The sequence below is a fragment of the Acinonyx jubatus genome, chromosome D1 (genome assembly GCF_027475565.1).
Source record: "Acinonyx jubatus isolate Ajub_Pintada_27869175 chromosome D1, VMU_Ajub_asm_v1.0, whole genome shotgun sequence".
Taxonomy (NCBI): domain Eukaryota; kingdom Metazoa; phylum Chordata; class Mammalia; order Carnivora; family Felidae; genus Acinonyx; species Acinonyx jubatus.
The window spans coordinates 74782266-75067469 of record NC_069390.1 but is presented as its reverse complement, the minus strand read 5'-3'; the positions used below and the strand labels follow the sequence as shown (position 1 = coordinate 75067469).

General features: G+C 46.9%; 1 protein-coding gene and 2 long non-coding RNA genes across 12 annotated transcripts; 2 read left to right on the top strand and 1 right to left on the bottom strand.

Moving 5' to 3' along the window:
- Positions 1–63918: 63918 nt before the first annotated feature.
- AMOTL1 (angiomotin like 1) lies at positions 63919–219086 on the bottom strand. 10 transcript variants are annotated; one of them, XM_027040045.2, is made up of 15 exons: positions 218921–219086; positions 197442–197567; positions 185737–185787; positions 137093–137242; positions 132083–133019; positions 117318–117609; positions 110839–110983; positions 109421–109510; positions 89930–90075; positions 85575–85724; positions 81782–81972; positions 77157–77282; positions 76275–76501; positions 72738–72998; positions 63919–71659 (listed from the first exon to the last, which is right to left on the bottom strand). In XM_027040045.2, the coding sequence occupies exons 2-15, from the start codon at positions 197524–197526 to the stop codon at positions 71553–71555; spliced, it is 2958 nt and encodes a 985-aa protein (XP_026895846.1). In that variant the 5' UTR covers positions 197527–197567; positions 218921–219086; the 3' UTR covers positions 63919–71552. The 10 variants fall into 10 exon arrangements, with proteins under 10 accessions (XP_026895846.1, XP_026895847.1, XP_026895843.1 ...); XM_027040046.2 differs by having other exon boundaries at positions 185737–185783; XM_027040042.2 differs by lacking the exon at positions 218921–219086 and adding an exon at positions 216722–216745 and having other exon boundaries at positions 197363–197567.
- On the top strand, positions 186422–216628 carry LOC113593803 (uncharacterized). Its single transcript, XR_008290543.1, has 4 exons — positions 186422–186663; positions 195464–195783; positions 207448–207551; positions 213577–216628. It is a non-coding gene; the product is annotated as an uncharacterized LOC113593803 (long non-coding RNA).
- A 5375-nt stretch (positions 219087–224461) lies between the features above and the next one.
- On the top strand, positions 224462–238402 carry LOC113593802 (uncharacterized). Its single transcript, XR_008290544.1, has 4 exons — positions 224462–224564; positions 225312–225473; positions 229993–230144; positions 236595–238402. It is a non-coding gene; the product is annotated as an uncharacterized LOC113593802 (long non-coding RNA).
- The last annotated feature ends 46802 nt before the right edge of the window (positions 238403–285204 follow it).

Here is a 285204-nt window from a genome sequence, read left to right as displayed (position 1 = left end):
GCCCGAGCCAGGAGTAAAGCTGGAAATGGGGCCCAGGTTTCCACATTCATGCTCTGCATTTTTTTCCAGTTGATCTATTTACACAAAATTTTGAATACTTCAATTAGTGGGTTTTTTTAAACCTTTTATTAATATTTAAAGCCCTATTTTTAAAATATCACCAGCTTTACAATTTACAAAGTGCCTTTACATTCATTTTCAAGTTTCTAAATAGCACCACTGTTACATACGAAGGGGCTTCCAAATGAAGATGAAACTTGGGCCAAATGGCTGCATCAAAGGTAATACAGGTATGAATGCCTTCAAACTACATGAAAATGTGCTTTTAGATGTGATGTGAAAGACCTTAGATTCCCAAAACTAGTCTTGGGACTCTGGGCAAAGTGAAGGAAAAGAGGTGGGGGGCACTGAATCATAAAAAGCTTTAATTTTTTAGCATCTGAAAGGCGGATCGCGCACTGGGGCTGATGTAGGTGCACCCTTACCACAGCCTGCGCTGACTTCAGATTCCCTGTTTGGTTCAGGAAGAATCCAAGTAAAGGTCATTTCGATGTTTTCATTCCCCTTTTGACTATAGTTTTCCAGCGTAGAACAGGTTGTGTAACCTGAGTCGGATGCAAGAAACCTAATGTTCCGGTGTCAGCTCTCAGATTTACAGAGCAGGGAACAGTCTTCTTAGTTCTGATGCCTTGCAATCTTGGAAAACGTTGGAGGGACCTTTTATCCCTCTGAGGGCCCATGCTGAGTGCGGACCAGGGCTTTGAAGCCAGATGGACCTAGACGTGAAGCCCGGGTCTGTCACTTCAGGCTTTGACATGGTATTCACGAAGGTTGCTTGTACTGCGTTCATTTAATAGACACCGCTCCCTGTGAAAGGTAGGCATTATTTTCCCTGTTTTATAGACAAGGAAATTGAAGTTTATAAGAGAAGTGTAAAAGCAAAGTCCTAAACTTTTAAGGGGGTAGGGGCGAGATGCCAACCTAGAACGGTCTTTATTCTTAAAGCCCATCCTCTTAATTACTAGGCTCGACTGCCTCTTCATGTGAATTAGTCCCAACTTTCCTCACCTACGAAACAATAGCAGTGAGACAGTCATAAGGGAGTTTGGTGGGAACTGAGTAATGCTCTGAGGTGTAGGTATCTGGCAGGTACATAGTAGGGATGTCTTACATGTTGTCTATGCTGGCATACAGCAGGGGTCGCTAAAACTTAGAAAGTCTATTGTTCTATTCATGGTCTCACTTTGAATTAAGAGACTCCCTAACTCATCAGAGCTTGGGTTGGGCAAGAGATATGGTAATTGCTTTTGCTTGGTTGCTGGGATCAGAAACCTAGTGACAGACACTCCAGTGGAATAGAGGCTTATCTTAATACTTAAGGACACCTGGGTAGCCCAGTCGGTCAAGCGTCGGACATTGGCTCAGGTCATGATCTCACCATTCGTGAGTTCAAGCCCTGCGTTGGGTTCTGTGCTGATGGCTCAGAGCCTGGAGCCTGCTTCGGATTCTGTGTCTCCTCCCCCTCTGCCCCTTTCCTGCTCTCTCTCTCTCTCTCTGTCTCTCAAAAATAGGTAAACATTAAAAAAAAAAAAAAAGAATAATGAAAAGTCACCTCCTCTGCTCAGCTCTGACTCTACCTCTGTCAATTCATGTGCCCCACTTCCTTAGCAAGACTAAATTTCTGCACCAAAATACTAGAGGCCGTTCACTCATGCTCCTGGCTTCACAGGAGCAGGCCCTCCTGGGTCCGTGTCCCCTGGGGACTGGAAGCACCAGCACCAGGGAGCGGGAGTGGGGTGGGGTGTGCCCTGTCTCTGAGACGGCTACTTAGGAGGACTCCTTAGACGATACCACTCTGAGGAGAAGAGGGTGGAGCAAGAGAGAGGAGGTCAGCCGGCCTTTCTGATGACCCACGTGTTAACCCAACCCCTCTTCACGGGGCAAAGTCTTCGGAACATGGAGGCCAGAGTCCGGGGAAGAAGGTAAGAGGAGCAGGTGCTTCAATAACCTTTTGACTTCAGAAGAAGGGTTCTAATGCATTCTGGGATTTCCTCAACACACACCTGTCCTTGAAAGTCTAACTCCTTGGGGCGCCCAAGTGGCTCAGTCCATTAAGCGTCCAACTCTTGATCTCGATTCAGGTTTGTGGGTTCGAGTTCTGCATCGGGCCCCCTGCCGATGGTGCTGAGATACTGTCTCCCTCTCTCTCTGCCCCCTCCCCTGCTCGCTGTCTATGCCTCTCCCTCAACATAAATAAATAAACTTAAAAAAAAAAAAAAAAACGAAACAACAACACGAAAAGAAACTCTAAGTCCTGGTCCCAGAGGCCTATTTCCAGAAGGTGAGTTAAGTAAGTGCTGGGACTTAGTCACTCTCAGAGAGCGTGTACTTCCAGGAGACCGCTAGGGCACAAAAGGGGGATGAGGATGAGAACTGAGACAAGGCCCACGGCAATGCTTGGGCAGTGGCTCCACAGAGTCACAGGCCCAGCCCCACCAGGCACCCCTCTCCCGTCCCCCAAAGAGTCACTGGCTACCAGGTCACTTCCCTACTTACCCCCTTCAACAAACCATCACCATTTAAGAAGTAAAATGGAAAACAATCCCATGCATGAGAGCTATACAAAATCTAAGGCATATAGTCACACGTGTAAGCAACGTGCAGGACTTCTTTGAAGAAAACTCTAACACGCTACTGTGGGGCGTTAGAAAAGGTTAATACATGGGGAGAAATAACCTATATCTGGATGGGAAGGCTCAACGGTGGGAAGATACCAGCCCTCCACCCAAAAGAAACGATAAAATTCCAGGAGGTTGGGATGTTTACGTTTATCTCATTATTATTTACTCATTTTTAATTGAAACACTGTGGACATGCAAGTTGGGATTTTATTTTTAACGAATGTCTTGACCAAATTGTTGAACACTTGGCTATGAACGTAAATTTGTACAAACGGAACATAGTGAAAAGTTCAGAAACAAATGCAAGTACGTGAAAAAATTTTACATATAAGAAAAATTTTTAAAGGTAAAGAAGCAGGAAAAAAAGAAAATCTATGGGGAAAGCGTAAACGATTCCGTAAATGGTGTCAGGAAAGTTTCCCAACAATGTGGTAGAAAATACATTGCCACCGTTGAGCACAAGGGCCATGTAAGACTCATCGATTTGGCCAGTCAAGAAAGGAGAGGCCATCTGGGGCACCTGGGTGGTTCAGTCGGTTGAGTGTCCGACTCTTGGTTTCGGCTCAGGTCCTGATCTTGTGGTTCTGAGATCGAGTCCTGATCTTGTGGTTCCGAAGTCAGACGCTCAACTGACTGAGCCACCCAGGCGCCCCAAGGCTGCTGCTAATTTGCATAGCTTTCTGCTGTACCCCAAGGGAGGTAGAAAGCCGCAAACCACATCAGTACCGGAAGGCCATGGGAAGCTGTCCCTGACAGAATCCTTAGGAGACAGTGATTTGCTCCTGGCAAATCTCCCGTTTTCCCCAGTCCAGAAAGATCCCAAGGCGTCCTGCCAGGATTCGCATCAGCTGCGCTCAGCTCCTGCGCAGGGGGCCGGTGCAGGTGCCTGTGATGTCTGCCTGCCCGCACAGAGCTGTTCCCTCAGAAGTCCTCTGGGGGACATTTCCTCTCCTTGAAGATTTAAAGGAAAAGAACAAATAAATATACTAGAGAAACATATAGGTAAACGCGTATTTAATCCTGAGCTGGGGTGGCCTTTCGGAGCATGATAGCAAAAGCAGAAAATAACAAAAGAAAAAGAAAACAGATAAATTGATTCTATGAGAAGATTTTGTAGATCAATGAGTTTAAAATACCAATATTGTGATTCAATTCCTTGGCTGACACAGCTTTTTTATTTTCTTAGAGTTTCTGATTACCTTTCTCTTTTTCGTTAATGTCTTTATTTATCTTTATTTTGAAAAGTTATTTCATTATATGAGATTAGCAGGCAAGTTCTCTCTATACCCTTCTAGGTGAATAGTCTTAGCCTTTAAGGCTCTCCCACGTGGAATCTCCCATTTTCAGGGTCCCGTGTCTTTCTCCTCGATTTGTTTGTCTCTCAGAATACACCCTGCAGTAACTTCCTAGGGAAGGATGAATGAGAGGTAGCACATCTGGGTCCTTGTATGTCTACATCTAGCTTTAGTCTATCGGCCCCCACCCGCTGACTCACCCCCACCTGCCCCCTCAACCGCCACCCCACACACACCATTGAGAGTTTTCCTGAGTGTGGGTTTAAAATAAATGTCTCTTAAAATTTAAAAGGTTTGCTTCATTTTTTTCTAAATTCCAGGATTGCTGGGGTGCCTGGGTGGCTCGGTCAGGTTACTGCTGGACTCCCAATTTCAGCTCACGAACCGTGAGATCGAGCCCCACATGGGGCTCTGCGCTGATGGTAGGGAGCCTGCTTGGGATTCTCTCTTCCTGTCTCTGCCTCTCTCTCTCTCAAAATGAATAAACATTTATTGTTTTAATTTTTTTTTTAATTTTTTTTTTCAACGTTTACTTATTTTTAGGACAGAGAGAGACAGAGCATGAACGGGGGAGGGGTAGAGAGAGAGGGAAACACAGAATCGGAAACAGGCTCCAGGCTCTGAGCCATCAGCCCAGAGCCGACGCGGGGCTCGAACTCACGGACCGCGAGATCGTGACCTGGCTGAAGTCGGACGCTCAACCGACTGCACCACCCAGGCGCCCCTAAATAAACATTTAAAACAATGTTCAATAAATGTCACTATTGCTTCTGAAAACTTTGATGTCAATCTCCTTTATATTCCTTTATATATGTCCTAATATTTTGTTTTTAATGTCTGCGATCTTTTTGGCATGTTCTCTCTCTTTCTCCGTCTCTCTCTCTGGCTGGTTTACAAGTTCATAATGACAGACCGGCTGTGAGTCTATTACCATTGTATTTTGTTTGATTCTCAGTGCGTCCTTTGATGGTGATTCCCAGCCTTGAATTCTGGTAAAAAAATTTCTCCCCTCTCTTTCCTCTAGTCTCTGTTCAGAACACCAGTTGATTGGTAAATTACCCTTCCATCTTTTTTTTTCTTCATATTTCTCTTTCTGTTCTACTCTCTAGAGAATTTTTTGCCCCCTTTCATTTCAATTATTTTGCTGAATTTTTGTGTAATTTTGGCAATCATATTTAACATTTTCCAATCTCTTTTTTCTTCTCCTAACCTCTCTCCTGCTCCCAGTAGTTTTCAACCTTGGCTGCACATTAGAATTACCTGGAACCTCTTAAAAACATCGATGCCCAGGCCATATCCCAACCAATTAAATCAGAATCTTTGGGACATCCGCATTTTCTAAAGCTCTCCAATTGATAGAAACCATTATCCTAGTTTGAGAACCACTGCATATACCCGCAGTATCTTTTTCTTCAATATTATATTAATATTGGGTATTCTTTAACATTATTAATATCTAATATTCTGTATATATTCCATGTATATGTACTAGCTAGCTAGATAGGTAGATAGACTATCTACTTAATTCCTGCCCTATATAGAGCAGATATAATTCTCAGGCTACAGACTCAGATATGCATAAATATATATTGTTTTAATTCAATTTAATTTGATTTAATTTCTACTTCCAGCCCCTATCCTCCCAGATAGAAGAAATTTAATCTTAGGCGATGCAATTTTATTTCAGACCTGGGTTTATACATGCAATATCTTTTGACTCTTTCTTAAGTTGCTTATTTGGGAGAGGAGAGAAAAGTGCTTGGTCATTATCTTTAAACTGAGGCACCTCACTGAATAAATTATTCAATGGCAAAATGAAGTGGGGACACCGCCATTTTGTTCTTCCTCTTAGCTTCCGTGATGCTTAGAAGTGACGCGTCACTCATTCAGATACAGCACAGTTATTAGCACATATATTCTGTCTTTTATAAAAGTTTATTTGTGCCTTTGTCTGATCCCTCCAGTAGACTGTATTTTTCCCTCTGGAAACGAGAATTGCACGTCATGCATGTCAAGTTGCCAGCATGGTACATTACACAGTCATTTCCTCTAAGCTGAAGTCTGTGTGTTTCTGTCTAGATATCAGGGCAGGTGTTAGTGGGCAAACTAGTTATAAAATGTTTTACAGCCAAGCGCACACACACACTTGCTCTCTCTCGCACACACCTGTGTGTGCACACACCCTCACAGACATGTCTGCACACGCAGGCACACATCATCTTTTTTCCTCCACCTGTTCCAAATTTCCACCGTGCGTGAAGCTGTCACCATCCCAGCTGCCTCTCTGTGATCATGGCCGTGCTAACGGCTCCCTAAGAAAGGGCAGGGAGAAGGGACCCGCCAGACCCCAGGACAGAGGATGAGGTTGCCCTTGGCGCGTCTAAAACCAAACGCAGCTCTCTGCCTTTCCTTCCCCCAGTTCAGGCGCCTCTGGTAATTATAGCCTATTTTCAGAACGGTGAGGATGAGGCGCCCCGTCATGTTAGTAAAACGTACAAGTTCTGGTCATATTTTTAATCCACACTGAGGCGTTCTTCAAGCCGTTTCATGGGTTAACCCCCGTGTAGGCTGGCCAGGGCTAAGCTAACTACGTCTGGTGCCGGAATTCTAGATTCACCGAGAAGCCCAAAGGTGTTGGGAGTTCTATGCTTCTGACCTTGGGAGACTGTTCTAATGCTGGGGAAAGCAACTGCTGCTGTGCTCTCTCGCTCAGACTGTAATTAAGAGATCTAAATTCCAAGAAGTTTGGCTCTTGAATTTCGTGATTCTCTGACTACATGGATTGATTCTTCATATCCACAAATATATGTTTAAATAATGTTATGGTGCATTTAACAGTGTACAAGTTATTTCCTGGCAAGTTGGCTAGCCTGGGTGGTAGGACCCCTCCTCTCTTTGGCCACCTTTGGGGCAGAGGAAGTCAGCGTTTGTCTTACTGCTTCTCCAGGAGAGCAACCCTCTGTATACGTATCCTGTCCCCACCTGGTGGTCCACTGTGAACACAAGGTCAACATCCATCAGATGACAGAGTTGTCCACTCCCTACTTCCCTGCTTACCGTCCCCTTATTTCCCAAAGCGGGATACACATTTTTACCTAATGAGAAAAAAAAGTTAATTTAAGGTACTATTTTATTAATGCATAATTTATTTATTCTTCCTTTTCAATAATTATCATATAAAGTTTCAGCATATGTCAGTATATATATACTGTTCACCACTGACCACGTTTACATTGCTTTCGCCTCACTTTGCCACCGTTCTTAAAAATTTTTGATACGTATATGTAATTTCACGTAACATGAATTTCATTTTATTTCATATATTATGTGTGCTTTTTACTTTAAAAAAATTTTTTTAACATTTATTTATTTTTGAGAGAGACAGAGAGAGACAGAGCATGAACAGGGGAGGGGCAGAGAGAGAGGGAGACACAGAATCGGAAGCAGGCTCCAGCAGTAGGCTCCAGGCTCTGAGCTGTCAGCACAGAGCCCGACGCGGGGCTCGAACTCATGGACCGTGAGATCATGACCTGAGTCGAAGTCGGATGCTTAACCGACCAAGCCACCCAGGCGCCCGGCTTTTTACTTTTTTAAAAAATTTGTTACAGTTTATGTTGAGAGAGACAGAGACAGAGTAAGTGGAAGGGGCATAGAGAGAGGGAGAGAGAGAGAGAGAGAGAGAGAGAGAGAGAATCCATGCTGCCAGCACAGAGCCTGACGCAGAGCTTGAACTCATGAACCATGAGATCATGACCTGAGCCGAAACTAAGAGTCAGACACTTAACTGACTGAACCACCCAGGTGCCCCGTGTGTGCTTTTGAAAAACTAAGATAAAAAGACTGAGCGTTCTTCTACTTTGTTTCTTGCTTTCCTTCTTCTCTCTTTCCCTGCTCCTTCCATGTTAGCGCCCACGAGAGAACCCATATCAACAGCCTAATGTGTATCGTCCATGTTCCTCTCCTTCGCTCCTATGATCACACGCACGCTTGCACACGAACACTTACTCGTCTTACGTATATGGGATCATATGATCTAATTCCCTGCCTCTGTTATTCTTACTCAGCAAAACTGCATAGAAATATTTCCAAGGTAACTAGTATAATTCTAAATCGTTCTTCTTAATGGAGATGGGCAAGATTTAGTGGTGTTCTGGAACCATCTCGGATTTAGTACTCACCTAAGAGCTAGTATTTCAATATCCAGAAATTTTGTAGGCTAGTTATAAGTCATAAGTAGCTTGAAATTGTCCATCGTGGGAGAATTTATACCACAGAAACCGGCAAACGGTATCAATCAGGGCCTTCTGGTGACAGTTCACAATAACTGATACGAGTATGATCACCTTTTGACTGGCTGTTCATATTATTTCTGTCTTCTATTTGTTTTCTGTTCCCCCCACTGTGAACCATGTTATAATAAACTCCGAGGATTTGAGCGGTGCTGAACAGGTTGGGGCAGCTGGCCCACAGTCGTTGAGTCCTGGCTGGACAGGGTAGCAGGGGGGGTGTCGGGCATCGCACCCCAACTGCAGCTGCCTCGCTGTTCCCTTGCCGGCTCCGTTTTCAAGAACGCCCTATGTGGACACTTCCTCTGAGGCTCTTCCGTGGTGTTGACTCTCATCCTGGCCTCCATTTCATAGACTCCTCTACTTACACCCTTCCTGCCTGTTGTTCTTAGCCGCCTCCTCTAGCCTTTACATCCTGAGGCAGACCCACATAGAGTAACAAAGGCACAGTCCCTTGGGTTTTGCTCCCTAAGGAACTTGTGGATGGCGGGTAGTGTGGAGACCGAGTAGAGGCGGGGAAGAGCTGGTTTCGCTTGCTCTTTCAGAAAGCAATGGTTGCTTAATGTTGCTGATCTCCGGACTCTGTCTCCGGCCCCAGCTCCTGGATGTTTCCGTGTCTGCTGAGCATCTCCACCCGCGCCCCCCCCCCCCACCCCAGCGCCTCCCGTTCAATAAATATCTCCAGCGTAGAGCCCCTTCTCTTCCTTCCCCGCCTTCTGCCCACACCACGACTTTGGCCGGCTGCCACTTCTCCCAGAGCCATTCTCTCCGTGGCGTTTAAACAAGGTGCATGTGGAAAGCCTGGGTGTCACGGCATACCGGTTCCCTGTCCTTCCTTCTCTCTTTTCTGGAGGAAGAGCAGCCTCGATGAAAAAGGTACGTTCACAGAGTTGCCAAAGGGAACGCGCTTGCACGTAAAGGTACAAGTGTTCTCTAAGGGCACCTGGGTGGCTCAGTTGGTTAGGTGTCTGACTTCCACTCGGGTCATGATCTCATGGTCCGTGTGTTCAAGCCCCACAGCACAGAGCCTGCTTCGGATCCTCTGTCTCTCTCTGCCCCTCCCCAGCTTGTTCTCTCTCTCTCTCTCAAAATAAATAAACTTAAAAAAGAAAGAAAGGAAGAAAGAAAATGTTCTTTAGACAGAGAAACCAAGCATGGGAGCCTCCAGAGGAAAGGGACACTCGGAGTTGACATTTTACCACTTTTTTATCGACCACGATTTAATGAGAAACGAGATGAGGTGGGTGCCGAAGAAGGGGCAGCCCGGGCTCACTCTGGCTTTGCTGTCACCAGCCACAAGGGGGGCTTTAGTCCAGAGCTCACCAGACCTGCTTAGTCGCCTTAGACCCCTGGCCAGGCTGAGGCAGAGGACGCAATTTAGTTGAGAGCATCCAAGTCAGAGAAAAAAAAAATGTTTCCTTGAGTTTCTTCTCTTCCACTGGAAAATTGCCCAAAGCAGGCGCATCCATCAACCCTGGACGAACACTGCTACATCCATCCTCCCATTATCTCCTGAGCGGGGTCACTGGAAAAAGCTCATAAAACATGTGAAGACAGAACATAATTATTTAATAGGCTGTCAGAAGCCCGAGCACCCCAGTCCAGCAGCATACCAGGAAAAATGAAAGATCGCTCATGTGGAAAAGTTTGTGGTTTTTGAAGCCAAAAAAGAAATTGGAAGAAATAAAGCTAGAATGTGTTTTGCTTATAATAGTGAGTCAGTGCCTTTAGCGGGTGGGTCTAAACACGTGCTTAACACTGAGCACCTACTCTGTGCAAGGCACTGTTTTGTTCTTATAAAAAAATTTTTTTGATGTTTATTTATTTTTGAGAGAGAGAGAGACAGAGCATAGCGGGGGAGGGACAGAGAGAGAGGGAGACATAGAATCCAAAGTAGGCTCCAGGCTCTGAGCTGTCAGCGTAGAGCCCGACCCAGGGCTCAAACCCGTGAACCGTGGGATCATGACCTGAGCCGAAGCCAGAAGCTTAACTGACTGAGCCACCCAGGGGCCCCGGTGCAGGACACCGTTTTAAGGTTGGAGGGGTCAAAAATGCTCAGGAAACAGTGCTGACCTTTTGACATATGAGTCTGCCAGTCTGGGGTCAGACAGAGACCACTTACTTGACTTTGCTTGAGTCATTTCGTCTCCCTGAGCCTCAGTTTGCCAATCTGCAAAATGGGGATAATGATCCCATTTTGTAAGAATAAGACATAACATGTGTAAAGCTCTTGGCATGATGCCTGGCACATAGCAAGTGATCAATAAACCTTAGTTCTCTCCTGCCCCCACCCCCACGTTCTCCCACCCCTCCTATCAACAAGCTTTTTTCCTCACTGCCCAGAGGGGTGCACACTGGCACACGGGATTGGCAGGGTGTCAGAGTACGCAGCTGTGCTCTAGGGGAAATAAATGCCCACATTCAGCACCGAACAAGGAGAAACAAGAATGGTGAGGGGGAACCGTTGAAAGAACCCTACATTTAGTCCAGGTAAGAGAAGGTTTGGTGTTTGGCAAGGAGGGGTGGGAAGTCTGTCTTCATCCGTGCAGGAGGGTCTTGCCTGGGTGAGGAATGAGCCTCGATGAGTCTGGACCTACACAGGCTCCAGCCGGGTGGGAGGACTGTGTTCTGCTGGCAGAGCTGTGGAGGGCAGTGGGGGGTTGCGGGCGGCAGCGGCGGGGGGTGGGGGAAGGTGGTGAGCTAGAGCCCGAGTTCCCGGAGGGGAGCTGAGGCGCCACATGCTGGCAGGGGGGAGAGACACCTTCTCCAGGCTTCCAACCCTGAAGGCTCTGATGTTGAGAACTCTGCTCTCAGTCACCAAGGGGGGCGCCTGGGTGGCTCAGTCGGTCAAGCGTCCGACTTCAGCTCAGGTCACGATCTGGTGGTCCGTGGGTTCGAGCCCCGCGTTGGGCTCTGGGCCGATGGCTCAGAGCCTGGAGCCTGCTTCCGGTTCTGTGTCTCCCTCTCTCTCTGCCCCTCCCCCGTTCATGCTCTGTCTCAAAAATAAATAAACGTTAAAAAAAAAATTAAAAACAAAAAACAAAACAGTCACCAAGGGGCACCTGGGTGGCTCATCGGTTAGGTGTCCGACTCTTGATTTTGGCTCAGGTCGTGATCCCACGGCTCGTGAGTTTGGGTCCCCGCGTCAGGCTCTGTGCTGACAGCAAGGAGCCTGCCTGCTCGGGATTCTCTCTTTTCTCCTCTCTCTCTGCCCCTCCCCCACTCATGCCACTGCACGCACACGTGCTCTCTCTCTCTCTCAAAATAAATAAGCAAACTTAAAAAAGAAAAAAGAAACAGTCACCTAAGGGCGTCCGTGGTTGTCACTCGGGGCCATTCCAAACCTCATTTGCAATGTCGCACTCCTTAAGTAAGTGTGCGAAGTTGGTTGTTCAAGATAATGATAAACACCGCCAACCTCAGCCCCTATGCTGGTCTGCCTGTAGTGTCTCAAATGTTCCGGCACTCTCCCTGCTTCTCCCCCTCCCCCACCGGCTTTCTAGTTTCTGCCCATCCCTCCTGGGCCAGCTTCAGTCCGCCAGGAAGCTTCCCGGATCCCCGCAGGTGCAATCGGCACTTCCTTCTTCCTCTTTCCACAGTGTCTTCTTTCTAGGTGTACGAGATATCTCACATCTCACAGGAATGACTCTCCCATAAGAGATAGGGGCCTCTGCCCTCTCACAGAGGCTTCGTGCTATTTATTCGCGCTTCCTCCCACCCTCAGAAAAAATAATGGGCGCTTAATACCTGATTTTTAATTGCTTGAATAAGGCAAGGTACTACATGTTACCCTCTCCCCTACCAAAACAAACAAACAAGAACAGAAGAAGACAAGTGAGCAAAACCCAAAGGCAACTTGAAGCAGTTTCTGTTTGTCTCCCACAGCCTCTCCATACTGCGGGTCCACCGGAAAAGAGCTTTACAAGTATGACTTATGTAATGACTGACTGTGGGCCAAGGTTTGGCCACAGTCTGAGCTCCCCAAGTCTCTGTCTGGCTCATTTGTTCACGATAACCCCAAAACATCTCCGGTAGTGAGGAGCATGATTTTGCGTATTTGGGTTCAAATTCTAGCCCCAGCACATACTAACAGGGCAACCTTCAGCAGGGGGACAGGCCGTGGGGACTGGGCTCAGTCTCTTCGGCTGTGACACGGTGAGGAACGACAGCTCCCTCTCAGGATGGCATGCGAATCCCATCAGATGCAAAGTGCTCCACAAGTGTGGAGCCGATGGAAGAGGCCGATGGAAGAGGCATCTGGTGTCATAAAGTCTTCCTTGTGAAGCCCTCAGGGCTCCGAGAAGGGCAGGAGTGGGCTTAGCCCGCTGCCCCTGGTACCCTTAATGGAGCTCAGAAAGGACCCTGAGGTTGCTGACCCACCCTGCCCCCGGGGACCTGCCACTTCTACAAAGCCTGTTTCCTCTCCTGAGGTTTCTGGTTCTGGGAAAGAGGGGAAAGCATGTGTCCTGCAAAGCCGGGCAATCATTTAAACTCCCGCTTGCGTCTCCTTCAGTCTTTACAGAAAAGAAGGAGCTGCCAGTTTTCCGTTGCTAAAACACGAAAAGAGATTAATGACAGTAACGTTCGTGTGGAGATAATGTTCCATGAAAACTACCCTCCATTCGAATTCTCTCTGTTCAGAGGAGTGGGGCCTCAGAGGCAAGTAGAATTGATATGATTACGAGTCAGATGCTTCAGGAGATACAGCAATGACTCAGTTGCCCCAGGAGGCCACTGCTTTCCTTCCCTGAGTTCTCCACTAGACTCAATTTGCTCTTCTCAGGTTAAGCCAAATTTTTAGCGGAGACTTCAGCTAGTCTTGAAACGTGAGCCCACAGCATAACCTAGAGTGGCGGGTGCCTAAGCTTATCACTCAGATGAACGCAGTGGAAAGAACACTGGCCAGATGTCGTGTCTGCTCTGTCGTGTCTGGGGGACCACAGGCGGCACACGGCCGCTGGGCCACCGTGAAAGCAGAAGGGTAATCATGAGACCAAGGTTGTCGGAATCAGTGCCCGTGGGCGACAGGGGTGGTTTAAGTTTTCTCCCTTCCCTTTTTCTTCTCTTCACATCCCCCGGAATCGTAATTCAGTTCTTATTTGGAGATTATCTCCCCTTGCTCCACTTGTGGCTCTTGGCCTGATTCAGCCCCTTAATTTTCAAAGGAAAAATTGGACCCTGCCCTCTCCCGGTCCTCCCAAAGGCTACAACCCGCCAACTCTTGATTCCAGTCATTATAAGAGCCTGGTTTATGAGCACCGTGGTTACGGATGGACGAGCGACATCGACGTGTTATGGGTTTTATCGCTGGATGGGCCAGATCGTGCAATAGCTGTGCTATTGACCCCCGTAGACTCACTTTCATCGAACACCTGCTCTGAATGGGCCATTCCCCGGGCAGAGCGCCATTGGAAGCAGCCCTCAGTGACACCCGATGGCAGCTTTTACAGGGAACTGTTTCGCACGGTCCCCCAAAGCTCATCACAGTGAGCCTCCTTGCCAGGAGCCGCGGAAGCATTCCTCATGGCACCCGGGTCTTGGCAACTAGAGAAGCAGTGAGTCTTCTGGAGGAGCCGGGCTGGTCTCACCTCAGACTTGGTGAGTCCCGTGAAGGCCAGGAGCTCCTCTGTGGTTGGTTCCTGGGGAGTTCGGAGGCAGATCTGCACGCCTTTCCTCTCCCTGGCTCCACGTTTCCTTTGCTAGTCACTCTCCAGAACTGTGTTCCCTTTGCTTGGATCCCTTCCACACTTTACTTTTTTCCCTTTGGGTGATAGGTATCTTTGTAAGCCCTGCATAACCTTTCTGGAAAAAAAGAAGGGGGGTTGTAAATACATTCCAGAACTTATAGGATGCCTTGAATGGTTTCTTGACCATTTCTTGTCTGCCCATATAATCTTCTTTGGTAGATTACGGCCAGACGAAGAGGAGGAGGGTGATGTGGCTGGATGTTCACATGCCTCCAAAAGTCATCTGTTGAGGCTCTAAGGCCCAGTGCGAGGGTATTTGAAGGTGGGGCATTGGGGAGGTGATTCGGTCATGTCAGTGGAGCCCTCATGAATGGCATCAGTGCCTTTATAAGACACATGAGACACGATGTCTAGGTCAAGGTAGCTGTTGCAAACCAGGAAAGGGGTCTCCCGTGCACCAAATCTGCCGGCACCTTGCTCTTGGTCTCCCACTTGCCGGAACTGTGAGAAGCAAATGTTTGTCGTGTAAGCCAGTGCGTGGTATTTTGTTAGGGCGGCCCAGGCAGACCAAGGGTAAGTTTTTTCTTACGTCTTTTATGTCTCTCAGTGGGTCACTTTGGGTCCTCTGAGAAGCAAAGGCCAAGACGGTATTAGACATGCAAAGGATGTACTGGGGGAACACCTGTGAAGGCTAAAGGGACAAGGGAGCAGGAGCGGGTAGGGAGGGCCCCGCTCCCTGACGCAGGTCTGACACCTATGAAGGAGAGGGGGGAGGAAGGAGCACTGGGTAAGAGGAGCCTCCGACCTCAGCCAGGCCAATCGGGAGCTCCAGGGCAACCACTTCCCACCCGAGGGGCCTGCACTGGACAGGGACGGCCAGGCTGTTGTACTCCTTCTGTGCCTAGTCACGGGCTGGGCACAGCCTGGGGAGGGCACGGTCTCAGCATGAATGCATGGGGACATCTAAATATGTGGCAGCTAGGGGCGTCTGGGTGGCTCAGTCGGTTAAGCGTCCAACTCTTGATCTCACCTCGGGGCTTGATCTCAAGGTTGTGAGTTCAGACGCCGCGCTGGACGTGGAGCCTACTTAAGAAAAAGAAAGAAAGAAAAATGCTCTATATAAAGCACTTAGAACACAGCTTTGGAAATGAGTTCTTCGGCAGTGTTAATTAGCAATTGCTCTCGTCTGAATGGGCATCCCCTCCAGAATTTGTGTGTTGAAATCTATCCTTGATGTGATGGTAGTAGGAGGGGGGCTTTTGGGAAGTGTTTAGTCATGAAAGAGGAGCCTCAGGAAGAGCATTAGGGCCCTTATAAAAGAGACCCCAGGGAGCTCCCCTGCTCCCTTCTGCCCTGTGAGGACACAAGAGCTCCACAGCCCTGAAGGGGGCCCACACCTGGCATCCTGATCTTGGACTTTCAGCCTCTAGAACTGTTGAGAAACAAACTTCGGTTGTTTACCAGCTACCCGTCCTCTGGCATTTTGTTTTAGCAGCCCAAGTGAACTAAGTCAACAATTAACTAATTAATTAAAAATTAGTAACTTCTCAGTTAAAATTTACATAGTAACAGGATGTGTCTCCCATTACCACTTTTGCCTTCGAAATTTGCCTTTCAATTGATCCTATTTGAAAACTTCTAGCAGGCATTTCAAACAGACTGGCAGAAAGCTTCAAGGAGCCCTTCATACCATTTCCTGTAGGCTGGCATCTATTCTGTCTGGCTTTGGAATCAGACATGAAGGTGTGAGCTCAAAGCCTAACACATCGCAAACACCCAAAATGGTAGCTAGTTTTACCACGAGCACCGTGGAAGGTAGTCTCTGCCTCAATTTTTTCCTTTGCTCAACAGTCATTGAGCATCTGTGAATGTCACAGGCACTGTTGACTGCCAGAGAATCAAAGATTAATCAGCCGCAGCTCTTGGCCTCCACAAGACCAAACTCTAAGAGGAGAACACACAACATAAGTATCGTGAAGGGTAGAAAGTCATGAGAATTTTAATTTTTTTTTAACATTTATTTATTTTTATTTTTGAGAGACAGAGACAGAGTACAAGCAGGGGAGGGGTAGCCAGAGAGGGAGACACAGAATCCGAGGCCGGCCCCAGGCTCCCGGCTGTCGGCACAGAGCCCGACGTGGGATCGTGACCTGAGCTGAAGTCGGTCGCTTAGCCGATTAAGCCACCCAGGCTCCCCTCCCCGAGAATTTTAGTAGAGGGCTGGATGAAGTGCGAAGAGAGTGGAAAAGACAGAGGTGGTGCTTCCAGCTTGGTGTGAGAGAGGATGTTCAGGAAAGATAGATCCTTCACCTGGTTCCTCTAAATGCCGAGCTCCAGACCCACCGGGCCTGTTGATGTACGGGCACAAGTCTCTGGAAAGGGAAGGATGTTGGGCATCATACTCATCGTCAACCACAGCCCGGCCTGGGGTGGGTGTTACTACGTGTGTCTTCGGGGACGGGCTGCTTTCAGAAACCAGCTGCCTCTCAGATTATATTATAAATACCCATGGCAGAACTACACAGAGAAGCAGAAACAATAATAGCTTCCGGCCTGTCATCTGGTCCTTTGAAGCATTTTGTAAACAATCTCAGTGTTTTGTTGGGACTCATGGAGAAGCACGTCAAGGCCTTTCTCTTTCTTTGGTTGCCGTTCATTAACAGAATCATTGCACGAGGTGCCAGTGCCCCATTAACGGCCTGACTCCGTCCCTCAGGAGAATTGCTTCCTGTCTCCTGTTCAGCCCGAATTTGCTTCAAATTGCACTGCTCTTGGGGCGCCTGGGTGCTCAGTCGGTTGGGCATCCGGCTTCGGCTCAGGTCACGATCTCGCGGTCCATGAGTTCGAGCCCCGCGTCGGGCTCTGGGCTGACAGCTCAGGGCCTGGAGCCTGCTTCGGATTCTGTGTCTCCCTCTCTCTGCCCCTCCCCCGTTCATGCTCTGTCTCTCTCTGTCTCAAAAGTAAATAAATGTTAAAAAAAAAAAAACAAAAAAAACGAATTGCATTGCTCTTTTCATTTGTTCATATTCTACCTTCACGACCTTTACTTCGTGCATGCCCCCCACTAGGATTCTCCTAAAAAAATGCAATCTGAAGGCTCACATCCCTTGAGTTTCTATTCCTCAAAGCCTCCTCTGGGAGACTGCCATGATCGAGGTTTCTAGTAAGATGTGCTGGTCCTTGGCCGCATTTCAACTGGGTGGGTCCATTTTGTGGAACAGCAGGAAACTCGGGGGTGGGGGGGTTCTGTCTACCTTTAATACCCGTGGGAGGCACTGGACTAGCCAGGTGATTCCATTTAGGCTTCCCGATTTGATCATGGCTGTCCTGATTCCAAAGTAGGAAAGATTCAGGGAAGCATGTGACACCACGTGAGGTAAAGAAGGGCTGTCCCCTTTCACAGGGATGGGGAAGCCTGAGGAAGGAATTTGTTGGGGGCGGGGGGTCAGGGGAAAGAAACAAGAGTTCAGCTTGGGAAAGTGGAAAACTCCTTTTAAATCATCCGAGTGGAAACATAGGACAGGCAGTTAAAATAGCTAGTTAAAATAGGAGTTCTGAAAAACAAGTTAAGGTCAGATATTATAAAGAGAGATAAATTTGGAAACCTTTAGGATATAGATGTTATTTGAATCCATGGCACTGGACGATATCACCCAGGAAGTAAATGTTTGAAAGGAAGAGGAATCCTAGGACCTTCCAAAGTTTAGAAGTCAGGGCGAAGATGAGGACCCAGCAAAGGGGATTAAGAAGGAGTAGCCATCGAGGCAGGGCAAATCCAGGGAAAATCGGAGTTCTGGAGGCCAAAGGAAGGAAGCGTTTCAAGGAGGAGGAGTGTTCATTTGGGCCAGGTGGCTGGCAGGTCAAGTATGGTGGGGACCGAGAGGTCAGCCAAGTGATTCAGCAACATGGAAGTTATTGGTGATCTTGACAAGAGCAGTTTCAGGGAAGTTTGCTCTGACTTCTGGGCCCACACTGGCCCTGTGCTGGCCCTTTGCCAACTCCGGCCTCTGCTCTCTTCCTGGGCCTCACTCTCAGCTTTCCCATGCAACAAAACTCCTTGAAATCCTTTGTCACCACCCTGAACTTCTGTCTCTGAAAGTTTTGGAAGACATTACAGAGATTCTTAACCTTTTGGGGTCAGGGACTCTTGGAGAAACCTGTATAAAAATATGTATGCTCTCCATGTGCACAATGCACACACATACAGTTATGAGTTGTAATTTCGGGGGGGGGGCGCAGACTTGATCCCAGGTGAGTAAAGCCTTACTCTAGGCTCATCTAATGAGTTTCCTTCACCTCTGGCTACACAGAGGTCTTAATAACCCAGTTGCCTACCCCAGGCCCCAAACCCTGCTTAGATCTTTGTTCAAATCAAAGATAATTTGAGCTAAGAGCAAATTAATGTTTTTATTAGAAGCTCTCAGGGAGGCAAACTTAGGACAAACACAAGCAGACATGGTGACATGGTAACTGTGTACTAAATGGAATGCTTTCACCTATTTTTATACCTTCTTAGATGTGATCTCTTCTGCTAGTCACCAGAAGATGGTTAGACTAGGGGCGGTCAAATCCTCTATGCCAAGGGTCCAAAACTCCGTATCCGTGGGGACAAGCTACCTAATGAAATAGGCTGAAATGCATGGAAAACACCCAAGTGATAGGGTCTATAGTGAAGGAGAGAGCACATACTCTGTTTGAAAAGCGCAGCTGATACTCTGCTCTGGCAAATGCTGACATCCAAGAATATCCAGCTCATATTGCTAGAACTTCTGATTCCTTAAGATAACCTGCAATCTTGATTCTCATGCAGCCTAAACAAAACATGAGGGCAGGAGCCAGAATATATATATTGTCTACAGGATACCAGATCATGACCCCACAGCTAGGCCGAGTCAGAGGAAGGACTAAAGCATGTTTATAGATTAATTTTGGTGTGGGGTCTACTTCTTTTGTGCATGGTGACCGACTGCATTTTCCAAAAATCACCAAAGCAGTAGTTCCAGCACTGCATATTTTCCAGAATCTTACCATTTGTGCCAAGTAAACTTGGAACCTGGGCCGGCCTTTCTGCTCGACAAACAGACGCGACGCCATGGGAGCTCTAAGACCAAACCAGACAAGGCAGTATGGTTTCTACTGGGTGCTCCCTCTTAGAAGGCTCACCCTTGGAACCCAGACCCTTGCTGTGAGGAAGCCCAGTCTAGCCAGCAAGGGTCACATGGACATACTCATGTGAAGAGGAACCGGGGCCCCCATCCAGCATCACCCCCCGACACATACAAGAAAGAACTTTCAAGTGATCTTAAGCCCTAGCCTTTGAGTCATCCAGCTGAGGCCATCAGGAAACACAGACAAGCTGTCTCTGCCATGCCTTGTCCAAATTCCTGACCCACAGACTCTGCGGGCGTAATAAATAGTGGTTTTATGTCACCAGGTTGGAGCGATTTCTCAGGTGGCCATAGTAACAGAATTTCCACTTGCGAATATGAAAGTGCTTCAGCAAATCTACCTGTGGAATCCACCTTTTGGAAACAGCTTTTCCGTCTGGAGTCCTTTCAAATCATGATTTTCTTTGGCCGATGCCCCACCAACTCTCCTATGACTGTGAATTCTGGACTTTTCCAAGACTGCAGGATCCGTGTTGATGGATGCTCTGGTTGTTCTTCATGAGAGCACAGTTGGCCTTTGGCCAACTTCACGCTCCTCACCCCCGCCCGCTCCCCCCACCAGGAACTCCCTGGGCAGGCGCTGAAGCGGACTCTGCAAAGACCCCGGTGCTGGGGGGCCAAGCCACGTTTGCATTCCTTAACCTTTTCACTTTCTAGAAGGAGCACCTTTCATTATGTAGACCGAAGTGTCAAACTCTAAATGCTGCTTTTTTTTTTTTTTTTTTTTTTTGAAGGGCCGTCTTCCTCCACCTTGTCCATCATGGCTGTTTCTCAAGCAGTAGTACATCCTCTGGGAGAGACCTGACCCAACCATGAAGTTTTCCCGAGACAAAATCTGAGGCCCTGTCCCCATAGCAAACATCTGGTGCGGCACGGGCGGGCGTTGACAGAGTTGGGATGGAAGGGCTGGGAGTCTGCAGGCAGACAGACCTGGGTGTGAACCTTGCTTTGCCACTTAATTTTCAGCCGAGGACCTGTGGACGAGTTGGGTTCTCCATCCATAAAAGACAGATAATAATATCTGTCTCTTAGTGTTGCTGGGGAGTAAATAGGTGCTTCTGCATAAACAAGTGCTTCTGCCTATGTCTGTAACACAGGTAGGGCCTGGTAGAGAGAGTTACCACTACCCTACCGCTATGGCCAACCAGCAATACCACAGGCATCACCACCACCACGTCTTCTGCCACACCGCCCTGCCTTGGCTCATCCACCTGGCTCACCTACTACAGAAAGCACAAGTCAAAGGCAGGGCGGGTACATCTGTCTTTGCATCCACAGTGTCCCCATCCGGTGCTTTGAGAATGCTAGACACAGACACATTATGAACAAGTGAATGAACATACATGATAGCGTTTTAAAATCACCTCTAGCGCTAAATGGTTTCGGGACAGGGGTGTGAGACCTAACACAATCCGAGTTCCCACAACGTGAAAGGCACCGAGCAGGCCCTCCCTGTGTAAGGTCACATGACCTCTTTAACCTTGCCTCCCACCCCGGCGGGCCCTATCTCTACTGGCCCCCCTCTTCGTACTCACCCATTCATTTTCTTCGGCCCACCTCCAGCTGAGCCCAGTTACCATCCACCACTCACCGTCGCCCTTTCCTTGTGTTTTTAAGTTCGTCTGTCTTCTCCCCGTCTCGGGAATTTGTGCGAAGTTTAGATGGTATCCCTATAAACTCGCGGTTCTCTGTGGGTGGTTCCCTGGACCAGCAGCAGAATCACCCAGGGAACGTGATAGAAATGAAAATTCATGAGCCCCAACCTGCGACCCAGTGAGTCCGCAACTCCAGGAGTGGGGCCCAGCAATCTGTGTCTTAACAAGCCCTCCAGATGGTTCTGATGCAGACTCTGGTTTGAGAGCCACTGATATAAACCACCCAGACGCAGGTATGAAACGGTTACATGGCAACAGTGAAATGGTGAATGAACAGTCTTCCACTTCAGCCACTGTAGTGAGTCTACAAGGCTATTTGAAATTCCTAGAATACAGTGTTTGTAGATAATAAGGGACTGGCAGGAGTGAGCAGCATGGGCACAGGGTGAAAAGGTGCGGGCCAGAAGGACAGGGACAGAGCTGAGAGTGAATCTTCCGGCCAGCTGTCAGCTCAGAAGTGCTTATTCTTCTGGCTAGCATCAGGGAGCTTTGTAAAATCCTTCTAGTTCCACAGCAGAGCTGTGATTTTCAGGGGAAATTGTCCGTGGGGACACCTGGGGGGTTCAGCGGGTTAGGCATTGGACTTCAGCTCAGGCTGTGATCTCGTGGTTCGTGGGTTCAAGCCCCGCTTCCCGCTCTGTGCTGACAGCTCAGAGCCTAGAGCCTGCTTTGGACTCGGTGTCTCCCTCTCTCTCTGCCCCTTCCCCGATTGCTCATGCGCACATGTGCGCACACTCTCTCTCTCAAAAATAAAATATTAAACAAAGAGAAGGAGAATTGTCTGGAGTCGTATTCAACAGAGAAGACAGAGCAGTTGCGGCTGAGGGGGCCAGGGCACCCAAGGCCTCCTGCTCCTTCCCTGTCTTGGAGAAGCCGCATGCTTCTCTTCCTTGTAGCTGTGATTCCATAAGGCCATTCACAGAGCCCTTGATTGTCAGTAACATTGGAAGAATGTTGACGAAATAGGGCAGCCCGGGTGGAATGGGCCCTGCCCCATGCACCTGCAGGGGGCGCCATCACACAGGGTACACGGCAGCTCGGTCAGTCTAGGAAGCCCCGGCAGGGACCAAATTCCAGGCTGACCCAGTATGAATGCAATGCCCAGGCCAGCGAGGTGAGTGGCGGCACAGAGACCATGGGCAAGTCAAGCCCCCAGGAGGCAGGAAGTGACGAGGAGAGAGAGCACCAGAATGGCTGTGGGCACCCCATCAGTTTGGATGACTTCTCCTAGACAGCCTTGCATTAGGGAGGACTTGGGGGGAGACATTTCATAGTTTGTGCTTATGTACACACACAGCCACACACACACACACATTGTATAGAAAGCTAGTTATGGTTCTTGTTCCTCAGAGTTCAGTTCCTCTCAACAAGTCATTTTGTTGCATTTATTTTTTTCTCTTTTTTTTAAAATTTTTTTTAACGTTTATTTATTTTTGAGACAGAGAGAGACAGAGCATGAACGGGGGAGGGGCAGAGAGAGAGGGAGACACAGAACCCGAAACAGGCTCTGAGCTGTCAGCACAGAGCCCGACGCAGGGCTCGAACTCACGGACCGCGAGATCATGACCTGAGCTGAAGTCGGCCGCTTAACCGACTGAGCCACCCAGGTGCCCCAGGTCATTTTGTTGCATTTAAAAGATGCCCCAAAGTTGTACACCATGGTGTTATTTACCCCTCTCCCTTTGCTCCTTCTGGAAAGCCTTTCCCTCCCTGAAGACTCCTATCAGGGGTTGCCTCCTCCTGGAAGTCTTCCCTTAGGTTGGCTGCCCCTTCCTTCCCTTTGCTCCTGCTGTGTCTATCTCTGCACTCTGTTAAATTGCTTGTGGACATGTTGCCCTCTCAAAACCATAACCCCTTGGTGACAGGCTCTGTGCACTCAGCTAATGCCAGCCCAGTGCTGCTGCATCACAGATGTTCGAGAAATCCCTACAGAATGACCAAATCAATCGTGGTGGCGGAAGGGGCACCTCAGCTGGGCGAGCCCTGCCGACAGTTGGAGGTGGGTCCCGGTAGCTGGGCTCAGCGCACAGCTCAGTTGGACAGCACACCTCCTGGGGGGTTGGGGGCATCCTTCACAGTCCCTACAAGCTCCTGGCCTTCCTTCCCTCCTGCTTGGCCAGGGCAGCTGCAAAGGCAGAGGAGGACAGATCTCAGAGCCCAGGAAGGTGCAGGCTTCTGTGGGTAATGAACCTCACCGCTAACACCCCACGCAGAATGGCACTGAAGTAGGTCTCACTGCGCCCCCACCTCCACCCCCAGACTCAGAATATCAAGTCTCATTGGCTACAAGTTTGCCACTGAGCTGCAGTTTTCTGCACATTTGCTTTGTGTGTGTGTGTGTGTGTGTGTGTGTGTGTGTCTAATTTAAGCTGCCTTTCAGTGCCAGGACTCTGAGAAGGAAGGGGGTGATTGAGGGTCAAGGTGAAAATCAGCTGCATTGAATTCATCTGACCAGGTAGGCTGCTTCCCTTTTCCCCTTCATATCCCGTGACAGAATTTCCTTCCACAGGGAGGATGTGTGTCTGACCTAAAACAGAGCACTGTCTCTTTCATCCAGATACATATTAAGGGCTTTGCTGTGCATTGGAAGACGAATAAATGACTGCAATCAGGTTTTATTTTTCAAGTTGGCATTTTTAACATTTGCTCAGCTGTTCTCAATAATGTTCACATAACTGTGAAGTTTGGATGATAGAAGACAGACCTCCCCACCCACATTTCCTTCCCTAGCTTGAAAGGACCACGGCAGTTAAGGACTATCATGGACTGAACGTTGTGTCCCTCAAAATGCATATGCTGACTTTTTTTTCTCTGCCTGCCCAAGCGCACTCACTGGGGAAAGACCACGTGAGGACACAGCCAGGCCTTCTACATGCCAGGAAGACGGTCCTTACCAGGAATGGCATTTGCCAGCACCCTGGGCTTCCCAGCCTCCAGAACTATGGGGGAAATAACTTCCTGTTCAAGCCATCCTGGCGTGTTATGGCAGTCTGAGCCGACTAAGAGAGGGACAACGTTTGGAGTGAGACAGAGAAGGCTAGAGTCGGGACCACCTCCGAAGCTGCCTTCCTTCTGGACTGCATAGAAGCAGGCCTGGGTTTTCTTAGCAGCCACAGGGACTAGTCACTATGGCAGTCGCCACGCAGGCCCGGGCTGAGGCCTGGGCACAGGTTCTCCCGTCCCTGCCACAGGACCGCCTGCTGACCAGAACTGTCATGCCGAAGCCAGACCATGGCATTCAGGCCTGCAAGCGATCTCAGGGGTCCGCTCTGCCCCCCACCAACCTACGTCAGACCCTCACTACAGAACAACCTGAAGCTGAGCTCTCCTGGGCTTTTTGAGACAAAGAGCAAATAGTGTGAAACAGGAGTCTGAAGAGGTTGCATACACCATCAGCAATTTTCAGCCCCCGCCTTTCCTCCCCACAGTCTGCCCTGTGGGTTGTAGGGAGGCTGGGAACCTCGAATGTGGCTTTGGCACGTTGCCGGATGCCAACATCTGTTCCAAAGAAGAGACAGCATCCCCCTCTGTCACCACAAGGTCAAACCCTACCCCTCAGCCCTGCCACCCAGCCAGAGCCCCACATCAAGGCAGGCATGAGGGCAGGCCAGAAAGGTTGTTACCATATTTACTTTAAAGAGAAAATGAGGATGTAAACCCAGTTTAAAAAAAAAAAAAAAAAAAGGTTCTATCCATTGTGGATGCTGAGTTCACACAGAAATATCAGAGCGGAACCCTTGCAAAGTAGCCAGAAGCTCCTGGTTTTGACCCGTCTCCCATGGCTGGCCTGACCCATCCTAAGCTCTCCGGGGAGTCAAGGGTTATGGGGTCCGGGGACCAGATGGTGACCCAGACTCGAGGTGCAGGGAAGGCATTTCTTATTTTCTCATCCCAAGGGCTTCTTCTCCTCAACTGAGAGCTGAGCCAGAGAAAACTAGGTCAACTAGCAGCCAGAGACATGATTTCCAGTCGAGAGAAGGGACTTTCAGACAAAAATGCAGACTTTTTGGAGCTCAAGTCACCTGGTTTGGAGGAGCTTTTGTGCCTTTTTAGGAAATCCATGCAGTGTATTTGAAGGAGCACTAGACCAGGAGTCAGGAAAAGTGGGGTATAGTGCCGATTACTAGCCAAGCAGCCTGAGATTAGACAAGTCTCTTACCCTCCCAAGGACTCAGTGCCTCACCTACTGGTGGGAGAAAACATGGCCTGTGCAGCAGTCAGGCTGAGGATCGAACCGGAGGGGAAACGTGTGCAGCGTTCTTTGTGGATGCGTGACATAAACAAAAGATTTTCAAGCACTTCGCATCCCTCAAAGAAAACGTGTTGTTTAAAACAGACGGTGGCCAGTCTGGTGGCAGGAAGCAAATGCCACTCTCTGAGCAGGCAGTGGTGAGATGGCCCAGAAGGCACACAGTCTGGCCTTGCTGTTCCGCTCATGCCGGTTACTGGGTCTGGAGTCACACAGCTGGCTTGCAACTCTGCAGAGAACCCGAGTCAGTCTATGCACAGAGCGCACTGACAAAAAAAAAATTTTTTTAATTTTATTTGTTTTTGAGAGAGCACAAGCGGGGGAGGGGCAGAGAGAGGGAGACAGAGGATCTGAAGCAGGCTCTGGGCTGAAAGCAGTGAGCCTGATGTGGGGCTCGAAGCCACAAACCGTGAGATCATGACCTGAGCTGAAATTGAGACCCTTAACTGACTAAGCCTCCCAGGCGCTCCTCAGAGAACAAATTGATTGGGCCCGGTCAGTCCGACAGCTCTCCATTCTCTGATGGAATCGGTCAAGCTGCCTCTGGGGCAGGATTGCATTGACAGGCTGAGCATCAGCCGGGAAACCTCACCTGACGCAGTGCCAGGGGTATAGAAAAGCTGGGAACCCAGGAGCTGAAACCACAGATTTAAAGGTGGCCATTTTTAGAAAATATTTTTAGGTTTATTTATTTATATTGAGAGAGAGAGAAGAAGGGAGAGAGAGCAAGCTGGGGAGTGGCAGAGAGGGGGAGAGAGAGAGAGAATCCCAAGCGGGCTCTGTGCGGTCAGCGTAGAGCCCGACGCAGGGCTCAATCAATCCCATGAACCGTGAGATCATGACCTGAGCCCAAACCAAGAGTCAGATGCTTAACCGACTGAGCTACCTAGGCGCCCCCAAAGGCGGCCAATCTAAGTGCACAGTGTGGAAGAGATCACTGGCCATTACCAGCCTCACAATAATAGCGTTTACGGATATCGTTATTTCTTGAGTGCTCATCACGTACCCGGTGCCGCTGTGCCAAGTTCTTTACAAACATCTCCTCCTTGAATTCCCTGCAAACCTGCAAGAAGCCATTGCCATTTTACCTGTGAGAACGCCAGAGCTCAGAGCGGTTTAGGTAACGTGGCCAGAGTGGCACAGGCAAGAGAGCTGGAATTCGAATTCAGGTACACGTGACACCCAAGACCGAGCTCTGAATCACTGTGTCAGCGAGCCCCAGTCAGTAGCGGGCACCGGATTCACCTGCAAGCCTTGCTGAGACCAGAGCTTCTGAGCTCCGTGCCCAGAAAGGCACGGGCTCTCCGTGCCCAGATTCGGGGAGCCTGGGGAGGGCCTGGGGATCTCGAACAGGCTCCCCGCTGCCACCGCCGGCTCTGGGGAGCAGCACGAGGTCGTGCGCCATGCCAAGCGCTTCTCAGACCGCAGGGGAGCCCAGCAGCAGGGCCCTGCTGTGCACGGGCTGCCGAAAGGGCCCGCCCGGCCTCAACACCCTTTCCAGAAGTGAATTTCCCCCTTCAGAATCCTCGCCTGAGCTAGAGGTGGCAAACGTAGGGGCTGTCAGCTCCTCGTTCACCCGATGCCTGATCTGTTAGGTCATTAACCTCAGAAGTGCCAGGACCTGGAAGGATCCTCTTACAGAACCTCGCAAACGGGAGGGAGCTCTGGGGTTCCCCTGCTGCGTCCTCATGGGGATGTCACCAGAGCCGGCACAATAGGACGTCAATGATCCCAGGCTCGAGGTGCGCATTGCTGTGGTAGGAGACAGTCTTATGAGCCTGGCCGAAGGGTCTTCAGAGGCTCCGTCCCCGCCTTGTTTTGTGGACTAGCTGGCTGTTCGCGTCAAGGTCATCCCGCCCCGCTCCCAAATGCTTGAACTTCTGTCTTAGCCTCTGGTAGCCAGTCAAATGTAGTGAATTAATAGATATGTCCGCAGTCTAACTTGTGCATGAAGGTCAGAGATACAGGACGATAGTCAAAACCCACGCTGCACAGAAAACAGCAGAGCACTCCAAAGACAGGCTTTTCCTGCTTTGCACTTTTCTGAAATACCGGCCGACATCAAGTAACATCATTTTGCCATGAAAAGGACAAGGAACACCTTCAGCCTTTATATGGGCTTCAGACAGACAGACACACACACACTGTCATCCGAGCCCACGTGTCCTCGGCACTCCCATCGGGCCACCACCAGGGAGGCTCAGGGTCACTGCAGGGGGGCCAGCCCCCCGCCCCACTCACACCCCTAACAGTCTTGTCTCTGTTCACCTCCACCCCACCTGAGCCCTTTCCACCACGACCACACGGAGGCCTTGTCGTGATCTGCAGCTCTGCTAACAGAAGGACTGTGATGGCTCCTAGATGTTAACGACCCCACAGTAACCCCTCATCTCAATCTTCCTCCTTCCTGGACTTTTGCTTTCGTGCATGCGCCTCACCTGTCCCGGCCCTCATCAAAATCTCCCCGTCCACACTCCTGTGTTCTCCCCACCTCCCATCTCTCAGCTCGTCTTCATGTCCCCTGTCCCCTGCACTGCGGTGTTGATCCTGTGGACCGTCACTAACTTGACCGTTGACATTAGTTTGGCACTCATCTGGCAGAACTCTGATTCTGGATGATGTCGGTCCATCTGATTTCCCCTTTCTTACTCTCAGACCTCAGAACATGGCAAGAGACCGTCATACTCAAGTGCAGATTGAGGTCATTGCAAATGAATACAAGGTCTCCCAATTCGGAAGGGCCTCGGTGCCATCTGGCAAGGCCTTTACAGGCCCCTGGTCAGCAGCTCAGTCCCAGGCCACAGCCCTCCCGCACGCAACGCTGGTACAAATGACAAAGTCGCCCCCTTTTATGGGCTACGCACAATGTAGGGCTGGGTGCGGGGCTGGGATTGCTTTGGACGAATATCTTTGCAAAATTCAAACCCGCACACCTGCACTGGCCCTGCCTTTTCTATGTTTTTAAATTGTTTAACGTTTTTATTTAAAAGTTAAGTTCAATAAAGTTATTTATTTGTCTTTATTTTTGAGAGACAGAGAGAGACAGAATGTGAGCGGGGGCAGAAAGATAGGGAGACACAGAATGCAAAGCAGCTCTGGGCCCTGAGCTGTCAGCACAGAGCCTGATGCGGGGCTGGAACCCACGAACACGAGATCATGACCTGAGCCGAAGTCAGACACTTAACAGACTGAGCCACCCAGGCGCCCCTGCTCTGCCTTTTCTAGTCCCTTCAGTAGCTGTTTGAGAACTTTCTTCTGGCCATCACTTCCACTGACAACCTTGCCTTTACTTGACGGGGTAGAGACCACCAAGTATGCTCCCCATAAATTCCCCTTCCCCATTTTTTTATTTATTTATCGCAAAAGAGAGAGAGAGCACATGTCTGCAGGTGCGCATAGGGGAAGGGCAGAGAGACAGAGGGAGAGAGAGAATTCCAAGCAGGCTCCTCTCTGTCAGCAAGGATCCCGACTAGGGGCTCGATCCCACAAACACTGAGATGACGGCCTGAGCAGGAATCAAGAGTTGGACGCTTAACACACTGAGCCACCCGGGCGCCCCTCTCTTCCCATTCTTAACAAATCTGTCTGTACATGCACACTCGCCCGTCTCCTTTTTCTTCCGTTCTCAAAAGAAGCGTCTCTCCTACTCATTAAAACAAATCCTGTGTTTGTGGTTCCCTTTCTCCCTCTCCCTCCCTCTCCCTCCTCCTCCCTGAACCATCTTTCTAGTTCTTTCTCTTCCCATCCCACCCGGATTTCAATACATCCAAACCTCTTCCATTAAAACAAGACTTCTGCCCCATCTTCCATGCAACCCAGCCACTGCCCTATTGCCCTTTCTTCCTTTAGCCAATACAATCACATTAGGATTATAAAGCTTTTCAAACAGAATGGAACGCTGTCCACTCATGCACCATCTTATTTCCAGCCAGGCTTCTCGAAAGAGTGACTGGTCCTTACGACCCCCTCCTTCCATAACCCCTGAGAGCTGGGGTTCCCCCTCACTACTCCAGTGAAACTGGATCCTCTGGTGTCTCCATCGACCTGACAGCCAAGTCTACCAAACACTTTCCAGTTTGTAGCTCCCTACAGACCTCTTTCCCCTTCAATTCTCTGTCCTTCCTTGCTTATATGTTGCGGTTTCTCCCAGCTTTACTGCTACTGGTCGGGCTCCTCTTAGCTCTGCTTGTCCCCTAAATGTTCCATTGGATCCTATCTTTTTTTTAAATTTTTTTTTAATGTTTATTTATTTTTGAGACAGAGAGAGACAGAGCATGAACGGGGGAGGGGCAGAGAGAGAGGGAGACACAGAATCAGAAGCAGGCTCCGGGCTCTGAGCTCTGAGCCATCAGCCCAGAGCCCGACGCGGGGCTCGAACTCACGGACCGCGAGATCGTGACCTGGGCTGAAGTCGGCCGCTTAACCGACTGAGCCACCCAGGCACCCCCATTGGATCCTATCTTTACCTTTCTCCCTCTTATTCTTCCCCCAAGCATTTCCTGACATCCCACCACCCCCCAAATTAAGTAAGACACCTCTTTCCCTTGTTTCGAGAGCCCCCAACCCACCGAATTATACCTGCCTGGTTAATTATTGCCATTCTGGAATAAACTATGAATTCCTTAAGGTCAGGAACCCTATTTTTACTGATATATTATCAGCACCCAGCCTAGTTTCTAGCTCACAGTAGGGCCCAGTAAATAAGTGTTGGGGGCGCCTGGGTGGCTCAGTCGTTGAAGCAACCAGCTTCGGTTCAGGTCATGATCTCATGGTTCGTGGGTTCAAGCCCCACTTTGGGCTCTGTGCTGACAGCTTGGAGCCTGGAGCCTGATTCAGATTCTGTGTCTCCCTCTCTCTGCTCCTTCCCTGTTGTGCTCTGTCTGTGTCTCTCTCAAAAATAAATAAACATTTTTAAAAACAATTTAAATAAGTGTTGAGTGAAAGTCCTTCAATACTGATGTCGGGAGAACAGGCCCATTCCCACCAGTGAAAATCACATCACCAAAACTGTGTTAGGGGATGCCTCCAGCTTGGCTCTGAGGGGGAGCAAACCGAAACAACTCTTCATTGTCCCTGCCAATTGGGGCACGAATAGGGAAAAGTCCAGAGAGTTCCCAAGCCTCATTTAAGTGCAGAATTTCAGAGCCTCCCAAAATAGTAAAAGCATTCATGCCAGAGGGATGGATTTGTGTTTCAGACTCTCACTCTGTTCCTGGTCCCCAGGCCACGGAGGCCAACGAGCCACAATGAGACCCGGAGATGGGAAAGAAGAGGAAGCACTGAGGACAGAGAGTTTTCACAAATCGCAAGGAACTGAATGGGACCAGTATTTCCCCGTGTGAGTTCCGAGGCTAGGAGAATCCCCTCCGAGTCCAGCTGCCCCGACCTCAGGTCAACCGGTTTCTCTATAAGGCCTGGGGTGTGGATCACTATTTCGCGGACTTTGTTAAATTGTTAAATTACCAAATTTTTCTGTGGAGCTCAACTGTGAGACCCAGCCGGTGCTGGGGATCCTGGATCGGTTCTGGGGACAGAAGGCTGGAAGCCAAGTTGGGGATTACTAAGCCACAGCACGTAATGAAAACGACTGCCACTTACTGAGGCCCTCCTATGTGCCAGGCACCGAACCAGGCTCTCTGTATATCCTCAGTCCTCCAACGAGCCAGCAAAGCAGCTTGTTATTGAGAACGGCATCCGGGACACCCAGACCATCCCGATGCCTCCACATGGCTGCTTGACCATATTTGGAAAGCACCCCCGTCGCCATCATCTTTGGTTTTTAAAAAATTCTCTGAGCTAGGCGCTGGGCAGCGTTCCCCTTGCACAAGGAGAAAACAACAGTAGAGAGCATCTGTAGGACAATGCAGGTGACGGAGTCAGATATGGGCCCGTCTGCACCGTCTGCCTCTAGGGCTGGGGCTCCCTTTGCACTGTACCTGTCCCGAGGGGGTTGTCCCCACTGACCCATGGCATTTCTAGAACTAGAAACTAGATGTTTTCCCCCTAAGATCAAGTACTCACAAGTGTGATTAAGGGCACAGCGTTCAGAGGAAAGCTGAATTTCTTCGCTTGTCAGGATTTTAAGGTGACCTTTAAACAAGCAGCCAGCTGGGTTCTTAGTTCACAGTAATTTAGAACGGTTTAATGCAGAGGTTTTGAAAGCACAGATGAACACAGAGAGAAATATTTTGCAGGCGCAGTTCCCAGAAACAGCCAGAGGAGAAACCGGAGCTCCCAGGGGGCGTGGGGCTGGGTCAGGAAGCCGGCCCAGATCTCTGCTGCCACCAGCTTCTCATCCCCAGAGTCAGGCAATCCTTGTCCCTCCTGGCCCTTTCCCACACTGACTTTCCGCTTCCTCCAGGCGGCAGGGGCGGCGGGGGGGGGAGGGGGTGGGTGGGGGGGGAGCCCAGGGTCTCCTCTGGCCTCCTGATCTTGGACCGGGGATGGGGAGGAAGAAGGCGGAGGGTGTGTGTGTCCAAATGCTCTGCCCATGGGAAAGAGGAGGGGGTGTGGGAGAGGGAAGCAAGGAACTCATTCACTGCTCTGTGCTGTAGCAGGCTGGCTGCCTCGTGTTATTTCGTGTCCCGTGCTGTATACAAGGGTCCTACGGGGCAGCTGGATCTGCTCCCATTTCAGAATGAGGAGACTGGGGCTCAGGCCTGGGCAGGGTATAATGTGAGGACTAGGGCACAACTATGAAGTGGAAGGGCTAGATTTAGTGTCTAGTTTCAACTCTATACTCAAAGCAAACCTCTTTCTCCTGAGGTCTCTCTGGGTATTCGTTGAAGTATATGCAAGCCCAGCACTGTGCATGGTGCCTGACCCCAACCCCGCCGCCACCCCCACCCCCCCCCCCCCCCCCGCCCGCCTCTCCCGGCAGTCCTCTGAACATGAGAGCACACTCTCCCTGCCCTGCGCTCTGGACTTGCCTCTTCCGTCTGGTCTTCTGTCTTGCTGTTCTTGAACATTTGGGAGAGTCACAGAATTCCCAAACACAGCAAACCTGTCTCTCAGCCCTTCTTCCCACCCAGCCTCCCTCCTTACATATAATACCCTGTGCTCATCCCCAAAAGTACCCTCCTTAATACCCATCACCCATCTAGCCCATCCCCCCCCCCCACCTCCCCGCCAGCAGCCTTCAGTTTGTTCCTCTGTATTTAAGAGTCTCTTATGGTTTGTCTCCTTCTCTGTTTTTATCTATCTTTGCTTCTTCTATGATCATCTGTTGCGTTTCTTAAATTCCACATGTGAGTGCAATCATACGGTATTTTCCTTTCTCTGACTGACTTATTTCACTTGGCTCAATACCTTTCAGTTCCATCCATGTTGTCGCCAATGGCAAAACCTTAATGGAGAAAAGGCAGAAGCAAAGCAGGGAAATTATTGATTGGCTCTAGTTTAAAGCCTAGCTGGCTATTCGCGATCACCTGCCCTTAGGTTTTGATTTCATAACCTTGAGGCAGTGACAGGCTTAGATTTTGGTTTGCTTACTTAGAACTCCACAACCTTAGGGCCACCTCAGTCTAACGGCCTCTCGATTTTATTAATACCACACCACTCATCTTTGAAGGCTCGACTCAAGGGTTGGTACCTCTGTGATGCCTTTCCTTATCTCACCGTTCACTCAAAGATAGAATGGATTCTTTCCCTCTTAAGCCCCCACTGTGGCCTGTACAGCTTTCCACCATAATATGTATAATATCTTATTTCTCTTGTATTTACAGACCCATTTCTCCCATCAGATTATAAGCCCTTTAGGACAGGGACAATATAGTGCATAGATTTTGGGACTTCTGCAACCTTTTTCAGGGGACTTACTAGGTGCCATTTTAATTTAAAAACATATGTGAGTGCACAGATGCTATATTGACATGTGTTCACTGCAAAAACTTCAAGCAATAAAGATAACAAGAAATTCCTTTTTGACCCCAATTCAATCTCACTACCCTTCCCTGAGTAATCAATATGGTATACATACTTCCAGGCCTTTCTCTGTGCCTTTACATACCTCACCTACAAACATAGAGAAGTGTATACTCTTGAGGTAGTACGTAAAAACAGAATTGTATTATTAACTGATATACAACATGCCTTTTTTTCACTTAAAAATGTCTTCCAGGCATCTTAACAAGTCAATACGCATAGGTCTGCCCGATCCATGGTAAATGCCAGTATTCCACAGTGTGAAGAGGCCATAGTGGATTTAACTAGTTCTCCATTAATAGATATTCATGTGGTTTCCAATATTTTGCTATTATAAGTAATACTGCAATGAATATCCCAGGACATCCCTCTCAGAATACAAGGCTGAGTGTTTCTCTATGCCAGGGTCTCTCAACCAAACTGTATATTGGACTCACCAGGGGAGCTTTTAAAAAATGAACATACATGCAAAAATCCTCCATGGAGTATGAACAAATCAAATCCAGCACGAGATAAAGAGAATTACACACCACAACCACGTGGATACAAAGCCAACTCACTATTCCAAATGAATTCCACATGTCAGAAACAACAGGAGGAAAAATCATAGAATCCTATCAGATGCAGAGAAGTGTTTGACAACACACTTTGGGGTTTAACACCCATTCGTGATAAAAAGTCTCAGAAAACTAAGGGTAGAAGGAAGCTTCCTTAGCTTGATAAAGAAAATCTACAAAAACCTGCAACTAACATCAGACTTAATGGTGAGAAACTAGATGTTTTCCGCCTAAGATCAAGAACAAGGTGAGGATGTCCTCAGTCATTACTCCCATCAACATTGCACTGCAAGTCCCAGCTAAAGTCATAAAGCAGGAAAGGGAAATAAAAGGAATACGGATTGGGAAGAAAGAAAACTTTCTTCATTTGCAGATGATGTCTATGTAGAAAATCCCACAGAATCCACAAAAAACTTCTGAAACTAAGAAATGACTATAGTAAGCTTGCAGGGTACAAAATCAATTGCTTCCCTATATAGTAACAATAAATGATTGGATTTTAAAATTAAAAATGAACACCATTTACATTAGCATGAAAGAAAGAAAAAAAGGGAGAAAGAAAGGAAGAGAGAAAGAGAGAAAAGAAGGAAGAAAGAAAGAAAGAAAGAAAGAGAGAAAGAAAGAAGGAAGAAAGAAAGAAAGAGAAGAAAGAAAGAAAACAGAGAAGAAAAAAGAAAAGGAAATACTCGGCTGTAAATATAACAAAATTTGTGAAAGATCTATATGCATCTATCACCCGATGCAGATGATAAAAATATAAGAACTGGGGCGCCTGGGTGGCGCAGTCGGTTAAGCGTCCGACTTCAGCCAGGTCACGATCTCGCGGTCCGTGGGTTCGAGCCCCGCGTCGGGCTCTGGGCTGATGGCTCGGAGCCTGGAGCCTGTTTCCGATTCTGTGTCTCCCTCTCTCTCTGCCCCTCCCCCGTTCATGCTCTGTCTCTCTCTGTCCCAAAAATAAAAAACGTTGAAAAAAAAATTTTTAATAAAAAAAAGTATATATATATATATATATATATATATAAGAACTAAATAAATGAGAAATACGCTATGTGCATGGGTAGGAAGTCTTCAATAATGTTAAAATGTCAGGTCTTTGCAACTTGATCTATAGATTTGATGCTATCTCAGTGAAAATCCCAACAATTTATTTGTGCATATCAATAAACTGATTCTCAACTTTATATGGGAAGGGAAAAGACTGCGAATAGCCCACACAATCCTAAGGTGGGACAAAGTTGGTGAACCAACTCTACCCAATATTAAGCCTAACTATAAATCTATAGCAATCAAGACTGTGGTATTGATACAAAGAACAGAAAAATAGATCAATGGGACAGAATAGGCCAAAAATAGACCCACACAAATACAGTCCACTGATGTTTGACAAAGGAGCAAGGCAATTCAACAGAGAAAGGAATGTCTTCTGAACAAATAGTGGGGAATGATGGGACACCCATATGCAAAAAAAAAAAAAAAAAAAAAAAAGGATCCAAAGTAGACTGCATCTTTCACAAAAATTAACTCAGAATAGGTCATAGACCTAAGTGTAAAATGCAAAACTATAAAACTTCCAGAAGATAGCCTAGGAGAAAATCAGGGTGAGCTTGGGCTTGACTTTGTAGATACGACACCAAAAGCACAATTCCTAAACGATTTAACAAAAAGATGGTCATTACAACCAAAAACTTCTGCTCTGTGGAAGACACTGTGAAGAGAGTGAGAAGACAAGCACAGACTGGGAGAAAAATCTCTGCAAAATGCATATCCATTGGCCTGAAATACTCAAAGAACTCTCAAAGTTCAACAACAAGGGAGGAATCTAATTTTTAAGGGACCAAAAATCTAAATAGACACCTCACTAAAGAAGACATACCGATGGGGAAGAAACATACGGAAACACGCGCGACATGATACGTCCCTAGGGAATTGCAACTCAAAACAAGATAGCACTACAGACCAATTAGAACGGCTGAAACCCAAAACACTGACAGCAGCAGATGCTTGCAAGGAGGTGACACAACAGAAACTCTCGTTTATTGCTGTTGGGAATGCAAAATGGTACAGCCACTCTAGGAGACAGTTTGGCAATTTCTCGCAAAGCTCAACATAAACGTGCCATATGATCCAGCCATGATTAGGCTCCCAGATATTTACCCAAAGGAGTGAAAACTTATGTCCACACAAAAACTGCACATGAATGTTTATGGCAGCTTTCAACTTGGAAGCAGCAAAGATGTCCTTGCATAGGCGACTGAGCAAACAAAACCATTTCACATCCACACAGTGGAATAGAGCGCAGCCACAAGGAGAAATGAGCTATCAAGCAATGAAGGGACATGGAGAAACCTTGAGTGCTAAGTGACAGAAGCCAGTCCGCAAAGGCTGCATGCCGTACGAGTCCAACTTTAGGACATTGTCGCCATCGCCGCTGCCATCGTCATCATCATCATCATCATGTTTGCAGGGCCATACTGAGTTCAGAAGGCACCACACCGCAGCGGTGATCCCATCTGATCCGCACAAGGATCCCACAGACCAGACAGGGGAGAGGTCTTGATCCCAGTTCACAGATGAGGGAGCTGTGATTTGGGAGAGGGCCCTGCTTAAGGTCCCACAGCTGGTAGCAAAATCACATCTCTCCATCCCAGATCTTCTATTACACGTCCTTGCCTCCAGTCCAGCCTCCGAGGCCTTGACTAGGCCTCAGACGATGGTGGGGGGGAGGTGCCGGGGTATGTGACCATGGGACTTGATGCGTCATCCTGGAGAGGAGTGTAGAAGACAGTGTGGAAGAGAGTGGATTCAGGGGTTCCCTGTTCTCTTTGGGACCCGGATCAGCACTGCTCTCCCTCGATCCCTCCCTGTGGCAGGCGCTGACACTCGCAGCACGCAGAGACAAGACAGCAGGATGCTTATTACTTATGCACTGCGAGCACATCAGCAGATTCCTTCTACTCCATTTGCCGGGAGAGGGTAGGTCAAGATGTGCCAACCTCTGCCCTATCGGCCCTGGGGGCTGATTCGCTGGCCACAGACATGCCCGCTTGCAGAAAGCAGAGAGAGGATTTTCTTTAGGTAAGAGAGTTCCCCTGAGATGTCCATAAATGGACACAGTGGAGCTTTGCTAAGGAAATGTACAGAGGGGCGGGAAACGGGAAAGAGGAGAGAGTCTCTTTCACTAGCCTCTGGTCACCATGGCAACAATGTCACCTTAAAAGAAGCATAACTGATCATTTTAAGTCGGAGGGGTTTTGTTTGTATGTTTGTTGTTGTTGTTTTAACAAATATAAACATCCACTGGATTCCAGCCTCTTCCATAGATGGAATTCTGGAATACACGAATGGAAGGGTGAGTCTGCACCCAGCTCAATACCCAGGCATAGAACCTTGGTGACAAATGTGTATCTGAGCCTGGAAACCCCTGATTTAATCCCCCGACTCAGAACATGCTTTTTAAAAAAAAAAAAAATGTTTATTCATTTTTTTCTGAGAGAGAAAGCATGAGTGGGGGAGGGTCAGAGAGAGAGAGAGAGAGAGAGAGGACCCAAAGCAGGCTCTGAGCTGTCAGCAGCGAGCCCAATATAGGGCTCAAACTCACAAACTGTGAGATCATGACCTGAGCTGAAGTCGGATGCTCAACCGACTGAGCCACCCACGTGCCCCAGATCATACTTTTAAAAACTGTTGAGCCTGTTGGTGGGAACTGAAAGAGCCATATCTTGAAAGCTCCCACAGGGAATGACTGGGGGCGGGAGGGGTGGGTCTGGCCTTCCCAGAAGAAGCAGCGGGGCTCACCTACCAGTGATGGGAGGCAGGCAGACCTCACGGCTATGAACAAGGATGCAAAGAAGCAACTGTGTGGGACCTGTGGTGGGCTGAGTAATGCCCCCCCCCAAAGATGCCCACACCCCAAACCCTGGATTTATGAAGATGTTACCGTGGCAAAAGGCACTTTGCAATCGTAACTAAGGCTCTTGAGACGGGGGAGGGATCATCCTAGGTTATCCTGGTGGCTCAAAACAATCACAAGAGTCCTTATAAGAGGAAAGTGGGAGGATCAGAGTCAGAGAAGGTTATGTGACAACAGAAGGAGAGGAAAACAAAGATAAAGAAATATGACAAAATGGAAGCAGGGGCCACACGCCGAACATTGCAAGCAACTTCTAGTGGCTGCAAAAGGCGAGAAGACAAATTCTCCCCCAGAGCCCGCAGAGAGAGCACAGCCCTGTCAATACCTTCGTTCTGGGCTTGTGACCTCCGGAACAGTAAGAGAAGAAATGTGTGCTGTCTTAAGCCACCGAGTTCGTGGTAATTTGTTACAGCAGCATTAGGGGACTCATAAGGGACTGATTTTCAGTTATGGCATGAGCCACTGTCACAGAAGCAAAGGGACCAGCCAACAAGGGCCCATCGGTGAATGATCAGACTCTGAACCTCCATGTGCCTGGCATCTGACGGCAAGACGGGCCCCTTGGAATGAGCAAGGCTATGCTGGACCAGGGAAAGGACGCTTGGGCTATGGACCTTGGGCGAAGCACGCAGTGCTCGGGAGCTTCCTTTCCACAGAAAGGCAGAGGGGCGCAGATAGGGAAGGGGAACATGACCTTGAGGTTTTTTAGAACGCTCACCATCATCAGAAGTATCAAGTGGCTCTCCTCATCCGTGCAAACAGTAGGGGAGGGAAAACAGAACAACTCAGGGAGGCAACTGTGGTCAGTACTCACCAACAAATGCGATCAGCTAATCTCCTCTGCAAAGTCAGGGTGGCCATTAAGTTTGGAAACAGTCACATTCTTGTAGTGTATTTTTTTTTTTTAACGTTTATTTATTTTTGAGACAGAGAGAGACAGAGCATGAACGGGGGAGGGTCAGAGAGAGGGAGACACAGAATCTGAAACAGGCTCCAGGCTCTGAGCTGTCAGCACAGAGCCCGACGCGGGGCTCGAACCCACGGACCGCGAGATCATGACCTGAGCCGAAGTCGGCCGCTCAACCGACTGAGCCACCCAGGCGCCCCTCTTGTAGTGTATTTTTTAGCCGGTTGTTATGCACATGCACGCATTCGCAGGTACCTCCTATCTCCAGAATCTGTCTTTCATCCACATACACATGTCTCTCTTAGCTGGGGCCATCCTCATTTGTTATTTTGGGTATGGTAACAACCTCCAACTGGTCCTCCACTCTGGCTGTCCTCAAATCCATCCTCTCCATTCTTTCCAGAATGCTAATCTTACTCCGTCATCTCCTAGATACAAACCTTTCCATGGCTTCCCGTTGCCCTCAGGATAAAAGTCAGAATCCTTCACTTCTCTGGACTAAGGTCCTCCAGGGCAGTGGTTTTCATTGGTTCAAGTAGAATTCTCCAGCATGAGAACAGGGCTGTCCTATGGGAACCTCCAGACATCTTCCTTGACTTCACTTTGAGACCACTCCAGCCGTGCTAAATACCACTGATTCCTCAGCGGAGAGCTGTGCCCCATTTCCTGGGTCTCCGGGTCCCACTCCCTTGAGTCGTAGCCTCCCATTTACCCTTGAGGAGTTAAATATCCCCATGTGCTCAGAGGCCGGCCCTAATCTCTAGGTTAAGATCTCAGAGTTCTAAGTTCTTACAGTGCCTTGCACTTTCTCTCCCATGACTCTAATCACGCTTTACTTTAACAGCCTGTATGCTTAGTGACAGGGCTTCTCAGCCTTAGCACTGTTGACATTCGGGACCAGATAAGTCTTTGTTGGGGGGGGGGGGGGTCCTCCTGTGCCTTGCAGGATGTCGAGCAGCATTCCTGTACCAGCCCCCTCCCAAGTCACAATAATCAAAAATGTCTGCGGACATCGCCAAATGTGCCCTGGGAGGCAAAATGGCCCCTGTTGAGAACCACTGCTCTATGAAAGTAGGGTCTATAATTATCTTGTTCACCTTGGCATTCCTAACATCTGGCAAAGTACCTGGGTCACAGCAGGCACTGCCAACTAGTTGAGTTATGAAAACTCATGGGTACCCATGCCTTTGTAGCCACTGAACATGATTTTATACGTCCTCCAGGCTGGCATACATATGCATGCCCCTTCCCCTCCAGGGTCCTCTCTGTCCTAGGAAGTTTTTTTTTTAAAGGCTTTCCCTGGGGTGATGGTAAACCTCTGAATCCAGATGAGGATTATAGACATTCTACCGATCTTAAAAATCTGTATCCCCCCGCCCCCAATATTATACCCTCGCTGACGGATGGCTAGTTAGGTGAGCTCTGAGCCCTATACATTAAGGATTCAGCATACTAAAAAGCCATTTGAAATCATGGAAAAGCTCAGCAGCCCGGGACTCAGTTCTACCATCCAAAGCTCTGTGTCCTTGGGCAATTCACTCTCTGGGCCTCAGTTATTTTAGCTGGAAAATAAAGAGCTTGGCCTGGGAGATCAGCAGCTTTTTCTAAACATCCGGAAAGCTGTCCTTAAGAAAATGGCATTATGGAAACTACCGACGAATAATAGAACACTTAAGAAAAAAAAATCTTAGAAAAGGAAGCAGTCCGTCAAGTCCAGTCTCCCCCATCCCTCCAGGATGCTCTGCTGTTCCCGATGGGATGTGCACTGCTCTGACTTTGTATTACAGCGTCTACATCAGGTTAGTTCTGCAGCTGGATCAGGACCCCCCTGTGTGGGATCAGGCAGGAACGCTGTGGTGTTCTTCTTCACACCCTTCCAGACACATTTATTTGTGTTACTCAGAGCTTGTCGTGAGCAACAGACACTATAGGCACCCACACATTGCCCATGCATAGGCAGAGCTCTGCACACTTCCATAGTGACTCATTTAATCCTCCCACCAGCTCACAAGGTAGGATCTGTTGTTATCTCCACTTTACAGGTGTGGAAACTGAGGCACAAGACACTGAAGAAACTTACCCAACTTTCACAGTTGGTAGATAGACAAGCCCACACTCCAGCCCAGGCAGAAGGGCTCCAGCGTGCACCCACATGGTCTCGAGTAGCTGTTCAGTCAATACCCGGTGACCAGTCAATCGGCTGAATGAATCAATCTGTTGCGAGAGGCCTTCAGGCCTCAGGACAGGCCCCATACTCTGCACAGAGCCAGGGAAAACACACTGCAGGAGAGGCATCCGGGGAAAGTGCTGGCCACCCCAAGAGGTATGTTTTTAAATAGTTAGAAAATAGGACACCCATAATTCACAGGCTCCCACATGCACACCTAGTACTTAAACTTACCAAGATTATATAACCAGCCAAGCACAGACACCCTGGCCTCAGTGAAACCAGCAGTGCCCCGACTGAACCCCCAAAAACCCATGTCTCCCAAAGCTTCATTCATGCTCAGATTCAGGAGAAATTCCCAGTATTCATTTCGGAGATTTAAAGGAAACAAGCAAAAAGAAAGCCTTCCTGGCTGGATGCGTGGGGATTTTCTCCCCAAACGGAACACACGTAATGACCCACATCAGTTATTCACCATGTGCGAAGGGGCAGCCTAGAGGCAGTGACATGAGCCTGTGGCCCAGCTACACTGTTCACCAGCTGGGGCATTTGTTTTGATTGATTGATTGAAGTTTATTTATTTATTTATTTATTTATTTTTAATTTTTTTTAAACATTTATTCATTTTTTGAGAGACAGAGACAGAGCGTGAGCGGGGGAGGGGCGGAGAGAGAGGGAGACACAGAATCTGAAGCAGGCTCCAGGCTCTGAGCCGTCAGCACAGAGCCCGATGCGGGGCTCGAACTCACAAACCGCGAGATCACGACCTGAGCCGAAGTCGGACGCTTAACCGACTGAGCCACCCAGGCGCTCCTGCAGTTTATTTATTTTAAGAGGGAGAGAGAGCAAGCATGCATGTGCACACACGAGAACTGGGGAGGGGCAGAGCGAGAGGGAGAGAGAGAATCCGAAGCAGGCTCTGCACTGTCAGTGTGGAGCCTGACGTAGGGCTCGATCCCATGAACTGTGAGATGATGACCTGAGCCAAGATCAAGAGTTGGATGCTTAGCCAGCTAAGCCAGCCAGGCGCCCCAGCTGTGAAATTTATATGCCGAGGCTCCGGGTGTGTGGCATCACACTAGCAATAGTACTGTCGACCTCATGGAGCTTGGGAGGATGAAATGTATGTGAAAGTGACGGAGTGGGCGTGGTCGGGATGGTTCACCTTGTCTGCCCCGTCCCTCGCTGGCATTGGAGACTCCAGCTGGTGGTCGGTGCCTGCACCTGTCAGTCCATCCTGTGAGAGGCTTTTCCTGCCTATTGCCCGAAACGGCCCTTTTAAATTCAGGATGTCCTCAGAACTGCAAAGGGACCAATGGAGCAGAAACAAGCCCGTATTGTGGAGTCACTGTGGCCTGGCTTATGAAATCTGGGTTGGCAATCGCGTGGTAGCTCAGAGCACGGGCCGGGAGTCAGGCAGGCCCGGGCCGAGTATCAGCCCTGCCGTCACATGTCTTCAGGCAAATGACCAACCCGCCTAGGTCACAGTTTCCTGTCCCCTACAATGCAAATGCTGATAGTAACCACTTCACAGGGCTTCCGTGAGCATTAAACGTGAGAGTGTCGGTGCATTTCTTAGCCTGGTCAGCATCCCCGGTCATCGTGGGAATGTACAGACATCTGCACTCAGCGCACAAGCAGCAGAGGGCAAATTCCAAGCCTCTGAAACGAGCCTCCCCTGGTGAGGCAAGCGGCTCAGGGTGCGCACGTCCACCCTGTCTCTGGGTCCCTCACCAGGCCAGACCCCATCCTGGAACACATCCGTCCGCAGCAGGGAGGACTTCCTTGAGTCACGGTGGGTCGGCGGCTGCAGATAGTTGGGGTCTCTGGACAGTCAATGGTTTGCTGTCTTTGCTGTGCCGACATTAACAATGGCACATACTTCCATTGCTCTGGCTCATTCCCTTCCCGTTTGCAACTGCACAGCCACTCACTGAAAGGCAATGTTGGAAGGGCGCCTGAGTGGATCAGTCAGTTAAGCATTCGACTCTCGATTTCGGCTCAGGTCATGATCTTACGGTGGTGAGATCGAGCCCCGCGGCAGGCTGTGCGCTGAGTGAGGAGGGTGCCTGGGATTCTCTCTCCCCCTCTCTCCCTGCCCCTCCCCTGCTCGTCCTCTCTCTCTCTCTCCCAAAATAAATAAGTAAACATTACAAAATAAATAAATAAAAAGCAATGTTGGAGATGCCTTTAATCACCCTAGTGCCTTGCCAAAGGCCTGGATCAAAAGAGGTGCTCCATTAATATTTACTGAACAAACTACCTCCTACAAAATGCTTACAAATACCCGCACCAAGTGTCTGCTGCAGCTATAGTGGAAGAAGTTTCCTAGACTTCTCGGCACTGCCTGGTTTCTCAGGAGACTTTTTTCTTCCCTGGGCATCAAACGTACTTAAATGCTGCAGCTAGAGCTAAAAAGAACTTGTTCCCTTTCAATAAAATGTAGCTTCGTCCTCATTTTTCAGCTTAACCGTTTCATCTTCAGTATGAGGGGATTTCAAATGTACTTTGAAAACTGGGAAGACCCATAAAAGCATAATTGCTACTGTTTCATGTAACAAACTAATAGAGGTTTCAGGCAAAAGGAGCCTGGGTCCCTGCTAGTCCTGATTTTCCAAAGGTCTAACAATTTTTTTACACCGGTTCGGTGTAGCAAAGTTGTATTTGAAAGAAACAAAGAAAGAGAAACACAAGATCAAGAATGCTTTTGAGTGATTCACTGAACAGTAGTTTGCTAGGAGTCTCATTCCTGCAGGCTGCAGACCTCAGTCACATCAGTGAACGGGTAAACCAGAAGCTCTCACCAGGCTGGAGCTCCCCATTTGCTCTGGCTGAAGTCAGTATTTAGAAAATACGAAGCAGAGGGGTGCCTGGGTGGCTCAGTCCGTTGAGAGGGTGACTCTTGATTTCAGCTTAGAAAGATCGAACCCTGCATTGGGCTCTGCACTGACAGCATGGAGCCTGCTTGGGATTTTCTCCCTCTCTCTCTGCCCCTCCCCCACCTTCAAATAAATAAACATTAAAAAAAAAAAAGAATATACAAAACACATCTCACCCATCTCCCTGATGCTAATCATCTCTCATACAATGGCCACAGGGATCCTTCTAAAACAGACCCAATCCTGACTCCTGGGACACTGCTCCTCTGGTTTTCCTTCTACCATTTTTTTTTTAACATTTATTTATTTTTGAGAGACAGAGAGAGACAGAGCAGGAGCAGGGGAGGGGCAGAGAGAGAGGGAGACACAGAATCTGAAACAGGCTCCAGGCTCTGAGCCATCAGCACAGAGCCCGACGTGGGGCTTGAACTCATAAACCATGAGATCATGACCTGAGCTGAAATCAGACGCTTAACCGACTGAGCCACCCAGGTGCCCCTCCGTCTACCATTTTGATTTTCCTTCTCTGTTGCTATCAAAAGCTCACCTCTGTCATCAGCCCTTTCCGTGGAGTGCATCAGGGCTTCGGCCTAAGCCCTTTCCAATACTTCTTCCTTGTGCTCTCCTCCAATAGTTTCAAGTATATCTAGAGGCTTAATTCCCACCTACAAACAGATGACCCAGTTATTTCTAACTCCGGTCCAGATATCTCCTTTGACCTCTAGATGCACTCATTCAATCGCTTGCTTGAGGCCTTCACTTAAATATTTCCATGGCATCTCAACCTTCATTGATTCAACACGAACTCATGGTACTTTTTTTTTTTTTTTCAGTGTTGTAGCCAATGACCCTGCCAATTGTCTGGCTGCAGGAGCGAGACCCAACTGTCACCTCCAGCACAGTCCTCTCCCTCCAGCCCCATGTCCGACCATCATTAAGCTTCCTCTCCTTCTCCATCACTACTGCTCTAGAGCAAATGTCCATGATTTGTCTCTTAGGCTATTACAACAGCCTTTCAACAGATTTCCATTTTTCCCCCTGAATTGCAGATCTGATCAGGTTACCAACTCTCAACAACTATTAAAAAGAAAAATCTTTCCCCAGGACTCCCTGAAAATAAAGATCACCTGGAAAATCTTTTAAAACAGTTTCTGGGGACCCAATACAGATTTATGGAATTAGAATCTCCAGGATAGCTGCTTAATAATCTGTTTACTAAATAACCACCCCAGTAATTCTCACTGTCAACAAGTTTGAGGCTCTAAAATGGCCCATGTGGCCTGCAGTGTGTCCACAGCCCTGGGTCCTGCCTGCTTTTGGGGTCTTACTTTCCTCTGCACAAACTTTTCCCCGGAGCTCCAGCCTTCCTTGCCTTCTTTCGTTTATTCAGTGTAACACGCTGTCTTGTACCCCCTGGCCTTTGAGGAGGGTGTATTCCACTCTTGCTGGAAGCATCTGAGCTCTATGGATCTCCGACACAGAAAACCCACAGCTTAGACGTCTCGCTAAATCTCTTTGGGCGGCGATAACAAAATACTATGGCCTGGATGATTTATTTCTGTTCTGGAGGCTGGGAAGTCCAAGATCCAGCTGCTGGCAAATTCAGTGTCTGGTAAGGCCCAAATTCCTGGTCCATAGATAGCACCTTTTTACTGTGTCCTCACACCGTGGAATAGGCAAAGAAACTGTCTAAGGTCTCTTTTCTAAGAGGCACTAATCCCACTCATGAGACCTTCACCTTCATGACTTAATTCACCTCCTAAAGGCCCTGCCTCCTAATACCATCACTTGGGAGGTTTCAATATAGGATTCTGAGGGAAACACAAACATTCAGATCACAGCACTCCCCCAGTCTTTTATCAGATCAGTTACCCCCAATGCCTGTAAGCTCGCTTGGTAAAGGGTTGTAGATAGGGTTTCACTGGCAACCAATAAATACAACATCCCACATTTATCTTAACTGTCCTTTCCAAGAAAATAGGACCCCAAAGTCATTTTCTTGACGATTGGTCTCTTAAAGCCAATTCACTTTGCACCAGTCACAATGCTGTTTTATTTATTTATTTATTTAATGTTTATTTTTTAGAGAGAGAGAGCATGAGTGGGGGAGGAGCAGAGAGAGAGGGAGACACAGAATCTGAAGCAGGCTCCAGGCTCCGAGCTGTCAGCACAGAGCCCGACGCGGGGCCTGAACCCACAAACCATGAGATCATGACCTGAGATGAAGTCGGACGCTTAACTAAGCCACCCGGGCGCCCCAATGCTGTTTTATTTAAAGTTAACCTAAGCACCATACCGATGTCATCCTCCTTCTTTCTTCCTTCGGAGAGAGATTGTGTTAATGCTTTTAGTTCTCCCTTTCTTGAGCAAAAAATAAATTCAGTGTGGTTTTCCCAATTTTAACAGTTTGAATATGCTTCCCACTTCCCACCTCCCCTTCAAAGTCTTCCTGTGGCCTTGGCTGGTCTTTCCCAACTCACCCTTCATTCACCTTAGCTCGCTGCCAATTTCCCAGAGAAGTATCTCAGAGCCCCTGAAAGGCCTCCTCGTTCCCAGTGCCCTTCACAGTGGGATTTTTACACTCCTTTGCAAGGGCGGTATTTGAAAGCTGTCCTGCCCTAGACCATAAGTTCCAGGAGGGCAGAATCCTCCTGTTCTCACTCTCTACTGCTGGTCCAGCACCGGGCCAGGCAAGCCTCCCACAGGTGACAAGCCTCTATATTCCTTGAATGAATGAATGAATGAATGAAGCTCTCCCTTTGTTTTAAAACATCCAGTGATTTGTCATTGCCTGTGGATAAAGGATGAACCCCTTCCTACTCCAAAATGAACATAAAAACATCCATGATGCTGCTTCAGATGTCTTACAGCCTGGCCTCCTCCGTTCATGCCCCAGCACTCCCTTTACTATTTTCCTCTCCTTCCCTTCTTGTTACCACCGTCCGTCATTTCCTATGACTCATTCATGACTTAGAAAAAATACAGAAGAACATGTTAAAACCCACACTCTGGGGATGCAATAAGTGAAATCTCAATGCCAAGGAAATCATATAAAATGGATGACCCAATTCCTTCCAAAAATTAGCTGCTGGGTTGGGGGTGGTTGGTGGGTAGGGGGAGAAGGGATGGGGAGGCAACATGTAGATTAAGAGATTTAAAAACACATCAGCCAAGGGGCGCCCGTGTGGCTCAGTCAGTTAAGTGTCTGACTTCCGCTCAGGTCATGATCTCATGGTTCGTGAGTTTGAGCCCCGTGTTGGGCTCTGTGCTGACAACCCGGAGCCTGGAGCCTGCTTCGGATTCTGTGTCTCCCTCTCTATCTGCCCCACCCCTATTTATACTCTGTCTCTCTCTGTCTCTCAAAAATGAATAAACGTTAAAAATTTTTTTTAAAAAACACATCAGCCGGTCACAGTGAGTGCACCTTGCTTGGACCCCAGTTCAAACCAACGGTAAAAAATAAACATTGATTACATTTCTGGGACAAATGAAGTTTGAACACTTTCCATTTGGTATCAGGAAACCACAGAGATTCTTTAGGTGATATTAGTATTGTGATTGTATTTTTTTTTTAATATCCTTATCTTTCAGGGAGACATCCTGAAATATTTATGGATTAAATGACATCATGTCTGGGAGTTGCTTCAAGATGATCCAAAAAGGGGGAAATCGATGAGGATCTGGATGAAGGGATAAAGACAGAGGAGGTGGGTTTGATCCAAGGGTGCAAAGACAGAAGTGGCCAGGCCTTCCTTCCCCAAGCTTGGGAGGCCAATCCACCCTCCGTGTGGAGGGGAGGTCCCTGGGGACCCACCCTCTGCCAACAGGGCCCCCACTCCCTCCCTCTGAGCCCCACACGAACTCACTCTCAACCTGCCCATTGACACAGAGACAAAAGCAGACATTCTCCTGCTCGTCTGTAAGTGCAACTTCATCGTTCTTAGGACGAAGTCCAGACCCATTGGTGTGGCCCACGGAGCCCTTTCCACGTTCCCCATGTCATCTCCCACATGGCACCCCAGCCCTCCCCTGGCTCTGCCTGCTTCTGTCCCTGGAACCTGTCTGGTTCCTCCAAGCTCTCCCGGGGGCTTTCTCCACCTCCTCCCACTCCCCACCCATCTCTCCAAATCTCGGTTTAGGTGTTATCTATTCCAGGAAGCCTCCCTCAGAGGCAGACTGGGCACTGGGTGACCCCGATCCCCTTTCAAGGAAGGTCCTGCCACTGGTCACGGTGATGCATCTGCAGACAGCATCAGCTCTCAGTTCTTTGCAGCCTCCATATTTAGTGGCCGAGCAAGGCAGAGGCAGGGGAAGGCCCAGCAGTGTCCACTGACTGGGGCCCTGTGACAGGCAGTCTTCTCTCCAGAGTCCCACACCCGGCTGGCCGAGGCTTTGTTGGCATTGCATTGCCTCCGCCCAATCCCGCCTCTCCCGTCTCCTTTACACAATTGTCATCCCACTAAACGTCCTGCGCTCTAAACTCCGTCTCAGCGTCTTGTGGCCGAGAACCCAACTTGCCATCCTGTCTCATCGAAACGGCTCAAAAGCATAACGTTGCACAAAAATAAAAATGGCTGCACTAATGCTTCAACGAGGCTTGGTTTTGGACTAAGCAACCTTTGCCCTGTCTCGCTCACACCTCCCCTCCTCGCTTCCTAGCCTTTTGCTTCAGGAACCTGGTACCACGTGGAAAATGACCAGGGGGCTGGCGGTAGGTACACAGTCCTGCTGAAACTGGCTACGGGCTGTCAAACTCCCCGGAGCCCCTCCTCCCAGAAGGCTCGCAGGTTTTGAAGACCTTGGCCTGTCGCGGCCTTCTTTCCCTGGCAAAGCAATAAAACTATTATCGTTCCTCCTCGTCTGAAACTCTGTCTTCGCGTTATATTTTGCTTCCGAAGCGTGGAGGCTGGTTTCCCATACATTATCCCACACCTCCTTCTGGCCCCGGTCTGGGTAAATGGCTCTTCTAGTTAATTGGAGAACAACTCTTTTCTCATTCCTTTGTGTCAGTTTCCCTTCCCGCCCCTGCATCATAACCGTCGACGTAAGAGTCTGTATCCCACCCTGAACCAGAAGTCCACCAGACAGGCTCGCCTTGGCGTGCTTGGGACCCAGGACGATTCCCCGGCGAGCAGGAAGCTGGAAATCAGTATCAGAATCCCACCATTCCTGGTATTCATAAATGACTTTGAGATCCTCCTCCTGTTGGCCTGCTCGGTCATTGATAATGAAACGAAAGCATCGGCGTTTCCAAGCCTCAAGAAGCCTTCAGCAGCAAGCAGCGTTTTTCCAAAGAGGTGGATCCTTCAGAGAACCTTGCTAAAATGAGGCCTGCGGTGGGTGTAGCCATTCTTTGGGTCTATTAATAAATAAGTTTGTCACCTAGGCAAGACATCTGGGGACATTATCCTACAGATATGTTCAAAGAAGAGTTTTTAAAACGCTCATAAAAGCGGAACAGTGACTGGAAAAAGACATTCCCTGGGGAACGGAAACGCTGGGGATATATATACATATATATATCAGCCTTCCAGCATTTCCTTTAATAGCCAAGGGGCTCTCTGGGGCCATTTTAAGCCCATTTTCCCTAAGTAATGTGCAGCCAGAAAGAGGCTGCCTGGATTCTTCCTTAGTAGCTGTGGGAGAATCAGGGCACAGAGAGAAAACCTTCTGTTTTATCTCTGTATGCTCCCTCTCTTTCCTAGGCCACCCCTTCCCCTACAAGAACACCTGCCAAATCTCTGTAGCACAAAATTAGTAATAATAATACCCTGACATTTATTCAGTACTCAGTGGGTGCCGGGCCTATACCGGGGAACTCACTGTGGGTTGTCTGGGTAAACAGGTTGCAGGTTGCCAGCAGCAACCCTGAGGGACTAATGTCATCCCCAAACAGATGCAGAAGCTGAAACTCAGAGGTTGAGTTGCCCAACCCTTGTAGGAACTTTGAAAGCGAGGAAGGTGTGAAGCTAGGTATGCGTGACGCCATAGTCCATCCTCTGGGGCCACGGGTAGAATCACCTTGCAAAGTCAGTGCCTGTCTTATCTGTCTTATGGACGGAGGCTGCTCTCAGAGGCGAGGCGAGACACGGCAAGGGTGGGGAGGGCGCAGGGGAGTGGGGATGAGGCAGCTGCTGCCCTAGGCCTATGCTCTGCTGTGTCAGCGGAGCCCCAGTGTATAGAAGTCCTGGAGGCCTGCCTCCTAGGATTTTCTGAAATATGCTAAATGCATTAAAAGTTCTGGGACTGATTCCAGTGTGCGTGGGTGTTAGTTTCCACATACTGCCCAGCCATTCTCAGGACACCAGCTGGGTGTCCTACAATGTAGCTCAATTCTGATGCTAACTACTCAGACTCCAGTCTGAGGGTTTGGTCCTACGGGACTGTACCCGCCCCCTGCCCCGCCCCCTCCAGATGCCAGTCGCAAACCCAGGTCATCACTTTGTGCTTCTGACCAACTGGCTACAGCTTGGAGGTTCTAGTGACCCCCTCCTAGGGCTTGTTAAGTTTGCTAGAGCAGATGTCGGACACTCGTCCAGGTTCTAAATCAGAGGTTCCCATGACTTTCTTCTTGGGCTCAAGCAATTTGCTAGAACAGCTCACTCACAAAACTCAGGAAACCTTTTACTCATTAGATTACCAACATACTACAAAGGGTATTAGAAGATTCTGATCAATAGCTAGATGAAGAGGGGCGCCTGGGTGGTCAGTTGGTTAAGTGTCCGACTCTTGATCTCGGCTCCGGTCATGATCTCAGGGTTCGTGAGCTTAAGTCCCGCGTCAGGCTCTGAGCTGGTAAGGTGGATCCTGCTTGGGATTCTGTCTTTCCCTCTCTGTGCCCCTCCCTCTTTTATACTCTCTCTCTCTCTCTCTCTCTTTCTCTCAAAATAAATAAATAAACTGGAAAAAAATAGCTACATGAAGAGATACTTAAGGCGAGGTCCTCAATAAAGGAGCTCTGTCCTCATGGGGTTTACTTGGAGATGTTCTCGTTCCCAATCTGGAAGCTCTCCAAACCTCCTCCTCTGGGGTTTTATGGAGGCTTGATTACATCACGAGCCAGTCCCCGGCCCCTCGTCAATCCCCAGAGGTCAAGTGGATAGGACTGGAAGTTCCAACCATCTACTCCGGACTGGTTCTCCTGGCAACGAGCCCCCATCCTTAGGTGCTTTCCAGAAGTCACCTCATTAACGTAAACCCAGTTGTGGTGAAAAGGGGCTTGCTAGGAACGACAAGACACCCATTTTTACCTTTACGGCTCTGTTTTCAGGAACTGAGGACAAGAGACCAAATATTGAAACCAAAGATGCTTCCATTGCTCTTATCTCTTAGGCAATCTCAAGGACTTGGGGAGCTGTGAGCCAGGAACAGTGGATGAGGACCAAGTGATGTGAGAAATACATTTTGGCCACCTGAGGGACCAAATAGGTATTTCCTATAAATCGCAATATCGCATGCATCTTCTGGGAGTTAGAGCAGTTGGGCAAGAGCAGCAGAGAGGAGGCATAATGTAATGGAAGAGAGCATTACACCTGATTAAATCCCAGGGTGGCCAGTTCCTGGTCATGTGACTCTGGCCTTGCCTCATTTCCTCATCTGTAAATGGGGGGTGGTTTTGTACCTTACACGTAGGACTGAGCGGTTTAAATCAATTAGTAATTCATGTACAGTGCACCATAAATGGTGGTTCCCTTCTCATCGGCGTATGGTCTCTCCACAGCCCCATGGAAAGCTCACAGTGAGTGACCAATGGAGACTTGGATGAACCTCGGGGCCTCTGAGAGAGGTGCTTCTATGGTCACCTCCATTTTGCCCTCCAGACATCAGAAGATGACAGCAAGGCCTCAGTTATGTCTTCCCTGGTTGCTATGACTGTATAAAGGGTTGAAGGTTGGACAGGTGCCAGGAGCAAGCATTCATTGGTTAGCAGGGTTTCCAGGTCAGGATCCGGGAGAGAATGGTGGTCATTGCCACGGTCTGCCACGCGAGGGCGCCGCTGTCAGAGCCGCAAGCCCTGAGGGCGCCCAGTCAGTTCCTCTAGTTACCTATTTTTTAAAGGCGGAACAGGTGGCCAACTTCTTGGTGATACTTCCATGTCATATGCAGGCAGAATGTCTTTCCAAAATAATTTTTCCCGACGTCCAAATGCACTGATCAATTTCAAGGTTTTGACCTAGTTATTTCGAGGCAAATGTCCAAAGAATCAGTAAGGCTTACCAGTCACTATCTGAGAGTAGCTTGACTCAGAGAAGGAAGGACTAGGAGAGTGATGAGAACGGATGCAGGGTGGGTTGGGGTAGGATTCACGGGAGGACAGGTCGCTGGAAAGGGGGGAGCAGAGGAAACTGAACACAAGTCCCGGCGCCAGTCCCACTCTTCCTCCACTGTGATGAGAAAAACACACAGGACTTAAAAGGGTTCCCATTATCCCACTTATGGCTGGGCAAGGGAAAGGGAGGGAGGGGGTGCACGTCCTTCAGGGACAAGCCCCCTCCCCACCACTGATTTTCAGTATTTCCATCTCATCTCAAGAAGAAAACCCCTCCCCCTGGGTCTTAAGCAATAGCTCTTTCCTATTTACCTGTTCAAACCTGTGAGCAAGTTGGACAGGGAAACAACACCACCTCCATTCTATCAGAAACTGAGCTTCAGAGAGCCCAGTGACCTTCTCCAGATCATTCAGCTAGTGAATGACAGAATCAGTTTGGACCCAGGTCTGGGTGACTCATCCTGAGCAGTATGGTTGCACAGGTTGTGCATTATACAATTGTGGGAAGGGACATGCACTTAGGGGTCTCCCTAGATGTGTAGATATATAATAGTTGTCCAAAAAATAGCAATCAAGGGTCTTGAGTGAAGGTACCCTTTTCCTAATTTGTCAAAGTTACCATTTGAGCCCTCAGAAGTCCTAGCATGGCTTCAATCATTCCTCTGTCTATAAGTGGAGCCAATGGGCTGTTTCTGAAGTCTGGAAGATCACCTTGAGGGCTGCCCCTGCCCAGTTGGCCTCCTCATGCGCTAGTGCTCAGGCTAATTCCAAAGTCGACTGAGAACCTTCTGAATCCCAGCTAGGACTCTGGGTAGGGGTAGAGACTGGAGGTCAGAGGAAGATGCCCTTTGGTGAAGAAGAATTTGGTAATAATAATAATAATAGAAAGAAAAGAATCCATTCTCTACTGACCAGGAAAGGAACAGAAGCACCAGTAGGGTAATAAGGAACATGGATTCTGACACCAGACTGTGGACCAAATCTGGGCTCTACCACTTACTAGCTGTCTGGCAGGCAGTAAGCTCCTTAGCTTCTCTGAGCCTCAGTTTCCTCATCTGCAAATGGTGGGTAAGGAGGGGTTGCACGTTTTCAAAGATTGTTGTGAGTATGAAATGAAATAAAGCATGCAGAGAGGGCTTGACATAGTGCCGGGCACAGTCAGGGCTCTGCAGATTTCAGCCGCCATCATTGCTATTGGATATCAGGTCAGCAATCAGAGATGCAAACCCAGAGAGTGGGGCTGGGAAGTCACGTGGAAGTCACGAACCTGGAGCTGAGGACCCCTCTGCAGTCCTGGTCGCAGCCTGAGGAGACTGGGCAGCTGGCGAAAGCGAGCCTCATTCCACCAAGGCCCATCCAGACATCCCACCCCCAACTCTTAGTAGGCAAGGCGTTGAGAGAGACGAGCTGTCCTGGGTGCTGAGCACCCCTGCCCAGTCCTACTAAGTATGCCAAGAATGCAAGGTCCTGACTGCTTTTTGCCCAGACCAGTTTTTCAAGATTGTGTTTGCGGCAAGCCAGCACCCTAGAGGGATGACGTAATGTCTCCCTCCCGATGGAGAACAGGCATGCTTGCCGCTCTGTATAAAAGCAGTAGCTTCCTCAAGGTTAGTGATCCTCAGCTTTGACGCAAACCCACTTTCGAGGACAACATCGATCTGTGTGACTTGGGACCAGAGGAGACTGATGCCAACATGATGCTCACACTGCTTTGCGTGCCACGAATAACCAAGTCCTTTGTCGCTGACCCAGGACTGCCACGTCTTCTGCCAGGACCCACGAAAGAGTATCAGGCTAGCTTATTATCTCCAAAGGAGATCTCCCAGGGCTTTGGGAGCCTTCCGCTTGGAAGGAGGGGCGGGAGGGGTGGGGGGCGGTGTCATTTAGATATTGTTTTTATTTTTGAAGCTGCGTCTGACTCTCAAACACATTAGGGGCAGCGTAAGAGGAAAAGAACACATTGAAATTCATCAACGCGTCTGCCCCTCCCCACAGAAGTCCGCTTGGCACCAACACAACCTTGGATGGGGCTTTTGGAGGCAGGCAGGCAGGTGGGTTCGCCCTGGCCTCGGGGAGGCAGCAGGCAGGGATGCTTTATTGATATGCAGTGGTCAGCCTTTCCTGCACCCAGGAATGGGGCTGAGGCTGAGTGGCTTGAATTTCCAGGGGTTTGAAAATTATCCCATGTCACGAATCTTCAGCATCATTAAAGATGAAGGTAGGGAGGGGCGCCTGGGTGGCTCAGTCGGTTGAGCGTCCGACTTCGGCTCAGGTCGTGATCTCATGGTTTATGAGTTCAAGCCCCACATCGGGCTCTGTGCTGACGGCTCAGAGCCTGGAGCCTCCTTCGGATTCTGGGTCTCCCTCTCTCTCTGCCCCTCCCCCGCTCGTGCTCTCTCTCTGTCAAAAATAAATAAACATTAAAGTTTTTTTTTTTAAGATGAAGGTAGGGATTTGAAATCACAACTATCAAGGGTCTCCTGTTTTTCTTTTATTAGCCATTCTGTGTGTGTGGGCTTTGCTGTGAACCGCCTGGAACCCTTGTGGGAAAGATGAAAGATAAAAAAACAAGCTGACCAGCAAACGTCAGAAAGACAAAAAAACCCACATGCAGATTCTTCTGATCAATGCTGGTGAAGTTCCAAGGATGTGAGAAAAAGGATTGACCCGGATTTTCAGAACATGAAGTTGACCTGCTCTTTGAAAGCTGTGTGTAAATACAGATTCTATAAAACTCCCACTTGAAACGCACGGTGGGAAGTAAGGGATCTGCCCTTGGCATGGTGCTCCCGAGAGGGACACGGCCTCCCATCAGGAAGGCTGCGGTTTATTTATTTTTAATTTTTTTTAACGTTTATTTATTTTTGAGAGGCAGAGAAAGACAGAGCACAAGGGGGGAGGGGCAGAGAGAGAGGGAGACACACAATCCGAAGCAGGCTCCAGGCTCTGAGCTGTCAGCACAGAACCCAATGCGGGGCTCGAACCCGAGAACCGTGAGATCATAACCTGAGCCAAAGTCAGATGTTTAACTGACTGAGCCACCCAGGTGCCCTGGAAGTCTGCGGTTTAAAGCCAGGCCTACCTGTATGTGGCCTTTAATGTTGATTTTTGTTTTTCAAAAGAGAAAGGAAAGGAGCAAAAAGTGAATTTAGCTCCAAGATAGCCTGCGGAGTTGATAATATAGGAAGAAGGGAGGGGGATTCTCACACTCAGCGGGTCTTAACCCTGGGAGGGCGGGGGAGGGGTGGTCCACAGTGAGGACACCCAAGAGTCTGGCTTTGAAGTGTTTGGAAGGAAGGTTCTACAGAAGGCTGAGGGGTGAGGCTATGATCTCTAAGGATCCCCACTGCGGGGCGTGGGAGGCGGGCTGCTGCAGCTGGTCCAAAAACCCTCTCACGTGAACATCACTCAGGGCTTGGAGTGATGGCTCACCCTGGGGACCAGACCAGCCAGCCAGCTCGGGCAGGGGGAGGCACGTTTTACTTCACAGAACCGAATCACCAAAACACCAGAAGAACAGCAGTGCCCCTGGGTGGGGGACCATGGGCAGGAACTCAGCTGGGGTGCCCTTCTCCGTGACGCTGGGCACCTGCCCTCCGGAACCTAGCTCCACTGCTAGAGAAGGGGTGCGGAGGGGGTGAAGAATGTCACGGAGGACTTGGTAACTGAACGGCCCCGCCCCGATGCCTGTGTCATCTGAGGTGAGCAGGAACTTAGCCTGGGTCAGTGGCCGCAGAAGCAGGTGTGGCCTGAGCATGCCAGCCCCACCAGGCCACGGGGCTAGAGTCCCCAGAAGAGGGGGTCCTGGGCACTCCAGGAACAGCGGACGTCCGCCACCGTGCGTAAACCAAAGGGAAGGGCCACCCTTCCAAGCTCTGGGGTCTCGGCTCCCTGCTCACTCTTCCGAAAGTACCCATGGAAGCGTCTATGAAGCCTGCCAAGCCCTCTGGGGAGCTCCAGGCCTCCCTTCACCCTGGCCTCAGGGCTGATTCCTTGCAGTCACTTGCCCTGTGGTCGGAGGAGAAGCTTCTCCATGGAACTTTAGCAGCAGCAGGATGATACCTCATGCGGGCCACTTCTCCCCGGTGATGGGAGACTCTGCACAGGGGCTCAGCTGGTAAAAAGAAAAAAAAGAAAAAAAAAAAGGCCTAATTTGGAGTCGAAGGCAGGTCCCTCCTCTCAGGTGCCTCCCTGTGTACAACCACACGAGCTTCCTTTCGAAGAAGAAGTGGGGTTGGCCAGCAGGTGGTAAAGATGCTCACCACTGCAGGGGGCTCCTTCTTCCTCCTTTGCAGCTCCTTTTCCAACCCAAAGTGCCCAGGCCTACATCCAGAGCCCCGCTCGGCATCACTGGGACGCAGCCATGTGGGCTCCGACTCAGGCCATCTGTGGCATCCCTGGCTTTGGGGCCAGTGTCCATGAAGCTGCACTGTGTCTGCACACTCTTCCGTCTGCCCCTCACCCCACTCCCCATTTCGTCGTTCGTTTATCCCCTGCAAGTGGCTGGGCGGAGTAACCCGCCCCCACCCCCACAAGGCGAGTATAAACAAGCCGCTCTTGTCCCTGGGCAGAAAACGATGCAGATCCCCAGAGCGTGAGATCTCCCGGTGCACAAGTCAATGCCACGGAGCCGCTGGCACCAGCCTCCTGGCAAGAAACAGTGGCTGCAGCTGTCAGGTGCTGCTTCTGCGCCACGGTGTGCACGGAGACCACCCAGGCTTGTCTTAACACTCCTGCTGAGAACCTCGTGTTACAGAGGAGGACACTGAGGCACCGAAAGGTTAAGTGACTGGCTCAAGTCCACACAGCTAGTGAGTCGTGGGGCTGGGTTCCAGCCCAGCCTGTCCGAGGGGGCTTTCCTAACCGCCCCATGGCCGGTGCTGCCCCATGAGAGCGGGGGGTGGGGGTGGGAGGAGCATCAATTCATCGGTTCCTGTTGTCATGGTGGATGGGGAAAAAGGCAGAAAGTGGGGGCCACGGGGTGAGGTCCCCTCTGCGATGCTATTCAATTCCTTGAATTCCTTATTCAATTAATAATAATACCTGTCTCACAAGGTTATTGTGAAATTAACTTAGGGCACGGGAAGTGCATCTCCCAGAGCCTGGCACTCGGCAAGTGCCAGCTGATAGCTCTGACTCCCGGGTATTTGTGGCGACTGCCACAGGAAACGCTGGTCACCTCTCACCTGTGATGCAGATACAAGGTCTTCAGGATCTTCAAGAACTGTTCATCTTCAAGATCTGGCCTTTAAGATCTCTTGGTTCAGCCTCCTCTTCAGCTCATAAATCGCCCTCCCTTTTTAGTGGTGATAGCATTCTGGGGCAGAATAATGACCTTTGAACTAGCCTGCGTCCGTGGTTTCCTTCCCACGGCTGAGGTGGCAGCAGGGAGAGGGAAAGACGCCCGGGGGCCATCGGCCTTGCACCCAGAATCCAGCCCCATTGCTGCTTGGTGTATGGCTTTAGGCAGACCACTTAACCTGTCCAAGCCCTCCTGGGATTTCCTGGGTGTAAAGGAGACAGGATTAATACCTCCCTCTTGGGGCGCCTTAAGCGCCAACTCTTGATTTTGTAGTTAAAATTAAGCGTCCAACTCTTGATTAAGCGTCCAACTCTTGATTTTGGCTCAGGTCATGATCCTGCGGTTCATGCGATCAAGCCCTGGGTGGGGATCTGTGGGGATTCGCTTCCTCCCTTCCTCTCTCTGCCTCGCTCTCCCTCAGATACATAAACTTAAGAAAAAAAAAAAAAACCTACCTCTTAGGTAGAGGGGAGAATAAAATGAGAAAATGTATTTAAAACTTTGGCTCCTGGGCCTGGCATGTAGCAGTGGGGAACTTTATGTTCCAAGGTGGTCAGAGCAACAGCGAGATTTCTGATCCCCCATGTTCTTCGAGAACACTGCCGGTTCCACTTGAGGAGTTTCAAGCTACCCTGCCCTGCCCCCTCCCACCTGAACCCTGGCCGGTCCCTGACACTGCCTGGATGAACAGAAGAGGCGCTGTGGCTCCTGAGGCCAGGTCCTAAGAGGCAATCCCATCATCTGCCTCCACGTACGCCTTTGACACCCTGGGCCATGTCAGAAATGCAGCCACCCTGAAGCCGCCTCGCCGGAGAGACCCTGTGGGGAGACCACCAAAAGGGAGACGCCCCAGGACTCCCCACTGCTGTTGCCCCGCCGTTGAGCCCCACCTGAGCCAAGCAGGGAGGAACTACCCCAAGCCCTGCCCAAATTGCAGTTCTGAGCACAAGAAGCAGTTGTGCGGCTAAGTTCGGGGGGTAATTGTCGTGTGGCCATGGGGACTACAACACCCAACGCCGTTATGCCCCTTGCTAATGCTCAGAACTCTGCAGACCTCATCATCTTTCCATAAAATAGCACTGGCTGGATCCCGTTCCTGCTTAAAATACACTTTCGCCGGCCCCCAACACCCTACGGCCACAGGCCAAGGCCAGATTCTTTGGCACAGCAGCTGGGGGACCCAGAGGGCCACCCAGCCTCACGCCCGCCTGCCGCTGCGGAGCACAGCCGTTGTGTCCTGAGTGAGCCTGGCCTCTGTGCCTGCTGTTGCCTCTGCCCCCCCCCCCCCCCCCCCCGCCGGCCTCAGGCCTGTCTCCCTTTCTCATCCATCCAAGGTCAGTTCACAGGTCACCTGCTTTTCTGTTTCCCTCTCCTTTAGACCAAAGAATAGCCTGTACAACCCAGGAGTTTGACACTGTATTGTGGTCCCTTCTTGGTCTTTTCACCCCGACCATGGGCTGGAGGTGGCCATGGCAGGTACAGCGTCTTATTCATTTTTAAGCCCTTCATTTATTTTTTTTTAATGTTTATTTTTAAGAGAGAGAGAGGGAACCAGCGGGCGTGCGGCAGACAGAGAGGGAGACACAGAATCCAAAGCAGGCTCAGTGCTGTCAGCACAGAGCCCGATGTGGGGCTCGAAACCATGAACCATGAGATCACCACCGGAGCTGAGGTCGGTTGACTGAGCCACCCGGGTGCCCCCTCGCATCCTTCGTTTAACGCGCTAAGAGGGCGTTGAAGTGATGTGTGTGTGTGTCACGGGTAAGAGTGTTGCCCAGTGTGAGTTATTTACATCAGTTACTTGTGATGCTGATGACGTTACCTGGGATGTTATTTGCAGTTATTCACATCAGGAGTTACTTGTGATGTACATCCGTTCGTGTACGCTCTTCGCACACTGAGAGACCTGAGGAACCAGCTGCTGTGTGTGGCCTCCAGCAGACCGATGGGTGGCGTCCCTCCAGTCTCTCCAGCCCTGGACTCCAAATGCAGAAGGGAGCCGCGGTTACCATCAGCTCCGTCATCCCTGGGGAAAGGCCCCTTGCCTCTTTTGAACGGCTGTGCCGTTCTCATCTCAACCCTGCTGTGAGGTCACGGGTTTGGAGGCCGGCAGAAGGATCCCCAAGCATTTCCCACTGTGATCTCACAATACTGGCTCCCGCCCTCCTGGCTCTGCCACAGGGAGCATTCCAGCTCCCGAGTCTGGAGGGATGTCTTTGTGAAATCTCTTGGCTCTTTAGACATCAGGTCAGACACGAAGCTCTGCTTAGGTGAGCGCCTGACAGACCCACGCCAAGCCCATCGCCTCTCCGTTTACTGATACCCGGGCAGGGAGGGGTGCAGGGCTCTGAAAAGACGCCCATACTGCATCAGCACAGGTGGCCAGACAGTGCTAAGAGGGCTGCAGGAGGGCCCAGCTCTAACCTGGCTCTGCGGGCGTTTCACCATGACCTTGGGAAGTTGCCCCTATTTTCTGCCTGGTTTCTCCCAGCTGTGTAGAAACGAATCACGATAGCTGTCCCTAGGCAGTGTTACTAGCATAAAAGACCTACTTAGGCTCTCTCGAAGCAAGGCATTGCATCCAGGGGGAGGGATTGTTACTGCGTAGAGATTTCGCATTTGCCTGGTCACTCACTGAATGCCTGGCATCTCTGTGCAGAAGACAGATGCCGGTGGTGGTGTTTCTTATTTGTTCATTTCCAGAAGCCCTAACGCTGTGGGCTTTCATCCCCCCGCCCCTCCCAGAACACTATGCTGGTCTTGATCGAGGGCACACGACTGGAGAAGTGGCTGGCTTTGCATTTCTGCTTATGACTTCCGTTCGTTACTGACACCCCACATCGGCGGTGCGCGCCCGGCAAGCCGTGGCAGGCACCCGAGCCTGGGTTCACGAACGCAGAGAGGAGCCGCAGGGACGGGACAGAGCGGAGAAATGGGAAAGGGGGGTTTGTCGGGATGTCAACTGTTGACATCTAATTAAAACAACTTTCTAAACATAAGTAAAGATACTTATAGTTACTGCCTCGGACTACTTCCCTTCCAAGTAAAATCAGATGGAGACGATAAGTAGATGAGAGAGAAAGGAGGGCAGAGGCCACCACCGGCTCCTGCTGGACCCCTCCCAGGGGCTCTCAGTGGCACAGGACAGCAGATGGCCTCGGCTGGTGGTGGTGGCACTCTTAGAGCTCACACGAGGGGGAAAAGATTGGGTCTGGGCTCTCTAAAGGTGTCCCCACTTCGAGCCCGCAGCATGCAAACTCCGGCGGTGCCTGGGTCTGCTCGCCCCTTGGGGGCTGGGGACCACCACGCGTGACTGGGCACCGTCAGCTGAATTCCCTCTGGATGCCGAGGGTGGCGGTATCTGAACAGGTATGTCCAGGGATCTTGGCGTACATGCCCCGACGAGGAGCACATTATCTCCTATATGTGTCTTCTGACCTCATGCAAACATGGGGGATGCATGATGTCGTGGGAAAATCTTGACTTCTCACCACCCCAACCTGGGCTCAGCCTCCGCTCTGGCACTTACGTGGGTAAGTGTGGACCGTGGGTCATGTGCTTCCTTGCCCTGATCTCCCTGTACTTGCTGTCCTGATGGATGTAAAATGCTTGGCACACAGTAGGTGGCCAGTTCTCCTCAGGGCAGGGATCTCCAGAGCAATCTGCACCCTCTGGCTTCCCTCCCCACCACCCCCTGCCCAGGATCGGAAATGTGCTGGGCACATCACTAATTTTCCGTTGTAAACTGACAAGTGAATCACGAATTGGTGTTCTGTTTACAGGCTATCCTAAAGCTAAATATTTGCAAAAAGCTGAAAGACAGTCTGCAAAATGCCAAGTGCCAGGGACAAGGGAGGGACCGATGCCATCAACGTCACTGAACACAGTCAGACTGGGGCTGGCTCTGAGTTGATTACGCCAGGAAAATGTGTTCTTCTCTAGGTCAGAAGGTAGAGCATTGGATGGAAAATCAGCTCCTCCGTCAGAGACTGAGGTTTTCTGGATAGAAACAGGCCAGGCCAGGCCGGACTGGGCCTGAGCCATCAGCTGGGGCCATGGCACGGTCAAGTCCTTGGGATCCCAAAGTCATCACATGAATCACCAGTTGTGCTTGGACAGGCAAGTGGAAAAGCTACGAGGCACTGGAGGAATCAGAGACGGCACTTGGTCAAGGCTGACATGTATTGCAAGTTTCGGCCTCTTAGAAGAAAAACTGCCCGTCTCCCCGGTGTCCTCACGCCCCTAGCTCTCCTTTAACTCCTGGGGGGATTGCTGTGGAAAAGCTGGGTAGCAGCGAAGGAGCACGCTCCAGATTTCAGTAAACTCCCCCTCTTCCTCACAAAGGAGCATTATGCAGCCACCAAAGATAAGAAGAAAGTATAAGTTGGTAGAGAAATCTGCCTGTGATCTATCGTTGAGTTTGAAAAGCAAGTTAGATGAGGGCCACCTGGGTGGCTCCGTTGGTTGAGCGTCTGACTTCGGCTCAGGTCGTGCTCTCGCGGTTCATGGGTTCGAGCCCCCGCATCGGGCTCTTTGCTGATAGCTCAGAGCCTGGAGCCTGCTTCGGATTCTGTGTCTCCCTCTCTCTCTGCCCCTCCCCTGCTTGGACTATGTCTCTCTCTCTCTCTCTCTCTCTCCTTAAAAATAAAAAAAACATTCAAAAAATTTTTTAAGAAGCAAGTTGGATGAAATAGCATGATCTTATTTTTAAAATTAATATCCGTTCATACAGAGCTATGAGCTTAGCTTTATGGTTGTATACAACAGTTCACAATGGTGACTCACAGGGGTTTAGAAGAGACAGTGACTTCTATGTTGCACACTTGTGTATCATTTGTTTATATAACAAATGTGCATTACTTGCATAATTTTATTTTTTTTTAATTTTTTAAGTGTTTGTTTATTTTTGAGAGAGAGACAGAGCATGAGTGGGGGAGGAGCAGAGAGAGAGGGAGACACAGAATCCGAAGCAGGCTCCAGGCTCTGAGCTGTCAGCACAGAGCCCAACGCGGGGCTCGAACCCACGAACCGTGAGATCGTGACCTGAGCCGAAGTCCGACGCTCAACCGACTGAGCCACCCAGGCGCCCCTACCTGCATAATTTTTAAGAAAGATTTTACTTTAGGTTCCTCTTCCAGTTTCCCTGAAAACATTCACTGATCAGAGGCTTGGGGTAATTCACATTCAGCACAAATTTTAATGAGCAGCTACTCCGGACCCCAGACAGAGGAGCGGACAGACATCCATGCCGGAGGATGCCACGATGCTCAGGGCTGTCGTGCATGGAGGGCCTCTGGTGTGCGGGCACATTACAACTCTTCTCTCATTCAATCCTTAGGGTTGACTCATTCAGTCAGCAAATATTCCAGCACCCACTCTGTGTCAGGACATGCGCTAGGTCCCCGATTCCCATTAGTGAAGAAATAGACATGGTACCCGCTCCAAATCATCTTACAAATGAGACGTTTTGAGGACGTAAGCAACTTTGTTAAGATGACTCAGCTCAGAATGGAAGAGGGGCAATTAGTTGTGACCCTGGTGATCTGGCACACCTCCCTGAGGGAACACAGCATCTGAGCCCCACCTGAAAGAATGAATAAGGCTTGGACAGACGAGAAGGAACTCCAAGCCAAAGGACCTTGTGAGCAGGGGCCAAAATGGAGATGCAGAGAGCAGATGTGGGCCGCGGTGGTGATTCCAGAGTGACTTGAGGGCAGGGTGGGAAGGGAAGCAGAGGAACCAGCCCGGGGAACGGGCCAAGGTCATTGTGTAGGGCATGGACGCCTTATTAGCAGTTTCAGCTTTATCCTGAAGGCCACAGAGAACTCAGAATTTTGTTGTTTCCCTCAAGGGGGTGATGTGATCAGACAAGCTTTAGAAAGCTTGAAGGGAACGGTGCGGCCCAGAGTCTCTGGAGCCAGTCTGCCTGGGTTTGGATCCCAGCCCGGCCGCTCACAAACTCTAGAGTTTTGGGCATGAGACTGAACTTTCCTGCCTCTTGGGTTCTCCCACGGTAACATGGGGAGGGACCAATACAGCCAGCCTCAGAGTGATTGTAAGAATTCAACGTCCCTAATACAGTCAAGGGTGACAGGAGTGTTGGATGCATGATGATAAGTCAATGTCATTACTCTCATTTCTCTGTGTCCGTGTCAAGGACGGAGTGGATGAGATGGGAGGCGGGAGGTGACTGCAACTGTCTGAGTGAGATGAGGTCTTTTTTTAAAATCCTTATTTATTTAGAGAGAGAGCGGGGGAGGGGCAGAGAGCGAGGGAGAGAGAGAATCCCAAGCAGGCTCCACACCATCAGTGCAGAGCCTGACACGGGCCTCAAAATCATGAACTGTGTGATCATGACCTGAGCCGAAATCAAGAGTCAGGTGCTCAGACAGAGCCACCCAGGCGCCCTTGAGACATGAGGTCTTGAACTGTGAGGAAACAAGATGGGAAGGCAAGTGGGCAGGACAGGGGAATGGCTGGCCGGCCAAGAGGGAGGGTTGGGAAGGAGCCCACTCTTGTGCGGCCACAAGCAGGACAGTGAATGTGGCAGGGAAGGCGCCAGGTTTGGGCTGAGGCCACGTTTCGGGTGACTGGGAAGCCCACACAACGCATAGAAGTCATTCAGTACAATCAAGGATTTCCTAGGACCAAAACACAAAGGCTCGGCATCTCTGGACTGCAAATTCTGAGGTCTTAGGACGTGGCTGAGAAAAGACAAGAATGGGACCCCCAACCCAAGAGCAGGCCCTGTGACAGCATCTGCTGCAGGGTCCGTTCTCCCCCTGTAGTGCCCACCAGGTGCACCCTGTGCTAACAGAGTCAGGTCGCTCTGATTTAAGTCTGCCTCTTACAAACAGACCGGAGGCTTTGATCCAGCCTCTCCGTCCGGTTCGGGCCTTCTGCCGGAGATACCACATTTCCAGAAGGAGCCTCAAAAATGCTTTTTCCCCCCTTTTAATTTAATATTTATTTATTTTGAGAGAGAGAGAGAGAGAGAGAGAGAGAGAGAGAATCCCAAGCAGGCTCCATGCTGTCAGTGCAGAGCCCAACATGGGTCTTGATCCCACAACCCTTGGGATCATGACCTGAGCCAAAATCAAGACTAGGATACTTAACCAACTGAGCCACCCGGACGCCCCCAAAATGTTTCTTTCAGTTAGCCATGTGCCTACCGATTCTCTTTAGAGCCATTGAAAACAAAAACAAGTAAACAGACGTTAAAAATAAAAAGCCACGAAAGTCCAAGGCCACACAATACAGTATATGAAGAATGGGGGTGTAGAAACGAGCGGGCCTGGGCCGGATGCTAGGGAAGAAGCACGCACTGTGCTTCTGGTGAGCCCACGTCCTCGTCTGAAACTCCGGTCACGATGTATGGGAACACCCACCTTGGGGGCTGTTCAGGCTAAGTGATACTCAAAAGCCAACTCAATAAACGTGAGGTCTTCTCTCCCTCACCCAGAGGGGTGAAGCCAATCATGGTGTAAAGTCACGTATTCTTATTTTCCAACCAGAGGAGTAGGATTCCCATCATGTTTCTCCAAATTACTTGACGCCGTTGTCTGTGAAAGCTACATTCTCTGTATACGCATCAGGGCCTTGGGAGGGGTCACCCTTTGACCAGAATCCACACCAGACAGGACGGGCCTCTCCCGAGCAGAGAAGGGAAGAGGTTGGAGGGTCAAGAGAGCTCAGCCTCACCTGGGCACGGTATTGGACGTCTGCCGGGCGGGAACACGCGGTTAAGCTTGATAAAACGGTGACAGAAACAACAAAACAGCAGCACTGTTTAATGATAGAAAGCTCCCTTTATTTCATCATTACAGACTCTTTTTTTAAGAAAGGAATTTCAGGGTTCCTGATTCATTTCTCATTTGGGGCCAACTCCTGATTGTGATGAGCCTGGGCGATCTAAAAGGCACCGTTCCCCTGCCACCCGTGTGTGGAGGCCCCAGCCCGGGATCTCGGGACAGGGGCGACGTTCCTTCAGGGTACCATGGTGCGTGGGGCAGCCACATAGAACTGGTGGGTGGAGGGGTCTCTCCTGCGGCGTACAAGCGGCCGAGAAAGGCCAGAGCTTCGGGGGGCCTCGCGTGAGCTGCCGGCACTTGGTCAGGGCGGGGAGATGGCGGAGGTGGATGCGGGCTTCGAAGGGTCCTTAATCTGAGCCCCAAATCAGGTGCAGTCGTCAGGCTGTCCTCCCAGGCACACGGGGGCTACAGAGCTGCGAAGTTTATCCTCTTGGCTGCACGGTTTCTATCCTCGTGTGTGCAGAGATCTGGGGGCCCTGCAGGGAACCCCTCTGCAGGGCAGGGAAGACCCCAAGCCGATGGGGCTGTGTGTGAGCCCTCCCGCCTCCCCTCACCTACCCCCCTCCCCCTTTTGCTGCAAGCGCACGGACTCTGCGTCAGGCGGACCTGGGTTCAAATCCCGCTCTGCAATCTTCTGCACGTTACTTGCTCAAGGTTCAGTCTGTTTCCTCGTCTTTCAAGTGGGGATAATCAGGCTGTTGTGAGGACCGAGGAGGTGATGCACGTTCAGTCATACCAGCCATCACTGGGGAACTAGAGGCGTGTCCCTTGCCCTCCCTGAGCTCACTTCCAGGAAGTTCCTCCCATGCGAGGGCCCAGGGTGGGTGAGGAGAGAGGCTCCCCAGCAGAGGCATGACCAGAGGACAAGCAGAGGAGAGGTCCTCTGGATCAGCGTCCCCAGAGTCACTCTCTCCTTGGGAGGGGGCTTCTTGTGGGGACTCTCACAGCACTTATTCAGTTCTCCTGCCTCAGCCGCTCTGACTCCCACCTGGATGGCACCAGGTCACCATATGACCCCTTGCGTTTCCTGTGACCCCAAGACCCAAACAAGGCAGATCCGTCGTGAGGTGCAAAGACGCATCCGACTCCATCCCAGACTTAGCCGTTTGGGTTAATTTTCCGAGTGACCGTGGTCGCCGACAGACTCGGAACCCAGGATCCCCAGGGGAGGACACTCAGATGTGATCAAAGTCACACTGCCTCCCCGGGCCCAGCCTCCCTGCATTTCCCCTTTCCTGGTTTGTCTGGAGGAGCTGGGAGTGGGCGGACGGCAAGCTCCAGTGGTCTGGATGACTCATTTCCTTCTCAGAGTCAAGAGCGGGTGTCTGTGGAGGCACGAGGCCCACGAGGGGGGGCACTGGATGCCTCTGGAAGCAGAACAGCAGGTGACGCTGCCTCCGAGCAGAGAAATGACACTGAAGTCAACAAGTACATGAGTCTTTTGGGAAAGGAAAGAGCAAGCGCCAGGGAAAGAAGAGCCATTTTATCCCTTTATTATATACAATATTAAGGCACAAGTTTAAGCAGCAAAGAATAGGAAAATCTTTGGCTGACCAACAGTGTCAACGTTTGCTGTGGGGGACACACTGTGTTCTTGGACTTCCCCCCCCACCCCCATACACAGACCCCCTGGCTGGGCAGCTCTGCGTACCCTCCCCCCCTTCAATATAGACCAGTGAGGTGCCAAGATGTCAGGCTAGAGTCCGCTGGAGGGAACTGAGCACTCTGCCACCAAGCACAGCAACCACGTACGTGGCGGGCGGAGAGGGTGACGGCCCTAGGGCCGTCCGAGTTTTGGCTAAGGTCGGTGTGCGTGCCGGCCCTCGTTTCACAGAATGTCACACAGATCCTGCCAGTGCCCCCTTGAGGAGGGGGCCCCACTGTCCCTCCACCAAAGGGGAAAACACCTTAATTCAAAGAAAACCACTGTGGATAAATGTGCTCACATTCCGGTTAGTAATAAATACTTGCAGGTGTCTAGATGCAAACAGAATCCTAGGCAAAATCACATGTAATTTGGGGCAGCAACAGTTTGGGAGCTGATACAAGAAAATGCTGTGTATGTACCTCCTTACATTGAGAGCAAGAGTTTAATTCTGTGAAGAAGCAAAGTTTTATGACAAAGAAACACCCCAGTCATTGCTTAACACGACAATAACATGCACTTAAGTATACATGGGCTTTACAGAGCACTAAGGAATATGCACTTCCGTCTGCGTGTATGCAAAGATGTGAACGCATAACAAGGCATGGCAAGAGAAAAGATTTTTAAAAGCAAACCCACCAGAAGTTACACGTACTGATGACTACCGTCCTCCTCAGAAGAGGCCACTTGGAGAGGCACTAGGAGTCCAAAGACTCATTCCAAGGAACATTTTTGGGATTTCCTTTTTAAATGCTGTGGCCTTAATCACCCATCTTTATTTATTCAACTGGGATTATTTCCACACTTAAATCCATCCTCAAAGAATGAAGATTTCTCCTCTGGAAGGATAATTAAAGGAACGTGCTAGGCCCCAAAGGCCGTTCTAACAGAGGCGTTCGCAAACTGTTCCCACTCGAGCAGTGGGGCGGTGACAGGTACAGTCCCCCACAGGGTCACCGTTTGAGGAAGGGGTGACATGAAACATTTGAATCTTCCGGATTTTAAGAAAGGAAACCCGAGCACAACCTTGTGCTCATACCTCATATGTTCGCACTGACATATACACAGGTCTTCATATATCATTAAATTACTAAGAAAAGGATACACTACTTGAAAGGAAGAGCGAAAGTTGCTCATTAGTTCCAGAAGAAATCCGTTTACTGAAATGCTGACCTTTACATGCTCCCAGTTGGTCAGCTTCTGGAAGCTTCTTAATGACTCCACCCATCTCCTACGGAGCCACGCATCAGAGGCAAGCTGATTAAACGAACCTCACATTGAATAAAGACATTTTAAACACATCGATTAATTAGCAAGAAAGAAGAAAAGAAAAGCAATATTTATAAAGCATCTACCATGGCTGCCTCTGGCTTGAGGAAGCCAACTGTGGGCTGGATACTCTCTGGCTTGGCGATGGCTTTACCATTTAGGAATATCTGCAGGTTCCCACTTACCACGGCCACGGAACTCCTTCGCTCAGGAGTACAAGTTCATTTGCAGCAGCACACAGAAGCATGCTCCCCCGACTCCAAGTGCAGACTGGAGCAGGACTTTGGTTTTGGAAAACACGCTTTTTCTCGGTATCCGACCCGAGCCCTGTGCAGTCAAGTGCCCGATGCGTTCCCAAGAGCTACCCTGAAGGACTGAAGAGAGAACGGCCCCACCGCTCTCTGCCCTCTGACCAAAGCCCTGCGTGAGACGCGGCAGCCTTGTCCTGCAGGTCTGCCTGGAACGGGCCAAATTCAACAGTCACTGGCAACCAATCTCTGGGAGGCAGAAGAAAAGCCAAGGGAAGAAAATACTAATGCACTTGCTCTGAAATGAGTTGCTGGATTCCCAGCAACACCTCTTCCATATGATACCCTGGTCAGCACGCAGAAACCGCTAGACAACCCATTCCAGGAGGAAGCAGAATTACTCTGGCATGTCTTCACACAAAGCCAAAGCCTTTACCCTCCCCCGGGACAGGACTCGTGAGTTCCATAATCAGACACCACTGGGAAGTCCAGGCCGCTGGACAACGTGCCAAGCGTTTTTAGATGGATTTTGTAAACTTGCATGGGATAGAACATGAAGGCTTCCCTCTGTACCTCGTGTTTATGGGCAATTCTAGGAGTTCTGAGCTTCTAGTCCTATTTCTTAGCTCCCAAGAGGTGTGGCAGGTGTAGGGGTGCGTGTGTGCGTGTGTGTGTGTGTGTGTGTGCACGCGCACATCACAGACGAGGCAGAGCGGGCCAAGGCGCGACATGAAAGATGGCTGCCACCCAGCCAAGCAAAACTCCCAGTCCAGCCTGTGATGGAGCACAGCTCCTCTCTCAGGCCTTTGGTTCAGACGCCACTACTGTGAGGCTTTGGGGAGGGACTGAACCTCCCTGAGCCCTGGTTTCCTCCTCTGTGAAATAAGGAGAAACTAGCTTTGGCTCTCCGGGTGGCTCAGAGACTCGTTAAAAGGTACTTACCACCCTGCCTGCATATAGTCAGCACTAAAAAACAGAGCTGGCATTATTTTTCTGAAAATCAAATGAGATAAAAGATGGTAAACTGCAGAACGCAGAGCAGGGGCTCAGTATTTGCAATCCCTTTCTCCTATGTGCAAGCAAGGCTTCGAGAAAGCTGCAAACATAAAAAGCCAGCATCAGGGGGCCCTGATGGGGCAGGAAATCTCCCAGAAAAGAAAAAAGCCCCACATCTGAAAGCTAGAGACTCCTTTTCTTACGGAGGAGTCTTAGCGAGTTGGAAGAAATAAGACTGACGGAGACCACAGCACGCTGAAAAAAAACCAGTGATGTTGTTTGCGTTTGTATTAGACAATTAACACTCTGGATCTGGGCAAGCGAGACTGGTGCCCGCAGGTGCCAAAGGGTGTGTTGCAACAGAAAGATGGGGCTTGGGGAGACTGGGGCTGTGGCTCTCGCTTTTACCCATGTCTAGGGGAGACAGCCCAAGTTTGGGGTCGCCCAGGTGTGGGTAGTGGAGGCTGGCAGAGAAGACTCGCCCTCTTATCTCCAGACTCTTTCATGCCCAGTCCGTTCCCAACATTCATCGGGGCTCAAAATATCCTTAAGAGAAACAGCTGCAATCACCTAAGCTTCACCACCGGTAAAAAGTGATGGGGAGCAAAGATTGGGACGGTGCCTCCTGTGCCCCATCCCCGCCCGCATCCACACTTGCACAAGCCCGGGGCATTAGGCAGGCTGCTCGGCCCCCAGAACCACTCTGGCTTCCCGGGGCGGACGGGACTCGAGGAGGAGGAGGAGGCAAGAGGCAGGAAGCACCCAGTGCCCAGAGCCCAGCACAGAGCAGAGCTCAGGAAGAGTCAGTGCTGCAATGTCACACTCACTACGCCCCCTCTGGCCGAGGCCACAGATTTCCTCCCTCCGCCTCTCCAGTCTGCACCCGGGTCCTCCTTCCGCCATTTCAATCTGGGGAGGCTACGACACCACCCACCTTGCACTTGAAAGACCAGCTCTAAAATAAGCCAGCCAAGCAAAACTCCCTGAGCAGTGTGGTCTTCAGGGCTCCGTTCAGGTGGGACTTGAGAAAGCCTCAGACCCATGCCCTTTTTCTTCCTTCCCTTAAGCGAGCACAAGGGGAAGGACCTGGGATACAAGGATCCAGCTGATCTGGAGGGAGAAAAATATCAGGACCCCGCAAGAGCATCTGACAACCTGATCAGCTTCTCGTCTTTCCTGCCCAGCACCTCTTAGATGTGTCAGACATGCCACCACACACAGGGGTCAGAGGCTCACCACCTTGCCCACTCCCGGCTCTTCAACATGGTGCTTCTGTCTTACTTTGGTCAACTTGTCCCAGAAGGAAGCCTCGGAAAACGTGCCCGCACCGTAGATATACTGGCCGGTTAGGTTACAAAGCAAGCTCACGACAGAGAACGTCTTCCATGTTTTCACTGACGTGTCACCACGGAAATCTACGTGCTCGTCAACAGCAACCAGAAGGGTGCGAGAGGGTGGAGACGATGGGGAGTATGTGCACGAGCCACAAATTCTAGAAAGTGGGACAAGCTGCCTGGTGAGACTCTGGATGCCACCAAGTCAAGAGTCCTCCATTTCCTGGAGGGCAGTCCTGAAAAGTCTTAGCCCAACAGAGCAATGGGGTGGAGACGGCAAGGTCTATGCAAGGGAGCTGATGTGAGAGAGAAAAGCCAGGGCCTCGAGCTGAATGTGATGTGTCACAAGGACCATGGGATCTTGCGGCTCATCAAAACTTACCTAGTTCACAGTCACAGTGAGATTAAGGGCTGCAGCCCAAAGACTCCAGAGTGGAGAAAGCAGCCAGGCAGCCAGCATACGGCTCTGTCCCACTGGTCACTATTAAACAGAGATCATGACGCTGTTCTCGTAAATCCCAGACCTAAGGAATTCTGCTGTGTCTTATTAACAAGAAAAAAAAAAAAATGAATGAAAAGAAGAGTAAAGTGAAAGAGAATGAAGCAGAGGAAGAGATGAACTCAGAGCAGTTAGGGAGTTTGAGCACCAAAATCATAATGCTCCCATCCTGTTTTGTATTTTTACAAAACAGAATCCAGAAAAGCTAAGAAGCCCCAGAATCTCCTGAAAACCCAAACCAAGCAGATAGTTAGGTGAGAACCGCCTTCTTAATTCCCTTCACCCAAGGACACTTCTTCTCACTGCCACACCCACACACATTCACAGGACACCCTGGATGGCGCAGGTGATGTTACATTATGCCGAGATGGGCTCTCTGAGACTTCTAGGAGGTTCTTCTTAATAAAAACAAACATGCTAAGAGGCAAGGAGAATGGGGCTGTTTCAAGGAAGATCCACGTTCAGGTTTATATGTTTATAACCAAAGAGCAGGTGAACACAGACCCCCCCCCCCCAAGAGATACATTTTCTATACAATGAAAATCCCACTTCCTGTGACTTCCTTGTTTCCAGACCTACACGTGTCTTCTCTCTCCCACCATAGGCAATACAAATCCATACGAGTGTCTTCACGTAGGTCTTCTGAATTTTTTTTTTTAACATTTATAAAAAGCGTCCTCACTAAATTTAAAATCTTTATCAGTTCAACTCATTCCTGGTTTCCCATCCACAACTTTCTTGATCTGTCTCCTCCCTCTCGGCCACGTTCCTCATTCGTCAAGGTCCCACTACAGAATTCTGCGGGGACGCCAGTGTTAGATGAGGACTTCCATCATCTCTCCGTCAGGGAACTCGGGCTTGTGGAGCAAGCTGCTGACGCGGCCTTTGTGGTCGGGGGACTTCCCGTGGCCAGGAGGGTTCTCTGCCAAACAGAAGGGGACATCAGCAGCCTGCCCTGCAGAGGGGCCGGGCCAGGCCGGCTCTTTCTAAAAGGAAAGCATTACCAATACCCACACTCAGCACCAGCGTTTGTAGGTGAGGCCACAGAACCCGGCCCCTAGTGGAGAAAAGCAGAATGATGGGCCCCGGGATTCAGACGCAAGTCTCAGAGCCAGGGTGCTGATGGGAAGGGGTAAGTGGGTGAAGCGGGCGTGGGGCTGTGTGCCCGGAGCCCCCACGGTGCTCTCCCTCCACTCTATGCAAAACCACCAAGTGCTGCACCTACAAGCCAGGTCCTTTCACATGCTCCTTGCCTTCCTTGGAAAAGTACATCTTGAGAACTGAATGTTCGAAAAATGACAATGCTGTGTTTACCCGCCTATTTTGGAGGATGCAAAGAAAGCAGCCCCATGGAGGACATGGTTACTTTATGCCCCTGAGAGCCCCACGCTCTCCAAAGAACGCAAGAGGACTATCCCCATGACTGAGATTGGTCCAAAGGCATGTCTGGTCTTTGCCCGGACGCCTCTGGACTCAGGGCCAGCCCACCCCACGCAGGCTGTCTTTTACTTTAAAGCACCTCATTAGTGCTGGCCTGAGTGATGGGCCAGAAGTCGACCTGCCCTGCAGTTAAATCTGCCTTCTCCTTCAGGCAGGAGAGTACCCCAACCTTGAATCCCCGATGAGTAAACCTCTCGAAGGCAACATCTATGTACCGGGTGCCTGGCTAGCTCCCAAACAGGCTTTGGGGAACTGATTCCCTCACACCCCGCAGTGGGTCCATTTTCACCCCTCTGGGAAACGACTGATCACAAGCGTGTGTTAAAAGGGTACATTCAAGTTGTGTACTCATGTAAATGGTCATAAATTAAAAGCATCTACACACATTTCATTCCCGTAAGAATAAAGTGCAGGAGGGTAAGCATAATCATTCAAAAACCCCAGAGAGCGAGAGCCGATGAGAGCCCTGCTCCCTCCCTAGCTCCCAACCAAAGGCTGGCTCCCTCTCAGGCCAGAGTTGTGGGCTTGTCTAAGGATAAGCGGAGCTAAGAACTTCCTACCTGGTTTCTCTGCAGGTGCTTTGGCCACCGGGTGTTTCAGGACCGGGCTGTTGGAAGGGGTGATGCTCAGCCTGCCACGGTTGGGCAGAGAGGCCATGCTGGGCCAGAAGAGTTCGGCGCTCTTGTCCGTCTGGGTGCTGCTGTCCTTGCTGCCCGTCTTAGCATGGGCGCTGCTGGCCGAGGCGGTGGAGGCTGCGGGGGACAGCGCCGTGGTGGAGGCCGTTGAAGTGTGCTCTGGGTGGTCCTTCCCCAGCAGCAACCCTGAGGGCGCAAACACAGCTTTTTCAATGCCATTCTTTTCTTTTCTTTTCGTTTTTTTTTTTTTAATGTTTATTTATTTTTGAGAGAGAGAGCACAAGCAGAACAGGGGCAGAGAGAGAGGGAAACACAGAATCCGGAGCAGGCTCCAGGCTCTGAGCTGTCAGCACAGAGTTCGACACGGGGCTCGAACCCACAAGCCACGAGATCATGACCTGAGCCAAAGTCGGCCACTTAACCTACTGAGCCACCCAAGCGCCCCTCAATCCCATTCTTTAAACAAAAACAAACAAAAAAAACCCCCAAGTCTTGGACATGATTTCCTTCTTGACTAAGGACTGCTTCTTTCATTCACTTACTCATTTACCAAATGCATTTATAAGCACTTCTTATGTGCTTGATCAAATGACAAGCGCTGAGAAAATTAAAAAAATAAAAAGATTAAAAACACTACTCCCTTCTCTAAAACTATACAGGTTTTTTGGGGAGGAGAGAAGTTGTTAAGTAAACTGCTTATGATGTAATATGATGAACAGTAGGATAAAATTATGCCCAACATAATCTTAAAATAAAAAAAAAAATTAAAATTTTGTAAATAAAGAAGAAAAAGAGTTGCCTAATAGCCAGTTTTGAGGGACAGGGGCATTCCTGGAAGGCTTTCTAGAACGAAGCTATAACAGGCCCAGGAGGGCTCGCCTTGAGCAGCAGGTGTGTGCTGAGGAAACACTGAAGGCTCCTTTGATCTGACACATGGTCCCGGTGACCCGCACTCTGTTGAGCAGTCCACAACACCGCCCCACTCTTGGTGGCCCCCGGCAGGCCCAGGTTCAAAAACAAACATGCTTCCCAGTCAGGGCAACACTTGTGCACATTACTCCCCAGAGGCGATCCCTTGCAGTGAGGGGACAGCCACGGCCCCCAGGAAGCAGGAAGCCAGCTAGGCTTCTGGACAGAGCCACTTAAAGTTTATTTTTTATTTATTTTTGAGAGAGAGAGACAGAACACAAGCAGGGGAGGCGCAGAGAGAGAGGGAGACAGAATCCAGAGTGAGCTCCTGGCTCTGAGCTGTCAGCACAGAGCCCGACACGGGGCTCGAACCCACGAACCGTGAGATCATGACCTGAGCCGAAGTCGGACGCTTAACTGACTGAGCCACCCAGGCGCCCCTGGACAGGGCCACGGAGCCCTCTTCCTCCTCTCTGTCCCAACAGCAGGCTGGGGTGGAAAGGGGACGTGCTGGCCAAGAAAAAACCTTTGTGTTCCTCAACGGTGAAATACAGCACGCATTCAGGAATGTGCCGGCACTCCACAACACTAGCCTATAGAAAAGGCGGTGAGCACATTCAAGGATCTGTTCGCCAGGGCTATGTCAAGGTGCCCACTCACAACACAACGCAGGGCAATTCAGTTTGCCCACAGCGGTGCTTCTCCAAATGCAATGTGCATGGCAAATACTTGGATACATTGTTAAGATAAAGATTTGGTTCACTGGGCGGGGCCTGGGATTCTCCTTCCCTGAGGAGCCCCTCAGAGACCCGACCAGAGGCCGCTACTGGTCCCCGGACTGCATTCTGAGGGACAAGCGTCTTCGGCTAGGTGCTTCACACGCATCAGCTGGCTTTTTATCTTACAGCGCTCCTCTGACACAGGTCCTGCTGTTTTCTTCTGTTTTACAGAAAAGGACATGGGAGCTCGGAGAAATTAACACCTCCATGGCTAAGAAGTAGCAGAAACGGGACTCAAGTGCAGCTGGCCCTGACTTCAAGTCCAACGTGCATTCCTCCCCGCTCATCACCCTGCCTGTCGAACCTCCACAGTCTGATGGGGGACGTTCTGGTGGAACCGAGTCGCTCACCAGTCACCCCGCTGGGGAGCCCCGAGCCTGCAGGAAGGTAGACGCCGTCACCTCCACTTGCTTCCAGAGCCCACGGGGCAAAGAGATTTTGGGAACTGTGAATGCGTGCCCCTGCCCAGCCCCTCCGAGAGGCCCCTTCTGTTTTCCTGTGATGTGACCCCAATCACAACAATGAGGAAGAATACCCGTGCGGAGAACACAGCAACTTGTCCTGTGGGCCGGGGCCTCAGGCTCCCGGGCCCAGTTTAGGCTTGCCGAATGCCAGTGGCCACAGGCACAGACACCAGGGAAATGCCTGCCTGGCTGGATGTCACCAACTGCCTGTGCCAGCAAGGGCTCCGTCACGGCCGAGCCCACCTCAGACTCCTTCACCAGACCTGACCAAGCACTGCCCCCAGGCTCTGTAACTGGGGTAGGGAGCTACGTGTCCTCGGGAGGGTCTTTGGTGATCCTAGCTGCTGTCCACACATCCTCTCTGAAGTACATTTCCTTGGAGGGCAGGGGCCGCTGAACTGCCTTGTGGAAGGACTTCAAACAGAGACTCTGACTGGGCACCTTTGATCCCCCGACTCTGTCAGGCCCACCCTGGAAGCTCTCCCCTTGGCACAAAGCAGCCAGGCTCCTCTGGGGTTCCATGCTGAGGGAAACTGGCTCTCAGCTCCACAGATAAACAAAACACACCGGGACCCAGGAAAAGGCATCAAAGGGCCAGACCCTGGGAGCTGCCGGAGCACCGGGGAGGAGCAAGGAGGACGGGTGTCTGGGGGTGCTGCTGCTTCCTCTCCAGCCTCAGCTACCTCAGTCAGCAGGCCTGCCCTCACCCTAGGAACCCTGCTGTGGCTAAGACCACATCTGGAGAACTCGCCCCGAAATTGTGCCCGTGCAACCACAGAACCACGAAAACTACCACCACCCACCCCGTACGCTCGAGAGCACCGTTCCACAGCACCGTCTCCCCCTTCTCCTCCCATCTGGCCCTCACCTCAGCCGCACGGCACAAAGCAGGGCAGACAAGGCCTTGCTTTCCCAGACGCAGGAGCAGAGGTGGAGCCAACCTCAAGGCCCGACGGCCCCGGGCTTTTCCCATTGGAACGTGTTGTGTTGTAAGGGGTCACTTCAACTTTCAGCAATAATGATGATAATCATGACGTGAATCAACCCATGGCTAAATGCTACCCCTGGAGGACAGCCTTGTTTCCACATAGCTCATTTAATTTCTCCAAGCAAGTAGGAGTGGTTATCCTCCCCAGTTCACACACGAATAAACAGACTCAGAGATACTCGCTGACATTTCTGTGTCCATGAGGGGCAGAGGCAGCGTGCCACAAAAGGGTCAGGACCCTTTCCTCCGGATGCGCTACCCTCGCCACATTTCTGCAGCTGCTGCTTTTCCGACCCTGGCCCGAAGGAGGCACGGGGCTCACCTATGCTCCCCTTCCAGGTCTTCTCCTCCTTCTTCTCCTCGGCCAACTGGCCGCTGGTGAGGGAAGTCTGGCGGGAGTGTATCCCAGTGGCCGCAGCAATGGACGGCACGGAGCGGGCAGGCCGCAGGCTCGAGGAGTCCGTCTTCCCGGCATCTTTACGGGATCGCTGCTGAAGGACCTTAATCATGGCGTCCTTCTCTATGATTTTGGCATGGAGATTTTTAATACTGTACAACAAAACCAAACCAAACAGTCATAATCGAAAGCTATTTGGCTGGAAGAATTTGAAACATTTCTCTCAGGCTGCCCCAGGGCCTCGAACTGTAACCCAGGGACGAAGCGTTAAGTGCATGGTGAGTCTTCGGCACTTACAATCTGCAAATGGTAGAAGATGGACCTTTCGTGGTAGATCAGAGGGTGCACCTTCTCTGGCCTCTCAGGGGACTCTGCGCCCTCCTGGGATCCGAGGACAGACGGGCAGAATGGCTGTGGCCTCCCAGCCCCACTCCCCCCCAAGGCCAAGGTGTGCTCAGGGACCAAGTCAGAGGGTCTTGGGTCCCGGTGGCAGGGGCAGGAGGGGCAGCAGGGAAACTCGGAAACCCTGAAGCCTTACCCAGGGTGGGCGTTCCACTAAAGTCAATTTCCCCATTTTCTGAGGAACGAAAAGAAAAGATGGACGGGTTTTCTGGGAAAAGGCTATTTTCTCCCCTCGTGGCCAGAACTGAGGGTCAGAAAGTGCTTGGTGTCTCTTCGTGACTCGGCTCGTGACTGGGCCTGTCAGCTGTTCAGAACAGGGAGGGGCCGGTGGGCCCCGTGGGGACCTTGAGGAGAGTGGCCACAGGGGAGCCCAGTGACGCAGCCAGGCACAGGGCTGTCCCTTACGTGTACTCCATGTCCTGACACCTCCTGGTGGCCTGTGCCACGTCCTCCTCCTCCTGCCAGATGTGCACCTCCAGCGAGCTCTCGCCGTAGCTGCCGTTCCTCGAGTGGTTGATGATCGTGGTGTCCCTGGGAACACAGGACACACACAGAGAGTGAGGCAGGTGCCCCCGGGGAGGTGCCCGAGGGCACCACACGAAGGTCTCTCTCCACAAACTCCTTCACCTAAGTCCTCTCCTAAACCCTGGCCAATGCTCCCCCTAAACCCGACAGATGAAGACAGTGTCCAGGGAAAACGAAATCAAGTCCACAAATCAAAACTCCCTGCCCCTTCTACTAACGGCATTGTGCATTAAGCTATATGGCATGCAGTGGACCCCAGACATCGGGTGCTGTTGTTACTGTACTGGTGTATCTCTGTTTATTCTCTTCCATACTTATGCATTCTCAATCACAGGCAAAGTTTTATTTCCATTTCTCCCCCACCCTGCAGTGATTTCCATATTTTACAGTAAGAAGGAGACTCAGCAAAGACATGAAACGGACGCTGGTCCTCCCGGATGGCGAGGCTCAGCTGGAATCTTCCTTCACGCTTGCAGGCTAGCTCACTTCTAGTTTTCTGAGCCTCTGCCTAGGATTCAGTTCCGCTCAGTGTGACAGCCGTGCTGGGGAGCAGGGCAGAGGATGAAGGCGGCACACGCCTGTCCTCAGAAAGTCCAATTAAGAAGGTGAGCGAGGGCGGGGCACCTGGGTGGCTCAGTCGGTTCAGTGGCTGACTTTGGCTCAGGTCATGATCTTGCAGTTGGTGAGTTCGAGCCCCGCGTCAGGCTCTGTGCTGACAAGCTCCGAGCCTGGAGCCTGCTTCGGATTCTGTGTCTCCCTCTCTCTCTCTGACCCTCCCCCTCCCCCACTCACACTCTGTGTCTCTCTCTCTCTCAAAAACAAATAAACATTTAAAAAAAAAAAAAAGAAGGTGAGCAAGGGGAGGGACAGACAAGGTGAATGAAAATGCTGGAAGCAGGCGTCTGTCTGAAAACAACTGGTCAAAGATCACTCTTCCTGTCACTGGTTTTGGTAATTTATTACTCCTAATTAACCATGATCAATAAAAACAAGATAACTGATGGGGCACCTAGGTGGCTCAGTCAGTTGAGCGTCCAACTTCAGCTCAGGTCATGATCTCACGGTTTGTGAGTTCAAGCTCCGCATTAGGCTCTCTGCTGTCAGCACAGGGCCCGCTTCGGATCCTCTGTCTCCCTCTCTCTCCGCCCCTCTCCCACTTGCACTCTTTCTTAAAAATAAATGAACATTTAAGAAAAAGATAACTGAGCCACCTGAAAGTCATCTGAGTATATCTCAGACCGAAAGGTTTAGTAATGTCTCCGATCAGTGAATGTTACATTGGTAAGAAAGGATCTAGCCGAAGATTTCACATCTCTTTAGCTTCATATTCCAATGCCACAGTCATATTTAAAATCTGAACAGCTCTTTTCTAGGACACTCAAAACCAGCAACGAGAACGCCTTCTTTCAGCTCTGTGACGACAGCTAGCAACGGATGAGCATTTCCTTTCTGCCAGGGAAGGGGTAAGGCACGCTGCACGCGGCCTCTCACGTGGTCCTTATAGCAACCTGTGCAGTTGGCATGACTGTGTCCTTTTACAGGTGAACCAATAGGTTAGGTGACTTTGTGAGAACACTCAGCGAAGGTGGAGCCGGATTCAAATCCCGATGGTTCCCTCCATGCCCTCAGCTACCACTCGACACCACCAAAGCTTCCGCGTCTTTGTGAAGAAGGCCCCAGCAGAAAGGCATGAAGAGAATATAAACCAGTGAATATAAACATGACAGTGTGTGGCATTTGTGCGAAACGTGGCTGAAAACAACCACAGGGCCAACTAACACAGAAAATAAGCAAAAGCTTTAAACAAACTGACAGGCAAAAGAGCACTTGGGAAGAAGGGCTCTGGAGCACCAGGGGTTGATGGGCGGGGGGTTTCTGCTGTGTCGTCACATGGGCAGAATTTTGAGACCAGTTCTGCAGGTTATGGATTCACCCTGGAGTGCACAAAAGTCATCAACACAGAAATTGGTGGCGAGGAAACATTTCCAACCGAGTGGCTTTGGGCAAATTCGTACAGAGCCAGAGACAAATTAAAACATTTGTGTTTATACTGTCAAGTAAGGACAGCAAGAACAATCAGATCAAAACAAGTTAGAAAGTGTAAACACACTACAAGGCTCTCGAAAAAAATACTTCGTTGCATCGAAATCTATAAAAAGCTTCAAAACCATAAAAAGCCCCAACCTCTCAAAATTCTGATCGTTGGTGCCAAAATGCACCAAGATGGGAAAATCACTCGGTATTACAAAAATAAATTTTTAAAAATTCACTGCTTTGTAAATGTGAAGCATGCATCAGAGGCTGGCAAGTTACAAAACCAGCGGCTGGTCATTTTTACCGGTTCACAGGCAGCCATTCAGCATCAAGACGAGAGCTCAGAATTTTGGCCTTCCTCAAAAATTCATTTTCCTTTTCTCCCTTTCTATCAAGAGGAAAGCAGTGCGAAATTACAAAGGTTTTCCTTGAAAAGAACATCAAGACTGGAGTGACTACCTGACCTCCTCTGAACTGGCTTTCCCCAAGGCCGTGGGAGGGAGTGGTGGGGAAAGGGAAGGTAATTTCCACAGAATTAGTAGATACTCAGTAAATACACACCTCTGGCAGCAAAGAAGGGGGGAATGGAGGGATGGTGGAAGGAGCTTTGATTCACCTGCCCATCTGCGACTCCAAACAGGGCAGAAGACAGAGGCGGGGCTGGTAAACCCCACGGGACTCCCGTTCTTTGAGGGCAACAGACCAATTTCTCTTGCCCGGAGGATGACGAGTAAGGCAGGGCCTAGCACAAGCGAGTGGCTGAAGGTGGACTCTGGTCCGACACCCCCCCCCCCACAACGGTCCCCCTCTAGTACCCACCACAGGGCGCTTCTGATTTGACATCCCAGTTACACTTGTCCTCTCAGGGTCCAGGATCCCCCCCACACACACATCTAACCTGATAAAACAGCAGAAGCGGAGACAACATGGACCCTTGTGGGGTCCCCACGCGTGCTCTGCTGTGGGGCTTTGGTGTCCTCGGCCAGCAGAATGTGCCGTGGCTCTCTGCTCGTAAGTAGCCAAGAATTATAATTTCCCTTCCGGGGATCGGGTGAGTTTTGAATGAAGTAAGGACTCTTGGAAAGGCTCAGGCAGAATCACACCTACGGGCAGCAGTCGAGGCAGAAGCCTTGAATGTGGGTGTCCTGCCTACGTGGCGTGCTCTCCGTCAAAACGACACGGTGTGAACGACTCCCAGGGCAATCACTGACAGCTGTGCGTTAGCCCAAATCTGGCAGAGAAGGCCAAATCCCCCTGTCGCTTAACGACGGCCTGCGTTCTTCCTCCAGATACAGAGGTGACTCAGCAGTGCCTCAGAACACGAAAGGCTGAACGTAAAAGCCTCTCAACTACGTAAAAATCAAGGCTTCGCGGTTCTCACCCATGGGCACGAGGACTGAACTGGAGGCTGCAGATTCCTCCAGGTCTCAGGCCGCGACTCGGGCTCCGTCACGCGACGTGCCTCGCGCTGGTCTATTCCCGCTCCCAAGTCTCACTCAGAGGGGCTTAGGTGGGCTCTTTTCCCTCATGGCCCAGACATACGTAGGTAACACGTGAGCCCTAGAAAATGACCCCCGGTAGTCATTTTCCACACGGGTCTGCAGGTCTCCCTAGGTACCAGTGTGTGGCACCCAGTGAAGGCACCTGTGTCCTTGTGGGTGGCACTGCTCTCTCTCCAAGTCCCTGGAGGTAACATCTGGGGTGCTGGGGGGGGGTCTTCTCTACATGAGTTATGAGACCTTACAGAGCACCCCCATATGCCCTCCACCCCGACAGGCCTTCTCTCCCTCGTTGAAGAAATAGCACATCGCCCCAAATGTGGGACTGACCAGATGATCGGGTTGCATCCCGAGTCTTTACTCCTCACCTGGTTCAGATCCCACCCTCCCAGATGGTATAACAACAGCCTGTATGTATCAAGTCCAGTTCTATGGGTGCTCCTTTGCGATTTGAGGATCTCTTCCATATATGTTGACCCTAAACGTGGAAAAATCCCAAATGACTCTGAAACGCCCACAGCATCTACGGGCCCACAAAAAACTGGCGGGGGAGGGGTGGGGAGGCAGTAGGGGCCCTGGCTGGTGGTGGGATGCACGGCCACTCAGGTCCGGGCTACCACACGCACAGGTGAGCCCCTGCTCATACAGACAAGCTGACGGTTCAACAGAACTCCTTCGGGAATTATAGAGCATCCTGAGCTAATTTTTTAAAAACGGTTATTTGTTTCAAGAGCGAGCAAGCGTATGAACAGGAGAGGGGCACAAAGAGTGGGAGAAAGAGAGACTCCCAAGCAAGCTCTGAGCTGCCAGCACAGAGCCTGACGGTGGGTCCGTGAAACACACCCCCTGTTAGAGAACAGCCTCAAATACCCTTTCGCAACACCCCGCTGGAGGCCCACAGAGTTCTCCGCTGCGTGGATGTCCTTGCAGTGTGTGAACGAGTCCCCCGGCTGCACCGCAGGCCGGCCTCACCTCTCAGCTGCGGCAGTGGCTGCGGCATTCATGGCGAAGTGGCGGATGGTACTCTCCTCCAGATACTTCTGTTCCCACTTGGTCATGTCGGCCTCCAGGGCCAGGATCCGCTCCTCCTTCTCCCTCACAAGTTCCATGAGGGCTGGGGCATTATACTCCGGCACGCTGGCTGGCTGGCCGTTCCCATGTTTCTGCAGAAGCAGGAGAAAGAACACCTGGATCCAGGAAAGGGCCAGACCGTGCACACGGTGCGCAGCACGCACGCTTCGCGCCCATCCCGCGGCACGTTCCCACGCCGCCCTCACGCTCTCTGCTGCCTCTCAGGCGCGGGTAACCCAGACTCGACAGCTCTCACCGCCAGGCCGCCTCACCTCCCAAAGTCTCCATCTCATTGCACTCTCACGGAAGAGCCTGGGAGACAACATCCTCCCAGTGTTAGAGATGACAGAACGAGGCCTCTGAGAGGCGAAATGAACTGTTCGGTTATCCCTCAGCTACTCAGGAGGAGGGTCGCACCAGGGGGACTGTCTGACCACACAGCTCCGCAGGACTACAAGCGGCTTGTCCGGCATCCTGCCGTTCATTTATCCCAAGAGCGAAAACAGGAACTAGGGCTTGGCCTGCTGGGCTAGGGCATTTTCCCTGGGGGCCAAGGAAGTGGTTCCCACTGTCTGTTGCTCCTGGAGGCTGGGAGATAAGATGTAAAGGCAAAGGAAGGGGGAGCCAGATGCCCTGAGGTACATGTCCCCCCACACTTCCCATCTGGGACACAGAGCAAGGAGTGCTTGCACCACAGAGGGGCCTCAGAATCAAATAAGATAGTGCATATGAAAGCACTTAATGAATCTGAAAGGGCCAGCCAAAGTAAAGTGCTACCAGAAACCTCCAATGCAAGTCGAGCTTGTCAGCCCTTTCTTTTCATCTGTGTCTGGAAGATAGGAAGTAAAGCGGTGGTCACAAGCCGAGGATACTGACATTTCAGATCCGCCCCCCCCCTTTTGATTCAGGGATACTATTTCCTCTGAACAGCACGACTTCCAGGACGGTGGGGTTTTGAGGAAGTTCTGCCTTCAGGAGAGAATTTCGCCCCAGTTATTCTACGTCCTGGGACGCACACTGCCCTCGTGTTTTCCAGCGATCACAAACTGTAAATGGCAGGGCTGGTTGCAAGGTGAGGGGTACCTGAACACTTTACCCTGAGGCACACCCATTACCCAGAGCAACAGCTTGCACGCGAGCTGCAGTCACAAGAGTCCAATCCTACCACAGAGGTGACAGCAAGTGGGCCCAGGGGCTTTCTAGAACCCATATGTTTCTGGTCAGTTTTTTAAAGCTATAATTACAAATATTCTAGAATCTGATGGTTGCTTGCCAGTAACCAACGGTTAGGCAAGAATGGAGCAGAAAGCACGTAACTGTCCTCATCAACCTGTACAGGAAGCTGCTGACCCCCCTCTGGCCAGGCACCGGCCTCAAGCAGGGGGACAAATGAACCCGTCCATCGAGATGAGAGGCTCCCCTGCTGTTAGAAACTCTCTAAGAACAATATCCCACAGCCTGGCTAAGCTGCTATCTCTGCTTGTCATTTTCTAAATCCCTTGTTGACGTCACTGCAGCTGGCTTATTTCTGCAACATCCTTCTGACCTCCCATGAGATCACGGCACCTCTTCCCAGGGCCCTTCATTCAGGTCATTAAGAGTTATCTAAATAAATGCATGAATTTCAATGTTCAAGAACACAGAGATAGCACGGTCTAATGGGTACATATCCTGGCCAGAAAAACGGGTTGAGGGTCAGGTGGGCCAGCTTCTGCTGCCCACTCACTAGTCCACAAATATTTACTGAACACATACCCTCTGCTTGGGGATACCACAGCGAACAATACACATACAATCCTTTGTCCTTCGTGTTTTCACCTGGGAGGAATGTCCTAATTAGCTAATGACCTTGGGCTGGCCTCTTAACTGCCCTGTGCCTAATTTTCCTCTTCAAGAGCATCCCCCTCGCCCCCACCTTCTCTCTTTTATCTCCTAGGACTGCTGTGGTAGCAAGACGTGAAAATTATTTTGAGCTCTTTGCAAGAAAGATAAAATTGTGAATTCTTAAAAATGTTCATTTCCCTTCCTCTTACCTTCATTTCTCCTTTACCTCGTCTCAGCCTCAAATGATGCTAAGTACTATTTTACCTCCCAAGGTGGAGAGGGAGTACTTATAATAACAAAGATAATGGAGTTGAGTCTGCTTTCACAGCACTCAAAATAGAAGATCCAAGGATAAGGAATCTAACTGTAGGGTGTGGGTGGCACATTAACTGAAAAAGAAACTTCTTTTTTGCTCTGAGTATTCAGACGTGCCCTTTTTGTCAGCCAAAAGCTCATAAGTATCCACCGGGTGCCAGCACAGTACCAGGCACCACAGAAGCCTGCCCGCAGTGTGGGGAGGTTAAGATCTCAGTAACTGAGAAGAACTGAAGGGTGGACCTTAAGTACCAGGGAATATGGCACAGGTTAGATGGATGGGAAGTCCAGAGACAGACTCACCCTTCCTGTGAGCCATCAACTAAGCCAAGATGGCGGGAGGCTGGGTGGGTTCCTTAATTTTCTGGGCAATCTCACTAACACCTCCTTCCCTGGCCAAGTACACACACCCAGAGGGAAATGTGTGCGCCTGCCATGGGAAAGAGCTGAGCTGGACTGAACAGATGCTTTCAAGTGTTTTCAAGTATTCCAACCACAACCACTATGCTCTATCCAGTAGATAATTCCATGGAGCCCTGTCTAGTGTTTCCCTGGTTCCCAACTTAGAACACACCCTTCACCAGCTGCAGAGAGGGCTCAGCCCACTGGCTGAGGACACACAAGCCCAGGCTCTCCCTGGAGCCGGGGGCCTTTGACCAGCGTGTAATGGAGCCCGGCCCAGCTGCAGAACTTTCCGGCATGACTTTTCCCCTTGCTGAGGCACACACGGGCCCTAGGCTGGTGTATTGTACTCTAAGCTATTAACAGCAAAGTCATATGGACAGCTGTTATTGGCAGAAAGAAGGAAAGGCAAAACTAGGAGCTTATGGCCAATATTATAGTCTAGTGATAGTCCTGAATCCTTCCTCTCTTTTCCTCCCAACACTCACCGGTGACCACGCCCTACTAATTTCACCCTCTTACTGACTCCCCCTTAGAGTCCCACCCATAGCCTGGCTCCCTTAACTTCAGCATTCACCCCTCCAGACGCTCCCAGAGGGCTCTTTCTCCAGTCTTGTACCATGTTCCTCTCTGCCTTAAACACACTCCAGTCACTGGTTCTCTGCTGACTACAGGAAAAAGTACAATCTCTCAACCTGACCAAATGCCCCCTCACAAGCCACCTCGCTGCATTCTCCCCCAGCTAGCTGTACCCAGCCGTCCGGAACTCGCCCCGCTGTTTCGTACCTCTCTCCCCTACGCAAAATCCTCGTCCTATCTCTGATGTTCTTTCCCCGGAATGTCCAACGAACTCATCTCTTCAAAGTCCAACTCAAGGGTCCCCCTCTGTGAGGCTGTCTACAGCCACATTCCACCGTGCCCTGCGCCCCGGTGGCCACCACTTTCTCTCTTTCGTCACTGCAATGCGCGGACTGCCTGGTTCCTCCGCTGGCTGCTACGTTGGCTCGCCGGGGATGGAGTTGTCATTCACCAAGGCACAGTGCACAGCCTGAAGCACAGCAGGTGCTGGCTGCAGAACAGGTGCTGGGTGGATGTGTGGCCCCGGCCTCACCTGCTGGGTTCTCAGCCTCACCTGCTGGGTCCCCGGCCTCACCTGCTGCGTTCTCAGCGCATCCAGCTCTCTCTCCAGCCAGGTCCGCAGTCTCCGCTCCATCTGCTCTCGCTTCTCACACGCAGACTGCAGCTGGCTCAGGGCCTGCTGGAGCTTCTCAACCTTCTCCACATAGGCTTGCTTCTCTCGTAGCTGAGCAGGGGACAGTGAAGAGCAGCAGAGAACTCAGACCGGCAGTACTCAAAGCTGGGGTGGAGGTGGGGGGTTGGATTACCTGGGGTCCTATCTGAACTGCAAGTGCATGTGCCTTCCCTACCGCCATCCCCCTGGTGTGCTGGGGCAGAAAGGGTTCAGACAAAGGCCACCAGGAATTAAAGACCCTACTGGGGCGCCCGCTTTCAGTAGCGTGTATAGCTCTGAGCTCCATCCTTGGTAATCGCTTAACGATCACAGCATTTGCAGACACTGAAAAGGAAGCCAGTAAAGAGTTTTCAGTGCCACAAGGAAAATCTTGTTCTATAACGTGAAGTAAAAAACCCAGAATCAAAAACTATATATGTGCTCACAACTCTGCCTGCCCACCTGTCTATTGTCTATGCATAAAAAAAGACTGGAAGGGGCACCTGGGTAGCTCAGTCAGGTAAGCATCCCACTCTTGATTTGGGCTCTGGTCATGATCTCTTGGAGGTTCGTGGGATGGAACCCCGTGTTGGACTCTGTGCTGACAGCTTGGAGCCTGCTTTGGATTCTCTCTCTCCCTCTCTTTCTGCCCCTCCCCCACTCATGCTTGCTCTCTCTCTCAAAATAAATAGGTAAATAAATTAAAAAAAAAAAAGACTGGACGGTTAAGCAGCCGACTTGGGCTCAGGTCATGATCTCGCGGTCCGTGAGTTCGAGCCCCGCGTCGGGCTCTGTGCTGACAGCTCGGAGCCTGGAGCCTGCTTTGGATTCTGTGTACCCCCCTCTCTCTGCCCTTCCCCCACTCATGCCCTGTCTCGCTCTCTCAAAAATAAATACATGTTAAAAAAATTTTTTTTAATTAAAAAAAGACTGGAAATTACTTAAAAGCATCACCATGTTTATGTGTATGGCACAACAGTAGCTTCTCATCTTCCTTATTCTTTTCTGCAATTTTCAAATCTTCTATAATAACTGTAGGTGTATGTATACATGCATGTGTACCCATTTGTGTGTGAATAAATATAAAATTTCCTATTCAGATATTTGTGGAGTAACTTTCTCCTAAAAGACTTCAGAGCCCTTTACAGAGGAGTAGTTCACAGCCCCAAAGACTACCGTAAACTGAGGAGAGGGAAACTAAGGTAAAAAGGATTTATGTAAATGTCCCATCAGGCACAGATTCAGAATCATGAAAACTTTGTTTTCTTCCAATTAGGAGTCTGGCCCATGTCCACAAATCCCAGGCCCAATTCTAACTTTCTGGGAACTGGCTCATGCCAAAAACCAGGCTGAGGTGTTGACTTGATCTGGTTGTGGGTGAGAAGACACCAGATGGTATTTCCTGTCTGCACCTGGGTGTGCTGATGCCTTGCAGGTGATTCAGATCCTGAGTTCAACCCACGATTGCACCGGCAAGCTGGGACATGCTAGTGATTTAAGTGCTTGCTGCAAAAGGCGGTTTCTCAACTTAGCAGACAGCACCGTATTGAGCTATACCTGTATCCCAGCCAAAGCCACTGAAATAAAATGGAGGTGCTTCTGACCTTTCATGGCAGGGGGTAGGGGGCAGCAACCTTACAGCCTTCTCTAAACCTGCTCTTGGCATCAGTGTCCATCAAACTCTTTCCTTCACTGTGTTTTTGATGACTTGTTTCAACCAAACAGACACTGAAGGACCCACTAACTGCAGGTTCCTGTGCCAGAAGAGGACTGATCTGATGAAACATTTTGTGAGTATCATTCATACACTACCTTACAGCACATCCTACACTGTATACAGTTTTCTGCACGTGCAGCCATTCGAACAGAAGGGCCATGAGATCTGTTCATTGTGGTCCCTGTTGGGCAGAGGACACAGTATGTCCCTAATGCCTGCAACAGTACCTGACATCCTGCAAAGTACTCAACAAATGTTTGCTAAACAGAGAAATGCTATTCCTAATCAATAGCAAGTTCCTTGAAGGCACGGATCTGTCTCATTCACCTTTGTATCAGCCTTAAGTCTAGCAATGAGGATATTAGGTTGAGTGTGATTAAGAATAACAGTTAAGGGGCGCCTGGGTAGCTCAGTCGGTTAAGCGAGTGACTCTTGATTTTGGCTCAGGTCGTGATCTCATGGTTCATGAGTTTGAGCCTCACGTGGGGCTCTGCTCTGACAGTGTAGAGCCTGCTTGGGATTCTCTCTCTCCCTCTCTCTCTGCCCCTCCCCCATTGCCCTCTCTGCCTCAAACTAAATAAATAACATTAAAAAAAAAGAATAACAGTTTTATCAGCCAACATATTTGAAGCTTCTCCATGCCAAGCATGTGCTTTACATGCAATTATCTCGTTGAATCCTCCTGATGACAGTAAGAACACAACTGCTGTATTATCTCCATTTAAGAGAGAGAAGACTGAGGACTGAAGAGGTCACAGGACTTGCTCAAGGTCACAGACTGACACATCATAGGGTCAGGGTTCTAATTCACCATAGTCTGGCTCTGGAGTCAAAGAAGTCAGGGTAAGCACTCAATATGAGCTATCTGAACTGAATGAAGACCTTTCAAAAGAAACTTTAATGAGAACAGGGAGTCATGCTGGAAGGGGGACAAAGAGATTTTGGAGGAGCTCCATGCAATCAAAGACCTTCTGTAACAACAAGAAAAGATCCATACCAGTGATTATAAAAAACCTGTCTTTAAGGAACTCACAATTAGCTTGTATTTTATTAGAAATATTAAAATGAAAAGATTTAAAAAAATTTAATTCTCTTTGGCTCCATATATGGAGATGGAGCCTGAATAAGAAATTTCAGTGACAACCTTAATGAGGAGTCTTGGCCTCCCTTTCTCCAAACAGACCTTGTGTCCTTGAGGGATTAAGGTCGCTGTCTGCAGCAAATGTACTTCCTACTTAATGAGTGGCAACAGAGAATCCTCTGGGACTGCTGCTTGGGGTCCTCATGCTAGTCTTAAAATTGCGGTTTCTGCAGAGGCGCCTGGACGGCTCCGTCGGTTAAGCGTCCAACTCTTGATGTCAGCTCAGATCAGGATCTCACGGTTCATGAGACTGAGCCTCGAGACGGGCTCTGTGGCACTGATCCTGCTTGGGATTCTTTCTCCCTCTCTCTCTCTGCCTCCTCCCACCCTCTCTCACGTGCATACTTGCTCTCTCTCTCTCTCTCAAAAATAAACATTTTTGTAAATTGAAGTTTCTGTATTAGGATTCATGGGTTTAAAAGGCTTCTAATGGGCAAGACCTTTGTTGATTTAACAGTCTCCCCCTTCAGCTGCTTGAACCTTGAAGCCGAAGGTGCTGGGACACCCGGGCTACCCAGCGCCAGGACATGTCTTCTGAAGGAGCAGCTTTTCGTTTTCAGCCACAGTTGGATTGACAAGAGCACTGTTTTCTGCGTGCCAAGCACCCAGGTCAGTACTTTGTGTGAAATATGAGCTTCTATTTTCCACGTGGCTCTGGGCAGGGCAGCCCCCATAATAGCAGGGATTTGCCACCTCAGGGAGCCCACAGGGGTGGTCCAGAAGGCTCCCATCTACCTGCCCGGGCCTCTCCTTTCCTGCCACCGCAACCACAGCCTGAACCTCAGAAATGGCCGTTCAAGTCCTGAACCTCAGAAATGGCCGTTCAAGTTCTTCCACAGTAGGCCGGAAAGCAAAGTCTACCTCACAAAACTTAATCTAAAGGGTTGATTTAATCAGAGACCGCTACATCCATAATGCTTGAGAGGGCTCAAAATTTCCTGCACTAGGGGAGTCACTGCCCAGCTGAGCCAACTTCTGGAAACTGGAACCTGGTTTGCTGAATGCCACCTCCACTTTTGGGGGGACACTTTTGCCCCCTCCCTTTTTTTTTTTTTTAATGCAATCAAAAGCCCAGAGACAGAGCAGATAAACTCCTTTTTTTTTTTTTTTTTAAACGGTTAGTCTCTTTTCTCCACAGGCACCAGTGGTTTCCAATCCCTCCATTTATTTCCAGCCCTGGACACCTGCCCACGAATGGGCGGCAGGCTGGCTTTCAGGCGGAAAGTGTGCTCTCTCACGGCTGTCTTTCATACTCTGCCTAGTTCTGGGCTGTATAAACTGTGTTTGTATGAACTTTTATTTAGGAGGACTCCTACATCCCTCCCCCTGACTTAACGCCTTGGAGTTGGCTCCGGGCAGGGGTGCTGGTTAGGAAAACGAAGCAGAGGCCCTCAGGGTTATGTCTTCACCCCATCTCACCTCCTCCTCCAGCTTGATGACCCTGGCCTGGGCGTTGCTCAGAGCCTGGTCCAGGATCTCGATGTGTCTCCGGTGGTCCTCACTCGCGGTCCGCACTGCTGCTAACTCCATTTCCAACTTCTCCTTCTCCTTCAAGAATTCTTTGTCTAAAAGGAAGACAAGAACAAAACCACCTCTATCAGAAAGCACTCACCCTCTGGGCTCACGGCCAGTCTACATCTGGCAAGGATTAGAAACAAAAAAGCCTGCAGAGAGCAGAGGGTTGAATTACTGCTTTTGCTCCCTCTTAATAGCAGTGATGTGTGTGGTAAGGAGTTGCTCAAAAACCGCTGTTAACTCTCGATACATTTCGACTCACAGTTCCAGAGATGAACGGTACACAAAGAACCAGTGACCCACGTTCTCTGTAACTCACTTCTGTACAACATTTACTTTAATGCTTCAAATTAGCCTTGTACCTACGATTTCATTTTATGCTCAAACCTCCCCTGCTTCTGTCTTCTGAACCAGTGATGAAAGGGCAGGCAGGACTAACAATAATACTAATATTCTCATTCACAGAAAAATAAACCAAGGCCCAGAGGGTTCAGCTCTTTGACTGAGGCCAAGAACAGAGGGGAGCTCTAACCCAGGCCTCCAATCTTGGGCTGGATCCTCTTCCTGTACGGCCCAGACCCCCACATTTTCTCCTAATTCTGTTCAAGAGGGGAAAGGGAAATTGCTTTGGATTTAGGAAACTGTTTTCTTCTCATTCAGTGGCAGTGTATCTGATGGCAATCACCGTCTCTTTGCACACGGACAGCAAAGGGCCACCCTGCATTCAGTAGCTTCCACACCACCTTCCGGTAGACTGACCACCATGTTAGTTTAAGCAGGGATGGCCAGTGGTGTCACGGGAACAGTATTACTCATCGGAGACATTTTCCCTGTTAACAAAAGCAATACATTTTATTTTGAAAATAAATCCGAATCTTTGGTCACGTTGTACGTAATATGGAAAAACTTGAATGAACTCAACGTGAAAGATTAAGGGATTGGGTAAATAAACTACTTAAAACCCTCCAATAGCCTAGGTTGCATCCATTAAAAATTAAATAAGATATTATTAGTGACACGGAAAAACACTTCATTATTGAAAAAAAGTGGTTACATAAACCCTACTCATGCTATTCCATCATTGTGAAAAACAAGGCATATGCAACAGCAGCGGCGAGAGTTAGAAGCTGATTTCAATGGGCCCGCGTCACTCGAATGCTTCAGATGGGTTATCGGGATCCTTCGGCAACCATGGTCCGGAAGCTACACCAGCGGGTGCCCATGGTTTCACTCATTCATATTTCCTCGTAGAGTCATCCATTAATTCAAGAAAGAGTTATCAAACACTAAGGACCAGCCCAGTGGGCATGGAAGCAATGGAAAAAATGCTGTGCTTAAGGAGCAGGAAACGTGCTTTTGAATACAGGGCAGGAGAATAAAAAAGACACTTTAAGCCTACAAATAAGCATTAACAAACTCATAATTTTAGAGCCGGAAGGGATCATAGGAAATACCCCCTCTGGTTCTGCCTGCTACTTTATGAGTGCAAAAAGGAAAGCCCAAGAACGAAGGCACTTGTCCAAGGTCCCCCTGCCAGCTGGCACAGAGAGAGAGCCCAAACCCGGGTCTCCTGATGTCTCAGCACAATGTCCTTCCCCCTTGACTACACTGCCCCTGCACTGTGAGGTCACGGTGACAGGATCCGAGTGCAAGCAGAACAGCTTTGGAACTGGCAGCCTGGGTAGCCTTGTACAGCTAAGTGGCAGAAACAATGGCATCCCCTGGAAACAAAATGAAGCCACGAAGATCCTGACCCCGAACACAGAATTACTTGTGGGCTATTTGTGTGCCTCCTGGCAATGGCCAACTGACCTCCCCACTTCTCCCTTTCAGCGGCATCTGACACTTCTTTCCCAATCCGTGGAGAACGGCCACGCGAAAGGCCCAAACGAATGGGTCAGTAGCAGCCCACTGGCTCTGCGCCCCACCATCCACAGCCCTGAACAACCCAGAGCATTTCACTCTTTCTATGCAAAGTCAATGACATCTGAACACTAGCTCCACGGGTTTGGGCAACATCTCAACAGGCAGGGTGCCCACTTGCCTTGTCCAGGCTCTGGAGGGCACCCAGGAGTTACTCAGCATGCTTGGGAATGAAACGCTGGATTTCAGGGCTTCTGTCTGCTTATCAGCCTAAGCGTAAAAGTTTTTCTCTTTGTTGAGGGCAGCCAAGGACATGTTGATTTTGACCAGAAGAGAGTAAAACGATAGACTGAGCTCAAGATTAGAAGCCGCTCGAGTTCGGCAAATTGATGATCACAGTTTTTTCTGTGTCGCAAGGACAGCTATTCATATTTCTGAATTAAGTATCCTTCCCCTCCTACACACACACACACACACACACACACACACACACACACACACAGAGGCAGACACACTGGATTCTAGCATTTACTATTTACTTGACATCATACTGTGGTTAAGGCATGGACCTCAACATCAGAAAAGAACTAGATTCAAATCCCAAGTTCACCACTTTCCAGTTATGAGGTCTCAAGCATGGTTAACCTCTCTCTGAGACTCGGCTTCCTCATGTAATCAAATCACCTAATGGAACTATCCGACGAGAGAGATAACATCTATATCACATGACTCGGTTGGTAGAGATGAGGCATACAGAGCCTGAATATCCTAGATATCTGTTTTGGTCATTATTGACTCCCTGAGCCTAGAAGAGTGCCTGGCTCAATATCGTTGAATGAATGGATGAATCTCTACTATGCGCCAAGTTCACTGCCAACCGTATAATAAACGGTAGTTAGTTCTCGTTAGCTGCTAGCTATCTCCTGACAGCCTTTGTTCCACAGCTGTCCACTCTGCCACTGAAGCCGTGCTGACCATGGATGTCCCTGGTTCCCTTCTCTGCTGAGGCTCCCTGAACCCCACAGGTTGCACCGCCGGACTAAGACGTAGGTATTGAATGAAGACTCCGTTAGCTCTGGACTGCTTTGCTGTCCTCTGAAACTCACAGGTCGAAACATCTCTGTTATGAGGTTGATGACCTTAAATTTCAGGCTGTAGCAATATCACTTAGTATCACTCACACTGGCTCAGAACTTCTTGTCCACTGATAGGACAATGTTCTCGACAGCAGCAACAGTAACAAACTCTGCTCATGTTTGTTGAACCCGAACTGTGTTCTAAGAATGGGGACTCAATTCCCTCTAACTATTCCCATTATTCTAAATTTACTGTGTAATTATTATTCCCGTTACTATTTCCACTTTCCAAATAAGTCACATGCCCACAGGAGCGGGACGACTCTGTCAACAGCTGACGCAGAAAGTGCTTTTGTGCCGAACTCAAGTTCATAAGCATGGTGCTATGTGCCTCACCTGTGCAAGCAGGCAGAGAGAAGTGCAGAATACAAGACGCAGAAAGTACCAGAGAGCTCCATGATACTCATTATGGAAGACACTTAAGTATGTCACAGACCATATCACATTTCTCCAAACACAGAAATCCCATCCACATGTATATCCATTTGTAAATATTAATTAATTAAGCATCTATTACATGGAGGCGTCAGAGAGTACTGTGAAAAGCTTGGTTCTAGAAGCAAATTGCCTGGATTCATGTCCAGATCTACCACTTACAGTTCTGAGACTTTGGGGGTAAATGAACCTCTTTGTGCTTCAGCTTCCTTGCCTTTAAAGTGAGGATCACAATAGTACCTACATGGAAAATGCATATGGTATGGCGCAGGGCGCCTGGGTGGTCCAGTCAGTTGAGCATCCCACTTCGGCTCAGTTTGTGATCTCACAGTTCGTAAGTTTGAGCCCTGCGTTGGGCTCTCTGCTGTCAGTGCAGAGCCTGGAGCCCGCTTTGGATCCTCTGCCCCCTACCCCCCTTTCTGTCCCTCCTCTGATTGTGCACTCTCTCTCTCTCTCAAAAACAAACATTAAAAAAAGTAAGTACCCAGTAAATGTCAACTATGATCATGCTGTGGTTATTGTTGGTGTTCCTAAAAGTGTGATAAATTTGGGGGCTGCGAGATGAGTAGGTTGTAGCGTTTTCCTCTCAGTCAGGCAGGAAGACACAAGGACACATGCAAAGGCAATGTGACAGGTCGCACTAACATGCTTGCACAGGTGCTGTGAGAACACAGAGAGAACATCTAATTCAGGCTAGTGTGTGAGGAGAGGGATATCAAGGCAGTGAGCCTGTGGGGGCGCGTGCTGGCTGTGCCCCTGGAGACACAGGACTGAGGGGTGTCAGAGCTATTCTAAAAGGTCCTCTCTTGGGAGATGCCAAGGAAGAGCCTCATGGGTGAAACCACTGCATAAGAGAGTCGCTTCAGCTTATTATTAGTTAAGCCCCATGGGGTATCTCAAGAAATACCAGCCTCACACTGAATTTTTGGTTGGGCTCCAACGTATATACTGAGAATTCCTAGAACAGGCAAGTTGACACAAGAGAACTCTTGCCCAGAATGGTCCGTTTACTCAGTGGATATGAATTACCCTGAACTGCATGGAGCAGCGGGTTGTTTAGCACATGGCCCCAAGCCCATTTACACAGAGGATGTCTGCTCATACACTGTTTACTCTGGAAACCACAGCGGTGGCACGGCTTTGCCAGGCTAGCCTGGTTCGATTCCGGCACTTTCACACACCGGTTCACCTTGGACATGTGAGATGTCCTGGACTCCATCTCCTCAAAAGGAACCAACAAGATCCACTTTGTGTGACCGATGTGAGGATTAGAGTGGCTATCCGCAAAATACCTCCCACAGGGCTTGGCGCATAACAGGTACTCGATAAATAACAACACAAGCTGACGTCTTACCGGGGGCTTACCATGTCTCAGGCACCATGTCTTCTGCTTTATAGCAGGACCTCACTCAATCCTCCTAACAACTTTGTTCGACAACTGAGAAAACCAAAGCCAAGTGAGCTGTGACACTAGTACAGATCAAACGGTAGTCGCTTCTTTGCTGCCACCCACAAGGTTAGTGTCTTTCTTAAGGAAAGTGCAAATGTGGATGCAAACTAGAACTGGCCCAATAATTCAAAGATGCTCCCTCCTCTCCATCTTACCTTCTCCTCTGCCAGTTCTAGGGAAGGTCCAAAGTGGACGGTCTGTTGAAAGTGTTTCTGCAATTGCTACCTGAGTCAGCTCAACAGCCGACTGAGCCATGGGATGGTGAGTGTGTGTTGGGAAATACAGAGGATGGGGTATGTGGGTGGGGCCTGACAGTGGGGATGCCAGGGCGCCGTGTGCCACACTGCTATTTTAGAATTCGGTGCTCCAACTTATGTCTGGAGTTCATGCGGGAGCAAAGCTGTGACCTGGCTCTTCTCAACAGGCATTAATTTCTAGGCCTTTCCTGACGTATGGGTTTTTGATGAGCTTTTACCCTGAAGCCAATATAGCTGGAGGGACAGGAGAGACCAGCTGCTGCCAGCGTGGCCGAGGGCTGACTAATTTACTGGAAGGCGTGGAAGGTAAAAGATAAGTCTTCCTTTCCCCATTCTCTCCTTGCAGCCAGAACCAAGGTTTAACCCATTCCCTGGCTGGTTCTGTGGGGATTTAGATCTGTCCTGGATTGGGTGCACATTCGTGTGTGTATGTGCATAGATATACACACAGACCAAGCCAATTCTGTTCGAGTTCCAGATCCCATGTGCTCACACAGACGCACACAATTAGCCCATTAACTGGCTGGTTCTGTGCGGTTATTTCCCTGGTACTTCTCAAGGAAGATTCTTGTTGCCCTGCATGTGGCAAGAGGACGCAGTGGTGATGGAGCAAAGGGAGGAGAAGGCAGGCACGGCCCAACACACCCTCTGAAATGCCAACAACCTGCACTCTCGTTCTGACTGACGAGACTGATTGTAGGAGTACAGCATCTGGCTGCTCTGAGTAACGAGAACGTAAAGGACGCTACCAGAGAACAGGCCATGGACAGTGGGAGTCAGAGGAGATGGGGCTGACAGTCCCCAGGCCCTCTGTACCAGAGCAGAGGGCCCACGTCCAGCACCCGTGAGACAGGGCCTGCAAGAGGCAAGTGCTTCCTCACTGGCTCTCCATGGAGCAGCCAACTTTCAGAGACCTGGTTTAGACAACACTCAGTTTAGAAGAGCCATTACTATAGTGCTCTACCCACAGAGCTAATCTGGCAAGTTGCCATGAGTGCCCTACAAAGCCCCCCTCATCTGTCCCTGCCTAGTACTCCCCATTTGAGGGGGTCAAACCTGAAGGGCCACACGCCCAACCTAGGCCAGTCAGAGTCTCTCGTCCTGGAACATGCAAGTGGGAGCCATGGAGAGGCGTGATGCTGACGTGGTAACCCAGCTCTTAGGCTATTCCAGCACGTGCTTTGGAGACACGGAGAAAGCCATTCTCTAGAGAATGAAGAATCAAGCAGGTGAACATAAGAGTGGATGAGAATCCACGGTGAGAGAGGGAGGAAAACAGAGCTGTACAGACAAACATAAACCCTTAAATGCAAACTATGCCTTGATTTATGGAAACCCCAGCCCCTGACTATACTTCCTGCCTGAGGGCTCCATTGCATACAGATGCACTTAGAAAACAGCCCTCTTATTTGGGCTTTAGCTACTAGCTCAGGCACATTTTACTTTTCATAATGAAAGATCGCTAAGACACTCTACTCTTCTTTCTTTATACGTCTACACCCTTCTCCACCAAGAAAGGACTTGGTAGTTTGGTTAACACCTTAGGAGGATGCTGACTAACAGTAATGGCGTCAATTCCGTTAACTAGAAACTCCTCTGCATCGCTAATGAAACAGATTCCCTCTTGCGAGAACGTGTCCAAATACTTACTTGCCATATTCTCTCCCTAAAGTTTCTTTGCCTGTTTCTTCTCCTCTAGGATGCTTCGGCTCTGGATTCCCTGGCCCCGTATCTCATGAACACTGAACAGATGTTGGAGAGAACTCTATTCCAAGGGCCAGCTACAAGCTATGAGGTAAGGGAAGAGTCAAATCCTTTTGGAAGTCCCGTTGACGCTAAAAGTAATTTCTTTTTTCTGAGGTCGTGTGAGTGCAAAGACAACAGGAGGTATTTCATTTAGTTCCCTATTTGCAAATTATTCAGGTTCATTCTGCCTCAGAGATATTTTACACGGGAGTGCATTCTTGACATCTGCCCTCACCCCCTCACCTCAGTTTGAGAGTCAGACTGATGAACCCAGAAAGGGACCCCCCCGCCCCCGCCAAACAGGGTGCTATTTACATTATAGAAGAGTGAGCTCTTGACATGAGACTTATTTGATGTAAAAGATGAAAGATGGGGCGCCTGGGTGGCTCAGTCAGTTAAGCATCAGACTTCGGCTCAGATCATGATCTCGCGGTCCGTGAGTTCGAGCCCCGTGTCAGGCTCTGCGCTGACAGCTCGGAGCCTGGAGCCTGCTCCGGATTCTGCGTCTCCCCCTCTCTCTCTACCCCTCCCCCCGCTCATGCTCTGTCTCTTTTTCTCTCCTCAAAATAAATAAACATTAAAAACAAAAAAAGATGAAAGATGATCCCCCTTTCAAAGCCACGCTAACTAATTCAGAGATGAAAAAGCAATGCAAAGCTGACCCCATAAGCTGCTTTTCTGGCTTTTTGCTGTCTTTGTAAAATCGGCTGATACGGTTTCTCAGGTAAGGAAACTTGTCATCTCAGGAAAGGGTCTTCAGCTCTGGCAGCCCCAGTGTGCAAGTGCGGGTTGCCATGGTTCCGCCGGGCGACTGGAGACAGAGAGGGTGTGAGTGGGCGGCTAAGTAGGTCTGTTGACACACACACTGAACAGTCCAGTGGGGGCTTGTTTTACATGGCTCTGACAGTGAACTGTTTTTAAATGAATTCTCAATAGGGAAGTTAAGATCGGGAGTTCAAACCCCACTGTTCTGCAGAGCCTGGGCAGAGAGAGATGGGGAGGGGAGAGAAGGGATGTGGGGGGCCAAGTAGGAAGGAGGGGGTTCTGAAGAAGGCACCCCGTCCCAATTTAATTAAATTTCTTTCAATTTACAAGGAAAAACAGTTTCCCTTTCACATTGTACTATGGCAGCAAAATTACTCTAAAATACTAATCAGTTTTCAAGGCCCACCCTGAAGGTTACAGGCTGCATGAAGCTTTTCTGATTCCTTCCATAAAACAGATCTTTCCTAAACGAGAGAGCCCGAACACATACACTTTGCTGGGGGGGGGGGGGGGGAGGGAGGGGAGAAGGGCGGGGGTGGGGGGCAGCAGGTGTGGGGAGTGGTCTTAATGAGCCCGTACCATATTCTGCCTTGTAGTCCACACACAGTGGCCGGTGTCTGTCTAGAATCTTCCTAGCGGGCTTACTTTGTACCACCTTTGTAGGATTCTAAGAACCTAAGATAACAGAAGTTTCCTAGGTAAAGACTGTGGCAGGTTTAGGCAGCAGCTTACTGAGCAAGACAATGCTTCTGATACACGATCAAGTTCTAACTCAGTCTTTAAAACTTTTTAAAAAATGGGGGCGCCTGAGTGGCTCAGTGGGTTAAGCGGCCGACTTCGGCTCAGGTCATGATCTCGTGGTCCCTGATTTCGAGCCCTGCATCAGGCTCTGTGCTGACAGCTCAGAGCCTGGAGCCTGCTTCGGATTCTGTGTCTCCCTCTCTCTCTGTCCCTCCCCCATTCGCATTCTGTCTCTCTCTGCCTTTCAAAAATGAATAAATGTTAAAAAAAATTTTTTTAAACATTAAAAAAAATGAAAGTTTCAGATACTTCTCACTGGAAGGAGACAAAACCTAACCAGAAAATATTCTATTCATCTAATGAAGGAAAACAATACAGTTTGGTCTTAACATACTTAAATTTTTGTTACTTTATAGAAGTTATCCCTTGCATGTTAATATCCAGGCCTCAAAGTGAGTTTGCAGCGCCGAAAGTAAGCTACCTTAGCTATGATGTGGTAAAAATATTTGAATATCAGTAGTCCTTTTCAATATAATTTTCCTTTTTTTTTTAAATGTTTATTTTTGACAGAGAAAGACAGACACAGAGAGAGACAGACACGAGCAGGGGAGGGGCAGAGAGACGGAGACCCAGAAACCTAAGCAGGGTCCAGGCTCTGAGCTGTCAGTACAAAGCCCGACGCGGGGCTCAAACTCACGGACTGTGAGATCATGACCTGAGCCAAAGTCGGAAGCTTAACCAACGGAGCCACCCAGGTGCCCCAATATAATTTTCTGTAAACACAGTCCTCTTAAATAAAACATAATCTCTTAAAATATAATGTTCCCTACTATAGTCATTCTTCCTGTTGCATTTCAATCTTGGAAACTGTACTTACACATTTAGGTATAATTTACAGGTGCTGGTTTTTTTAACCTACCTAAATTTATGACCCATGCAGCTTGCTAACTTGCTTGACTGAGTAAACACCCCTGCATCCGCTTAGCTTCCAAATGTACTGTTCAACTTGCCACTTTATTTTTTTTTTACTTGAAATAAAAATGTACTGCTACTCCTGTATCATTGCCGATGGCAAAACGGCAAATTCGGCAATGAATAATGCCACATAAATATAGGATACACCGGGCGTGTGGTTTTGACTGCACGCATATTTCGTGAATCAATTATAAACCAAATTTTCTCTAACCACCAGAGAACAGAAGTCCGTTTCTTATTTTTGTCTTTTCTTAATATAAAAAGATGAACCACAGACGCTTCTGTTCAGTGTGGCTCCCCGTGTAGAAAACATCCATAAAACCTGGACATAACACAGAGAGCAATGATGTGAATGCGGTGGAAAGGGATGTAAGCAGACACATGGGGGGAGGCGAGGGAAAGGACTACAAGGTCTACATGTGCTGGACCTTGACCGAGGTGGTTGCTTCATCTCCTCACACGATACACCTGAAATGTGTAAATTTTATTATACATATATATATACACATTATATACTTATGTCTGTTTGAATTAAGACATTAATTATAGCATCATTAGAACATGTACATATAGAAAGCTATGGTTTTAAATGGGCCCTTTAGGGGGGCGCCTGGGTGGCTCAGTCGGTTAAGCGTCCGACTTCGGCTCAGGTTCGTGGTTCGTGGGTTCAAGCCCCACATCGGGCTCTGTGCTGACAGCTCGGAGCCTGGAGCCTGCTTCGGATTCTGTGTCTCCCTCTCTCTCTGCCCCTCCCCCACTCATGCTCTGTCTCTCTCTCTCTCTCTCTGTCAAAAATAAATAAACATTAACAAAAATTTTTTTTAATGGATGCTTTGAATGGCAGATAAGACACCAAGGCCTGGCCCAGGCGGGCATTTATGCTGAGGAAGTTGTTTTCCCTGGGGCATCAAGTGGTCCATTCTAGGACTGATCGAGGGGAAAGAAATGTGTTGCCTGCAATTACATCTTCTGCCTTCCTTATTTTTAATGGTCTAAGACCAGAGTTTCTGGACTTAAAACAAACATTTTGTCCCCTCAAAGTTCTCTGATTCCATTGAGATCCAGCTGTATGCTCTCACTACAATTCGTGGACCAAAAATAGTTTTGAAAACGGATTGTCAGGAGATGCACCACAGAATTACCCACTGTTACGCTGCTTATTTTGTATCATCTCAAGAACAAAAAGTTGAATTTCATAGATATTTTGAGATACCTTTTTTTTTAGACTCTAAGTTCTATTCTAGTCTCAATGATTCTTTTGTTTTTGTATTTGAAGAGAGATTCTGGATTATCCAACAAGGCCTTCTGTTATAACTGGCGGGGCTTCAAAGAGAGATATAGAAGTCGGAAGTCCAGAAGATTAATTCCAGTAGTTAGAACTTACTCGAGAAGACCCAAACATTATTACCATAAGTCACGGTGCTGGGCTAAATAACTTGTGACCAAATAACAATTCTAGAAAGGGACTGTTCGTCTGCCCTACTATCCCGGATTCTTCTTGAGGTACAAATGTGAAATCTGTCATCACCCCCAGGGCCAAAAGAGATGACCTTTGCAGAAGGGGAAGAAAAAACATAACGAGGAAGCTCTAATTGTCATCGTGGTTTAGCCATTAAACACCTACGGGGCCTTGGGCAAACCACTGGACCGTGCTTGGCTGAGGTTTCTTCGTTAGTAAAACATGCAGGCTACACTCAATGTGTCCTAAAGTCACTGGGAGTCCCCCGCTGCCACCCTTCACATTACAACCTCTCTCTCCGCCTCCCAGTATATAAGAAGGGCATCCCACGCCAGCTCAGTATGTTTGGGCTCCAGACTCAGAATGACCTGGGTTCAAAACCTGTCTGCCCCACTTACCACCTTGTATGACCACGGACAAGCTACTTAACCTTCCTGTGCCTCAGGGTCCTCATCTGCAAAATACCTAGAATATAGACCTGACGGGTTGTTTGGAGGATGAAAATACCCAATGTACCTACAGAGGCTAGCAGAGTGCGTGGCACACAGTAAGTGCTCAATTAACGCGGGCAGCTGTTACTGTTCTTCCACACAGGCTGGCCTGAACCAGGACCCGCAGGACAGATTAAAGGGGGCAAACTGCACCCGTACCTGAGGATAAACTTTTAACCGTCAGCTCAGCAGCCTCTGAAGACCCTGTCACTCACAGCAGCAATCAGATGGCCTTTTAATGAGCTACGGTTCAGAGGATACATGCATTGCTCCTGACCAGATTTGTGACCTTCGAGGTCCTCTCCAAGATCTGCAGACCTCATCTCCCAGGAGGCTGCTTAGGGCAGGAATTTCTGGCACTGATGGGAAAGGCACCCCTAAGACCTCACTATCCAGGCAGTTACCTACCATTAACCACTGGCTAATCCTGCCCAGCCCTCCATCATTATCAAATTCCTGATCCTCACTGGGAGCTAAGCCTTGTGTCTGCATTTCTACGTGTCTCGGTTTATCTAAAATGATAATCATCATGCTTCCCTGATTCGGGATTAAGTAAAAGAGGACTGTGAAACTCCCAGGAAAGCAAATAACAATTACATCTTGGTTTATTAGTTAGGGCAATTCACAAAGTGAGATCTAGGGAATGCTTCAGGAGGGTTTCATTTTCCATGCTCCTTTTACCGAGGTTCCTTCTTTTTCTTTCCTTCCATGACTAATACCTGGGACAGAGGTCAGCACACTACGACCTATGAACCAAATCCCACAGCCTCATTCTGTAAATCAAGTTTCATTGGAACTCAGCCACACCCACGTGCTTATGGACCATCTATGGCAGCTTGCAGACTACAGGCACAGAGTGGAGCAGTTGTGGCCCCGGAGCTTAAAATTATTTACCATCTGGCCCTTTACAGAAAGAGTCTGCTGACCCGTGGCCTAGAATACAACTCTTACAGAGGAAATAGCCAATAACTGCTTAGTTAAATGAGAATCATCATCATTTTATTCAGTAGCCAACAAATATTTAAATTTTTTTTTTTTTTAACATTTATTTATTTTTGAGAGACAGAAAGAGACAAGAGTGTGAGCAGGGGAGGGGCAGAGAGAGAGAGGGAGACACAGAATCAGAAGCAGGCTCCAGGCTCTGAGCTGTCAGCACAGAGCCCGACACGGGGCTCGAACCCACAAACTGTGAGATCATGACCTGAGCCGAAGTCGGAAGCTTAACCGACTGAGCCACCCAGGTGCCCCATCAACAAGTATTTATTAAATGACTCTAAGTGCCAGGCACTGTACCAGGGTCTGGAGATAAATGAGATGGGACTACAACAGTGAGGGTGACTGACAGGGCCCCAACCCTCACGCTGCATACAGTTTAGGAAGGGAAGACAGACCATGACCATCCCCACAGCTATTTATGTACAACCGTAATGGGCGTTTACAAGGGAAAAAGTACCAGGCGTGGGAGGAGGATATAAAAGGAAGACTTCACCCTATTCTCAAAGACTTCACTGGCAATTGCCTTTTGAGCTGAGACCTGAGATCCTGGATTTCCTGGTTCTGAACTGCCAGGGAAAGTGAGGGTTTCCTGATGGCACATGAAATGCAAATGGACTTCAGCATGTTTTTCGTTTTGTGCTCAGTCCATCCGTCCATCTACGTATTAGTACAAGAAACATGGACCCTAATAAAGTCAAAGACATGTGATTTTTCAGTCCCCTAACAGGAATGCCAAGGAGCTACACGGCTTGAAAACCAACAATGTGAAACTCATAACCCACATTCAGTTGTGAGAGGCCGGTGTGAACACATGATCAAGAGGCAGTTCTTTAATCAGCTCTGGTTCTTTAAGCACAGAAAATCAGCCAAATTGAATAATGGTAATTTTCACACTTGGGGAGACTTGATTGAACGTCAACAGATGCCCTGCAGCCTGGGCGTGCTGCTGGTTGTCATGTAGGTTTGAAGTTTCTCAGTGCTGCCTGTCAAGGTTGATCGAGTGGTGTGAGCATGCACATGCTCTGCTTTCCAAATTCAGCAAGGCTCGGTGAGCCACGCAGGCATTCTTTGGGAAGGCAGCCCATCGCCCTGCCCTGAAAACTGGCAGGTCCTTCCAGAGAATGCGAGTGCCGGAACTGACGGAGGATGCACAGATGCACGCGCCACAGAAGTAATGCAGACTAAATGCATTTTATAAAGTCTTTGCATTTCCCGTCACTGGTTATCCCACAGAGCTCTGCTGGTTGAATTATTCTATTTCTTTAGATGAAATGGAGGTACAGGGAGATTAAGCATCTATCTTCAAGTCACTGAACACATTAGTGAGAGACCAGGATTCAGATCATGCAGCACCCCATCCACGATTATTTGCTTGAGTTTGTACCCACAAAACCTTTGATATTAAGGACTGCACAGTCCTATTAAACATAGGGATCGTCTCTAAGGAGCATCGGTTAATTCAGGGCAGGACCATTTTCTCAACTTAAATGACACTGCCTTGGCAGGTTTCATGGACAAGTCCTTCCTCTTCACGCAGGCACTGATCTGTGGTGTCTGGAATGGCCTACGGATTGGTCAGCATAAACATCTGGCCGACTGCTACAAAATGGTCAACTCTCATCTCCAACACAACCACAACGGAGTAAAAGAGAAGGAGTCAAGGGAACCAAAGTCAACTCTATTAATACCAGTGTTCAGGAAAAATACTATTAAACATTACTGTCCTTATTAGTAAAAGATTCCCCTTACCTGGATATCCTCCTACCTGGAAAAAAAGGAAGGAGGGAAAGAACAAGGCCAAAAGGGAATTTGAGCATTTTTAAATTGCTCCTATTCTGATAGTTCTTTTTAATAATTTGCCTAATGTCTCAAAAATAACTGAGGATAACCCAGGTTCTCTCCAAACATGACTGGGAGATAGCTGAAAAGAACATTTCGATACGGATGCTGCATCAGGAGACTTTCCAGCCTAATGCTACAAGGATTTTCCACTTTTATTCATTCCCTCAATACACGCTTATTGAGTGCCAGGCACATAAAAAGGTTCAAGGGCTTGTAGTGCGGGTTGGAGATGGGTACTGTTGACTATTGGTAGAGAATGCCCACAGCTCTCCCACCTAGAAGTGGAGATCCATGCAAATAAATCACACCCATATGGAATGCCAATAGAGTAAACACTGCAGTAGGGGCTCAGGAGAAGCTGTGGGCACCGGCAGGCCCAGAGGAGGGGTAAGCCAGTGCACCCATAACCTAACCGGTCTTTCCCAATGAAACCTGATGGGAACTCACAATACGAGGAAATGAAACCCCATGAGGATTCAGAACAATCTCCTCATGCTCTACGCGGGTCAGCTGAACCAATGTTTCTGTCATTGTAAATTCTGCTTGGTGTGTCACACAAGCCCTTGCAGGAAATACAAACATCTCAGAGGGATGTTCTTGCGGGAAATTATGGTAGTTTCTTTTATATGCTACGAAAGACAGAAAATCAAAGTCTCTAAAACAGGATTTAAGAGTAAGATGATGATTACAAGACACATGGAAAATGGCAAATTACCGTTATTTCTAAAATACGTTGGTCGCACACATTTTTTTTGTTAATTTCCAAACCCATGAGAATTGTAAGAAAAGTCAAATCCATATGGTTCTGATTTAGGTACACTCATTTTTCAACAACTTGGACAAATAACGGAGTGTTCAAAACCTATTTTTTTTTTAAGAGAGGGACACCATTTAACAGCCAGAATCTAACTTACAACAGACTGAAATTTAACCAAATATGCTCAACCTGTAGGGTCTAAAGAACCCTGGAGGGGCAGAGATAAGTTCTCGCACACCATGGGACATGACTGGTTTCATCCTGGAATAACACACATATGCCAGAGCTAACCAGCTCCCACTCAACCCGAGAACGTAGTGAGATCATATCTACTAGTCCAGTTTCCGTGGATCTAATATTTCATTTTGGGTTTTCTGGCCTAATGGCATGGAAATTCTGCAGAGCTAACAATTTTCAGAGAGAAAAAACAGTTAAGCCGTTGTACTTATGGAGAAGACAGAGCTAAGAATGACGACAAACATTCCCGGGGCTCTGCCTTTGGTGGGCAGCGGCCCGCCTCTGCTGTACGTGTGCGCGCACGCGTGAGGATGTGCACAAGTGCATGTGCGTGACACAGACAAATACATGAATGGGAAGACCAGGGGTCCCAGTAAGTTAAAGACGTTAAACGGGACAAAGAAGCCCCAGTTTCGCGCAGACAAAATAGGGATTGGCTAGATGCCCTGTTTTTCAGGAGAATTTGTTTGCAAAAACATTTAGAAAAATAAACGAGCAGACCCAGAAATCAACCAAATAAAACTCTGAATTCCTCCAAAGACAGGGATGCAACACCGTGAGGTGATAGAGAAAAACAACTCCGCGCAGTCACCAAACCCCTAAGCACTTAATTAAGTGCAGTTTTTAATACCGACAGATTTCACGATCAAGGGAGGCTCAATAATCACCCTGTTTAATGTTCGTTTCAATCTGAAGAGCTACGTAGTGACCACCCTGGCAATCCACCGAGGTCTTCATCAGGCTCCAACTTAAGAGCAGAGAGTTCAGGCCTCAAAGGAAAACTCCCCTGGGCAGCAGAGAGATTTAGTGATCTGGCCAGGAAGGAGTTTCTCCCTCTATTATTAGAGAGAGCTTTACAGAAATCCTACTGACCAATGTACTGCAAGAGTTCCTTGGGTGTTCTTGGACCTGAACTCCTAGATCCAACAAGAACACCTAGCAAAAAAAAAAAAAAAAAAAAAAATCAAACATACCAGACTCTACTTTCCCCTTCCCTCCAATGTCTCCACTGGCCAAGGTGTTTGTCAGGGGCTTGGCGACTTAGCCTTAGCTCGCTGGCTTGTGTTACTCAGAGAAGTCACTACTATTTGGTCTGCAGTCTTGCTTTCTCTTAGCCACGGGCTAGAATCTCAAAAGATTCATTTGAAAAGGATGGCTGCTTTTGTGTGTGCAATGCTTATAATTATGATTACTAAGCATTTAAAAAGCATTCCAGGGGCGCCTGGGTGGCTCAGTCAGTTGGGTGTCCGACTTCGACTCAGGTCATGATCTCACAGTTTGTGGGTTCGAGCCCCACGTCGGGCTCGGTGCTGACAGCTCGGCGCCTGGAGCCCGCTTCGGATTCTGCGTCTCCCTTTCTCTCTGCCTTTCCCCTGCTCGCATTCTGTCTCTCTCTCTCTCAAAAATAAAACATTAAAAAAAAAACTTAAGAAGTATTCCAATAATAGAGCTTCTAAAACAATACACGGATAATGGAACACATTAATAACGATGAGGAGGGGTAGTAATTCATGCCTGCCATTCTGTGCTCACATGCTGAAGCCTGCCAGGGGGCAGTGCCCATCACCAGCCTTCTGGGCATGTCTGCCCCTACTGTTACACCTGCTCATTTAGCGAGGGGCCGCAGCATGAGATGACTCAACGTGCTCAAACCATTCCTCATTATCTAATCCCAACATGCTACTCCTGCTTTTTACTGGTAAAGGGTGACCATCCATCTTATTGCTCAGTCACCCCTTTCTCTCACGCTCTCACTGCCAATACTCAATTGGTCACCGAATCCTACTAATTTCATCACTTGCTTCTCTCTCCTCTACCCTCCATCACTATTTCTGTTTTAGTTCAGGACCTCTTGTCTAGATCCTAAAATACCTGGAAATTAGTCTTCTTACCTCTAGGTTAGTCCTTCGTGAATTTCTCCTTTACTGTGCCTCCCTAACTAGCTTCCAAAATATAATAAGCCTTGCAAACAGTGAAATCATAAACACATCTGAAGAAAACACAGGTGAATATTTTTATAATCTTGGTGAGCGACAACCATCTCTAAACATGATATAACACCTTGATGGCATAAATAAGGTTACTTAAAAAAATCTCCTGTAGGGGCGCCTGGGTGGCGCAGTCGGTTAAGCGTCCGACTTCAGCCGGGTCACGATCTCGCGGTCGGTGAGTTCGAGCCCCGCGTCAGGCTCTGGGCTGATGGCTCGGAGCCTGGAGCCTGTTTCCGATTCTGTGTCTCCCTCTCTCTCTGCCCCTCCCCCGTTCATGCTCTGTCTCTCTCTGTCCCAAAAATAAATAAAAAAACGTTGAAAAAAAAATTAAAAAAAAAATCTCCTGTAACATAAAGAACACTGTAATCGAAGATTAAAAAACAACTGAGGAAAATATCAGCAACATGTAGAGTATGCTAATTTCCTTAGTTTACAAAGAGTTCTTACAACTCACTAAGAAAAAAAAAAAAACCTACCTGCAAATTTGAAATAACATCTCAAGGCCATCTCTTGCCACACCAGGAGAGGAAAAGCTAACGCAAATAATTATAAAGCTGTGATAAAGGCACAAGTGTCCTATAAAGAGTAGGCTTTGAAAACTTTGTTAGATATCACTGGTAACAAACCTGCTTCAAATGCCCTGATTCAATTACATTACACATCAACACTGAGATACCTTCAAGCAGTTGAAAAATGTCTCTGGACGCTCTTGTTTATGCCTTTGGAACACAGTGGAGCATGTTTGCACAGAACAAATCATTCCCTGTAAAGCTAGAGGCCCTCTTTGCCTGCGTTATTAATGTCTTAGCTTTCAGCCAGGAGGTTCAAGTCTTCAGGAACATTTCTCAGCTCACACAGCACCAAATCTTGTTATTCCATCAGCACAGTCTGGGCTGGGAGGCTGGAGCTTAATGCCCATCAGATGAAACTAATTGGCTTTTCCATTTTCACTTAAACTATGTGACAAAATAATATCCCCTGACAAGAAGGCAGGGTACCAGCAGGGTGACATTGCTCACATGACTGCCAAAGACACGCACTCCACCTAGGCACACGGTCATCCAAAAGCAAGGTGTTACAATCCTAAACGCAAATAGTACAGGTGACTCTTTTTTTTTTTAACGAAAGCTCAGATGAGAGATGGACTGCACCCATTAGAAGAAATAATATTTGTTAGGAGAGCGAGTAATTCAAGATGCTGACATAGTTTTTTTTTTTATGTAAATCTGGAACACAAGCCAATTCACCTATTGCCAGACACCCAAGGAATCGGAGGCAAAATCCCTTGACGGGGTTAAGTGTCCGTTTCCCAAAACAGAATTAAAAAACTGAAGCTGAGACAAATAAATGGAGTGGTCCCAAGAGTAAATTTGGGGGAAACAATGGAAACTGAACCCAACCAAAGAGTACTGGGAATTAGAAAATTGAACCAACTATTTCCCAGCCTTGAAAACGTAGGGCTGTACTCAGGACCCAAGCATCAGAACACCACCATTATACAAGGGATGGCCAGTGTCTGGATACACAGGATTTACTGAGAATTATGATACAGAAATAAATTTGATTTTCTAAACAGCTTAAAAAAAAAAAAAAAGACCTGGATTTTTACATTTCTGACATACAATGGATTTGCAGGAATTCAAACCATGACCGATGGTTTCTCAAAACCCATTTGTTTCCATCTTTTGCCTCTGGTAAAATGAATAAAATATTCTCCCAATGAAGCCAAAGGCACAGGAAGCCACTGAAGATTTTATTCTGCACTGCGCTGGGCTCAGTGGCTTTTGGAAACATGCACCACATACGAAGATACAAGGTGAGACCCTTCGGTGACTCGATGCTGCCAGAGGCGGCCAGGCCAGAAGTGCTGAACCTAAGGAGCACAGAACATGCCAAGAGGACCCAATCCCGCCACGAGCCTCCTTCCCTCTCCGTGGAGCAAAAGAGTTGCGCCTGACTGAAAGTGGTGAGTGTCAGGAAAGACTGCCATGTTGCTTCTCCGGGAGGATATTAGAGACAAACTGTAGGTCAGAAGGACAGAATACACATTGCCGAAATAAAACAAATCAACCTTGGCTTCGTCTCTGGCAGACGTAGAAGGGCCTCCTCCGAGGCCCAACAGCTCATTCACTAAATGAACGAACCAGAAGCCAACGACCTACTTACAAACCTGCTTAAAACTAGTAAGATTCTTTCCGCAGGCCCCCAGTTTTTAAGAATACAATGTCGGGACAGATAAATGTTGGAGACTCACTCTGGGAAGCATAAAGCCCCTCTGCGGCTCTGTCTTCGTGCCCGTCGTAGTCCCTGCTGGACAGTTGCCTATTGGCGGTCTCCAGTCGATCTGCGTGCAAAGAGGAAATGGTCACAAAGAAATGCATATGGATCTAAGACACCATCCAAACAAGAAACGACGTGGGTGCCAGGGGCTGGGTATGCAGAGATGCTCAGGCAGGGGCCCCAAAGTGAGTAACTCTTGGGGAGGGGCAGTGTGCTCCCAAACACCCAAAGGAAAGTCTCCAGAGGGCACGCTGTGTGCCTTCATGCCATCTGATGTCAGGGTAGGCAGCGGCGCGAGGCAGCCGAGCACAGGTTCTGAGAACTGCATCACTCATCACTGCCTGCAAGGCCGGCAAACCTCTGTTTTGAAGCCCCTGAAAAGGGGTTAAGTCTCCTTGGCCTCAAACCCAGCCCTAGTTCTATCCCTCACCACCAGCCCTGTGGTTAGCCAGGGACAGCTGCCCGTAGCTGGGAAGCAAAAAATAGAAATAACAATTCAAGAAATACCAAACTTTTTTTAAAAAGTCAAAATGACCTAATGGATAAAGAGTCTACCTACGGAGTTCCATGTCTGCTCAAACTGCTTGGTTAAGTCTTCACTTTCTCAGTGAAATAACTCAGAAGTCTTTGTTGGACGTGCACGAGTCCCAAGACAAAAGGATTTGCAGGAATAGGAAAGGGAGGCTCTAGGTCCTGGAGACCGCCATCAGGACATTATTTGGCAGACGAGGCAACTGAAAAATGGCTTAGTTGACTGAAAGACAAGGAAAATTTTAGGGGTTGAATCATTCTGCGTGTTGGAGACTGCCAAGATCCCGCTGCAGGTGGCTTCCAGCTTTCGGGGAGTTTATATATATCTACATTTATCACAACGGTGGGCTTTTTTTTTTTCCCCTCCAAGAGGGATGCTGTCTAGCTCCATTTTCTCTACTATATGTAGCGAGTGCAGAGCGGTGGCTTTCAAAGAATGCCACCCAATGACTCAGCCCGATGTGGGAAGGGTTGTGCATCCAAACATTCGCCTTTGCGTAGTCACAAATCACTGAGTACTTGTATTTTATTATTTTTTTTAAATTTTGAAGTGATGTTTTTATTTTTATCTTACTGAATAAATTTGCCATGGACTAGCAAGTACTTTTAAAGCGGAGAAGGAGCTGCACACACACTCCCTCCCTTTCATGGGCTCGTGCACGGAGGCCGCCATTTCTCAGACCCAGTGCTGCAACCCACAGCCCACAACCTACAAAGGAGAAAGGAACAATCCTGCTCTTTGAGTGCCCCTGCCCCGGGTGGTTGGACTTTCCAGGACCATCGGACAGTGTGGACCTGAGGCCAGGCAGCCTGCTACAAGGGAGTCTAGGGCAGAGAGTGTGTGGGTGGGGCTGGACATGCCTCGCAGGTCTCTGTTGAAATCATGAAGTCTTCGGATCTCGCCTTCCAGTTTGTTTCGCATTGCCTTGTCCAGCGATTCTCGCTTGGTAGTAGACTTGACCAGGCTCTCATAGGCTTCTGAAATCCTCTGAAGCTCTTTTTCAAACTGAAAGAAAGAAGTGGCATGAAAGTCGGATTCCTGGCATGCCCACGGGTGCCTCTGTGACGCTGATTCTTCAGCATTCGGAGCGCGAAGGCTCTGTCTTGGGTGCAGTCTGTCTGCCCCTCCAGTCGCACACCTCCCCAAATGCGTAATGGGTTCCACTCCCCCTCTGCCCTCTAAGGGCCACGTTAGGACCCTGTAAACAGCAGGTTCACAAGGCTGGCTGGACTGCCTAATGTCACCTTGTAGAAGTTTCTCTGTACACTTACCAGGAAGGGGTGAATGTAAACATAACTTCAACTTCCTATATTTTGTATGGCAATTTGCAACTATTTTTCTTCTTCTCACTTTAGGTAAGGGAAAAGTATTCACGTACAGAAAAACTAAAGGGCCACAGCTAGAACCCACATTTCCAGGCTACAAGTGCAGTGGTCTTCCAGAGCCCTTCCTACCCGGCCCCAAAGGAACATCAAATCCACGCAAGGAGAGGGATCATTACTCAGCATGTTGACCCCTTTGTCTGTGAACTTACCTGCATAAGGACAAAGGACTCGGATCTAATCATATACAAATGCACCACAGGAAACCTCTTTATGTGAAGGAATTGAAAGATATGGGGTTAAAACCATTCTTTTTCCATTTTTCAAGAAGTCAAGAGGTGTGCCTTTAATCTCGGGCGCAGGTAAATCTGTAACAAGGAGCCGTACCTGCTCTAACAGGAGTCTCCTCCAACAGCATGCTTTCCAGGTAGATGTCAACAACCCCCATTTTATTGCTGTGTAACATGCATGCAGGAGAAGGGAACACGGAACCTTGATGAACTGCTGCTCCGAGTCAGAAGAAGCAGAGGCCCAGTGGGGAGGGCTGAAGCACTAGCGCCCCTCACTGGGCACCAAGAGACCTGCATTGTGTTTTCGGTCCCTTCACAGGAGACCTTGTGTCACCATGAGCCAGGCACCCTAACTGCCGGTACCTCAGCTGCTCCGATCAGAAAGTCCCTGCTGGGACCCCTGTAAATAATGCACGTCCTGACATAACAGACATCTCTCGCACATTTTCGATGTGTCCCTGTGCCAAGGATACAGAAATTAGTAAGATAATTCCCGGTCTTTGGGAGCTCAGTCTAGTGTCGGCCTCTCCCCGGGCACGTGAACTTCTCCAACGCAATGGGAACCGGGGGGTGGTGGTTCTGTAATGCTCTGACAGCCTAGCGATAAAGTCATTAATTCTGCAGGGGTGAGAAATGGTTTCTTTAAAAAAGATATCAGGGAAAATGCCACTTAAAATGAGTCTTGAAGGATGCACAGAGTTTGCCCAAGCAGAAAAGGCCAAATGGCTTTGGCGTTGTGGTCAGAAGACAGGGCGTGAGCCACAGCACAGGGCCACAAGAGAAAGTGCATGTCTCTGACATGACAGGTAGTCCAGGGATGAGAGCCAGACATGAGGGCGGGAGCTAGTCTCGAAGGAAGGACTTCAGGGGTGAGGGGGAATTACAGGGGTAAGGAGGGTTGGGGAACGGACGGGTATCTAAGCAGCTGGGCAGCATGACCTTATCTGAGACTTTATAGAGATACAAAAGGGAGAGGGGGTGGGGGGACGTAGGGGGTGGGGGAGAGTGTAGGGAGAGGAAACAGGAGAAAACAAGTCCAGGTAAGAAGCTAACGTAAATAGTTCAATGACAGATGACAAGGGTAGGGAACTATGACAACTGAAAAGACAAATTCCAATGACACTGAGGAGTGGAGTCAACAGGGCACAGGGAGTGGTCGGGATGGCAAAGGAGAAGGAAATCAAAGACAACGTAGACATTCGGATCTGGGAAGACAGAGTAGTAAGACTTAACCAAAGTAAGTGATTCTAAGAGAAACAGGCTTAGCAAAGCCAAGGAAAGCGGCCTGGTTTGGGAGGCACCGACCTCCCTGCAGAACAGCAGGCAAGGATTTCCAGGTAGCAGGTAGAGATGCAGGTCTGGGAGCCCGGAGAGCGGCTCGCTCACTGGGTCCCGATGACAGCTGATGTCATACAGCGGGGACGACTTAGGGAGATTGACAGAAGACGACAGGGCCAAGAAGGGGGCGTCAACCCTGTGCAGTACGTGGGGCAGAGGAGCCACTGGACAAGAATGAAGCTGGGGGTGCCACAATCTTGCGAAGAGAGAACGTGGTCGGTGCCCCAGAGGTTACAATGGAGCCGAGAAGACACGTCCGAGAAGAGGCCAGTGAAGAGGTGTGGAGAGCATCAGGGCTTCTGTGGGATGGAGGAGCCAAATACCAAGGCCCCTCTGGGCACCGTGTTATTCTCCCAAAGGCCTCCGGCTACCAGAGTCGATTCTCTCAGAGTCCCCTCATTTCAATAGGCCTTTCTGTTTCTTCCCAAGATCTCGTGAACTGTTGGGAATATGGCAGACAGAGAAGGGCACATCCTGACTCCTGTTCCTAGCCCTCCCCCAAATTATGTTCCTTCCTGTTAATTTTGTTTGCAAAAGAGTTGGCTTTGAAACATATCACCATTTCTATGCTAATTTCATCTATAAAAGATGGCCTTTGTTTTCAGACAGATGGGCATGCCTCAGGGACCGTACCCTTGAGGGCCAGAGGGCATCACCTAGTGCTGGGAAGCCTAGGGCAGCATAGACCCTGAGGGAGGCATCCCCCCTGAGGTGCTCAGTGCTTCAAGTCCAGGACAACGAAGAAGTCAAGCCAGAAACTGTCCTCAACTACACCGGCCACTGGAACTTCGCTCCAGCTGATTTCACGGACTTCCATCTGCAGGATTCATCTGACTGGAATTCAGTTGTGCACATGTACTTTACATCCCTGATTTGACTGTCAGCTCCTCGAGTGCAGAAAATAAGCCCTTACCGCCTTAAAACTCTGCCCTGCCCACGACAAAAATACAGACTGATCCATTAATCTTTAAATGTTGTAAGTTCCCAAAGACAGACTTGGGCACTGATGAACCATACCCGATCATGGATTCTTTCCTTTCACTGAAAGAGCTGCCCTCTGCATACTATAAAAGGAAACTAACTGTAGGATCCCTGTGACAGCATGGTTTGCTATCTTAAATACTAAAACAGTGAAGAACTGGGATACGGTTAACTTGACTATAGCTACCAAGTGAGAAAGGGTAAGGGTTTCAGTTCAGTACAAGGTATTTCCTGATCGAGACGTTAGTCTCCTTCAGTGTGGTGAGGGAGGACAGAGCTATGACTCAATGTAGGAAGTTCAAGAGACGCAGCTTTTGATTCCACATAAGGGATTATTTCCTAACTACGTTTTCCAGAAGGACGCCCGGTAGGGAGCTTCTCTCCTCTGTAGGCATTCAAGTAAAAAATGAGAGCTCTCCTTTCAGGCACATGAAGCAAGGATTCCTCAAGAGTGGGAAGCTAGACTAGAATCATTTTAAGAATTTTAAGTCTAGAGCTCTATGACTTGACTGCACACTCCTTCAGAACAGGAACCACATACCCACTGTGTCCAGAACATCTGAATCCCCCTGATATTTGTTAAAGGGAAGGTTGGACAGGCTATGCAAACACCTGGGCTAGTGATGGTCCAAGTACGATCCTCTGAACACAGCCCTGGGTTTGCCTTCACAGAGCCTATTTTCCCTTCCAGCTGGATGTCAGGAAGCTCTTAGGCCAAGCCGCAGAGCCCCTGAAAGCACACAGAGAGACGCTTGCCCCAGGAACAGAACTATGAGCAGAGTGAGAAGCCCGGAGAAAATCTCAGCCACTCCAAGCTCTAGATACTGGTGTTTCCCTGTGCCCCTTCACGTGCACAGTCCAGAGACCCACAGGACAAAGACTGGCCTTCCGTCCAAGCGGCAGACGGCCCAGTCAAAGCCACCGCTACTGCGCTGACAAAAGAGGGTCTCCCCTAAAGCAAGCCTGGGGGAGCCATAAATACCTGGCCCTTTCCCTTCAAATGCCCATCTGCCCTGACGGCTTCTGAGGCCAACCCTCTCAACAGCCCACAGTCTAGTCCTGCTAGAAACTCTGTCCATTAATTAGGTTTCAGGGAAACTGGGAGGAAAGAGAAGCAAAATGAGCGACCCAGAGGAAAAACTAAAAACAGCCACTCCTTCTGGGGGTCCTCAACCATCATTCCAACACCAACAGCGATAATCACCACCTTGTGCCTCTCTGGAAACAGGGGCTTCCTATCTAGGCCGCGCTCCGGCAGGCTCTGCGTTTAGTTGTTCTTCCCTGCTGTGTTCCTGGCACGGGATGCAGAGGGTAAGCCCTGTAATTAAAAATTCATCTATTTCTGGTTTTGCCCTTACCATGAATCTCTGCGAGCGCTCTCAACGCTGTGAGGGCCCCGGGATGGATGTTCCTGTCGGCACAGGGCGCCCACAGCCTCCGGCACAGTTCGTGTCTCCACCCAAAGCTGGGTCATCCTCACTGCCAAGTGAGGTCGTCACCTCATCCGACAGTCCTCTCCCCAGGCCTGCCGACACACAGCCGAGCAGTGCGGCCGATGCGGAGGCAACACCTGGGGCAAGGCTGACCTCGGGGACACAAGCCATGAAATGTTAAGGTGCAGATTGCAGGCAGCCCTTGTGTCTCTCAGTCCCAGTTGTTGACAACAGCTGGGGAACTCGTGATGAATACGGCAAGTATCCACCAAAATCTGGGTGTTCAAACTGGCAATTCCAGTTTGACATATGGCTGATTAAGGGCACGTAATAATTATAGAACCATTTACAATATTCAAGGGACTGAAGGAGTTTTGAGTTCCAGAAAGGAACAGCTTTTGATTTTTCCTTTCTTGGTCATCAGAATCCTTTTGGCTGCGAAGTTTAATAATCACCCCCTGTGCAGGGAAACTGAGTCACCGGGAGATTTTGTTTTTCAAAACAGAAATGTGCGCTGACATCAAGAAAGAGATGTGCGTGGGGCACCTGGGTGGCTCAGTCGGTTGAGATTCCGACTCTTGATTTTGGCTCAGGTCATGACGCCAGGGTCATGGGATCGAGCCCTGCTGAAGGTTCTCTTTCTCTGTCTCCCTCCCTCTGCCCCTCTGCCTCTCTCTCTCTCTCTCTCTCTAAATCTCTAAAGTAAATTAAAAAAAAAAAAAACAAACCCACAAAGATCTTCACGCGAAAAGACCCAGAACTAAACTGCCCTCAGCTGGGTCTGCGTAACTCCTGGACATGTCTGCCATACGGCTTCGTTGGGGAGAAGAATTCGTTATTTCCCAGGAGGGGCTGAGTAGCTCCTTCCCAGTGTTCGACTGCACCCGGAAGGAAGCTGCCCCAGGGCGTGTCAGACACAAGTTTGGGCCTGAGCAGTGACTTACAACCAAGGCCACGAGACAGCATGCTGGTTTCTCAGCTTTTACGGTCCGAGCAGGGTGGGAGTGAGGCCGCCACCTTCAGGCAGCCCATTTGTTTTTGGCTCTCATCTTCTCCCTCCAGGAAAGGCATCCGGAGCTCTCTGGACCAAGTCTGGTCTTGACTCCAGGGAGCTCCAGACCTCTTCAGTGGAAGCTCTGCACAAACGTGCTGGGGCAGATGGTGAACATTTGCACCATCAAACCCACTGCTCCCCACTGGGTACCGCCAGGAAATCAGAGGCGCCCACTACTCTGAAAACCGGACCAGCGACAAAGACTCCGCCTTACCTGAGAGGTGAACACTAAATGGGCCAACCGGGAGCATTAACTGACATATGGAACCCAACGGCAAGGCTCCTGCAGTCAGGCAGGGTTTATATTCCTACCTTTTCTATTTATAAAAGCCCCTGATTGTCCAGGACAGAGCCAGGGACTCAGACTCTTACAAGATCACTTCTACCACACATGCCCCCTCGCCTCCAGAAAGGAAGCTAGTGCCCTGTGGCTCTGCTACCCTAAAACATCCTATCGCCCTTTGCCCCCTCACCTCTTCTGTTCTACCACAAGCATTTCTGGTGCTGACACATGGGGGTGGGCGGTCACCATGAAATCACTGCCTACCACAGTTCATCTTGCATAAAGTCTTCCTGACTGTGGCTCTCGGCATAAAGCCCTAAGAATGAAGGCGGCCACACCCTTCAATATTCCCGCTGTCCTCCTGGGGAAATACTACCCACCTCTGAGTCCCAGGTCCAGGGCCACCCTCACTGTACCTTCTATAACCACCTGACACCCTACAGCAGGTGTTAGCTTAGGCAACCCTCCCCCTTTTGGACGGTAAGCTCCTCCAAGGCAGGGCCTGTGTCCTCTTTATTCGTCTCCCTAAAGCTTTGCACAGTGCCTGGAATACACGGGGGTCGCTGCTGGCCAGTGAGTCAAGCAGCGGGGAAACAACTCTGTCCCTTCCCCTCTCCTTCCCTCCGGAAGTCACCTACCTTATGGAGCTTGTCGGCATTGTCGTAGTAACCCTGAAGCTCCTGGTGCAGCACACGGTTCTCCTCGGTCAGGATCTCCACCATCTGCTGGGCTCGCTCCACGATGGCGAACGCGTCCGGCCCGAGCTGCTGGCTGGGGGAGGCGGCGGGCGGGGGCTGCGGGGCCGCCAGGGTCATGGGCAGCGCGAGCGGCACGGACACGGAGTGCAGCGGCCCACCAGCGGAGGGGTTCTGGGAGGACATCGGGCTGTGCGGCTGCACTGTCGACGGGAAAGGGAGCTGGCAGGGGCGGCTGCAAGGGAAGTGGACACCGGTCATCACACCCGAGAAACAGGGGAGCAGGGGGGCAGGGAGTCACAACAGGACGCGTCCTAGCGACTGGCCTGGGCTACCAGAGGCCATCAGCGCACATCTGGGTGCTGGCGCCAGTAGAGCAGGTTGGGTCCTTCACCCACAGGCATTTAATGGGTTCTCCCTCTAATCAGCACTGTTCTGGTCGCGGTGGATACAAGGTCCCTGCTCTCGTGAGGCTTACACGTTCGGGGACACACTGATCGGCCAGGTATAGCAGAGTAATGTGACTGTGAGTGGCTACGTGCCTAGTTCTACAGAGAGGTCAGGGAGGGAGACGTGGGTGCTTGCGTTGAAGTCTGAATGACAGATAAGAAGGACCCTGGGGAAAGGAGGAGGAAAAGGAGTCTCCCAGGTAGGGGGATCAGCTAGGGCACGGGGCCCAGGTCAGGATTTAGCACAGGCACCAATGAGTACGAAAGAGAGCGCACACACAAATACCGAGTAGAGTCTGCAAGTAGTGTGAGATACGACCAGAGCCATGAGCAAAGGCCTTTGTCAGCCAAGGCCAGCCCTTGGTGTAGACCGCGGCCGCAGAGGAGCTGCCCCACTGACTGGTCTGCAGATGGGATGCAGTGGCAAAATACATGAAGGGCGCCCGCAGGGAGGCCTGAGCGTGGTCTAGATGAGAACCGCGAAGTCTCACAGGGCGGCAGCGGCAGAGAAATCATGGATGGATTGGGGGTATGGCTGGATAAATCATGGACAGGAAGAGAGAAGGTGAGGAAAATTTAAAAATTACTCCTGGGGGCGCCTGGGCGGCTCAGTCGGTTAAGCATCTGGCTCTTGATTTCTGCTCAGGTCATGATCTCACAGTTCGTAGGTTCGAGCCCCGCATTGGACTCCTGGCTGACAGCATGCAGCTTGCTTGGGACTCTCTCTCTCTCTCTGCCTCCGCCCCTGCCCCTCTCATGCTGTCTCTCTCTCTCTCAACATAAATAAAGGTTAAACAACATTACTCCTAGATTTGGGGCTTTACACACATGGACAGAGGTACCATCCAGTGAAATGGACAAGTCTTGGGGAAGGGACAAATCTTTTGTTTTGATCTGCCAGGGTGAGGAGGTCTGGGGATCTTAGCCATTTAATAAAGATGGTTCCGGGGCGCCTGGGTGGCGCAGTCGGTTAAGCGTCCGACTTCAGCCAGGTCACGATCTCGTGGTCTGTGAGTTCGAGCCCCGCGTCGGGCTCTGGGCTGATGGCTCAGAGCCTGGAGCCTGTTTCCGATTCTGTGTCTCCCTCTCTCTCTGCCCCTCCCCCGTTCATGCTCTGTCTCTCTCTGTCCCAAAAATAAATAAAACGTTGGAAAAAAAAAAAAAAATGGTTCCAAGCCCAGGCACTAGCTTATCTGAAATCTTGGGCTGCCCTCTCTGACTTCACTCCCTAACAATCCCCTCCTCACTTCTCTGTTCTGTAAGAATCATCGCATTTTCTCTCAGCCTAAGCCAAGGGCTCCTACCAACAACTCACGCAGGTATTAGCACCAAAGGCAGTCATGGTGGCCAGTTCTCCAACTACGGCTGTCTCTCTTCTGCAGACTCGGGAAGACAAGTTTTCTTGTTGACCCCCCTAACCTTTAGGATTCAGTCTGGGAACTGGAGTGAGCAGAATGGTCAGCAACCCTAAACCACCCACATTCTGTATCCCAGGGCAGAGTCCTCTGGAGATCCCGCTACTTTCCAATCCTTGACACTCAGCCCCTGTCACCTCCCCTTATTCCTGGCCAGCCGGAGCCAAAGCCCCCACTTTCCCCAGGAGACTGTGTGGCCTTGTTTCCTTTTAGGTATACTTGCTGGAATGTTTTTGGACCCTGTCAGGCTCCATGCCGTTTATTTTGTAAGCGTATCGTACAGTCAGGAGCCCTCTGAATGCCGACTCCTGGCACCTAAATGTCAAACTCTAGAAGAAAATTTGAGAAGGGCCACCTTAGCCCTCCCTGCACGGATATGCAGACGTTCGTAAAGACGACCTCAGAAGAAATGCAGGAGAGCCCGACAACATGACCTACCACAGGCCTCGCTTTGGTAACAAACACCAGAGCCTCGCACCTAGGCTCGGGAGGGATTGCCCAACTAGGTTTCCTTAGGCCTTCAGTCAGGGAGCCCCTTCCATTTCCTGTTGAAATGGCTGGGATCCGAGTTCTGCAACGCCTGGTGGAGAACAATGGAGCTCAGTTGGGTTCTTTATTCCTTAAGCGGGCTCCACCTTCCAGCCATCCTTGGAGTTCAGAAGGAGTGTTGTCACGGGGGGGGGGGGGGGGGGGGGGGGGGGGGGGCGGGGGGGGATGTAAACCACCCCTCCTCCCTCCCTCTCCATACCTGTGACATAACTACCTGCCCGTCTCTTCAGAAATAAAACGCTTCGGCGTTTTGATGAATTTGTGCCCCTTCCACAATGAAGCGTGTATATGACTATGTGTCGTCCTGTGTGTATGAGGTCCAACTCCGTGGCAAGAGTGGAAAGGCTCTGAGTGTCATACTCCCTTCCCGCTTCATCCAAGGTAAGGGACACATGTGGCGTGTCTCCTTGGAGCTGAGGTGGGTACAGATGAACCTATCACGTGCTCTCCAAACCATGGGGCTTCCCTTTGACCCAGGCAGCTTTGGACTAGGGCTTCTATCTTTTAACATTTATTAAGCTCTGGGATTTGGGACTCACTATGGTCAATGGTAGGCTTATCTTCTCATCTTTCTCTGATATATAACAAAAAGGAAGTGTTTTCTGAATGCCAGCCTAAGTTACCCATGATGGTGACTAGTTACCTGAGTGGCAATGCAGGAAAAGGGTGTTTGCCAAAGTCAGGCGACAGAAAAGAACTTACTTTTTCAAAATGGGAACTCGTCTACTAAAGAGAACATTGGCCGCATAAATAACTCCGTTACACATTCGATAAACACCACATTACAATGGATGATGTGCAGGCAGGTCAGCAAACTTCTATTCATTGGCTCCACTACTCAGCCAACGCGTTGGTGGGCTCAACGATCTGTACAAGGCAGATGTGGGTTTAGTGTGAATGAGGGGGACACGGTGTTGGGACAGGACAGGAATATGTCACATGAGATCATACTAAAAACCACCTACCCTTAGCGTACAAAGATAATGCTGTTGATTGGCCGTGACCCTGGCAACGGGGACACAGAGAAAAGGGAAAAAGACAAGATGGGAACCAACAGGTAAATGAGAAACACCTGTGAACAGAATGCAACGCTACAGGGATTTGTGCACCTCTTTCCCCTGCAGGTTGTGAAGTCAGAGAGCTAGCTTATTTGACACCATGCGTCTTGGGTTTCCTGGGACAATGCACAACTTAGCTCGATGCTAAAGGACTTAGGGAGCTAATAATATGTACAAAGCCCGGCACAAAGGAAGTACTGGTCAAACAGTTAGTCATAATCACCATTAACTATTATCACCTGAATCCCACAGCCCCTAATACAAATCCTCCCACCAAGCAATGCATGCGTAAGTCCCGATAAATTTTTTTGTTATGGCTAATACTTATTAGCATTTTTTGCATTTATAACTGCCTTATAAAAATAGGTATCAATGTCAGACTACTTAGATGAGAAAAACAAAGCGCAGGATGGTAACTTACAAAATATAACAGAGATAATAGGAACATAAAGAAGACCCAAGTCCAGGCTTTTGGTTTCCAGAGTCCATGCAGTTCACTATTTCTCCCTATACTGGCGGGAACAGGGAGGGAAGGCGACCACCCTTTGGTTCTTTGCTCCTGGGTTCCCGTGGCCTTGTCAGAGCAACCACACCATGGGGTGTCCATGATCCACACCCTAACACCAAGCATCACAGCTTCTGCAGGCTCGAGCAGCCTCGGGGGAAGCAGGAAGGCTGGAAATCTGCCTCTGAGTTGTTCTCTTGGACTGTTCCTTACATTCAACATTATTAGCTTCCACGGGCTAATGTCCTGTCTACAGAGAGCGTTCTACTTATTGGGGGCCTAGGCTATCTGGGAGGCACCACATTTCATCACCTAATGCTCACAAAAACTGAGGCCAGTACCACGAACCAGGTCCTGCTCCTTTCTGAAGGAATGCAACGAACCTTGGAACGCCACAGAAAGTGACCTTTTTCCATCTGCCACCGAACCGACCAGTTACTTAAATATGTCTGAGCAAAGCTGAAAAAGCCTCTTGTCCTCAAGTCCACAGTGATGTATTAAAAAAAGAAAAAAAAAAAGAATCATAGCATTTAAAGAGTCACATCTTGACAAAAGAAGGGTCATGTAGGGAAGCCTTGTAGACTGGTCCTCCATCATCAATGACTCTGGACCGTGCTGCCCATAGCCTGACCCCAGAATTTGCTCCCCATTTCTTTCCTCCAAGCTTACAACATGCCTAAATCACAATCCTGACAACCTACAATCACTGGACTATATCATGTCTTTTGTTCTCCTGAATTTTTATTTAAATATATTATTATTTAATTTTTCATACATGAGCCTTTTCTCCCAAGTTTTTAGCATCTATCTTTTTTGAGGGTAGAAAATTATGACTTCTACTAAGTTGGTACTCCATACATTTGTGTCAACTGATTTGACCCCTAAGCCCAAGAGCAAGTTGGGAGACCATATATGCTTGATGAGCTTTCAAATAATGGCTAAACCTTCAACATTACACTATTAAAGAGGAGACCTCTGGTGTTTAGATTCGCTCTGGATAATTGGTTCATGACAGAATCTCAAATCACGAGATTGCCAATATAATAAATAACATGGCTCCGTGTTATTGCCCTTCTTACGTATTTGGGGTCACAAAATGCAGCTCAAAATGGGAGCGACGATGTTATTTGGACTGCGGAAACAAGGTCACTGAGGGCATCTAATCAACAATCCATTTGTTCTGTGCATACTGCAAACCTTCACAGACGAGCTTATTTAAACTTTCGTATTTGTTAACACCTGTCTGTAAATGCACCACATTAGCATTTTACGTCGACTGCATCACTTAATTCTTACAATCTTGGGCATTCACTGATCTCATGCCATACATTATCCTACTTTTAAAGTATGCAACCTTCAGGATTCACAAAGCAGAGACTTCAAGGCCTTTAGAAAGCCAAAAAATGGACTTTGAACCGGGCTTGAAATCACCCTCCTTGCACCACACGACGGCTAACTCCCATGTTAGTACAAGAGAGCACTGCTCTTTAGTATGGGGTATCCTTTTTCTGCTTCGACTTCTTTCTAACCAGGTACCCGTGGAAAAGTTTTTAACTTCCTCACCTTTAAGTGATGATGATAATATCCACCTGACAGGGTGGTGGTGAGAATCTAGTGAGATAAGGAATACAAAGCATTGCACACAGTGTCTCTTTTTAGGGAAGTACTTAATACCTGTTAGCCTCTCTTATCACGCACTGCCAATAGGTGTTAGGAGAAAGGCAAGAGGTACCACCCTTGAATGTCCCTTCGCCTTCAAACACCACGGTCCCTAATCCTCAAGCTCAGTAAGGGATCAAGGCACACTCCAGCCCACAGAATCTCCGACTTCTGAGCAGCTGTCCCGCAGCGGGATGCAGAATGAGAGCATCATGTCAAGGTAGTGTCTGGACCCATCAGGACATTCTCTCTCGGACACGGCCCTCCTTCCTTCTGGACTTGTGCTGTCCCAAAGAGTAGCCAGGAGCCACATGGGCTACCAAACACCTGAAATGTGGCAAGTCTGGATTGAAATGCGCAAGAAGGGTAGAACGTGCATCAAAATCTGAGGACTTAGGACAAGGCATGTAAAAGAGCTCATTAATAGCTTTTTGTTTTATGTTGGTTATCTGTTGAAATGACAACAGTTTTAACTAACTAAATCATGTTTTTAAAGATAGGTTTTTAATGGGTTAACTAAACTAGGTTTGAAAATTAACTTTACTTGTCTTCTTTTAACTTTTAAGAAAACATGGCTGCTAGAACATTTCTAAGCAGACACGTGTGGCTCACACTGTCCTTCTACTGGACAGCACTGCTGAAGACCCTGCTATACGTTCACCAAAAGGCCTCATTTTGGAGATAATTCCAGAATTCAGTGACTGTCAGAGCAATTCATGCAAACAGACCAGCAGTCCCCTCTCTGCGGTCCCCACATCCCCAAGCAGCAAGGGTGATCAGCAAGCCATATCCAACGTATGAAACTATATGTTCATCTGCAATTAGGCCATCCTGCGAACATTTATAAATCTGGCTTGTGTGATGGACAAAATGTTTCAAACCATGATATGAAAATAAACATCAGTGGATAAATGGATGGAGGATGTAATCAAGGAATTCAAAAGAGAAAATGCAGACGGCTAAATACATTTTCCAAAGCAAAGTTATTAATAGAGAAATAAAATCAAAATAACCTTTTTCAGTTTACTGACATTAACAATTCAGTTCAACAAGTTCTAACTGAGTCCCTAAGAAAGGATTTTTGTTTTTTGATAAATTTGTTTTTAATGTTTATTTATTTTTGAGAGAGACAGAGACAGAATGCAAGTGGGTTGGGGCAGAGAGAGAAGGGAGGCACAGAATCCAAAGTAGGCTCCAGGCTCTGAGCTGTCAGCACAGAGCCTGACGCGGGGCTCCAACTCATAAGCTGTGAGATCATGACCTGAGCCTAAGTCAGATGCTCAACCGACTGAGCCACCCAGGCACCCCAGGATTTTTTTTAATCCTCAAGATAAGACACATATTCGAATTTCACCTAGTATGTGTGAAAAACAGCGTGCAGGAAAATGACTGGAAGGAATTATAACAAAGGGTCAGAGTGACTAATGCTAAGTGATGGGATTACGGGTTTTTTTTTTTATTGTCCTATTTTTCTTTATATAATTTCCACAACGAACATGTATGGCTACTTAAAACAAAGATTCATTGTCTAAGGAATACATGAACTTTACAAAAATTAGAAAATAAAGATAAACCAAAAAATCTGCATTGTTATTTTAATAATCAGAAAGTAAACAAAACGAGGTAAAGGAATGAAAAAATGAAATGAAATAATAAAGAGCTTCTTGGCTCATGGTGAAGAGGTTCAAATTTTAAGACTTCCCCTTAAGCAAAAATACCTATTTACATAGAATTTTCCAACCTAACAGTAGTTTCTTATAATTTTCTGACCCTCAAAGCAACACAGAGAACAGAGTATTTAACAATGGTTAGTCTGGATAATGGGACTGCGGGTAATTTACATTTTCCTTCTTTTTTCTTTTTTTGGCAGTGAAAAATCAGTTAGTTTTAGAAAACATCAACCGTAACAAGTTGCAGATAAGGAAACTGAGGCTCAAAGAACTTAACACAACTGACTGCAAAACAGAAGAGCCAGAACTCAAAACTCCTCAAATCTTCTCTCAAACCCACAGCCTCCCCACCCAGACCCGTTGGCTGTGTAGACACCGGTAAGACTCGTAAATGCCCAAATTAAGACTCCAGTCTTGCGTAAACTAAGATCAGATTTATTGCTATGCAGGATGGATATAGACAATCCTCTTGTTTGAAGAAGTCACTTGTTTAATGCATCATAGCTGGAATTGTGTTAGGTTTCCTGAGAAAGTAACCTGAACTTGACCCTAGCCTTTGAAATTCCCAGACTGCAGAGCCATTTCTCAGAATAAACAGCATTTTACCTAGCTCATCCAGCCATAATCCAGCTTAAAAACTGTAGAAACTCCTAAATTCGAATGCTGGTATTCGAAACACACGTTTAACTGGTGGAATTTAAACGAGGCTCCATAGCCTCATTTTTGTTAAGGGCAATGCATAGTCTTTAATCCAACAACTCTGGATCTGGCTTACCTTTTGTCCTACATAGTAATTCATTTTCATAACTGGATGAACCACAAATCGCCACTCTGGAAACACACTTACTCTGAAAATTCTCCTTCCTCCTCCAGGCATTTCCGACTCAAAGTACGATGGGACCACCAAACATTCTTTCTTGCAATACGGCACATTCCAAACCTCAAGCCAAGCCCACCAAGTAAGCCCTGCTCTTTAGCATGAATCTTTATGCTTGTTTGTGTTTTAAACTGCACTCTGGCTGCACAGTTGGATTGACAGGCGTTTCCTGGGGAGAGGTGTTCTCTCTCTTTCATTTGCCACACGTGCTCCTTGGCTATGTCCCCTCTTGCTCCCTCCCTCCTCCCTGAACCCTCATTTGGCATGTTCCCAGAGAATGTCATCTATCCTAAATAAAGCCAGCCCTGGAGGTTTCTCGGGGGGAGGGGTGGGGGTGGGGGGAATGCACAGTGCACTTTTTAAGGAAAACATGAGCGGTTTAGGACATTAGTTACACCCACAAGTTCCCTCTCTGACTACAGGAAATGGCAAGCCCCTGTCCTGCTGGGAAGAGGGTGGTGGAGATGACGGGCCCCTGGGGAGAAGCAAGCCAGCTTCTCTGTGCAAGAAGTCCACAGCACCTCTTGCTCCATCATCTTTTATCAGCCTCGGACAGCGGGCTGGGTCAAACGCCACCATTTCAGGCCTTTATAACGTATCCACCTACATACTAAATATCAAATTAATACATTCACAGATGAATAAAATATTAGTAAACAGTCACCACTCTTTTCTCTGCTCCTGGGAAGCTAGGAAATCAAACCCCCTATGCTGATGAGGCGAATCAGCCAAGATACAGGACAAAAAAGGGCAATGGACAGGTGGAAAGAGAGTGCTCTCTTCGTGGACAGGAGTCATTTTTAGTCTTTTTCCAAATCGATACTGTCTGAGCCATAAAAGTTAGTCATTATTTAAAAAAAAAAAAATTTAACGTTTATTTATTTTTGAGACAGAGAGAGACAGAGCATGAACGGGGGAGGGTCAGAGAGAGGGAGACAGAGAATCTGAAACAGGCTCCAGGCTCTGAGCTGTCAGCACAGAGCCCGACGCGGGGCTCGAACTCACAGACCGCGAGATCATGACCTGAGCCGAAGTCGGCGGCTTAACCGACTGAGCCACCCAGGCGCCCCAAAAGTTAGTCATTAAAATAGTACCCTCTCTTCCGTAACTGAAGCATTCTGCTAAAAAGAGGCTAAGGCAGACAACACTGCCTCGGTCCCCCCCTCCAAATGAAAGTAAGCCAGAAGCCAGCCGTACGTAGCTCAGAGCTACAGCCGTCAGCAAGCTTAAGTTTGCTCCTAGGCCTTCTAAGATACCTGGAGACAAAGGGGGCATCTGGAGGCCTTTCCCCCTAGAGTCTGGAATACGTCATCAGTATTCTAGACCTCCTGCAAAAAACAGAAGTGGGCAGAGCACAGGCTGGACATCAGGTGTGATATATACATCTGGTTAGAAATTCGCCAGAGGAGAGCTACCAAATAAAAACCGTATTTTTGCCTCTACTGCAACATACAGTGGGGTGGCCAAGGGCTCACTTTCTGGGAGCTGCAGCGTGTGGCAGAGAAACCCAGGTTTGCTCACTGGCTCGTGCACCTCCCACGCTGGTGCCCGGGACTACGTTACTTTAACTCACTTCTAAGCCTGAGGGTTTACCACGCACATCATGGACCTCCCCCCGCACCATATGACAGTGATGGTGACACCACCCACCCCTCAGAACTGAAGGAGAGAGCGAGGATGAGGTAACCTACACAGCAGGCCCAGCATACAGAGTTCTAGAAACTGGAAAATCAGGGCAAGCATTAGAGGAAACAGGTTTTAGTGTACTCTGAATCCATTATAACATATAGATCATACGAACAAAAAACACAGTTGATTTGCAAGACCAAATCCATGTAACTAGTAAAATAACCCCCCAATAACCTAGCTTATAATTGCAAATTAAAATCATTAATGCCATCTGCCTATTAAATTAGCAAAGTTTTTGTAACTGTAGTGACTAATGTTGGTCAAAGGGCAGTGATACAGGCACTATCATATTTTTACAAAGGTATCTGGAATCACAAGTCATTAAAGGTTTGCTACAATGTACCCAATAATTTCAACTCTAAACAATGATTCCTAAAAAAGTAAAGGAAAAGTTCAGAGACCCCCTCCAGAGAACAGGTGGGGTGAGAACAGATAGGGTAACCATCCACTGAGCTGAAGCAAGGAGGGAACCTGGGCTCCAAAAACTCTTTAAACAGACTTTCAACTGGTCCTTCTGTTTTTATCTCCACCTTCACACTCATTTTCAGAAATACTATCAATTCTTTTTTTTTTTTTAAGTTTTATTTATTTTGAGAGAGAGAGAGAGAGAGAGAGCAGGGGAGGGGCAGAGAGAGAAGGAGAGCGAGAATCCCAAGCAGGCTACACTCTGTCATGGCAGAACCTGACTGGGGGCTCAATTCCACAATGGTGAGTTCATGACCTGAGCAGAAATCAAGAGTTGGTCACTCAACCGACTGAGCCACCCAGGCGCCCTGAAATACTACCAATTCTTAAGTGTTTGGACTCTTCTCCAGAACAGTCAGGCTGCCTCTCAGCCTCTTCCATTGTGCATTCAGGAAGCCACTCTCCCAGATCCAGGGTTAGGGTCAGGGTCAAGGCCAAGGTCAGGGCTAGGGCCAGGGTGAGGGATAAGGTATATGCCTGGCACCCTGCAGCCCAGAAGCCCCTCAAAAGGGCCAGGGCTAGTTTCAGGGTCAGGATTAGGATTAGGGTCAGAGGTTAAGGGTTAGGGGCCAGGGCATGAAAAATTTGATATGCATGATGATGTTCATTACATTATTTATAGAAAAAATGATGTAAGTTATATGTTCTATAAAATATTACACAGCAATAAAAAGGATGGCTATGGAAATTACACACTGCAAAAAGAATGTGATACAAAACTACCTAAAAAAAGCTACGATACTAATCTAAATATAATCTAGGATTACAACACGTGAAAAACTTAATGTGTATAGGAAAAATATTAACAGTAATTGTATTAAGAAAGTAGGATATTTTGAGTAATTCTTTGGCATCTTCGGTTTCCACTTTTGGAAATATGGTCGGATTTCTTTGGAAAGCAAACATGCATTTGATTAACGTACTCCAAGCGCTGTGACAGAGGTCAGCTCACCCACCAGAACCCACTCACGCGTTCGCTTCCATTCACAGTACAGTCCCGTACCCCAAGTCACTACTTCTAGAAGTGTCCTGTTTCCACAAACTGAGTCAGAATGAACACCCAAATGCTTGCCTTTTTTTTTTTTTTTTTAAAGCACAATTCTACATAGAACAGCCTGTCCAATTTTCACCTTGTCCTCCTTTGTATCCGTCCATTTCCACTTCTGGGTTGAAGGGTAAGATGTATGGAGCAGAAAAAGAACCAGAGCCTTCATCCATGGCTGGCTCTTGTTCCCTGGAGGTCCCCCCAGCCACCTCAGCAGGACCTCGGTCTCCCTGTCTCCATCAGCCTCACCCACAACAAGGGCCAAGGTGGTACAAGTCAAGGAGGCTTTGACTGATAGGCTCTCCACGGGGGTTCCCACCAGAGGAGACTAACACGCTTTACAACAGACTACCACACATCTCCGTCTTTAGCAGATCAGGGCAGGTGAATTTATAAGCTATGGTGAGTCAGTACTATGAAGGCCAGAACTCCAAGTTCATACTCCTCTTATCATAAGCTCTACACTCTTGTCTCACTCGTCTTTTGGACCTTTCCACCTCTAGGCAAAAAAAAACAGTGAAGTCTGAACAAAGTAAAGGGTTGGACAAAACCACTGAATGAATCTTCACCACCTACTGAGCCCATTTTTTGCATCACAAGGCAAGGCGATGGACTCCATGATCTCACTCAGTGGCTTTTCCTTCACGTCCAGGAGTCTATTTGACTCATCAGGCTTCTGAAACCATTGCCATAAATGACAAACAGATAGCCCTTTAGGCACAAGAGAATGTATCCATGAAATTAAAAGGAGCCCTGCTCATCTCTTGGCTCAAAGAAAACTTGAACATCACACGCTGCTGAGTTTCAGATCCAACCCTTGAAGTTCAGACCACGGTAGATGTGTCTGGAGCAGGGCTGGTGTGGATACAACTTTGTTTACTCTGTCAGCCCAGGGCTGTGCCGCCGGAGCCATGCTGGCTCGCCATGGCCAGGCTCACAAAGGGCCCTTGTAGCTCTGGGGCCAAGCCTCAATGGTCTGTCTGTTACGTCCCCTGCGCCATTTTGATGTGCAACGTCAATCCGGCTGCCAAGACTGGCAATTGGCTCAAATCCCTCATACATTTCTTCTTTTTAACGTCATAGCTTTGAGACAAATGACACTTTCCACAAATAACTGGGTACATCTCCTGTTGGCGTTTCCCTCCTCCCCTTCCCATATCTCGCCACTCCATATCGCACGTACTGCCAAATGATGAAAAGCAGAATGACCCACTTTAGGCACTGCTGTAAAGCCAAAGGGAAGTGGCTTGATGTGGGGATATTCCCACCTTCTACCAAGCTCTAGAGGCTAAGTTAAATGTTTAGGAAAAACTGTGAAGTATCACAAACCAAACTCTGATATGATCGTGCGATAAACATCACAGACTACTTTACACAAGTCTCTGGAATCGATGTGGCACCAATTGGAGATATGAAGACTCTTTCCCCCCTTCTTCAAACCTGGTGCTTTTGAAGTTTAAATGTCTCCTGTGGCTTAAGGAACTATAAGAGGGTAAGAGGCAAGAGCCCCGTGGGCCCCATCTTGGATTCCTCAGTGGGGTCAGGCTGTGCCCCCTTTAGGAAGAATGAGTTCTGCAGCCCGTCAGAGGTCTAAAAGGTAGCGTGCTGCTCCCAAGCTGGCATTTCTGGCCCAGTGCACGGAAACGTGTCCACAGCTGGGAAGAAAAGGGCACGTCGGCCGGCTCTCTTCCTGCCAGGGCCCAGTCACACCCTTTTCGGAAGATGGACAGCCAAGGTATGCCCTGCGCCCAGTCGCTGGGGTCGCACAGGGAAAACACGACTCGTCTGATTTAGAAACAGATAAATAAGGCCCTCTGTAAAAACGAAGACATAGCCAATAACAGGCAGTGGCCCCTTGCCTGTTCTTCTCACGCTCCACACTCTCCCCAAGAAGCTCGGCAACATCGAAATGCCGGGAACTCCCAAATTTGTATCTTCGGACCCAATTTCTCCCTTGAGAGCTTGGTTTCCAGTTGCCCTATGATTCCTCAGCTTCCATACCTGATCAGTCATTAAATCCCACCAATTCTGCTTCCACGCCTCTCACAGTATATAACGCTCCCCTACCCCTCTGGCCTCAAACTTGGACCGTCCTCCCTGATTCCATTGAAATTGTTCCTAAAGGTCCGCATTGGTCCCAGTCCTGTTCCTCTGCTTCATCACCACCCTTCACTGCCCCTGGGGTCAGCCTAATAAACATCACCAGAGTCTCGACTTGAAAACACTGGCTTTCCTGATCGCTTATGGCTAAATTCCAAACTCCAGAGTAGGACTCCCAAAGCCCTCTACCAGTCGGTCTCTGCTCCCTGTTCTAACACACCTCTGCCACTGCTGGCCAAACTGCCCCCACCAGCGGCACTGCAGCTCATTCGAGACAAACAGGCGGCGCGCCCCCTGCACGGCGCCCCCTGCACGGTGCGCTCTGCTACCTCCTCTCTTCGCATGATTTCCCCACAGCTCCTGCTCGTCCTTCAAGACCCTGTTTGGAGGTCACCTCCCCTGTGGGGCTCTTCCACCGCCCCTCCAGTTGTGAGTCATACTATCTCCCTGGTTCGGAGCACACAGCATGCTGCATGGCATCGATGGACTCAGAGGCTGGCTCCCCTGGGACAGCACCCTCAGGTTCTGGAGGGCAGGGAGTCTTTCTCTATCTCTGAACTTGGTACAAGGCTGCACAGAGTTTACAGTCAGCAAGTGCTGCTGAATGCACCGGGTCATCAGAAGAGGGATTAGAATTAGCATAACGGAGGGGAGAGATTTTGACGGTCGGGACACGGGAGCCTAGCTCCAGAAGCCTCGGAGCTGTGGGCTGTGGAAATGTATGAATCTCTCCAGGTTTTAGTTTCTCATCTGTTCAATATGGAGGGAAGACTACATGATTTCTATGGCCTCTTTAACTCCTCGGTTCTAGCGATCAGACTACATTTTCCTTTCCAATCTACAATGAAGAAAGGCTCCATAAAACCCCACGGTAATAACATGCTCCGGGAGTTGGACGCTCTCCACAAAGCCAGCCAGGAATATTGCTGCCTTGCCTGGCCACTGGGCACAGCTCCCCAGGACAGCCAACAACGGAGTCTCCTCCCCTCAACTCAGAAATCCCCAGTCGCCTTCTGTTACATTTGGAGAATATCCCTAGTTGCTCTCTGTTCTGTTTCACTCTACGTATTTTGGCCAAGAAGTGGCTTATTAAATATTATGCACAGGAAAAAAAAAACAAAAAAACTGATGGCAAAAACCTAACATGCCTTGAAAATAACAAGCACTAAGAACATAATGGGTTGAATTCTGACGCGCCAGACTAAAACCTCTGGGCTTGATAATCACCTCGTGACCCCGTACTCCGGGGGCGGCTGGTACCTCAGCACGGCCACCTCTGTTCTTGCAGGCTGAGGAGCAGGGTATGGCTTGACCATCTCGTGGAGCATCCCCGGGTGCTGGTCACTGTAGAAAAGTCCATGCTCCTGGGTCTTGCTGACCGGGGACATCAGCTGCTTGGTCTTGTAGGGGTACTCAGGCGGAGGACCCCGGGGGTCCAGCGCTTTGCCTGCGGGCTGGGCGGGGGAGGGGCCCCCTCCCGCCTTGAACCCCTTTCCGCTCCCTGAGCCAGGGAGGTGCTGCTTAGCTCCGGTCCTCTCCAGGGACAGCTGCATGATTCTCTCACTGAGTGAGCGGACGTGGCCCTGCTTAAGCTCTTTGAGCGCCTCGTCCTTATGTGCCTGCCCGCTGTTGGCGCGGTTCACCGTGGGCCTCCCCTCAGTCCGGGCCTTCTGACTGGTGCCCCCAGCCATGTAGTAGCCATGGCCGATAGCCCCCTGCTGCTGCTGCTGCTGCTGCTGCTGCTGCTGCTGCTGCCCTCTGAAGAACTGGGACTGGGCCTTGGCCTCCTCGTAAGTGGGCAGCTCCTCATTGTTCTGCTGAGGCTGTGTGGGCCGCACCTGCTTCTCCATCACCGTGTTGTCCACCTGGTGTTCTTGACCCTGCGGTTCCTGGCGTGCCGACTGGTAGACCATTTGTGGGTCTTCTTGGGTGAGGTTTTCCGTGGAAGAAAAGTTGTTTGGAGGGTGGGCTGGTCCTGCACTCCCTGTGGCCTGGTGCTGAATGGCCAGCAAGTTCATGTTCTCGGTCGGGGTACCATACCGCAGTTGTTCCTGGATCAGCCGCTGCAACACTGTTCCAGCTGCCGCATCCTCGGAACCTCTCATTTCCACCTCTGAGATCCTCAGGAAGTTTGGGGAGTGGAAGTTGCACAGAGGATCCTCAACTGAAAGATAAACGCGGGAGAAAAGGTATCAGGATATTCCACAGGAATACCGGCCTGCTGATGCATGGTGAATAATGAACATTCGAGCCACAGTAGCACTTAAAGACAAGATTTCAAATACCCTGCCACCTCGATTTACCCCGCAGTTTCTCAGGAAGTGTTTCTCCAATTCAAAGCGTCTCTACCACTCTCCACTGCCAGGCCTCCTGCTTCCTGCTGGACCTTGCTCTGTCCTTCCCCTCTCCCCTTCCTTTAAACTCCCCACCGGCCCCTTCCCATCCGCACACAAACATGCCAAATCTTCCCCATCTTAAAAAATAAATGCAAGCCAAAAACCAAGATCAAGCAAAAAGCAATCCCCTTTTCTTGGCCCTACCCATGTCCCCCTAACTGCCGCCCGTGTATCTCTCCTCCCCTTCTCTTCTGATTGCCCTCAGTAAGTGATCTGCACTCGCTGGTCTCCACTTTCCAGATGCTCCATTCAACACCCTCCCTACTGCTCTGATTAGCAACCAAGCCCAGTGAGGATTTTCCACCTCCTGTATTATGCACCTCACCTCTCTGAAGCATTCTGCACGTTGATCATCTGCTTCTTGAAATGCTCTAATTCAGCATCCAGGTCTCCCACTCCCAACACCCGCCCTGGTTCCAGCCCCTGCCTCTCCGTGCACTTCTCTGACTCCCTTTTCTCCACTTGCTCCTTAAGTTCTCGTGTTTCCCACAACTCTGCCCTGAATGCCCTCCACCCTCACTCAACAGAATTTCCTCCATCATCACACCTGCCACTGGTCTTCAACCACTGATTCAGGACCCACACCTACAACGACCAGCAGACGGTCCATTAGTTCTTCAAACTCAACATGCCTTCCGCACCCTCAACCTCCCCCCCACCAAACCCCATATCCCTGCCTCATCTACTCCTTGCCAAGCCAGAAACCTGGGGGTTTTCCAAAATTCCTTCCTTTTCCCCTACCTCCCACATCCAGGGTCAGCCTGTCAATTCTATCTCCTGAACATCTCTCCCAACCTTCTTCATTCCCATCCCAATCTCCAAGTTTATTATTAATAACCACAATATAACCCCAAGAACCATTTGAAAAGTGTATATGATGTATCAAGTTTTGTCCTAAATTCTCTCCATACGTTATTTTGTTTATTCCACATAAAATCGTATGAGGCACATAAAATCATACGACACAGATATCCATTTCCCCTATCTTACAGATGAGGAGGGAGGTTCAGAGAAGGCAATGACAGATGTCACAGGAGCAGCAAAGGCCAGAACCAGGATCTGACTCATTCTACAACAAAATCTGTGTTCATTCCACAACACTGCAAAGCCTTGGTGTCTAATACCCAGACAATTCCAGCAGCCTCCTTATCTAGTTCTCTGACATGCCTCTCATTCCCACCTCCAAACCCACCCCTTAGACCTCAACCTATCTTCCACATTACCCTGAAAGACTGTTTGAATAGGAAAACCTAATAATATCACTCCCCTGCACAAGATTCCTCAGGGGTTAGTTACCAGATGAAACTGACATTCTACCCTAGGATGTAGCAGGTATGGCCTTACTTATCCAGCAACAGTGCAGGCCACCAGCACTTAAGACCACGTACTTCCCAGACATGTCAGTTCCCTCCTGCCTCTAGGCCCTGGCTCCCTCTCCCTAGAAAGGTGCACCTCACCATGTCTCCTTGGGACATTCCTAGACGTGCTGTACGTGATAGCTTCACAGCTGCCTCTGAGTTAATCGTGTCCTTCTGCAGCCCAGCAGGCTTGAGCCCTCCTTCTCCTAAGTCCCCACTCCATTTGTCAATATCACCATTACAGCAATGATCACGGTAGATGGAAATGGTTTATTTACACAAGACTCTCAGCTTCTTCAAGGCAAAGATCATGCCACCTCATCTGGCTCTCCCTAGTGTGCAACCCAGGGAAGCGCGTAATGGGGGAGCAAACATTTAACCAGCAAAGAATACCTAATGAATGCCAAGAAATATACAATGTATCCATCTCACAACAATACTAATAAGTAGTGTACTGAGGAAATTATACAGCATGAGGACAGTAAAAGTTCTAGCTCTTACTACCGGCATGAACTTGGCATGACCTTGAGCAAATCGTTTACTGTCTCTGAGCTCAATCTCCTCTGCAAATTGATAGAACAGAACTCGACCATCTCCAAACAGCCTCAGTTCTACGATTCCATGCAATGATGGCTCTGTGTTTCTATATGTACACAGAACACATCATCTCCCCTCAAAACATCTTTCTTCCCCAAGGTTGCCTCTTTGTTTTGTGGGTTTCTTTTTTTTTTTTCTAAGTGACATCCTTATCATCTATGAGTCATCCAGATAGAAATTTCAGATGAACTTTTGGCCCTTTGTCTCCTTTTCTCCCCACATTTGATCAACTGCCAAGCTGGTTTTTCTCAGTCCACAGTGAAATGAGAAAAAATAAAGGTGGTGGGGTATGCTTACAAAATATATAGATATACGTATACTTGCACATACACATGTGCATATATATATACAGATATATGTCACTGGCTTTGTGCCTTTTTTTGGCATGGGCTGTCAAGGGTTATATCACTTTTACTCTTTTTGGCATTAAAATATGAGAAAAGGTGGCACTAGATGACATTTTTAGTGTCTCTGAGACAGCAAAAGACCGCAACCCTAACTTCTATGCCCTCAGCCACGTCCTGGGTTTGGGCCCTCCTTACCACTTGCCTAGATGTCCTGAATAGCCTCCTAATATCACTTGCCTCTGATCTCTTTCTTTGATCCACACTGCATTTCTTATCTGTCTTCTTCTACTAGAATTCAAGAACCGGACAGCAAAACTTTATCTGTTAATATTCACCTGCTGTATCTCCAGTGCCTATAATACAACCCTGACACACAGAAGGCATTCAGAAAATACCTGCCCAGCAAATTCAAAAACTCTACAGGCTGGTTCCTAAAGCTCAGCTCTGATCATATCACTCTGCCTCGCCCCCACAATCCCAAATCACACCTATGAGATCTCACGCCAGTTTTCTGGCTTCTCTGAACCTCTCTCCTCTGTAAAATGGGCAGGCTTCATATCTGCTTCGCAAGACCACATGTGCAGTAAAAGCGAACTTACTCCCTACCTTCAGAGAATGTATATTATAACTGACATATAAACCCAAAGCTCAACAATAAAAAATTTTAAACACTAAAAACAGATTATTCGAAGTCCACATAAGATGAATTGCCAAATAACTGTAATAAGCGATGAAGAGATCCATGCGGGCTGAAATGGGCCACACGTTCACTGTGCAAATCCTGACTGCCAATCTGTTACATCCACTCTGACAGGTGCCGAGGCAGAAGGTAAAGAGAGCACAGTCCTTACCCTCAGAATAACGGCTCTGAAATTTGAAAGCAAATTCAAAGAAAAATGAATGCTGTGAATAACTTGAATATAAATTTAAATAAAAATATATTTCCAAAAGAAAATGATTTTTTGGGATGAATAATAAAAGGAATGGGGTCTCATCAAGCACGAAAACTGCTGAATTCCCTTTTCATAAGCACATTTGCCAAGAACCGTGAGATCCTTCCCTGCAGTGATTTTAAAGATTCCCTTCCAGTTTTATCAATCTCAAAAGTCCTCAAAAATAGGCAGGAAGTTTTCATAGAGGAAACAGCTTCCTCCCTACTATGGTTTTGGATTTCTTCTGAGCTTCTGAATTATTTGCAAAAAAGAGATCAAAGTGAAAGCAGAGAAGGAAAAAAGATTCTGGGAAAGGGTACAAAAAAACTATTTAGGAATCAGAGAAAAATTAGGGAATAAATGGTGTAACTCTCAAGTTCTTGCAATAAGAACTCTGCTGAGAGTCACATGATATCGTAAAATAGTCTATTGACGCCATAGCAAAACCATTAAAAATAAGGCACCTACTAATAAAGAGACTATCAATGATACAACTGGCTGATTCTTAAAGCGAGGCTACAGAAAAAATTATGCAAAAAAAAGGCTAAAAATCAGAAACATATGATCATCTTGCTTTTCCAAACCAAATGCCGGTAAAAGAACTTACCAACTTTTTCCCTGATGCCACCTTTTGCCTCCACCGTCAAAGCAGATGCCTCGCGCCTCCCCGAATAGAGCTGGAAATCTGGGAAAAAGTAGTTGGGGTCTTCTAGAATCGGGGTGGGACTACCGGAGCGGTAACAAACAGGAGAGGGTCCTGGGGAAAAAGCAATGTGCGTATTAGTGCCACCGAAGTCCTCCTCTCCCTCCTTCCTGTGTGACTCATGAGAGCCCACGAGGCATTTTCCCACATTCGACTCGGAGCTGCCTTTTTGATTCATAAAATTCCAGAGTTACCATTCAGAATTATCGCAAGGCCAGCCACCCACCAAAATGACCCATGAGGTCAGAATAACAATCTTCAAGAGACACTGAGTAAAGTCATGACGCTTTTACACAACCCGGTTCCAAGGGCAGCAGCAGCAGCAACACTGACAAAAATCAAGCCCTCTGCAGAACTGGATGAGTCCCAAAGTTTGGGCTGGTCAAGGTGGGGGACAGAAAGGAGGGAGGTGGGGAGGCCAGCAAAGGAAATACCAAAACGGGGAGAGCAGAATACCTAAAAGATGCAGAGAGGGGTTGGCCATTTTGCTAGACCATGTGTCAGCACGAGCACGTCCCAGCCCAGGACAGAGCGCTCCGCTCAAGGTTTCTGGAGCCCCATGTGGCAGTGTGGGTCCGGGTCATGGGTTCCGGCCCTCTACCAAGCACCGCCTTTCCACTTTATCTCCGTCACACACAAACCAGAGTGCGCTTCCTGTTCCAATCAAATGTGACACAGTACTCAATCCTATTGGCACTGAACATGAGATACCACTACAATAACACTGATAGGCACATACAACATCGTGGGAGCATTCAGCAGCCCGGCCCCTGCTCTCTTCCCTCCTTGCACTGACTTCTCTGCTTGGACACCACATTTAAGGCTCTTTTTGGCAAAAGTAGCTTAGTTACAGGGCACCCGGGTGGCCCAGTTGGTTGATCATCCAACTCTTGATTTTGGCTCAGGTCATGATCTCACAGTTTGTGAGTTGGAGCTCCGAACTGAGCTCTGTGCTGATGGCTTAGAGCTTGCTTGGGATTCTCTCCCTCCCTCTCTCTGTGCTCCTCCCCTGTTTGCGTTCTCTCTCTCTCTCTCAAAATAAATAAACCTGGGGGGAAAAAGTAGCTTAGTTTACTCCAGGGGAAGAATCATGCTTTTCTTTTTAAATTAAAATCCTTGACCAAATGATAATTCCATTAGAACAAAAATGTTTTTCAGCTATAACCTCAAACTAATTTGAAAGTAATTCGAAATTTCTTGCTGGGTTTTTTTATCAGCTCTTTTCTCACAAGGCCAAAGCTAGCAGTAACTAGTTCTTGAGGCCATAGATGGGGATTTAGTCATCATCTTCCTCAGTTTCTTCAACACACAAGGAAGGGTTTGCAACTCTGCTCACATATATCATATGTGTGGACTAGAGCGAAAAAAAAAAGGTTTTGACAGCTAGGATATTTATCTTGTAAAGCTAACATAATGTAGTAGTGCCTCTCAACCTAAAGATGAATATAAACCAAATATGAATGGTGTAGTACATGGAGATCAGTCTAACATTGTAGTTCCAATGCCTATGACATTACCTGTCAGGGTTCTCTCTTTGGCCAAACTGCAAAGACTACCCTGGAAGAAACCTGTCCCTTTCCGGGCCTCATCTCCTGCATCTATAAATCTAAAAGTCTCAGGCTAAAATTAAGAATCACAGATGACCTAGATCCTAAGGCAAATTCTGACCTGGCTTCTACTTCAGCAGGTGGAAAATGCTGGTGGAAAATGAGAGAAATGCAGGGTGCAACCCTGGCTGCCATGACAGTTGCCGACGAACTTTTAAAATCCTAATACCCAGGCTTCTTCCAGACCTAGTCAATTGGAATCTCGGGGGATAGGGCCCAGGCTCCTGTATGTAAAACTCCTCAACCAATTCCAGTGTGCAGCCAAAGGTCGGATGCCCTAAGCTGGAGGGAGAACAGTGCACACTGGCAAAAATCCCCCAACACGAAAACACCTTTCTGCGCCCTCAGCTCCGCCCCCCCCCTGCCCCCCCCCGCCAAATCAGCGCCAGAGAGGTGTTGAGGACCCACGTACTTCAACAAAACAAAGAGTGGTGTTTTCTCATAGTGGATCTGGGTCAGGAATGGCCACGTGCAAGCACATGTCGCTTTGGGTGACACCGGCTAGTCACGGGACTACAAATTTTAAATGAAAACCGAGAGCAAGCTGCTAATGAAACTGAGGCCTAATTAAGGGTATATATGTGTACGTGTAGATGCATACAAAGGAGTGCGCTGGGTGTGTGTTTCTGTATAGACATATGCTTTCAACCTAAGAACCTAATTAAAACCTCTACACTAAGCCATTCTCATCACCACAATGAGACAGTTAGGGACCATGAGAACAAGCCCCACGTGAAAAACATTACGTACCTCGGGGGCCTTCTGTTGGCGGTTACTGTTAAATCGCTTCTTTTAGAGAGCAGAACCAAGATGCGGCCCCGCGTACAAGCTGGACTTAAAACAGAGGACCCTGGCTCCTAAAAGCACCAACCAATGAGCTGCCTGAATTGCCTGCCAATATCAACCAATCAGGACGAGGCCCTTCCAACCAATCAAGATGAAACACGTTTGGGGGCACCTGGGTGGCTCGGTCGGTTAAGCAAGGGACTCTTGATTTCCACTCACGTCATGATCTCATGGTTGGTGGGATCGAGTCCTGCGTGGGGCTCTGCAAAGAAAGTGCAGAGACTGCTTGGGATTCTCTCTCTCTCTCTCTCTCTCTCTCTTTGATCCTGCCCTGCTTCCACACTCTCTCTCTCAAAATAAATAAGCTTACCCTGCTTGTGTGCTCTCTCTCTCAAAATAAATAAACTTAAACAAATTTTAAAAAGAAAAGATGAAGTACTCCCCCCCCCTTCATTAGCATATTAAGCCAGAGTGGGAACCTGAGGGGGAGTTTTCGCTCTAGAACTTTTACTCCCTTGTGTCCCAGCGGGCCAGTCTAACCACTCTCTGTTAGTGCTGAGTCTCCTTCAGCTCAAGCTGTAGCCCCAGTAGAGCCTTGCCTGTGCCTTTGATTTTGGGATCCAGCCTTAAGTTTCTATCCTTGTGGAGCCCCAAGAACCCGACCCCAGTAACAACACTGGTACAAATTGATTTTCCACATCTTTATCCAATGGCCTGCCACATGAGAACAGGTTCAAGGGCTCCAGGCCACAGAGCGTATAGAGATACATATCAACTATCATTTAAGGCTTCTTTCTTTTTGTACACTGGGGTGTCCCACACATTCTTGGAGAGTTACGTTCCCACCGCTGCCCCCACTCCTAGGAGCTGAAGAAAGAAAAGCCCAGCAGATGAGCAGACGGCCTGGCAGGCAGACAGGCCTGGTATCACAGCTCCACCGAGAGAACCAAAAGAAGCTCCCAGCACGGACATACCCTACAGGGCTCGTGCTATTTGTGGCTTCGTCACCTATAAGCCAAGGTAAAATGACAAGAATGTGTGTCACTGGGTCTGCATCGGATTGCTGGGCTGCAGAGCAAAAATGCAAGGGAGGCCTCGCCCTTAATCCCACAGACACATAATCCTTCCCTGCCTATTGTAGTTCAGAATCTCCACTAGGAAGCACAAAGCGGGTGTGTTTTCTTATGCGAAGCGCAGGGTACAAGATCTACCCAATGGGGTGAAGGCTCTCTGATATGAGAAACTGGAAGTAAACATGTGACTGATGTTACACGACATAGGACAACATACGAGGGGGAATGCTGTTGGCTTTGTTAGCGTTCTCCACACCCAGGAGCAAAACTAGGAGAAGCCACAGACACTCCCAGGTACCACTCCCACCCAGGAAGCCCCGCCTCTAGGGCGTGGCTCCGGCCCAGGGGCTCAGGAACAGGGCGTGTTTTAGGGCAGCACGCAGCCAATCAAGGATCCTGCTCCAAGGTGTGTGATAGGCACATGCCTAGCCCCAGGGGCTTCATAAAGACTGTTTCCACACCCGGTCCTCCCGACTTACCAATTTGCAGTCACCTGCTTCTTTCAAACCCGTCCTTGTCCCAGAATTATCACTGACAGCTTTAGTCTGCATGGGGAAACCGGCAAAAGCGATGGAAAACCAGCTAAGGCCAGTGTAAAGGAGTCCCCCGTCTACAGGGCCCCCTTCTGGCAGCTCCTATGGCTCGTGCCCTGAAGGAAAGCCAGGGATCTGTTCGCGCTGCACTCCACAAAGGGTGAGGTTCTGGAATTCTGCTTTGAGGGGTCACCATTCCTGCCTCATAGTGACTGTGATCCATCTCACCAAAAACGGTCCCTTCTTTACAAACCCTGCGTGTCACGTATCGACCAGAAGAATCTTTTGCTTCTATGAGCGTGACTGCTTATTTCTAAAAGTGCTGAAGCTTCCTTCCCATTATGGTTTTATGCTGTTACTTTCTCTGTAACCGTCCAGAGGCCTTTAGGTAATGTGACCCTGAGCAAGACTTTTTGTTTTCCTTACTCAATACAGCACTAACAAAGGGCATCACTGTTGAAGTTAAAATGAATTAAGGTAAAATGAAGTGAGTCTTCTGGGGTGGGCACGGGGCGCAGAAACCTGGCGATCGCCTCTCATCTGCTCCACCTCCATTGTAGCTAGTTCCTTCCCTGAGATCAGATCGTGAATCTGTCAAGAGGCTAATGTAACAGGCTCAGAAGTGTCCTTTGCGTTTAAACACCGGAGGACGCTCAAATTGCCACCCTATCATCATCCAACACTCACAGAACTAGGAAAGCTCCTGTCCTCAAATCCCACTTCTGGCAGGCCACTCGCTTGCACATAGCTGTTTTGGCGAGGGTCTCAAGTTCAAATTTTGCTTCGTTTTCAAGGCCGCCTGCCATCTGGCTGCTCCTCTGCTGTCAACAGCCTGGGTGCTCTACTCAGCATCCCAGCGTCCCGTGACCATGTCACCCCCATTTTCCAGGTTCCAGCCGGGAATGCCTTCTGCCTGCACACTCCTCTCCCCAGGTCCTTTACAGTTCACCCCAACAAACCTCTTCACTCCACCTCCTGTAGACACCCCCCCACACACATACACACACACTGGCCTTCCTTCCCTCACCTAGGGTACCAGTTATGATGTGAGCTCACAACTTAGCATTTAAGCATCAACTGCCTTTTTTTTTTTTTTTTTTTGTAAGAGGCTCCAACGCTGGGTGGGGCTTGAACTCAAGACCCCAAGATCAAGACCTGAGCTGAGATCAAGAGTCAGACGCTTAACAAACTGAGCCACACAGGTGCCCTCCAACTGTCTCGTAGTTTATAGCAGCCATTTAATATAGTCTGGTGCTACCGTCCTGGGGAAGCTGGAAGGCAGGCACCACCCACATACTTGCCACTTTCTGCAAGGAAATACCCCTTTCTGTAAGGGATACCCCTCCTACTCCTTGCTGGCCGATGCAGAACACGGCACCGTCCTCTGGAATGGACCCAAGTTTAAAGGAAAGGTCAAAGATCCCCCCAAAGCCAGTCTCCGGGAGTCCCCCATGACCCCTTGCACTTTTCCTTAAATGAGGGAATGTTCCTTTAAATGTTCCATTAAATGTTCCCTAACATGAGGGGGGCACTTGCTTTCCCCTGCAGGCCAGAGGCCCATTCCTCAAACCCTCCACGAACTGCAAAACAACTCCCAGGTGTTCTTTCCCCAAAGCCCAAAACTTTTCTCCCAGGCCCACCTAATCCAAACCCCCTAATGCATTTAAAAACCACTTCACCCTTTAGATTAGTCTAGCCTCCTATAACTTTGTAACAGAAATTTTAAACATAGCAACAAACAATCCTGTGGCCTCTACCTTCCCTTTCAAAGAGCTAAGGAATTTGCTGAGTGTGCCAGCCGCCTCAAAGTCAAATGTAAGCAACCAAGCCTTTTGATTCTGGCAGAACGGAGGTTTTTCTGGGGGGAGTGGAATACTCTGCTCAGGGAGACAGATGCCCTAGGAAACAATGTTTTGAAGCGGCCTGGAGAACCCATGACCAGTGCCTGAAAAATAAAGGCAAGTCTGTTCACAAGAACTCTTGCGAAACCCAGCTAGCCCAGGTGGGTTGGCCAGTTCACACTCCAGGAGCCTGAGACCTGAGTGCAGAAGCACGGACAGGTCAGGGCACCCTCTTCTAGGAATACGTGCCTGCAATACACGTTTTTAAACAGGAAACAGGAATCTCCACGCACTGGAATATCTCTTTCACCCAAGGAACCATTATTTGAGACTCAAGATGGGGACGGAGAGAGGTGGGAGGGAGGAAGGTTTCCAAGATTCCCAACCCCTAATGTCCACCTCAGCACCCAGTGTGAATTCTGATCCCCGGACCAATCTTGTCTATTGTAGCAAACAAATAAAATAATAAATTCACTAACAGCTATTTAATTTAGACTTTCTCGAAGTGGAACTTGTGATTAATAACTTTAAAGGCAAGCTTAACTTGGTAATTCTTTTTTAGGAATATTGGAGACATCATCAGTGGGAACCAAAACGCGGAACGTATGCTTACCCTTTCAAGTAACAATGCAGTCAACAGAGCACTGTGCTAGGAGCTCTAAATACAAGAAATGAGTAAAACCATCCTTGGCCTCAGGAGATCATGCTCTAGTTCTGGAGACCAACGTGCACACGTGCACACCCAAATTTCATTGCAGAGTAAGTGCTCAACTAAAGGGACACAAAGCTTTGGGGGCCCAGAAGTAATCCATCACTACCTGTTGATTAGGGAGGTGATAGCAAGCTGAAATGACAAGAAGAAAGAGACAGGTGAGCTGAGCAGAAAAAAGTGAGGAGGATATTAACCTGCTGTGGGGTGAGGAGAGGGTGCTAAGAAGGAGAGGTCAACACAGCGAGGTAAAAGGAGAAGCACAGGGATTGAGTCATGAAAGTGTTTCATCTTGGGCGCCTGGGCGGCTCAGTCAGCTAAGCATCTGACTCTTGGTTACGGCTCAGGTCGTGATCGCACAGTTTATTGGTTGGAGCCCCGTGTTGGACTCCGTGCCGGTGGCGTGGAGCCTGCTTGAGATTCTCTCCCTCTTTCTCTCTCTGCCCCTTCCTGGCTCGTGCTTTCTCTCTCTCTCTCTCTCTCTCAAAAATAAACATTAAAAAAAGAAGAAGAAGAAAGTATTTCATCTCTTTAAGGAATGGAGAGTTCAGTGTCACTTGGATATGGGTAAGGAGGAGGACGACTCAGAAGCCAGTATTTAAGGGAGCTTTTTAATAAACTTTTTAAATTTTAGTTCGTTATTTTCGTAACACTAGAGAAATGCAAAATAATTTCGAAAATAGGTGATTCAACTACCCAGCATGTTCCTAAGAGTCAATCACAATACTCTAAAATACTTTCAGTGTTAGGAAACCCTGAACTCACTGTGTAAACCTTGGGGGTAGGTTCTGGCTCCCATCACAGAAGCCAAAAGTACCCTTCTCTGTTCTAGCAGCAAGAACAGCCTAAGCTCAAGTCAACTGGATATTCTAGCCAAAGACTGTGAGTCTTGAGGAAAGGACACAAGGACAAAAGGTTCAGGTAAGTTACCTGTGGTAACAGTATCACCAGGAGTTCCAGGAGCCATCGGTCCTCACAAGACAAACACCGTGTCCCCGGCTGGGTTCCTGGTGTATTTTCACCTGGGTTCCTGCCCATTTTCTGGGCCTTCCTCTTAATATGTGAGCTGCCTAATATACTTCCAATAAATTCCTCTTTTGCTTAAGTTAGCCGAAGTCACTTTGTGCTTATAATCAAGAACTTCTGATAGAGACTTACATTTAAAAAAAATTAATTGTTCTGACCCCCATCATAAAAACTCAGCATTGTCTGTATCCTAAGTACTACATGACTTAGCACAATCTGCCTTGTTGCCCCAAATACCCTTTGCACAAACCCCAAAGAAATACTTGTGATCCCTCAAAGGTTCCTTCGTCTGGAAGGTCTTTCTCGCCAAGTCGGAAAACTCTTTCCTTGGCACATACTCACTCAATGCTCAAATATGTATGCTGACGGGGCGCCTGGGTGGCTCAGTCGGTTAAGCATCTGACTTTGACTCAAGTCATGATCTCACAGTGCGTGGGTTCAAGCCCTGCGCCGGGCTCTGTGCTGACAGCTCAGAGGCTGGAGCCTGCTTAGGATTCTGTGTCTCCCTCTCTCTCTCTGATCCTCCCCGGCTAGTGCTCTCTCTCTCTTTCAAAATAATAAATAGTCTGAAAGTTTTCTGAAGCTCTATCTAGTGCCACTTCCTCTGGGAAGTCATCTACCCCTTGCCCCCCGAATGTTTATATGCCACTCATCTGTGCTCCCATCACATTCCATGCATGTTTCTGCCACTATTAAACTGCCTATGTATTTAGTTCGTATTTTTCTCTCCCTGTTAACTCGTAAGTTGATCAGCAGCAGAAGACCATATCTTATTCACCTTTGTCTCTCCAGTGTCTAGCAGAAATAAAATCACAGTAAGAGCTCCAAACACGTTTATTGAATCAATGAATCATCTGCGTATGTTCACAGTACATGCTAGTTTCTAGCACATAATGGGCACTCAATAAATATATATTGATGGAATTAAGATACATTTTTAAATAACCAGTTATAAGCATATTCTTAATTCTACAGAAAGTAGCTCAAAGATGATTCTGTCTCTTTCAAACCAATCAGGAGACCAAGGCTTGGTAAAAGCTACTGGGGAACAAAAACGAGAGAAAGCCACCTAGTGCTAAAACACGTTAATTACAAGCATACTATGATCCATTTCCTGTAGGGGCTCTGTCCACGATTCTGAAGTGACATCACAGGGAGTCTGCACAGGGAGAACACAAGCCAGCTCTTAGAGGAAGGTGCTCTTTCATTCTGCTCAACCCCTGCAGGTGAGCCCTGTGTCCTGGGACTGTGCCCTAAATGCAGGCTTTGGCGCGTGCTTCTTCAAAAGGTCTGGGAGCAGGACCAGAGTCAACAGACCTCTCTCTGGGGGTGCCCAGTCACCCACCATAAGAAGAAGGAATCATCCTAGTCCCTACCTATCACGCAGAGTCACCACAAGCACACATGAGTATCCCATGAGAAAAAGATTTTATCTACAAAGAGAAAATCATCTTTTAATTTTGGATTTTAACATGAAATCCAAAGGCTGGTTAACTACCTTGACTCAAATTGTACATAATATGATAATTTTTATATCAGGTAGATATATTTGGTAGTTAACCTATCTAAAACTAGAAGTACCTGGACTCCAGAAATTCTTTACTTCAGATAACTTAAAAAATTTTTTTTATTAAGATATGCTTGACATTGAAAATGATGTACATGTTTAGGGGCATCTGGGTGGCTCAGTGGATTAAGCGTTCGACTCTTGATTTTGGCTCAGGTTATGATCTCTGGGTTCATGAAATTGAACCCAGCATCGGGCTCTGCACTGGCAGCATGAAACCTGCTTAGGATTCTCTCTCTCCCTCTCCCTCTCTCCCTCTCCTGCTCACACGCTCTCTCTCTCTCTCTCTCAAAATAAATATTTTTTTAAAAAATGGATAATTAAAAAAATGTACACATTCAACATAGAAACTTGTCGAGTTTGGGGATAAGTATCCACACATGAAGCCGTCACCATCATCGAGACTACAGATATACCCATCACCTCTCTAAGTCCTCTCCCACCTCCTTTATTAATATGTGTGTGTGTGATAAGAATATTTAACATACTATCTACCCTCTTAGCATGTTTTAAGCATAAAAAATACAGTATTGTTAGCTACAGGCACTACAGTATATAGTCGATCTCTAGAACTATGCACTCAGGTGCGTTTTAATAAATAAGCCCTATATTTAATTAAATAAGTGAAACTTCAATAATCTTTAATCAATTTCAGGACCAGAAACGTATTCGTTTGGGTGGCCCTGGCATACATTATGTTCCCATTGAAAAAAAAAAAAAGCTTACTGGCATGTGAGCTCCATTGCTTTCAAATGTGTTTCTATCACTGCAGGCAGACAGTAAGTACTTAATCTTTTCTGAACAAAGGAAAACAAACAGGATGAGAAACCTTAAAATAAACCCCAAGACACAAGATGGCAACATGAATGCATAATTATGCTTCTCAAGGCTCCCTCTCTGAGCCACAGAGGACAAGAGCAGCTCAGACCTGCCATCAGGTTCCTCCCACCGCCCTCCCCGTCTCCTTATACTCACTGTGTCTTCTTGTACTCACCTCCCTCAGGAGTCAATGTTGACTCATAACTGGACACAATAATTCAAATCAACCAATGTTCCCCCAAAACTGAACATCCCTTTAGTAATAAGAGTATAATCAATAGTAGAAGGAGCTACCACTTGTTGAGGGCCTATTGAGTGTAGGGACGATATAAAAATCATCATGTGTAATTGTCAACACCCTATTTCCATTTTGTAGATAGGGACTAGGCTCACAGTGGTTAAGTAATGCCCAGAGGCCCAGAGCTAGCCAGCAGCACAGACAAAATCAAAGGTTTTTTTGCAACGTCATTCTGCCTTCCAAAAATTCCGCAATAACGCACACTTAATTCTGAGTCCTCTTTTCCTGACTAATTTCTTACATTAAAATCAGGAGAGTTTTGGGGCGCCTGGATGGCTCAGTCGGTAAGCGTCTGACTTCAGGGCGTTCGAGCCCCGCATCGGGCTCTGTGCTGACAGCTCAGAGCCTGGACCCTGTTTGAGATTCTGTGTCTCCCTCTCTCTCTGACCCTCCCCCGTTCATGCTCTGTCTCTCTCTGTCTCAAAAATAAATAAACGTTAAAAAAAAAATTAAAAAAAAAATGTCACTTCCAAGCTCCATGTCAGGCCTGTCAGGATCTCCACATGTGCAGACCAAATGTATTTTGGCCTCACTTGACAGCTGATTTGAATACAGAGTCACGTCTAGGAGGCTTACGCTTCTCTGCCATACAAGTTCTGATATGACACATGCACTCCAAAAAAGTTGTGATAAACTGAAATCTTGTCCATCGATCACACTTGAGGCCAAAACATGACGGATCTGATGAACGCAAACGGATGAGTAAACAACTCTTCCTAAAACAAACAAACCAATCAACCTGAATCGGTTCTTCTGGTAAAGAATTCTTTGTCTAAATGTGTTACTTTTTCATAAATTCAGAGTAAAGCCAGCAATTGTAGTGCCCTTCTAATTGCTAACCTGAATGACCAGGTAAGGGAATATGGCTATTTTCAGCTACATCTCAAGTATTGTTCTAAAGATACAATAAAGCGATTATACCAAAAAATACATCCAGGGGCACCTGGGTGGCTCAGTGGGTTAAGCAGCCAACTTCGGCTCAGGTCATGAGCTCACTGTCTGTGGGTTTGAGCCCCGCATCGGGCTCTGTGCTGACAGCTCAGAGCCTGGAGCCTGCTTCGAATTCTGTGTCTCCCTTCTCTCTCTGCCCCTCCCCTGCTCGCGCTCTGCCTCTCTGTCTCTCTCAAAAATAAATAAACATTAAAAAAAAATTAAAAACAAAGATATCTAATTCAACATGATAAGATAAAGCCTGAGAAAATGCCTACCATATTACAAGACAAATGCTTGCTAAATCTGAAACTCAAAAAACACACAGCCACTACGTCACAGTCATGTAAGATAAGCAGCTAATTTTACAGGGAAGGAAGGCATAGAACATAACATTCATCGAGCAATACACGATACAAACATTATCTCAGGTAATTCTCACATCTCTGAGAATTAGGTCTCATTATCTCCTTTTTACCTAAACATAAACATAAATGACACGCTCTGGGTCACACAGCTCACAGCCATAAGGCTGAGATGCAAATTCGGTTTTGACTGTTCCAAAGCATTCCACGGAATTTAAGCAGTATTTTAAAACACCTAGGTACTTGTGGTAGTATTTGGTTTCTTATAATTCCTACACGTTACAAAAGATCATGGGTCTGGTGAACTTGATTGGCAGCAAAATGCAGAAGTACTCGCTACTTCATCCATCTGTCAATCCATCCGTCCGTGCTTTCAATCACTCATTCATTCCACAAACATCTGTGACATTAAGCATCTGCCAGGGGAAAGATAGTGCCCGGTATGGGAACCCAAATCTGCCAGGCCAGACTTCTAAGGCAGACAACTGCCCAACAGTGGCCCAATGAGGTGATGCAGGCAAGCTCAAGGTAGCACGGACTGGCGAGCAGGGACAACAGTGTTCAGGTCCCTCTCGGGACACGCACACCTAGATCTGTAACTGTGCTAAGGGGCTATGCTTACCTCTTTCTTCTCTTAGGCCTCAATGCTTTGGATCATGGACCTCTCTAAAACAATCTATCAAGAGCTACATAGTTTCTCCCTAGGTCTAAAAGAACGCATACACACTGATGTCGTGGCATTCACAACTCTAGGAGGATTATCCTCACTTCTCAGGTGCAGAAACTAAGGCACTGAGAATAACTTGCACAATTAGTAAAGGGCAAAACCAGGATTCAAACCCAGGTGGTCTGGCCCCAGAGCGTGCAGTGTTTACCACTACACCAACGGTCTTCAAACTTTTTCGTTTCAGGACCTCTTTACAGAGGACCCAATAAGCTTTTGTTTCTGTGAGCCGTATCTATCCCTCCTTACCATATCAGAAATGGAAACTGAGAAATCTTAAAATATATGCTAATTCATTTCAAAACAACAATAGTGGACCCATTCTCAGTTACACGAAACATTTTTATGAAAACTCATTTCTAAGACAAAAGGCAGTGCGAACAGTATTATTTTACAACTTTGCAAATTTCTTTAAGGTAAGGCTTACTAGACTGCTGGATTTTCATATCTGTTCCTGCTGTCAACCTATTGTTGTAGGATTTTTATTGAAGAAGATCAAGGAAATGTGGCCTCATTCGAACATGTAATTGGAAAAAGGAGGAGTATTATGATAGCCATTCCAGATAATTGTGACTGTTCTTTGAAGCTACACCAAAAGTCAACAAGTACTAATTTCTTTTTTTTTTTTTTAATGTTTACTCATTTTTGAGAGACACAGAGAGACAGAGCTGTCAGCACAGAGCCCGACATGGGGCTCGAACTCATGAACCATGAGATCATGACCTGAGCTGAAGTCAGATGCTTAACTGACTGAGCCACCCAGGTGCCCCAACAAGTACCAATTTCTTAAAGGTGGCTGCAGTATGAACTATAAAACTGTATCAGTGATCCTGCCTTGGATATTCCTCTATCCAAGAGGAATGTATCTATCTATCTAGAATGTAATGTATTCTAGTACATTAAAATCTACTGGTCCATCTCTCACTTTGGAGGGAGTTCTCTTTTCCATGATTTCATAATTTCATACGTTGGTCATTTGGAAAATCATGGTTCACTGCACCATGCAAATCCTCTGCACATGCAAATTTTTCAAGTATGTCATATCAACAAAATCACCTTTGTTAATATACAATGGATTGCAATCGTCAGGAAAGTCTTTGGCATTTTAGGAAGTTGTCAAGTGCACAGTGGCAAATCCAAGTTTTCCAAAATTCCAGTTTTTACTGGAAAGCCTGAGTTTTATCACTGGCAACAAAGAGTGTCCATTTGTTTTCTTAAAGTGAAGGCTCCCTTCATTCGTTTTTGAGAAAACATCTAGCAAATACCCAATAAACCAAGAACTCGGAATTACCACGGTTTGTGGGTCATTCTCTCAACTACAAATGGCGTCCCACGAGAAGAGCCTTTAGCTAAGCTCCCCGCCTCGGTCTGCAGCAGGAGCACATCCTGTGTGCTTTCCATTTCATCATGCGAGGCATTAAAAAGGTGCACCTGAGGTTGGAGATTTACTACCGTGTGTGCTGGTAAGGGGCAGACAGACCACTGGTACAGTCAGTGCCCTTGCCTTGATCCATGCAAAGTTCTCCCCAGCACTGCTTTCGTACCATCAGTACAAATGTCAGTATGGTGGTCATGCGTCTTCGTGTTATTATGAAGATCGTGTTTTGGTCTCGGGAACCCCCCAGGGCTCCAGGGAGCACACTTTGAGAAACATGGCTTTCCATTCTATAGCCTCTTCTGTGGGGAAAGGACCAAAAGTCATGAAACTGAAAAAGAACTTTAAGATGAAAATGGCTGCAAAACCAGCTATAACTGAGAGGGAGTTGCCTCCCCGCCTGGGCAAAGAGAGGTGCCTGCGGCCCCTGGAAGTGGGGAGCCTTGAAGGCACACAGAGACCCTTTGATGTGAAGCACGGCTTGAACTCTACCTGTCAGACCAACGGACTCCAATAACTAAAGAAAATGTATCAGAGGAGAGGCGGCAGTCTCTCTAGAAAACACCTGCCCGTGAATACACCTTCTTGCCCTTGAGGGATTTTTATAAAAGGGAATACAAATCAACAATGATATTTCCCTAGAGGAAAAGGCTCCATGAGATTACTTTTAGGAGGTGGGGAGAAAAGAAACTGTACTAACTTGCCCGGCAGGAAGTCAGGCAATGCTGAGACAAAAGGAAGGATGTTAAGACATGATGACGGAAGAGAAGACAGTGATGCTATTAAGCCAAAAGACCAAAGTATTAAAAGATTTAAAGAAACAACAAAGGTAGAGGAGACAACAGCCACCAAATGGAAAGGGGGAAAAACGGGCCAATTTGTTTTGATTTGTTTTGGCAAATCTGCTTCTTAAACAATCTAAGAATCCAGGCTCTGTGAGCAAATGAGTTAACTTCTTGCTTCCTTTCACCTGATCAGTTAAGGGAGACAGTAATTGGACCTCCTACTTAGGGCCGTTATAAAGATTACATACGATAATGTAAAGGGCTATGAATGGTATTCCAGCACATAATAAGTGCTCAGTAAATTTTAGCTTTTTTTTTTTTTTAATCGGAGTGGGGAAATGGAACAGGAATCAATGATATAAAATTCCCTTTCAAGAAATGATTAAATCCGTGAGCTTTTTAAAAACAGCAAGATGCTCAAGCAGATCAAAGATGAAGACATTTAAAGTTTTGTCAGACTGTTCAGCTGATTGACAAACTAGACTAAAATTACACTTTCAATTTTCTAAGCACTTAGGTTGAGAAGCCTTAAAATATACAATTTCTCCAGGGCACCTGGGTGGCTCAACCCATTAAGCATCTGACTTTGTCTCAGGTCATGATCTCACAGCTGGTGCACTGGAGCCCCGCATCAGCCTGTCTGCTGTCAGCAAAGAGCCTGCTTCAGATCTTCTGTCCCCCTCTCTCTCTGCCCCTCCCCCGCTCACACTTTCTCTCTCTCTCTCTCTCAAAAATAAGCATTTAAAAAATATACAATTTCTCAGGGCGCCTGGGTGTCTCAGTTGGTTAAGCGTCTGACTTCAGCTCAGGTCATGATCTCTGTTAGCTGTGCTGACAGCTCAGAGCCTAGAGCCTGCTTCAGATTCTGTGACTCCCTCTCTCTCTGCCCCTCTCCCACTCACACACTGTCTCTCAAAAACGAATAAATGTTAAAAAAAAAATTAAAAATATATATATACAATTTCTCTGAAAATAAGCTTAATGGTGCGTCCTACTATCACAGACCAAAATGAAAGAATACATGGTATTATCCAAAGGCTCTTCCAAAATTCCTAACTTGTCTACCACCTAGGCATACAAGTCAAGGGCTAGGTAGACCTGGAGAAGGTATCAGGTACCAGGCTCTAACCTGAATACCCTCAGCTGCCTAGGGAAACTCCTCTTCAGCCAGAAGGACAAGGGGACACTTATTAGGAGGTTACAGGGGAGTGAGTACGATTTGTCCTCTCTTCTAAGCATTACAAATAAGAAGAAATAAACCTCTCCTCTTGCTCCACGGTGAATGTTCCATAAGGAACGTTTCTGGAGACTGAGAATCTCAGGTCTGAATCAAACACAAAGGTCATCACTGTAAGCATGGATGTCACTGCTGTATTGATGAGTTGTAAGCTTTGTTTAATGGAGATACATAGTTATTGATCACATTGCACTCAATGGTGAAAAACTGAGAGCTTTTCCTCTAAGATCAGGAAAAAGACAAGAATGTCCTCTCTCTGACCACTTGTATTCAATACGGTACTGGAAGTCCTTGCTGCAGCAATCAGGCAAGAAAAAGAAATAAAAGGCATCCAAGTTGATAAGAAGTAAAACTGTTAGTATGTGCAGGTGGTATGATACTATATAGAGAAAACCCTAAAGATTCCACCAAAAAAAAAAAAAAAAATTGACACGAATTCAGAAAAGTTGCAGGATAAACAGAATTAAGAGTCCGGGTTTTTGTTTTGTTTTTTTAACTTCTTAAACTGAAAGAGCACACGGCACATCATGGAGTCCTAAATACTTTTTCTACATGATTAAGTAAGGCAGACTTTGCAAACAAATCATCATGCATAATTAGCACTAATTTTCCATTGTTCTTCCCAGATTGTACAACCCCCTCAAATCAAAGAGGAAACTGAAAGGCAAATGTAGACACAATCTGCGCTGCCGCCACAGAACGTGTCTCCGATGACCCCCTGCCACACCCCCACCTGGTAGCTGTCCAAGGGCTCCTCTCCCGCAGCTGGGAGAACCTACTGACTCTGATCTGGTCCTGGTTATGTGCGCCAGCTACCATTCCAGCCACGCGAGCTTCCTGAAGTTCCTCAAAAGCTCCGCAGATGAACACCGCCGTGCCATTAGACCCACCTCCCACAATCCTGCAGGACACTAAACCGCACTCACTCAATGTAAAGAGATTTCTAGAATGAGACACCCCCGCGCTCCTTGTAATTCCTTGGTCGCATCTATAAGCCTCATGTCCTCCCAAGCTCCCCATCAGGGAACTCTTCCCATGCTTCTAGAAGTCATGGTATCTGTAATTTAAACCCACTCCCTCTTAATCAGCTCACGGTGAAGATAAAATCCTTGGAAGGCGATTATAAATTGTTTCCTGTCCTCATAGCAGAACAAACGCAGTTCATCTGCCTTCTGTTTTCGAACACCACACTCCATTACATGCCTTGTAGAATATAAATTCCATGGGCGCAGAGGGCAGATATCCCAGGCCTAGGCCAGTTCCAGGCACGTGACAGAGCCTCAAATAGCAGACGGAGGACTGCATCTTTCCACTGTAGCAAATGCTCCACCTCAGTATGGACTTGCGTGGTCCAGAGTCACTCAAGGCTCTGCATCCCAATGTCTGCCTAATGTATAGTCTGCCCCAAAATGAGAAATGTCATGATCCCTGAGGTTCAACATGTACCTTCCTTAAGAGAAGCTGAAAATATTTCAAAGCAGTTTCAATTAGAAGATTCGTGACTACTGCCTAACTACGAAACTTAACACTACAAAATCTGTTCACTTTACGAGCAAGTTTAATTACACATAACACATCGTAGGTTCTTAAACTAATAAAGTGATCTTAGTCACTTAACAGAGGCCATTGAAATGTTAATATCTGCATTCATTCCAATTGTCGTCTCCCAATTCCCAGAATCCATTTTGGAGAAAGTTGAAGGTAAGAAACTTCAGACTTTTCAGAAAATTTTACTTCTAAGCTCGGGACTGAGATAATCCATATCTCAGAGTAGACCTTTTTAGATCTTACAGTCTTAATTTTTTGTTTGGATGAATATTTTACAGGATCAAATCTCAAAGTCAGCTCAAGTAAACGTACTCCCCACTTTTCATCCCCCTGCAGCTCATGTATGATCTATCAGGCCAGTCTATTAGGTTTCCTAAAGGGTTATGTCCTTTAGCAAACCTCCTGCTTTTCTCTGACACTCCCATTACATTTAAGGTTTGTGATGCTGCTTACATTACTTCCCCAGGTCTCTTAATTTAAGCTACTGTGATTTCAGAAGGCATTTCCTTCCACTCTTCTAGATAAAGGAGCTAAATTGGTGTTACATGCACTCCGCTGTGAATTTAATGCTATCTCCTAGGTACCGCATCCACTGGTTTCCAAAATTCTGAAAGCACCTTGTCTATTTCTCCTCCTCTTTTAAACCCCATTGTTCAAAAACAAGATCCCAGGCAGGCGATCTTAGGGGCCCTTCTTCCCACATCACCAGTGTGAGCAATCAACCAAACTGCAGCGATAGTTAGACTGGTCCCTTGGGAAACAGGGCCTTGCCACAGAATTTCACACCTACCCCTTTCCCTCAACCCCCCAGACAGAGGGAGCTTACTCAGAAGAAACTTGGTGCCCAGAGGCCTTCAGGGTGCAGTTCCTGTCCGGAAGGGAAAGGCCTGTCTCACACCTGCCTTCGGGGGTCACGTTCCGGGGTCACACTACCCAGAGCAGCCCTTACGGCTGAGAAGCAGCAGGTACATGTGAGATGCCTCCTTCCTCCCTGGCCCAGGGCCACAGGGCACAGCACAGCCCCACCTAAGGCGAGAAGCACAGCAGCCGGAAGACAAGATATCTATCACCCTTGTTCTTGCCCTGCCTGTTCTGAGAAGGGTGGAGGAAAGAAGCGAAAGACAGGGTAGATGAGAAGAGGTGCGAAACAACAGAAGCAGGAAGACCTGCTGTGTGGCAAGCACGGGTTCCCGGGTAATGAGTGCCTCACTAGCTGGGGTGTAGATGTGCAAAGGAAGGTGAGGCACGCCAGATGGATTTGGGAAGCCGACCACAGGGACCCGGATGTGAGGCAGGGAAAGGAACCTTACAGTGTACAGAACTTTCGAAGGAGGCAACAGTTAGGATGATGCAGTGTGGAACGGTATCTGAGCAAGCCCAGACACCGGCGGGGATGAGCAAAGGCCCGCCACACCCCCCCCCTTCCCCTTGCACTGACAAAGGCTGGTTCAACAGTGGAACAGACCCAAGGCGGAGGAGTCCAGGCTGGCTCGAGATCTCCCCAGGAGAACCACTCAGTGCTAACTCTGCACTGGCGTTTCCATTTGCTTCTCTCAAGGACCTGGGAGAATCCCAGGAACAGAATCAAGGCCACAAACATCCCTGGGAACAGCCTCCTGTAAGAGCCTCCTAACCTGGTAAACTCTACCTACTCCCGGCATACCCCAAATGCCTCGCTGACCCACCCTCCAAATGAAATGAGCCTCCAGAGATGAGGTTCAGGGGCACCTGGGTGGCTCAGCTGGTTAAGCATCCAGCTTCAGCTCAGGTCATTATCTGACGGTTCGTGGGTTCAAGCCCTGCGTCGGGCTCTGTGCTGACAGCTCAGAGCCTGGAGCCTGCTTCGGATTCTGTGTCTCCCTCTCTACCCCTTGCCCACTCACACTCTGTCTCTCTTTCTCTTTCTCTCAAAAACAAATATTAAAAAAAAAAAAACCAAATATGAGGTTCAGGTTGGCAGAGGGTTTGCCCTGTGGTCTTTTCTCCCATTCAGTCCACACAGGACTTCAACGGGGAAGTGATTCATTTCAGTCAAAACTGTGTCACCTTCCCGTCCTATGAAGCCCCATAATGTTGCTGTCAATCAAACCGGGACTATCATGTCTCTAGCACAGCACTGACCAGTGGAACTCACTGCAAGGACAGAAATAGCTGCTGGCATATGAACTGTGCCTAACAGGACTGAGGATTTTTAGTTCATTTACTTTTAATTAACTTTGATGGCCAACATGTGGCTAGTGGTTACTGTGGACAGTGTAGACCCAGAACCCAAAATAAAAATAGACGGGGGTCAGGGGCACCTGGGTGACTCCGTCGGTTAAGGGTCTGGCTCTTGATTTCAGCTCAGGTCATGATCTCGTGGTTCATGGGATGGAGCCCCGCATCCGGGCTTAAGATTTTCTCTCCCTCTCTCTCTGCCCTCTCCCTATCCACGCCCCCTCAAAAAAGACAAAAAACAAAAAAAACAAGAAACAGACGGGGGACAGAGCACATCTTCCAAGGATGCCAGGAAAAAAAAAAAAACAAAAACTTCATGGAATTGTATTTCTCTACCGTGAAGAAGTGGACTCTTAACCGTCCAGCATCTGTTCAAGCTATTTTCCAGCACTGAACCCTTCTTTGGTCATTACCACGTCCACACATCAAGTATCTATTTTGAAGGCCCTCAGAGACCCTACCCCCACCTTCCGTTTACTGCGGGAACCTTCTCCACGAAGGCCCTGCGGATTTCCTGCGGTCTTTACAAGCCCCGCAGCAGCAGTGAAATTCAGCATCAAGAGAAGCAGTTCATCCCCACGTCCAAGGATACTGTCCTGAAGGGCAATCAAGGACGCTCCAAGTAACAAATGAATTCTGAACCATGCTCTACCTTGTATTTAGTCCTTTCGTATGTGTTATCTCACTGAAGCCTCACAATTACCTTTCGATGGAAGTACTGAGTCAGCACATTCACTTTACAGAGGTTAAGTGACTTAGCCAAGGCCATATGGCTTGTGGATGGTAACAATACACGGTAACTTGGAATATCTCCCGAGGACCGAGGAGGATAAAAGACAACAGAGGGAAGGAAAAGTCGGCCTGGAAAGGGGGAAGGCACAGAAGAATGATTAGAGCCGAGCATTTGGTTATGCAGATCAATTCATCACCTTAGAAATCAATCTAGCTCAGTCTCCGTCGTTTAAACATGAACACATGCGGTTCCAAAGAGTTAAGCACCTCAGTCGAGGTCCAATGAAAAGGAGACTATGCTCTAAAATACTGGTTCCCAAAGTGTGGTCCCGGGACCAGCAGGAACAGCATCACCTGGAAACTTGTGAGAAATTCAGATTCTCAGGCCCCTCCAAGAGCTAACTGAAACAAAACTCTGGGGGCGGGGCTCGCAGACTGTTTTGTTCAAACACAGCATCACCTCATCACCCCCATTTCAGAGCCATTGCTCTAGAAGTGTGTATCTAAGGTCCATTCCATTTCCTCTGGGAAACAAACAACATGGTCATCAAGGGAAAGGAAAGGGAGCTGCCGGGTGTGAAGCATCCTGGTGACATCAGCCCTGACCTAACATACACCTAGGCTAACAGGCACTGTGAACTCCAGCCAGCACACAGACCTCCCGCCACCTCCCGTGGCTGGGGCAGAGAGGAAACTGTTCTTTACTCAAAAGTTTGGGTTTATAGGCAGGAAAAAAAGGTCTATTTTATAGTCAGTACTAGATCGGGCATAGAGTACCCTACCTTCTAACCTCATTCAATAAATAATATTTGGTACATGATAACAATGTTCCCAACTGTGAAGAGCTACGTTTCTATGAGTAAAAACTGGGATTCCAGTTTCTCGGAAAAAGGAGATAGATGAAAATACACATAACATCATAAAGCCATGGGTCTGTAATAATAATAATAATAATAATAATAATAATAGCAGCAAGTGTTTACTGAATGCTTTCAATTCGCCCAACATGGTATATAGGCACTGTTTCTCCTGCAACTCCAGGAGGCAACTGTTTCCATTTCATCCATGAGGCTTTAACAGGTCAAATGCCCTGAGATTACACAGCAAGGAGGAAGGAGGGTCAGGAAGCAAGCCAGGTCTACTGTTCCTAAACAATCCAAAATACTACCTCCTTTTCCATTTTAACACATTCTGATTTTGAAGCTGTTTAACTTCATTCAGACTCTTTATGTTAGTGAGTTGTCAGTGCTGGATCGTTATTATTTTTTTAAGCTGTTATGCCACGTACAGTTCAAAAAAGCCCTCAACCGCCCAGTTTACCCCAAGTCCTTCAGCGTGTGCTCAAGAACCGGGGTAACTCACACTGAAGAATTCATGGCAACACAGACATCCAAAAACTGGATCAAAGGCAAGAATCGATTTCATTCCCACCATGCTTGGGCAACGTGCCCAGGAAAGCCCTGACCCCCCGATCAAAGTGAGCCCTCTCAGCTCAGTGCTCCACGGCACAGCATGCTTATCTCCTTTACTGTACATAATACATGGAAATGTCCACACAATGACCGCACTAAGGGGTGAGCTCTTAAGGGTGGGAACATGCCTGATTCAACTGTGTGCTTCTAGAACGCTAAATACATAATAAACACCTAAGGGATGGTTTTCAAGAAGGGCAGCAAGACATACACATTCTTAAGAGGGGGTAAAAGTGAACTACAGTTTAAATACACTATATAAAACTATGAAACAAAACAAGAAAACGTAGGAGAAAATCTTTGGGATGGAGGCCAAGGCAAAATGTTCTTAGATTTGACACCAAAATCACAACCCATAAAAGGAAAAAAACAAAAACAAAAACAAACAATACGTGGGACTTCATCAAAATTAAAAACATGTGCCCTACAAAAGATCCTGTTAAAAAGATAAAAAAGGCAAACTACATACTGGGAAAAAAATATATATATATATATACAAGCCATATATATGGCAAAGGATTCATATTTAGAATATATGAAGAACTCTCAAAGCTCAACTGTAAAAAAGAAACCAACAACAACAAGAAAAAAACAATCCAGTTAGAACATGAGCAGACATTTCACCAAAGAGGAGATACAGATGGGAAATAAACACATGAAAAGATGTTCAACATCATTAGCCATTAGGGAATGCAAATTAAAGCCAGGATGAGACTAGAACACTTGTTGGGACAGCTACAATAATAAACCAATGCTGGTGAGGTTGCAGAGAAACCCAATCTCTCCTACATGGCTGGGGGGAATGTAAAATTGTACAGCCACTCTGGAAAAGTTTGGCAGTTTCTGAGAACACAAAATATACACTTAACCATTCAAAATCCAGAAATCACACTCCTGGGCATTGATCCCGCAGGAAGGAAAACATGTCTGTACAAAACCCGGTGCACACATGTTCATAGCAACTCTTAATTGTAAGAGCCCAAAGCTGGAAACAACCTAAATGTCCTTCGGTAGGTGAACGGTTAAGCGAGCTGTGGTATAACCATACCATGGAATACTACTCAGCAATAAAAGGGAACAGACTCTTGATAATGTGACAGCTTGAGTGGATCTCAAGGGTGTTCTGTTGAGTGAAAACCCTCATCTCAAAAGGTCATATGCCACATGATTTTATTTAACTTATGTTTTTTTCTTTTTTAGAGAGAAAGGAAGAGAGCACAAGCAGGGGGGAGGAGCAGAGAGAGAGGGAGAGAGAAGGAAAATCCCAAGCAGCCTCCATGCTCAGTGCAGAGCCCAACACGGGGCTCAATCCCATGACCCTGGGCTCATGACATGAGCCAAAATCAAGAGTCGGATACCCAACTGACTAAGCCACCTAGGCGCTCCCCACATGATTTTATTTATGTAACACTCTCAAAATGATAGATAGAGATGGAGAAGAGATTAGTGGTTATCGGGGTTTAGAGATGGGTGCGGGGAGGAGAGAGTGGATGCCACCATGAAGGAGTGGCACAAGGAACATCCTTGAGGTGATGAGATAGTTCTGTATCTTGACCGTGATGGTGGTTACCGGAATCTACACGTGTGAAAAAATTGCTTAGAAGGATATATGCACAAACACAAATGTGTGCATGTAAAACCAGTGAAATCTGACGATGCTCTGTGGATTGTACCAATGTCAATTTCCCAGTTCTATTGTACTGTGGTTATGTAAGCTGCTACCAATGGAGGAAAATGGGTGAAGAGTACACAGGACCTCTCTACTATTTTTGCAACTTTCCATAAAGCTATAATCATTTCAAAGTTACAAGTTTTTTTTTTTTAAACAAAGTGAACTACAGGCATTTAACTTAAAAGCAAAACCAAATGACAGAAAAAGAGGTGGACTGGCCAGTGAGATTCCAAACACAGATTTAAACGCACACAGTAGGACTATGTGACTTCATTTTGTTTTGAAGTTAAATCCAATTCTCCACAGTCTTAACAGGGATACATTTCCTAACACCTTAGAGCTACCTCCCTACCCCCTCATAAAATAAAGTAAAATAATTTTTAAAAAGGAAAAAAAAAAAAAAAGCCTGATGTGTGAACCCCTTTGGGAAACCAGGAGTCCTATCCTGTCCTGGAATGAACAGGCCTTGTTTCACAAGAACAGAGGCCAAGGGCCTCACAATTTAGAGAACCCGGCAGGGTGCCAACACACAAGCCCAGGCGTGGCTTCCTTCAGCAAAACTACAGTACTGACCTACCCACAATGGCCAAGATTTAAATTTTGCCTTTCTTCCAAGACAAAACAAAGTCAAACCAACAAAATAAAATTAAAAAAAAAAAATCACTAAGCAAACAAACAAAAACCTCAACAACCTTAGACTATTTCCAACCAACCTTATAATTAAATATGTCCCCTTGGTTGACCTCCAAAATACCCCTTGCTTTTCAAGTATTCTATTGCCTAGTGAATTCTGGGACACAAGAGCCTACCAAAATTAATGAAAAGATGGGAGGAGAAAAATTATTCAAAACGCTGGAGAATTTCCTGACCAGAGCTGCTTCCGTATGCATTTGAAATGCAGATAGCCACAGGGAGGTTTGGGGGGGCGGGGGTGCTACTTGGGGAGAATTTTGCATATCAGAACTACTAACAGGTCTTATGGAGTTAACTTCCTTTTACTTGATTGGCCTGGAAAAGCTTTCAGATTTTTACAATTTTCACTAGCAAGTCCCTTATTTCAGAAGTCATTATTTTTTTAAAAAAATGAAAATAAAAGCCTTACGTGATATAGTACTTTATCATTTTCAAAGCAGCTCCACAAATTACTATGGAGAAAAACAACACTGGTACCTAGGGGCTGCACTTTTCTGCTAAACGCTCACCAGCCAGGCTGCCTTCCAATTTCAATTAGTTCGGCCATCTTTCCCCTAGGCCCTGGGTCCGCTCTTCTCCACAGGGGCAGATATCAAAAAAAAAAAAAGAAAGCATAGTTCTACCCAGAGAAGCCTCCGGACTCACTGGCCAAGGGCAGACACTCTCAAGTCTAATCAGCAGAGTGCCTTCTCATAAAAAAATTACTCACATTTCTGCATTCATGTGCTTTTCTTAACGACAGCACTTTTAAATCTCATTTAAACTGAAAGTCCTCCATTAGCCTCCATGAAAAGATGTATTTTTAAATGCTTTGATCTCCACATGCCCTTCGGTACATTAGTATTCTTCGCTCTCCACCATCAGCACAGAACCTAAAAGACCAAGACTTCTGTGCATTTTAAAAAGAAGAGGGAGGGAAAATAATTGTAAGTGCAGCACCTTCTCGCCCTCCTATCCCCTTTGCAGGGTTTACCAGGTTTCCTTCTTTATCTTGAGAAATGTATCTCACAAAAGCCAAACTATACCCATCCAAAAACTAAACATCCCCCCAGACCCCACCAGGGAGAGTGGAGGCATCTCTAAAACCTCTGCTGGACATCTTCCTCCTCTTCACTGTGGTCAAATCAGTGGTTTCCAACCCTTTACTCCTCTGCAAAACAGCTCAAAATGTATTCAAATATTGTTACCACACAATTCCCATAAAGAATGCTCGTAGTAGATGCACTACAATGCTCAGAACCCCATCCTGGGAAATAAATTTCACATTGGTCTAGATTCTTCAAGAACTTGCAATCCAGAGAGCTCCCTTAATCCTTACCCTGGATCTGACATCTACAGAGAGCTACTGGGGTCCAGCAGCCGTGGGCAGTCAGGAATGGGGGGCTGCTAGGAGTGGGGGGGGCAGCCAGGAGTGGGGGACAGCCAGCAGTGGGGGGGGGCAGCCAAGAGTAGGGGGGGGCAGTCAGCAGTTGGGGACAGCCAGGAGTGGGAGGGCAGCCAGGGTTGTGGGGGGGGGAAGGGGAGACGGGGGGGGGGGGGCAGTCAGCAGTTGGGGACAGCCAGGAGTGGGGGGGCAGCCAGGGGAAATCTTAAGTCAGTTTGGCAGGGACCGACCCATGTCTGTTCAACATTTCAAGCCTTGACTTTTCACTTCCCGAAAAGGAAGGAAGTTTTTTGGAATAGTAGCTATTAATATTCCTCTATTCTGGTTTTACTCGCTTATGGCAAGTAACGTTATTGTTTGGGGTGTTCCAAAGAGCATCTTCGGTAACACAACTGACTCTCGCGACCGCCTACGCACGCCGTCACCAAGGACTTGATAGGCAGTACAAAAGCTCGATTCTCCTAACATGCCTCAAAAGAAGGAAATGGGCAACCATGTCCGCACTTTATCAGGGCTGAGCAAAGGAGATGAGGGACCAAGGACACAAAATGTTCGGTCCCAAGCGCAAAGCCTCAGGAGGCCGCACGGATCAGGGCGCCCGTCTACTGAAGCCCCAGTCCAGGTAGGTGATCCCGTACACTAGCCGGGCATTTTCCAAAGCCCTTGCCATCTGAAGACAGTAAACCAACACCGAGGCCAAAATAGCAAAAAACCTTCAAACAAAAATGGAAAGGGAAAGTCTTGCCCGCCACCAATCAACACACTACAGAGCAGGGCGTGGCGTGGCGCGGCGCGGGAGCTGCGGGTGGGGAGCCGGGATTCTCGGCCTGGGCTCCTAAGGGGGAAACTTGGAAACGTCGCCGCGAGCTCAGTCCTGGAGGCTGAGGCCCTGGAGGTGGGTGCGCGCTGCGTCGTGCGTTCCGCCGCCTGGTCCTCCAGCCCTGCAGCCTACGGAGCAGATTCGGCCCCTGCCCCAGCGCAGGGCGCCCGGCTCCGCTTGGCTGTCATCGGCCGACGTGCCAATCTCCCTCCTGCCACAAATGTCACATTCCAAGAAAAACCAGTTCCACTTGGAAAGTTTAATTTCTCCCCCATGAAACCAGATTCTTTTCAAGGCAGCACTAACAGCAAGGGAGAGCTAAGTCTAACTCCCCAGTTTCTGTCGAAGAAACTTGTCTGGGGAGAACAAAGGAGGAGCAGCTAATGCGATCCGAGCCCCGGGGTCTGGGGCGCGACCCCTTCGCCGCCCCCACCCGCCAGAGCCGAGACTTCCCCGCGAGGAGGACGGGTCCCGCCGGGGCGCCGCATCCCGTGGGGCGGGCCCTGGCGCGCGCCTTTGTCTCGCGCGGAGGGTAGCGGTCACCGGCCACCCGCTTCCGCCCCCTCCCTCGGCGGCCGGGGGACCCGCGCGCGGGCGCGTCTCGGAGAGTGCAGCCATATGGCAGCGCCCCTCCGGTAAGGCCAGCCTCGCCTCGGGGGGCGCATCCGCACCCCGGGGCCCCGGCCCGGCGGGCCCACACAACTTCCCGGGCTCGGATGGGGCGCGGGACGGCGCGGCGATCCGGCCCGCCGGCACCGGGGGCCTGCAGGGAGGCTCGGAAACAGAGTTCTGCTTTCTTTCTTTAAAAAAAAAAAAAAAAAAACCAAAACATATCTGGGTGAGGGAGAGCAAGATTGCGGTGGCGGACACCCCCGGCCACCGGCGCCCAATCGGCTGCCCGAGTCGCTGGGGAGCGGGGCCGATCTCAGCCCCGGGGCCCCGAGAAGGAGACCCGTGCCCGGGGCAGCAAGGGGTGGAGGAGTACCGGTCGGCTGGGTCCCTCGCGTGGGAGACTCGGGGGCGCCCTCCCCGCGCCCGGAGCGGGGACTGGTTACCTTTCACGGCAGACTCACAAGTTCCCCGGCGCAACTTTGCCCTCCACATGAGGCGACCATGGCTAGCTCAGTGGCGCGGCTGGGGAAGGCGGCCGCCGGGCAGCGTGCAGGGCATGGCGTGGGGCAGCGCGGGGAAGCGGCGCCCGACAGTCAGCCCCATTCACACAGGAAGGAGAGAAACGCCAGGGCTTCACCTCCAGCCCCGAAGCCGACAGCCGCTGCTGGGTCCTAGAGCGTCCCGCGCGCTCCGCCGCCGCCCGCGCTCCCGGCTCCCGGCTCCCCGCTCCCCGCGCTCGGGCCGGGGAGGGTCGTCCCGCCCGTCACTGTAACCCTACACTCCACCCCCGCCCCGGCGCCCGGCCGCTGGGCCCTAGAGCCCGTCTGCAGCCGCCCGCCACCCCTCCCGGGCCGGGACGTCGCCCTCTGAAATTGCCCCGAGCTCAAGCTGACGTGTCTCCCTCGGAGTTTAGGAGGGCGACAGCCGCCGTCGCAGCGTTCCCTGCCGCGATTTAATTAATGTCAGACTCAACAGTTCTCCCTCCTTCGGCTTTCTCTTCCTTCCCACCAGGCCAACTCGGGCAGAAATCGGTTTCCCGGTCTGCTCTCAAAGTCCAGATAGGTTATGTTTAGGATTTTTTTTTTTCTCCTGAAGTGGAATTTCCAGGTGAAAAGCGGCCACATTCTCTGTGCATTCCCCAGGCCCTGGTGCGTCGATCACGCACTGGGATTGGGCGGCCAGCAGCTACATTCGACTCTGTTGACCGGCAGAAGGGCCAAAACAGATCTTACAGCCTCAGAAGGTAAATGTGTTGGCAGACTGTACATCCTGTGGTCACAAACCCACAGGCTGCCCCAGTGGAGGCACAGAAAGTAACTCTGGAAAACTGGTGCCGATTCTGCCACACCTCTTAAATCAGGCTGTACTAAGAAATTCTACTCACCCATCCCATTACACTCAGTTATTCTGGGCAGACCTCTGGAGCCTGGATCCGGGGACCTGGAACCACAGGACCATGACATTTCTCCGAAGCTCTCAGGGACTAGCTCTGCTACTCTGGAGGTGAGGAAGCCAGGGAATAGAATAGTTGTTGTGGAAGATGTTACCTGGACAGTCAGTGCATAGCACGCCTCTTACCTGGCGCGTGTCTCCCCTCTTTGCCCGGTCACTAAACCAGGATTTCTTCCGGGATTCCTGCCTGGATTGTGGCAATTACCCAATTAGTCTGGAGCAGCCCTACCTTTCCAGTCAATTCTGGTGGATTATATATCCTGATTCCAGACTATTCTGATTCCTCTGATGGCTCACTAACCTCTACTTTCAAGATAAAACCCAAATGCAGTAGGTTAACAATCACTTACCAAATACCTACTTCGTTTAAAGTCAGCTATCCCAGGACTTGATAGCACATAAACGAAACAAAAAGAAACAACAGCTAACTGGCCTTTTAAGGATTTATTTAGATAAGATACGCAACCAGAAAACCGGAAAGCGCTGGAGAAGCCTGAAAAGTGTGGAGAAAACTGACTACGTGCAGGAGAAAGGAGAGCCTTGAAGGGTGGTGGGTTTCAGACAGAGGTAGCATGTGTAGGAATTTAGTATAGTCTGAGGAAGAGATAATAGATGGAAAAGGGAGGGAAAGAAGGAAGCTAACACTAATCGCCCCCATTAGATAACACACTATACCCTAGGAGGCAGCGAAATTCAATAGTTATAAGCATCCACTGGAGCAAAAACAGATATGGGTTGAGTTATAGCTCACCTGCTTGCTGTGTGACCTTGGGCAAGTCATTTACTTCACAAAACTTCAGTTTCATTTGCAAGGCAATAGAAATAGCCATCACACACGGTGGCAGTAAGGATGGAATGAAGTAACAAATGTAAACTACTTAGCATAATGCATAGAAGTGCTGAACATATACTTGCTGTTATTAATTCCAGCACCCCTTCGATAGCCCTGTGAAATAGGGAGCCAATGTGGGAAATGGTTACAGGAATCAATGACATGTGAAGCTGGAGCAAAGGGGATGGAAAGGAAGAGAGATACCATGTAGATACCAAGTCTTTGAAGATTCCAAATACAGGGAAGATACCAAATCTTTGAAGCAAGATTTTACTTTTTCCAGTGACTAGATAGGAGGAAGAACAAAGTAAGCAAGTTAACCCAGGTTTTGAGCCTGGGTCATAGGAAGAATGGCCAATGGGTCATTGGACGAATGCTGGGAGAAGCCGAGTTAGGAGGGGGGACTGGTTTGAGAAAGATGTTCAAAGACTTACTGTCCTCTGGGCAAGAGGAAATATGGAACAAGAAACTGGGGAAGAAGCAGAGAACAGAGGTGTAGAGAAAAACAGAAATGAAGCTATGAAGATCGGTTTACTTGGACAATGTCCAGGGCAAAAAATAGGGAAAGGAGGAGGAAGAAGAGGAAAGGCTGGACAAGTAGAAGAGTGGGAAGGTTAGAAGGCATGGAAACCGGAGGAAGTTGTGAGATGGCCCCTCTATCAAGGGCTACAGATTCCCAGACTTCCCATGGAATGGCAGGCCACCACTTGCGGGCTCGACAATCTGCTGACTGGAGTGACTGGACCCAGCCTGGGCTCTTCAAATTGATACCAAGTAATAATGCCAGGGTCAAATGCATGGCAGGCCAATTTGTCCCCTCCATGCACCTTAGTTTCCTCAATGATTAATAATCGCCACATCAAATACAAAAAATAAATAATCTTCCATATCAAATATGAAAAACATAGACATAGCTGAATCTGTTGTTCAGGAACTAAGCCCAGAGAAAAAGACTTAAATTTGACCAGCAAGAGGTCGTCGATAACATTTTACACTAGATTTGGCTGCAGATTCCTACATGTGGTTGGGAGCAAATAGAAACAAGGTATATCGACAACAAAACCTGAAGAAAAAACTGAAGGCAGCTTTACTCGCAGTAAGGTTGCAAACCAGGAGGCATCTGTATTTTCTTTGGATCTGTATACCCACTTAAAGGTCAGCGTTCTTTCTAAAGTGACCCAGTTGTCTTTTACTCACTCCTAGGAAAGTTAAGAAGGCGATAGAACAATTTCGGCACTCTTAGGGACAACTCAAAGGACAGTCTTTAACGCCAAACAGGGCACGTACTGGGATGTTCCAGACCAGCACAGAGACTGCCAGAAGAATGAGGTGACAGAGGCATCCAGGGAGAGGAGAATAAACACGGTCTTTAGAGTGAGGCCCGAGTTCTAGTCCTGTGTCCACCTATTTCCAGCTAGGGAGAGTAACGTAACATGAGCCTCAGCTTCCTCCTCTGTAAAATGGGAATAATTACACTTCCCTCATTGGCTGATTATGAGGATTAAATTAGGTAATACATGGGGCGCCTGGGTGGCTCAGTCAGTTAGGCGTCCGACTTTGGCCCAGGTCATGATCCCACATTTCGTGGGTTCAAGCCCCAGATCAGGCTCTGTGCTGACATCTCAGAGCCTGGAGCCTGAGCTTCAGATCCCGTGTCTCCCTCTCTCTCTGCCCCTCCCCTGCTTGCCCTCTGTCTCTCTGCCTCCCAAGAAATAAATAAATACTAAAAAAATATATTTTTTAAATAAATCAGGTAATACATGTCAAGGGCTGGACACACAATAGAAATTCAGGAAAAGAAACCCTTCTTCTTTTCCTCCAGTGATTTGAAATACCAAGGAATTGAAATTCTCTATTAAAATGCAAACCTCCATTCCCCTCACGCTTCTTCTCTGCACCCTCCAAACACCCTTTAAAGTCCTTATCAACTACCACGTTGGCTAGGATGTGCCCCACAAATGGTCCTGAGCTTACTCGCAGGGAAACAACAGACGGCAAAAGGAGAGTGGTCATGACCACAAAAGAGACCGCTACTGCACAGCATCCCCTACAACAGATGACGCTACATTCCACAGTTCTCAATCAGTGCCTGGTGAGTGCACAAACCAATGGCTGAATGTAGCCAGGCTGTCCTTAGCAAAATGCCTGTTTTGCTTGAAGAACATGTAAGGACATTTTTTAAGCCCAAGTTCTGTAGTACTTCCCAAGGTGTGACTTATAAACCAGAGATGTATACATTTAAATTTCTGATGCCCCCCACCTCCAAATTCTAGAGATTCAGGATCTCCAAGGGTGACGTCCTAGAATTCACTCTAATGCCCAGCACACTGAAGTTTGAGGGCCATGAACAATGGTCTCCGACTGGCTCCTTGGGGTCATGGTACTCTCATGGTTCTCCTTCAGAAGCATGCACCACTACATCAGAGCTTAGTATGATAAAGGTAAAGGATGATGGGTGACATATCAGGGGATAAAAGTAAAGCATTATGGGAGCACAATGGAGTGACTTGATTCTGTACAGTAGGCAAAGGGTGGGTTCGGAGAAATCCAAGTGCTGAGAACGAGGACACTACTAACATAGTTATGGACACAGGAAAGGAAAGCACACATTGTCGTGCTTCCCAGCACCTTTCCTTTGAACCTCTTCCTCTTTTCATAAACATAAATGGTCATGCCCCCACCCCCAGATATGATGATCGCCATATTATCGCCAGGCAAGAGGATTTCTTCCAAGCTTTTCTTTCAGTTCTCTGTTTTACGAAGACAATAGTTGTAATTTTTTCCCCTGCTTGTTTCCAAATATAAAATCATGTTCTCGAATAAGCTTTTTCACATGGCACAGGCTTCCTCCAGAGATTCTGACACTTGCCCTGCCCCCATCTTGCAAACTGTTGGCAGGAGCAAAATAAGGAGACTGTTGGGAGGGCCTCAAGTAGAGGGGCAGAGGAATATTGTGTGCAGACAGGGAGGGGTCAAGGGATGAGCCCCTGCCAGGCCAGACTGACTAAGAATGGAAGAGCGAAGAACAAAGAAGAGGAAGATACACAAGCTGAAGCACCTCTGAAGTTCTGGGAATACCAGGTGCCTTAGAGATGAGGGAACGGCTCCTCGGAGAAACTCAACGTTATATAACAGAACAGGTCATTTGGAAGCCCTGCTCCATTTGAAGCTTACCCAAGGACTCTGCTGATGATGAAAAAATTTCCCTACAAATATTTATTAAGTACCTACTAAGGGCCAGGCTCTGTACTGCCGTCCTACCTGGGCGTTAGGCTCGTTTAGTAAGTTACAGATCTGAGGCCTGTCTGTCTGGATGCTTTTAGCTTCACCACCCATAGTGACACCAGTCTCTTCTTGCCCGTGGCTTTCTCCTGTGAGTATATTAGTGAGTATGCGCTAAACACATAATTTGATCCATATAAAACACAACAAGCATGTCCAGGGAAAATGCACTTACACGAAATAGCTAAGGAGGAAGAATGGAGACAACGGCCTCAAACAAACCTGGGGTCAGACCTGGGGTCAGATCCTGACTCAGTAGCTAGGAATTCTTTATAAAGAGGCTGGCAAGTAGCAGGTATTTAATGAATAGTAATCATTTTAATTATTAATCGCTACGCTTAGTATAGAAATCTTAGGAGTATGAAAGCTCATACTTTTTGGTTGGTTGGGGTTTTTTCCAGGGTTTCTCAGGGGCAGTGCTACTGACATTTTGGACCCAATAAGTCTTTGTTGTTAAGGGCTGTCCTGGGCATTGTAGGGTGTTTCTAGCAGCATCCCTGGCCTCTACTCTGCAGATGCCAGGAGCAACCACACCTCACCCCAGGTGGTGGCAGCTAGTAATGTCTCCACTCATTGCCAAATGTCTCCTGTGGGGTAAAATTGCCCCCAGTTAAGAAACCACTGAATGAGTTGAGTAACTAATGGTGCCCAGTTTTCAGGCTCCCAAGCTTCTAACCGTATCGATCATTCTGTTGAATTGTTGGGGGAATCCAACTTCAGACGAATAGGAAGCAGCCTCAGTTCTGTTCATCCAAGGAACATATCATAATATGGCAATTTGTTCCTTTTCCTCTTTTCATGAACAAGAAACTAGGTATGTTTTTCTCTATTTCCAATGATGATGTAGACACATTTGGGATGTTCCTCCCTAAAACTGGAATCACACTGAGTTTCTAAAACGACAGCAACATAAAATCACTAGTAAAAACAAGGATTGTGAGAGTAACTAGAGATAACTTAGGTCAGAATGTCGGTCTTCCAGATGGTGCGTAGTCACCATTCTGAAAAGGATGTTTGGGTGTTTTATTCTGCAAACATGTCCTTAGCTACAAACGACAGTGAGAAGGATGGTCCCTCCACAACCCATACAGCAGTTCCGGTTCTTTTCCTTCTAGAATACTCACTCAAGATGGCATGCCTTACTTTAAATGCCAAAGACAGAGAAGTATGGATGCTCTCACCATTCCTAATGACTTCGGCCATTCTGGGTGGTTCAATTTAGGAGAAAAATAATCATTCTACAGCATGAAATCAGACTTGGTGGAAAGTTAAAACTCACATCTTTTTTTTAAGTTTATTTTTGAGACAGAGAGAGAGAGACAGAGAGAGCATAAGCAGGGGAAGGGCAGAGAGAGAGTGAGAGATTGAGAGAGAATCCCAAGCAGGCTCCTTGCTGTCAGTGCAGAACCTAACACAGGGCTGAATCCCCCAAACGGTGAGATCACGACCTGAGCTGAGATCAAGAGCTGGACGCTCAACCAACTGAGCCACCCAGGTGCCCCTAAAATTCACATCTTACCTGATGAGTTATCCATCCAGAAATCAGAGAGAGTATTTTGTGTGTGTCCGCGATAAAGCCAGTATCACACTAAGCAGAAGAACAGAGTCTTTAGAAAAGTTGAAGGTAGAAAGGGAAATAATTAGAAATAACTAGAAACAATTAACACCTTAACAGAAGGACCAACTGAAAGGATTAACTGAAATCGCACTAGCGTTTGACAGAAGGTCAAGCCACTGAGAGCTGCGATGGTGCGTTCGTTCGTTTGTTCATTCAAAACCTATTGTTGATCGCATTGACTAATAAGCCACACTCTGCTAGGTGCGTGAAGACTGCGGCATGGGCTCTGTCCTACTAACGTGTATACAAATACATCTGTACTTACACACTGGTCTATGTGTGATGAAGAATGGGAGTGGGGCACAGTAACAGAGGCTAACGAGGGAGAAGGTGGCTACTTAGAGGGCTGGAAGGGAAGGCATCTCCAAGGTGGTGGCAGAAGAGGCGGGGAGCGCCCCGGCTGGGAAAACAGCACCTGCAAACATTCGGAAGCGGAAGCGGAGAGGGAAGGACGGGAAGGAGACAAAGGGAGGAGAGGGCCTGTAGGGACGGGCCCTGGAAGAGTTCCATAGGAATGTCACCAGTCTCCCTCACCCAGTGTCTGCGAAGAGTACCTTGCTCTTCAACCCTTAGGACATAAGGTATGTACAATAGGAGTTTCAACTTAAGTGGGAGAGACAAGGAACATCAGAAAATGAACAACTTGGGACAAACAATAAGGAAACAAACAAATGGAAATAACCTGAAAGTGAAATCCACGGTCTGTGTATTTGGTCACAGTATCTGCACGAGAGGTGCCGTCTCTCCAGAGGCTTCGATTGAATCCCGCTGAAAACGGGGACAGACCCAGGATCTTCAGTGCCAGCAGGGCAGTGGTTCTGAACTTTTAGCTGCATCATAATCACCTGAAGAGCTTGTTAAAACAGACTGCTGGGTCCCACCCCGCATATTCTGATTCAGTAGGTCAGGGTGGGCCCAAGAATTGCATTTCTAACAAGTTCCCAGATGATGCTGATGCTGCTGGTCTGTGGACCACACTTTGAGAGCCACTGGTCTCAGACCTTTGGGGCCCCATGTCTCTATGCACTCCGAATCCCAGCCTAAATGAGGGAACAGGCCTCTTGCCTGTTGTAAAAGAACCATCAAAACCCAGAGTTCTGTCTTGAACTAAAATTACTTGACTTCATGAAAGTTCAGTGTTTCTTCTTTTAATAAGTAGTAATTACAATAGCATCCACCTCAAAGTGTTATGAGAAATCCATGAGTCAGTTGCATGTAAACTGTAAAACTCTCAGCCCCGTGCCTAGCAAGTGGCACATACTCCATAATTCTTAGCTTGTTATTACTAACCCGTCATCCATTTTCTTTCAAAATACGGTCATTTGAAGAGGAGATTTCATTTTTGTTGTGCTAGACACACAGTTTCTTTTCGTTTAAGTTTTTTGAGTTTGGGAATATTTCATTGGTAGATCCAGGAAGTCTTAAGACCCAGGGCATCTTAATTTGAGCCCCCTCTGCCACAATTAGGGAAAATACCTCCAGATTACAGACCAAATGAAAAAAAATGGGCTAGAGTCGGTATTTTAGTCGGTACTTACGAATATTCAGTAAGTATACACACAATGAGTATTGATGAATGGAGTGATCGTAACGTGGATGGGAGGTTGAGGTCAAGGGGTCTGCACTGCTCAGGCTGTATGTGAGGCCATGCGCCTCGCTGCCCTTCAAAGCCAGGTTACAGTGAAACGTTCCGCCACTAGAAAGCACTCAGCAGACGTCAGACAGGATGGCATGGAGAAACCAGAGAGTATTCAGGACAGTACCTTGCGTGGAGAATATTAAGGTACAAACATTTGTATGTGTGAGTCTAAATGTAAAATGTATCCTGATACTGGGTCACAGTAGGAAAAAAACGTTGAAAACTCTAGACGACAAAACATAGACCACTAGGTGCAAGAGGCAGAAAATCAGGTTTTCGCTCCCTCCAAGGAAGCTGTTAGAATAATGCTTACCACAAAGCAATAGAAACCAGATTTTCTTAGGTGGTGGGACCCCCACACCTATATCGCCCCTCTGGCGATGATCTAACACAGGCTGAGTGACGATGCATTCTAGAAGGAGGGCCCTGGGTCTTACTCCTGTGTGGACACTAAGATCTGCTGACTCTCCAAAAGGGAATGAGATCGGACCTGAGCTTCTGTTACAAGAGAGAATGGCGAACATCAAAACCTTAACATCCAGACTGCAGACGCCATCCAGCCTCTCTAGGAGAAGGAGTTGCTCTGTGTTGATATATTACACAGACGGAGCATGCATCCAGTCCCTGAAGTTGTTTAGGTTTTCTACTGTAGGATTAATTTCCAAAACATCCGTTTCTAACTGAGGTGATAAAACAACTCAGACATCAGCAATCAGGCCTCATTGATGGAAGCCCCTAAGTGGAGTCCCATGGGGATTGAGTACCTGGTGATAGGAGCTGAGCTGTGTTTTATCACACCTCCTACCAGAGCAAGCTAAAATCCAATGCAAAGAACAGAGCGTCCCCAGGCGCTGCTCCCACACCTAGAGCTGCCAGATAAAACACGTGACACCAGTCGGATTTGACCCTCAGGAAAGCAGCAGAATTTGTCCAGTATAGTATGTCTCAAATATTGCAGAGGACACGCATATACTTTTAAAATCGTATTCTGTTTACCTAAAATTAAATGTAAGTGGGGATCCTGTATTCTTGTTTGCTAATTCTGACAAATCCCTACCTACCCTGGGTTATGTCTCTGTATCTGCCTTAGAGGATTCTTCAGTCTCTCATTTGGTAAACAGTGCAGATGTCGGCACCAAGGAGGTGATGGTGGTAAAAAGCAATAATGATGCGAAGAATCACAAAAGGAGTGAAATTCACATGAACCTGGTGTTAGCTGAGCCCCACAGAGCCAAACGTAAGAGCCTTTTGGGAGCAGGACAGACTCCATGAGGCATCAGGACGCGCGCACATTTGCGGAAGGAGTGGATGGGGTTCCAGTCCCACTCTGTAGAGTGTCCACGCTAAACCTCAGGCTGGGATGAGGGAGAAGATTCGGCTTCGTTCATCTGCTGTTACCCAGCACTCTGGGCGATCCCTACAGGAGGAGCGGACTGTGGCTGGCTCGTTATTCTAAGGCAGATGTGACGCTGTTCATGCCCGGTACCATTGCTCTAGCAGATCCTGCTGTGAAGAACGGATCTCTTCCAGGAAGCCTGGTTGGCCTCCCCTCAACCCCCATGACTGAGTCAGATTCCTTTTCCCCGGGGTCCCATGCTCTCCTTGTGTACTTCCCTTTTCCTACTTACCGTGATAATAATAATTACAACCCCACACAGAGTGCCGACTATGTGCTAAGTACTTTGCATACACTATCTTATTTAATCCCTCCCAATTAGCCTATGAAGCCGGTGTTTTGCACTCCCATGTCACAGATGAGTAAACCGAGGCCTAGAGAATGTAGATAACCTGCTCAAGCTCCCCAGTCAGTAAGTACCCATGGGCTTGGAGGAGCCAGAACTCCACACTGTGAATTTTCTGTTGATTGGGCTTTCTCCCCCACTTAGACCATCACTTCTTTGAGGGAAGGATTGTGTCATTTCCCCCTCGTGTCCCCAGGTGTAGCCTGCAGTGTGTAGCAAGTTGTAGGCAGTATTACAAACCAGGGAAGCCCGTATGTTTACAGTCAGATAGACCGAGGTGCAAATCACAGTCCTGCCATGGATCTGCCACTGAGAATCAGAAGTCTGGGATCTTATAGCTTACTCTGGGATTGAAGGCGGTGGGTAAGAACCTTAGCAGTAAACAACAGAGCTGGACTCAAGCTCTGATTTCTTCCACTCACCAGGTGTGATCTGGCAAGTTATTGAACTTGTCTAAGCTTCCGTTCCTATCTGTTAAAGGAGGGAAATAATAGTACCTGCCTCTCAGGATTGTTTTAAGATGGCTGACATAAATGTCTTAGCAAGATACCTAATACGTGGAAAGCACTCAACAGACATCAGCTCCCTTTAATATAGTGCAGTTTTAAAAAATGTTTACTTATTTTGAGGGAGAAGAGAGAGAGTGTGCAGGCATGAGTGCACATGCAAGTGGGGGAAGGGCAGAGAGAGAATCCCAAGCAGGCTGCACTCTATCCACACAGAGCCCCATGCGGGACTCGATCTCATGAACCGTGAGATCAGGGCCCGATCATGAGTCAATGCCTAACTGACTGAGTCACTGAGTCAGGCGCCCCCTATTATAGTGCATTTAAAGCTGCCATTTGAACCGGAGTAAATAAATTTTGGTTAACCCCTAGCATAAGTGTTGCACGTTTTAGATATAGTTTTTATTCAGGAGATCCGAACTTGGGAAAAATAAACCCCATCGTGTAAGTAATTTGGGGGAGACTTACTTTTAAATTTTTTTTTTCAACGTTTATTTATTTTTGGGACAGAGAGAGACAGAGCATGAACGGGGGAGGGGCAGAGAGAGAGGGAGACACAGAATCGGAAACAGGCTCCAGGCTCTGAGCCATCAGCCCAGAGCCTGACGCGGGGCTCGAACTCACGGACCGCGAGATCGTGACCTGGCTGAAGTCGGACGCTTAACCGACTGCGCCACCCAGGCGCCCCATGGGGGAGACTTATTTTTAAAGAATTCATCAAAGGAGAGTTTAGTCTTTTTAGTATGTACACAACACTAGAAGACTTCCCAGAAAAAGAAAGAAATATCCACGAGAAGGTCACACTGGGAGTGTGGAATCCGGGCTACCATGTTCCGTTGTGTGGGCTGTTCACTGCACAAGGGTGCCAGGCTGAGGGAGTGAATGAGGCAGAGGTGGAGGGCTGCAATCCAGCTTGCACTCTGCCCACTAAATTGGGAATACTGGCTCTGCTCTTCATCTACTTGGAGGGGTTAGTTTTTTTCTAATTTGCTCAAAGGCACTGTTTGAGCTTGTGGTGGCTTTAACTTCATGCTTTTGTGGTTGATTGTTTTCCCTTTTATCTTCTTTCACTGTCACTAGATGAGCAGAATAAGAGAGGAGAAACAGAATGGAGTTCAGAAGGAAGATATACCTGAAAGTGATGAGGGAGATGGGGGTACGGCAGAAGCAGCAAAAAAGAGCAACACTTATTAAATGCTGGTCATTTGTCAGGCACTGCCCTAAGTGTTTTAGATGTGCTAACTCATTTGATCTCGTTATATTCCTATACGACCAGGAGAACCACTGGAGTGAAGGAAGCAGGTGGTCACATGAGGTTAACCCACACAAGGGTCCCACAGGACCAAAAAATCACCTGGAATACCCCTTAGTCCATAGCAAATGTTTGGAATCTGGAATCCCTCTTTTGAGAGTGGGGGGAAAATGGCTCTTAGAGCCAAAAGGGAAATATTTTTTTGCTAAGGAGATAGTCTCAAGTTCTCTGGCTGGACAACCACAAAAGCTACAATAATGGACTTTTCTTTTTGGTCAAGAGCCAACGAATAGTGTGAGAGACAGAAACACAAATGCCCTGGCAGGTTACAAATCTCAGCAGGAGACTTTCATCATTCAGCTCCCCTCCAACCCCAGACTTTCTGTAGCGTTCATTTCAGACCAGGTTCTGCACCCACAGGTCCTTCCCTCTTCTCCTAAAAACCTGAAGTTTCCATCAAGTGTTTACCATTAAACAGGGACCTGAAAGCAGCTATAGCGTCCACAGTTCCCAAACCTCTGAGTTTGAAAATAAATCTTGCTACCAGGTGGTCAGTGATCTTGCCAACTCTGGATTTGGGGGTACAGAGGTCACAGAGAGAGACAAATTAAGCAGAGATAAATACACATGCATATTTGACATGAAACTAACCACACATGTGTGCCATGACGAACGTCCATAACTAGCAAGCCTTTAAGGAGTGTGTTTCCGCAGGCAGCAGCTAGGGACAGCAACATCGCCCCTGAACATCTGTTTCCCCCATTTTGCCAAAGAGCACTCTTTCTTTTTTTTCAATCCTCTTTTATAATTTGACCTGTTCCATTCTCTGGCAGAGGGCCCTATGAAGGCAAGCACTGCTTTTTCTGTCCATATTCCAACTTAAGATGGGAAAAGGAAGGAGGGAACAAGAGAAGGAAGGGGGAAGAGACAGACATAGGGAGACGGGTAGAGATGAGGCTGGGGAGAGAGAGAGACAGAGAGTGAGAAGGGAGAAAGGAGGAAGGGGGCAGGAGGAACACAGAGAGAAAGAGAGCACACAAGGGACACCAAATCATTTTAATGTGCCTGAGCCCTGAGCAAACCTGATTTGAGAAAAACACAAACAAAAAGAACATACTCCAGAACGATCACCCAGTAGGAACGTGACCCAGAAATCATAACCACAGGATTCCTGAGCAGACCAAGCTGGTTATTTACACTCTCTAGACTCCAGGAGCCCTTAACAATTGATGAAATATCATTGCTTATAAGTAGTCAGGTTGTGTTTAATATTCAGGAATAAGTGAACACAGGCCTATATAGTTCTAGTAAAACATCTTGCTGGCAAGGAAAATGCCTTTTCCATATTCTTGTGGTGTGTGTGTGTGTGTGTGTGTGTGTGTGTGTGTGTGCGCGCGCGCGCGTGTTCTATCCCCTTATTCTAGATCTCCTTCCTCGCCCTTTCTTCTGTTTGGCCAAGGTAGATAACCATTTATCCCCCAGAATTTATTGTCATTTTCCCTCTCCTGCTCCCTCTCTCTCCGAACTAGAACACCCTGAGGTAAAGCTTCATCTCCCTGGCAAAGCACAGTATCGTTTCGCAAACGAACATCAGGAACATGGTGATGAATTTTCTACTTGAGCCTGAGTCCACATGTCTTTAGTTTCATTTTCAGATTCCTCTCCAAGCTCCTACTATCCTGCTCCAAATCCTGCGGCTGCAAACGTCTAATTTCCTTTCGAAATAGCGTGAGCACCATCGGGAAACCATAAGAGGTTTCCTGTCCCAGGGACGCTAGGCTGTAATACGGAGCAGGAAGAGCAGGAAGCGAATGAAGGAAGCTAGGAGGCGTTTTTCTGGTTGTTGCTTCAGATCCTATTATGGAAAATTCCTTTGGAGCATACTGATCGTTATTTGTTGGTCTCAAACAAACATATACATATATGTTTGTTTATATATATAGTCTATATATTATGTATATGTATACGTGTGTGTGTATATGGTATGTATATGGTTAAGAGCACCTACCATTCATGCATTTATTCAACAAATATGCATGCAACAGCCATATACTGTATTGCCAAGCCCTGTGCTGGTTACTTTTACGTAATTTATTGTATTACACCCGCAACCAAATTCCCCTGGGAGGAGGGCAACTTGTGTAGTCTCCTCCCCAGGAAACTGACATTGGCTCTGGAGCCAAAGATGATCTTTTCAGTCTAAGGTTTGCCTCTAACTAGCTGTGTGATTTGGGGAAGATAGTTTAGCCAGTGAGAGCCTCTGTTTCCTCCTCCATAATGTGAACATAATTCCTTCTGCTCGTGGAGTTGTTCTGAGGAGGAAATGAGCTGATATCCCCAACCAGATCAATCATGGAAGACACTGAGTTGCCCAGATTTAGGGCACTACACTGCTGACGAATCTTCCGTGGCCGTTGTCTGGGAGCCAGGAGGCCTGACCACACCCTGCGGCAGGGTGAGGTTTCCTGTGAAGGGAATTGAATTTCCCGATGTCAGTCATCCTGAGAAAGCTAAAACAGGGTGAGCACTCCCTCTCTCTCAGCAGCTATGTTTGGGGTTTAGGTAGGAGGAAGGCCGGACTGGATAGGATTCCAAGGGTCAGAGATCTTGGCTGGATCCCAGGCTGGGGTGAATCGCCCTGGCTGTTTTGGAGGCCAGCCAGAGTGGGGCAGGTAGCCAATCTGATACCAGCCCCTCGATGGGTCTGGGTTTGTACAGTAATGAGAAAGACCCAGGCCCACTTGGAGGCTAAAACGGCATAGAGAAGCGTGATACCCTCATTCCCCCGGGCAACAGAGGGTAGGATGCTGGGAAACCAACCAGGCTTGCAGCAAGTGAATGCCAAGCCTCCAGGTTCTGGTATGAGCAGGAGACAAGGGCAGCAGCAGCCATGGCCAGCGTCGTGTGGCCACCGGTTTCCGAGGACACAGAGCAGACATCATGGTGTCCACTGGCCTCAGTGAGGTGTATCTGAATTCTAGATCCCCTGGCAAAAGGCTAGAGCCACCAGAACGGACTCGGGCTGCAAATAAGCACTCCTGAGAATTCCTGGACATAAACTGAGGGTAGCTTTAGAGAAAGACTTAATCTGTGTATAATATGGACAGTCAAATCCTCAGAAGTCTTTATATTTGAGGGTATCAATGTGGGTGAATGATTCAAACTCCAAGCTGGGAAGCTGGGTAGACAGTTTGTGTATGTAAAGCACCCATCACAGTAGGTGAATAATCAGCCCAACATCTTTCTTGGTTTTCACCCCCATATAACGGGAAGGAAGAAACTTTGGATGCAGGAGACATTTGACTTGGAACAGATTTGCTCCCAACTTTCGAGTCTTGCCGTATCCTCCTCACATAGGGTGGGGGAGGGGAGATGAGTGGCAGTGTTATTTGGTTCATATGCCAAAAATGAAATCTTTCAGAAGGTTCTGACCACGCTCGAAGGTATCAGAGCAATTGCCTAGGGACGTGAAAACAGTAAACACTTAAGGACGGCTGCTACATTTGAGCGTCAGTCCTACAACGCATTTACTTCCCACCCCCCCATGGTCGGAGCACGTCCTATTAGCATCCCCATCGTGTCAGCCAGGGTGCGAGCAGGAAATGGATGGTGTGCCCAGATGGTGCCAGAAGAGAGTCTGATGAAGGCACCGCTGATTCAAGTGTGCCGAGCAGGGTTAAGGGAAAACTGGTGAGGAAGCCCCCTAGAGGTAAAGTGGGGAACTGCTGCCACCCTGGGTCAGAAGAGAGGACTCCAGAATCCAGCATGATGTGATGCTACAAGAGAGGGGGACTCTGGAGGAGCTGTGGCCTGGACCAGCACAGCCTGCCAGGAAGGGAATAAGTGCCCTGGCTCTTTTTCTTTCCACCCGCCCCTATCCTGCCGAATCCAACTGGATATATTCCAGACGATATATTCCGAAAGGTACGTTTTCCAGGGCACACAGCAGAGTGGCAAAGATGGTATTGGGTCTGGCAGAGCATCAGAAAATAGATGACACAGGATTTTAGAGACTAGGAAATGAAGCTATAGATTAAGTAATTTGCTCAAGGTCAGGAAGAAAGTAAAATTTAAACCCACACAGTACGACTCAAAGTACATGTTCTTAACCACTAACACATGCTTCCTATAATTCATTTAAAAGATTACTAATTATCCAGCACCTCTTTCTGTCTGCCCCCTACCCAATCATTCTGCTGTTGATGGACACCACCTTACGCGCACCCAAATTTCCCAGCCTCCTTAGAGCTAGGTATGGCCATGGGACTAAAGCTCAGGCCAAAGGAACGTAGGTGAAATGATGTGTGCAGCTTTCAGGCTGTGCCCTCCGTTTCCTTTCTGTCTTCCCGATGGGCCGGAATGTGGATGTGATGGTGGGGCCTGAAGCAGCCACCCTGAACTGCGTGGAAGCAATATTTCAAGATGTCGGAGCACAGAGAAGCCACCATAACAGTACCTGCCTATGTTCTAAGTGAAAAAGAAACTAACTTGTTTCTTATTTAAGTCACTGTCCTTTTAGCTTTTGTTATAACAGCCAAACCAGGATCCTAAATAATACAAAGACCCGACACCTACATGGCCAGGATATGGCTCAGCCATCGTGGCTGAAGCAATATGACTGGCAGAGACTGCTGATGATCCCAGTGTATGTGTTCTCTCCTTCTTGGAATATTACTAGACTCCACTGCCTAGCCTCCTTCCTTCTAGGTGAGGCTACGGGCCCAGTTCTCACCTTGGGAATATGAAAAGTGAGTATGTTACCTCCAGGTTGAGACAAGTCAACATGACTGTAACACAAACAAGAAACACTGACTTTATCATGTTAAGCCACTGACATGTGTGTGTGTTTGTTACAGTAGTTAGCCCATCCTGACTAATTTTATACTGAACAAGCTGCTGTGCTCTGACAGACAGAAATACTATATTATCCGGAGCTGTGAACTCATCTCCTATTTTAGGAAGGAAAGGGGGGAGGCTGGTAAACATTTAAGTTATCATTTTAAAGACGTTACACAAATGTCATCATTTATTCTAATAGAGCCCATACATCCTGCTTGAATGAGGAGAATAAGAATTGCACAAGGAAAACTCCTTCTCATGGTATATCAGCCCTCAGCAGCATGGCTCCCAAGAATGGTATTTTCTTTTTTTATACATAATTTTTTTTTAATTTACTTATTTTGAGAGAGAGAGAGAGAGAGAGAGAGAGAATCCCAAGCAGGCCCTGTGCTTGCAGCCCAGAGCCCAATGTGGGCCTCGATCCCATGAACTGTGAGATCATAACCTGAGCCAAAATCAAGAGTCGGTCACTTAACCGACTAAGCTACCCAGGTACCCTCCAAGAATGCCATCTTCAAGGGCACTCCTTTAGGGACTCAGAGGAAAGTTCGCAGGGTCTGAGCACAGACAGCAACAACTGAGCTCAGTGAGGCACGCCAGAGGGTCAAGCAATCCCAAAGGGCAGCACATCAGGAAAAGTGAAGGGAACGTGGGATCTGTCTGCTTCTGGGTGGTAGGTAGGGACTTCCCCCCACTCTTTATAATGTCCAAATTTTCTAAAATAAACAGGTGTTAGCTTTATACTAAAAAATGTTTTTAAAACTTCAATTTTTAAGAAAGGTAGAAAATAAACTGGATAAGCCTAACGAATGAACAAAGGAGAGAGATCTAGGCACAGGTCAAAGGATTCGGTCCCCAAGGCATGGTGATAACAAGCAGAGGATCCAATCTTAGAGATAGGTATCTGAAAAGACACAGTATCCCAGGGTCCGCCATCACTCACTCGTTCAACAAGCATTTACTGATGCCAGGCTCTGTGCTGGCTGCTAGATTTACAGAGAATGAGGTGGCCACCATCTGGGCCAGTAACTCACAACCTGGCTACACACTGGAATCACTGGAAATGTGATTTTTAAAAAGCACACTGCCGCCTGGGGCCACATTCTAGAAATTCTGATGACCTTGCTCAGGGTGAAGGCTTGGTTTCAGGACTTTCGTTTTTATTTTTTTAAGTTCTTAAAATTTATTTTGAGAGAGAGAGAGGGGGGGAGAGCATGGGCAGGGGAGGGGCAGAGAGACGGAGAGAGAGAATACCAAGCGGGACCCCTATGCAGGGCTCAAACACACAAACCGTGAGATCACGACCCGAGCAGAAATCAAGAGTTGGACGCTTAACCATCTGAGTCACCCAGGCACCCCGGTTTCAGGACTTTTAACAGCAACCCTGATTCTGACGTGCAGGGTTGAGAACCACTAGGACGACAGGACACTTAGGCTTAGTGTTGAACGAAGGGTAGGAGCCAGCCAGGAAGAAAAGGAGGAAAGGAGGGAGGGAGGGCACGTAGGCACGGGGAACAGGGCTGAATTTAGAGGACTGCCGCATGGCTCAAATACAACTACAAAGTTATAGTGGGTGGGGGTGATGCAGATCATGGAGGTCTTCCCATGCCTAACCAAACATCCATCCTCCAAGTAGTAGGGAGTCAGTAAAAGTTACTAGACAGGGGCAGACATGGTCACCTCTGGGTTTAGAGAGCTATCACTTCTGCCTAGGGATGGGACTATAGAAAGGCTAGGAAGAGGTGTGCGCTTTGCCTCCTTAGGAAATGGAACCACGGGGGCGCCTGGGTGGCTCAGTCGGTTAAGTGTCCAACTCTGGGTTCCGGCTCAGGTCATGATCTCAAGGTTCATGAGTTTGAGCCCCACATCAGGCTCACTGTACTGACAGTGCAGAGCCTGCTTGGGTTTCTCTCTCTCCCTCTCTCTCTCTGCCCCTCCCCTGCTCATTCTCTCTCTCTCTCTCTCTCAAAATAAATAAACTTTTAAAAAATCCTAAAAAGAAAGAAAGAAAGAAAGAAAGAAAGAAAGAAAGAAAGAAAGAAAGAAAGAAAGAAAGAAAAAAAAGGCACCACCAGAGAGAGAGGGCTTATTTCTGGATTCTCCATCACAGGCAGCCTTCAATACAGCATTCGTCTAGAGATAAGACTCTTATTTCTACTGTCTTTTCAAAACCTCCTTTTTTTGTAACTTAATTTCATTACATGATCTTGCTGCAACACTGAGGATAAAATGCTAAGGGCCAGTGCAGTGCACTTGGAGACTCAGATGAAAATTTGGAGGTGAAACAGACTACCAATCGTGCCACAAGAAAGCAATGGGACTGTCACCAAAGATCTCAGATGGAAAACCATTCCATGTGCTACTGCAGGGACAAATCACTAAATAACTCAATTGACCGGATCAGCATCCCTGACCATCTGTTTTTGGAGACTGGGTAAGTTGCAGAGAAATTTCTAGAAATAAAAATGGTATCGGTTAATAGGTGGGACAATTGACAAGAGCCATTCCATCCTTCACGCACAGGAAATAAGTACCTTTCAAATGAATAATAGTAACAGCGAGCACTCCCTGAAGACCTGAGTATACAACTCAGGTACTAGGGCTTTCCATACACCATCTACGACATCCATGCAAGGTCTCCAGTTGGGCCAAGGAGATAACCAAGGCTCCGAGCGGTTCAGCCACCTTCCCAAAGTCACAAGTAAATGCAATGATAGAATTCAAACGAAGTTTTTATGACTTCCCTCTACCTCTTCTTCAGGTCCCTCATCTGCAGGCCAGGGGTTGAATCTGTGCTCATCTGTGTTCCAGAAAGAATGGCTTCTTGACAAGCTCATCAACTGCCGTAAGAGGCATTTTTCCCACTGTGTGTCTAACAAAAGCACCAAAAACTATCATGACTCTTTCCAAGGGAGAAATGCCAGCTTCGTCTTTGATCTGAGCAGCAAGGAAGCAACGCAGTCCCATCCAGTGAGCGAGCTGCCCTGACAGGGAGAGAATAACCCTTTGGAGACACCATGCACACAAACAGCATGGCCCATGAATATCAATAATAAACACCCATAGCTGTGTACTTCCTTTGGCTCAAGGCTCCTCGCAGCATCTCAGGATACTGGAGCTGGATGACACCTTAGGGGTCACCTGCCACAACCCCAGCTTTCCAAAGATGAGAAAACAGGCTAGTTAACGTATTTATTAAGAACCCTGGTCTCAGGCTCTCAGACTTGTGTTTTCTATTCTCAGTCACCCTGCAATCTCAGAGCCCAGAAGGAAACCCCATGGCTCCTATATCTCCTCATGAGAAATTGCGCTTTTCCCCCAGGGAAGCTGAAGAGAAATAAGGTTGCTTCCTTATCCTCTACCGCTAATTTGAAGGGCTCCCCCTACGTATCAGTGCCTCAGCACTGAGGGCAGTCCAGTCTGCTGCTGCCGGAAGTAGATATGGAGACGAAAGAGGGTCAAACACCTGGGCCCTTTCTGGTGCCTAAATCATTCCGTGACTGCAGACAATTTAGTAGGTATACAGGCGGTTTCTCAGAGCAAGGAATGCTCAGCCCATATAGAATGCTTATGCTGATCTATAATTGAAGAGAACCAAATAGCTTCTGTCACACTGTGGAGTGCCAGGGCTGGTGTCATTAATGCACAATTACACACGAGCAGAGCCCTTCACCACATATCCGCCCTCCGAATAAATCACTTCATGCAAACCTGTGGTGTAGATGTCATTTTCATTCCATAAAAGGATTCACTATAGTGAGCCTTTAAAAGCTAGTTTTGTTTATGCATTTAATCTGCGATTCCATTTACAGAGATAATGATGGCCTCGCAACTTGTCAGACACACACCTTCTGAATAAAACGAGGCACTCTCCCCTGTCTCGGAATGCCATCCTCCATGCAGACCTATTTTGGGTGCATGAGAGTCATCGCTGAGGTGGAGTTTTATTTCAGGTGGAGTGGGATTTGGTAAGGACCAAAAGAAAGAAAAGGGAACCCATCGCTGAGCCACCAAAGTGAGACTGGGTGGCAGGAATATTGAGAGGGATCCTGACAATGCAAATTTCCTTCTCTCCGCACAAGGAAGTCTGTCTGTGACAGGAGGGTCGCAGTTCACCCACCACAAGTCTACACTTACAGGTTCAGGCACAGGAGGACGAAATGCCCCGGTTCCCAGACACCTACAGGGAGGGACACAGCTCCCAGGTGGTGACTAGACCGCCCTTGGGGGCGCTCAACTCAATTCAGTAATGGACTACTCTCACGAGGTCCTAATCAGGCAAGGTCCTTGGTTGGGCAGAGACAGCCACCAATGTGTCCTTCCAGGTAGGATGAGTCCAGCTGCTTCCAGAGGCCCCAGGTCGGGAAGTTTGCTGAGCCTCGCTCCTCGCCACCGCCCCCCCCCCCCATGCCACATCTGACACTTCCCCTGTCACCCCCAAGCACCCCTGGGGGGTGCCTCCTGACCCTATCCCTCCTCCCCTCCAGCTGATTCAGTCCTGGCACCCCCAGACTCTCCGTTCTTGGGCGGAATTCTGAAAGAGGCAAAGGGCTAGACTTACCTAACTCCTCCGGGCTGTAGGGCTCGGGAGAGGCTTCCACAAACTCACTGTCTGGAGTAAGAGGAAAAAAAAAAAACAAAACAGAAAACAAAAACAGAATCGCAATCACTCAGGGCAAATCGATCAAGCATCTGCTACCGCGCAGGTCCCCTAGAAAAGCGCGGGTTTCTCTCTCGCAGAGATCGGAGTCCGTAAACCCGGGGGCCAGGCGGGGTTCGGGACACCGGATCCAAAGGGGGTAAGAAATTGCCAAAGAAACTTGCCGGGCCAATTCGGACCGGGGACCGCGCGCCTCCCAGGCTCGGGCAGGTGCGCGCCAACTTTCCGCGGGTGCGACCCCGCGGATCCCCGGGCCCGGCGCGCCGGGCCGCGACCTCATCCTGTCGCCCTCAGCCCGCGAGGCGCATTGCTGCGTCCCCCGGGCTCACGTCGACGCCCCGGCGCCGAGAAGCCCCAAAGTTTCGCGGCGGGTACCGGAGGCCCGCGGGCGCGCGGCGGCGGCGGCGGCGGCGAGCTCCCCGCGCCCACCAGGCCGGGCGCCCCGCGCGCATCCCCGCCGCCCGTTGCTAGGCGACCGTGGCCGTCACGCTCGGCAGCGGCGCGCGCGCTGCCTCCCAACTCCCTGTTGGAGGGTGTCCTCCCCCGCCCCCACCCCTTTGGCCGTTTATTAAAAACTGGAGCATAACCAGTTCTAAAACGATCCCTGCCTTCTTGTATTACGTCTGCCCTACCCCGATGCTTGGGAAATCGTTTGTTCCGTGCTTCTCACGAGGAGATGCCGGATTTTCAGAGCTTGAATATGTCCTGCACCAGGGGAGAAGTAGCTTCGTGTGCCCCCAACCCCTCCTTCCTTTTGAACAGGAATTCTAACTGCAGTTCAAACAATATTTCCTCCCCTTAAGAGACCACCTGGTTCGAATGGTGAAGGTTAGTAGGTCTCCATTTCACAGGTAGTGAGACTGAGCCTCCGAAGTTAAGTAACTTAGGGATGACTGCACAGCACTGTGAGGTGTGTGTGTGTGTGTGTGTGTGTGTGTGTGTGACTGTCTAAGGAGAGCAGAGCAGAGCTGCTTCTACATAAAAAGTTGAGTGGTTTCAAATACAGAATGTAGATTCAGAAGTTATGGTCTCAGAGTCCATGTTGTAGGTCCTAAAGCAATTCATGTTAGATTGCAGGAACTTCCCTCTCCGTGTCACTGGCCTGAATAACTTGGGCAGATGCATTTTGTATTTCCCCCCAGGACTTCCTGACTGCTCTGCCTGGGAGGGCCCTGGGCTTTGGGGATGTGCTCCAGAGAGCCAGCCCGCACGGATGCCAGAAGGAGTTAAGAGGAAAGAAGGAGAAAACTGAGAAAATGGTTGTCCCTTCTCCTGTCCCCGGCCTTGGAGACTGACAGTGGGAGTCCGCAGTCTGGGCAACCTCCTGGGAGCCGTCTACAGTCTCAGAGCAACCAGATCACCAGCTGCAGCAGCTGGAGGGCCCCTGGATCTGTGCCAGTGTGCTCTAATTCTATAAACACTCAGCCATCTCTGGGTTTTCCACTGTCAGCTTTTGGTTTACAAATTACCTGGGAGGACGGAAAGAAGCCACTGTGGCCAGCATTGCTTACGCAGGAATGCCGGAGCAGCAGGGTGGGGCTTCATCCATAAGCGGCCTGGCCTGTCTCTCTGTCCTCCTCTTTTCCCCCCACTCCTGACAACGGGGGCTCCCAAGTGCATGAAGGGAACATGCTTGGGTGAATGTTTGCATGTGTCACTCCAAGCCCTCCCACTTCCTAGAATCCCCCCATCTGCCCTCAGGAATTCATGGCTCATCACCACCACTCCTACTTATTGCAGCCGTCTATAGACCCTTGGGTTATTCCAACTCATTCCTTGAAGATGTGGGTACTTGGATCACTGTCACTCTCCCCAATACCATTCCTGTTATAATTCTGATTTCTGAATCTACACAGTGGATTCTTCTTGTCCTCTGGTCTCTCAGCTCTTCAGCGTCCTCTCCTTTCCTTGACCTCGTCCAACTCTCCAGGCTCCCTGCTCTCACAATGACATCATCCATAATTTTGATGTCAAACATTCTACCCTCCACCCACCACCTCCTACTTTTCCAGTCTACTCTGTTATCTTAACCCAATGGCTCTCTGACCTTAGCAGCACCTATGATTTGCTTATCTCATGACATCTCTTCCCCCTTTATCCACCTTAGTTTCCAGGTACATTATTATCTTTTCTTTCCTTCATACACCTTCAGATTCAACTCCCCCCACCCCCTCCTCTCCATACTACTTACCTGGAAAAACCACAACCCTGATAAATACGAATTCTCCACTTTCTTTCTATCAGCACCTGGCTAAACATGGTTGGAAGAAGCACAGCATCATGCTTCCTGGCCTTATTTTCAGTTCCTGATCGCCGATCTCAAGCGGACCTTAGGATAGCCCAGCAATCACTCTCCGTTCGCCTACGTTTCTTCCCCTTCTCCTCTCCCATTACCTTGGGTGCACCACCCCTTCTCCATCTAAGGCCACTTCCATTGTGGATCAGATCCTGTCCCTTCTCATGTGGCTTTTCCCCCTTTCTACCCAAACTACTGTTTTCCTCTGTCCTAGATGATTCCCATTGGAATACAGACATCCTACTATATTCGCTCTTCCCTGACACCACCTCTCTCCCCAACTCCCGCCAGTTCTCAGCTGCCCTTTACAACGAAATTCACCAAAAGAATTGTCTACACTCATTGTGTCCACTTCTTCCTTTTGTTTTTAAAGGCAAACAAACTTCTGTTCATCACTCTTCCAAAGTAGCTCTTGCCGTGGTCAAGACTGGCTTTGCTATTGCCAATTCCAGTGGTTCTAATAGCAACTGTTGATCCACCGATCCCATGTGTGGATGGACTCGTGTAGACTGTCTGCGGGATTAGCCTCCTCCCTCTCCTCATCTTATTGAGAAGCAATTAGTCTTTGTGTTGTAAGGGAGGCCATCTATGAGTGCTTTGGGGTCCGCCAGACCTTGGTTCTAATATCTGTTCTGCTACTAATTAGTAGTTTCATTTCTGCAAGCTTCAGTTCCTTTAAAAATGGAGAAAATAATCATACTTAACTCATAAGGTTGTGTTCAGAGTGCAGTAAACTAATGCACGTAGACCCCCCCCCCCCCGAAGAGAGACTGTCACATTGTGAAAATCAGGTAAAATTAGTTATTACGGGATGGCCAGTTCCTTTACAGCTGAGAAAAAAATGGGCTCTTTTCTTTCTTTTAACAACTCTGAGTTACTGAAAGGAGTCACCAGCCACAGAATATGCTTCAAATTAAGGGCAATGTCACATTGCCCTGACTTTTGGTTGTGCTCTAAAAGAATTGGCTTGGAGATTGGTTACATGGAGTTGGGAGAAGGTTTTCCCCAAGGGAAGAGCAATACAAATGTTCTACTTGACGACTGGGTTCTGGAGCCTGCCAGATTGTTCTAACTCACAATGGTATCCCTTCAATTTGTACCTATAAATGGATGCCTTGTAAGCCAAAAAATTTCCTTATAGCACTCCAGTTATTTGAATTTCTTAATCACCCGAAGGTTAATGAGAAAATATTTTTCTTATTTCATCATTTGCTGTTGAAAACAATTAAATATATGATTCCAATTTCCTATCTTAGGAAGCAGAGCAGAACAAACAATAGTATTTCCTGTTCACCAAACAAACATTTATGGGGAATTTACCATACTTCCAGGACTGTGCTAAGCACTGCAGATACAAAGGTGGTCAGGACAGACTCCTGCCCTCCGGTCACTTACTGTCTAATAAGGGATTCCGTGACAGAGGATCTTACTGAACCTCGGGCAGTGTCCAACGTGCCTACCTAGGCTTGACCTTTACAGGCCTCTTATAAAGAAATGGTGCTGCTGGAGGGTCACTGATCTATAAAGGACAGTGCACAAGCTTATCAGTTGGAAGCTGAGCTCTGTCCATTTTTAGAAGGCACTCTCAGGATGATACTAAAACCTCTCAGCACCTGGGTTTCCTGACAGTAGCAAAGTAAAGTATGAGACAGACCGCACAGTGTGCCTGGCACAGTGGATGCTTAGTAAGTGTTATTTCTCTCCCACATAGAGGGCCCGACCATGCCAGAGTCCGCTAGGAGGAGAGTGATCCTTCTGTGCCGTGGCACCTGCAGACAGGAAGAAGGAGCTCTTCCTTCTGTTTCTGTGGCAGCATTTATTAGAGGGTGGGACATGTGGAGAGAAAGTGGCAGGGAGGAGACATTTCTGGGGCTCAGGGTGAACTATTTCTAGAACTCAGGTTTTCCATAGAAACAGATGACACAGCGGGCTAATAATGTCCACTATTACTATTGCTTGCTACATCATGAGTTGAATGGGGTTTGGGAGCTAGTCTGGGAATCCGACCTCTTTCTTAAATATCTATATCTAAATCTCTATCTCTGTCTCTACCTCTATTCATATATATAAATTACATGTTACTATATAAACAAATAATACATGTTCAAGGTAAAGGAAAAATTATTTAGTACAGATGAGTATAAACTATAAAATGAGTTCCTCTTTCCCCTCCTATCCCAGTCCCCATCCCTAGACTGAAACACCATCCACAGCTTCTTGGGCGTCCTGGGAGAGATTATTTTAGGCATATTCAAATGGGTATATGAACTGTTTTAAAAAGTTACATATCATACTCCAGATTCCAAACTAAAGGCAATAAGTTTCTAAGTGAACTTTTGGTCCAGCTCCAATCATAAGCTGGGGCAAGGAAGCGTGCAGAAACCACGGATAAAAGGTCTTATCTACTAGTGGAAAACAGTAAAACTTTGAACAACATGTAGACTTTGGAAGGACGATACTTTGGCTATCTGGGAAGCTCCATGAGACTCCTCACTCCTTGGTGAATGAAGTGTGGCCAAATGGCACCACTGGCTATAACTCTAGGATCAGAGGAATTCTTAGCCCCATCTCTCGAGCTAAGAGCACACTGCAGAAGCTTGTGGGGTGGCTAGCACAGTGCTTGGAGCACAGTGGCCATCACGGATAGCCTGCTGAGGGTGCAGGGGATACAGCGGTGGCCAGGGCTATGCCTGCTGCAGTCTGGGAATGCCTTCATCCCCTGGCCTACTCTGCTGTCCAGGCAGCAGGCCGGCCTGGACTGCAGGCTCCATTTGGGGCAAAGGCCACAGGGTGGGACCCTGTTGCTGTCTCCAGCCTGCCTTTTATGGGCTGCTCTGACTCTGGGGTCCCCAGGGTCTACACAGCTGCTCGGTCAGTGGAGAAGAGGAGGAGATGAGAGTCTTATACAGACACAGCTTCTTCCTCTAAGAAATGCACGAGGGGCTGAATGCCACGTGGGGAGACTGATTTGCAGCTGAAGTATGTTATCAATTACCTTTGCAAGGAAGAGCTGCACCAATTTGACAAAACCAAGTTTGAGCAATAGCCAGAGGCCACTAGGATCTGTCCACAGCCTTCCCAACCCCGGGCCTTGGAAGGACACCGATTTCAAGCATGAAAGACAGAAAGAAGTGGGCTGAGCCCTCCCTCTGCCTTCCTCTCCTCCCCGGCCTTGCCCTTTGCTCATCTTCTCTGCAGGTAGCCTTCTGTCTCCCGGAGGCTCTCTGCTAGTTAACAGCAGAGCAGCAATGCCCGCCCCCCTTCCCCACCCCCCTTCTCCCTGGGGAGCATGGGCAGGACTGATTTAGGGGGAGAGAGCGTGGCCGTGGCTGCCTGAGCACAGCACGATTCTCTTCTGTTATACAGTCTCTTATCTGTGTCCTCCTAGGACAGGCCAACCAAGGACAAATGTATGCCCACCCGTAAGGTTTCACCAGAAAGAAACTGGCACTTAATTGGTCACAGCATTAGCTCCAGGGCCGAACTGGCGCAAAGGCCATCTCCCCTCCTCCTAGGGTTTAATATTTGTACATATATTTAGTATGTATGTATATAAACATACATAGTTGCCTTATTTCTCTTAAACAAAAATCAAAACTTCGGACAACTGTTCTAAAAAAGGCGTTCTATAACTTCCAAAAGAAAGAAATGGGCTCTACAAGAAAAGCAACTATCTCACACCTGGAAAAAAGTCATCATCCTCAGCAGAAACAATACAAACCAAGAGATGAGATGCTGCTAAGTCTGCCAGGAAGCCAAGGATTCATTTTCTAAAAATGCTAAATATGTTCTCCGAAAAATCCAAATACCAATGCAGTAGGTGCTACTAACAAAAGCAAGGTGTTTCACAAAATGCATAAGCCAATTGTATTCGTCCAGCCCGCTAGGGTTCCTATTACTAAGTATGGAACAGAGATGAAGATTTAAAAGACTCCTCACTCAACATCATATCAAAGGAGATAAACTCCGGCTGAGCCAAGAAGCTACTGGAAGGTGTATGTGGACATGAATCAGAATAAAAAAACCATTCCAAAAATACACACAGAAGAAGGTCCCTGCAGGGGAAAATCACACACTTCCAAGTCACACCCAGTTGGATCTACCGGGTGAAATCAGACAAAATACCCTGTGTTGAGATTAAGGGCAAAAACATTTGCTGCAATTGAAGTCTGTGACCAAACTGCGACAAAAGAAATCCGTAGGATGCATGTGAGTCTCCGCTGAGATGCGGAGACCTGCCCTGATCTTGAATTTTCCACCCAAGCATCCTGGACTGTGGCCTGAGAGGAACTCTCTTCTCTCAGAGACTGCAGAGAATCCTCTCAGCCTGCCTGAGGCCTCTTGCCTTTCACACTGGAATGGCATTTCTAAGAGGATATGGCCCTGGCAGTCAACACAGCATAGGTACTGGAAGGAACAGTAGAGGCCAAGGTGCGAGCCCTAGTCTTGCCACTAGTCTTTGGGAAGTGTCCAAACCTGCCCAGACCGTGAACTCTTCTGTAACACGAAAAGACATTTATGGAACTTGTTAAAACAAATGCCAGGAGAGGGGGCGCCTGGGTGGCTCAGGGGTAGGGTGTCCAACTTCCACTCAGATCACGATTTCACAGTTCGTAGAGTTTGAGGCCCGTGTCAGACTCTGTGCTGAAGGCTGCTTCAGATTCTGTCTCCCTCTCACTGCCCCTCCCCCGCCTCAGAAAAATAAACAAACATTAAAAATCGGGGCACCTGGGTGGCTCAGTCAGTTGAGAAACTGACTTTGGCTCAGGTCATGACCTCGCGGTTGGTGAGTTCGAGCCTCACATCGGGCTCGCTGCAGTCAGCCTGTCAGCGCAGAGCCTGCTTCAGATCCTCTGTCCCCCACCTCTCTGCCCCTCTCCGGCTTGCACTCTCCCAAAAATAAATAAACATTAAAAAAAACAAAAACAAAAAACCCTTTTTTTAAGTGCCAGCAGAGGGCTGTGGATAACAGATTCCATCGTGTTAGTCTTTTTACCGCACCATATGCAAGAGAAACGTGCAAAAAAGAAACAAGCCTCACAGAAAGGTGGAGATGCCACACAGCGATGTCCTTTGAAACCGAACAAAGAAGTAAAATGGACACCGCATAGCCCAGCGGGATAAAGGCCCGAGTTCGAACGTGAGCTCTGCTGGCATTTAGCCGTACGACCTTGGCTTCGCCATCTTGCCGCTCCAAGGCTCCGTTTCCTCGTCTGCAAAATGCGGATGATGCAAATAACTCCTTGTTGGGATTTCAGTGAGAATCCATAGGAGATAGAAAAATGCCCGCAGCAGTGTTTAGCGCACACAGCGCTCTCAGAAAATGTTCCTCCTTTCCTTCCTGCCTGATGTGAAAACTCTCCCTGACCTTGAGAGAAAGGGAAATCTGCTCCTTCCTGTTTTTATAACCATAATGGAGACAGCACCGCGGCATTTCTGTCACACACCTGGCCTGGCCTACCGGGTTAGGGTTCCCAAACTTCCTGGCTCTCCCCTGAGGAGACACATAAGCAGGTGGATTCCACTGGGAAGAAGGGACAATAGGGTTCCCGAAGGGCTGAGTGAACGCATTTGTAACAGGATTTGGAGATTCGCCGAGGAGGGCTGCGGAGGCCGCCCCTCCTGCGCCAAATCCCCACATGTGTGGTGTGCTAGCTGGCAAATCCAAGGAGCAGCCACATCCGCCTGTGACGCAGCGATCGGAAACAGAGCTCTGGCCAAATGCTGGTCCCTTCTGTCTGATGCGTCAGGCACTGCAGACAGCTTCGTTTGGAAAATGGGTTCCAGCCCTTTCAAAAAAGTTGGAAAAACCACCGGCCCAGGTCCTCGAGGGCGTTTTTAGCAGTGGAGGAAGCAAGAGTGGCAGAGGGACTTTCCTCCAGAAACTTCATTTCACCCCCAGACATCCTGGGTTCTCCTTGCCAGCTTCCTGAAGGCTGTTCCTACTCTAATGGCCGCCCGCGACGCCCTGACGATAACACAGAGGCAGATGTTGCGTGGATCTGGCCCTGCCCCAAGGCCGATGACTCACCGGGATGACGGAGCCTCCCTGGCAGATAACACGGTTCTCAGAGGATTCCATGAAGCCAAGAACAAAACCCGAAGGCCTGGACACTCCAGGACTTTCCCTGGTACTTCACTAGAAATGGAAACTCTGTTAGCCCACAATGGGCATCCCACAATGGGTGGGAGAGGTGGGACAGGGGTCAGGGCATGGAGGAAAGATGCTCAGAAGCAGGTGGGTCAAGGCCTAGGCAATGCATTAGCTGAAGTGGCCGTGGGAGGGTCTTGGATGATAATCCACACATTGCAACAGCACTGTTGGTTTTCTGGCCCTGCTCCGAGCTACGGCTCTTTTCTTCCATGACAATGAAATGACTGGCAATAAACGTCTGAAACTGGCCCACCAGAGGCCTAAACTGAGAAGGGGGTGTTGGAGGGTAAAGCGAGGAGCGATAGCCATGGAGTGGCTCGGGGTCAGGCAGATCGAAGTTCAAATACCCACTCTGCCACTTCCCAGCTGAAGGATCTTGCACAAGCCTCTTGTCAGCCTCTTCGGGCTCAGTTTCTCCATTCATAAAATGAGAAGAAGGTTGTGAGAATGAATTGAGATCATCTATATCTATATAAAAAAGGCTCGGCATCATGTCTGGTGCAATGTATATACCCAATGAATGACTGCTCTTTATTTATTTTGGTGATGACACCAATTGTGACTTAGCTTTGGCCCAGCGGGGCTTCCACTTTATTTCTGAGTGCAAGTTCCCATTCTGGCCACCTCTCTCGTCCTCTTAAGACCTGAGCCCTTTCCCTGAACCACAGCCCAGGCCTCTGAGAACCACCCTATTACTAGCTGCCCATAAGGATTTCTAGATTTCAGCTCCCTTGATTCTTTGTCACTGTGTTTGACCCACATACGACACCACTGCCATCCTTTGCCTTGGACACCTCCATCATCACCTACTGAGGGTCCGAACTGGGACCACATATCCGGTATCTGTTGCCCACTAGAGTTAAACTCCTCCATCAGCCCCCGAAGCTTATCAATTACCTGAGACCAACGCCTCCCCATCAGGCAGTTCTAAGACACCGGTCTGGTTTCCCTTCCTACTAGCCAGCCGTGCCCTGAAGATGGGAGATCCACGGCAGGGTCAACTCATAGCGGGATGTGGTCATTTGTGGAGTTGGTGGCAACAAGCAGTTTTTAGCCACCGGCTTGTCACAATGGTCCTGAAAGCCTCTAAAATTCTGTGACAGGTGATCCTATTGCCTAGGTTACAAAAGCACCGGCAGACAAAGCACATCTACTTCCTTTCTCTCCTCTGACTTCAGACTTTGGTGGACGAGCCTGGAGCGGTGAATGGAATGCTATGGGTGTGCTCACAGTGCCACGAAGTGGTGCCGTGGTGCCGGGAGAGGTGTGCACAGACCAGCTGGGTCACCACAGTCAAAGGTGGCTCTCAGCGAAGGAGAGATGCCCACAGGATGAGGTCCTACCCATTCATTCATTCGCTGAGCCAGGCAGCCAGCCTGCCATTGGATGTATACGCATCAAGTATTCGCTAGGCTGCTTGCGAAAGGGATGCAAAGGCCAATGAAGCAAGGCCTCAGGAAGCCCAGAGGCTGCCCAAGCTATGCACCGTCACAACACGGTAAGGCAGGCGCCGTGACACGGGGACCTGTAAGTTCCGGGGCCGCGCTGAGGTCAGACCTCTCGGTCAGACCAGGGTGGAGTGGTAGGTGGCGGCAGGGAGAGATCCAGAATAGATGACTTAGGCTGAGGCTTCACTGATGCGTGGGAACCTGCCGGGCGGAAGGCAAAGAGTCGTAACAGCCCGCGCAGAGGCTCACGGTGTGCGAGAGCACGACATGTCCAAGGATCCAGAGACCGGTCAGTGCATCAACAGAAGGGGTTTGCTTTTAGTAATGAACAGCAGGAGATGAGTCTAGAGAGGCAGGCAGAGGTCTGATCAGGGAAGGCTGTGTGTTGAGCGAGGGAGGTTCAACTGTATTCCATGGGCTGTGAGGAGACAAGGCATAAGAACCTCTAACAAGTGGTTAGGTGGAGGCGTGACAGGGCACAGGAGGGAACAGCCGTTGGCTTCTGGCTGAACATCCAAGTTTTCTCAAAGTTTTGACCTTCCCTTTGGGCAGTCTCCCATTGGGTGCGGTAGGCCCTGTCGGAAGATGCACCCTGGGGCAGAGCTCTATAAGTTACCCATTTTATTTATTTATTTTTTTCAACGTTTATTTATTTTGGGGACAGAGAGAGACAGAGCATGAACGGGGGAGGGGCAGAGAGAGAGGGAGACACAGAGTCGGAAACAGGCTCCAGGCTCTGAGCCATCAGCCCAGAGCCTGACGCGGGGCTTGAACCCACGGACCGCGAGATCGTGACCTGGCTGAAGCCGGACGCTCAACCGACTGTGCCACCCAGGCGCCCCTTAAGTTACCCATTTTAGAGACGGGGTGCAGCAGAGTGTGGTCTGGTGATCTCCCCGACCATCTTTCTCCCTTGTGTTCCCAGTGCTTGGCACATAGTAGATACTCAATACTGGTTGAACGAATGTATAAACGACAATGGGAGGCATAACCTTACTAAAAACCTCATGTGAGTGCATTAGGGGCCTTTATCTCCTTATCCACAGAATGGTGCCTACCGCCAAAGTAGATCTCCATTAGATTTGGAGGATGGGGCGGGGGGTGGTTCTTAGACCTGAAAGAGGCCCACAAGTCTGTGTGAGGGTTACATTTGTATGCGCCACTCCAGGAAACTTACAGCATCCCCATCACTTAACACTGAGTTGCATTAATCAGATGTCAGGCAAGAAAAAAAGAAGAGAAAGTGAGCTGACCTACTCTGTTTCTACTGGTTGCATTATCCTCAATGCCAGTCTTTGCAGCGCTGTTGAGAGGAGAGGAGACAAGATAAGCAGGAATACAGTACCTGACACATGTTAGGTGCCCAGAGATGTGTGACTAACTTCCTCCCTAGCTAGGGTAAGGGCTCAGTAAATGACAGCTCGCATTACTCATAGTCCTTATCACAGCCCTACGAAGTAAGCATTCTTACTCTCATGTTAGAGCTGAGAATACGATAGGCTTTCTCAGGCCACGTAGCTTATAAGTAGGAAATTCAGGATCTGAACCCAGGTCTGCCTGACTCCAAAGTCCATTCCTCTCCTCTCCTCCTGGCTTTTTTTGAAAAGACAAACAGCACTGGGCACGTACTGAGCACAGCTGGGTTGACACAATGAATGCAGGAGTTGAAGAGTACCACGTGTATCAGGGACATCAAAAGCAGCCATACCCCCTCTGGTGTTGGCAAAGTGATGAATTCCAGCATGAGACAACCAGGTTCCTTCCTCCAAGGGCCATTTTTCACCGAGGTCCATGTTTCCAACAGCTCTTCTGTATGTGCAGCTCTTGGAATCTCCTGAAATAAATAATGAGCACAAAAAAAGGGAGATGAATTACCACTGATGCTCTCCTGGGACAGAGAAGCCTTCTGGTAGGAAAGTCGTCATTTCCAGTTCAGTATGTTTCTTTAGCATGCAGAGATTGTGGTCAAGATCTGGGCACGGCCCAAATATGAGATCTTCCAATGAGGCTACTCAAATCTGCAAACCATGGTTTCCCTCCCCATTCAGTTAACAAATGTTTATGGAGCAACCATCACATGCCAGGCTTTGAGCGAGAAACTTACTGTGTTGAGATCTGCACATAATATAGACTTCTAGAATTTCAGGGTAGGATACAGTAGAATCTCAATTTCATAAAAATAATTGGTATATACTTCTATATATGCTTAAAACACGGACTGGAAAAATTTTGAACCAGAAAATTGGAGGTAGCTACTAAAAATTGGAATTATGAGTGCTTATTTTCTGTGTAATTTTCTGTATTTCCACAATAAACGTGCATTACTCTGATTGTCTGAAAAATGTATACAGTAAGTGTCATTTGAAAGAAAAATACCAGGGCTAAGAAGGATCATGGAGACCAATTTTTCATTTCCCCTTGAAAACCATGACAGAAAGTCACATGTCACGAGGGGTCCTGGCTTTCACGAAAAGGTCACCTCACCAGGTACCTCTGGGAAGTCCAGCCTGGGGAATCCCTACCTGTATCTGGGAAGATTACAACTCATGGCCAATCTTTTGCTTTTTCATTTCAAAGAGGTTTTCATAAAGCTCTGCATGTAGCAGGTTCTCAAATCGACGTGGCCGAATAATTGGACGTGACTGATTGACTTAATCTAGAAATGCAGTGCGTAGGCTATCCACCATGTCAGAAACCCTGTCAGCCTAACTAGGATGGCCACCAATTATCAGTTGTCGCAATCAGACCAGCTGGCTTGCTTTGATCTCTAGAACACTGTCGAAAGTTGCCTTGAAGTTTCCTGCAGGCACGGCACATTGACTTGTTGTCTTTTGGCTGTCTGCCTGGCGAAGTCTGGTGCTCTTGGGAATTGCAACGAATAACGAAAAATCTCTCGTAAAATACCAGGTGGTACCAAAGATTGTGCTGTACTTTACTGGGTACTGGCTCCCTAGGGATTTGTTTTCAATCCAAGCACCCAAAAGTTTTAGAAGGGAATCCTAGACCAGAGGGGATACAGCACAATGACGCAGCAAAAACATCGCACTTACGAATAGATCCAGATTTTAGCCCTGGCTCTGGCACAACTGAGTGATTTGGGGCAAACCACTTACTGTCTCTGGCTTGATTTCCCCAACTTTAAATGAAGGAATTAGGACCAGATGTTGGCAAAGGCTTGTTCCGTCTTCCAAAACTTGCAGCTTATAATAATATGCTTTACATACAAAGGCGACCTATCCTCCCACGTCAGTGGGTGGAGAAAGCTGTGTTATTTATCCATTAGCAAACTGAGACATCAGCCTGAGCACATGAGAGGTGGCTGATCAAGGCTAGAGATAATCTGCCATCAGAACAAGACATGCTCTCTGTGCAAAACTAAAAACATGTCTGGAATAGAAATCCAGTCCTGAGCCGTGATCACGCCGGCATCGTCATTTAATCAAACGGCCTAAGTATTCAACATCTTGTACCTTCACCGGTCATGAAATAACATTAATAATAGTACTACATCCTTAAAAAGCAACTTTTATTTACAGTAGACTGGCCATTCAAAACCATTTTGTCATTAATTCTTGCAGTATCTTTGAGGAGTTGGAGATTCTAATAGCTTTATTTGGCAAAAATCGAGCTTTATTGATTACTTGGACAGTGGTTTTCCTCATCGCTCTTGGCCCAGTGATCTAGGCACCGCCTGCCCCACCAAGGAACCAGATTTGTAGGATGATCTGGATGTGTGAGGTTAGATTCTCACATCTGTGTATTTATTTTATTAATCTGAGCTACATAGGCTCACATTGTTTTATTAACTTCAACCTACAAACCCCGCTGGTTTCTCTGATGCTTGAATTTCACACCCCAGCTTGGGAAAGCCACACACAAAATGTGAACTGAAATTGCATCAAGCACAAGTATTTCGAGGAAGACTTTGATCAATCCCATCTGTTACTGACACCCTAACACTATCACTTCAGTCACGGGAAGGCCCAGCGTTGCTCGTGAAACTGTGGAGCCTAGGAAACATTTTCCAGGCCTCTGGCCATAATTTATTCAAGGTTTTCTATAGAGTGGTGAACCTCTATCCATGTCTCAAAGACTAAGTCTGCACAGAAGAAACTAAAACATGTAAAAAATCTTTAAAGTTTATTTATTTTTGAGAGAGAGTGAGAGCAAGGGAGAGACAGAAAGAGGGGGAGAGAGAGCAAATCCCAAGGAGGCTCTGCACTATCAGCATGGAGCCCAACCCAGGGCTTGAACTCATGAATCATGAGATAGCATGATAGCAGATATCAGATACGATGACCTGAGCTGGAACCAAGAGTCCAACGCTTAACCGACTGAGCCACCCAAGTGCTCCTGAAAAGACAAAATTAATGCAACCTTGGGAACGGGGAGTGAGGAAATACTTTAAAGGATAAGGTGGGGTGGCATGAGCGGGAAAGCCTGTTCAAATCCTACAGTTGTAACTGACTTTGAGAAGCATTTTTCAAAGAGCTATCTGTTGAAAGTGCTGCTATAAACATTGGGGTAAAAGTACCCCTATGCATCACCACTCCTGTATCCCTTGGGTAAATTCCTAGCAGTGCTATTGCTGGGTCATAGGGTAGATCTATTTTTAATTTTTTGAGGAACCTCCACACCGTTTTCCAGAGTGGCTGCACCAGTTTGCATTCCCGCCAACAATGCAAGAGGGTCCCCGTTTCTCCACATCCTCTCCAGCATCTATAGTCTCCTGATTTGTTCATTTTAGCCACTCTGACTGGCATGAGGTGGTATCTCAGTGTGGTTTTGATTTGTATTTCCTTGATGAGGAGTGACGTTGAGCACCTTTTCATGTGCCTGTTGGCCATCTGGATGTCTTCTTTAGAGAAGCATCTATTCATGTCTTCTGCCCATTTCTTCACTGGATTATTTGTTTTTTGGGTGTGGAGTTTGGTGAGCTCTTTATAGATTTTGGATACTAGCCCTTTGTCTGACATGTCATTTGCAAATATCTTTTCCCATTCCAAATTATGGAAAGAGCCTAAATGTCCATCAACTGATGAATGAGTAAAGAAATTGTGGTTTATATACACAATGGAGTACTACTTGGCAACGAGAAAGAATGAATTACGGCCTTTTGTAGCAATGTGGATGGAACTGGAGAGTGTTAATGCTAAGTGAAATAAGTCATACAGAGAAAGACAGACACCATATGTTTTCACTTTTTGTGGATCCTGAGAAACTTAACAGAAGACCATGGGGGAGGGAAAGGGGAAAAAAAAGTTAGAGAGGGAGGGAGGCAAACCATAAGAGACTCTTAAAAACTGAGACTAAACTGAGGGTTGATGGGGGTGGTAGGGAAGGGAAAGTGGGTGATGGGCATTAAGGAGGGCACCTGTTGGGATGAGCAGTGGGTGTGGTATGGAAACCAATCTGACAATAAATTTCATGTTAAAAAAATAAATAAATGTTAAAAAAAAAGAGCTATCTGTATTCCCACGTTCATTGAAGCATTATTTACAGTAGCCAAGATATGGAAACAAGGTGTCTTATTAATGAATGAATGATTGGATTAAGATGTTTTACTTAAACATACACAGTCACATAGTAGATCTGGAGGGCATTATGCTAAGTGAAAGAAGCCAAAGAGGGAGACAGTAAATACTGCCTGATATCACTTACACGTGGAATCTATAAAGAAAAAAGGTAGAACTCTTAGATAAAGAGAATAGAAAAGTGGTTGCCAGGGGCAGGAAGTTGGACAAAATAGGGAGAGGTTGGTAAAAGGGTGCAAACTTTCAGCTGTAAGACGAATAAGGTCTGAGGGTCTAATGTACAGCCCACTGACTCTAGCTGATAACACTGTATTGTATAAGTGACATTTGTTAAAAGAGTGGAACTTGAATGTTGTCCCCCATAGGTAAATATGTAAGGTAATGGATATGCTAACTAGATGGGAAGAATCATTTCACAACGTACACATACATCAAATCGCCAGTGTATACCCTAAATATCTTTCGATACTATTTGTCGATTAAACGTCAATAAAGCTGAAAAAATAACATAGGAAAAATAAAGAGAAGCACTAAGCCACCTGCATCGTTGAACACTGGGATGTATGGGATGCAGGATACTGTGAATACATAATTGATCTTTCATAAACATTGGTTGATTGAACAGACGCATAAATGATAATGACCAGTGTTTGTAAGGACCCTAGTCAGATATCAGCTACTGTTAAGCTGGCAAAGGAAACCTTCCTGCCCCAAGAGAGTGGTCTGGGGCCCAATGGACCTTTGGACTTGAGGAAGTTAACTCTGACTCCCTGACGACCAGAACTCAACCTAAACAGACATGTCCTCCTCTCTTTTCAGAGCTGTCTCCAGAGCAAGCCATCCTCCCAGCTGCCTGAGCCAGAAACAGACTATCCTTGATTGATTGATTACATCGCATATCTGATCAATCACCACATTGTGTCCATTCTAACTTTCAGGTGTCTCAAGAATACATTTGCTTCCCTCTGTTCTCAGTTCAGCCACTACCATCTTCCATTGAAATACTACAGCAATTTCAGTGGGTCCCTGGCCTTCCTTTCCTCCAACCCAGTCTCCACACTTTGCTGTATAGTATATTTTTTAAATTTCTTTGTAAAATTTTTTGTTTATTTCTTTTGAGAGAGGGCGCACACAAATGGGGGAGAGGGGCAGCGAGGGAGAGAGAGAGAATCCCAAGCAGGCTCCATGCTGTCAGCGTGGAGCCCAAAGTGGGGCTTGATCTCACGACCATGAGATCATGACCTGAGCCAAAAATCAAGAGTTGGACGCTTAACTGACTGAGCCACCTGGGCGTCCCAGTTGTATTAACATTTTTAAAACACACATCTGATCATGTCACTCCTCGATTAAAATACTTCAATGATTCATTATTCTCAGGGAAAAGTCTGGACCATTCATACATAAGGCCCAACTATAGCAAAGTATTTACAGTCTCTGAATAAGCAGCCTTCTTTGGTCTTTTGTGTATTCATCCGGCCATTCTAGAGCTCTAGCAAGACTGCCTTCCTGCCTCACCTTGCTAACTGCAACTTATCCTTCACATCTCATCTTAGAGATGGTTGTATGTTCCCACAGACTTCCCTGTCCTTACCTCATTACGTGTTTCACACTGTACTGTAAATGTCTGTTAATATGTAGAATTTAGTTCATAATTTATGTCCTTGAGAACAGGGATCCTACTTATTTGTACCCCTGGCATTTGTACAGGGGCTGACTCAAGGTAAGCACTCAACCTATATCTGTTGAATGAATGAATGAATGAATGAATGGTGGTGCTTGGCACAAGCATCTTTAGCATGTTCCTTTGGAAAGTACTCTCTTTGCAACCTCACCCACCTCCTCTGCTTCTTTGGAAATTTCTCCACTTAAAAGCCACACCTTATCTGCCTCTGCTTCCTGGCCCCATCCTGACCTTCTCATCCAGTCTAACCTGCTGAGATTCTCCCACTTATACTCCCACTTCAGTCTGCATACCTGTTCCTCTGCCCAGCATGCCACTAGAGCCCCTGCCCTTCACACACCTGCCTCCCTCTCCAAGCTTGGAATGAAACTACACGTGACTATCCACAGGAGATACCTGCCCACCTAATACAGCCGAATCACACCTAGACCTCTAACCAATATCTCTGGAGTCTTTTCTGCCAGTGGGGCTAGATCTAGAAATACAAATTCAGAAAACCCCTGGCCATAACCTTGACTCTGCCTTTACTGCCATAATATAGTTCCAACTGTAGAGAAGGAATAAATTATGTAGACGTGCAGTATGTGGGGAATCATGTGGTATATTGCATCATCTAGGTATCCGAGCAACAAGGGGTTGTAAAGAATATGAACACCCTCACAGCAAGGAAGTCCATTTGCTGATTACTTATACTACAAATCAAAATATACATAACTTATACCATGAATCAAGATGTATATAGAGATATTAATATAGTTATACAAAATTTATTCATTTGATAAATATTTACTTGGTATCTCCTATGTTTTAGTTACTGTGCTAAATGCTTGGGATAGAACAGGGTAAATGTCTTTCTTTCTTCAAGGAGTTTTCAACCTTGTCTGGGAGACAGATATCTAGACATATCATTACAGAATAATGTACTAAGTGCAAGCATAGAGGCACGCACAAGGTAAATCAAAGATCAGCAAATAATAAAATCTAGAATTTGGTAGGGATCTTAGGGCCTTTAGTCCAACCCTTGCCTTATGCATGAGTATAACCTCTCCAGTATATGCCTACCTGGCTTAAACTTAAATACTATCAGTGGGAAGGACCTCCCTTTCTCTCCAGGCAGCCCGTGATATTTGTGAACACTTTGGTCAAGCACCTCATTTTAAAATTCTTCATATATTGATATTTACCAACAATAAATATTGGTGCTGAGCTATTTTAGGACCCCTACCCCTTGTTCTGTTCTTCGAAGGCTGCTTAAAGATGTGATACTTTTCCAGGAATATCAAAAATTGACCCTAGTTCTGCTGTTCTCCGAGTCTTGCAGATCTGAACCTCCTTCTTCAACAAGTCAGGAATCAGAAGGAGTGTTCCATATTGGTTCTGAGTAGAAGGTATAAATCTATCTTGTCACACCCAGAAAACAGGCCAAGCAGCTAAGTTACAGCGCAAGAGGGAAGAGGTTCCATGATGGGATCTTCTTCTCAACTAGGAACTTCTGGCTAACACCTGCATTACCTGGGCTCTAGGTGTCTTAGTCAGTATGGGATGCTGTAACAAAGTACCATAGACTGGGTGGCTTATAAAAACCAGAAATTTATTTCTTATAGTTCTTGAGTCTGAAAGTCCAAGATGAGGCTGCCAGCATGGTCAGGTTCTGGGGAGGACCCTCTTTTGGTTGTACACTGCTGACTTCTCATTGCATCTTCACATGGCAGAAGGGGCTAGAGAGTTCACTGGGGTCCTGTTTACGAGGGCATTAATCCCTTGCATGAGGGCTCCACCCTCATGGCCTAATCGCACCCAAAGATCCTCCCGATACCATCACATTGGGGGGTTAGGACTTCAATATACGGATTTTGAGGGACACAAATATTCAGTCTCTTGTACTAGTATCATCTATCAGAGAAATCCAATCACCAGCAACCTTGTGGACCAGGGTAGCACAGAGGGCAGTATCCTCTTGGGCTGCCCCAAGAGTTTGGCTCCGATGAGTTTCAGTTTCTAAATTTGGAAGATTCTTTTCTTTCCATCTCCAGATAAACCAAGCACATCAGAGTCTACATTTGGGCTCCTAATATTCAAGTGATAAAATTCAGCAACACATACAAGACAAGACTCTTAAGCTGGGAAAAAGAGGAGTAGAATGCTCTTAAGTATCCTGTGTAAGAAAATACCTCTTCACATGAATAAAGGGACATGAAATGCTAGAGGCAGAGTCTTCCTCTGTCTGAAATGGCTGATATTTAGAGTTGCCATGATTCTTCTGGGATTCTTATTTGTTCCAAAGTATTCTTACCAGCTTTGTAGAATTGGAAAGTTTGAGTAACTTAAAAACCATTATTTCAAATAGGCTCATCCAACTAAGCAGAGTATTTGTGAAGGTACTGTGTAGTTTATTGATGTTAATATTTTAAGTACTCCAATAAATAATTTATGCTACTACTCTAGGGAGCTATGGCAACAAGCATATTTTTAGGAAACCTAATGAAGTTATAAAATTGGGAGGTTCCTTGCAGAACTCTCAGTGACTCAGACTTTTCATCTCTAAAGTCAGTCCGTTGAGACGGAGCTTAGAAGTCCCATCTGCCATGAAACCTTCCCAGGCAGTTATTTCCTTCTCTGTGCTTTGCAGAACTTTTTGTATTCCATTAGGACAATGCTTTTCCATTGGATGATAGTACTCTCTTTACAAGATGATTGTCATGCTCAGTGGGAGGCGGTCTCCTCAGGACAAAGTTATATCCTATCCACCCTTCCATTGCCACCATTAGCCCAGTAGCCCCACATCTGGCCGGAAGTGGGGTTAGGCAATGCTTGTTGGATGAATGAGACTGACGTACCTACAGCAGAGACTTCAATGAGTCTGTACCTGCAAACTCTTCACATAACTCAGGGTTCCACCAGCAATCACAGCAAAAGATTTGTCATCATATTCTGCCATCCAGGCAGCACAATGCCTAAGCCCATGCTGATGAAGTTGGGAAAAGGAAGATAAATACTTCAAGGAAACTGGGTTCTCATGTGACCCTGGACGAATCACTTCATCTCCCTGGAGCTCTCAGTTTTTCTAGTGTATGACATAGAGCTTATAAAGTCCAGTATTCTATCTTCAACAGAGTTTTGTGAAAATCATATGTCAACTGGAGAATCATCAAAACAGTATACAAACACATAGCACTGTCATCATTCAGCAAATTTGCTGAGAGATATCACCTGCTATGCAGCATTGAATTCCAACTTGTAGTTGCCCAAGTTGCTATTCCAACTTGTAGTTGACATAGCATGTGGGAGGCAGTATAAATGTACAGTCTAAATTTGGGTGAGAGCAAGGACTTTGGGGACAGATCTAGATTCAAATCCCAGGTCCACCATTTCCTAGCAGTGATCCAAGAGCGAAGCATATAACCTTGCTGAGCCTCATTTTCCCCCTAACAGGGGATCACAGCACACACTTTGTGGGGTTGCTGTAACGATGAAATGAGACATATCTGTAATGTACCTCATATAGATCCTAGCTGGTAATACAACTCAATAAATGGTGATAGTAGTTGTAGTTTAATTTAGTATTTATTTTTGAGAGAGAGAGAGAGACAGACAGAGCATGAGTGGGGCAGGGGGAGAGGCAGAGAGAGAGGGAGACACAGAATATGAAGCAGTCTCCAGGCCCTGAGCTTTTAGCACAGAGGCTGACATGGGACTCAAACTCCCCAACCGCAAGATCATGACCTGAGCCAAAGTCGGACGCTTAAACCAACGGAGCCACCCAGGCACCCGATAGTAGTTGTTTTTATTAAAATCATTATTAACTCCTGGAGTAGATATACTTCTGCAAGTGACTTAGTCCCACCTGCAAAGTTCATTCCATGGGGAAATCTGTGATGGAGCATTAGGAAGCAGTCATCTGTCCCTGGAGCAAGGCTGCTGGCTGGACCCCACTTCCAAGAAAAGGACATGTGTAAAAAGTGGCCTCCAGTACACATGTGAAACATGGGCTGTGTGCCAGTCCTAGAAAGGAAGGGGGCTAAGCAGGAAGGAGCAAGAGAGACAAAGAGGCAGAGAAAAGTTCCGTAAGGACTTGCTGAGGCAGAGCCATAAACGATGTCGTCTGCGCGTGGGATATTGTGAAACCACAGGAGAGGATTAAGTGGTTCTATTTCAGAACAGGAATTGAACTGCACTCTATGAGGCAGAGACAAAGAGCCAGAATAAGACAAGTGACCAAAGCTCTGATAATGAACCAAAGTGCCACAGCTCTGATCGAGAACAGGGTATTGACAGAGAACATACTGAAGGCTGCTGCCAGGGTGTTGGGTTGGGGGATGGGCTAAACGGATGACGCGCATTAAGGAGGGCACTTGTTGGGATGAGCACTGGGTGTTACATGTAAGTGATGAATGACTAAATTCTACTCCTGAAACCATTACTACACTATATGTTAGCTAACTTGGATTTAAATGTAAAAAGAATATATTTAAGGAAATTAAATCATTTAACATTTACAGAAAACACCTGTCAGAACCAAGAGAATTCTAAGAAGACATAAAGATTAGGCATAATGTGGTATCCTAGACAGATCCTGGAACAGAAAAAGGCCATTTGGTAAAAGGTAAGGAAATGTGAATACAGTATGGACTGCAGTTCATAATAACGTACTGTATCAATATTCATTAATTATAACAAATCTACTTTACTAACATAAGATGTCAATACTAAAGGAAACTGAGTGTGGGGCATATGGGGACTTTGTGTACTGTCTTTGCAATTTTTTTCTATAAATCTAAAACTGTTCTGAATAAGTCTATGAGCAATAATAATAATAGTAAAAGAACTGTGTATTGAAGTGGGCCCCACAGCAAAGGGCTGTTGTCCATCTACAGATCTTTACACACTTGTGCGGGGGAAAACGTCAGAGTCACCATCTAATCCAAGTGTTCATTAGAAAGAAAATGTGAGCCCCATGTGCAACCAAAAAATTTTTTTTCTAATACCCCATTAATAAAAGCAATACAGGGGAAATTAATTTAAATGATGTATTTATTTAATCTGCTCTATTCAAAATAGTATTTCAACCTGCAATCAATATAAAAAAGTGTTAATAGCAATATTAGACTTCTTTTTTTTCATACAAAGCCTGCAGAATGCAGTGTGTGTTTTGACTTAGAGCAGATGCCAATTTGCACTAGTCGCACCTAAAGTTCTCCACAGCCATGTAGGGCACAGACCTAATTCCACTGGAAGATGAATTGCATTCTCCTGAATTCCTAGGCTGGTAAGATCTTTTAAAAGCCCAAATAAGTGGAGCTAAAAAAGACCTTTAGAGATGTTCAGAGTGCAAGGACCATCTATACATTCCTGACGGATTTTTTCCTTTGCATCTTGGCTTGAATTTAAGCAGCTTCACACCCTGTTGGAAACCATCCTCCAATTCCACGTTCACTGAGGACTCAGCGTGTGGCCTGTCAATCACGATCCATGTTCTATCCACTCTCTCATTCTAAGGGAAACTGCCTCGCCCCCCTTCCCCCTGCAACCCCAAGGCAGTTTCATGCACTCACTGTTCCTCCCCATGCCCTCTCTGGCTTGGGTGACCAGGGGTGAGCACATGACTCCATGAACCACTTGGAGGCCATCTTTGTATGGAAGAGCCCATCCAACCAGGCACAGGCCATTGTGGACTAACTGGGCCAGTCAGATCCTCTGTCAGGAAGACAGAGGCAGAATCAGACAACGGATGGGGAGAAGCATCAGAGGAAGACACACATGGAAGAAGAAGAGCTACAGTGATATTGGGTTTCCAGTCAATCCTTAGGCTTCTTTAATTTCCTCTTTGATCTGTTTTCCAGATTAGGCTTCCAAAAACCATTTCATTTTAACAAAGCAATTCTCCAGATGAAAGAATCCTGAAAGTCTCCTATGGGAGGGTCTCCAAGTAACCCTAGCTCCTGGAGCTCTCTTGGAACCTTCCAGTACCAACCACATTCTGGGCTCCCGAGGCACAGCTGTTTTGCTGTGTTTGGTTTTCCATGAGATTCCTGTATCTTTTATGGTCATGATTATTTTCAAAGAATCCCTTATGTGTTGAGGAAGCCCGAATGAGTCTAAACCTTTCAACAAAAAGGACTACCACAGAGACGGATGCCTTCACACACATGCCAGAACGCTCTTTTCCACCACTCCCCTGTGGACCTGTTTGTACTCAGTCTCACGCCAACACTTAGCCTGACAGAGAAGTGATGGATTACTTTGGGTTGCATTCCGAAGTAATCAGATTCTGAAAAGACCTCATCACAGTGGCCTTCCGGGGACCCTTTTAGGCCTCACATCATCTACAACACTGGTTCTCAACCGTGACTGCATATCGGAACCCCCTGGAGCACTATTAAAATATGCTGATGCCCAGGCCCTCTCCCAAACCTATGAACACAGAACCTCTGGGGGCAGGTGTCTGGGCATCTGTGCTGTTTAAAAGCTCCCCAAGTCACTCTACTATATAGCTTTTACTGAGAAACACTGATATACAGAACATGCCCTTGTTCAGGCTTGGGTTTCTGGCAGAGAAATCATATACTGTTTTTAATTATAAAAGAAAAGCAAATTTTTTTAAGGATACATGAAAAGTAGGGAATGATACACACTGAAAAGTAAACCTCATTCATCAATAGAGTCTCCAAAAGTCCCACTCCCTAGAGGTAATTATTATAGTTTTGGGTGTGCCCTACCAAGAATTATCTGTGCCTATGCACAAATATGTATGTGTACAAGTTAACACATGTATATACGTATGCACATGTTTTCATATATACTTACATGTGTATACATATATTTTTATGAATACACACACACATGCATATGAATACACACACACACACACACATGTATCTCTTCTTCCTGTGTATCTTTCTCTTACTAACATACCTTGGTTGTTAACCTAGATATTTACTTTTATTTATTTTTTAAAATTTATTTATTTTTTAGAGAGAGAGCGCATACCCAAGTGCATGGGCATGACAGTGAGAGAGAGGCACCCCTAACCTAGACATTTCTGATATAGAAAAATTATGACAGGATTTGACAGGATACCTCCTTTCCATAATACAACAAATTATAAAGCTAAAGTAACTAAAACAACGTGATTTTGTTGTTGGAACATATAAATTATTTATTTGAATAGGGTAAAAAATGTTTAAAAATAATCAATGAAATTGATTTGGTATATGAAAAAATTAGCATTTCAATCCAGTGGGGAAAAGACAGACTATTCAATAAAGAGTATTGGGCTAATTGGCTATTTTTTAAGGTGGATTCCTATTTCACAGTATATATAAATTCAAGACAAATAAAAGATCTAAACAATAAAAACAAATCCCTAAGCATATTAGAAGAAATAATTTTATCCTGGTGTGGGAAAACTTTGCTAATATATGAAGTCTAGAAGTCATAAAATAAAGGATAGACAGATTGCACTACATAAAATTAAAACTTCTCTAAAAAGAAAGACACAATAAAGAAAAGCAAAATAAAAACGAGTGAAGGAAAACAATATTTACAACATGTATAAAAAGATTAATATCCAGACTATAAAAAAGCTTCACATAGCAATAAGAGAATGACAATCAACAGAGAGACGGGCAAACTATAAACTGACAATTAACAGAGTCACAAACATGAACTATAAATGTATAAAAACATGTTCAGTCTCAATACTCAATGCAGTTTAGAATAAAGCAGGCTTTTTTTTTTTACTCATCACATTGTCAAAGTGTTTTATTTTTTTTATCTTTAGTTTTTTAAATGTTTATTTATTTATTTTTGAGAGAGAGCAGGAGCACAAGCAGGAGAGGAGCAGAGAGAGAGAGAGAGAAGGGGGAGACACTAAATCCGAAGGAGTCTCCAGGCCCTGAGCTGTCAGCATGGAGCCCCATGGAGGGCTCAAACCCACAAACCGTGAGATCATGACCTGAGCTGAAGTCAGATGCTTAACTGACTGAGCCACCCAGGTGCCCCATGAGTGTTTTAAAACACTGCTTAAAGGACACCTGGGTGGCTGGGTTGGTTGAGCATCCAACTCTTGATTTTGGCTCAGGTCAAGACCCGAGTCAGGCTCCATGCCTAAGACTCTGGACCTCCCTTTCCCTCTGCCCCTCCTGCGCATGCATTCTCTCTCTCTCTCTCTCTCTCTCTCTCTCTCTCTCTCTCTCTCTCACACACACACACACACACACACACACAGTTAATTAATTAATTAAATCTTTTTTAGAAAACATTGGTTAATATCAAGAAATGGTGACTTTTCGGAAAAATAGGTATTCTCACATTTTGGTAGATGAATCAATTGATACAGCTTTTAAAATGGCAATTTGGCAGGGTGCCCGGGTGGCTCAGTGAGTCAAACAGCAGACTTTAATTTCCTCTCAGGTCATGGTCTCGTGGTTCATGGGTTCAAGCCCCACATTGGGCTCTGAGCTGGCAGTGCATAGCCTGCTTGGGATTCTCTCCGTGCCCCCCCCCCGTCTCTGTCTCTTTTCTCTCAAAATAAATAAACAAACTTTTTAAAAAATGGCAGTTTGGCATATTGTCTAATATAAAATTGCCATGTCCTTTGATCCAGCAATCTCACTTCAGAGTATCTATTCTACAGAACACGATTGTAAAACAGGTGAACACAAAGATGTATCCAGTGCGGCATTCCTCGTAATGAAAGAAGAAAGGAAACATTTAAATGCCTCTTCATAAAGACTTAAATAAAATAAGGTATAATTATACTGTAAATCCTATGCAGCCACTTAAACAAATAAGGTGACTATAATAATCAATATGAAAAGTCATGGTGATGATGTGAGTTGTAGAAAGCCAGGTGCAGAACAATTTGTAAATAGGATCCATATGCATAAAAAAGAAATACACACACATACACTATACACACCCATACACACAAGCACACTTCTAATCATATAGAGAAAAGGCTCAAAGTAATAGCAAACTTTTAATAGAGATTATTTCTAGGGAAAGAAGAAACAAAGATTTCAGGCTTGGGAGGGTATAATGAGGCTCTGAAGGAAAGAGTCACTTAACATTATATACTTTTAATGCTTTTTGCCTTTTTTACAACGCGTGCTAATTTTGTAACTCTTTAAATAATAAAAAGAAGCAAGTTTTCTCACTTTTAATTTTGCTTGTTAAATTGGGGGCTTATCTTCCTTCTTAAGTTTTTTGGCCATTTGTATTTCTTTTCTTCTGAACAGCCCGTTCATGTACTCGGTCCATGTTTACTCGGTTGGAATGTACTATTGAAATTTTAGGAAACTTACATTTAGGAAAATATATTTTACTATGTTACATAGATACTAAAAATAACTTTTCTATCTGCCATTTGTATTTTGATTTCATTTATACGGTTTTCATTTATATAAGATTTTATGTATTGGGATGCCTGGGTGGCTCAGTCGGTTAAGCGTCACACTTCAGCTCAGGTCATGATTTCACCATTCGTGAGTTTGAGCCCCCAGTTGGGCTCTGTGCTGACAGCTCAGAGCCTAGAGCCTGGTTTGGAATCTGTGTCTCCCTTACTCTCTGCCTCTCCACTCACATTCAGTCTCTCTCTCAAAAATAAATAAACATTAAACAAATGAAAAGAAAAGATTTTATGTGTAAATGTTCCAATCTTTTCCTATATAGTGTTTGGGTTTGGTACCATGCTTCAAACTAAACCTGACGCCATATACAAAACTTGTCTTAAATCAGATAACACACTTAAAGGTAAAACTATAAAGCTTTTAGGGGGAAAAAAATGGGATAAAATCTTTGAGGACTGGGACCAGGCTAAAGTTCTTACACTTTGCAGTAAAAGAACAACCCATATAAGGAAAAATTGATAAGTAGGACTTCATTAAAATTAAAAATTTTTGCTCTATGGGGGCACCTGAGTGGCTCAGTCAGTTAAGCATCTGGTTTTGGCTTAGGTCATGATCTCATGGTTTGTGAGTTCCCTCATCAGGCTCTCTGCTGTAAGCACAGAGCCAGCTTCAGATCCTCTGTCCCTCTCTCTCTCTGCCCCTCCCTTGCTCGTGCATGCTCTCTCTCTCTCTCTCAAAAAATAAATAAATATTTTTTAAAAACTTTTGCTCTATGAAAAATCCTATTTATAGAGAGGGAGAAAATATCTGCAAACTGCACATCTGAAAAGGGACATATCTCTAGAACTCCCAAAGCTCAACAGTAAAAAAAACAATCCAATCAGAACATGAGCAGAAAAATTAAGAGACATTTCACTGAAGAAGACACATAGATGGCAAATAAGCACACTAAAAGATGTTCCACCCCATTACCCATTAGCAAAATGCAAATTGAAATCACAATGAGATCCCACTACCCACCTATTAGAGTGGTTTAAATATAGTGATAACACCAAATGCTGACAAGGATGCAGAAAAACTCCGTGACTCATACATTGCTGGTGGTGACACAAAACATATGGCCACTCTAGAAAAATGTTGGGCAATTCATTTTTTAAACTGGAAATGGACTCCCGTAAGACCCAGGTACTGCCCTCTCAGGCATTTATCCCAGAGATGACAATTTATGTTCATGCCGAAACTTCACACAGATGCTCATGGCAGCTTTGTTTGTGGCAGCCCCAAGCTGGAAACTACCCTAATGTCCTCCAATGGATGACTGATTCAACGCACCATGGTGCCTCCATACTGTGGAATACCACTCAGCAATAAAAAAGAACCAACGATTGATACATGCAACAACCTGGATGGATCTCAGGGAAATTATGCTGAGTGGAAAAAGTCAATCTCATGCATGTAAGTGCTGCATATGATTTTATTTATATAATGCTCCTGAAATAAAATTATTACATAGATGGACAACAGACTAATGGCTACAAAGGGTTAGGGATGGGAGGTGGATTCCACGGAGGTATACAAGTGGTGATGATATAGTTTTGTATCTTGACTATGGTGGTACTTACGTGAAGTTAACATGATAAAAATTACGTACAATTACATACATACACACAAGTGAGTACATGTCTAATGGATAAAATCTAACTGATATGGTCTATGGAATGTACCATTGTCACCTAGTTTTGATATTGTGCTATAATTATGCAAAATGTTAACTTTGGGAAAGGCTGGGTGAGCAGGCACACATTCATGAATCTATAAATATTTCATAATACAAGTTTTTTTTTAAAAAACATACAACTCAGCTGTTTTTAATGGAATGTCTGCATTATTCTTTGTTTTAAAAATCCATGTGACTAGACAAACCATAAATTTCACGAGACACATCTGCCTAATGTCAGTTCCTAGATTAAAGTTTTAATAACTCTCATTCACAAAGCATAATAAAGCAAGACAACTTAACACTCACATTTTGCTCTCAAGAATCATGTATCCTTCACCCTGACTGTCCTACCAAAGCGGTGACATCTGTAAACTGGTAACGTTAAGATTTCTGGGGCACCCTGGGCTCAGGATCCCAGCATAAGTCACCCGACCTCAATTTCTCCTTAAATAGAGTTTTTAAAATAGTAATAGTTTAAATGTTTTGAGCACTAAACTACTGAACAGAAGGTATGATGAGGACTCACGAGAAATGAGAAAATAGGGTCCTGGTTCGTACAGCACACTGAAAGGAGAAATAATGTCCACTTAAGTTTTTTAAGCCCTTGGAAATTTATCCGGGAGACAGTAAGAAAAAAAATCGTGGTAGAATATTTCAAATATAGATATTCAGTCTGATTTGAGTATTTGTTGAACACTTACCTCGGGCACCTGTTGTGTGACTGACAAGCTGAAGCTCAAGGCTTACCAAGGAGCCTGTGGCTTTGGAATTCGTGACAATAACACCGCCAGTGTGACTCCTACTACTACTAAGTGCAACATCCTTAGGTACTGGGTTGAGCAGTCTACAAACATCATCTCATTTAATCTCCACGAGGACTGAGTGACATGGCATTATTATTATCCAGATTTTAAAGATGAAGAAATTGAGAACAGGGATGGTGAGATACTTTCCAAGGTCAACCAACTAGAAAATGTCAGAATCCAGATTGGAATCGAAGTCACCTGGTTTCAAAATTCGTGCTTTAACCACTAATCCCTGTGTCTTCCCCAAGCCTCCAGTTTTAATTCTTTTTTTTTTTTTTTTCTGGTCTTTTCTAGAGGTCTCAGTGGCTCTCTACCAGACCTCAGGGCTTGGGCATTTCCTTGACTTCTTGTTTGTTCTGTTCTGCCTGCTTCCCTCTTCCCGCTCCCCGGATCCCATGCGGAGGATGGACCAGAGCCAAAAGAGCAGCTAGTGATCTTCTGTCAGAGCTTTGGACAGTGATGGAAGGAAGCCTGTGTGCGCGCAAGTGTGTGTGCGTGCACGTGTGTGTGTGTGTGTGCGAGTAAGAGAATTGTTTTCAGTTATAACAGTAAAACCAGTTGGTAAAGTATATGAGCCTCTTTTCTGGGCCTTTTTAACCAAAACATTTTCTCCTTTGTGTTGTGAGGCCTGACACTAAGCACAAACAAAGACTTCTCCAGATAGACTCTTCTACTCCTCTACACTCTCCTGGGGTGCTTCATATCCAGGCTGGCTTTTGCAGAAACAAGACTACCACCTTGTTCCAGTTATCTTTCGCTGTGTAACAACCACCTCTAGACTTAGACAGTATAAATTGTTATTATCTCTCAGGGCTCTGTGGGTTGCCGGGGCTGAGCTGAGCAGTCCCTGCTCAGGGTCTTTCATACGGCTGCACTTAGCTAGTGGCTGGGTCTGGGGTCGCCTGAAGGCTCCATTCCTGGAGCCTAAATTTGAATGGCTGGAGAATCTGGGGCTGGTTGGGCTTCTCTCCACATGGCCTGTGCACCTAGCTCGCTGTCATGCAGCATGGCAGTCTCAGAGGAACTAGCAGCCATGCCCTGGGGCTGGCTCGTACCAAATTGTACGAGGCGATTCTGTGTATTTCTTTCCAGTGCTGCATCCAGTGCTGTCACTTTGGTAGCTTGCAACCGGCCACAGTGGGAGGGAGTACTTATCTAGAAAAAACACTACAAAGTCAGGGTTACCCCCATCCCGTCCCCAAGAGCCAGGTTACCAGCACATGACTTTACATAATGGTTGGCTTCCCCCAGACTAAGCCAAGAAACCTAGGAGGAAGCTGCAAGACTTCTTAGAATCTAGTCATGGATGTCCCCAACGTCACTCTCTTCTCATTTTATTGGCCAAACAATTCCCGGAAGCTGGCTGTGATTCAAGAGGATTACCATCCGTGTCCCGTGGCGGAGTTGCAAAGAAATTGTACAATACAGGATCTGGCACAGGGTAGGTGCTCAATAAGTGTTTGATGAATATATGAATGAGTAAAGTCACTTACATGAGTGTGTCACTTAATCTCTATGCCCTTAAAATCACTCAAAAAGTATAAAGTCTCCTGGGAAGTCTTGCTTCAACGTCAGAGAGGCCAATGATTTTTTTAAGTCCCCAAAGAACCTAAATCTAAAAATCGCTTGACATAGGTCTACTTACACTCGGTCCGCAGGTACTCACGGACCCCTTTACACAAGCCCTCTGTACTTATGTACTCAACTGTATTGTACACATGTCAATCGCAGAATGCTTGTTTTATAGATGTTTTTATACCATTGAGGTTTGCTTTGCTTCCTCCCTAAGTAAACTGCAAATTCTTTTAAGAGAGTTCTTGTGTGTTTCTTTGTTATTCCTCCTTTCTACCGTGCCCCAAACAGATAATTACACGTATGCATACACATGAATACTTACAAGATACATGATAGTGAGAGATTATAAGCCTTAAAAGGAATGGAAACAAGAAAAGGAACTAAGAATTCTTCATTGCTATGTTGCACAGCCTTCTCCTTTAACTCTTCCATTCACCTAGTGATGCTGGCCTTATTCCATTCCATTTCACAGTTGAAGAATGAGTCTCAAGAAGGTTTACCAGTTTGGCCCAGGCCACACTAGGAAGAGGAGATGGGATTCAAATGTATGAGCTTTATGTATTCTTCAGGCCATCGTCTCACTGCAATATACACCCCCTACCTTCCCCCATTCTCTCTGCCTCCCTCCTTGAAGCATCTACAAAAGTCATACAGATGCTGATGTTTTCAAACCTCAGACAGAGTAATAACTATTTCAAGTTCCACTCTTGAAATAGCCTTTAAAAGCTTGAAAACACAAAAAGCGTGAAGTGTCTTCCACTGGGAAGGGAGTGAACCTGTTAGCAGGAGACAAACATAATAACTCAGGCAAAGGGTGTTGGTGGGTTGGACCAAGGTAGTGGTGGCGAGAGGGAAAGACATGAACAATTTTGAGGGATATGAAGAAAACAGGATCACCAGGGGCGCCTGAGTGGCTCAGTCAGTTAAGCATCTGATTTCGGCTCAGGTTGTGATCTCATGGTTTATGAGTTCAAGCCTTGAGTCGCACTCTGTGCTGACAGCCCAGGGCCTGCTTGGGATTCTTTCTCTTTCCCTCTTTCTCTGCCTTTCCCCTTCTCTCTCTCTCTCCCTCTCTCTCTCTCTCTCTCTCTCTCTCTTTCTCAAAAGAAGACAGGATCACCAGACTAATGATTGACTGGATTGAGCAGGTGCGGATCAACCACTGCAGAATCATGCTGGCTGCACCAGAAAGGTGAGAAGAGAGGGGAAGCCTGGATGGGAGGTTTCCATATTCCTGGAAGGAGGTGGTAATGGCTTAGACTAGGAAAAGAGCCATGGAATTAGGAGAACGGATGGCTTTGAGAGATAAAATGGAGGTAGGATCTGCTGGATGTATTGCCAAACTAGATGTGGGAATGTGAGGATGAAGGAGGGGTCAAGGACAAAGTCCAGAAATCTGTCATGGAAAACCAGGTGCTTTTGGCTGAGCTAGGGGACACAGAAAGGGGAGCAGATTTCAGATAAGGATGAATTCGGGACATGCCAAGTTTGAGGCGAACATGTAAGCAAGTGCTGGCAGCCAGTGTGCAATTGCATTTAAAACAAAACAAGCATCTCTTATCTAAATGAGATTCTTGGCCCCCTTCGAAGGTGCTAGATGGACGCCCCAAATACCCAAATACCCAAATGCGTGGCAGAGTTCTGTGCCAAGTAATAGAGGGGCTCTGTAATTCTCCATGTTTTCACTTCACAGTGCCTCGACCCCTTCTCCAAAAGCCATTTATCACCCTGCAGGCACCTCTGTCATAATCAAGATGTCTTTATTGAGACTTCCAAAGCTAATAAGAGCTGTATGATTCAATCGGTGACTGTGCCTCATATAACTCATAGAAGTGCTACAGGGAAATTTCAGGGGTCCTTAGGACCCCAGGTCTTCCTGCACACATGCACACGTCAAAACTCCTGCTGATTTTCTTAGAATTCGTACGGACAGGCACTAAGACGTGTTTGCACGCTTCTGCCGCACACAGCAGCACGGCCGTTGTTTACACGAGGTCCCTGCATGTTACAACAAGGAGCCCAGGCCCCTTTGTCTCCAGCTGTATTCTAAGGAAGAAGGGAAGCGTTCGAGCCAATGAAGGCTCTCCAGAGAGCTGCAGCTTTCCTGCACATCAGCTTTTATCATGAGACCCTACAAGGGTTCTACCCAAAACACAATGCCAGCTGTAAGGACGGCAAAGAAGTTAGGACAGCCCCAGACCGAAGGAGATCACTTGTAAGTGTTTCACCAACGTGCTCGTTATACAACTACTAGAATAAGCCCCCGAAACCAAGCCAGGATTAGATTTCCATGCCCACTCTGAGAACCTGACGCTGCAACCCTGAGCCTGAGTGGGGTTCTGCTCGTCCAGCCCAGGGCCTGCCAGCCCACCAGGTGGAGACCAGCTGGCTGGGAACCAGCCGTCCTCCTCACTCAGAGCGTCCCTTGACCTGACTCCAGCTCTACCCAGGGATCCCCTCCCAAATCCCCCTCCAGTCAAGCTCTCCTGGATGGAAACCCACAAAAGAAGAGCTTCCTTACCTGAGAGAAGGTCCCGGCGACCGGCAGTAGAAAAAAACACCAAGTCCTAACAGAAGCGACAGGGACTTACAGGGCAAATCTGTTGGTTTTAAAAGAAGAAAGGTGACTTCATCCCTGGTGCCGTGGAGTTTAAAAGAGCGACGAGTGCTCCCTGGCTGAGCCAAGTCTGTCTCATCGGTGATGACTCCATCCAAATTATGCAGCCACTGCCCAGACACGCTCAGCCTTCAGAAGGTAAATTGCTGGAATCTGACTAGCCCTGTTGTTTTCAAAGAGCTTCCGAAAGTCCTGAACACCAATCACCTTAGCTGGCACCAGGGATACGGAAACCACGCACTTATTTCCCTGAGTCGTATCATTATCTCCCCAAGGATCCAGCTGTCTGAAAAATAGCGTTCTAGGGAAGGAAAAAGAGATATTTAAGCTTCGGAGAGGTAAAAATTCCCGGGGACGGAAGGGAGAGAGAAAAAAAAAACAAAGATATTTCAGTCAGGAGGAGGGGCAGGACGAAAGCTGGAAATGGTCACCTTGCTAAGAGGTTTTCAGAGCTGGTGGATTTGTAAGCACATAAAGGTGACAAATGCTAGTCTGGACTTCGCAGAGGGGAAAGTATTCAGTTATGCAAAGGAATGAGTCACTGCATGGAAAGAAAGTGTGACAGCCTTTCTAATGAAGGCAACCAAGTTGTATTTACTTTTTATTGCATATGGTACCACTCAACCAATTTGGGGTCATTGCTAACATAAATAACTCAAAACGTGCCCACATTCCACCAAGAAGATTTGGGAAAAGAGGTGTTTGAGTGAGGGATTTTCTCTTTTGTATGTTAAAGGTAAGGCTGGAGGGATCAGATTTGTACCATGGGATTCAAGGTCATGTCAAGCTACTGAGGAGGCCAGTCACTTCTCCTTGAGGCCATGTCCTCAGGCCAAACCTTGGGCAGGACTTCGGGCCTTGGTGTTGGGGCAAGGAATGGTAGTGGGGGTGACTTCTGTTGGAAGAAGGGGGGCAGAGGATCATGCTTAGCAGCCGGCTACCTTTTCTCTCTCACACCGCTACTTTAGGAGAGTGGAAGGTGACGTTGGGTCACTCAGCATGTGTCCAACTTTTTGCTGAGCTATTTTGAGGCTTTGGAGATCTCTTCTTGTGTTAGGTTTCACTCCCGAGAGAGTCAAACAAGAAGAGATCTCTTTCTGTTTAGCTACAGGTGCTCAGGGCCAACATTAGAAAGGGGTTTTTGAACTGAGAGATTTAAGAAATGCCAATAAGGCTTATGAAAGGAATTTGCAAGTATTCGGGTCGGGGTGTAAATAATGATAGAAGTAGAAAAGGAGCAGAGTTTTTATCAATAGTTAGATGAAAAAAAAAAGGGGGGGCAGGATCCATTGGTATTCAGTTCATCCTAGTATCCTTAAAGCCTAGCACACAGACTAACACACAGTAGGTACTCAGTAGATAGTACATGGTGTTGAACAACCCCTCTCTGTTCCAGATTTCTAGAACAGATCTGTTGAGAACTCTTAAAGTCACCGTCTGGTAAGCTAGGCCGCTGCTGAGAGTATGAGCCAGTGGGTCTTAGGGAATGCAAGACGAACTGGGTTGTTTGTTTTGCTTCAGCTCCTAGGTTCATTGCCAAAGTCAGAATAGAGCAAAGAAAGGCAAATGGAACCAGCAGCCTCCTTTGCCCACACTGTCCCTTATATATCAGCGATATTCTAGTGTCCAGGCCCGGGACTCCCTCTTATAGGCAGCCTGCCAATTAGCCTCAACTCTCTTTTGTTCTCAAAATTCTTTCATAAAATTTTCAAGCGTAGTTCCTTCAATTGACATTTTACTATATTTGCTTTATCATATATTGATTCTCTATCCATTCCTCTATCCATCCAGCAACTCATTTTTATGGCATTCCAAAGTTGCAGATATCGATACATGCCCCCAAATATTTCAATATGACTAACAAAAATTCAATATTTGTTGACAATTCCAACATTTGTTTACAATTTCTCTTCAGATAAAATTCATATACAGTGCAATGCAGAAGTCGTCAGCATAGCATTTTGATGAGTTCCTATAAATACATATATATGTGCAGTTCAAACCCCTGTCAAGGGACGGAACATAATCATTACCCTAGAAAGTTTCCCCATGTCCCTTCCCAGCAAACTCCTGGTTCAGCATTCCTAAAGAGAATGAATCTTCTGATTTTTTTTCACCATGGTGCAGTTTCACTTATTCTGGTGCTTCATATAAATAGAATCATAAAACTTGTGTTCTTTTGTGGAAATTTTTGTTCATCCAGCAGGTTTTTAGGATTCACCCACCCGTGTTGTTGCTTCTATCAGTAGTCGGTTTCTTTTCATTGATGAGTAGTATTTTCCTATATGGATATGCCACAGTTTGTTTATCCAGTCTTCTAGTGATGGACACCTGATCGTCTAGTTTAGGGCTATTATGAATAAAGCTAATATGAACATTTTTGGACACATACTTTTGTGGATATGCATTCTCATAACCATTGGGTAAATACCTAGGAGTGGAGTTGGTGGGCCTTAAGGTAGGTGGGTATTTAATTTGTAAGGAATTAAAAGATCTTTTCCAATGTTCTCATACCATTTTCTTCTCCTACCAACAATGTATAAGAGTTTTAGTTGCTTTGTATACTTCTGACAACATGTGGTGCTATCAGTGAAACTTTAGCCATGCCCATGAATGTGGAGTGGTATCTCATTGTGGTTCTAATTTGCATCTCCTTGTTGACTAAAGCTGTTGAATGTTTTTTCGCGTGCTTATGGGCCATGCTTTCACCGTCCTTTGCGAAGTGTCTTAAATTGAGGTGTTTGTCTTTTGATTAAGGAGTTTTAAGAGTTCTTGATATATCCAGGATACCAATTATCTGACAGAGACATTTCCCAAATATTTTCTCCTGCCCTATGTACACTTTCTTGAGGACATTTCTTCTGGTGGATAGGTATTTAGTTTTGACTCAGTTGATTTATTTTCTTTTTTTGGTTTTTGTCTTCCCCCAAGTCATGAAGATATTCTCCTATGTTTTCTTCTAGAATGTTTATGCCTATGGTCCATAACAAATTGATTTTTGTGGATGGTACGATTTAGGGCAAGGTTGACTTGTTTCCATATGAATATGTGGTTATTTCAACACCCTTTGTTGAAAACCTTTCCTCTCCCAATTGGGTTTCTTTGAAAACTTTGTGAAAAACAAAATAAATATAGAAGCATGAGTCAATTTCTGCCTGGGGTGTTTATTCTGTCCTACCAATCAGTTTGTCGATCCTTGTGCCAGTATCCCTCTGTCTCGATTACTGTAGCTTTAGGGTAAGTCTTCAAGTAAAGTGCTGAAGTAACTTTGACTTCTTTTTTCACTACTTCTTTCAATATTCTAAGTTCCGTGCAGGTGTACAGAGATTTTAGTATCTGTTTGTCAATTTTGACTAAAAAGCATCATAGGATTAGGATTGTTCTGAGTCCATAGAAAAGGTTGGTGATTACCATTTTAACAACCCTGAGTCTTTCAATCCATTAACCTGGTGTATCTTGCCACTTTTTACATCTTCAATTTTCTCACAGCATTGTTTTTATTGATTTTCTCTTTGTCATTGATTTTCGCAGTTTGACTACGGTTTGCCTAAGTGTTGTTGTTGGGTTTCTTTGTTTTTTGTTTTTGGGATTGTTTTTTTTTTTTTTTTTTTTTTTTAGAGCACGTGAGCAGGGAGGGGGGCAGAGAGAGAGACAGAGAATCTTAAGCAGACTCCATGCTCAACATGGAGCCCAACGTGGGGCTCAACCCCACAACCCTGGGATCATGACCTGGGCTGAAATCAAGAACCGGACACTCAACCGACTAAGCCACTCAGGTGCCCCTGTTTTGTTGTGTCTTTTTTTTTTTTTTAATATTAATCTTCCTTGGTGTTTACTAGGGTTTTAAAGTCTATCAATATACGTCTTTTGCCAAATTTATGAACTTTTCATCCATTATTTATCTAAATAAGCTTCTGGTTCATTCTTTCTCTCTCTCTTCTCTTTCTAGGACTCTAGTTATATGTATATTAGACCTTTTGATATTGTTGCAAAGATCTATGAGCCTATGAACACTTATTAAATCTCTCCTCCTCAATCTGGATCATTTCCATTGATCTATCTTCTAGTTCATTGACTTTTTCTTCTTTTATCTCCCTGTGCTTTTAAAAACATCCAGTAAATTTTATTTAAGATGTTTATTTTTCAGTTCTTACATTTTCATTTAATTCATTTTTATAGTTCCTATTTATCTGCTAAGATTTTCTATACTTTCATTCATTACAAATATATTTTCCTTTACGTACATGAGCATAGCTTCAGTAACTTCCATAAAGTTTTTGTCTGCTAATTCCATCATCTAGATCATCTCAGGGCTGGTCTCTGTGAATTGTCTTTTCTCTTTAAAAGTAGTCATGTTTTCCCATTTTGTTGTATGTTGAATAATTTTGGAATGTATCCTGGTCATTATGAATGGTATGTTGCAGAAAATCTGGATTCTATTCTGCTCTTCTGAGAAGTATTGACTTTTCTTTACTTAAGCCCTTAAAAGTGGCTGAATTCCGGGGCGCCTGGGTGGCGCAGTCGGTTAAGCCTCCGACTTCAGCTCAGGTCACGATTTCGCGGTCCGTGAGTTCGAGCCCCGCGTCGGGCTCTGGGCTGATGGCTCAGAGCCTGGAGCCTGCTTCCGATTCTGTGTCTCCCTCTCTCTCTGCCCCTCCCCCATTCATGCTCTGTCTCTCTCTGTCTCAAAAATAAAACGTTAAAAAAAAAAATTAAAAAAAAAAAAGTGGCTGAATTCAAATTGTGACCTTATCTTCCCGTGTAGCATCTAGAATTTCAGGTCAGCTCTTTCAGCTGTAGCTGGGATTTTTAAAATCTGCCTCTTGCATAGGTAGTTCAAAGGTCAACCAGAGATCTGGGTAGAGTTTATACATAGAGCTATAGGGCTTCCCCTCTGCTCTGCATATTCATAGACAGGGCCCTACTCTGAGGACAAAAGCTATAAATCAGGAAACTCATCCCATGTCTGTCTCTTCTTCCAGTGGTTCGCTCTCCTCTGGCTTCTTTCAGTTTTTGTTCTCTTTGCAGTACCAGTTGAAACTAATTGTTCTTATATTTTGTCCAGAGTTTATAGTTACTACCTATAACAGGTATGGTCCGATAGGAGCTACTTGGCCATACCAGAAGGCTTCAGTTACCTTTTGAGTCATTTAGCTGACCCTCAACATGATAATTCATAGCTCTTTCTTAGGATACTAAATATGTTTCATTTCAAGCACCACCTCAGATTGATTGGCAATGTTGAGAAGATACTGAGCTTCAGCAGAAAAGACAATAAGCAATGTCTGCCTTTGACATAGGAGGGGAGGTGTAAACCCAATATTTGTCATTTCTGATACAGTTATTTACAAAACAATGCATAATACTCAGCAATTTATGCCTGCTAGAACACCTCCCTAAATCAGAGTACCATATTTGTTTGTCTGATAGTTAATCTTCTTCTTTAGATGTAAACTTCATGAGAGCAGGAAATGTGTCTGTGAAATTTACTCTCCTATGTCCAGTGTCTATCATGTGAGATGGCAGGCTCTCAATAAATATTTGGTGAGTGAATGAGAATCCAGTTTAATGTTTGCTTGAGATTTACTTTTCAAAATTATGTAATCAATGTGAAGAAAGAAATAGAGAACACAGATTTGCAGAAATAAAATAAGTCAAATCGCCTAATTTTCCCCCTAGACATAACCATTATTACATTTTTTTTCACAAGGCTTTTTGTTACCCTTCAAATTTTTATTCTCAACCTTGGGTGCTTATTAGAATTATCTGAGCAGATTTGAAAATTCTGTTCATGCCACACCCCAGACCAATTTATTCACAGTCTCAGGGATTGACCTTGACATTAGCATTCTAAAATTCCAGAGATGATGCCAATATGCAGTCAGAAGACCTAAAGATGTCCCAGCCTATCAGAGGTTTTTTCAGATGTTGTTTTCTGTCCCCTAGATAACATAGTCCTTGCCTTCTATGAGAGTTCAGAGAGGGCAGGGCTTGAAGCAATCAAACATGAAACAATTAGAAATCAAAAAGACACATGGGGGCACATTGGGTGGCTCAACTGTTTAAGTGTCTGACTTTGACTCAGGTCATAATCTCATGGTTCATGAGTGTGAGCTCTGTGTCGGCTCTCCGCTGACAGCACAGAGCCTGCTTGGAATTCTCTCTCTCTCCCTCTCTGCCCCTGCTCGTGCTCTGTCTCTCAAAAATAAAAATAAACATAAAAAAAAATCAAAAGGACACCAAACAGATGTAGTCAAGAGACAAGATGCATGGAAGCTGAAGTTAAATATGCCAGCTAAGTCCCCAGGCTCCTGGCCTCTGCCTTCTCTTTGTGGGAATGCCGTTTTAATTCTTTACCTGACTTCAGAACTTGAGAAGACCACCTTCAACCAGAAAATCTTCTATGGGAATGTGCCATTGCCGGCCAGGTGGCCTGCCTGTCTGGTGAGGAACCTGGGTGAGTTGGACATTAACATCTATCACCACCCTATTTCTCCAGCTCACCCCAGGGGAACTGATCAGAAACAAAGCAAAGAGCCTAGTTTTTGACGTAGGCAACACGACAGAAGTTCCCAAGGGATTGTGAAGTACCTATTCTTGGGTCCCACCCAAGAACCATGAACACAGAACCTCTGGGTGGCAGTGCCCTAGCACTGGTATGTTTGTGAAGGCTCCCCAGAAAATTAGGATTTGAGGGGCGCCTGGGTGGCTCAGTCAGTTAAGCAACTGACTTCAGCTCAGGTCATGATCTCACAGCTCACGGGTTCGAGCCCCGCGTCGGGCTCTGTGCTGACAGCTCGGATCCTGGAGCCTGCTTCAGATTCTGTGTCTCCCTCTCTCTCTGCTCCCCCCCTGCTCATGCTCTGTCTCTCTGTGTCTCTCAAAAATAAATGCTAAAAAAAATTTAAAAAAAAAAAGAAAATTAGGATTTGACTCAGGGTAGGAAATACCAATGAAGCAACTTGGTCGTCCATTCTCATGGGTTATGAGTGGGTTTGAAATCTCCCTTCCTACTACTCTGGAGGCAGCATAGAGGAAAGTGCCAGACCTTATGTTAAATAGGCTAGGGTTTGACCCCCTGCTTTGCCATTTACTAGCTAGGCGACATTGACCAAGTCACTGAACACATCTGACATTCCATTTAATTAAACGGCAAAAGAGGTGAAATAATAGAACCCACCACTGAGACTCAATGAGGCACCACGTACAAAGGAACCGGCACACAATGTGTACCTAGTAAACTTCGACTCCTTTCCCTCCCTGCACCCCTCGCTGTCACCCCACCTTAGCATTGCCATAGGAGCTATGGGCAAGCTCTGGCTTGGTTTTGTGCTATTTCTCCTTGATTTGACCGTGACCATGATGTTGGTCTGGATTCGCAGCCGCGGTCCCTGGATCTGGCATTCTGAGCCCAGCGTCTGAACTTGATCCGGCTCTTCTTTCCTGCCTTGCAGGTTCCGGGCCCAGTTTCCATCACCTGTTTCTGTTGTTCAGCAATAAGCCCCAAAGGGATGGTTTCTAAAAGCAACTGGCCCCATGTTGCTCCAGCTGGGTGTTAGCACCAGGAGGGGGTGGGGCTAATTTTAGCTTTGTCCTGGATTAACATCCGAGAAAAGGCGAGGCTAAGCAAGTCCAACCTGCCCCTTAATATCTGGGTTGGAGTTTACAGAGAAGGGTTAGGGAGCTTTTGCCACGGGGTTTGTGTACCTGTATCATGCCAGGAGCCTTTTCCTATATTTGGAAATGTATTAAACTATTTGCCTCAAAATCTATTTGGATTTGTGCCTCAGGTGCCGTGCTGAGTGGGAGCAACCACAATATAAACCACAGTTTTTGATATGCTAATGTCTGTACTGAGCTAGGTTGGATTATTAGCTAGTGTTTACCTCGGGGACAGAATCAGACAGGTGTGAGCAGAGCCCTGGGCCTGAGACCCTGCAGGAAAGAGGCTTATGAAAAGATAGACACGGTTATTGATGTATTTGTGTTTTAGAGGAGCTGAGAAGGAAAGGAGACGGAGCTGTGTGGTGACAGCCTGGTTGAGGGAAGCGGGGATGACATGGAAGCTCCCAGAACAGGCCTGGCCCAGAGTGGGTGGGTTAATGACCGCTTATTGCATGAGTGCGGAATGAAAGGCTTCTGAGGTCGAGAGCAGATGCACTGAGGATGCCCAGTGAGTATCTTGTGCTTTGGAAGGAAGGGCAACTAACTCACATTGGGTGTAAACCAGCCCCACAGCAACTGAAGGGATTTGTATCCTCCGGGTCAAGGAAAGATGAGAGGCAAATTAGCTCTTCTGTGATCAGGACTATAGACTAACAACAAAGAAGGGCTGAACCAGGAACCCCCACCCCCCCACGGCCACCGCCCCATTAAGAGATAAACAAGACAAAGAGGAGTAGTGAAGACAGTTTGGAGTGAGTTAAACTAGTTCCCCATTCCACCACTTAATGCTGTATGATCTCGGGGGCACCTGGGTGGCTCGGTCAGTTGCGCATCGTACTCTTGATTTCGGCTCAGGTCATGATCTCACTGTCTACGGTCTCGAGCCCCGCGTCAGGCTCTGTGGTGACAGCACGGAGCCTGCTTGGGATTCTCTCTGCCCCTCCCCTGCTCGCGCTTTCTCTCAAATAAATAAAAACTTAAAAAACTGAAATTGTAATGCTGCGTGATCTCGCGCAAGTGACTTGATTACTCTAAGCCACAGTCTCCCCCCCATATTCACTCCCCACTCACGAACATGAATTTATTCAACCTTCACCAACAATGTGTTGAGCACCCACTGCATGCACCAGCCACCTGGATACTGGAGTGAACAGACAAGCTTCTCACCCAGTGGGGAGGCAGACTGGAGAAGAGGACGTTGTAAAGACGGAGGGTGCTAGGTGCTGTGAGGGGTACCAACAAGACAAGAGAATGGAGACTGATTTGGATAGGGAAAGCTTCTGTGAGAAGGTGTCGTTGGCGCTCAGTCCTGACTGGTGAGAAGGAGTTCTGAAGAACATTCCAGGCAGAGGGAACAGCAAGAACTAAGAGCCCCCAAACAGCGAGGAGCTTGCCCAGTCTGAAAAACAGAAAGGAGAGCAGCGTGGACGGAGGACAGTGAACCCAGAGGAGGGGGACTGCAATGAGGTGGGGGGGGTGTGCTGGGCAGGGGGAGGCAGGAACGCACAAGGCCTCGAGGATGAGGCTGAATTTTCTAAGGGGAGAGTGATTTCCATCTCTTGGAGTCGAGGCCAGGCAGGGCAGGAGCCGCTGACATGGGGGTCCTAAGTGTGGGGCCGACTGTGAGGGCAGACCAGGTGAAGGGTCTGAGATTCGGGAGCCCTTGGGACACGGATCCTTAGAATGCAGCCCAGATGCCAGCTGGGGCCAGATAGGTGGGAGCCCTTGTAAGAGAAAAGTCCATTTTAAATCTGGTCTAGGACAGAACCTTTTTTGACTGATGTAATTCAAAACCGACTTCTGGGAGGAAATGAGCATTCCTGATGAAATGATTAACCAATCCATTTTCTGAGCAACTTTAAAGAGATGAAGCTCTGTTCTGGGAATCTAATCGCCCGAAGCCCTCTACCTGCTGTCAGTCAACTGCCTCAGTGTTCAGTCAATTGTTTAAGCAGCCGATCCCTTTTCTTTCTGTATCTTAGACTAATAATGAGCTAACTGATCTCTTTTCCTGCAAGATGTCCCTACCAGCAGTGAATCTTTGAGACTGCTGGAAGCCTTTTCACTTGCAGCAAGATTGTAGTCAAACATTGACAGGTGCCTTCAACTGAATTTTCTCAAAAGTGGTCTGTAACCCCCAGAGCGGGTGGTCAAAAGGCATGGGAAGCCTTCCTCATTTTCTGCGAGTCCATGGCTCTTTTGTCCCCAAGCTCCCGTTTATGCCCGTATCCTCTCCAGCTGCACGTGGCCCTCACCATGGGAGTTCTGCCAAAATCCAATTCTCACAGCCCTTGCAACTTGTAAGGAGTAAGAGGAAGCCTGTATGGGTTGAATCGTGTCTCCCATCCACCATAACATATGCTGAAGTCCCAACCCTTGCTATCTCAGTTGGAGATAGGTTCTTTACTGAGATAGTTAAAATGAGGTCAGTAGAGTGGGTCCTTATCTAACATGACTAGTGTCCTTATAAAAAGGGGAAATTTGGAGGCAAACTTACACACAGGGAGGAGAGGTCAGGTGAAGATGAAGAGAGAGATCAGGGTGATGCATCTACAAGCTAAGGAAGGCCAAAGATTTCCGGCAAATCAGTAGAAGCTAGAGGAGAGGAAACAGTCTCTCCACAATCTTCAGAAGGAACCAACCCCTCCCCCAACACCTTCGTCTTGGACTTGTAGACTCCAGAACAGAGAGATAAGACATTTCTGTTTAAGCCACCTTAAACTTTGTGATGGCAGTCCTAGCAAACTAATACAGGGGTTTAAAATGTTTTGAATGTTTATTTTTGAGACAGAGAGAGAGAGAGAGAGAGAGAGAGCATGAGTGGGGGAGGGGCAGAGAGACAGGGAGACACAGAATCCAAAGCAGGCTCCAGGTTCTGAGCTGTCAGCACAGAGTCCAATGCGGGGATGGAACCCACGAACTGTGAGATCACGACCTGAGCTGAAGTCAGATGCTCAACCGACTGAGCCACCCAGGTGCCCCTAATACAAAGGTTTTAAAGGGAATATTACAAAGCCTCCTTCAGCATCCCCAGCATGGAGTAGCCCAGAATTTTCCACCTTCCTGGTCCCAGGCTCTCTCCGCTTTGCTGTCTCTTTTTGCTCCCCTCATTCTCCCCCACCTCCCTCAGAGAAAGGCAAATTTATCTTCTTGTATGATGCGTAAGGGTCTCCTTCCCATCTGAAACAGCTTATAAAATGTTATGTTTTAAGTACGCTTTTATAAAAGTATAATCCACAAATCTCCAGGGGAAATCGTGATGAAGCCCAGGCTTCCTGCTGACGCTTCCTTCCCTTCCTTCTGTCTCACAGTGGGTCCCAGACGCTCAGCGTGTTGCCCTTGCTCTTCAGCGCTGCCACTTGCCAACCTTGAGGTTCTTCTTTCATCCAGAGAAGCCCTTTTAATTTTCATCACCCAAGGAAAACAGGCTGAAGAGAAATGTGGGGAATTAACAAAGATTAAGGTATCTTTCAGATGCTTTTTTCAGCTCCTGACTCCATGTTGACATGAGAACAGAAAGTGCCTCTGGACTTTTGTCTTCTCCCCTTATTCCTGAGGGTGGCTTACACCTCACAGACTTCTAAAAAGGCATTTGACCCCTCTCCCATAAAGGTTCTTTTCGCCAGCACGGGGCCCGTGAAGCAATTAGAGCAGAAAAATGGGTGCCCCATGAGTGGAGTTAAATTTGACACAGAGATAGGCCTTGAGAGGTAGCATGAGATGTGAAAATTGCATAGAATTCAAAACAGCCTAGAAAATCTCCTATAAAGGTATCATTTTGGAGACTGACACACTGTTTCTCGATAAGCCAAAGGTGACGGTCGCAACCTGTACCACCATTTCTTCAGCTAAGGCCGCTGGCTTTTAGGGGCCATGCTGTACAAACATCGTGCCGTCTCCTTTATTCTACAATCCCATTCAGTACCAAGTAGCTCTCACTGAAGCTGACCATGAGATCCTTGTCCCCCACCTCACGTTCCTTCTAGAACACAGCTCTACTGAGCAGGATGGTTCGTGAAGCAGAATTACCCACAATAGTTAAGTGGTTGTTTTCTTGATCCAACCTCAAGTAAATATGGCTGGATTTGCTTCATAATGAACCTTTACTATATAATCATTCAGATAAATGGTGATCATCTGGAAACCCAGCCAGAATTTCTCTTCAAGTGAAAACCATCTTTAAGACAAATTAAAAAAAGAAAAAAGCACAGAATAATTGCCAGCAAACCAACCGCCCCCCCCCCACCCCCACCACTGAAAGACAAATAGACAGATGACAGAAAAGCCAGACTTTAAAACTGGTAGAAGGCATTAGAGTATTATCTGGGGAGCTGGACGTGAGGCGCCAAGGTCTCTGAGGAGAAAGGAAACTCATTAAGGTGAGCCTGACGCTTTAGGCTGCTTTTCCCCTCAAGGAATTTTCCAGCTCATAATCATTTTGAGATGAAAGACGGAGAAACCAAGTGGAAAGCTGTGGCTGAGTAGAGATTCTAGCATAAATCGAAGTTTGAGGCCACCGAGGGAGCCAGGAACAGAGGACGAAAAGAGAAGGGAACACAGGGAAGTGAACGCTTTTCTTCTCAAAGCACTTGTCTACTTCTGAATAGCATGGAGTCATGCTGATCACCAGGAGAAAGCATCCTCAGGGGCTGAGAACTTAAGCAGACCTCAACAATCTTGCCATGCTGAGGAGAAGGGAACCTGTGAAACACCGTAGGCTTCCATTTGCCATTTCCACAGCTATGGCCTAGAAAGAAGGGCAAATTAGAAATAGACCCAACGTTACAAGGCTGAAATGGAGCCTCAAATCCGTCCAATCTCTGTCTAGACTATTCTAGAGAAGTCATTTGGGCTATAAACTCACAGTGGGTCACTGTTGCCCACTGACCTCTCGTTACAAAAATAAGCAGAGGCTCTAAGGCACCTCAAGAAGGCAGCCCTTGGCAGGAATTCTAAAAGAACTCTTCCCCAAACTTAGCTAAGTTTGCTCTTCCCCAAACTTAGCGATTTCATGAGACGCGGTTAGCAGCACCTGTCCCACCCCCCTGAGGGTGGTACACAAACCAGGATTAATAAGATGTATCCCTGTTCTCAGGGGGCTCACCGTCTATAGCAGGAGACCGACAAGCAAAAAGTTAATGGCCACCGAGTGTGACAAGGGTTATAAAATATTTAAAGGGATGTCCTGGTAGCTGAGGAGAAGGGTACCTCACCTATCCTTGAGGTGGGGGGTGAAAAGGGTAGGTGAAGCCAAAGGGAGCTTCCCAGAGGAAGTGACTCCTCAGCTGAGCCCCAAGGATGAGTAGGCTTTCCCAGGTGAAGAAGTGAAAGGTAGTAAAAGTTGAGGGAACATGTATAAAGAGAGAGAGCATGGCTTGTCCAGCAAGGAGAAAATAATTCTGTTTCGTGCCGATGTATCACGTTGGGAGACTCAAGAGGGAAAACCAGAGAGACAAGCAGGAACCAGACCATAAAGAGCCTCTTATCCCAGAAGTTAAGGAGACCTCAAGCCATGGTCAGCAATTTCAACAAGTCTACTTGAGATGGTGCATTTACCTAGGGCAGTGCTGCCCTAGGACCACATCGTTTTGTTCCCTCTGGGAACACTGCTTCCCTCATATCACGAACTCTCATTGTTAAGGGCACCTGCCTTTGATGAATAAAGTAATCAACAAAGAGGCTGATCTTGCCATATAGGTGGCACAGTAATGGCTTGAATTGGTTTGAGGTCTTGAAAAGGGAACAGATAGGAAAGACCTTTGGGAGCTAGACCCAGCAAAGTGGCCTTGGTGGATGAGAATGAGGGAGAGGTCAAGGGTGATGCCTGGGACTCTAGCTTGGGCAATTGGATGAATGTTCTTATAAGAAATGATTACACTCTTGGGCCTGGTTTAATCTCCTTTCTAGAGTGAAAGCATCAAGGATTTTACAACCACATGATTTTATTGAATACCAGCTACTTGTCAGGTACCTCCATCATTTCATTCATTCTTCCCAACAGCCCAAAGGGTTAGTAGTACTACTTTTACTCTTTGGCAGATGGAAAAATGACTCTAGATCCCCCGAACTGGGAATAGATGGCTTAGAATTTGAGTCCAAGCGTATGTTACCCTAGAACTTGAATACCAAGCCCACTTTTCTAGGAGATCCTACTTGTATTTGAACGTAAGCCTGCTTTGAGTTGGTCCTTGAATCCATCCACTTTGACGTGGCTCATAAAGCTGGCCCCACGACCTATGGAATTAGCTGATATTTCTAGGTCCTCTTACACTGGGGGGCCTTACCTACTGTATAGACGGACCCTATTCTAGTAGTTAAGGTGGGCCCAGCCCTGGAAATGGAAACCCAGGGGCATGGGAATGGTTCTTAGCCTCCGTCCCTTTGTGAGTCCCCTTCCGGGAGGCTCGGAAACATGAGCTCGTCCCAGCCATTCAGTGATTGTGCTGAGCTGCCAAACTTGGGTTGAGAACTGATTGGTGTCAGCTGGGAGTGCAGGTGCTGTTCCTGGGCACATGGACTGCACTTGGCAGCATGGGGGTGGGCAGGGAGCTGGTTACCACGGGGCTTCTATGACATCCCTCTTCCTCCAGAAAGGGCGGCTGGAAATGCTCTATTGCATACGTCTCTGAGAGGATACCCACCTGTTCCCTCTCTCCCCGAGATGGCAGTCAGGGACATTTTCATCCTTGCATCCGGATGACCCTTATGGCTTATTTCCTGCAAATTGTCTCCACACTCCACCCGCATGTATCCCCTGGGTCTCCTGGCCCAAACCGGGCAGTGAGCGCCATAATACCGATAAGCAGCGACAGCGTAGACCCAGAATTTGCACAACTCTGTCACTTGCATGATCTCACCTCAGCTTCACCGCAGCCCGGGGAGACCGGCCGGGTAGGCTTAGCCTTTCCGTGAGTTTACAGCTGGGGAAACGGAGGCCAGCGCAGCGAAGTGAAGCTGGTGCGTGACTGGTCCCGGGCTAGTGCTGCTCTTCCCAGGCCCCCTTAGATCCGAGTATAAAAGGAGACAGGGGACACTGGCTTACACAGGCTGAGGGCTCCACGCCAGCCACCCAGCCAGCCAGCCAAGTGGGGGAGGCTCTCAGGGCTGCAGGGGAGTGAGTGTGGAGGGGGCCGGGGCTGAGGTGGTGCTGGGGAGATCCCTCGGAAAAGGAGAACTTCTGAGCTGGTCCCTCCCTTTGGTGCCTGGAGGACTCATGGTTAAGAGGTGCCTGGAGCCGGCCTGAATGTGTCTGCACAAGCCAACCCCAGTCTCTTCTGCAAGCGCTGTTGGGACAGGTCTAGACCCCTCCGGTTAGCCCACGGGAGAGATGTCACTCATCCTCCAATGCTACTGCCGACAAGCCTGGGGAGAAAGTACTGGAAGTGGGCACCTGCTGTCTTTTTCACCCCCAGGAGCTTTCCACGTTGAGTTTGAACAGCGTCTAATACAAGACAGGCAAATTGAAGCACGTTCTCCTTTAGAGGTGATGATTGCTTCCCTCCCCTTGCACATTTATTGTTTATTTGGATAAGGCTTATGTGTCTATTTGAAAGATGCACGTTTCTGTCTCCAGACACAGTAGAATGCCAGCTCCCTGCCCTGGGACCCAGCTCCCTGCCCTGGGATCCTTTGTGTGGTCTGTGTCTCCATCAATGACAGCTCTTCTCACCTTGGATTAAGTCCCATGCCTCCAAGCCTGTCCGTTTTTTATTCCCAGCATTCCAATAAATGGAAAGAAGGAAGGAAGGAAGAAAAGGAATCAGTGAAGGTATAAGGGCCCCTGGCCCATTACATTACCTTCTACAAGGGGGCAATGACATGGTTTTAGGCTCAAGAAACCTGGCATTGAACCCTGATTCCTCCATTCAGTTCTGTGATCATGAACAAGTATTTCCACATTTCTGAACTTGGTGTCCTTAGCCGTAGAATGGGGATATCAACACTTGCTCTGCCTGACTCAGAAAGATGTTCCAAGGATCATATAGGAGACATTAAGGCCAAGTGCCTTAGTGTAAGCCTAGGACAGCCTTGCCTCGAGGACCCGCTCCATCAGCAGCTCTGATGGGGATGGCTATATTACGAATCCCAGTTTGGGCATAGGGATTGAGAAAAGCAGAAAAGAAGCAGTGGGTCAGTGGTCTTCAATTCAGGAAGTTAAGAGGGTCTAGGGCATCCGGCTGGAGGAAAGCCTTGCTCGGAAATGCCATCTCCCACAATTTCAGCTTTTCTCTGGGCCTTGAGCTTTTATACAGAGGGCTGTTACATTTATGATCTCACCTGGCTTCACACAGCTCTGGAAGGGAGAAACCATTAACTGACGAGCTACAAGGAGTTGAGAGACGGGGTTAAGAGATGTGAAGAGATGACCGAACTCCATGCCCGCTGAGGCCCATGATTATACCCTTTCTCCATGTCGGCCACCCTGATGGGGAGAGAAATTTTGGTTTGGGGATAGAGAAAGGAAGGCTGAGATTATTTTGGAGAACAAGCCACTTCGGGGAGATGAGGCCTGGGGTAAGGGAAAGTGCATCAGGACGTGTCTGAGAACCACAGCATAGGACGAGGACCCTGGGTGTCTGAGCAGAAAGTAGAAGTATGGAAATTCACTCATTCATTCATTCATTCTGATTACCCTTCCAGACCAGTGGGAGCTGAAACGTTCAGACCCAGACCAGCAACTTGAGGGCCAGAGTGGGGTGGGGATGAAGGTAGGGATGGGGACGCTGTTGGACCACCCACAGGGGTTGTCAGAGGCAACAGGGAGAGTCAGCAATGACAACCAAAGCCAGATGTGCAGCCAGTTCATCAGCTCGAAGGGACTGATCTGGTTCCAAGGCCTAAGGACTGAAGCTGGGGACCCCTAGAGCAGAGTGAGAGGATTTTCAAGGCTGCAGTTGGTCATGAAGAGAGTAGCCTGGGGAACTCCCTGAGAGCAGGAGCGAGAGGTAAAAAAAAGGTGAGGAGTCAGAAGCGAAAGACAGATTCCTTGCTGGGACACTGGGAACCACGGGAAGGTTTCAGTGAGGGAAGGAGCCTGACTGCCCGTGCGTTCTAGAAAGAACAGTCTGGCTGCAGCATGGAGGATAAACAGCGGAGGTCATTAGTGGGGAGGACAAGTAGTTAGAAGACTGAATGGATTCGGTGACGATGGCAATTGGGACAAATCCGAAGTATTAAGGAGGCAGAATCCATTGGCTTCAGTAATAATTCGAAACTGGGTGACTTGTGAAGGGGAAGAAGATGTCAAGAGTGACTTCAGATTTGCTGACCCGGAGGCTGGAGAACTCCACCCAGGCCCCCACGGTGCCATTATTTTCCAACTTTCGAAACACAGGCCACTGTCCCCTTTAGGTCTCTGCTTCTACTTCTCGGAACAGGAAAGTTGATCTAGAGAAGTGACTTTCTAATTATAGTCCCCAGGGCCATCCTGCTGGTGTGGCTGGGCCTCAGGGAGAGAGCCCAGGGCTGAAGACAGAAGGTTTAGCTGTGCCTTAGCTCTGCCTGTGACAGTAGGCAGGACACTGTGTTTCTGAGCCTGGGCCTTCATTTGTCTAAATGGAGATAATGTGTTCATTTACTCAAGAAACAAACATTCTGGGCAAAAGATAAAAAGAATGGGACTTGCTCACAGCTCGGGAGGAGGAGCAGACATATAAACAATTATAAAGGAGCTCGGTAAGTGCCGTAGTGACCTCAACTGTATGCAGAGGGAGGTGGCCCAAAGGAGGGAGGGACCAAAAAGTACAGAGGCTGCTTCTAGAGATAGGACACGGGGTACCAAGTAGATCGAGGGAAAGTGGCTTGAGAAAGTCAGGCTGCTCCCCTTCCTCTCTGCCTTTTTTCTTTTCCCTTCCCTGACCCTTACCTCTCCCTTCCCTCCTTTCTAAATAGCAATCCTCTTTCTCACCTGCAGGTGAGCCCCTGAGGGATTCTTCGGAAAGCAAGACTCGGATCAACACCGTGCTATTAACACTCAGCCTACAGAGAGGCGGGCTAGCTTGACATCGAGGGTGGATGCGCCAGTGATGGGCTTCCAGGCACCAAAGACAGGCCTTACTCCAAATTCCACAAGCTAGTACCAACCTACCTAGACTATGTACTGCAGGTTCTAGAGGGCAGATGCTGCATTTAGTTCATAGTTGTATCTCCAATGCCTACGCCATGCCTGGCACATGGCAGGTGACGAGTAACTGTGTATGGAGTGAATAAAGCTCCACAGAATCTTTCCATTTCAAAGGTCACTGCCTCATGTATTTTTCAGCCTCCGGGGGGGACTGCATCTCAACCACCACACCTGGCGCCTGTTGAGACTCTTGAACAGATTTAATGGCACCCACCTACGAAACAGGCAGAGAGGAAGCTACACCTCATGTTTTTTGGTTTGTTTTGTTTTGTTTTTAAATGTTTAGTTATTTTTGAGAGAGACAGAGACAGAACATGAGCAGGGGAGGGGCAGAGAGAGAGGGAGACACAGAATCCGGAGCAGGCTCCAGGCTCCGAGCTGTCAGCACAGAGGCCAACACGGGGCTCATACTCACGAACCGTGAGATCATGACCTGAGCCGAAGTCGGACGCTTAACCGACTAGGTCACCCAGGTGCCCCTCATGGTTTTTTTTTTAACCTTTTTTACGTGACAAATACACGGTGCCCCAGTCTTAGAGATGAACGTGACCTCAAGAATGTCCCAGCCGCATGGGGGAACAGATCTTGCCTTCATAATTGCCATCCAGTGGAGGCCCAAGGAAGAGGGGACAGGCTCTGTTGTGGGGATCTGCATGGGGGATGCTTGAGCCGCGTCTTGAAAACTGAACAGGCTTTTGATGGGGAGCAAGGCTATGGGGCCAGGAGAGAGCTGGGTGGTGGGACAAGGGCATTTGAGGGGAGACATGGCCACACATACAGTGCTCACAACAGTTCTAGTCAAAGTGCAGATCCACAGTGAGATAAAGAACTCTCCCAGCACTGCCTCCTTCGGTGAGGAAGTCTTTCTGCAAACAAACTGCCCTCTGATCTAAACCGTGTGTTTAGTGAGCACTGATTTACATTTTGGCACAAGCTCCTCCGTGGACTCAGCAACAGACAGTTTGTAGACGGGCAGCTGGTCTACCACCCAGATCACTGCTTCCCAGTTTCCCCAGGGCCTTCATACAAACTCAAGGGGTTTTTGGCCCTCAGAAAAATCTTATGAAGTCAGCAGGGCAAGTATCTTAATATTCATTTCACAGGATGGAAATTGAACCTCAGAGAGGTCAGGACTCATGCCGGGGAGCAGGGAAGCAGTGAGGATGGGATGCGAAGCCTGGAGTCCCCCGGTTGTGTGGGAAAGCACCACTGACTCATGACACGGCTCGTGGCCAGCAAGTCCCTAGGAACAGATGTCAGAGAGGCTGGTATAGGTGGGTCATGTGTGTGACCTCACATGGCATTTCTTCTGTTCCTCTGGCTCATATTACTGTCGTATCCTAAATAGAGGCGAGATGACTCTTCCTTTCCATCCGCCCACCCTGGAGCCACCTCCCACCTGCCATCCGAGGTGAGCTTCCCCCAGCTCAGCCCTCTGGCTGACATTTCGCTACCTGGAAGGGGTTGGCATTGGCCCCACAGGGGAAGATTATCTCATAGGTACAGCAGGCATCTACTCAAAATAGGCTTAACTTTCTACCAGTGCCACTCTGGGGGCGTGTTGTTCTTACCCTGGCCAGGTGCGCCATGGTGCCGTGGTGAGCTGTCCTGTCCTCCTTTGGAGCAGAGTTCCCTGGGCAGCTTTGTTTTTTTCTTTCCTTTGTTCCTTTCCTGTTCCTTTCCTTTTTTCCTTTGTTTTTTTCTTTCTTTTTTGCCCCTTTTTTTCCAAGTGAAGAAGCCAAGAGCAAGTGGAGACAGATATGGGAAAGGTCACATGGGCCAGGAAGAAGGGAGTCTCCGGGCCTCGGAGGCCACAAATTGGCAGCTGCGGTCTGGCCATTCCTTCGAGCAGCAAACTAGTAGGGAAAGATCCAGGGGCCCAGGTCTGTGTTCCAATAGCCATCGGACTGCGGGAACGTTCTGTGAAACCGAAGCGAGCTGCAGAGGGTCAACGGCTCTAACACCTGGCCTCCTGGAACATAGCCGTGGGTCCCGTCCGAGAGGTTCCTGCTTGGAAGGAGGCTCAGGCAGGGATCCTCACATATGCAGACCCTCAACCGGGAAGAAGTCTGGGTCCTAGCCTTTCAGGAGCTGGGTCTGGGATGCCGGGGCAATAGAGGAGAAAACGATTGGAGAGATTCTTGCTATATGTGTCTTTCCTTCACTTTGACCTGAGTCCCATATTCTGCAAGAGTACCATAATGGAGAAAGGAACAGAGCACTCAGGAGGCTATCCTGATCCCAATCCCAACTCTTCTTTGACCCCGCGCAAATCCCCTAACCTCTGTGGGCCTCTGTTTTCTGCCATAACTGTCATAGCTGCCTCAAGAATGGGAGATGATAGGGGCGCCTGGGTGGCTCAGTCGGTTAAGCGTCCGACTTCAGCTCAGGTCACGATCTCGCGGTCCGTGAGTTCGAGCCCCGCGTCAGGCTCTGGGCTGATGGCTCAGAGCCTGGAGCCTGCTTCCGATTCTGTGTCTTCCTCTCTCTCTACCCCTCCCCCGTTCATGCTCTGTCTCTCTCTGTCCCAAAAATAAATAAACGTTAAAAAAAAAAAATTAAAAAAAAAAAAAAAAAAAAAAAGAATGGGAGATGATGCCCAAAGTCTTTGGGGAGGCATCACACTGCAGCTGGCCATTTCCCTGGCCCCAGTGCCTACCACATTATTTACCTCTATATTCCAGTTATTGAGATCCATTTGTCCCCTATACTATGATTTTTCTTTTCCCTCTTTTCATTAGAGCAGCCTTATAAGATCCTCCCACGCTGAGAAATTTCTATCTTCATCTAACTGGGAGCATCTTGAGGTCAGGGTCTTCTTCCTATCTGCATCCATAGAACCTAGCACAGTCCTTACCTGATGAAGTGTCTGCTGAATGGATGACTGATATTTTCCCCCTACAGAACCCCCATGATTCCTAAATATTTCTTTAATATTTAACAAGCAGCTATATTAAGCTTACTACGCACCAAGCATTATTCTGAACGCTAAACATGTACAAACTCATTCAGTAGGTACTATTATTACCCCTATTTTATATATTAAAGTCCATGTCTGATAACTCCAATAGTTGGGTTTCCTACTGGTTTACTTCTCCTGTCAAATTTTCTCTTGGCTTTGACCATTTTTGTTCTTTCTTCTTGGTCTGTCTGACGATTTTGGATTGAATGCTAGTAATTGTCTGTGGACAATGATTGGTGGAGGTATTTCAAGGTGCTAGTTGATGTTATCATTCTCCAGAGAGGACTTGCTTCTGCTTCTGAAGGCAGCTAAGAGAGAAACAGATCAGGTTAATCGATTACGAGATTAAGCTGATCTGGGGCGCCCTGGTGACTCAGTCAGCTGAGCATCTGAGCCCAGAGCTTGCTTTGGATCCTGTGTCTCTGTCTCTCTCTGCCCCTCCCCTGCTCGCTCTCTCTGCCTCTCTCTCTCAAAAATAAATAAACCTTTAAAAAAATTAAGGGGCACCTGGGTGGCTCAGTCGGTTAAGCGTCCGACTTTGGCTCAGTTCATGATTTCGCAGTTCGTGGGTTCTAGCCCCGTGTCGGGCTCTGTGCTGACAGCTCAGAGCCTGGAGCCTGCTTCTGATTCTGTGCCTCTCTCTCTCTACTCCTCCCCTGTTCACGCTCTGTTTCTCTTTCTCTCCAAAAAATAAATGGACATTAAACATTTTTTTAATTAAAAAAAAAAAGATTAAGCTGATCTGAAATGTGCCTCAGTCTGTGATGACGAGTGTTTCCAGTTCATCTTTGCTCCTAGTGTGTTGCTTCTCAGTGTGTTTATCGGGGTCCTTCTACCCCGATGGGCTCTTAATTCCAATTTTTAACTTTCTTTATCGAAGTAACTACTGCAGCTCTGCTCAGCTTCTTGGCAGATATCTGGAAAATATCTGGAAGGGAAAACTGACCCCAAATATAAGACCAAATTCTCTTTTTCCTTCTCTTTGGGGATTTTGACCATTCAAGTCCTCACTTTCCTATTCCTGTCAATACCTTTTAAAAATTATATATATAACATATATATATATTATATGTAACTATATATACTTTAAAAGTATAAAATATATTGTAATACATAACTATATGTACAATTATATATAATTTTTATATATTTATAAATATATATTAGATATTCTAATATTTTTAAAGTATATATTTACATATTTATGTACATATATATATATTTATATATGTACTCTTAAATAGACATATTTCGGTTGACCATGTGTAACTGAGAAAAGCAAACCACTGGATAATTGGGGGACAGCCATACGAGCTAGTCTGCTAGAGTTGGAAATCTAAAGTACTTATCCCTATTTAACACATGAGGAAACTGAGGCATAGGAATAACTTGTCCATTTACTATGTTTAAGTGAAATATTTACTCATTTATTTAAAGAAACATTAAAAAAAATTTTTTTTTACATTTATTTATTTTTGAGAAACAGTGAGACAAAGCGTGAGCGGGGGAGGGGCAGAGAGAGAAGGAGACACAGAATCCGAAGTAGGCTCCAGGCTCTGAGCAAGCAGTCAGCACATAGCCTGATGCGGGGCTCGAACCCACAAACTGTGAGATCATGACCTGAGCCGAAGTCAGATGCTCAACCGACTGAGCCACCCAGGTGCCCCTAAAGAAATATTTACGAGGCACTCACCATGTATTATACACTGTCTTGGGCGCTGGGGATACAAAGTCAATCAGCTAGTCCTTGTCCTTCCAAATCTCAGTATCGAGTAGACGTCACTGATGATTCGTTGTAGTCAGTACCACTCCTGGGGGGGCTGGGGAGGGGGTACAGGTGCTCCAGGAACTCAGGTAAGATCATCTTGGGCTGGCCTCTACTTCCTTGCCTGCAGAAATTTCTCCTCCACCACATGGTGAATTTCATCAGGTGGCTTACCTCACTTCTCTATGTCCAGTGCCCAGCACAGTGCCTGGAACAAGGAAGATTTTCTGATCACCTGCTGGACTCTGTTGAATTATTTTCCTTTTTTTAAAAAATGATTGTCTTTTATTGAGAGCAAGAGAGAGCAAGCAGGGGAGGGGCAGGAAGAGAGGGAGAGAGAGAATCCCAAGCAGGCTCCGCTCTGTCAGCGCAGAGCCGGATGTGGGGCTCGAACTCACGAACCTTGAGATCATGACCCGAGCCGAAACCAAGAGTCAGACACTTAACCGACTGAACCACCCAGGCGCCCCTGAGTTATTTTTCAAACAGGGAAGAAGAAAGCTAGGACAGAAGGAAGACCATAAGATGCCAGGGCTGCGTTCAGCCTGGCAGTCAGGGGTCCCTGGCCCACCAACTCTGCGGGCATCTCTCTGAGTGAGTGTGGCAGGCCACCTCCCCTGTCTGGGTCGGTTTTCTCCTCTGCGGATTGAACACGCTGGACTAGATACACGTAAGGCTCCTTCCAGTGAGATGTCCCTGCAGCCGAGTATGGCCCCACAGAGGATGGATGACCACAGCTCACCCCAAAGGTCCCCGTGTGCCTTTTCAGGACCGCAGTACCCTGCAGAAGGTCTGTCAGACAAGACCAAAGCGGCTGTTCGTATGTCTGTGTCCCCGTTTTCTCCCATGGAAACATGTAGGGTGAAAACGGTTTCCCGAGCTCACCCGGCAAACGCCAGAAGTCTTACACAGGCCAGGCCGGCCAGAGACGGGAACGTGAGGAAATACTCTTTTAGGTCCTCCTCTGCTGGGCCTGGCTTGGCCAGCCTACTCTGTCTCCTGCTTCTCCAAGCACAGAATTTGCTTTCCTGTTTCAGCACACAGTTTTGTCTCTGTGGCAAACACAATGCGTGTCCCAGCTAAAGTGTGGGAAGGAAGCCGGTTCCCTCGCCTCATTTGGCTGAGTGGGGATTGTCTTTGCAGACACCCACCTCCCCATCTCCCTGGGATCTGGACATTCTCCCAAAGGCATCCAGAGAAACAAGTGGACACAGATGCACGCTCAGACCTGCACCTCCTGAGACAGCACCTCCCTCGAAAAGGCTCTGCGGGAGCCGGTACGTGTTAGCACGAGAGCAACGAGAGGCGGGATAGACATCCAGCCGGCTCACGTCCTTTTAGGGATGAAAGGCTGGACCCCAAGAGTCGGTCGCTCTCCTGAGGCCACATTGTTGATTTTCGGGGCAGGGCATGGAGTTCGATGGCACGGCCAGACATCTCGGCCGGCCCCCCGGGCGGAGAGCTCAGCTCGATTCCACTCTGGAACCACGTAGCCAACCCTCAACTCCTCTGTCATCGCGGGTTCTGCGTGCAGGTGCAGCGGGGCCAGCAGCCCCTGGGCGGTCGCAGCCCAGTCCTCGCCCCGAACACTGAAGTCAGCTGGGGGAAGCATTTGGGCCCAATTATGTATTTCCAAACAGCCCCAGCGGGGGGAGGAGGGGGAGGAGGCGAGGAGGCAGCCAGGGTTGTTTTCGTGGATTATGCAGTTACTGACCTAAATTTCATAGTGGGGGAGGAAAAAAAAAAGAGGAAGAACTGCCTCAGGTAACACTGACACGTTGGAGAAAGTACTGAGAAGATGAAATGCCCGCCTGGGGTCTCTGAAAATGTTGTCTGTTTTAATTGGATGTGTCTCTTCTGAACTGGCTGGTGGCAGGCCTGTCACAGGCTCCTTTTAATCAGCAGAATTCACATTTCCCCACCGCGTCTCCACACAGACTAAAGAGCAATGGGGCAGGGGCTGATGGGGGGAGGATGTGGTTCCAATCTGAAATATGATAATTTAGGAGAAGGATTTCATTTCAAATGGAATTGCCAGGCTCCTTCTGCTTTGTGCCTTGGTGAGTACATTTTTTTCTAAGGGGGAAGAAACTGTTCTCTTGGAGCAAGAGCCTGGAGTGATCTCCTGGCCCATTTTCTTCTCTTTTTCTGGAATATGCATGCGTGTGTGGGTGTCCTCCTTTTCCAAGGTTTCGTGCAGCAGAATTCAATGCTGCCCGGCCCAGTGGGCAGTGTAGAAAGGAGACGGATGGGTGCTTGTGGCTTAAGGTGGAGAGGCATCGACACAGGAGACGCCAGGCTTTCTCATTGCAAGGGCCAGGCGGGAGTAGGGCGGCCATTGACAGAATTACTGGGATAGCTAAGAAAATAGTCAATCGATCTCTGCTGTGAGATAAGCAGGGGTGCTCAGTCTGTGGATCAGGGCGGGCTTCCTGGAAGAGGCAACTGCTGAAAAGGAAGTAGTCGGGGGAAGAGCTGGAAGAATTACTTCCATACCAGCGGAGCAGAGAAGCAGCTTCTAATGGCTAAGCATGGGGGGGGGGGGGGGGGGAGTCAGGAGTGCCAAAGACAAGAGGCAACAGAGGGTAAAGACTGGAGGGTAGGCAGAGGCCGCCCCCTGCAAGACTAAAGTGGACCAGACTGCCGAGACTCACCGGTCCTCCCCTACAGCATCTTCCCAACTATTCCTCCCAGAGGCAAGCGAGGACATCTTCCCATGGTTTTGAAGCTTTTCCCTACCAAGGGAGCTCAGATTCATCATCAGGAGCCCCGGCTACAGGCAGAGGTCAAGTCCACTCAGCAGATACGGGCTGGATCGTAGGTCTCTCTGAGCCTCAGTTTCCTCACTAGTGAAATGGTGATGACAACGAGCTGTCAGGGCGGCTGTGAGGACCAAATGGGAACACGCATACGAAAATGCTCTGCAGGTGCCCCAGAAATGCCAGGGTTTGCCCCGTGGTGACACTGCTGATTGATACTCTGCACCCTGCCTCTCCTACAGGCTTGTCTGGTTTCTCCTTCCACCACCTGTACCTCTCCTCCTTGTGGTTTCTCTGAGTTGTGGGAGACTCCTTAGTCTCTTGCTCTGAGGTTCAGTAGAGACACGCCCCCCCCACCTCCTCTGCTGAGAAGAAAGCTGGGTCACCTTTGTTCACTTTCCCAAGATGCCCAGGAAGCAGCTTGGACGTTTCCCAAGCAGCCCTCGGTTTGGCCTTGAAGGATCTGCTGCCAGTGGACTGGCCGGGGAGCAGTCCCCACTGTGCTTTCTTGGCCCGGCCCCAGAGTCTTTCTCCTGCAAGCTACCCGTTAACAAGTCTCGCTTTGCTCTCAGAGGAAGCGCTTTTCCCCAGGATCAGTAAACATGGCTTTTGACTTGCTATGCAGAGCTCACTGTCCAGCCCTCTTCCTCTTGCTGTGCTTCACTGAGGTCATTTCAGAGAACATTTTGGAAGGCCTCTGTGAGTGTGGCATTGCACTTCTGTGGCTCGGCGTGCAATGTGGCTTGACCATCCTCCACAACCTGCAGACGCTCCAGGCTCAGCCCAGGGGCACAGGCCTGTGTGCAGTGCTGACCCTCAGCCCCTGAGTACACGTCACCACACAATGCCTGGAACATCTGTTCATCCTGGACTGTAATGTGAATGACACGTCCTGGTTTGACAGTGCGTAACCTGTGCAGCTGTCCCTGACGGCCCTGGTTACACATTCTTAATAACGTGTTTTTATGGTAACTAATAGAGCTCAGAATTTCACTGCTTGCTTGAACTGAGCAAGCAGTAAGAGCTTAGCAACTGAATAGTAATAGAGGAGAAGGCATGGGCTTTGAGTCGGCCTGATCTAGGTGCTAATCCCAGGGCTGGCACTTATAAACTAAGAAACGTAGAAAATCTCTTTAAGCCTCAGTTTGTTCACGTGGGAATATAATAATTTATGGAACTGTTGTGAGAATGATCATTTTACAAATAAAGCACATTTTATTAAAAAAAAAAAAAAGAAAGAAAGAAAGTGATGACACAGAGGCTGAGGGCTGGCTTGAACCTAGGTGTTCTGACACCAAATAACATGTAATAGGTACTCAATTAATGCTTGATTAATTGAGAAATCATATCAACAACCAGCCTTCAGGTAGTGATTCTGTGGGAATTTTATTTAATCTACGTAATTGTGAATTTTAATTAATCTACGTAATTGTGAATGATTTCCAAATTTCTAACCATCATAAAAATTAGGAACTATCCAATAAAAGTTAGTAATTACCTTGAACAATATGGGGGTTAGGGGTGCCAACCCCTGCACCATCAAAAATTCGCATATAACTTTTGACTTCCCCAAACCTCCTAATAGCATACTATTGATTGGAAGCCTTACCGATAACATAAACAGCCAATTAACATATAATTTGTATGTTATATGTATTGTATACTGTATTCTTACGATACAGGAAGCTGGAGAAAAGAAAAATTTTATGAGGAAATCACATGGAAGAGAAAATACATTTATAGTACTACACTGTATTTACCGCAAAAAATCGACCTATAAGCGGACCCGCACACTTCAAACCCCTGCTGTTCGAGGTCAACTACAAGCACAGGCAAGAGAGCAAGAGAAATTAATAGTGATCGCTGATGAATTTGACAGTAAGAATTATGTACAAATTAGGGCACTGCAAGTAATTTAGAATCCTGCTTTGTTTGACGTTGGAACAAGTTTTTAGGATTTTTCTCCCACCTGGCTATTTCCTGACCACCCGGAGCTGAGTAGTGGAGGAGAAGGCCCCCTGAATCAGTATGCGTGATAAGGGCAGAGACTAGGAGGGCTAAGGAACAGGAGAGAGGCCCCAAAAAGAAGTCACCACTTGAGCTAAGCCTTGGTAAGTAACCAGGCATGATCCAGGTGAAGGAAGGACAGGACGCTCTGGGGGCACACGCGGTGGCAAGACGCTTGGCTTTTTGATCCTGGGCAAGTCACTAACCTGCCTCGGCCTTAATATTCTCTTCTGTAAAATGAGAAGGTCGGACCAGCCCTCTGGCTACAGGTTACAACCATCTGGGGCACAGAGCGAAACACCAAAGCCTAAGCCCCACCCTGTGTCAATTACATCAGAATTACTAGGGGTGGGAATCGAATGATGCTACTTTCAAAGGCCCCCAGCTAACCAGGAAGCACAGCCAGGACTGCGGACTGCTGGACCAGGAGGTCGCTAAGTCACTTTCCGCGTTCTCTGGCAGTACACCTTGCAGGTTGAGATAAGCCTGATAGAGCTTTCCCTCTCATTTTGCTTTCACTAATAAAACGTTAATATCATACAAAAAATGAAAAACAGCGGTTGCTTTTTTTTTTTCAAGCCATCACAAATGAACCAGAAAGTAAGTGTTGGGCGGGAAGGCGGGGGTGGGTGGGTGGGGGGGGGGGTGGGAACAACAAGGGTTTTGTTTCCATACCCACAGTTAGCTGCTGCCTGCTCCTTCAGGCACGCACATGGATGGAATCGTCACACCCGACCACTTCTTTTATTTCACACTGGTGTTTTACCAACCCTGTGGGTGGGTGGCAGCTCATTTACCAAATGTAGAGAGAAAAATAAGTCATGGTCCTCATTGCAGTGACCAGGCCTATCTCAAATGCGCCTGTGGGGTACCTGGCTGTCATTAGTTTGCTAATCAACCACCATAGCCAAGTACCATAAGCTGGGAGCCTTGAAACAAGAGAAATGGATTCCCTCACAGGTCTGGAGATCAGAAGTCCAAAATCAAAGTGTCGGCAGGATCAGGCTTTCTCTGAAGGCTCCAGGAGACGTTCTGTTCCATGCCTGTCTCTTAGCTTCTGCTGTTGCTGGCAAGCCTTGGCATTTCTTGGCTTATAAACACATAACCCCAATCTTTGTGGTCACCTGGTCTTTCCTCCGTGACTGTGTCTCTCCTCTTCTTGTAAGGACAGTGGCCACATTAATTTAGGGCCCACCTGACAACCTCATCCTAACCGGATTACATCTGCAAAGACCTTGTTTCCAAATAGAGTCACACAGGGACTATGGGTTCAGGCTTCAACGTATCTTTTCGGGGGACACAATTCGACCCATACAACTAGCCAATGTGAGCGATTTTCAACTGCAATTTGATGAAGCCCTTCGGCCATTCACAAAGCCATCGGTCTAAACACTTGGTGACCTAAAACACCTGATTCTTTGAATAAACCGATCAAGCCAAATGATGAGCTGCCTAGACACAACTTCAGTGTTCACAACTGAAGTGGTGATAAACAAAAATAAAACAGGAGCAAAAATTTAACCCAGATTAGCACGTGAAATCCAAACTCACGAGGGAGGTAAGTTCTGAGAGGATTATGGGGCATCTTGATTTATGAAAATGCTTTACGGCTTAGCCGGAGACCAACATTTAGACATCACGTTATACTTTGCAAATCACTTTGATATAAACTAACTTTCTCAGATACTCTCAACCACCCTGTTGACACAGATGCTATGAGCCCATTTTTACCAAGAAGAAGAAGCTCTTCTAGAAGCAGGAGACCCAAGGCTCTTCACGGCCCCACAGACACCAGGCTCTCCTTCCACTACCAACACCCCTTCTCAGGGTCTTGAGAGTAAGTGCGGGTTGGCAGGGTGTGGCAAGAGTAGACGAAAAGGAACCGAAAGATCTTGTATATCTAAGAGACACGGGAGGATGACTTAGGCCGGAGTGGCGGAAATGGGGGCCATGAGCAGTGGCCGTGGTCCGTGTTGAAGTCAGAGCTAACGCAAGTTTCTTGATAGATTGGATGTGAGGCACGAGGGAAAGAAAGGAATCAATGATGACTCCAAGGTTTCTGTCCTAAACAACTAGAAAGCGTTGTCATCAACCAAGATGTACAAGACTACAAATGGATCAGGGTTGAAGGAGAAGAGGAACATTTGGAGACCTTTCATGTTTGAGATGTCTTCCACCTACCCACGTGGAGATGTCTAAAGTTCAAAGGAAGTTGTCAGCATATGGACGAAATTTGAAGTCAGGAGACTGGATACAATCATCAGGAGGATATAAATGTAGATGAGAATAGACCCAAGGAGTGTCCACGCACTCTGACATTTGGAGGCTGGAGAGATGAGAAGGAACCAGCAAAGGGAACTGAGGAGTTGCCAGTGAGGGGGGGAGGAGACCCAGGTGAGCCTGTGACCCAGAAGCAAGGCCAAAAAAGGAGGAAATGTGACTGACTCTGCCAGGGTGCTCTCAGTGTTCTCTCTCTTTCAAAAATAAATACACGTTAAAAAAAAAAAAATCAAAATGCTCTAGAAGTCTGTGGATTGAATTTTGAATTTAGCACTGCAGAGGCCATAGTAGAGTGATGAATTCTTAAGAGATCCTTAACTTAAGGGGTATGCCTAAAGATTTGTGTCCAGAAAATCTGTCATGATACCATGAAGAATCCTGGAATTTGCAAATTCTTCTCTCACATAATTTTCCTCCCTGTTTAATTCGTTCAAAACTTTTTTAAAGCCAAGAATAAGCACATTCTTAAATTTCTTCAGAGTCTTTTTGTCCCTTTTCACCAACGGCAGAAAGTAGGGGTGCTCGTCGTGTTTTCTGTTCCATTCTGTTGATTTTGCACCTGAGACTGATTCCTGACTTCACTCGCTAGCTGTGTAAATGTGGGGAAATTGCTCCACTCAAGTCTCAATTTCCTTACCTGTAAGACGGGAATTCTAGTAAGAACTCATGGGAGTTTTGTTAAGGGTTAAGTCAGAAGATGTTTGTGTAACACTGAGTAGGTGACATTGTTGGTAGGGATAAGCAAAGTTTTTCATGAAAAACTGACTGCATGAAATTACTGACTGCATGACCAAAGGCAAGGAAGACACAAGTCACTCCGAGAGGGAAACGCTGGGCGATTGACGAAATTCCCTCACGAGCTAGTCGCTTACTTTCGCGAAACATGCCTCCCAGCATGCGCGATACAAACTGGAGCCTCAGGAAAGTTGACAAATTCTTACACGTCAGGGACGTTCCAATTGTTTGACAGCAGTGGAAACCCGTGGAATTTGCATCTGCGGTTATTAATAAGGATCAGTTACACTGTGTACATTGGTGGCAAAAAAGAGCAAATAGGGAGAGGGGTATAGCAATTAATTCTCCTTGAGTGGGTTCTCCCAGAAGACTCTTGCATTTAGTATTGATGACTTAAAAAAAAAAAAAAGAAAAGAAAAGATACTCCAGGCCAAGAGAACAGCATGTGCAAGTGAACAGTCTTTAAAGAGCAAGGCGTTTGTGGGTAAATAGTTCATTAAGAACAAAGAAGAGGGTAAAAGGATCAGGGTGGGGAGGGGGCAGTGGGTAATGAGGAAGAGGTTAAAGTGAGCAAATAAGGCAGCGACACCATCAGTGAGGGCCTGAGGGTAATGCCAAGGGGTGAGCTTTCCTGAATGGAAGTGACCAGAACCACTGAAGAGCTTTGTGTAGGAAGCGGCATGTCCAGATTGGTGTCTTGGACGGCAGACCGTGAGATGGTCTAGAGAGGGGAGGACAGTGGGACCAAAGGCTGCTGACATCAATTCCAGTTCTCTGGGGGTGACATATTCCATTCTTCTTCAATCTCCATGGATGTCACGCTGATATTCTTCTGTCATACACTTGAAAAAATTTCCCGGTTTCAAATGTCATCGCTCTATCCTCTTCCAACTGTGTTGTTCTTTTATGTTGTTCTTGTTCTTTCCACATACTCTGAGACCACCGGAATTACCCTGCGAGATTTCCTTAATCTTACTCATCGGTATTCAATGATTTCCCCCCAACCCCAAATAATGGTGACAGTTTCTCCGAAGTCAGTGACGCCACCTGGAGTAACAGATGACATGATGGATACCTTCTCCTCTCCAACCCCCCGTCTAGGCATGCTGTACCTGTCACTAGAGACCCCTGGGTGAGGATCACGACCCCCCAAAAGGACTCTTCTTAGGGTTCAAAGAGTACAATCATCTTGAAATCATTCCTCCCAGGATGAGGTGTTATGGAATGCAAAGAGCAGCAGCTTTGGGGTCAAGTGTGTGTCTGTCAGAGGCCCTGCCCCTCTATATGGGCATTCTGTTACCTTCTTTAGTCCCAGAGAGAGACAAAGCTGTTCCTGCTGCCCTTTCCTGAGCAGGCCACTGCTGAAAACAGAGATGCACTGCCCTTGGCCTAATAAATTGCCCTAGACCCTCTGGACCTTCTATTAAAGGTCAGTTCCCCTGGGTCTTGCCCCTTTCCTCTTCTGCCAAATCTCAGTTATGTTCTGGCTCTTCCCATTATTAGACAAATGCATGGCCATATTTCGAGTCACCGAAGGCCAGCTTACGGTCCCTTCTCTGTGCCCCTGTCTCAAGCTGGCAACACTGGCGTCAGTCACTTCCTAGACATAGTCATGCTTGCTGAGATTTCGGCATCCCAAGATTCCTGTCTCCCGAGAACTTCAGGATTTGGTTTCCGCTGAACGTCTTAGGGAAGTGCAATTTTGATTACATGCTTTTCCTACTCCCAGAACCTCCCACCATTATGTGGAGCAAGAGAATTCCAGGCTGACTTCTAGAGGCTCTTCTGTCCTCTCTGCCTCTAGGCAGGAAAATAATGGAACAAAGTATTTTGCCAAGAACAATATCTGACAATACCTGGCAAGTCCACAAAATGTGTATTTCACGGCCAGGGGAATGGCCTGGGGACTCACACAGGAACATAAGCAATTAATAGAGACAGACGCACACTCTCCTCTGAGGATCTGGGCCCGAGCCACGGGAGGAATTGGAGCACGGTTTGGGCATTTCCAGGTAAGTTTAATTAAAGGAAAGAAAAGGAAGAAAGAAGTCTTTTTCTTCATCTTTCTCAGAATGCTGTACCTGAATGGAAGGAGCAGATTGTAGCTAGAGGCCAACTTGTGGCTAATATTAAGAGGAGGCGACCCATCTTGATACTTGCCAGAGGTTCTTACTGATGTATCCTAGAAAAATAAAATGTACTTGACAACATAGAGAAGTTAGCATCACTAAAAGCCAGCATATTTGTAGGTCTTCAAATATATAAGTCATCAGTAGCTGGCCTTGCGGACAAAGGCTTTGAAGCCAATGGGATTGAGGGCGAGGGAGCTGCTGAACATAACCAGGTTTCTACTTGGGCACTCAAACAGTCTTGTTCTTCAAATACCTTAAACCATCTCTCGATAAAGCACACGGAACTCATCCTCATTCAAGTATAAATGAATAGCAACAACCTAAAATATGTCTGTGTTTTTGAACAAGGATCAAAACATTAAGCTAAAAGTAGATGCATTGAACAATGGCGAGGAGGTATCTGGGACAGAGTTGGCCCGATGTTCTGTAAACCAAAAAGCATGAAACGTTGGCCACGGATTTCTTCACTTGTCAGCCGGGCCCGCCCCGAGGTGAGACCCATTTAGAGTTCCCAGCCTATGATACCCTGAAAGCCATTTCACCCCTCCACGCTCCCACACCCTTCTGTTGAATCCTACTGTTTGTTCACCCTTCAACCCCAGCTCAGACATCCCACTCCCCCTCCTCAGACATCATCCTTCCTCCGGAGGACTTCTGAACCCAAAGCACATCTCTACCCCTGTACTCAGGATGCTGTTTCATAATGTATTTGTTCATATGCCTGTCTCCTCCACTAGTCTGTGAGACGGTCAACAGAGCATTGTGGCCCACAGGACTGGCACAAAGTAGATGTTCAGAAAATACTCGTGATTTTGAATTGGGTTGAAAATTGGCTGGAGCCCTCAAATCTCTCCCGGTGGGGACGGTTTTCCTCTGGCAGCAATTTTGAAAGCAGATTTTTGTTGTTGAAAACTCCTTGAGTTATCCATTGACCGTCATTTGGATATAGGACAAATGATGCTGGCTTTGCAGGTAAGTGTCAGGGCAGTAATCTCACACATCGGGAAGCCACCATGTTTTATTCAGACCCATTCCACACCAACTCTGAATTGCTTGGGGAAAAAAAAAATGTTCTTTCTTACTCTTTCTGAACCAGCAGTTAGGGATTGCATTCAGACATGAGGAGAGTGGGTCTGGTCATCTAGACCCTGCCAGCCGTTGTCCCAGCCCGGCTACCCTTGCCAGGCAGCAATCCCATTTATGAGAGCATACAGCCTCTTTGTCCTCACCCGCAGCTCAGCTGACCCAAGCCTGACTGGCTTCCTTTCTAGGTCTTTCGTGTGTCTCACCCCCCAAGTCTGTACATTTGTGTCTTACACCTCTTTAGGTCTCTCACATCACCTTGCAAAATGATTGGCACATAGCACTCAGGCAATATTTGGTGATTTTTTTTTAAATCAAGCTACTTCTTTTAGGAGCCCTCGATTTCAAATTGAAAAAATTCAAATTCCGTTATTGCTACTGAGAGTGAAGAATGGTTCATTCAGTGTCAGAGTCCCCAGACGTGCCGAAAAATGGGTTTTGAGTAACAGGCCCCCGGACGACACCGCCACTAGCCTTACTGAACGTTTACCCTGTGCCGGGTTCTGCGTTGGTTTTGAACGCATGGCGTTACTTTTCGTAATAACCGTATGATACAGAAGGGGTGACTCAGATATGCAACACCACGCAGCTGGGAAATGAACTAAGCAGGTTCTGAGCCCAGCTCAGATTCCAAAGCCCGCGTGTTTTCTACTACACCCTTTTCAACACATGGCAAGACACCAGCCATGAATTGAATATCACAGAATTCTCTTCTTTCCTGTCTGTCACTCTCCATAGCGTCCTCTATTTGTTTATAAACACTCCCTCCCCTCAGGATTTCGAGGAGAAAATTTAAGAACAATTTTTTTTTTTTAATTCTAAACAAATCTCCGGACAAATCATGGTCCAGAGCCGCCATCTTGGGCTTCAGAAACTGTGGTAACCCAACGGGCTTAAACCTCAATATAGTACTTGGAAGATTTTATGTAACACGACATTCACCCATTCGTGTTATCTGACAAGTTATTTATTTTTCCTCCCTGGGGAGAAGTTCAATGCCTTCTTTAAAAAGTCTGATCCAACAGGTGAGTATCGAGTGGGAACGTTTTGCCCGCTTTCCTGATCCTGTGGGAATCCCTAACAATGCGATATTTGGGGAGTTCTTCCAAGCTGAGTTATTTCTAAGAGCTTTTGACTTCGTGGAGGCCTGGCTGGCCTTCCTTTGTGTGCCGGCTGCGGTGTGGAAGCCCCTGGCTTTGTCTTTGTTCCATAAGAAGGAAAGCAAACACAAGAAGCCTAAGCCTGGGAGATAATGAACACCATGGAAAGAGGGAGGTCTTTGACCCCTCTTCCTGCCTCACTACCACCACATCCAGTCATGAAACCCGTCCACTTTCCTGCATCCCCACCGCCACACTCACCAGATCCTCTGCTTGCTCTGTGGCAGTGACCTCCTCTTTTTGTCTCTCTGTTTCCACTCTTGCCCTCCTCAACCTCCAGCCGGTGTGCTACGTGGCAGGCAGAGTGATATTTTGAAAACACGACTCTGAATGTGCGCTTCCCAAGGTGAAACACTATCAAGGCTTGTGGGGCACCTGGGCGGCTCAGCGGATTAAGCCTCTGGCTCTTGATCTCAGCTCAGGTCGTGATCTCACAGTCCAGGAGGTCGAGCCCCATGCTGGGCTCTGGGCTGACAGCGGGGAGCCTCCTTGGGGTTCTCTCTCCCTCTCTCGCTGCCCCGCCCCACTCTCTTTCAAAATAAATAAATAAACAAACAACAACAACAACAAAACACCGTCAAGGCTTCCTATTGCTCTTTGAATCACTACAAAAATCTTTAACCAGAACTCTAAGGCACTTAGTGGTCTGGCCCCTGCCAGACTTCCCAGTCCCATCTTGCCCAATCCTCCCTTATTTTACCCTGCAGCCATATGAACATATCTTTCTAAATGCTGCCGATCTTCTCCTGATCAACAAAACTTTTGGCTTTTAGATGCCAGCTTAAATATTACTCCTTCAGAAGAAAAGTTCCCAACTCTCCAAGCTATGTTAGAGAACCCTGTAACAAACTCTCCTAGAACCTTGCATATCTCCATTACAATCACATTTTCACCAATTATTTCTGGGGTTGTTTAGCTGATGGCTCAGGGTCACCTGCCCTGTTCACCACAGGGCACATTACAGTGCCTGGCACCTAGAAGTACTCTGGAAATATCTTTATGGAAGGAAAGAATGAGCGAGGGACTTGCTGAGAGGAAGGACTGGCTTCCAGGCCTGGTTCCGCCACTCGCTGAGCTATGTGATGCTGGGCAGGGCATTTAATCTCTCTGAGCCTCAGTTTCCTCATCAGTGTTAACCTCAAAAATAAAACTGCCAGTTACAGGGCACCCGGGTGGTCCAGATGGTTAAGCATCCGACTTCAGCTCAGGTCATGATCTCATGGTTCGTGAGTTCGAGCCCTGGAGCCTGCTTCAGATGCTTTGTTTCCATCTCTCTCTGACCTTCCCCGCTCGTGCTCTGTCTCACTCTCTCTCTTAACAAAAAATAAAATAAAACAAACATTAAAAAAATAAAAAATATATTAAAAAAAATAAAACTGCCCGTTATTTTACCAGCAAAAGATGCCCCCCCCCCCGCCCCCGCCCCGGGAATAATAGAGGAATCAATCTGGGACAAGCAAAATAACAGCAAAACTGTAGGCAAGTCCCAAGAACAAAGGAGAGTCACACTCTTTTATAGAGGAAAGGAGGGAGTTTAAAAGGCTGTTGTAAACAAAAAGTCCATTGGAGTGAACCGGAAGTTGGAAGTATAGTGGCTTCTCATTGGCTGAGCTGTGGCTCTCTCCCAATGGCTGGACTGTTGCAAGGGCCTTTCTTCGTCCTGATGGGAGGTCTGTCTCTTCCTACGGGATTTGCAATTGACCTCAAGAAGTAGGACATGGGAGCTTCCCCTGTCAAACCCCTCCACTCCATTTTAGTGAGGTTTCCCTGTATTAATTTTCACGTCTGCAAAACAGGAATGATGACAACTGCTTTGTTTCCAGGACTATCGAGAGAACCAGATGATAAATAGAGCTTAGAGCAACCTAGAACCTACAAAATGTTATGTGGATGCCGTATATGATTACTCTTTTATAATTGGGTTGTTTACTGGATGACTCAAGAGCCCAGCACCCAAATCTCAAGCATCTTCGCTTTCGATTTTTCCAGAAAAGTTCTGAATGGCCAGGGGCCTGCTGATGCCTAAACTTGTGGACTCTGGCCAACAGGGAAGCGAGCTGGGTGCTTCCTGCCAAAGCAGAATCTCTGCCAGGTTTCCTCCTGAGAGGCCCATGTCCACATAGAGATGAGGAAAGTTCCATTAGTGAGCCTTGTGCTTACATTTCATGTCAGAGCCAGTGCAGTTTCACACGTGCTTTGTCCTTGGGGCCAGGCATGCCTATAAGTCTCCCTCTCCACCTCTGTCCTCACTGTGGCAGTGGCTGAGCTATTCTTTATAACAAGTCACCAATCCCATGGAAATCAGAGCTGAGCGATGGTTTTCACAAGATTTTGTGGGGATAAAAGGCCAAAGGATAAACAGTGAGAAGTAGGAATACAGCTAATTGACCTTGTAGGGTCCATCTATGTGAGTGGACTGGAGTCATTACAGATCAGATCTGAAAGAGAATGTCAGTTATTATCTAAAGGAGTTAGGGTGGGAGCTTGAATAATAAACAACACAGCTATTCATGCACCTTCTCTATGGTTTTTCTATTGCTGTATAACAAATTACCACAAACAGGCTAAACCTTATAGTTTCCGTACATCAGAAGTCCAAGCATGGTATAATTGAGTCCTCTTTTTAGGGTTTCATGAAGATATCATCGATATGTCAGCCACCCGGGGTCAAGTCAGACTCCAGGTCGTTGTCCAAGCTAGTGCAGTTGTCAGCAAAATTCAGTTCTTTGCAGGTGCAGAACTCATGTATCTTGTTTCTCCAAGGCCAGCAGGAAAGACTGAATCTCTGACCTCTAGACCCTCTTTCAGAGTCTCACCTGATTAGGTTGGATCAGCCCGAGATAATCTCTTGTTTGGTTATTAAAGTCAAGTGACTAATGATTGAAAATTCCCTTCACTTTACTATGCTCTATGGATCAGAAGCAAGTTATAGTTCCCTCCCACAACCTAAGGGGAAAGATTATACAAAAGCATGGATAGGAGTCACCAAGGCCATCTTAAAATTCTGCCTGCCACACTTTGCATTTGCTGAGCCACTACTGTGTGTGTGTGTGTGTGTGTGTGTGTGTGTAAGCAAAAATCAATTTGTTCCAACTCACCTAAGCAAACTCAGAAAAATTTGTTTTAAGGAAATAAGGATGTCTTGGGGACCAAAGCATTTGCTTCATCATTGTATCTGTGGATCAACCTTACCCGATCTGCAATTACTGCTCTACATTTCCAGCCACATGCTGTCTCAGATAGAATCAGTCTCCCTCTCTCTCTCTCTCTCTCTCTCTCTCTCTCTCACAGTTCTAAACTCTCAGAGAAGGAATCTTGGACCAGGTGTTCATGTCTAGTGCAGTCATCTCTGGAAGAATGGGAAAGACACATGCTACAAGCATAGTTACCACTCATGATGACCATGTAGTGGGGGGTGGGGGAGCTAGTTATCCTAGAAAGAGGGTGAAGTCCCAAGAGATGTCCACTGCGCAGTGTAAGGCATCATCATCAGTGGCCAGAATGTGCATCCTCCACACCATCTTGTATGCGGTTTAGCAGCAAAGCCCTTCAGTTAGCAGTGGAGGGAACAGAATGAGATATGTTTGGTGGTGTCTCACAGATGGTGCCATGTGCTGTATAATCAGGGATGTGTTTTCAGCCAGAAGTGACTTTTCCTGTCAAAATGAGTTTGAAACTACGTTCCCATTCCCACGGCACTTCGAAGCAGGGTCTTCCCCCAAAAGAATTCAGTGGCCACAGAGAACTCAGGTAGAGCAGCAGAGGGCCCAATTTAGAGACAGAAGTACGGCAGCATCTTGCAAAACCTCCCCTAGAAATGGCTGAGGAAGAGCATGTTTCGAGTAAGTGCATAAAGCAAAAGAGGTCTGGGTAGCCAAAAGCCCTGAAGGAGGGATGGAATGTTCCAGCACAGACTGTATTGCTCATGTTCTGATAAGAACACAGTGAAACACACAGAAGATAATCCAGACAGGGCCAGTAGTTAAAACTCAGCCACACTCTTCAAGATCTCTTACCAGATTGTATTTATAAGGAATTGGTATCAGAATCCCTTGTGGGTCTTACAGTTGTCTTATTTAAATGTATGCAGTGATGCGTAAACTGGGTGTGCGTTTTCACCCTAGGACGCAGGTGCATTACCATCAAATTCTTCCGTGGTTGTACTATAGTCTAAAGTTACAGACCATTTTCAGTGTTGTCAGATTTGTGTAAATGTGGACACCTGGACCAGATGGTCTCTACTGATGATCATAGTTCAAGATTCTGACGCTCAGAGTAGGCCAAATCAGGTAAATACTCCCAGCCCCATGTCCTTGAAAGGCCTTGGTTTCAGTGAGGCTTATTTCAGCGAGGTATTCTACATGCCACAAAAAAAATTCTCAAGTGGGGATTTGATCTGATGGTGTTAGAGTCCCACTATATTGGGCACATCTTTTTTTTTTTTTAATTTAATTTAATTTAATTTTTTTTTATTATGAAATTTATTGTCAAATTGGTTTCCATACAACACCCAGTACTCATCCCAACAGGTGCCCTCCTCAGTGCCCATCACCCACCTTTCCCTCCCTCCCACCCCCCATCAACCCTCAGCTTGTTCTCAGTTTTTAGGAGTCTCTTATGTTTTGGCTCCCTCCCTCTCTAACCATTTTTTTTTCTTCCCCTCCCCCACGGTCTTCTGTTAAGTTTCTCAGGATCCACATAAGAATGAAAACATATGGTATCTGTCTTTCTCTGTATGGCTTATTTCACTTAGCATCACACTCTCCAGTTCCATCCACGTTGCTACAAAAGGCCATATTTCATTCTTTCTCATTGCCACATAGTATTCCATTGTGTATATAAACTACAATTTCTTTCTCCATTCATCAGTTGATGGACATTTAGGCTCTTTCCATAATGTAGCTATTGTTGAGAGTGCTGCTATAAACATTGGGGTACAAGTGCCCCTATGCATCAGCACTCCTGTATCTATATTTGGCACATCTTAGCGACAAAATCAAGGCCTAGTCATCTCCATATTGTGATGTCAGCACATATTAGGTTCTCAAAAATTGTTTGTTGAATGAAAAATATTACTTATAATTCCCATGTCCTATAATAACTATAATTATCGCCTGCTATCTGTCCTAGTAGATCGTGACCCTCTAGAAATGCACTTCCGGGGGCACCTGGGTGGCTCAGTCAGTTAAGCGTCCAAGTCTTGATTTGGCTCAAGTCATGATCTCATTGTGTGGGAGAGAGCCCCATGTCAGGCTCTGCATTGACAGCACAGAGCCTGCTTGGGATTCTCTTTGCCCCCCTCTCTCTGCCTATCCCCCACTTGCACGCTCACTCTCTCTCAAAATAAATAAATAAAAATGAAAAAAATTCCCTTAGAAGTGCACTGTCCAATATGGTTGCCACTAGCCACATATAGCTCTTCAAATTTAAATTTAAATCAATTCAAATTGGGGCGCCTGGGTGGCTCAGTCGGTTAAGCATCCGACTTGGGCTCAGGTCATGATCTCACTGCTTGTGAGTTCAAGCCCCACATAGGGCTCTGTAACGACAGCTCAGGGCCTGGGGCCTGCTTCGGATTCTGTGTGTGTGTCTCTCTCTCTGCCCCTCCCCCGCTCACACTCTGTGTCTCTCAAAAATAAATAAACATTAATAAAATTTTTAAATTAATTCAAATCAAATAAAATTTAAAATTTAGTTCTTTCATCACAATAGCTACATTTCGAGTGCTCAATAAGCACATGTGGCTAATGGTGCCAAAGAAAAATTTTCCCATCGTCATTACAAGTTCTTTGGGACAGTGCTGCTCTGGAAGGTGGAAACTTCATCAGTACCCCTCAGAGAAACTGTATTGGATTATACAACATTGTGTTCAAGAACTACTTCTTAAACTAATGACAATTATACTCTCCTGGTAAATCTCAGCCTAGTGTTCATTTCTGCATGGAAGTCTTCACCGAGTTCTACTCTAGGGTTCCTGAGACTGGGACAAAACTCTGTCTCATCAAATTCAACATCAAAATGAAGTAAACCAAACTAAACATCAAACTATGTCAAACTAAAGCCCTGTACAGCAAAGGAAACATTTAACAGAGTGAAAAGGCAACCTATAGAACAGGAGAAAATATCTGCAAATTGTATACCTGGCTTGCAACTACATGTGATCTGATAATGGGTTAATCTCCAAAATATATAAGCAATTTCTACAACTCAATAGTAAAAACAAAAAACAAAAAAACAAAAACAAAAAAACACCTAATAACACAGTTTAAAAATGGGCTAGAGACTTGAACAGACATTTTTCTAAAGAAGACATACAAATGGCCAACAAGTACATGAAAAAAATGCTCAACATCACCAATCATCAAGGAACTGCAAATCAAACTCACAATGAAATGTCACCCCACACCCATCAAAACGGTCATTATCAAGAAAACAAAGATAAGACTACTGGGATGAAGACAGAGTAGGAGGACCCTAAGCTCACTTTGTCTCATAGATACAACTAGGCAATACTCATATCAGTGTAAATAACCCAGAAAATGACCCAAAGCCTGGCAGAACAGACTCCACAACTAAATGTAGAGAAGAGGCCACATTGGAGAGGATAGGAAGGGTGGAGATGTGGTTGAGAGCTAAACCTGTGGCACTGCCCACAGGTATCCACAGGAGGGAAGGACCCAAAGGTACAGAATGAGGATACAAACAGAATATCATACTGAGGAGCTTATATAGGGAAGATGAATCCCCATAACATTGGGCTTTGAAAACCAGAGGGGCTCAAAAACGAACTACTGGGGTCTCATCAAAATAAAAAGCTTCTGCACAGTGAAGGAAACAATCATCAAAACTAAAAGGCAACCAATGGAATGGGAGAAGTTATTTGCAAACGACATATCAAATAAAGGGGTAGTATCCAAAATCTATAAAGAACTTATCAAACTCAACACACCCAAAAAACAAATAATCCAGTGAAGAAATGGGCAAAAGACATGAATAGACACTTCTCCAAAGAAGACATCCAGATGGCCAACTGACACATGAAAAAATGCTCAGCATCACTCATCATCGGGGAAATACAAATCAAAACCACAATGAGATACCACCTCCCACCTGTCTGAATGGCTAACATTAACACCTCAGACAACAACAAATGTTGGCGAGGATGCGGAGAAAGAGGATCTCTTTTTCACTGCTGGTGGGAATGCAAACTGGTGCAGCCACTCTGGAAAACAGTATGGAGGTTCCTCAAAAAATTAAAAATAGAACTACCTTACGACCCAGCAATTGCACTACTAGGCATTTATCCACGGGATACAGGTGTGCTGTTTCAAAGGGACACATGCACCCCCATGTTTACAGCAGCACTATCAACAATAGCCAAAGTATGGAAAGAACCAAATGTCCATCGATGGATGAATGGATAAAGAAGATGTGGTATATATATACAATGGAGTATTACCCAGCAATCAAAAAGAATGAAAATCTTGCCATTTGCAACTACGTGGATGGAACTGGAGGGTATTATGCTAAGCAAAATTAGTCAGTCAGAGAAAGACAAGTATCATACGACTTCACTCATATGAGGACTTTAAGATACAAAACAGATGAACAAAAGGGAAGGGAAGCAAAAATAATATAAAAACAGAGAGGGGGACAAAACATAAGAGACTCTTAAATATGGAGAACAAACAGAGGGTTACTGGAGGGGGTGTGGGAGGGGGGATGGGCTAAATGGGTAAGGGGCACTAAGGAATCTACTCCTGCAATCATTGTTGCACTATATGCTAACTTCGGTGTAAATTAAAAAATAAATAAATTATTAAAAAAAAAAAAAACCAGAGGGGCTGAATTTTAGGAGTTCTTGCAACCAGTGGGATTTAAAACCTGGAATTTTAAAAGTCAATGAACTCTGTTCTGGGAGAGCTAAGAGGGCAAGAGGAACCTGAGTCCCTGCCCTTAAAGAGACAACACAATAAATAGCCTGCGGAAATGCAGCAGAGAAATAGCAGTTTGAAAAACACCTGGGGCATATGGGAAGGAAAGTTATTTACCCATCTTAGAATGTATCCTGGAGGGACAGAGACTGTTGGGGGACTTCTCCAGGAACAAAGGAGGTGGCAGGCGCCATTTTCCTCCCCCGCCCCCCCCCCCCCCCAGCATAAACACACAACCACCTGCAGGAACCAGTGCAGCACGGACACTCACTACCTAAGTTGCTAACATGGAGTATCTGGCTCCTCAAGCTTTGGCAGATCCACCTCCTCTAGCCAGGCCTATCTCAGTCCTGGCACTGCATGTCCCCTGTCACAGAGGACCAGTGCATAAACATTGCAAATACTGTGCCTCTTGCCCCCTGCACACACTGCAGATCTGACCCCTGCAATATGCTCTTGGTTGGAGACCTTCCAAAGTGTACCACAAGCCTGGCAGAGTGCAAGCAGCCCCAACAGGGGCCAGCACCACTCCAAAGAGACTCCTGCCCCAGAGAGAGGGAAGTTAACCATACAGACCAGTCAGAACTAGCTGTCTGCCCCAGCCCACCGCTGGGGCTGCAGTCTGACTGTAGGTCCTGCCCGCCAATAAGAGCTTCTCAGGTGACAACACAGGGAAGGCACCCTGGAGTTTGGTGCTACGGCATGTCACAAATGGTCTGGTCTGGCTCAAGTCGAGCCCCAGGCGGCCCAGACTGGCCCACTAACATCACAAGATGAAACACTGCCCGTGACAGGCAAAGAAAGCCACCGCAGATGACTGGATGGAAGGAAAAAGTGACTCAGTCACAAGAGCAGAGTGCATGCGACACACATAGGAGACACCCCTGAAGCCCAGTTTCTGGTGAACAGAGGACATTGCACCACAGGACATTACAGGACTCTTCTTCATGAGGCCACTACTTTCAAGAGCAGGACACATAGCTGACTTTCCTAACATAGAAAAAGACACAGAGTGTTAGACAAAATGAGGAGACAGAAGAGTATGTCCCAAGTGAAAGAACAGGACAAAAATCACAGCAAGAGAACTACACGAAACAGAACTCGGTAATATGCCTAATAGAAAATTTAAAGTAGTGATCATAAAGATACTCACTGGACTGGAGAAAAGAATGGAGGGCATCAGTAAGACCTTTACCAAAGAAATAAAAAGAGAACCAATGAGAGATGAAGAACACAATAAATGAAATTTTAAAAAATTATAAAAATGAGAATGGACTTATGGAACTCAGTGACATCATCAAGTATAATAACCCTTGCAATATGGGAAACCTAGAAGGAGAAGAAAGAGAAAGGAAGGCAGAAAATGTATTCAAAGAAATAATAGCTGAAAATTCCCAAATCTGGGAAGGAAACAGAAATTCAGATCCAGAAGGCAGAGAGCCGCCCAGTAAAGTCAACCCAAGGAGGTCCACCCAAGACACATAGTAATTAAAATAGCAAAAAATAATGATAAGGAGAAAAATGTAAAGCAGCAAGAGAAAAGAAAACAGTTACACATAGGGGAAACCTCATAAAGTTGATTTTTTAGCAGAAACTTTCCAAGCTAGAAGGAAGTGGCATGATATATTCAAAGCGCTGCAAGGAAAACATCCTGCAGCCAAGAATATCCTATCCAGCAAGGTTAATATTCAGAATAGAAATAGAGATAGAGATTCTCAACCAAACAAAAGTTAAAGGAATTCATGACCACTAAACCAGCACTACCAGAAATGTTAAAGGGGACTCTGAGTGGAAAGAAAAGACCACAAGTAAGAGCAAGAAAAGTAGGAAGCACAAAAGCAGTAAAACTAAGGGTACCTGTAAAAATCAGTCCAGGAACTCACAAAATAAAAGGATGTAAAATATGACACCATATACCTAAAACGTGGGGGAGAGAGGAGTAAAAAACGGGTTCATACTTAAGCGATCATCAAGTTAATATAGACTGCTCTGTGCAGAAGATGTTACATACAGACTAAATGGTAACCACAAATCAAAAACCAGCGATGGATAGGCGAAAAATCAAGGAATCCAAGCATATCACTAAAGAAAGTCGACTAATCATGAGAGAAGAGAGCAAGGGAAGAAAGGAACAGAGAAAAACTACAAAAACCACCATAAAACAAGCAACAAAATGGCAATAAACACACATCTATCAATAATTACTTTGTATGTAAATGGACTAATTGCTCCAATCAAAAAACATAGGATAATGGAATGGGTAAAAAAAAAAAAAAAAAAAATAAGACCCATCTATATGCTGCCTACAAGAGACTCATTTCAGATCTAATGACACTTACCGATTGAAAGTGAAGGTATGGAGAAGCATCTATCATGCAAATGGGAGTGAAAAGAAAGCCAGGGTAGTGATACTTATATGGGACCAAATAGATTTTAAAACAAAGACTATAGCAAGAAACAAAGAAGGACACTGTATTGTCATAAAGGGAACAATCCAACAGGAAAATATAACAATTGCAAATATTTATGCAGCAAACATGGAGGCACCCAAATACATAAAACAGTTAATAACAAACATAAAGGTACCAGTTGATAGTAATACATTAATAGTAGGGGGCTTTAACACTGACATCAATGGATAGATTATCCAAACAGAACATCAACAAGGAACAGTGGCTTTTAATAACACACTGGACAAGAAGGATTTAACAGATATAGTCTTAACATTCTATCCTAAAGCAGCAGAATACATGTTCTTTTCAAGTGCACACGAACGTTCTCCAGAACAGATCACATTTTAGGCTACAAAGCAAGTCTCAACAAATTCAAAAAGATCAAAATCATTCCATGCATCTTTTCTGATCATAATGCTATGAAACTAGAAATTAACCACAAGAAAACAATTTGGAAAAAGCACAAATACATGGAAGTTAAGTACCATCTACTAAACAATGAAAGGGTCAACCAGGAAATCAAAGAGGAAAGAAAAAACACATGGAGACAAATTAAATTGAAAACACAGTGGTTCAAAATCTTATGTGATGCAACAAGTGGATCTAAGAGGGAAGTTTATAGCAATACAGGTCTACCTCAAGAAGAAAGAAAAATCTCAAATAAACAAATTAACTTTACACCTAAGGTAGGTAGAAAAAGAAGAACAAAAAAAACCCAGCCCAGTAGAAGGAAGGAAAGAATAAAGATTAGAGCAGAAATAAATTATATAGAAACAGTAGAACAGATCAATGAAAACAGTAGAACAGATCAATGAAACCAGGAGCTGGTTCTCTGAAAAGATCAACAAAATTGATAAAATTAGCCAGACTAATCAAAAGAGAGAGAGACGACTCAAACAAAACCACAAATGAAAGAGAAGAAATAACAATTGAAACTACAGAAATAAAAAGATTGTAAGAGAATATTATGAAAAATTATATAGCAACAAATTAGACAACCTTGAAAAATCAATAAATTCCTAGAAACATATAACCTCCCAATACTGAAATCACGAAGAAATGGGAAATTTGAATAGACTCATTAATAGCGATGGAATTGAATGAGTAATCAAAAAAGTCCCAATAAACAAAAATCCGGGAAGCGACAGCTTCATAGGTGAATGCTACCAGTTAAAGAAGAGCTAATATACCTATTCTCCTCAAACTATTACAAAAAATAAAAGAGGAAGGAAAACTTATAAATTCATTCTATGAGGCCAGCATTACTCTAATACCAAAATCAGATAAAGAAACTACACAAGAGAGAGAGGGAGAGAGAGAGAGAGAGAGAGAGAGAGAGAGAGAGAGAACTACAGGGCAATATCTCTGATGAACATAGATGCAAAAATCCTTACAAAATATTAGAAAAGTGAATCTGACAACACATTTTAAAAAGTCATTCAACATGATCAAATAAGATTTATTCCCAGGATGCAAGGGTAGTTCAATATTTGCAAATCAATCAATGTGATGCACCACATCAATAAGCAAAAGGATAAAAACCATATTATTATTTTTTCAATAGATGCAGAAAAAGCATTTGACAAAGTACAACATCCATTCATAATAAAAAACCCTCAGCAAAGTAGGATTAGAGGGAACATACCTCAACATTCTAAAAGCCATCTATGAAAAATCAATAGCTAACATTATACTCAAGGGTGAAAAGCTGAGAGCTTTTTCTCTAAGGTCGGGAACAAGACAAGGATGCCCACTCTCACCACTTTTATTCAACATAGTACTGGAAGTCCTAGCCACAGCAATCAGATAAGAAAAAGGAATAAAAGGCATCCAAACTGGTAAGGAAGAAGTAAAACTTTCACTATTTGCAGGTGACATAATACTCTATATAGAAAACCTCAAAGATTCCACCAAAAACCTATTGGAACTGATAAATGAATTCAGTTAAGTTTGCAGGATACAAAATCAATGTACAGAAATCTATTGCATTTCCATACGATAATAATGAAGCAGCAGAAAGAGAAATTAACAAAATAATCCCATTTACAATTGCATCAAAAAAAAAAAAAACAACCTAGGAATAAACTTAATCAAGGAAGTGAAAGACTTGCACTCTGAAAACCATAAAATATTGATGAAAGAAATTAAAGATGACACAAACGAATGGAAAGATATTCCATGCTCATGGATTGGAAGAACCAATATTGTTAAAATGTCCATACTACCCAAAGCAATCTACAGATTCAATGTAATCCTTATCAAAATACCAACAGCATTTTTCACAGAACTAGAACCAACAATCCTAAAATTTGTATGGAACCACAAAAGACCCCAAATAGCCAAAGCCATCTTGAAAAAGAAGAACAAAGCTGGAGGTATCCGAATTCCATACTTCAAATTATATTAAAAAGCTGTAGTAATCAAAAGAGTATGGTCTGGCACAAAAATAGACACATAAGTCAATGGAACAAAATAGAAAGCCCAGAAACAACCCATGATTATATGACCAATTAATCTTTGACAACGGAAGCAGGAATATGCAATGGAAAAAAGTCTCTTCAACAAATGGTGTTGACAAAACTGGACAGCTACGTGCAAAACAATGAAACTGGGCCATTTTTCTTACACCATATGCAAAAATAAACTCAAAATGGATTAAAGACCTAAATGTGAGACTTGAGACCATAGAAATCCTAGAACAGAGCACAGGCAATAATCTCTCTGACACAGGCCATAGCAACATTTTCTAGAAATCTTTCCTGAGGCAGGAGAAACAAAAGCAAAAATAAACTATTGGGCCTACATCAAAACAGAAAGCTGCTGCATAGCACAGGAAACAACAACAAAACTAAAAGGCAACCTACTGAATGGGAGGAGATATTTACAAATGCCACATCCGATAAAGGTTTAGTATTCAAAATATATAAAGAACTTACACAACTCAACACCAAATAACACAAATAATCCAATTAAAAAATGGGCAGAAGACATGGACAGACATTTCTGCAAAGAAGACATACATATGGCCAACAGACACATGAGAAGATGTGTCACTCATCATCAGGGAAATGCAAATCAAAACCACATGCAATATCATCTCACACCTGTCAGGATGGCCAAAATAAAAAAAAACATAAGAGGCATCAAGAGTTGGCAAGGATGTAGAGAAAAGGGAACACTTGTGCAGTGTTGCTGGGAATGCAAAGCGGTGCAGCCACTATAGAAGACAGCATGGAGGTTCTTCAAAAAATTAAAAATAGAGCTACCATATTGTCCATAATCACACTACTAGGTATCTACTCAAAGAGCATGAAAACACTAGTTTGAAGGGACATATGCATGCTTATGTTCATTGCAGTATTGTTTACAATAGCCAAAGTTTGGATGCAGTCCAAATGTCCATGATGGATGAATGGATAAAAAAGATGTGAGATAGATATAGATATAGATGATATACATATCGATGTCTCACATCTTTTTATTATATGTATAATGAAATATTATTTAGCCATAAAAAAATGAAATCTTGCCATTTGCAACAAAATGGATGGATCCAGAGTGTGTAATGCCAAGCGAAATAAGCCAGTCAGAGAAAGACAAATACCATGTGATTCTACTCATGTGCGGCATTTAAGAAACAAAACACAAACAAAGGGGAAAGAGATACAAACCAAGAGCCAGACTCTTAACTGTAGAGAGAAAGTGATGGTTACCAGAGAGGAGGCGGGGGGGGGGGGGGGGTGGTGTGAAACAGGTGAAGGGGATTAAGAGTACATTTATGGTGATGAGCAATGAGTAATAAATAGAATTGTTGAATCGCTGTATTATACACCTGAAACTAATATAACACCGCATGTTAACTGTACTGGAATTAAAATAAATAAAAGTCAAAAATTAAAATTCAGAAAAACAAAAAAAAGAAAACAAAAATATAATAAGCACTGGTGAGTATGTGAAAAAATTGGAACCCTTACAAAATAGTTCCTGCTATGAAAAACATGGAGGATCCTCATAAAGTTAAAAATAGAACTACCAGATGATCCATCAATCCCACTTATGGGCACTTATTCAAAAGAATTGAAATCAGGATCTTGAAGAGATAATTAGTTCTCCTATGTTCATTCCAGCCCTATTCACTTATATCGAAGGTGTGGAAACAATCTAAATGTCTATCAACAGATGAATAGATTTTGTAAAATGTGATATACGCATGCAATGGAACACTATTCAGTCTTTTTTAAGAGAGGAAATTCTGGGGGCAACTGGGAGGCTCAGTCGGTTGAGCATCCAACTTTGCCTTAGGTCATGATCTCACAGTTCATGAGTTCGAGCCCCGCGTCGGGCTCTGGGTTGACAAGCTGAGAGTCTGGAGCCTGCTTCAGATTCTGTGTCTCCCTCTCTCTTTGCCCCTCCCCCACTCCCGCTCTCTCTCTCTCTCTCTCCCTCTCTCTCTCTCTCTCTCTCAAAGGTAAATAAACACTAAAAAAAAAAAAGGAAATTCTGTCACATAAAATAGTATGGATGAACCTAGAGGACTTCATTGAAATAGGTCACAGAAAGACAGATACCTCATGATTTTACTTACATAAGGGACCTAACATAGTCCCATTTATACAATCAGAGAACAGAATGGTGGTTGCTGGGCCTGGGAGGAAGGGGAAAAGAGGAGTTACTAATCAATGGGCATAAAATCTCAATTAATCAAAGTGAATAAACTCTAGGGAGCTTCTGTACAACATTGTACCTATGGAGTAAAATTATGCATTGGGTACTTAAAAATCTGTTGTGGGTAGAACTCATGTTAAGTGTTCATACCATGATAAAAATAAAATAAATAAAATAAAATAAAATAAAATAACAAAATAAAATAGAAGTTTCTGCTTCATATTGAAATGGCCATCCTTCAGGGCAATGTTCTGCCAGCAGGCAGTATAGCCCTGGAGAGCAGGGACAGCTGTGATAACTCTGCACCTGCAGCATCTGGCCCATTGGTTGACAGAACAGAGATGCTCAGTCATGTTTGTTGAACAAAACCAAACAGGGAGAGGAAACTGCTGGCTTATTGCAATATCTGTTACGTGTCAAGTTGACGACAGGGTGGGGGCAAATGTCCCAGGCTGTGTCTCTGAAGGAGGGCAGGACTCTTGTGTGGCACATCTGGTGGATGGGGCAGGGGGGGGTGGTGTGGGGAACGATTCACCTAAAGCACAAGCACGAAAGGGTCTTATTTCCACTAATGCCTAGTTTTTCAAGGCACGCCAGGTTCTTGGGCAGCTTCTCATACTCTTGGGCTTCTTCCCTCTCAATTCCTTACGTCTCTAATACTTCTTTTCCTTTTTGTGTGTTTTAGAAATGCAAAAATTGCAGAGAACTAGCAAACACTTTACACCCTGCATCAAGAAGGGTCCTGACGGGAAATATATGGCAAAGGAATGAGCGAGGTGTAGGAAAACCACAAGAGATAGTGTCGTACCCCCACGTTCAGGAGCCTTAGCATCTCTAAGGGGCAAGGTTGAGAGCCGTCAAGAATTTGACAAGATAGAACTTCCTGAAAGGAGCCTCCATTTCCACAGAGCGGGAGGGGACTGGGCGAATAAATACCCAGAGTCTCTCTCACTTCTCCCTTCCATCTCTGCCCTGTTCCCAACTGGTTAAACTCAGTGGGAGCTGCAGGGCTGGGCAGCTGAGCAGAGAGGGCAGCCCCCAGGGCCACAGTAGGTAGAAGAGGAAGGTAAGCGTGCCTCTTGAGGGCAGAGAATGCCCACATAACCCCTCATCTGGAGTTAAGAAGTGGCGACAGCTTGTTATTTTTGCTTCTCGTGTAAAAATAAATAAATAGAAGTTTACAGATAGAGTTGAAAGTCTCCTTGGTTCACCCCACCATTCCACTCCCCTCCCTCATCGAAGATAACCAATGTTATAAATTTGGCATATGCCCTTTGTGGCCATGTTCTGTTTTTGGTTTTGTTTTACTTCCATGACTTATATAAAAATAAACACTGGATAGCATTATGTTGACATCTTAAAATTTGTATAAATGTTTTCATGCTCTACATATAATTCACTTTTCTTAATGTTTATTTACTTTTGAGAGAGAGAGAGTGTGAGAGGGGTAGGGGCAGAGAGAGAAAGGGAGACAGAGGATCTGAAGCAGGCTCCATGGTGACAGCAGAGAGGCTGATGTTGGGCTTGACCCCACGAACCATGAGATCGTGACCTGAGCCAAACTCAGATACTTAACCAACTGAGCCACGCAGGCGCCCCCATATAGTTCACTTTTTTCATTCAGTGGAGTGTTTTGAAGATATGTGCATGTTAGTACATATCAATATGTTCCGTTCATCTTAATTGCTGAATAGTGTTCCACTCGATCTGTTCTCCTGCTGATGGATATTTACATTGTTTTCAATATTCCCTATTCAATCAGTGCTGCAATGAGCAATTTTACGCCCTGGCTCATAGGGTTTAAACATTCTCAGCTTTACTAGAAATTGCCAAATTACTCTCCAGGGCGGTTGTACTAATTTATATTTTTACCAACAACACACAAGAGTTGCTATTTCTTAGCCTCACCAACTCTCAGTGTTTCAGATTTTAATTTTCGCCAACAGAACGTGTGTGAAATTGTATCATCCTATCGCGTTAGTTGGCATTTGGGGATCACTAATGAAGGCAAGTATCTTTTTCAGATATTTATTGGCCATTGGGTTTCCCCTTCTGTGAATTGCCGATCTGCATCCTTTGCCTACATTTTATTGAATTGTTTCTCTTTTCCTTTATGATTCGTAAGCCTGTATGTTTATTCCAGATGTTAGACTTTTGCATAAAATGTGATTTGTAACCTAACTCTCACCAGCTTGGGATGAGGTTTTATAAATATGCGAATCCGCCTAATCACCCTCAAAGAAAAGGAAAAGACCAACCAAAGGCAAGGCTGTATTTGCTCACTTGGGGATATTTTCCCCCCACAGTACTGGAGATTAACAGAAACGTGTATAAAATTCAAAGGGGCTACATTAAGTTAAGGCTCGTCTTCTCCTCGGAGTTGCTGTCCCCTTGTCCCCTGGCTCCAGATGGACTGCATCATGAGATGGAATTGCTGTTTTCAGCGTTGGCTGTTCTGACTTGACAATGTACTTCATGATGAATTGACATTGTCAGGGAGGCGGATATGTGCAGCATTTTAAGCCGCTAAACTATGTGAACTAAATCCCCCAACTCCTCTCTCAGGCACAACTGCCTGAGGACAGGGTTCTTTCTGAAAACATAAGCTCTGATGACAATTTTTACTCAACAGAGTGCTGCACCTTGCTTTAGATAATGCTTTTTACAGGCAGCACAATGATTTGTGTGAGCACTTCTGTCTGGGGAGAGGTGTGGGAGACCATACCCACCTACCATTTGTTCACCTGTGCAAATTTTCTCGGGTTTCTCCTCCGTGGCCCAGTCATTCAGCAAGACCATGGGTACACGTCAGTGGATTAGACACAGGGCCTGCTCTTGAAGAATGCACAGTGCGACAGGGAGAAGTATGTGCAAACCAACGGTTAAAATACAGTGCGGTGTTCAGTGCTGTTCAGAGGAACACGCAAAGCGTGATGGGATCATAGAAGAAGGACCGACTAACCATCTAGCTCCTTCCAGACTCAGTTCTGGAATCATCCTGACCCCATTTCCGTAACCTCCCCTCTCTCTTCCCTTTTCACATTACTTGGCACTGTCTGCTCTGGGGTCTCTCCCCACAACAAGGCTTTAAGCCAGGGTTTCTCAACGTCAGCACTATTGACCTTTTGTACCGGATATATTTTTGATGGGAGAGGGGCCTGTCTTGTGCATTACAGAATGTTTAACAGCATCCCTGGGCTCTATGTTCTACCTGCCAGTATCGCGCACACACACACACATGCCTACATACATACACACACAACTTGCACCAGTGATGACAACCAGGAATATCTCCGGGCCCAGATGTGCCCTGGGCAACAAAAGTCCCCAGCTAAGAAGCCCTGCTTTAAGATCTTGCAAGGCAGCACCCATGTTGTCTTTATCTCTGAATTCCCAGTGCCAAGGACATGCCTGGAACTGTACAGCAAACAGAACTTTGCTTGGAGGGATGAGGAAAGGCCTCTAATTTGGATTTTGAAGGATGAAGAGGAATATTCTGTCAACCCTCTCCTACAGAACTTCCTGTGATCACGGAAAAGTCTTATACCTGCCCTTTCCAACACAGTAGCCACTACCGCATGTGACCTTTGAGCACTTGAGAATGTGTGACCATGGAAGCGAATTTTTAAATTTCATTTAGTGTTAATCACTTCACATTCAAATTTCAGAGGCCACGTGTGGCCAGAGGCTGCCATATTGAATAGTGCGCTCTAAGCACTGACTAGCCTGCCCCCACGTAAGCTCTACTCACCAAATGGGAGCTCGGGTTTGGATAATTTCCCAGATATGCAGAAACATGTTTATGCCTCCAAGTGTCTCTGACTGTTACCCAAGTCTAAAGCAGTATAGAATGGAATAGAATAAAGTAAATATTACCATGCTTCGCTCTGCAGAGTGATAGAAGAGACAGATCCCACCCATCGCAAAGCAACTAGGGATGCCAGGGCCTAAGGCGGATGCTGGTGAAGTTCTCAGACTTGCCCAATTTAAAAGCAGCCATTCATTGACCTATCCTTCCATGGATGCATCCAACACATATTGACAGCCTACCGTAAGCTCTCACAAAAATCAAAAAACAGCAGAACAGCCGGAGCCACAAATGTGTAATCAGCTAACTGCAGTACATTGCAGGGAGGGCGAGGACGGATCTCTGTGTGCGGTACAGTGAGGCCCCAGAGAGGGGAGGTCGTAAGTGCCTCTCATGGGTAGAGAAAGCTTGTCAGCAGAGCCGAGCCCAGCTGAGCGGAGTCTTACAGTTTGAGAACTAGCTGAGTCTGTTTCCTAAACTCATCCGAACAGCCGCCACAAAAAAATCATCTGGAGGCTTGTTAAAAAAAATTCTCGGGGGCGCCTGGATGGCTCAGTTGGTTAAGCGTCCGACTTCGGCTCAGGTCATGATCTCACGGTTCATGGGTTCGAGTCCTGCGTCGGGCTCTGTGCTGACAGCTCAGAGCCTGGAGCCTGCTCTGGATTCTGTGTTTCCCTCTCTCTCTGCCACTTCCCCACTCATACTCTGTCTCTCTCTCAAAAATATATAAACATTTTTTAAAAAGAAAAAAAAAAGAAATTCTCAAGCTTCTTTCCCAGAAATTCCTAGCAGAGAGCTTAGAGTTCGCACTTTCAGCCAGCACCTCAGGCAAATCTAGGAAACAGGTGTTAGGAGGATGGGCCCAATAATTCCCAAGTGCAGATAGGAACAAACAACACCAGGTCTTGATAATGTCCCTGAGGTCCGGCATGTATCAATTTATCATGACTGCAATATAATAGATGGCAGGAATTTGAAAATGTATAGATATTTTTTGATATCAAAACTAGTTAGAAAAATGAGAAAATAAAGAAAAATAAAACAATGAAGGAGAAAGTGAAAGCCACCCACAGTCCCACCATCCAGACCTAATCACTATCTGATAATTCTGCTAAATATTTTGCTTGTCTTCCTGTTTTTACACACACACACACACACACACACACTCACATACTCACACAAAATTGGGAGGATTCTGTAACCTATTGTGTTTATTAAATAAGATTTTTCATTTTAGAGTAATTTTAGATTTAAATAACAGTTGGTACAAAGAGTTCCCATAGACCCCACACCCAGCTTCCCATTTGTCACAATTAATGTACCAGTATTGATCCATTATTGTTAACAAAATCCATATTTTATCTAGATTTCCTTAGTTACTCATACTCTGTCTCTCTCTCAAAAATATATAAACATTTTTTAAAAAGAAAAAAAAAAATTCTCAAGCTTCTTTCCCAGAAATTCCTAGCAGAGAGCTTAGAGTTCGCACTTTCAGCCAGCACCTCAGGCAAATCTAGGAAACAGGTGTTAGGAGGATGGGCCCAATAATTCCCAAGTGCAGATAAGAACAAACAACACCAGGTCTTGATAATGTCCCTGATGTCCAGCATGTATCAATTTATAATATGAGAAAACATCAAATTAGACTGGAGTTTGAACATGCACAAAGCCTCAACCCAGAATTATTTTTAAAAACTTATTTTGGGTAATAATCCCTTCCTCTTGTATATGTTACAAATGCATTATTCTAGTCTGCTGTTTGTCTTTTAGTATTACGATGATCTTGTCATTCAGAATCTGACATTTTGACATAATCAAAATTATCATTCTATCCCTGTATAATTTATGCTTTTTGTATCCTACTGCTTAAGAAGTTTTTTCCTACCCTAATATCCTAAAAATATTCTCTATTTTCTTCTAGTTGCTATAATTTTTTCTATGTTTTTAATTGGTAGGTCTTTAACCTACATGAAATTCCTTTTCTTTTTTCTGCATAAGATAGAGATCTAATTTTCTTTCTGCAGGAAGCCCAGCTGCCCAGGACCTTTTATCGAGTAGTTTATCCTTCCCTCTCTGAACTGTAATGCCAGCTCCATTAAATGTCAGTGTCCATGGGGCGCCTGGGTGGCGCAGTGGGTTAAGCGTCCGACTTCAGCCAGGTCACGACCTTGCGGTCCGTGAGTTCGAGCCCCGCATCAGGCTCTGGGCTGATGGCTCAGAGCCTGGAGCCTGTTTCTGATTCTGTGTCTCCCTCTCTCTCTGCCCCTCCCCCGTTCATGCTCTGTCTCTCTCTGTCCCAAAAATAAATAAACGTTGAAAAAAAAAATGTCAGTGTCCATATATGCAGTGACCTATTTTGGAACTTCTAATCTGCTCAACTCTTATCTATGGATCAGCCAAAGCCACACTGTGGTACTTATTTAGTACTTATTCATAATAAACTCCGAAGCCCGGTAAAATCAGCATTCCCTTCTTGTTATTCTTTTTCAGAATTCTTTGGATTTTTTTGCACTTTCTTCTACCAGGTGAATTTTAAAACAACTTTGCAAAGTTTTGTAGAAAACCATGTTAGAGTTTTCATTGGAATTGCACTAGTGTCAGAGCTACTTGGGGGAAGATCACCATCGTTACCATACTGAACCTTTCTATTCGTGAGACAGTTTCTTTTTTAAGATACGTTTTCAATACAGGTTTTGAAATTTTCTCAGCAAAAAAAATCTTACTTTTTTTGTTTTATTTATTCTTAGGCATCAAGTTACTTTTATTGCTACATTAGATTTTTTAAATTTCTTTGTGCAAATATTAGCTTGTAAGAATTCCATTTGTTTTTGAAGGCAGCTTTATATGATCCATCTTGTTGAATAATTTTATTAGTTCTGTAGGATTTCTTAGATTTTCTAAATAGACCATCATACCACACAAATAATGATAATTTGTCTCTTCCTTTTATTTATTTAATTTTTATGTTTATTTATTTATTTAAAAATTTTTTAAGTTTATTTATTTTTGAAAGAGAGAGAGAGACAGAGTGTGAGCAGGGGAGGGGCAGAGAGAGAGGGAGACACAGAATCGGAAACAGGCTCCAGGCTCTGAGCTGTCAGCACAGAGCCCGATGCGGGGCTTGAACTTACGAACCGCGGGATCATGATCTGAGCCAAAGTCAGGCACTTAATCGACTCAGCCACCCAGGCACCCCAATGTTTACTTATTTTTGAGACAGAGAGAAACAGCATGAGTGCGGGAGGGGGAGAGAGAGAGGGAGACACAGAATCTGAAACAGGCTCCAGGCTCCAGGCTCTGAGCTGTCAGCACAGAGCCCGACGCAGAGTTTAAACCCACCAACCGTGAGATCGTGACCTGAGCTGAAGTTAGATGTTTAATGGAGTGAGCCACCCAGGAGCCCCTGTCGCTTCCTTTTAGATCCATGTTTCTCCATTGCCTTATTGGCTAGAAGTTCTACTGCAGTGCTGATAACTGTATCACCAGTGGGTAGTGGATATCTTTGTCTTGTTCTTTTTTTTTTTTTTTTAATTTTTTTTTTAACGTTTATTTTTGAGACAGAGACAGAGCATGAATGGGGGAGGTCACAGAGAGAGGGTAACACAGAATCTGAAACAGGCTCCAGGCTCTGAGCTGTCAGCACAGAGCCCGATGCGGGGCTCGAAACCACGGACCGTGAGATCATGACCTGAGCTGAAGTCGGACGCTCAACCGACCAAGCCACCCAGGCGCCCCATCTTTGTCCTGTTCTGGACTTTCATACTTACTGACTAAATACTTATTTTAGGATCTTTGACAAAATGTATTTTGATATGATAGAGATTTTTGTTAGATGCCTTTTTTCTTTTAAAGTCCAGTGTGTTCAGCTTCCCTTGTACTTAAACTGTTAAGAACTGTCTTTGTAAGTCACGGATGGGTTGTAAATTTTCCTGAATGCTTGGAATGCATCTATTGCAGGAAGCACGTGGGTTGCCTCTTTCAATCTGCTACTTGGTAAATGACACTGATAGATTGTCTTCAGTTAAAACTTCTGTGCATTCCTGGGGTAAACAGGCTTGGTCTTATTTTTAAAACATATTCTTCTCTGGTCCTAAACTGGATTTGTTAGTCTTTTACTTGGAGTTTTTACATCTATATCTATAAGTGAGTTTGGCATGTAGTTTTCTGGATTATACTGTCTTTAACACATTTTGGACTCAGATTGTCTCATAAAATAAATTGAATGCCTTTTTTCTTTGTCTATTCTCTGGAACAGTGTGTATAAGATACGAATTATCTGTTCCTTAGTGATCATAATAATACTCAGCTAGAAATCTTTCTGGCTCTGTTTTCTTTTTAGGGAAGATATTTTTTACCGCTGATGCAATCTCATTATTTTGCTATTCCCATATTAGCAGCAGGTAACACATAGTGCAAGCCCCCTGTTCTCATCCTTGCCTTTCGACAACTAATTCTTATTTAATCAACAGTCTTATGACCTAGCTACAATTATTTTTCCCATTTTACTTATGAAGAAACTGAGGCAAAGAGGGGTTAGGTAGTTTGCTCAAGCTCACACAGTAATGGCAGAGCCAAAATCAAACCCAGGCAGTCTGGCTGCAGAATCTATGCTCTTAACCACTAGAGTATAGTAAATTTCTCTATTTCATTTTGGGTAAATTGTATGTTAATTTACATATTCCTAGAAAATTATACCTTTCTCTTAAAATTCCATAATGATTGGCTTAAGAGTATTATAATACTCACATGATATTTTGAAATCTCTACCATACATTTTTTATCGCTAATATTATTTCACCATCTCCAATAATAAATGAAACTACATTCTTACATAAATTATGTTAGGTGAATTATGTTTTTAGTGTATATGCACCATTGTTTTTTTATTTTTTTTTAATATATGAAATTTATTGTCAAATTGGTTTCCATAGAACACTCAGTGCTCATCCCAAATGCACCATTGTGTTTTTAATGTTTATTTATTTTTGTGAGAGAGAGAGAGAGTGCAAGCAGGGGAGGAGCAGAGAGAGAGGGAGACAGAGGATCTGAAGTGGGCTCTGCACTGACAGCAGAGCCCGAAGTGGGGCTTGAACTCACGGCTTCTGAGCTGAAGTCGGGTGCTCAGCCAACTGAGCCACCCTATATGCACCGTTCTTATCTGATGTGTCTATTCAGCCTGTTCATTTTTTCTTTATTCCTTCCTCTTCTCTTTTCCTGATCTTTACTGAATCGATAGTATCATCTATCCTCTTTTCTTCCCTTCTACTGATTCAGGGTAATGAAGTCTTTATTCTTGTAGAAGAAGCCCGCATACATTTTAAGCTCACGTTCTAACGGACTGTGAAGTTGCTACGTGCAGCCTCCTCCCTAACACGACAAGGACTCGTGTGCACTATAGCTTCCTTCTAAAGGCTCTCACCTCGCAGGCTTACTGCTGCCCGTGTTGACTTCTGACCTTCTATTAACAGGAACAAGGAACGTGTTTGGTGTGGTTTGCTTTTCTAAAACGCCCAATACTAATTTAGATTTCCAACATGTTTTACTGTTTTCTTTTCTCCTTCTTGCTTTGTTCAGTGGGTTTGTTTTCTGTCTTCCTTCATGAAGCACATTCTTCAGCGGTGCTTCCAACAAGGGGCTGTGGGCAGTAAACACTCGCTGTCTGTACATTTTTTTCATTTATCACTCCTTCTCCAAAAACCATTGATCTGTGCACAGAGTTCTAACTTCATTTTTCTTTTCTCTCACGAACTGAAAGATATTCCATTCTTTCTCACCTGTTCTTACAATCTGAAGTCTACAGAGTGCACTTGCTTCTTTGCAGGTTGTCTGCAAGTCTGCATTTCCTTCTTGAATCCTCTAGGATTTTCCCTTCACTGCTGATGTTCCATGTGTTAAGTGTGAAATCTCTTATTTATCCTACTTGTGGTTTTTCATTCCACTGTAAGAATGTATGTTTCAATTCGGAACACTCTTAGGCATTCGCTCTTTCAAAGTTGATTCTGCCTTCTACCTCATTCTCTGTATTGCCCAAGTCCAGAACTTCCACGAAACGTGTGGTGGGATATCTCCTGTTACACCCTGTGTCTGTCTCTTCATTCTGCATTCTAGGTGATTTCCCAAAGGCTGTTTTCCAATTTGTTAATTCTGTGTTCACCTGTTTTTAGTCTTAACAAATCTATTGAGATTTTAATTTCAGTGATAATTTTTTTTTAACTTTTCAAAAATGTTTATTTTTGAGAAAGAGAAAGATAAAGCGTGAGTGGGGAGGGGCAGAGAGAGGGAGACACACAATCCGAAGGGGGCTCCATGCTCTGAACTGTCAGCACAGACCCTAACGTGGGGCTTGATCCCACGAACTGTGAGATATGACCTGAGCCCAAGTCGGATGCTTAACTGACTGAACCACCCAGGCGTCCCTATTTCAGTGATTCTGTTTTCATTTATAGGATTCCCACTTCATTATTTCTTAAATCCATCAGTTATTTTCCAGAATTATTTGGAAAAAATTTGTTTAGTTCTTACTTTACATTAAAATAAAACCTAGGGGTGCCTGAGTGGCTCAGTTGGTTAAGCGTCTGACTTCGGCTCAGGTCATGATCTCACGGCTTGTGAGTCTGAGCCCTGCATCAGGCTCTGTGCTGACAGCTCGGAGCCTGGAGCCTGCTTCGGACTGTGTCTCCCTCTCTCTCTCTATCCCTCCTCTGCTCATGCTCTGTCTCTGTCTCTCAAAAATAAACATGAAAAAAAATGTTTTTAAATAAAATAAAATCTAGATGGATTTATAGAGTTAAATGAATGGAAATTAAAGGAAAAAAATATTTTGCAGATCTCTAGATGAGGATAGATTTTCTAGGTTTTAAAAATCCCAGATCTACTTTTGTAATCTTAAAAAACAATAACGATAATTTGAATATATAGACTTTAAGTGTCTACAGCTAAAGATGCAGCATAAGCAAAATTTAAAATCAGATAGTAAATTGAAGGCACAGCTACAAAAGTATGGCAAAGTATTACTACCTTTAACATATGAAGGACTCCTAGAAATTGATAAGAAAAACATAAAAATATAAATGGCTAATAAACATTCAAATTGTCTTCCTTTACTAATAATTAAATAAATAGTAATAAAACAAATTCTCTGACATCTACCATATTAAAATATTTTGCTTTTAATAATAATATACAAAGCTTGCTATGAGAGCATAAAATACAATAGTTTTGAAAACATTCTGCAATATATACTAAGCAACTTACAAGTATTCTCTATATTTTTTTAAGTATGCTACCTTTTTGATATACTAATTTCACTTTTAGGAATCTAACCCAAGGCATCAATCCCAAATACTGGGGAGAAAAAACTTTATGCCATCTTCTGAGGGAAAGAGAAATTGGAAACAATCTAGAGGTACAATAAAGAGGGGGAAAAGTAACTGTTACATCTGTACAAGAAAATACTACTACTCAGTCTTTGAGATTTATGCTTACCCTGTAGTGATCAAAATAGTATGGCACTGGCACAAAAACAGACACATGGTGAATGGAACAAAATAGAAAGTCCAGAAACAAACCCACAATTATGCAATCAATTAATCTTTGCTAAAGGAGGCAAGAAGATGCAATGTGTAAAAAAGCTTCTTCAACAAATGGTGTTGGCAAAACTGGACAGCTACATGCAAAAGAATGAAACTGGACCACTTCCTTAGACCATACACAAAAAAGAAATCAAAATGGATTAAGGGCCTAAAAATCCCAGAAGAGAACATAGGTAGTAATTTCTCTCACATGGGCCATAGCAACATTTCTAGATAGCTTTACTGCAACAGAAGCAAAAATAAACTATTGGGCCTACATCAAAACAGAAAGCTCCTGCATAGCAAAGGAAGCAACAACAAAACTAAAAGGCAACCTACTGAATGGGAGGAGATATTTACAAATGACATATCTGATAAAGGCTTAGTATCCAAAATATATAAAGAACGTACAAAACTCAACACCAAATAACACAAATAATCCTATTAAAAAATGGGGAGAAGCCATGGACAGACATTTCTGCAAAGAACACATACAGGTGGCCAACAGGCACATGAAAAGATGCTCAACATCACTCATCATCAGGGAAATGCAAATCAAAACCACATGAGATATCACCCACACCTGTCAAAATGGCTAGAATCAAAAATTCAAGCAACAACAAGAGTTGGCAAGGATGTAGAGAAAAGGGAACACTGTGCAGTGTTGGTGGGAATGCAAAGTGGTGCAGCCACTATGGAGACAGTATGAAGGGTCCTCAAAATATTACAAATAGAACTCCCTATGGCCCAGTAACCGCACTACTGGGTATTTATCCAAAGATTACGAAAACAGTAATTCCAAGGGATACATACACCCCCATGTTCCTTGTAGCATTACTTACGATAGCCAACCTGTGGAAGCAACCTAAGTTTCCATAAGTAGACGAATGGATAAAGAAGATGTGAAGATGTGATATATTGATACGTTTTGATATTATGTATTATATATATAATAGAATATTATTCAGCCATAAAAGATGAATGAAATCTTGCCATTTGCAACAACACAGATGGAGCTGAGTATAATGCTAAGTGAAATAAGCCAGTCAAGGAAAGACAAATACCATGTAATTTCATTCACATGTGGAATTTAAGAAATAAAATAGTGACGAAGGGAAAAAAAAAAAAAAAAGAGAGACCAGAGAAATCAAAAACAGACTCTTAACTATAGAGAACAAATACATGATTGCCAGAGGGGAGGTAAGTGGGGGGGATGGGTGAAACAGGTGAAGGGGATTAAGAGGACACTTATGGCAATGAGCACTGAGTGATGTATAGAATTGTCGAATCACTACGTTGTATATCTGAAACTAATATAACACTAACTACAATGGCATGAAATTTAAAAAAGGCTTAGGCTTACAAAAATATTTTAATAAAATATGAAAATACCCAAGCCATATCTTATGTGAAAAATCAAGCGTAGAAAACTACACATATGGTATAGATAAAGGATTAAATGAAAAGTATATATCAAAGTGTTGACAGCATATATACATGGGTAGTAGTTGTCCTAATGGGGTGTTTTTCCTACCTCATTATACTTTTTTGTACTGTCCAAATATTCCATAATGTACCTCTATTATTTTCACGGAAAACTTTCTCAATAAATTGGAACGAACTTGATTCGAGCCATAAATTCTTCAGTTGTGCTTGGCTTCTCCCCCTTTGACATGAGCCCTCACCTTATCTTTCCAGTAGGCGCTGATAGATTATCGCTATTACGATATCACTGACTGCATTTCTTATACTCTTTCCATAACTGGAGGCCTGTGTCTCCCTCTTCACTTCACCCATTTTGGCCTACCCACTGCCCCCCCAGAAATCACCAGTTTGTTCTCCGTATTTGTAGTTCTCATTCTGCTTTTTGTTTATTCATTTTTAAATTCTATTTATGAGTGCAGTCATATAGTATTTGTCTTTCTCAACCTGACTTATTTCATTTAGTGGAATACCCTCTAGATCAATCCTTGTTGCCTCAAATGGCATGATCTCATCTTTTTTATGACTGTATAATATTCCATTATGTATATATACCACATTTTCCTTATCCATTCATCTACTGATGGACACTTAGGTTGTTCTCATGTCATGGTTATTGTAGACAATGCTGCAACAAACAGGGGTGCATATATTTTGAGTTCATGTTTTTGTTTTCCCTGAGGAAATATCCAGTAGTGGAATTACTGGATCACATAGTATTTCTATGATTCTTTTCCTCTCGTGAAGCATAATAATATGCCATTTTTCATTAAAGACAGATACTTTTTAAAAAATTTTTTTAACACTTCTTCATTTTTTGAGAGACAGAGTGTGAGTGGGGGAGGGGCAGAAAGAAAGGGAGACACAGAATCTGAAGCAAGCTCCAGGCTCTGAACTGAGAGGGGCGCCTGGGTGGCTCAGTCAGTTAAGCATCTAACTTCGGCTCAGGTCATGATCTCACGGTTCATGAGTTCGAATCCCATGTCGGGCTCTGTGCTGACAGCTCAGAGCCTGGAGCCTGCTTCGGATTCTGTGTCTCCCTCTCTCTGTGCCCCTCCCCAGCATGCTCTCTCTCTCTCTCTCTCTCTCTCAAAAATAAATACAACATTAAAAAAAAAAAAAATTGAACTGAGAGCACAGAGCCCAACGCAGGGCTCAAACTCACAAACTGTGAGATCATGACCTGAGCCAAAGTTAGATCCTTAACCGACTGAGTCACACAGGTGCCCCTAAACCCAGATACTTTAGATTTGATATTTCTAATTCTTGTAATAACAACCCTATGATGCGGACATTGTTAGGTGTCTTTAAAGTAGATACACTGAGGCTCAGAGAGGTTAAGTAACTTGATCCGGGTCATACAGCTAATAAGTGGTGGTTCTGGGATTCCAACCCAATACTGCTCCAGACCAGTAATCTTCAATTCTGGCTAACCATCGGAATCACCTCCAGAAATTTAAGATATTCAGATAATCAGGCCTCATTTCAGAGTGATTAAATCACTGTTTCTGGAGGTGGGCCCAGACATTTGCACTTCTTTTTTTAAAAAGATTTTAAATGTGGAATGTTCTATTGTTTCCAAGGTTGAGCACCATTGATCTATAACAACCCCTTCTCTTTTCACGGATTGGATAACGGAGTCTCAGAGAGGGGAGATTATTGCATTCCACAGCTAAAAGTGTTGGAACCAGAGTGCAAAAAGATTTCCCTAATCCCATGTTGCCCTCTGGGAGCTTACTTGACAGTTCTTCCGCGATCTCTTGCACCCCCTGGGCAAAGGCGGGAGTGGGGGGCGGGCGCCAGTCTCGGCCCACATGACAGTTCTTGTGTGCCCCCTGGTGGGCTAAAGTGGTAAGGAGCCACTGCCTTAATAGGTACTCAACCGGTAAAAGAGTGAAGAGCTCTAAGGGTCTCTGTATTGCCTGATCCCAATGCTGCATGTTGATTTATACAAGCCGGCTTCTCGCTTGGTGGCACTTTACAGCATCCCCGCCCTTGGAAGGAACAAACCAACTTCTACACAAAAACCACACTGGATTGGTACAGTGCCTTGCCTCCAAAGACGCCACATACAAAGCCGATTTTAAATCGCGTGAGACACTTCCTCATCTAAGCGCTCAAGGGAGAAATTTTTTTAAATCTTATAGTAACTGTACCTAAGGCAGCCCTATGGTTCATCTTACAGCTTTTGGAGTCAAACATTCCTGAGGATGAATTCTAGCTCTACACTTATTAATCTTACACGCTTCAGTGAGCCACGTGGCATCTTTCACCCTCAGTTTTATCACCTGTAAAATGGTCATTATAGTGCCCAATTCCTACAAGTGTTGTGGAGACTGAGTGCGCCTGTAAAGTGCACTGTGCCTGGACTGTGTTAACCTCGTCCACCCTCAAGCCTCACAGATGATGATGATTACTATTACTGAAATTGACCCGTGTCAGGTGCATTTTTACCAGGCCTGGGAAACACTGTCAAATAGGAAAAAATGTTTTCAGTGCCATCTTCTGGGATCTCACACGTCTGACAGAACCTGCAGCACTCCGCACTCCCCCTCAGGTCATCTTTCCCCTTAAACATGTTTTCTGCATGTAGTCCTGTTCTCATTCCTGGGGCAGTCTCACCTGGAAGGGATGAGAAGATGAGCAGCAGCCAGCAAAGGAGACCAAGAATGAAGCATCTGATGCAGAAGAGAAACCAGGAGAGTGTGTTGCCCTCGAGGCCACCTCAGCGTCTCTGGAGGAGGAAATGACTGGCCAGGTAAATGCTGTGATAGGTCAGTACGCACCGCCAGGAGCTGACAATCCAATTCAGTAAAGGGAGGTCATTGGTGACCTGGACAAAAGCAATTTTGATGTGGAATTCTGATTGGAGGAAGGAATTTGATACAAGCATACATTACTCTTCGGAGAGGTTTTTCTATAAAGAGGAGCAAAGAGATGGGATGGCCGCTGGGGGAGGAAATATTTTCGTTTTTAAGATGGGAGAAATCACAGCATGTTAGTAGGGATGCTGGGAATGATCTGGGGTGAGGGCAGACTGGTGCTTCAGAGGACAGAGGGAAGAATTGGGAGAGCAGCTCTCCTCCTAGGTCAGCGCGAGGGGATCTGGTACACACGGGAGCACAGACATGGTTCGTTTCCGGTAACAAGGCCAGGGGCAGCGTCTATGCATATAGGCATCTACGCACACCGCCCTCAGGCGGGCAGATGGACTGGGAGCCTGTGCAAGCTCTCTTCTTGTGGACTCTGCTTTCTCAGTAAGGTATGAAGCAAGGTCATCAATGGGAGTAGCTGCTTTTAAGTGAAACAAAGTACCATCAAGAGAGCAAGGGACATGTTAAGATTTAGAAATAAGCATTCATGGGAATGAAAGCTGGTGCAGCCACTCTGGAAAACGGTATGGAGCTTCCTCAAAAAACTCAAAATAGAACTACCCTATGACCCAGCAATAAACTAGGCATTTATCCAAGGGATACAGGTGTGCTGTTTCCAAGGACCACACGCACCCCCATGTTTATAGCAGCACTATCAACAGTAGCCAAAGTATGGAAAGAGCCCAAATGTCCATTGATGGACGAATGGATAAAGAAGAAGTGGTATATAT

Coding starts and splice junctions, on each gene's coding strand:
- AMOTL1 (XM_027040042.2), bottom strand. Junction 77,283..81,781: donor GCCACTGCCGCAGCTGAGAG/GTGAGGCCGGCC, acceptor CTGTGTTCCCAG/GGACACCACGATCATCAACC. Junction 72,999..76,274: donor GACCTGGAAGGGGAGCATAG/GTGAGCCCCGTG, acceptor TTGCGCCCTCAG/GGTTGCTGCTGGGGAAGGAC.